Source organism: Lissotriton vulgaris, chromosome 3_1 (assembly GCF_964263255.1).
Source record: "Lissotriton vulgaris chromosome 3_1, aLisVul1.2, whole genome shotgun sequence".
NCBI classification, from domain to species: Eukaryota; Metazoa; Chordata; class Amphibia; order Caudata; family Salamandridae; genus Lissotriton; species Lissotriton vulgaris.
In genome coordinates, this window is record NC_141689.1 from 462169759 (window position 1) to 462458116 (window position 288358).

Below are 288358 nucleotides of genomic sequence, written 5' to 3' on the forward strand. Positions count from 1 at the left end.
CTGCTACAAGTATCCGGCTCCTGAGGCACTCCAAAGCACGCACTAAGACCCGATGACATGGCCCTGGACCAGAGGGAGGGCTTGTTAGAGGCGTCTACTGATGCATTGAGGACAGGGGATTGAGGCCTGTCTGTTCTCCCTGGTGACTGGAGATTGATATTCAGAGCGCTGGGCGTGGCTGTCTGCGCTGGCGTGCCGCCGCCTATGAGAGGCTCTGCTCGCGGCCTATTGCCCGCTTGGTTCCAACAGAAGCGTGCGGCCAGCAGGGTGCTGGTTGTGCCTCTTTACTGTGGCCCTGGGCATTGGAGAGACCCTATGACATAGACAACAGGCGGAGGAGAGATAGTCGAGCACTTCAGGTGGAAGCAGAGGCTATGACGCATCCCCAAGTTCAGATACCATTAGATCAGTTTTGGCGACAGACACTCTTTAGAGTTTTCGATGGGCAGTTCGAGGCCCAGAGTGCAGGGGAGCAGAGTGGGGGGTTGTTGGGTGGGTCTTGGGAACGTAGTGCTGTTCTATTGTTTTGCAATCTGCTTTTTCGTGTCAACTGTACTATTCTTCAAGCTGGAGCACCTGGGTGTGTACTGTGTAAGATGCAATGGAGAACAGCCGAGACAGGCAGATTAGATTGCTAAATTGGAATGTCAATGGCCTTTGGGATAAACTCAAGTACAGCATAGTCTTGCAGCATATTAAACTACACTCCCCTGAGGTGGTACTACTCAAGGAGACGCACTTAGTCGGCAACATGTGTACGGCGCTCGACAGGTGGGAAAGGAATACAAATTGGTGGCTCATTCTAGTTTTACCACCGGGTTCCGGGGGAGTGGGTATCCTGCTTAAGAAATCCTTTCCGTTTTCTGTGCAGCGCACTTGGGTGGATGACTTGGGGAGGTATGTGGCAGTATACGGCCTATGGGAGGGCACAACCCTTAACCTAGTGGCAGTATATGTCCCGCTGGGTATGCAAACACTGATGCACAGAGATTTAGGCACTCATTTACTCTGCCTTCACGAAGGTCAGTTGGTACTGGGTGGGGATTTCAATTCAGTGGCATCGGGTCACCTAGACTGCCACCCCCCATGGGACATGGCGCAATCTCAGAGATGGCTCCCTGACTTTCTTGAAGCCATGGGGCTGGTGGACTGAAGGCGCACATTATACCCTGACATTACCCAATACACGTTCTACTCTGGCGCCCACAGCAGTTCCTCCCAGATAGATAACATTCTGGCCCCCGCAGCTCTGCTCACAGAGACACAGGCAGTTAGGCACATGGCAAGGGGCATCTCTGACCACGCCCCGCTCTGAGTGCATCTGGACTTGGGAGATGGGCAAGCCGGGAGAGTTGCGCCGATTAACCCTTGGTACCTCTGCAACCCCGCTGTTAAGAAGGCACTCCTCCAGACAATTACAAACTACTTCAGTGACAATGATGGTTCCGTCCGGTTCTTGTGGGAGGCATTTAAGATGGCGATACAGGGGCAGGCACTGTTCTCGATCGCCGGGATCCAGAAGGATAAGGCCAAAGAACTGGTCCGGGTAGAGGATGACATCCTTCACCTCGAAGAATCGGAGGCAGACGATCCCTCGCCAGGGATGCTCCATACTCTGCAGTTCCGGCGGGATGAGTACAGGAGGATTGCCAAGGTCATGGCCAAAATACTGGGGTGAGAAAAAGCTGGTAGATTGTTGGACATGGGGGATAAGACAGGGAAATTGTTGGCCTGGCTGAATTGGAATGAACTGGCCAACATTTGGTCCCGAAGTTGATGGACGAAGGGGGACACACAATACCTGACCCACAAGCAATTACCAATACGTTTGTAGGCTATTATTGCTCCGTGTACCGGTCGACCTCTAGCTTCTCAGTTGCAGAATCGGACCTGCTCCTCAGGGATATCTGAATTCCGACCCTTTCGGCTGACGAAAGAGATGCGTTTGACAGCGCGCTCAAGGATGACAAATTGGCGCAGGCGATCCAGGGCCTTCGCACCGGCAAAGCATCCGGACCTGATGGACTGCCAATTGAGCTGTACAAATTGAAACCGGATGCTATTGCGCCCCACGTGCGTAATATGTTCAACGAGAGCTAAGAAATAGGTCTCCTGCCCTACAACCAGCGCATAGCCACGTTAGTGGCGATACATAAGGACGGTGAGCCCAAGACCCAAACCTCTTCCTATGTGCCAATTTCGCTGTCAAATGCCGGAGCCAAAATCCTTGCCAAGGTACTGACAAGTCATCTAATACCAGTAATCTGCAACCTGATCCACCCTGACCAGGGTTTCATGCCCCACCTCAACACTGCACTAAATTCACGCTGTGTTCATGGCGTTCTGGGCAGACTTGAAACTTTTCGTACGGCGGCGGTGGCGGTCTTGCTGGACGCCATAATGGTGTTTGATACACTATAGTGATCTTATCTCTTTGCAGTCCTCGCCAAACTGAGCTTCGGCCCGGGTATCATTGGCTGGGTGCAGCTCTTTTATGCCGAAAACCTGGTGCAGGTGGTAGTTATTACCAAAAAGTCAGCAAATTTTGGCTTGAGCCGTGGACCCGTCAAGGATGTCCTGCGTCACCCTTCCTATTTGCCCTGTCCTTGGAGCCTCTGGTGGCGTGGATCCGATGTAGTTACTCAATCGGAGGGCTTAAGTGGACAGTGGGATGGGAGCATCGCATTTCCCTCCACGCGTACAACATACTTCTCTTTTTGGCCTCCCCTAGGTCCTCCCTACGAGTAGTCCTCGACATTTTCACTGTCTTTGGAAGGTACTCTGGTTACAAAATAAACTGGGGCAAGTCTCTACTATGTGCACTTAGCAGGGATCCCCCACCCCTGTTCACAACTGCCCAATACAAGTGGCAAGTGAGGGTTTCCGATACTTGGGCATATTTGTCACGCCTGACCCCAAGCTTCGCTGTGAGCGTAATTTGCTCCCCCCTCTGTTAAGGCTTAAACGTGATGCTGCGGTGTGGAGGCAACTCCCGCTCTCGCTCCAGGGGAGGGTGGCAATATTTAAGATGATGTCACTACCACGCTTTTTATACGCCCTGCAGCATTCCCTTGATCTTGTCCCAACAAGTTCTTTTAGAAAAATAGAAGCCCCACAGAGAAACCTGCTATGGGAGGGTAGGCCTCGGATAGCACTCTTTGAAGCTGGTCCTGGGCTGGTACGATGGGGATATTGGTCTACCGGCCATAAGGAGATATTATTGGGCTGCACATCTGGCGGCCATAAATCACTGTGTACACAAATCTGAAGATGATACAGCTTACAGGATGGATAAATGGCTACTTCCTGGGAGCACATACCACAGAGCCTTATATTCCAGACCCCTCCGATATCTTCTCATGGGCCCGAACAAACACCTGGTGGCTGTGTGGCACATGGTGAGTAAAAGTCTGGGGTGGGATGGAAACCTTTCTCTGGCAACCCCCCTTTGGGATTCGGAAAAGTTGGGTACACTGGGCACCACCAAGGGATTCGACAAGTGGGACTTGATAGGGATCCTAACAATTGGTGACCTGTGGAAGGGAGGGGGTGATGGTGCCGTTCACAGACTTACAGCAAAGCCATGAGCTTGCAAATTAAGAACACTCCTGCTATCGGCAACTCAGGCATGCATTAGAGTCGAACATACCTGGGGACACCTCCTTACCGAACATCTCGCCGCTAGAGGACAGACTATTGGATGGCTACTTACCAGATGGGGTAATATCACTGATGTATAAAAATTTTGTCAACAATACACCTGACCCCCTAATACTTTTGAGACAGCGCTGGGAGGCCGACGGACTTGAGATATATGATGAGGAATGGCAGGAGGCTTTGGCCTCCCCTAAAGAGGTCGCAATCTCATCCAGACTACGTCTGGTGCAATTAAAGATCCTGCACCGGATCTACATCTCTAGTCCAACACTGGTTAAAAAGGGTAAGATGGATGAGGTTGATTGTAGGCACGGATGTGGACAGATTGGATCCTTTATGCACTTAATATGGGATTGCCCCCTCGTTCAGACCTACTGGTCAGGAGTGCTCGAGTGTATGAGTCAGTGACAGGGGTAATCATACGACCGGAAGCAAAGAGGTGCCTCTTGAATATCTGGGAGCCCACAGACCTTAACAAAAGAGATAGGTTATGGGACACTCTGGGTCAGATGGTAGCCAAGCGGAACATAGCACAGTCATGGGGGGGCAAGGGAACCACCTGGGGTAAATTCCTGGAAAAAAGACATGGACTGGTGCATGCTCAGGGAAAAAACTGTGTATGTCTCCCTTGAGTGTCCAAGGAAGTGGTCCTCCATCTAGGACAAATGGAATAACTACCGAGGATGTATCTGTGCTCCCCCACTGGACCCTATTTCCGATGACCAACTTATGCCTTAACCCAAGTTGCAGTAAAAAGGATATTGTATGTCTGTACCAGTAAATGCTCTAGGACTCAAAGCATATATGTCTTTATTTTTCAATGCCCTGTATTGTCGACTTTGAGGATGGATAATAAAAAGAATACAAAATATATATATATTAAAATTAATCACTAGGCCAAAAAGAAAATCAAAATGTGGATTAATCATCAAAAATGGACTCCCCATAAAAATATATCACCAACAAGAGTAATCCCAAGGGCAACTTATCAACCAGCCCCGGGAACACACCTACATACTCAAAGTGCAAACAATTTAATCAGATGCACCAACATAAAACCTTTACCCAGGAAATCATCCAAAACTAAAACATGATCTACTTTTGAAAGCTCAATCTACGTGAAAAAGCATACACACAAAGTAGTGAAGGTCCGAAATCCAATTCCACATCTCTGCCCAAAATTATAGGAACTGCTTTTCCCAAAGATTGTTTAATGGAAAAGGTAAAGGCACAAAATTCTGCTATGTTTTGAATAATCTTAAAAATATGAACAAAAAAACATAAGAAACTAAAGATTGAAATACATCATAAATACTGCTACAGCATAGTGAGGCCACAAATTATTTATAAATATTGTCACGAAGAATCTGACCAGCAGTGATCTTCATAATTGAGAGAATCCTTGCTATCTCGGTCACAAACACCGGTCCATAGGGATCAAATCATGTGACACTACAAGGAAATATGTCCACCATCTTCGAAAAGCCAACAGTGCCCAAAACTCATTGTCTCATAATCAATAATGAACAACTGATGGCTACAAAATGTTTTTACATTTAAAATAGTTGTAGTATAAATTCTCATATATGGCCGACCAAAGGAAGAAACAGCTAAAGTTGGACTCATAATGCTCAACACAGTATCCACAAATCATACATTCACCAAGTAACAATTCAAGTTATAATTCAAGGGGCAATGGCCACCCTCTTAGAGCAGCAAACACACATGAAAATCATAGTTTCAAAACTACTGATGTAGACACTGTGAAAATATCAACAAATCATTCAAAAGTTAGGACTTTCAGCATTCACCAGAACATTGACGAGTCCTATAGTTGTAATGAAAAGACATTATTCATAGAAAGTCACAAACAGAAAAATGGCCACCATCTTATAGATGGGTCAGCTCATTCATGCAGCTAGATAGTATGCAGAAACTGAAGACAGAAATCACATGTAAAGTGGGCATAACCATATGAAGCACAACATGAAACTCAAAGGGTGGATAAAGAGTGTCATTCACCTGTTGGTTGAGGCCTCACTTAAAGTTGCCAGATCCATCTATTCTACTTTAATGTGAGCAACCAATCCACATTATATTTTCTCTTGGAGTTACTAATCCTTTCCAGTACAAACCATTTCATTTCATTAGCAACATGGGCAAATGCTTTATAATGGTCGACTAAAGGAGCATTCTGAATATTACATTGAACTTTAGATTGGTGTATTGAAATGCAAGAACAAACCTCTTGAGTCTTTTTGCCAAGTGATGCTTGAAGATGCAGTGCAAGGATATACTTGAATAAGCTGTGTCCCCAGCAAATTGTGTGAAAAATGTTTGTTTTAGACTAAGTTTGAGGTTTCCAAAGATTTCTGAGCAAAAGTATTAGAGCCATGCAAGTCATGCATGCCTGGACTCCTCTGGTTGTTTAGTTAAAAAATAATGTGCAGGTTTGCTAGCTTGGCCTATGTGCCAACTAAGCAGGGCCCAAAACGTCACAGCTGTCCAATTTGCAAAAAATAGTATTTTTTCCATTGCAAAAATGTGATTCACCCACACAAGTGAAGTAGAGTTTTTATCTGGAGACTTGGTAAAATATTGAGTGGCAAGAAACTCCTGGCTCCCCACATATTCCAGAAGTTTTATACACAAAAGTGTGTAGAAAATGTGTATTTTAGTCAATAGCAATAGCTTTTTTAGCAAAATAACCTGGTGAGAGTCATGCAAGTGACACGCCCCCGTACTCCGCACATTATTTAGTTTTAAGAAATGAGCAGGTTTGCTAGGTTTCCCTAGGTGCCGACTGAATTTGGGGCCAAAATTCACAGCTAACCAACTGGCAAAAAAGATTCAATTTTCATTGAAAAAAGTGATGTGTCCATGTTAGGTTCTGGCTTGTTTCCTTTCGCAGTCACTAGGTCTACTCACACAAGAGAGGTAGAATGTTTATCAGGAGACTTGGAGGAATGCTGGGTGGAAGGAATGTGTGTCTTTCAGCAGAGTTCAGAGGTTTTCCTCACATTCTGTGGAAAGTGTATGTTCTTAGTCAAAGTTTGAGGTTTGCAAAGGCTTAAAATTACCCAGTGAGACAGGTCATGCACCCATGAACTTCCCTAGTTGTCTAGCTTTTAAAATTTCACAGGTTTATCAGATTTCCCTGTGTGACGGCTAAGCTAGGGCCTAAATCTAAAGAAAAAAGGAAAATTTTATAGTGTAAAAATGTGATGCGTCTATGTTGAGTTTTGGGCCTTTTCCTGTCATGGTAATTAAGGTTAACCAACAAGTGAGGTAGCGGGTGCCACCTTAGTTCAGCCCGAAATCCATAGCTATTCACATTTACAAAAAATGAGTTTGCTTTTTGTGGAAACATGAGATGTGTTCAGGTTGCGTTTTGGGCCCGTTCCTGTCATAATTATTTGGCCTACTCACATAAGTGAGGTAACATTTACGTTGGGAGACTTGGGGAAATACTGGATGGTAGGCCGTTTGTGCCTCCCCACAGATTCCATTACTTACCATCACAGACATGTGAGGAAAATGTATGTTTTAAATCAAAATGTGAGGTTTGCGAGGAATTCTGGGTAAGATAACTTGGTGAGGGCCATGCACGCCACCCCACCCTGGTTTCATGCAGGTATCTAGTTTTTAAATATGTGCAGGTTTGTTAGGTTTCCCTAGGATTTGGTAGCACTGGGACCCAAAACCCATAGTTACCCGCATTACAAATAAAGTGTCAGTTTTCAGTATGAAAATTTGATGTGTCTATGTTTCGTTTTCGTTCCTTCCCTGTCGCAGGCACTAGGTCTACCCATACAATTGAGGTACCATTTGTATCAAGAGGTTTGGAGCAATACTATGTGGAAAAACATTTGTGGATTTTGCAGGGATTTGGTTTAAAACAACCACTGGGAGCCATGCACATCCCCCTACCCTGTATTCCCCTACGTGTCTAGTTTCACAAAATGTACAGGTATGCTTGATTTTGGTAGGTAACGGTTGAGTTAGAGCCCAAAGTCACAGTTAATACCATTGAAAAAAAAGGGTAATTTATCAGTGGAGAAATTGGATGTGTGCATGTTGCATTCTCTGTTATTTTATGTCATGGATCCCAGGAATACCCACACAAGTGAGGTACCATTTTTATTGGAAGATATGTGGGACCGGAGTGAATGTTTGAACAGATATTCAAAACAAATCCTGGGACCGTCGAAGATGCAGTCGACAGTGGGGGATGTCTGGATCTATTCCACAACCACAGAACAGCCCTTTGAAGACCCAGTGAGGAGGGAGCCTTTGCAGAACTGCATCAGATTACCCCTTTTAGCCACCTTTCCAATTCAACACCAGGAGATAGGGTAAGGTGGCACCTAATTGCCTTCCTAGTTATGAAACAGTAAGGTGAATACAGAATGATAAACTGTTTGAAAAAATGAATCTTATTTCAAAATGAACTCACTTCAGCGGGTTATTCCTCTAATATCAAAGGGAGATTTCCATCAAAAATGTATACTCAGACCTGAAGAACTGCAGGATTGTCACACAAACTCTTCAAGTATTCAGGTTTCCAACCCAGAAATCCCAGATCATCTCCCAACCTCTTCCTGCATCAAGGAGATGCAATCAATTGAAACACCTGACTTATTTGCTGTCAAGGAGGAAAGCCTCAGTGCGACAATGGCTTTGCATGCAGGGGGACATGGTAATTATTTAGGTTTTCTTTGTTTTTATCTATCTTTATGGGCTGTTTAATTATATTTCTCTTGAAGGATTGATTTTGGTTTTTCAGGGAGCAACCCTATTCATAATTCCATAGGCACACTTGATGCATGGTTGCTACTTGCACCAACCCTGGGACAAGGAATTATTCTTCCTTATCCAGATCCAAAGATTCTAACAACAGATGCCCGCAGTTTGGATTGGGAAGCAGTTTTAGATGTTAAGTCAAGACCTATAGAGTGCCTAGTCTTCAAATTTGAAGGTGGTGTTAGCTGTTTGGCCAACTTCTCAGATTTTGCGGAATAACAAATGGACTTCATTACACAGAAAATAGGGTGACAAAGGCTTATTTGAATCGTCAGTGTAGGTGTCATCAAATTCATTGTAGAGAAAAGAAGAACCTTACTTTTCTCAAAACTGTTCACATTCAGGGTCTTCATAATGTTGAGGCAGATCACCTCACTTGAATTTTCCTTGTTCTCGGAATTGTGTTTTCAGTCCTCCAGTTTATCATTAGATCTATCCTAGATTTGGATTTCCAATTATTTGTATTTTTGTTTATCAATTATTATTATTAGGAGTACACTCACTGAGGAAGCTTTATACTATGACAACCCAAAATGAACAACCCATTGCTTTAACTAAATCTAACAAAAGCATACCAAAGTCAGACAAACATAACAAAAATCATAATTCAATCCAAATCCTACTTGTGGGCTCTTGAGAGAAACAGGCTAAAATCATAATGCAAAATACGTGGATTTTTAGACCAAAACTAGAGTAAGTTAGAACCACTTTTTAAAATCTATAAAAGATATGAATTCATTGATAATCAGTGAAAGATTATTCTGAATCATTGAACCAACAAGTTGGAGAGATCTTCAACTGGCTGAGGGTCAACGAAATTTCAGCAGTTTGGTCTGTAAAGCAGTCCTGCAGTGCAGTGTTCTTTATGAGAAATATGGAACAATCATCTCTGACGGAAGGAAGAAACTTATTCAGAGAAGACTACCTTTTTTTAAACAATCCTTTTCTCAATGGGAATTCAGACCAGTGTTTCTGAGCCACCTGAAACATGTTTAATTTGTTTATGCCCTAGACAGTTCTCACATCCATGTTTTGTCGGTGCTGAGGTTGCACTAGGGTAGAATGAGGCAAGCTCATACAGATGGATTTTCAAAATTCTATATATGAAGGAACTCAAGCACCAGCTACTTGAGAACATTTGTCTCAGGCAAAGTTGTAACTTCCTAGAGTGTTCTTACTATGCCAAGTTCTATGGCCCAAACCTTATGAAATTGAGGCAGAATCGATGACTGCTGATCAAAAGTAACACCTAGACTATTCAATATAGTAACCAGCATAGAGGTTTTCCTAATTGCAAAGGCCAGAGAACTGAAGACCAGCTTTCAGCTCATCCTTCAACAAGAAGTACTTAATTTGTATCTCTGTCTAGCTTTAAATAATTATAGGTCATTTACTTCTGGAAGTTCAAAATGAAATATTTTAGCATACCTATGAATTTATCTCAATGTTGATTTATTTTGAGAAGCCGCTTAATACCATCCCTGTTTTTCATCGTATTAGGGTTCTTTATCAATGAGAACAGATGATCTCCTGAACTCTTGGAAGCAGTCTTTATCATATGCCTTTCCCCAAATGTCCTTATTCCCAGAGTGTTGGCAAATATGCAAAAAGAGAGGATGGGATCATGTTTCTCTCTTATACCCCATGGAGGACATGGTTTTCTTTACTCCACCTCCTAGCAGTAGGATCAGAACTGTGTCTATGTCTCTCCCCGCTACATTCTCTCTTTCTATTCCTCTAATATATTTTTATAAGTTTAGTGTTAAAAGCAATGACTCGTGATTTGACAAGCAATGTGACTCCTGGAGCTGGAAAAAGGAAATTCACATGACATGAATTACCATCAACAATGATGAGGGGGACAAACATGTGAGGGAGGGGAGAAACTGGGACTTTTGTGCAGTGTCCCCTGACTTTTTGAGCCGATTTTGACTACTAGATGCTGTTTTTCTGTCTCTGATTGTGCCCTGGGCTCTGTTAACCAGACTGAGTGCCTATGCTTTGATTAAAAGTACATTGCAATTAGGTACAATTACAATTGGTACTGACAACCTACCTTTAAGTCCGTAGTATATGGTCGGGCATGTAGGTTTAGAGGCCAAGTAGACATAATGTACTTAAGTGTGCGCTACTGTAATGCCTGCTGTCATTTTAAAATCCAGCTCTGCCTTGCAGAATGTTTTAAAAGCTACTTCCAAAGTGGTAAATTGTCTTACTTTACATATAAGTCACCCCTAAGGTCTTCTCTAGCTGTCTTGTAACTACAATCAGGGTCTTTTTAAAATATGTTTTATATGCCCTGGTGAGGGAAAAACTGTCAATTTTGGTTTTCCTCTTTGTAATGCATTGGCTTCATAGGCTAACATGAAAATACATTAAGAAAGTGTAACTGTGGATAGACAAGAGTCAAAAATATAATTCAAGCACTTAAAAGAATAGTTATGGTAATTCCAACAACTTTCCATTGTTAAGTTTATTAAAAGTATCACAAAAAAATAAGTTATAGAACGCTCTTTTCTGTGAGCTAAAATCCAGCCTTCCAGCAGCCCTCGCCTAATTGGCCAGCCTCTGCCAGCCTGACTAAGCTACCTTAATGAGGTATGAAGTGGCCTGCTAGAGAGACAAAGTATTTACTGTTGGAGAACAACTGAAGCTGCAGAAGCAGAAGACATGAAGGGAGTGGAAGGGCCAACCTGGTCTTCATAGAGGAAATGGCAGTTTGGACAGAACACAGCCTCACCCCACATGCTGAACCCCCAACCAGATAGGGTACCAGTAATTTGATTATTGAGATGCTGGGATGGGAGTGTTAGGTAATCAGGCGCCAGGAGGCTGGCTTAGCCACATTTAACTCTTCAGGAAAGACTTTTTAGATTTTGGAAGAATAGTGCTTTATGGGACACAAATATGACCCACTTTGGAGGAAGCCGTCATACACCTGGGTGGCACCCTGCATCTCATTGTTCAGGGGTGCCCCCCACCTGCTTGATGCCCAGGAACACTGAATACATATGAGAGAGCTGCATGGCAACTCAGATCCCTGCATGGAAAAATCAGGAGAAGAAGGACTGCACCTGCTGCACACTTTGAACCTACAGCCTTAATGACTTTGTTTTTCTTCAAATGGATTCAGGAGGGTCTCCCCAAAAGAAACAGGTACAAAAGAGCTACAAAATATATGCTGCTTGAAACTACAAGGAGAAGTATTGTTGTGCTGGAAACCTGATCTGCACCCCAAAGGTCAGAACTCTGAAGGTGTGCAGTGGAGGAAAATTCAGGACTACGTTCCTAAGGCCTTTGCCTTGTTTCAAGAAGGATTAAGGAGTGGACTTCCTCCAAGCCACAGTTAACTGAGCCCACCTGCATCATCTCCACCTAAAAGTCACCATATTAGAGTGCGTCCAGTGGCCTTTTAAGGATTTGGCCAGGTGTATTGTGGGAGTTGTAGTCTCAAGATCTCAAGGGCCATCTGAGAGCGTTTAGACCCTTGGATTGGTGTTTTGGACACGGAACCCACAAGAGGAATTTCAGGAAGAAATTCCAGAAGTTTGGAGACGTTTGAAGCAATCTTTGTAAAAAAGCTCCATATGGTGACCAGGTGCATTATAGGAGTCATCCCAGACCCAAAGAAGCAACTCAGAGCATCTGGGACATTGTGTTTGTGTTGTGAATACTTTTTGGGAAGTAAGTGTAAAGAACTTTTGACTGTGTCCCAGTCTAGCATGACCTTGTTTAACCCTTTGAGCGTTATTTGCTTTTAAGCGCTAGTTTTACATTTAATCTTTAAAATTTCATATCTCTGGTTCCCTACATTGGACTGCAGTGTCTTTTTGTTCATAACAATAGAATCAATTTGTATAAATTGGTGTTGGTTTTTTAGTGCATGTTGTTTCTTACTTATTTATTGTATTGGTGATTTTGAATGCTTCACACACCTGTCTCCCAAGTTAAGCCTGTCTCCTTCTTGCCAGCTACCAAGGGTTGAGCAAGTGAATTATTTATTGAGACCCTAACTGAAACTTTTATTGTGTTTTTGCCCTTATTACTAGTGCTAAGTCACTGCTTATCACTACTACTAAACCACTTTCCAACAGGGGGGTGTATGGTTAAAAAGTGCTCTCTGCCTGAGGGTCAATGAAATCTGACAGGAGCCTGTCCCACTCATGAGCGATTGGACAATGAGGGAGGCCCTTGACTGCCTCTCTGTGTAAAGCCACGGCCACGGCCTACACCTCATCTGATTACCTTACCGTCTGTCACCCAGCTGTACTAGTAGGTGGCGATGGATGTTTCCATTTTAGTGTGATTGCATGTTTCAGAAGGATGAGGGCCATGTCCTGAAAGTGTTCAGCCACCTTGCAGTTCATAAGCCTTGTGTAGCTGTCGAGTGCCCCAGTCTCCTAGGAGGTCACTGTCTGTGGGCCAGGGACTGTCAAAAGAGTCTGTGTTGCCTCATCCCAATATTAACGCAGGGGCAGTCAGCACCATTTCATGTTTAAAGTCTGTGGCAGGATAGGTTCATCTGGCCCAGGTGTCCTGGGTGCCTCAGTATATTCAGTGAAGTCTTGTATGGGAGATAGAACTGTATGGACTTTAGACACGCATTGAGGGAGACCTTCCAGACCCTGCCAAATGCAGTCTCCCATAAGTGATGTATGGTGATTTGCACCTAAGATAACCATGTAAAATGCAATCTTCCATTCCCCAGGGCATTTAAGAGTGTATGAGGTGGTGGGTGTCAGGCTCTGACTCATCCACCCACCATATATCTTGGAGAATGGAGGAAATAACTATGGTGAAGGTAACATTGTTCCATAAGAGCTTCAAAGGATAAAAGATGACCAACCTGGAATAGGACTTCAGCAGTGGAAAGTAAAACCGGTTCCAAGGTCTGATGCTAATGCCTTGTGAGGCAACCTGGCCTTTTAAGAAGGTGTAGCTGAGGTACAGTAGGAATACATAATGGGAGGCTCTTAGTGAGCCAGTGGCCTCTGGCCAGGCATTTCAAACCAACATGAATAAAGTGGTATGAGTTCTCACAGGGTGGGCTTCCAGAGACAGCAGGGCCAAGCCAGAAATTTGATCCAGAAGGGTGATCAAGAACACAAGTGTCTTCCAGAAAATGATCTGATAGCCAGTGGGATAGCCATAGCAGCTAATCAGCTAATCTGCCAGAAAAGAGAACTCAGTTCACTGTGATCTGAGGGAAGTTGTAATTTGGATAAGGCCACTCAGCATTGCTAGTTGTGTCAGACAAGGTCTAAATGTAATGTATTAGCAGAAGATTGGCAAAATGGTAAAGAAGCTGCAGAAGCAACGCCATCTTCAAGTTAGTGATGCGGGCCATTACTGAAAAGGGGAGGGATCTTCAAAATGCATCTGTGTCCGAATGGGTGCCACTATGGTGGAAAGGTTATTGTATGGGAGATGTTGACTGTTATGGAATATCCAAATACTCAGGTATCAGAATGACCAAGGCTCCCATCTCTTTGGGCCCCAGGATGGTCCAGCTGAACCAGGGTATCTGTAGGTGAAATTTTGATTGACCTTGTGCCCCTGAAAACAGTGTCTTTCAGGGTAGAGGGGTGCTATGTAGAAATGGGGAAAAGGTGCAGACCAAGGCTAAACCCAGCAGTAGGGGGTTGTGATCTGATAGCTCCCGACCGAGGTAGCCAAGGGAGGAAATGGAAGGACATAAGGCAGCCTAGCATACTATTCTATCAAAGCAGACATTTAAATGATGTACTTTGGAGTACAAGGAGTTTAATCCCAAGATTATGGTGTCTTAAAGCATCCTCTAGGGACCACTGATGGAGCAAGGAGAAATGGCAGTGGGCATTGATCTTGGTGGGAGAGGTAGAGAGGGGGGATGAGAGTGGTCAAGAGGGATGTCTATGCTAGAACTGAAATTACCTGTGATACTACAGCGATTTGTTTCCAGAGCCCACTTGGCTAAGTGGGTATCGAGGCATTTTAGAAATTGGGCTTGGTCTGAGTTAGGGGCATAAATACCACCAATGAAGAGGGGGAAGCCATCCAACCTGCCCTCAAGGAGGATGAACAGACTTCTGATTCGATGTCATGCAACAAAGTATAGAAAGGGTTCCCTGCCCTTACTCAGATTAGGAACCCTTTAGTAGAAGTGGAGTAACTAGTGGTGTAAACCTGGTCCCTCCACGTCTTCTGAAGTCAAAGCCCTTCAGACTGTGTTATGTGAGATTCTTGTAATAGTACAATATGGATCTTGTTGCATTAGAAAAAAGAAAAGATTTTATATTGTCTGGACAGAGTCTGAATCCTTCTAATATTGTTACAGGTTCCTATTGGCAAAACAAAGTGATGAACAGTGAAGCATGCACTGTTTCCCATGTCGGGACTTGAGTCCAGTGCCCGGTTGATAGGCAGGGGGGTTGTTAGATGTGGGACAAAAGAGGAGTGGAGCTACCAAATCTGGGGTAAAAGTAACTGGAGAAACAGCAAAAAGTGTCATTTTCAGAGTCAATGAAACAGACAGTAAACTACACCCTAATCTTTAGTCAATCAGAGATTGCTTGGCGATGAGATGACAGGGCCTAGGCTTGTCAGGGAGTTACCTGAGTTACCTGGGGGGCCAACTCTGCATCCTGAAGCATAAGGGGAGAGACCACATCTTCCTCAAAGACACCCACAGAGGAAACCCTTGAGTCTTCATGAAGGTCACTGAGTATGGCCACTGCATTGAGGGTGGAATGGCATCCACACTGGACTTGTTCCTAGGATGGAACCATTGATGAAGTGGAGGCTACATCAAGCTCTCTCCATGAGTGGTAAAAGAGCTAGCTAATAGGGGGGGTTGAGCGCACCTGAGCCGTTTCAGTCTGACAGAGGAGGCCCTGCCCTCTGACAAGTCCCAAGCCTCCACTGGGTTGGTGAAAAAGTGGGTTTTCAGCCGACTATAGTTTTAAGTTTTGGAGGAAAGAGGAGGACATACCTAATATCCATATCTCGCTGTTGCCTTTTGACTCGGTGGAAAGAAGGTCTCGAACAGCCAATGTGTAATCTGGGAAATGAGAAAGCAATGATTTTCTTGGAGGGCTGGATCAGAATGTCTGGCCATCTTGAGGATAGCATCTCTGTCTTTATAATGCATGATCTTGGCCACCACTCACTAAAGAGGATCCCATAGGGGAATCACATGCAGGCACCTGGTGGGCCCTCTCCACTGAAGAGTAGAGTGAGAGATCTTGTAGAGGGACCGGATCCTTGAGCCAGGATTTCACGATGACCTCCACATTATGACCCTCACAGCTCTCCTGACACCCATGAGGCATATTTTGTCGCAGCAGGAGTGACCCTCTGCGGCCTTCTCCCTGCCCTCTACAAACAGATTCTCTCAGGAAGGTCCCTCATGAGTCTAGAGAGGTCATCGATCTGAGGCTGTAGATGGACGAGTATCTTTTCTGATTGAGTGACACTGTCTGCTAATTTGCAATGGATGTAACAGAGTAATGAGACATTTAACACAATGAGGCATCCAAGGCAATGGCATCCACTTTGACTTCTAGGGATATTTGGAACATCTTGAAGGCCCTGAGGATAGTGCCTAGTATGTCCTGATCTGGAGAGGCTGCGCTGGGGAGATCCTCAGTTTGTTGCGAAAAAAAGGATCCACTCTTAAGAGGCTTAGTGTACCCCACCTTCTGGGCTACTGCAGAAGGAAAAAGGGGGGAGAAGTAGGGTATGGGCCCATTTACAGCTGCCTATATGGGTGTGCCCCTGCTTGCCATCAGAGCAGCATGTGTAGCCCGAGATATCTGAATGTCATGTCTATCCTGAAGAGATCCAGGTGCTAAGAGGAAGACCACTCAGTTCCAACCAAACTTATAGGATCCATGCCCAGATGGGAGATCGAAGGGAGCATCCAGTAACACTGCTCTCTGTGGTCATTGGGGGCGAAAGGTGGAGAGGGATGATAGAGAACCTGGCTTAAAGGTCTGTAGGAAGGTGGAGCAGGACTTGAGGACTGTGGGTGAAAACCAGGACCTGGTGATGTCCAGGGAAGGCTGTGCACCCACAGCATAATATTTTAACAACTGTTTTCTGGAAAAGCCAGCAGGGGCTATACATTTGGAAGTAACCAACTAAGCAGCCCGCTGAGTTGAGGGCTGCCCCGGATGAAACAGGGATTTAGCAGGTGGCTTCAGTAAAGTCAGGTGGCACGGCCGGGTGTGCAGCAGTGCTACCACATTGTAGCAGATGTACCAGGTCGTCCCCAGCCCGGACAGGCCACAGGGCCCCAGTGGCGAAGAGGCGAGAAGGGCAAGGCCCCAGTCAAGCATTCCCACTCATGGACTCTGACAGGGAGCAAGGCCCTGGGAATGAACTGCACAGCCCCCCACTCACCTGGTCCATCTATGGCAATCGGAGCACGCCGGGTAGCATTAGATTCCTTATGTTTGAGGATTACAGGGACAGAGAGAGCTTGGTTCAGGTGTCTGCCATTGTAACCTGCCAAGCCATCTGTCTATTCCTTTAGTCACTTAATTTTATTTGAATCTGTCGGTTTGGAGGTTGCGAGGATAAATCTTTTAAATCTCCCTGGTTTATTTCCCTATACAGGAATCTAAAAGTGAAGCGACAAAGAAGTCCCATAACCATTATGGGGCTTCCTTTAGGGAGTAGTATCAATTAAAAATTCTTCCTGGTCCTCTATCCTCATTAAAAATATTTTTCAGTTTCTACAGGAGGCATTTTTGATCTGTTTCCAATTTCGAAATGTAGTGCTAAATGATTAGAGCTTTCAGTAGTCCTTAGGATGACATGTCTGGGATTGACACTCATATGGCAGGATTTTTCCAAGGGATTTCGAACTAGTATGGCCAAACGTAAGAGATTTATACTCATCTTGGGATTCTCCATTAGTTTTATCAATTTTAGAGGAATCACCTTTTGAACCTGTAGCTGAAGTTACAAAGAAGCTTTTTACTCTTAAGTTTTTACTTTTTAGGTGGAGAATTAGTGAGCTATTTGCAGGATTTTTGATGACAGAATTATTTTGAGATGAGGACCTGGTATTATCCCTCAAATCAATACAGCTTTTCATAGTGAACATAAAACAATCCTTCCAATTTTGTGCCAAAATACTTCTTCAGCATCAGGGGTGAGACTTCACCTTTTTGTGTGCTTAGCGTAGTAACGATTTACAAACATCTCCAGATCTCGATAGGATAAAGAAGGAGGAATCATATTAATACATATCACCAGTAACTAATCTCGACATAGCACTCCATGTACACACAAACAAAACAGACACAGGAAAATACATTTGCATGGTCTAAATGTTATTGTAGGGCAAACTGGTTGAAGCAACGTAAGGAGAAAGTTTAACAGAGGCAAAAAGAAAAATCCGATGTGGTCAGTGCATTGCATTGTGTGCTGTGCAGAACACGGAAAGGTGTTCACGGACAAAATCCACAACCTCAGTTCACAGGCCCACTTTTTATTTTGCTCTCTTGCATTGAAGCTGTGAAGCTACATTTTCCCAAGAAACGAAATCCTACTCATATTACTTTTTAATATAACGCGAAGCAACTTCAACAGCCGATGGGCATGATATCCCTGTTTGATATTGTGTTTTTTTCAATTATTGTCTCCAGGCAGCCGAAGGAAGTCTCGGTTTTGCAGCTCACACTAGGAAGTTGCAGAATGTATATGGATGCTCTGCACTCCCGGTTGTTTTGAATGGGGTGTAGTTAGCACAGGTGTCTTCGATTAGCGTGTAGTCAGCACAGGTATACAAAATGTGTATGGCTGATCTGCACGCCCATTCGTTCAGAGTGGCATGTCGTCAGCACAGGCGCCTGGGGTGCAGCACTTCCCCTTTGACATTTACTTCAGCCGCTAATGCCAGTAGCTCATGAAATGAACAACCGTGCCAGCAATATGGTCGACATTCAAGGATCCCATGGTTAATACTTCAGTTAAAAAGTAGCTGAAAAGAGAAATACAACATTCTGCAACATGTTCTTAAAGGCAAATGATTTTGTGCTGGCTTAGTATCACAAAAGTGACTGACACTAACCAACACAACATATTTTTCCTGATTTACTTCCCAGTGCAAAACTTGTTTCGCGCTGGAAAGTACTCAAAAGTAATGCAAAGCACTGTGTTACTTAGCCCCAAAGGGGGGTTACATGGGTGGTACACGGGTGTTCCATGCAGCCACCCATGCTTTTTGATGCAAAATCCTATCTACAAAAAATAGTAGATAGGGGTTTGCCATAAGTTAACACCATTTGAAAGGAGGCATTAAAAGGAGAAATATTTTTATTTTTCCTTTCTTGCTCGACTTTGCAAGCATGCTGCACTGTGCAGCACACATACATATCAAGAAAAGTTTGAAAGTGTGTATAAGTATAATATGTTTTACTGGAAGGGGACCCTTCCAGTACAAAACCTATGGTAGACTCAGGAACACACGTACTACTATGGCGCTAAGGTCTGTCCCTGGCGCGGGGCTGGTAAAATCAGCACTGGAGCTCGGGAGAGGGGAGAAGAGGGCCTTATCTGTAGATATGGTGCTCTCCTGCTACCTCTCTGTTATGCTATGCAGCGCAGTATTTTTATCTGCTGCACTGCGTTCCGTGATCTTTTTGAGAATCTGGGCCTGGAAGTCATACTTTAATCAAAGAGTAGCTGTACAACTACTTTTTCACAGGATAGTTGAGTTCTTGATTATGTGTTTAGATGTTACACGATGATGAAGACTAACAGGGGGATGAAATACAACAAACTTAACATTAGTAAAGCAGATGCTGAGCAAGCTCTTTTCATGCAGAGTTTATCAGTCACATGCCACTTGCTTAATGTCACAATTGTAAAGAACAAGTGGACATTGGAAAGTATAACCCCATCTTCTGGTAAGCAGAAGCCAACGGACTGCCTTCCCGCATGTACAGATCAGTCATAGATCCCTTGTTCTTAAACAGGAGATCTAGACATCATCTTTCCTCAAACTATTCACAGCTCAAAATTGGCTCATGTGGGGACTGTTGTTTGGCCCTGATATTAATTTCAGGAACACAATATTGCATGTGCCAGGTCGCTTGTTCCCTCTACACATTCTCCTCTGTCCACACCATAAGCATGCCATGTTAATGAAGTTTAACTGTACTGCTAACCATAGCAATCACACACTCTAATCAGCAACACTCACAACCCACATACTGAAGAAGGTCCAGCATGTCATGTTCATTAATGCACATACGAAACAATAGATTGTGCCAGAGACATCACAAATGCACTACGCACAAGTTGGATGCTACATATATCTTTCTTACTTATCTCTATACTTATTCAGGATTTCCCAGTCCCAGCAGTCTACAACATACTTACAAAAGACCAGTGAAAGCATCATAAAAATTCAAAAGTCCTCTTTGATATGCACACCAAACAACCTCTCTATTATTCACACCATGGGGAACCTGTACTGCCACTCCAGGCAGCTAATCATACAGATCTAAAGAACTCCTTGTCCCGGGAAACACATAATAGAGGGAATCCCATATCTTATCACCACCTTATCGGTCAGCAGATATATTTATATTTGTATCAGAGACTTCAACAACCCTAGACATTCCTCCATCACAGCAACGAAAGAATGCATGTCATAAAATTAACCTGCAAACGAGACGACATTGCCAATCTGTTCTTGAAAAGCATCCTGTCCTTCAAATACCCACCTAATGCCACTTGAGTGTTCAGAGCACATTTCCATCTGTATAAAAAACACTGTAATCAGCCACCCACCCTTCTGAATAATACCCACCCAATAACAATGTTATTCTTTTAATGAATTCCCTATCAAACCCAGAAAGGGATCTCATAACCTCGGTGATTAAAGGTGACTCCAAAGTCTTTATTCAACATTAAGTGGAAAGCCATTGTTCGCACACTTAGCCCTTGGAGTTGTGCTCCTTCAAATAGAATCTCTCCACACCCTGAAGCTCAGTAAGACCTCGCTGTCACAAATGGAGCAATAAGCAAGCAGAGAAAAAAACGTGTGACATCATAAAACTAAAATCTCTACACAAACAAACGTCTTTACAGTCATACATTACAAATCAACGCTCGCGGATAGCTCTAATAGACGCAGAGTCCTATTCAAAGTTGTCAAGATAAAAGCTTAATTCCAGATCCCTGATATGCAACACAAATATGCATTACCATGGCTTTGTTCTTGACAAAATAAATTGAGAAGCCCAACCAACATACCAACAAAAGCATTATTAAAGCTACTACCATCCCTCTCATGCATTCCCTCAACATGTGGAAACACACTATTGTCAATAAAAGTACATAAGCCGACGTTGCTTACCATCCAGAAGCCATCCCACTCAAAGATTACATCTTTCTATCTAAATCCCTATTCAGAGAACCAGAGCCATACATACACCTTCAAGAAATGGCAAAAATTTCTCAGACAGACAAAGCCTTCCATTATTGAAAAAAATCAACCCTAAAACGCACTATCTCGCAGACTGCTTTCCCATCACAAATACATACTAAAGTCTTCGCAAATGTATTTAAAAAGCAGTTGACAGCCACTTACAAGACCAGCATCACATCCATCCTCCTGGCCATCCAGACGATGGATAACACTCTTCTCATCACCGCCGTTGAGAATTCCTCCCTCCTGGTCTAGTCTGACTTTAATATTAAACAAACGGGCCCTGTAAACTGATAGAGAAAACAAAACCAGGGGGAAAAAACGATTCAACAGACAAGAATAGCAGTGCCTCTGAAATAAAATGAAATGACATGAAAATAGGAATTTATAAAGCGCATTGCTACTCACACAGAGTGTCCCAGCGCTAAACCACCAGAAACCGAAACAGGCGGAGCTCCCCCTAACCTATCAGTGTGGTATTGCTGAAACAACCAGGTTTTTAGTTGTCTCCTAAAAAGCAACAAGTCCTGGGCCTGTCTGAGATGCAAAGGCAGATCGTTCCACTGGCGCGCTGCTAAAACCTGAAAAGTGCGTCCCTCCGCCCAAGAGCGGGAAAACTTTGGTATGAGCATGAGGAGCTGCCCTGAGGACTTCAGGACCCGTTGGGGCTGTTAGTGTTGGATCCTCCTTCTCAGATAAACGGCGCCCGTATCATGGAATGCTCAATAGGCCAGCACTAAAGTCTTAAACTGGATTCTCTTTCTGAGCGGGAGCCAGTGCAATGCCTTTAGGTCGGGCGACATATGCGTTCTGGGATTTAACATAAGAATAGCTCTGGCTGCGGCATTCTGAACAACCTGCAACCGACTTAGCAAATATTCTGGTAAGCCCAGATACAGGATATTCACATAGTCCAACCTGAATGAAATTAGGGCTTGCACTACGGATTTCCAGTATTCAACCGAAAGATGAGGTAGAACGTTTTTTACCATTTTTATCAGACCAAAGCATGTGCCAGAAACGGTTTGAATTTGGGTCTTCATCGCTAAACTAACTCCCAAGTTCTTTACCGTACTAACAGGAGCAGAGGGAGGAGACTTGTCATGGGGCCACCATAGGCTCCAATCCTCACAAAGAGGGCAACCAAAAAAGATAATTTCAGATTTTCCCAGGTTGCACTTTAGTTGGTTAAGTGGCATCCAAGAAAAGACCTCCGTCAAACATCTGTTAATCTCCTTCCCTCTGAAGTTCGCCCCTTTGTTGCACGTGAACAGCAGTTGTGTATCAGTGTAAGAAATTATTTTCGCTCCGTGGTACTCTGCTAGAAGAGCAAGTGGGGCCATATCAATGTTGAAGAGCGTTGGGCTCAGAATTGCACCCTGTGGGACTCCGACCTTACGTAGGTGGAATTGTGGCTGATAAGGGAGGGGCCCAAATTTCATGCTGCCACTCGCTCAAAAAGGAGGCAAACCATTTGTATACCGTGCCCCCAATACCACACTCCATCAACCTTCGCAGAGGCCAGTCATGGGGCGGGGTATTAAAGGATGCAGACAGGTCAAACAATATCACCACAGCACTGCCCCCTTTGTCCATCTGAGTTTTAATAATTTCAGAAATTTACATTACTAAGGGAGGCTCAAAAGCCTGACTGACTATCATGGAGAACATGGTTCACTTCCACATAGACCGTTAGTACTGAATTAAAGTACTTCTCAAGGACCTTTGCGAAAAAGGCAACAAAGATATGGGCGTATAATTGGAGGCAACTGCAGGATCAGCTGTAGATTTCTTTAAAAGTGGAATGATTCTTGCCTTTTTCCAGCAGCTGGGTACCGTTCCTTTTTCAAGCAAGGTATTCAAAACTAAATTGACAGCAGGATTTATAGCCTCTGCAATGTTCTTCAAAGTTTTTGCGGGAGACGTGTCTGAGGGGGGGCCCGACTTCACTGTTCACATGATCTCAAGGGATTTTTCTAGAGAAATAGGGGGAAATTGGGTGATTGAATAACCAACCCTAGAGGGTGAGTGGTCAGCCCCCCACATCTCATCGATTTTAAGTGTGTCCTTGGAGACAAGTGATTGTTGTATCAAACAGATCTTATCATGAAAAAAACTGCCCATCTGATGGAACCAAATGGAAGTGGGGGTGAATGGCCTGCTCACTGCACTAGCGGATGAAGAATCCTTGACAATGCAAAAAATGTCTTTGCTGTTGTTGGCCACACCCTTGATTTTAGAGGTGAAGAAATGTTTCTTTTTTAATCATTTGCAGGCGCTTTTTCTAAGGGTTTCTGTAAACCATGGTGTGGAGGAGAAAACAGATTTAGCTTTACGAGTCGTGAAGGGAGCCAACTCAGAGGCACGATCTTCGAGCCACTTCTCCAAACTAAGAGCGTCAATCTCAGGATTGCTGCTACAGGGAATTGGGTACTGACATAAAGCTGCTCTCATGATGTCAAGAGTGACCTGGCTGAATGGTCTAAAAGTGTAAGGGTGGTGGCTTAACCCTAGGTTGAGAATGGGGTAGAGTTTTAGGGATTTTAAAGCTCAGAAGAAAGTGATACGACCACACCAACAGTCGTGGGGTATCTGTTTCAAAACTAACGTTTGAGAATATCTGATCTAAGATATGACTCTTTTCATATTCTTTTTTACATGGGTATAACTCAATTACTGGACATTAGATATATCACTTTCATGAGTCAGGCATATCCCAAAAATATTTTACTAAGTCATATATATTTGTTTCATAATCTTATTCTTACGAATATCACACACATTCAAACATAATCATCAATATGTACCTTTGGCAATATATTGGAAGAATACATTGAAAAAGATTTATACTGAGCTCCGTATTCATACCCACACATCAAAAGCAGCCAACCACATTAGTTTAGAACCATTTAATCTAAACAATACTTGGAAGCCCATATTGACTTTGATCAATTCACTAATCATCTGTATGCACAGCAATTTTAATTGACTTTAACTTCAAGACATATAAATGATACTTTCATGGATACAATTTAGGTCACATCATCGTAGTGATATAAACATGTAACATCTGTAATATATTCTTATCAGTTACATAGATACACTGTTGCATTAAAGCATGTTTCAGTGAAGACAGACTCGCTATTTATTGTTTACCCTTCGTCAGGGATCTGAACAAAAATATATGGGTGGTGGCAAATACCATCCAAGCAGGAGAAGAAAACTTTCTGGGGGCTCGTTTCCACTAAGAATACTGTCTGTAAACATGCAAAAAAAAACTTATCAATATAACTAAATGTATTAAAAGAAAGGGGGATAATAATGTAGTCCAACAGTGATAGCAAACAAACATGTGCCAAAGATTACCGCAAAAGAGAGACAGAATTAAAAAAAAGAAGCATGGAGAGAATGAATGTGAAGAAGATAGAGGGTGAACCAACAAACGATATCCTGTGTGGAGTTCCACTGTCTTTTAGGTAGAGATAATACCATCAAGACTCATAAGTGAACACCTTAGTGACACCTTGAGTGGCAAAGTGAAAACATTCCAAATAATCATGTCTGTCATAAACCTACTAGGAAAGTATATAGTAGTACTCTTCTTCCAGCAAATATCCACATTTGAGTGAATCTGGAGTATATTGAAGATTCTGGTCAGCATATCCAATCTATGGTTACCCTTTGTAAATATTAATAAAGCATGAATCTCCAAGTCTGTCGAAAATACATAAATCAATAGACTCTCACATGTTCAAGGAACTCTTTACCTGAATATTTTCTACTCTCACTATGGCTTTTTCCAAAGGGAAGAGAAGGGGAAATTGCTCAAACAATATGGGTCTGAATACGGAGAAGCAGTCTCTCCCAAAATCATGGACAGATCAAAATTAAATCTTCTTTTCTTTGCTATGAAAGTAGTAAGTCCTATCGCAAACATTATGGGGCTATGCTGTCAAGGGTAAAACTTTGAGAAATTGACATAGATATGTGAAGGTACTCCGCCAATGTCGGATTTGACAGAGAGTACCACAAATAAATGGACATTCAAAAGTATAAGGGCCAGAAGTATCAAGAATTGATTTTGCGATTCTTTAAAAGAGAATCGCAAATTTTGATTCAGCATTAAGGAATACCTTCCCATTAATTCCTATGGGCCTAGAGCCCCATAGGAATGAATAAGATTGCTTTCACAATTTGTGAGTAATAAATAGGTACTCGCAATTTGGGTATGCCATTTCAAGGGGGTCAAAAGGACACCTTGTTGCACCCCTGGAATATGCATGTGTGCACATGTGGCACAGATACATGCCCGAAGGGCATGTACGTGCGCCGCATGCCACAGAGAAAAATGCTAAAAAGTGCATTTTTAAAGGAATTTTCAAATTACCACCAACTAGAAGTTGGTGGTAATTTGAGATTCCTTAAAGCCAGGTCACAATCTTTTCTTGCTTACTGCATTTGCATTTAAGGAATCGCAAATTGCAATTACTTATTTTGCGAATGCCTTTTGGGATTCCAAATGGCTTTTTCCTGTTTGCAAACGGGCCAATTCTGTGAATCATCCCATTTGCGAGCAGGAAAACGCTTGATACATCTGGCCCTCAATGTGTTGCCGTATTTGCTGATTTGACAAAAACAGATAATAGTTGCGAAGGGCCTAAACAGCGATGTTTGAAGAGGAGAGGTGCAGTTTTAATCATGGGAGGGATAAAGTTGTTAAATTTCACATTCTAAGAGACTTCATTTTTAATACAACAAGAAAATTTGAAGAACTTAAAGGTATATTAACAAAAGAAAATTTACCTGCATCGTTCTAACCATACAAAATATGCTACAAACAAAGAATAGTATAAAATGGGACCGGAACAAATCATTTGAACTCACACGGGTCCAAACTTTTAGGTCCTATATTAAAATTACTGGATGTACAGAACAAAGAATCCTCCACCTATTCAGTCAAAGTTGCATCCAAAGAGAGAGTCGCCACAAAAAAGCTCAAAATGTATACCCTTCATGTAACAAATGCATCTCACCTGTGTGAACATCAGGGAGAACAACTCACCTGTAACAATTCATGGGCACCATATTGGACAGAGTATCTATTTTAACAGTTCTCGACTGAATAAGAATGAGAAACACAGAAAGAGGTCTGAGAACATATTAAAGTATTGAGTAAGTCACACAGAACATGGTAGTGCCATATGGAGAGGATTGTCGATCATGTAGTTCTCAATAGAATAGACAAAAGCCTAAAGGAGGAAATCTGCCATATTTAAGAGGTACGTAAGTCACATACAATTTCATACGTAGTGAATAAATGAATAAATCGTACAGAAACTGGCAGTTGACATGTTGAGAGCGGTATCTGTCTGTAGACTCTCATCAGCTTAGACAAAAGCCTAAGTAGGCAGTTCTATCACATAAGGTGTCATAAGTAATCAATATAAGGAATATATGAATATATGAATACATAAACTGGCAGGGGCCATGTTGCGAGGGGAACCTGATGTGAACCTCTCAATCTACGCAGACAAAGGCCTAAGCAGGTGGCTCCACCATATTAGAAAGGTATATAAGTCACAAAGGATCTCAATAATAATGAAAGACCGAAAAGCAGAACGATCTAGGTGTAATTTCCTTTATATGAAGGCTCGCTAAGAGGGAGCGGGAGGAAAAGCTATAGGGGTCAATCTTCAGATAGAGCTTTAGTATTACAGAGCCTAGTATATCATTACCCAATGAATATTTAGGGTACCAGCAAAGACTAGACCAGGGGTTCCAGGATCTTAAGAGTCAATTGTCAGATTCAGAAAACCACACAGGCTACCATAGGAAAAAGACAGCGAGAGATGGAATGATTATGTAGATACCACTGTCTTCCTTTTTTTTCTTTTCTTTTTTTTCCCAAATCTTAATTGAAATATTTTAAAAAAATTTAACAGCCACCCCCCTACACTCCCTCCCATCCAGGCATATTGTTCTATATATACATAGTCAGGTGTATCAATAGTATAATACATATTACATAATGTTTTAGTCACATTAGTCACAATTTCTCAAATATACATTATGGACCAGGGTGTTGCATCCATTGTGCAAGGGGATCCCAAATGGATGTGCGTCATTATGACGCACACTTTTACAACGCGTTCCATTACAACGCGGTCGTAACAACGCAAGTCGTTACAACGACCTGCGTTGGGGGGGGGAGCAAATTAAAATTTTTAAATTTACTATTCCAACACCAGTCCCCGTGGATAGTAGGAAAGGTGTTGGGATAATAAATTAAATGATTTACTATCCTTGAGCGCCCCCCAGCGCAATTTGTTGTAACAACTTTCGTTGTTATGACCGCGTCGTAATGGAACGGCGTTGTAATGATTGCATTGTAAACGTCACATACCATCCCAAATTTCTAGTCCCTTATTTTTCTTTTTCACTCCCTTCCTCCTCTAAATAGCTATCTCTGAGCTATATGTTGCTAATAGTCATGCCCGTCATTGTTGAAAGGTCGGTGGGTTTGGATCCAACCAAGCCGATGGCAGACATATTCTGTAAACAGCCATTGAAATAAATAGGAGCCCTTGCATTTTATTTGGTCGGGTATCCCCATCCACTCCTAACATTATTTCCCCTGTTGAGATTTCTATTCTTGAGTTCAATATTTCTGATAGAAAGGTTGAGATTTCCCGTCTGATAGGACTAAGCGTGTCGCATGTGGGTCACATATGTATTATATCAGCTTCGTGTAATGCGCACCGTGGACATTCGTTCCTTTGCCAGTGCTCCATTTAGCTATTTTATCTGGTGTATGATACAATTGAAAGTATATTTTATAATATTGGGCTTGTAGTTTGGTCGACATTTGTAATGATTGAGAGAGCTTGAATGCCCTCTGAATTGAGCCCTCGGTTGTGTCTAACTTGTTTTGCCATTTTAGGGTGTGTTTGTCCATATCATCCGGGAGTATGGAAACTAAATTATTATAGATTTCCCCAATTTTAACTGTGGTGTTTGTGCTAATTACTTTGATTGTCTGGATTTTCTGGAATTTAGCTCTTCCACCCCTTTTTTCATAAAAAAATCTCTAATTTGTAAGTATTTAAAGAAATCTCTAGGTTCTAAGCCAAATTCGTATTTTAACTCTTCAAATGATTTGAAACCTGTTGGGGCATAAAAGGTAATACATCAGGTGATTCCCGCTCTTAACCATCTTTTCATACATGTGTCAGTGAAAATCTCTGGAAGGTTATTATTTCTAGAAAGACTCGTATAGTAGGAGAACCTTCCGATCCCGAGGAGTTTACGTACATGATTCCAGGTGGTATAAATGCCGGCTAGTGGTTTGAAGCGGGCTTTCTTAAAATAACAATCGTATGTCAGTCGCCACAGATGTTCTCCCGCTTTGTTTCCAAGAATGAGTTATTGCAGAGTTGGAACGCCCCTCCTGTCCAAAATTTCTATTTGAGCCCTGTAGTACCTTGCTGTATTTCAAAATCGTAGCCCACCAATAGACTTTGAGATTAGGGACGGCAAGGCCTCCTCTTTCTTTCGGGAGAGAGATATATCTATAAGCTCTAAGCAATCTTTTATATCCCCAAATGAAATGAGACATTATGGCATCTATATCTTTAAGTATCTGTTGATCAAAATTTAGACATATAGTTCTAAAAAAATATAAAAATTTGGGGAAATATAACATTTTCATACCGTTACATCTACCTATTAAGGTTAGATGTAAATTATGCAATTGGCTGAGGTTTTTTACCATTTGCTTCATGAGTGATCCATATTCATTTTTACCAGTTTATCTAAATTAAAGGTAATGTTTACTCCCAGATACATTGCATTTTCCACTATCCTGTAGTCCTTGTAGGTGCTTTTAATATTGTTGATTATCTGTGTTTTATCCTGGTTTAATTTATAACCGGAAATCTCTCCAAAATGACTAGCCTCTTCTTCCATAGTTTTAACAGCTTCGCTTGGATAGCTTGTGACTATCGCGATATCATCTACGTATGCGAGAGTCTTAGTTTCACCATTTGGGGTTTTGATAGGTAATATAGCCAAGTTGGTTTCTAGTTTGCAGATAAACGGGTCAATAAATGTAGCGAATAATAAGAGAGAACATGGATACCTCTGCCTTGTCACTCTGGTCACGTTGATATTACTCAACATTTCCCCATTTATCATGACAACAGCTTCTGGGTTAAGGTATAACCTGCGGATAGCATTTATAAATTGTTCCCCTATTCCACTCTTTGACATAGCCTTCCATAGATATTGCGAAGAGACCCTATCAAAGGCCTTCTCCTCGTCTAATAGTATAAGCACCATAGGGTCTCCTGCTACTTCTGCTATGTCAAAGAGTATGATCACCCTCTGACATGATCGGTGGTGGATCTGCCTGGAACAAATCCATGTTGTCGGGTTGATATGATCTTGTGTATGATTGGAGCTAGTCGGCTAGCTAATAGTTTAGAGTAAACTTTAGAATCACAGTTTATTAATGTGATTGGGTGGTAGGATCCTAAGTCTGTAGGGTCTTTGTTTTTCTTTGGAAAAACCACAATTTTGGCACAAGCCCATGATTCGGGGGGTGCCCTCCTTGAAAGACATCGATCATCAAATCAGTTAAAATTCCTTTTAGTGATTTGTGGAATTTGGCACAAAATTCTACGGGTATTCCATCCAACCCGGCTTCCTTTCCCGGGGCTAAACTGTTTATAGATAATAGAATTTCTACCCACTGGGGTATTTCTACTAAACTGTCTTGATCTATTTCTGGGAGCTGATTCGCCGTGGCTTCTAAAGAGGTCAGATGTTGGCATTTTCCCATGGTATCATTTCATTTAAACCCTATTCATATATTTCTAGAGAAAAATTCCAGTATATTTCTCCCTTTTTCCATTGTGAGTCTGCATCCATACACCTGATAGTTTTTCTCTTCTCCAAGAGGATCTAGGCTGGTTCCCCCTCAGTGTGTTTTTTTGGAGGACTAGTGTTCAGCAAGGGGTTTTCCTATTCTACTGTTTTTTATGGCCAATATATGTTCGCTAAATAATGTCCTAAATTCTTGGCGAGTCTCCACAATCTATGCCAAGGAGCAGAGACATTGGATCATATAGACAACATTAGAGGTCCTGCAGTTTTTCATTTCCAAGAGCTCAATTTTCTTTCTTTCCCAGGTCAAGGTATCAGTCACAATAGCATTCGCACAGGCATGGCAGCCACCACATTTGTGATTCCCAGAGATTAGTTGCGATCTCATGATGGATTTTTGAATGAAGTTTCTGCCATTCTCAATAGCTAGTTTAACCAAACACATTCGTCAGATTGTGATTGAGTCTAAATTCATATATAAGTTTAGGAAGCCTATCACTGGATCCATGAATGTTTAAGATGTGCCAAAGGGAACAAATGATCTATCTGATTTTATTATTCTGATTCGAGTGTCGAATGACACGGACCAAATTGTCTTCCTTGTTCCTAAGTTTATCTTGGAACATCCCTGTTGTAATATTTTGCCCTCTTGAATGAATCCCTCACATGTCACTTGGGATAACCTCTTGCCAGAAGCTAAGGAGTTCAGCATTAGTATTAAAAACTGAGGCTGTGTAACTAGTTAGCCGGAGGAGTCTCATTTATTATCTGATTTAACCAGACAAATTGCTTCACCAACTAAGAACGACCACGCACCACCACCCACAGAATCGAGAAAGAGCTAGCCTGACTTTGAGCCACATCCAATAAGGTCAACCGTCAAAGCAAATATTCTGTCAATAGGTGCAGGATTTGAAAAAACCTTATTGGGATGGTTTACCATCTACCTCTCTAACTTACACACAATTGTCCAGATGGGCACCTCTGGATTCCTACAGCATTGTGGCAAGTAGCTCAAGAGCTTATCCACTCTCCGGTAACCTTGAGTGGCTTTCAGCTTATATGTCTTCTTTGAATCCTCCTTCTTATTCCAACAAAAATTTTTATCGTTCCACATTGCAGCAGACACATCTTGATCCAGGTTCTATTAAATCTGATTGGTATCATATCTCAAATTTCCACACATGTAAAATCACATGGATTCATCATTGTAGGATTCTGTTCCTAAGAACCCACATGGTAGGACGATTCAGACTACATAATGCCACCTACCACATTTTGGGGGTGCTGTGGTTGGTAAAGTAAATTTTTGAGAACAGTCCTGTAGTATTAGGATTATCATGGACATTAAGCACTCCTAAAAGTATTGTATTTTGTGTGAGACATGGCTGACACACTATTTTAGTACAAATGGGTATGATAAAGAAAACACTTAGGGCCTGATTCACAAAGGTAAACTTACACTTGTGTGTATGTTTACTCTTGTTTTGGTATCATAAACTGTGTGCTATTAGTAACTTTAGAACAGCAGAAAATCTGCAGTTGGGTCAGAGAACTCTGCATATAAATGGATGGGCATGTCAAACGATTTAGAGTTCTTTGTTACACATCCACCTGATGGACCTTGGCTGGCTGCCTACACTGGCCAACACTTCTTTCAAAACCAGCTGCATCATCTGCAAATTAGGCACAAGGGGAAACCCCACTGTCTTGCTGACTATCTAAGGCTCCTGTAGCTATAACACTGCCAGACTGTCAATAGGAAAATGAGAGAAAGAAAAGAAAAAAACTGAAAACAAACCTTCTCTAACGATGCACTTAGGGTGTGGAATGACATCCCACTATCTATCGGGATCAACACAACCCTCCTTCAATTTAGGAAAGATCGGAAGACACACCTCTTCAAAATACACTCCATTGCAACTCTGTAGAGGGTTTCTGTCCCCTTTTAGAACTCATCAGTTGCCCCACCGTTTACTGACTTTACTCCTATTTACATTTCACTCTGTCTGTAGCCTTTCACCGCCTTTAACTAGGTTCATGCTATATAACTAGTACAGACATACACACATAAATGCATACTTACCCACCTCACTTGCTCTTTGAGATATTTAGGAATCCATTGATCATCATATATTACATTGAGGCGGATCTGATTTATGTTAGGGCCAAAGATGAAGTTCAGTTTGAAAGTCCCTGCCAGTCCTGTCATCTTTAAATAAGAATATTAATAATGATCCTAAAATTAAAAATAATAATAACTATTATACTCAATATAATTATACTAGGTAATTTATTGACGTATGTAAGAATGAACCCTGAGTCAACCTTTATGGGATTCAAACTTTGGCTTGCACGTCACAGCATTTTATAGTGGCAAGCACTCAAATAACATCATTATTAAATCTCACAAATTGTTGGTTGATATTCGAGGATCCCACATAATGCAGCAGTTGTTTAGACAGATAAAAGTCTCTTTAGGAGAGGCAAGATGGCGACCACGCGAGTGGACGCGTGAGCTGATGCTCCGGCCACTTAAGCCCTCCTGCGGGGATACAGAGCAGAGAAATGGAGAAAACCCTTTGATCCTGGGATTACCGTGAGCCCTCACATGGATACGAGTATCGGATTGTAAAGTTGCAAAGACCGGAGGAAATACAGCGTGCTGGCTACGAGGTGCACCTCTGATGGTGTGAGAGAGTGAGGTCACTGTGCAGCCGATGTTTGGTATTTCTGCGGTGATACACGGGCTTCCGGCACGGTACCGCTCAGTGTGGACGCTAGTAGCTAACACAGCTGCTGGCGGTTTGCGGAGCCTATGGCGCTTACAGAGCCTGCAGTGCTTGTTGAGAGGTCGTGGCTCAGCAAGCAGGGAACATGCGGAAAACGGGCACAGGAGACGCCCGGGGCCGATGTCAGAGCCAGCGGTGAACTTACAGGCGAGGAAGGACATAAAACGGGCAAAACTGCCGCCGCTTCCACTGAGAAGAGAGTTGAAACTGGTAAGAGTAAGGTTATTACAATACCTGATATATTCAATACAGCAGAGGAAAAGCGCAAAGGAAACTCAAATGCCTTCCACGCTAGCGCTGATGCACCTTTACAAACACAGGTAGACCCGAGTGCGGCTGTTAATGTTAATGATGATAGCTTGCAAACGGTCGAAAATGGGGAGAACGCCGCAAGCAGTGTTAATATGGCTGTGAGTCCAGTGGAGGCGGCAGATAAATCGGGTTCAGTGGAGAGAGCGGCTAATGGAAAAATGGTCTTAGTTTTGAATAAAGACTCGGTATCACTGGTGGCTTCCGGCAAGAGTAAAGCAAAAACAGCAGTACAATCACAGCCAATACAACTAACACTACCGACACAAGCTGTGTCTGAATATCCCTTGGCAACAGATGGTGATTTAGGGGATTTTTATTCTTTATCGGAAGGCTCAATTTCATCCTGTGATGATTTAACTGCGCAATATTCCCGACAAATAAGTATGGCAGATGACAGCGAGGGTGAATTAGAGGATTCTGTCGATATAGGGGAAGATAGCCCTGCTACTATACGTGAAAGAGCTCACTCAGTGAATGATGCAGCTGCAAATAATGGTTCACCATCAGAGATGCACGATGGCGGAATAGTGGAAATGGTAACGGTAGAGCAAGATATCACTTTGCATACTATCTATCAAGCTATCCTCTCACATATGAATAAGATAGAGCAGGACAGTTTAAGAATACAAAACTCTTGTCGAAGACTCCAAAATTCGTTAAGAAAGCTGACGAAATCTCAAACTGATTTTGGAGAAAGAATTGTTGAAGTTGAATCTCGGATATCCAATATTGAGGATCAATTAATGCAACAGAAGACTACTACGGAACAGTTGAGCGTGAATAAAGATGATGTACAATGGAAATTAGCTGACTTTGAAAACCGCGCTTGACGCAATAATCTGAGAATTATGCAAATTCCTGAGGGAAAAGAGGGGCAAGATCCACGGAAATTTATTGTACTACTATTCTCACAAGCATTCCCTGAGATTACCAAGTGGGGCTGGGACAGAGAAATAGAGCGGGCGCATAGGTTCCCATTCAATATACGTCAGCAATCTGGGATATCTAATACTAGACCTAGACCCATTTTGGTAGCGTTTAACAGCTTCTTAGCTAGGGAGGATGTGTATTTGAATACACGCCCTAACAAGAAAAGTAAGGGGGATGGATTTGAGTTTTTTTCAACACCTGATTTCTCCAAATACACAGTAGATGTTAGATGGCAGTTACGACAGATGGTCACACAGTTCCAGAGTATGGGGGTACAAGCCTACATAATGAATCCCGCCAAACTCAAAGTGATTTATAAAGAAAATGCTCGCTATTTTACTAATGTAGAGGCCTGCCCTCAGGACACCCCCGCGCCGCACGGCCACCAGCTGTATAGTGTGCGGTCCACCCCCGCTGCTGCCCTCAGCCTCGCTGAGCCCGCCCTGATGACCCCGCCCCCCGCCGCAGTATCATGATCGTGATTGACTTTGTGTGTTTTCTTTTGTATTTAAATCCTACTGTACTGTCCCCCATATAGTTGTGTAAATTGCCTGTTTCCCTTTTTTGCTCTGTGCCGTTTCCCTCTCTGTCCCTGTGCCCCCCGCCCCGCTCCCCGCTTCCCGCCGCCTGCGTGCGGCCATGACCCCTTTTCCTTCTGTTCCCTCCCCGCTCCCGCCTCCCAGCTGCTCCTCCCTCCCTCACACTTCGCCATAAATGGCGACCGTGCGCACGCGTAGCATTGACGCGCAGCGGGCGCGCCGATTGTGCGCCGAAGGCGCGCCAAAGGAAAGCCCGTCTGCGCCCGTCCGCGCCTGGACCGCGCCCAGTGTCAGGCCCCCTGGCCCCCACCGACGGAAGACGACCCGACTGTCCTACGACGCAACCGAACTCATCGCACTCAACTCCGAGGCGCACCCACGGACCCTTCAGCTGCCACTCCTGCAAGTTCTCCTGCATCCGGACCTGCACCGCACCCACCAAGCCGAGAACCAGCAGCAACCACCTCAAGTGCATCCTGCTCAACACCCGCTCCGTCCACATACACGCCGTCGAGCTTTGGAACCTCCTCACCAGACGTCGCCTTCCTCACGGAAATATGGATGAACACCTCCCCAGCGCCCGACATCGCCATCGCCATCCCAGACGGTTACAAGATCATCCGGAGGGACCGCGGCAACCAGACCTGAGGAGGCATCGCCATCATCCACAGGAACACCATCCGAGTCACGAGCAACTCCGACGACACGCTCACACCCGCCGAACACCTGCACTTCCAAATCCACACCGACCCCAAGACCACCCTCAGACGCACCCTCATCTACAGAACCCCGGGACAACGCACCCAATTCAGCGAAGAGATCACCGACTTCATCAGCCCGCACGCTCTCCCCTCCGCTGACTATATCCTCCTCGGGGACCTCAACTTCCACCTGGAGAACAACAACGACCGCAACACAACCACCCTGCTGGACAACCTCGCCACCCTCGGTCTCAAGCAGCTGGTGACCACCCCCACCCACTATGCCGGACACACACTCGACCCCGTCTTCTCCTCCAGCAAGGACATCTCCTTCAGACATGCCACCGGACTCCACTGGACGGACCACAGCTGCGTCCACTTCAGCTACAAAAAGAACACGATACACCACCACCAGCAACAGGTTGCACGCAGAAGATGGAACAAGATCACAGCCGACCAGCTGGCCGCTTCCCTGAGCCAGGACCCACCCGCAAGCTCAGCGAACCCCAGCCAGGCCGCCAACAACCTCACGAAGTGGATCAGCAACTGCGCGGACGACCTCGCCCCACTGAGGACCCCGCCCAGCAGACCCGGCAGTAAGAAAGCACCATGGTTCACCAACGAACTCAAGAGCTCCAAGAGAAACTGCCGAGCCCTCGAGAGAGCCTGGCGCAGAGACCCAACACCAGACAACATGACCACCCTCAAGCTCGCCACTCGAAAACACCACCAACTGATCCACACCACCAAGAAAACTGCATTCAAGGAATGACTGGACAACAACGCCCACAACAGCAAGGAACTCTTCAACATCGTCAAAGAGCTCTCTAACCCCAGCACCAGAAACAACGCCATCACCCCATCACAAGACCTCTGCAACTCCCTCGGCTCCTACTTCCACAACAAGATCGCGGACATACACAACAGCTTCTGCATAGAGCCGACGCACCCCACGACAGCACCTGCACCCCCCACCACCACCCTCCACGCCTGGACCCCGATCAACACCGAGGAAACCCTACGCACGATGAATTCCATCCACTCCGGATCCCCAACCGACCCCTGCCCTCACCACGTCTTCAACAAGGCCGACTCCGTCATCGCACCCCACCTGCGGGACATCATCAACACCTCCTTCGACACAGCGACCTTCCCGGAGAGCTGGAAGCATGCCGAACTCAGCGCTCTACTGAAGAAACCATCAGCGGACCCCACCGAACTCAAAAACTACCGCCCCATCTCGCTTCTCCCGTTCCCGGCCAAAGTCATCGAGAAGACCGTCAACAAGCAGCTGGCCGCCTTCCTCGAGACGAATGGATCCCTCGACCACTCGCAGTCCAGCTTCCGAGCCAACCACAGCACCGAGACCGCCCTCATCGCTGCCACTGATGACATCCGAGCCCTGCTCGACAACGGGGAAACAGCGGCCCTCATCCTCCTAGACCTTTCCGCGGCTTTCGACACTGTCTGCCACCGCACCCTAGAGCAGCGCCTCAGCAACGTCGGAATCCAAGAAAAGGCACTAGATTGGATCATCTCCTTCCTCGCCGGAAGGACTCAGAGAGTCCGCCTAACCCCCTTCAAATCAGAAGCCACGAAGTCATCTGCGGCGTTCCTCAAGGCTCCCCGCTCAGCCCCCCCCTCTTCAATGTCTACATGAGCCCCCTTGCGGCCATCGCACGCCAACACAACCTCAACATCATCTCTTACGCCGACGACACCCAGCTGATCCTCTCCCTCACCAACGACCCCGCCACCGCCAGAGCCAGCCTACAGGAGGGGATGAAAGACGTAGCTGAGTGGATGAAGAACAGCCGCCTGAAACTGAATTCCGCCTGGGACGACTCCTGGTGGCCCCCCGCCCTGGGCAGCGCACCCAAACCAACAGACCACGCACGCAACCTGGGCTTCATCCTGGACTCCTCCCTCTCCATGACCAGACAAGTCAACGCCGTCTCCTCATCATGCTTCAACATCATGCGCATGCTACGTAAGATATTCCGGTGCATCCCCACCGAGACCAGGAAGACGGTCACCCAGGCCCTCGTCACCAGCCGACTGGACTACGGCAACTCCCTCTATGCCGGAACCACTGCCAGACTCCAGAAGAGTCTCCAGCGAATCCAGAACGCCTCAGCAAGACTCATCCTGGACATCCCCCGACACAGCCACATCTCCGGACACCTGAGAGACCTGCACTGGCTCCCGGTCAACAAGAGAATCACGTTCCGACTCCTCACCCACGCACACAAAGCCCTACACAACCAAGGCCCAAGATACCTCAACAGCCGCCTCAACTTCTACACTCCCGCACGCCAGTTTCGATCAACCAACCATGCCTTTCGCCGCCGTCCCCCGCATCCGAAGAGCCACCACAGGAGGAAGATCCTTCTCCTACCTCGCCGCCGAGACGTGGAACTCCCTCCCGACCCACCTCCGCCTGACCCAAGACCACCTCGCCTTCAGGAAGCAGCTCAAGGTATGGCTGTTCGAGCAGTAGCGGACCCCCCCCCCTCCCCAAGCGCCTTGAGACCCTCCGGGTGAGTAGCGAGCTATATAAATGCTGTGATTGATTGATTGATTGACTGCAAAGGAGTATTTTCATACTGTAATGGGAAAAGAAGGGTTATAGAGCTATAGAGCTACAGTGCTTTAGAGTTTCAGTGGGTAAATTCAGGACTATTGATTAGTGGTGGTTTTCGCTTTTTTCTTCTTTATGGATCAGGGATGTGTAGACTATTAGGATAATGGTATCCCAGTGGGGGGGAGATTGGAGGGTTGGGAAGCTTCACATCGAAGGACTATAAGTCCTGAAGTCTCGGTAAGAGGGAGGGTTGGGGGGGTTGGGGATAGGGAGGGTCGCACAGGGTGTTGGGTTGTGATAGTGGTAGTGGTAGGGGATGGTAGCACGGGGGGTAAAAAGGGATAAAAACCCCGGCGAGGGCAAAAAACAGTACAGGAAGGGAAAGATGTTTGAGTTGAAGACTATGCGCTTCAAGAGTTTGGTATGTACAAGAGAGAGTTTCGGTATAAATCGGATTGTAAAGAATAACTTTTATGGCTCATAATATTAAAATATGCTCTTTAAATGTGTCTGGTCTTAACAATGTGAAAAAAAGGAACAGGGTGGCTTCTGAGCTTCGCTACATCCAACTGGATATTGTCTGTCTCCAGGAGGCACATTTATCATGGAGCAACCGCTCTTAGTGCATGATTTGGGCTATTCAATAATCTGCGCATCACAGCAGACCTCTATGACTCGGGGGGGTAATGTTTTTTGCAAAGCCACATTTGAGTACAACAATTCGCACCCTAACTGATAAATGGGGAAGATGGGCTATTGCTGAGATTAAAATTAAATCTTCCCATATAACTGTGTGCTCAGTATATTGGTCCAATTTGGATGACCCCGAAGTCTTAGTTAAGCTGAATATGGAATTGGCAAATTGGGTAACTCCACTGATAATATGTGGTGATATGAACATTAACTTAAATAACACTGAACTTTCAAAAGGCCCTGATAAATATGTAGGGCGTAAACCACTGGTTTTCAAGGCGTTATACAGTTTGGCAACCGATCATGGCCTGGTAGATACCTGGAGCAACTTGAAATCAACCTCGCCCGGTTATACTTATTATTCATTCCCCCACAAAAAAATGGTTCAACTAGATTATTTTTTTTCTTCTTTATCGATATTAGCGGAAGCTCACATTGAATTATTCCCCAAAGTAACATCTGATCATGCACCTTTGGTGCTGAGCATACCAGATTCTTCGACGAATTTTGGTACTAGATCTTTTTCTTTTGACAGGAAATTATGTTTAGACGCAGAGTTTAGGACTAGTATGGCAAGTGGATAACGAAATTTATTAACTTTAATGTAGAAACCGCTAGCATCGATATCGTGTGGGAGTCATTAAAAGCGTGTTTTAGAGGGGAGGTGATGAGCTATGGTAATTTTCGCCAGAAGAAATTAAGGGGGGAAATGCAAGACCTATATAAGATGTTGAGAACTTCTGAGGAGAATTTAATTAGGGAAATTCAAAAAAATTGCTCACAACAGAATATAGTAGATGCGGAGGATAAGGTTGCTAGATGTCGAGCTAAGATAACGGGGGTGTGGAGCGAGGAAAACGCGAGAAAATACTTGGTATACAAACGGCATATACATGAATATGGGGAGGCAATAGGGAGGTCATTAGCCTTACGGTTAAAGATGCAATCGACCTCCAGATCAATAGTTAGCTTGCAGGATCAACATGGTAATTTGCAACAGGACCCAGATAAAATTCTTGATATACTTCATCAGTATTATTCAGAGCTGTATACGCAGCAGAAAACTGATCGAACAAAGGCAAGATTTGAACTAGGGGAGGCTGTACAGCTGAACGAGAATGATAAGGAATGGTTAGATAGTCCATTTACAATGGAAGAACTAGAAGCAGCGGTAAAAAATTTGGTGAATGGCAAAGCAGCTGAACCAGACTATATCCCAGCTGAGGTTTATAAAATATTTTTTGAACAGTTAAAATATATTATGTTGGACACCTTTAGGGCCGCTCAGAAGGGTAAGGCACCAAAATCATGGAATGATGCTTTGATTGTTGTTTTTAGTAAAAAGGGTAAGCCTCCAGAACTACCAGGATCATACCGCCCAATTTCTCTGCTTAATTGCGATAGTAAATTGTATTCAAAATTATTAGCTAATCGAATTTCAAAAGTGATAACCCCACTGGTCTCTTTAGATCAGCATGGGTTCATTCTTAAACGTGGTACTGTGACACATATAAATAAAGTAATCACTTTAATGGATATTGCTCAAGCCGAAAAACGGGCAGTAGCTTTAATATTACTGGACGCAGAGAAAGTGTTTGACCGCGTTGAATGGCATTATTTATGGGATATTATGAGAAATCGGGCTTCGGGGATAACTTTATGACAGCAATTCAGGTGTTATACTCTGCTCCAAATGCGAAAATTGGAGCAATGGGGAGGAAATCTGCAATGATTAGCATTACAAGAGGTACAAGGCAGGGGTGCCCCCCATTATTATTTGCACTATTTATAAATCCTTTATTAAATAAACTATCTAATAACTCTTTAATTAAGCCATTCATAGTACAAAATATAGCACACACGGTTTTCGCATACGCGGATGATGTGGCAGTTATGACTGTTAATCCTGGTGAGGCATTACTAGAGAGTGAACGGCTAGCTTCAGAATTTGGCTTAATATCAGGCTATAAATTAAACTCAAGTATTATGCTCGGAGAATATGCGATTCAGTGATCCCAGAGTCGTATCTGAGGTTATATATCTAGGTATAATAATTAAAACATCTATGAATGATATTGTGGAAGCCAACTGGAATAGTACATACCGACACATTAAGCAGTCGTTAAAAAGATGGGGACGACTTCAATTAACAATCATAGGAAGAGGCAATGTTATTAAGATGCATATTTTGTCAAAAGTGTTATATATGTTCAGGGCTATACCGTGAGAGATTCCATTTCAGTATATACAACAAATACAGTCTACCTGTGCAAGATTCTTATGGTCTCCAGGGAAACCTCGGAGGGCAATGAGGTTGATTACACTTCCGATTGAGAGAGGGGGACGGGCTATCCCTGACTTTTTGTTATATTTTTATGTTTGTTTTTTTACAAAGAATGCAATTGTTATTAACAGGGGAACCAGTGGAGAATATGGCAGATTCACCCTCTATATATCATTTATTGCTGGGAATTCATGCACAACGTAGCTTGTTCAAAGAGTTAGAGGGGAACTATTATAAGAGAACGCATTATAAGGTATTGGATTCAGCTTTTAGAGTCTGGCAAAAGGTGGCACGAATGATATAAATTGGGAAAGTGTCATATTATACGCCATTTAACGCGGACAAAATATTACCTTGTGTTTTTCATGATACAGTAGCCAAAATGTGGACACAGTTGGGGATAGTGCAGATTGGGGATTTGTTTGAATCAGATGGGTCATTGGCTACTTACGAGAGATTGACTTTAAAATATCATTTGACTAAGTCGTCTTTTTTCAAATATCTTCAATTAAGAGATTTTATTAATAGAAAACATATCCATGGGGGAAAAAGTTCTTTAGTCAAGGCGATTCGTAAATGAGAGAAAATTGGGCTTTTGTACAGTATGTTAATGGAATACAGACCTGATGATTTGCAAAAGTTTAATTTATATTGGCAGGTTCAGCTGAAAGAACCCTCTTTATTAATAGAAGATGCAATAATTATGTCTAAGGAAGCATTCCTATCTGCTAATTTGAAGGCGCAATTTTTTAAAACTATTTTTCGTTTATATTATACTCCAGAGCGCATGATGAAGTGGGGGTCGCAATACAATGGGAAATGCTTCAGATATAAAGCTGATAATGCTGATAGTATACACATCTTTTTCAGTTGTTGTAAATTACGTCAATTTTTGATACATATGGAAAATGTTCTTTCAATGATTACACAATCTACTGTGAAGATCTCTCCATCTATGATGCTTTTAGGGATAGGTGAAAATGTTAAACAGGGCACTGCTTTATTTAAATTTAAATATTTCTTAATTGTAGCTATGACTGCTGCCTGTTTTTGTATCGCCTCAGATTGGTTACAAGAAGAACCTCCTGCATTTGAATTTTGGCGCACGAAGTTGTATAATTTATTTGAATTGATATGGAGTCTGTATGCACTGAAGGGAGCTAGGAAACGGCAACTGGGAATATTGATTTGGGGTGCAATTTATGATCATCTTGCAGCCTGAAAAAGTGAATTATGATTTAACTTGTCAATTTTTTATTTTGTTGCACGAAATAATGTCAAATGTGTAATTTACGATATATGAGATATGTATTAATGGTGTAATCCTGTGCTGATGTTTTGTCCCTACGGGGAAATAATAAAATAAAAAAAAGTAAAAGTCTCTTTTGACTCATTTGGAGTGTTGGAGGATATATGTTATGATCTTCTGTCACTCTATATATTAAGTATATTTTCCTATCTACACTTTTTCAATTCCTGGTAAATGAGGCAATGGGAAATAGTTTTAGTATGACTTGTCCATATGCACCAAAGCATGTTAAAATTTGACTAAAGTCATGTGAGTGCTCTCAATCCTTAAGGCACTATTATTTACTATTATTTCCTTACTGAAGGCTGAAGGCAAGTCAATTGAGTACGTCAGTTAAAATCCAAATGGGAGCAAAATTCACAAAGCTGTCATATTTATTTCGGATTCATTATACCAGATCATCCAGTATTTGTAAAGTTTGATCATAAATTTAAAAGAAGCCTCAAGAGATTAATGGAATCATGTATATACAAGCAAAATGTCTTGTTTACTTTAGAAATTAAAATGGGCTAAGGCTTTGTTAAGAGCAAATGCTAGAGAATAGGAATAAGTAGTCAGCTAAACCAAGTTTAAGAGCTAGATTAACTAAAATGCTAGGTGGTATTACCATCTAGTAAAATAAGGTAAAGTTGTGTATGTACCCATTGAGTGCAGCAGGCAGTGCTTTTGTGAAGTTGGCAATCAATAATGCTTATATTTTATCTAGTTAGATTATAGAGCTCTTCGAATGGGATTTTGAGCAACATAGTTATAACATAAATAAAGTTTACAACAATAGACCCAATTCCATAAAATGCCCTGGCTGTGCTAATTTAAGATGGAGTGACATTTATGACCAAATTGCTATAGGTAAATTGTTGCTTTTCACTGGTTAGTGCTATTTTATAGAAGCGAAAATCCATATTAATTTTAGTTCAACATAGACAGCGACTGAATTTAGGATTGTTATACTATGTTCGGTGCTATAATTTTATTTTCTAAAATTGTACTTCCTGGTAGATTTACAATTCCTTAATGATTACAATGTTGTACATATAGAGAACATTTACATAGTGTGATAAAAATATACCTCAAGTCTATAAAAACTGCTTTGGTAATTCAAATATTAATATATTGTAATACCTTATCTCCCCAAACTAGAAATGCGTTGAATATATTTAGCCGTTATACATATTTTTAATGACAAATAGTAATCGAAGAATTGCAAGTACCAGGAAACATGTCCTGAGAAGGGTGCTGCTTGTGACGCCACAAGATGGCAGCTCAGGTTCAGAGCTCATGTGACGGAATCTAAACATTGGGAGTATGCTTCAGCTCCCAACTATTAACATGCACACATTTGACAAGGATGAAGGATGGACATAAGCAAGGCTGAGGAGTTGTGTGGTAAATTCATTAGGCCATTTTAAGGTATTTTTTTAAATGTCTTCCAGTTTTTTGCCACTGCTCATGCTGAAGCCTTGCGGCAATCATTTTTTTACCATGATGGTGTACAAGTTTTAGGAAAGACTTACATTTGTATTTGCCTTTGTAATTGCAACAGAACACTCCATTAACTAATAAATCAATTAAAGGAATCTGTTCTTCAAATTGAGACTGAAGGAGAACTTTATCCACTGATTTTTCTAGAACTTCTATAAAATAAACATTCTTTTCTGGTACTAGTTGAGCATGTTTCTAGTAGTAGGTGAATGGATTTTGGAGCATGAAGGATAAAGAGTGCACTAGAAAGGTAGCAGTATTTGTTTGAGTTATGTTTGCGGATGAGTACCATAGCAACACTGCAGAACTATGTATGCTACTCCAGGATATGTTGTGACTCCGTAAGGTAAATTACCTTCCACTGTTTCTTCTAAGACTGCACTGTGGCGACCACCTGCATGGTGTAATTAGTTGAGGAGATTTATTACATATTGTTATGTTCATCATTAATTACTTTAACTTCCTCTAACTCTACAGCTGATGTCAGCCTTTTTCCCCATATCCTCCTGCTTTCTGAATATTATCCCATGACCTTGCTCTGCATTTATGTGCTCCAATTAGTGAGAAGAGCATAATCTCTCTTTCACTCTCATAAGCATACATCTTCTTTCTATTTTGTACATCTGCAAGATAATTTATCTGTGGAGGAGAGCACCATAGCAAAATCTGTTTCATTTAAAGGTGAAAATCTTACATCTGCTATTCCTAAACCCGATGTACCATTCACTTTGCCACAGTTTCTCAGAAAAAAGTAGCAAGTTGGGGCAATAAAAGACTTAAGAAAGATACCACATCTTTTACAACATTGACCTCTATGCTCACTTGGAAGACCTTTTGGAAGAGTTATAGAACATGAATTATTTCATTATAGAACCAAATAGCACTTTTCAAAGAATTTAGGACAAGTGGTATAATCTGGAATTGTGAGTTTCTAAAGTAGAACAATGAGGTAGCAATGTTAAAGGTGTCATAGCTAAGTTTGAACATATTTCCAAACAGCTCATTACACAGAAAAAATAAAACTGAAGACTTAGAAAAACACAATAGATGAAATCATTCCTGAACTAATGGTATGCACAAAGGAGTTAAAGGCCACTATGTAATCTCTTTTCTATAAACACACCTTTCCAAGCGTGTATGCCAGTCCAACTACCACTCTCTTAAAAATCCAAAAAGCTTATGGTTAGGTGCACTATTTTCAACATCGTAAAACTCTTCAAAACCCAACACTGTTTTCTACAATATACTGACCTCTTGAAGAATCCACTGGTGGATAAGCAACAAAAGCAGATTATTTGGTCTGGTCAAAAAAGTGTCTTCAAACATTTCTCATGAGCTACAGCCAGTTGGAGGAAAGCATTCCTAGATCTTCGGCCTGCAATGAGACTTATGAATGCTAGTTTTGATTTGATTCATCCTTGCTACTTTAAAGTCACGTATAAAGGGAAAACGTCTATGTTTGAGATCCAAAAAAAACTTCTTGACTTTTGTTCATATCCATAAAGGAGAGACTATTGATGTTCTCATTATCATATTCTCTTTCAGGTTTCCTGTTTCATATGTCACTCTTGGACAAAGACATTCCCTTTCATCTAGTCGAGCTAGTGTTCTCCATGGTTGGCTTATAGAAATACATTTTTTCACTTCTGAATTTGTTATATTTGCTTCTCCCTCTATATATATGTTCAAGTCAACCTTCTTATTGTCCTTTGTCTCTGTTCCAGGGATTTTGGGCTTCAGGCAGTTATCATTTTCTGTAGCTCAACACTCTCCATTTTTTTTTATATCCTATACTCGTATATGTTTCTTTATAGTTAGGGCCTACTTTCTTGATTCCCCCGCCATATTTTCTCTTTATAGTTTTTAAGGGGTTACTTTTGCCTACTTCTTTCCCTTTTGCTATGCAGAATTTATTTACAACTCCATTTTCACAAATTCAGATTTCTTTCCTTTTTATTTTGTACAAGTCCTAAGTCCTTTTTCTTTTACTTTCTGTTTTTATCCTTTATTTCTGCTTAAGTCATGTCGGCCTTGCTTATTATTTCATGGAAGGTTAAAGTTTTTCGTAATTCTATGAATTGACAGAGAGATATTACTCACTTGTCTAAATTGAAATGTCAGATAGCTTACTTCAGTAAACACATCCAACAGACAAAGAGACTCATTGGCTGAAATGCAACTCCATAGGTTGTATTTTTCTTTTTTCTATAATATACAAAAAACATGAAGTAATTAATCTTTTTCATAAAGATTTGAACCTTTGAACCTAAAACGCAGCAAACAGGAAGCCATTGATAACGGAGATGGGTATTTATTGACTTGAAAATTATTAATATACCCATTTATATTTTTAAAGCATATGGTCCTTATAGTGCTGATTTAACTTTTTGGAACTGTATTGTATCCATATTAATATTAATTTCTCACTCATACCTTCTCCTGGAAGAAGATTTCTATCAATTTATAGATGTATTTATTGATCGAAATTCAAAAACCAGAAATATACCCAAAAATGTTTTAAAGTTTTTAACTAAACCAGATCCATAATTGATTATATTTTATTAAGTAAAAATGCTATCCAATCTATGATACATTCTGGAATAGGCAATATTGTGACCTTTGAATATGCTTTAGTACTGTGGATTTAGGCCTCTCACCAGAACCTTGACGTTCTAATAGATGGACAATAAATATTTTTTTAGAGCAGGATATAATCATTACTGTCAAATTGAGAAATTTGCCACAGCATTCTATGACATCAAAACCATTGACTCTAAATTTAATTTTATTTGGGATTCGTTATTATTGATTATGTTTTTGTTATATTGGAATTTAACCCCTTAACTGCTGCCGTCGGCCAACGGTCGTCACGAGCACCACCTTCCCAGTGCTGCGCACGACCGTTGGCCGACGGGCCAGCATTTGTTCTTCGAACGTTCAGCACTTGGCGCTGAACGTTCGACGCTCTGATGAGGTTAATAGGCAGTCTATCAATGATCTATGTGGTAAACTTGAAAAATACAGCTGAATACTATGCTGGGTGCAAGTAAGCTGGAAAACTGTTAGATGAGTTCTTAAAAATTAAAAAGCAAAAATTACTTTTATTATTGATGCTCAAGGTTTCAAACTTTACAAAGATTCCGATATTCTTAAGTTTTTCATAAATTATTATCATAATGTTTCTACCCCTGGACATATCATATCATAAGATACACCTATCACCTTTTTACACAGTGCCTAAAAAAATAACACAGGGGCTTATTCACAAGCCCTTTCACAACCACAATGTCACTTTTTCCCATGTTAAAAGTGACTCAATGGTGGCGGAAGGGGCTTGTAAATACTCTCCACAGTTGTTAGAACCTTCTCTTTATAAGCTGATATTGCCATAATGGATATTAAAAATGCTTTATTTAGCCTATCTTAAGATAGGCACCTGAGGCTGATGTCTTTCCTGTTGAGTTACATTCTTATGGAATGTAACAGACCCAGCTCATTACTAAATACAGTTCATAAGATTTTAGCCATGCGTATAAAGAATAAATTCCCTCACTGGTTGGTCATGAACAATCTGCTTTGGTCAACGGCAGTTAAATTATCAACAATTCTAGACTTTTTTTTATATAATTCATGTTGCCCTAAACCTTTCAGATCTGGTTGCTGCAATAGAGCTAGATACTGAAAAAGCTTTGAGAGGCTAAAATGGAAAGGGGCGACCAATCGGTCCCCCCGAACGTATGGTGGAGTACCACGATCCCCCCGGGAAGCCATCTTGGGCGGGAGGCGGGAGGCGGGTCTCGGCTGGTCTGCCCAAAGCGGCGTAGCCGGGGCGCGCCTTTTTCCCGCCCTAGAGTGGGCTGGCCTAGACACCAACGCGGCCGGCCACGCCCTCGGAGGCAGGCGGGGGCGGGTTCACGCCCACCCTGAAGACGGATAAAAGGAAGCGGAAGCCAAGAAAGCATCCTCTTGTTCCTGTGCTCTGAAGCTGCACCTCCCCGCTGCACGTGAGCTCGAGACGGAACGAAGAGCAATTTTGAGCGTTGTAATCTCTCTTTTTGTTTTATAGATATCCCGTCTGAGAATGCCCAAGAAAGTCGGAAAGCGGGTCGGTACCGAGGAGATGCTCCGCATACTCATGAAGGAGATAGCCGATCTGAAGAGAAAGGTGGAGGCTAAGGACGGGGAGGGAGGACCGAAACGGCCTTTACAGGGAACAATCCCCGGTGGAAAGAGCAAGAGGCCCAGAAGGGAAGCCATCTTGGGCGGGAGGCGGGTCTCGGCTGGTATGCCCAAAGCGGCGTAGCCGGGGCGCGCCTTTTTCCCGCCCTAGAGTGGGCTGGCCTAGACACCAACGCGGCCGGCCACGCCCTCGGAGGCAGGCGGGGGCGGGTTCACGCCCACCCTGAAGACGGATAAAAGGAAGCGGAAGCCAAGAAAGCATCCTCTTGTTCCTGTGCTCTGAAGCTGCACCTCCCCGCTGCACGTGAGCTCGAGACGGAACGAAGAGCAATTTTGAGCGTTGTAATCTCTCTTTTTGTTTTATAGATGTCCCGTCTGAGAATGCCCAAGAAAGTCGGAAAGCGGGTCGGTACCGAGGAGATGCTCCGCATACTCATGAAGGAGATAGCCGATCTGAAGAGAAAGGTGGAGGCTAAGGACGGGGAGGGAGGACCGAAACGGCCTTTACAGGGAACAATCCCCGGTGGAAAGAGCAAGAGGCCCAGAAGGGGAGCACTTGGGGGGGAGACCCCGGTTCCCGAAGCGCCACGAGAGGAGTCAACCCCGGCGCCAAAGGAGGGGAATCCAATCCCTGTGGTAGTCACCCCTGCGAACAGGGAGGATATGCCCCCCGAGTTAGCGGCGCAATTGGCAGCGTGGTTGGGAAACGATAGCGAGGGCGCCACGGCTGACGACGCCCGGGCAGTGATGAGGCAACTGCGGGAATCTAGGGAGGCTGTGAAGACTCCATCTCCTGTTCCCCCGCAGGTCCCAGCGGTGGGGAGTACACCGGGCCCAAGTTCTGCGACAAGCAGGGGGTCTACTTCAGGTAAGCGGCCATTGCCGATTGCGGGGGGGGACTCTGCACCTTCTCGAAAGGAGAAGATTGCCCAGCACGTTCCACTAGAAGTCAAGGAATTGATTTGGGCGGATAAATATGTTAACATGTTTTCATTGCTTACCGACCATTACGAGATCGAGCATGTTAGGAGTCAAAAGGAGCTCATGCATCCGAGTGTTTGGCGCGCAAAAATGGCCGCCTTTAAGGTGGACGAGACCATTGGTACTTGGGGCAGAGCATGGGGAATTTTTACTTCCATCATGGGGGAGCGCAGACCTGAGTTGTTGACCGAGTTACCCATTTATCAGTCACGTATTATGGAGTATTCTGTGGCATATGGGGGCAATCAGTGGTTCTGCTATGATAATCTGTTTAGAAAAGCTAAAGAACACAACCCGTTGTTGTCTTGGGATTGTTACGACTCTGTGTCTTGGCAAAAAATGGAGAGTACAGGGATGTTGAAGGTACCATTAGTGGGGAGTAACGGGGGGGAATCCTCCCGCCAAAACTCTGGGACGCCCTTTCGGACGGGTACAGGTAACGAGTTCCACACGAAGCCGAATGGCAACACAGGTAAAAGGGGGATCTGTTGGAATTTTAACAGGGGCAAATGTACCAGGCCCCAGGGGTCATGCAAATTTAGACATGAGTGTGGGGGGTGCGGGCAGCCATCCCATCCTGAGTCCATGTGCAGAGCCAAAACGGGTGATAACGGTGGTAAGGGAGGCGCCAAACAGGTCTAATATAGTCCGAGGGGCGCCTTTACCGACTCCGATTGATACCATGGCGATGATTCCTTGGCTCAGCGAATACCCAGATCATGCCTCCGCTGGGGTGTTACGGAACGGGTTTTCATATGGTTTCCGCATCCCAGTGGGGGATTTTCAGGGGGTACCGGACTGTAAGAATCAATTGTCGGTCTTACAGCACACGGCAGTGGTGCAGGTAAAGATTGGGAAAGAGGTGGCTCGAGGTCGTGTCGCCGGTCCATTCGATTTGCCACCAGTTCCTAATTTCGTGTGTTCTCCTCTAGGGGTGGTTCCCAAGAAGGACCCGGGTGAGTTTCGGCTGATACACAATTTGTCAGCCCCACATGGTCTTTCCGTGAATGATGCGATAGACCCGGAAGTATGTTCGGTGCGGTACGCATCTTTCGATGAGGCCGTAGCCATGTTGAATCGCCTGGGGCCCGGGACGCTGATGGCCAAATCGGACATCGAGTCAGCGTTCCGGTTGCTCCCGGTACACCCAGACGATCAGCGTCTCCTTGGTTTTCAGTTTCAGGGTCACTTTTACATGGATAAATGTATGCCAATGGGATGCTCGATTTCATGTGCTTATTTCGAGAAATTCAGTTGTTTTCTGCAGTGGGTCTTCACAAGAAAGACAGGTTTTCAACATGTTATGCACTACCTCGATGACTTTTTGTTCTTGGGGGCAGCCGGGTATTCTGAGTGTGGACAGGCCTTATATGAATTTTGTGTCCTAATGAATCAATTCGGTGTGCCATTGGCGCCAGGTAAGACGGTGGGTCCCTCGACCTTGATTGAGTTTCTGGGGATCGAGCTCGACTCGGTGGAGGGTTGTTTTCGTTTACCTAAAGAAAAAGTGTTAAAATTCAGGTTATCCCTTGAGACATGTATTCGTGCAACGAAAGTGAACTTGCATCAATTGCAACAGGTGGTTGGTCAGTTGAATTTTGCCCTAAGAGTAATGCCGATGGCACGCCCCTTTTCCCGCTCGATTGCACAGTCCATGGTCGGCTTGAGGGAAGGACATCACCGTACGAGACTCTCGGCAGAGGTTCGCCAGGACATGCGCATTTGGATTGCATTCCTGGCGGATTTCAATGGTCGAATTGTCTGGAATAAACCGGCAGTGTCTTCCGAGGAGCTGGGGCTGTGGACAGACTCGGCAGGGAGCGTGGGTTTTGGCGCCATATTGGGTACACAATGGTCGGCTCAAAGATGGCCGTCATGGTGGCATGAGTGCGGGTTGACGAGTAACATCGCTTTTCTCGAACTATTCCCTATTCTGGTAGCCTTGAAAACATGGCCAGAAAGGTTTAGGGATCACTCTGTGGTGTTCTGGTCGGATAACATGACCGTGGTTGAGTGTATCAATAGTCAGGCAGCACGTTGCAAATTGATTCTGAGGCTGCTCAAAGAAATTGTGTTGCTGTGCATGCAACTGAATGTACTGTTTAGGGCGCGACACGTGCCGGGGGTAATGAACCAAGCGGCTGATGCGCTCTCTCGTTTCCGTATGCAGGCCTTCTGGGGTTTTCTGCCCACAGCGGACCCGGTGGCGGCACCCTTTCCCGAAGCTCTCTGGTCTCTCGGTGCCCCGAACTACAAGACCTCGTGGGAGAGAGTTTAGCACCCCGGACGAGGAAGGCATATGAAGGGGCGTTCCGTTCCTATTGGGCCTTTTTGGGTATTGCCGGGAGGGAGTTTTGGGGTCTGGAAGAATGTGTAGTAAGATTCCTGCTCTCTTTACGTCACGCAGGCAAGTCAGTAGCTACGGCCCAGAGGCATCGGGCCGCCATTTCCTTCATGGCAAGGGCTCATGGGATCCAGGACCCGACAGCGTCTTTCGTTGTGCAAAAAGCGCTACGCGGGTGGCAACGCCTTGAGGGTCGCAGAGTAGACGATAGGCACCCGATAGGTCTGGATAGGCTGGCCCTGTTATTATCCGTGCTACCGGTAACATGTTCGTCCCAGTACGAAGCGGTGTTGTTCCGAGCCGCATTTGCATTAGCATTCCATGGGGCTATGCGGGTAAGCGAATTAGTGGCAAGGAACAAGCAGGATACGATGGGGGGACTGTGCCGGGAACACATTCAGGTCAGGGAGGAGACAATGACGGTCTCGTTTGTCAGGTCCAAATCCGATCAGGATGCGATCGGGGACTGCGTAATCATCCAGAGGATCCCCGGGTCTGCCATGTGCCCTGTGGGGTGCGTAGAGGAATATTTAGCACAGAGGGTGGCAGCATGGGGGGGGACCTTGTTAAGACACGCTGACGCCACCCCACTGACGAGGTTTCAGTTTCAGCGGGTGCTTGCGATGTCGATTTCTGCCGCGGGCTTGAACCCCGGCGACTTTGGGACCCATTCCTTTCGGATAGGGGCTGCCACAGAAGCGACAGCCAGGGGTCTGAACGTTGAACAAGTAAAACGTGTGGGGCGTTGGTCCTCGAACTGTTATAATAAACGGTTGCACATGTTGTGAAGCTGTTATGATGTACTCACGCTTCTTGTTTTTGTTTGGTTTTCAGTTGCGCAAGCCTACGAGGCGGGGCGGACTGTCCAGTCGACCCGACACCAGGGGGCCAGCGGTCAGTCATTGCCGGCTGTGAAAAAGGAGGTGTGGGTCGTGGGCCACTCATACGTGAGGCGTGCCGCGGACGTATTCAAAGCAGGTGACATGATTCACGTGGCTGGGGAATACGGGTACAGTGTGTCCTTCTACGGAAGGGGTGGGCTATGTATTGACCAGTTTCGCTCATTTTTCGAGTGTTTGTTAGAGCGGACAAGGTCACCGCCGTCTGTAGTCATAGTACATCTTGGGGGCAATGATTTGGTGACCACTGGTAGACGACTTCTTCTTGAGGCGATGCTTTCCACGGTAAGTTGGTTGGCGAGAAAAGTTCCAGGGTGCACAATTGCATGGTCCCATATGATCCCACGGAAAGTGTGGCGGGGGGCTATTTCTGTTTCTGCGCTGAATCATTCAGTAAGGAAAATTAATAATAAAATGAGTAGATTGTTTCGTTCAAGTACACTGCATTCTGTTTCGCATGGTTGTATTAAAGGGGACAGTATGTATCTGGGGGACAGGGTTCATTTGTCCCGGGTGGGGAACGAATTACTCATAGGAGACTTCATAGCATGGTTAAGGAGTTTACAGCATGACCTTTAGGTAGGAGTGTTGTGGGGGGTCCGGATAGCCGGTCAACTATCCGGCCTGTGGCGGTAAGATCATGATCGGTGAGCAGTAATTGGAAGATCCCTATGAGGGGGCGTCACCCATTACGGATGGGAGCGCGCGGGGGAGGTGGCCAATTGGCCCCTCAACGGGGAGGCGGTCCTGTCTAAGGAGAGGCCGCCGGAAGGAAAGGAAAGGTGGTCAAGGCCCCTTCCTGGATAGGAGGGGCTACGGCCCCTCCTGGGGAATTTCCCGGGGCCAGGACATCTGCGACGGCAGATGGGTAAGTTGTGTGGGGTGCGGGAGGGGGTTTACGCTACCTTTTAGACACCTCACACGAGCCCTCGAACGACCGTTAAATGGCGTCGAGTTTATTGGGGCCCCCGTCAAGTACAAAGGGAAATTGGTAGATGCACTTGAGGTACGTCCCGGTGCGGTCGCCCCTCTCACAAGTGAGGGGGGTATTTCTGGTTTAGGGATCTGACACCGGTTACGACCTTGCCGTTGGCCCTTAACGTTAGGATGTACAATTTCAAGTCAAATGTTTTGTAGGATGTTAGATCGGCTAGGAGAACCTTTGTATTAGAGATCTGTTAAGGTTAGCCAACATCGTAAGGTGGAAATGAAATTGTACATTATATGAAACTGTTACTTTAATATTTTCTTTTGTTTCATATTTTAATAAATACGGCCGGGAAGGGTGACTCCCTTCCCGCCTTCCAAAAGTTCAAGAACTGTTTCCGGTTTCCCAATTCTTGGGGATTGTGTTGAGAGGGGGTGGCGGGTATCTCGGCCATATGGAAAGGGGCGACCAATCGGTCCCCCCGAACGTATGGTGGAGTACCACGATCCCCCCGGGAAGCCATCTTGGGCGGGAGGCGGGTCTCGGCTGGTATGCCCAAAGCGGCGTAGCCGGGGCGCGCCTTTTTCCCGCCCTAGAGTGGGCTGGCCTAGACACCAACGCGGCCGGCCACGCCCTCGGAGGCAGGCGGGGGCGGGTTCACGCCCACCCTGAAGACGGATAAAAGGAAGCGGAAGCCAAGAAAGCATCCTCTTGTTCCTGTGCTCTGAAGCTGCACCTCCCCGCTGCACGTGAGCTCGAGACGGAACGAAGAGCAATTTTGACCCACCCACCAGCCCCTGAGGACAGCAATTCGTTGGAAATACAGTTGATATAGTATCTTTGTTTTTATCTGTTTTCTTACAGGTTGTGATGATCGTCGTGAAATTTCTTAACGATGCAATAAAGATTGGTTATTTTCAGTATGTTTTTCAAATAAAGTAATTTTGAACAAGGATTGATCAGCATTTTCGCCTAATAATAAATGTTGTTTTTGCTTTGTAAATCTTAGTAACTTAGGTAGAACTGTCGTATTTATTTTGGTCGGGCGGTAAGGTCATGATCGGTGAGCAGTAATTGGAAGATCCCTATGAGGGGGCGTCACCCATTACGGATGGGAGCGCGCGGGGGAGGTGGCCAATTGGCCCCTCAACGGGGAGGCGGTCCTGTCTAAGGAGAGGCCGCCGGAAGGAAAGGAAAGGTGGTCAAGGCCCCTTCCTGGATAGGAGGGGCTACGGCCCCTCCTGGGGAATTTCCCGGGGCCAGGACATCTGCGACGGCAGATGGGTAAGTTGTGTGGGGTGCGGGAGGGGGTTTACGCTACCTTTTAGACACCTCACACGAGCCCTCGAACGACCGTTAAATGGCGTCGAGTTTATTGGGGCCCCCGTCAAGTACAAAGGGAAATTGGTAGATGCACTTGAGGTACGTCCCGGTGCGGTCGCCCCTCTCACAAGTGAGGGGGGTATTTCTGGTTTAGGGATCTGACACCGGTTACGACCTTGCCGTTGGCCCTTAACGTTAGGATGTACAATTTCAAGTCAAATGTTTTGTAGGATGTTAGATCGGCTAGGAGAACCTTTGTATTAGAGATCTGTTAAGGTTAGCCAACATCGTAAGGTGGAAATGAAATTGTACATTATATGAAACTGTTACTTTAATATTTTCTTTTGTTTCATATTTTAATAAATACGGCCGGGAAGGGTGACTCCCTTCCCGCCTTCCAAAAGTTCAAGAACTGTTTCCGGTTTCCCAATTCTTGGGGATTGTGTTGAGAGGGGGTGGCGGGTATCTCGGCCATATGGAAATTGATGTTCAGAGCATCGCAATGGCTTGGTTTTGGTCCTAAAATAATAATGTACTTTGCATTAGTTTATAGCTTCCCTAAGACTTCAAAATGTAATCATGGCATACAATCTTCATATTCTCAGGAGAGGTACAAGACAAAGTTGTCTAGAAACCTCTTTGAAAAGATTCCCACGTTAATGGAGTAAATATAGAGATGTTGAGATTAGATGTACTGCCTCTGTAGACAATGTTTTGCTTTATACATCTGTTTTGATACATCTATATCTGTTTTTTCTACATATTGGGATCATATTCCCACGTTAATGCCAGTCAAAAAATATTGTTTTAAAGAAATGTTCCTTAATGCAGATTTTATCTGGAAATTCACAAAAATGAAATGCTTAGGCATTCTTTATTCAAACTTTATAATGGGAACTTTGAATAATTTTGATGAGATTAAGCTATCATATATGTGGTCCCTTCTTTTTTTTTTGTTTTTTGTCCTCATACGCCACTTCCCACCTCTTCTTTTCTTGTAGCGCCCTTAGGTGGTTTTCAACTCAACTATGAGAGGTTGTTTCCTACTGCTTAAACTGCAGGCTTGTAGGCTTGAAGGCTTGAGGTAGATGGGTGGTACCGCAGCCTTGCCTAGTGCAGCAAAGCATATAGACTACATTAACCTCCAAGAGCTTCAAAAGTGACTTAATCATTGGACCATTTTTCTTCTCACATCGTAGATATCATATATTATTAGAGCTCCCCTTACCCTCACCCAAAGTGATTTAGAAATAAGGTCCAAAACTGGTGCTTCCCTTTATATTGGCCGGCCGTATCCAGCTTAGCTATGCCTCTCATAGCTCTAATCCACATTAAGTCTGTCGGAGGCTCTGGCGATACCCATAATTTGCATATTTCTCTTCGAGCAATCAAAATGGCATAGAAAAACAACTTAGATTTATCATCAAGGCCCTTACCTTGTATGTCCAATCTGCCCGAGATAATCTGTTCAGGGCTTACCTTGATATTTAGCTCCATCATTTTTGATAGCTTTATACTTACAGCTACCCAAAACTCTTGAATCTCCGGGCATGTCACAAACATGTGAATGTCGTCTTCATTTGGGCTTTGGCATTTAAGACATAACACTGTGCCCCCATCCTTAAATTTAGCGAGCTTCTTTGGGGTCCAATATGCCCTGTGGAGAGTGAACAAGTGATTCTTCCTTAAATTTGCAGGTTTTACCACTTTGTAAAGAATCAACATATCTACTTGCCATTGTTCTTCTGTAGCGATCCTCGGCAAGCACTCTCCCCACAGGACCTCCGGTAGTAGAAAAGGGCCATCCTCCATTTTGACTATTGCCCAGTACCATGTTGCCACTTCTTTCTTTATCCGTGTGTTTGAAACCAGCTTATCTTCAAACTCGTTGTGACGTCCAATTAACTTTTCTTTTCCTACCGCCCAGCTTTGTATCTGAAGATACTTACATTTTGCAAAGTTACGACCCCAAAGTTCCTCGCAGACCGCCCATGGTAACAAATCTCCTTCGCAGAACAACTCGCCCTAAACCTGTGGGCCTTCTGTTTTTAATGCCCTTGCCAATGCATCCTCCGTCCAGCTTGGAGCCCCCGGAGCCTCCCAGATTGGCGCAGCCGCACTGAGGTATGGGATTTATGTCACACGCCTAATACGGTACCACACCGTAGCTAAATCTCTTAAGACCTTCAGTCTTACTTTTTTAAAGTACTTTGGGTCTGCGAACTTATACAAAAAACCCAGCGAGTGGCACTTTTCTGCTTTCAACATGGCAGAAAAGAGGTCCCCTATCGCTAGATTATTGGGGTTTCCGAGGAGCATTCTACAATTTTTAAGCAAAAAAGCCCAAGAATAAATTTGAAAATCTGGAGCCGCTAGACCTCCCTTGGCATATTTTCTCCGAATTTTTTTCCAAGATATCCTTGACCCCTTGGAACCCCAAATAAATGAACCGATTTCGCTCTGTAACTTAACTAATCCCTCTTTCTCAAACATAAGAGGAATAGAGTCAAATAAAAAGGTCAACTTAGGAAGCACCATCATCTTAACTAAATTTACCCGGCCAATCATAGTTAATTGTATCAAACTCCAATTTCTCAAAATTGCGGAAATATCTTTCCTTGTTTTGGCCAGATTTACCGTTGCTAATTGTTTTATATCTTGAGTGACTTGTATGCCCAGGTATCTAATCTGTTTTTTTGAGATTCCAGGCTCCACAGCCATATTCCAAGCCATAATTTCAGTTTTGTCAGAGTTTAGTCGATATCCTGAAACTTCTCCAAACTTCTTTGTAATGTTTTCTATTTCGACCAGTGATTTTGTCAAGTTCGATGTTAAAATTACAATATCATCAGCATATAAACCTATCTTTCTTGACCAGCCCTGAAACGTAAAAGCGGGGATATTCTCTGTCTCTCTTATTTTGCAGGCCAATGGTTCTATATATAGGTCGAATAAGAGCGGGGAAAGAGGGCATCCCTGCCTGGTTTCTCGCATGATCCTGATAGATTTTGTAAGAACTCCATTAACCAATACCTTGGAATTTGGCGTGTGATATAGTCGTGACACGATTTGCAGAAAGTTTTCCCCTAGCTGAAGATGTTCTATTAAAATTTTCAAAAACTCCCAATTTACACGATCAAAAGCTTTAGCAGCATCTAAAGCCACCACCGCCAGAGGGAGCTTCTGATCGATAGCAACATCTATACTACCTATCAGGGAAAACGTTAGTTCATTTAGGTGCCTACCTTTTACAAACCCTTTTTGGTCTTCGTGAATAAAGTACGGAATCACTTTACCCAACCTATCAGCCAAGATCTTAGCAAACAGCTTATAATCACAGTTTAAAAGTGAGATAGGTCTATATGAATCCATATATTTTGGAGACTTCCTAGGTTTGGGTATCACAATTATGTTTGCCTGGTCCCATGATGCAGGAATCTCCATTCTTTCGGAAAACACCTGATTGAACACCTTAGTTAGTAATGGTGCCAACCCCTGCATTAGACTCTTATATACGTCTACAGGAAGACCATTGGGGCCAGGAGCTTTGCATTTTTTTGCCTGCCTAATACCTTCCTCTACCTCTTCCTGCCTGATCTCTCTATTCAAAGCTCTTCGGTGTTCTTCCGTAGAGGGCTTTAGAACTCTAACCCACTCCTCTATCCTCTGCCTGTCCGGATGCAGGTCCTCACTATACACTTCCTCGAAATGATTATAAAATGCTGCCACTATCTCATTTGTATTTGAGGCTACTTTTTCTTCTACACCAACCTTAATCTCTTTTATCATATTTCTGACCAGGTCTTTTCGAACCTTCCAAGCTAGCAGTTTGCCTGTATTTTCCCCGTATTCGAAGTGATCCTGTCTGGAAGCCTCCCATCTCTCCTTCACCCTTTTATTAATCACGGTAGTGAGTTGTCCCTTTAACCCTTCCAACTCTTGAAGAATCTCCTCCTTAGGGGTTACCCCTGAATTTACAATAATGGTTTCATACTTTCGAATTTCCTGTTCCAATCTCAGTACTTCCTGGTAGTATATTCTCCTTCTGTTAGCCCCCAGAGTTCCCAATCGCCCCCGGAGAAAAGCCTTAGTAGCCTCCCATATAATGTCCAATCTGGTTGATCCTATATTTTGTTCAATAAAGACCTCAAGCTCCTGTTGAAGGGACTGCATTGCTTCCTGATCATACAGAACTGTGCGATCTAATCTCCAAATTGAATCCAAATCACATCTCCCAACTTCCAGTTCTAGGAAGACCGCTGAATGATCGGACAGGTGAACCCCTACATGTACAACCTCTTTCACTTTATCCGTTATTCTTGCATCTAATAGAAAAAAATCTATTCTGGATCTATGACTATATTTTTTATTGTAATATGTGTATCCAAGCCCAGTCCCGGCCATCTTCCTCCAAATGTCACATAATCCAAATCGCTCTATTAAATTTTTTACATTGGACGCCATTTTGCAGTTGCCCAGTGTTCTACTATTCGCAGATCTGTCAAGCTTTGCATCAAGTACTGTATTAAAGTCCCCTGCAAGAACAACGTAACCTGACAACCCTGTCATCTCTTTTGTTAGTTCTACCAACGAAGTGACATCGTCCTGATTAGGGCCATAATATCCAATAGTATTATATACTGATCCCGCTATCTTTAAAGTCACAATCAACCACCTGCCTTTCCCGTCCGCAGTGCTACTCTCTACCTGGCAGTCTAGCCCATTTCTAATTATCACCAGTATTCCTCTAGTAACCCTTGTTTGTGGTGAACTGTAAAAGTGCCTTATCCACCGAAGTCGACCCATAAATTGTTTGCACTCTTCCTCTGTTAAATGAGTCTCTTGAAGAATCATTACATTTGCTGAAGTATCTCTTAAGTACTTCAAAATCCTGTCCCTTCTCGCTTTTACCCTTAGACCATTAACATTCCATGACATCCATCTCACCATCTGTGTTTTTCCCCTCATACTCTTACCCTCCACCATCATATATTACTTTCGAACTTTTTAACCTCAAGGTGGTCAATAGCACATGAGAACATTTTTGTTTTTCACCCCACCTCTACCTATCCCACCCCACCCACACCTGTGTCCTGACTGTCCCCCCTCCCCTTCATGCCCCCCCCCTCCCCGGGAGAACCCTACCAGATTCCTAAGGCCCAAAGCCTAGGCCCTGTGAGTGCCGGTCACCAGCGGGCGTGCTACCCGAACTTCTGTAAAGAACCCATTTTTTTGTTTTGTTTTTTTGTTTTTTTTTGTTTTTGTTTTTTTGTTTTATACTAATTGTGCAGATTACGCAACCAGTTATTTCATCCTACATCAATTAACTATACACCACCACCCTGACAGTACTCCAGGAAGCTATCCACGTCCTCCACAAATCTAAAAGAATACATTTATTTATTCCACATAACTTTTAAGAAAGCTGGGAATTTTAACTGCACCGTCACCCCCAATTTAGTTAGAGGCTCAATTCGCTTCCCCAGCTCCCACTGCCTGTTTGCAGTAACTACCGACAAATCTGATCTGATCTCAATTTTAGCTTCACCCACCGTTAGGGAGCCTTTCTTCAATGCCAAGGCAAGGATCTTTTCTTTTAGGCTGTAAGTGAGAAAATTATTCAAAATCTTTCTAGGTTTAGACCGATTTGGATTCAATCTGAAGGGATCCCGATGAACCCTCTGTATATCAGCAGCAATCTCCTCTTCCGACTCTTCAATCTGCAGTTCAGATTTTAATAAATGAACCACAAAACCTTTTAGATCTTCTCCCTCTTTTCCCTCTGGAAGCTACAACACTTTCAGGTTATTCCTTCGCTGCATGTTTTCCAACTTCTCTAACCGATCCTCGTATGCTCTCTCTCTAAATTTAACCTCTTCTAACTCCTTACAGTTGTCTTCCACAGCCACCTGCATCTCCTTAACCTCCTGCTCAAGTTTTCCTGTCCATGTATTTAACTCGTCAAACTTAGCCTCCAGTAACCCCACTGCCTCCCTGATGCCATCCTGCTTAACTTTAGATTCCTCAAACCCCCTATGAACATCTAAATCTAATTTTCTTAGAAGATCTATCACCACACTGTCCGAATGCATCACTCCATCTCCTAAAGTGGCTCCCTCCTCTTCAATCCCCCCGTCTTATCCCCATTCTCACCATCTCCCCCTCCGAGAAGTTTTTCTGGCTCAATCGGAATTTTAAATGTGCCACCTTCTGTTGGAGTTACCGACAAGCTCCCACTTCTGCCTCTGGATCCTCCTCCACCTCCAAAATGTTATATCGATTCGGGCTCAAATGTTCCACCCAATCTGCCCAACTGTTATTCAGCTCAGTTGTTAGCTCTCCTTGCTTACAACCTCTGGTGAGAACCAATGTCTTGGGAACAGGTTTGAAAAAAGAATTTTAAGACGGGTTGGTAGAGATTTTCTTCCCGAGAATTCCTAACCTGCTTGTTTGCTTTGTTGTTTTTTTTAAATTTAGATTCGGTTTGCTTGAAGTTTTACTCTTCTGCTGTGAGTTATGAGGGCTCCAGCCCCCCCCTTACCGGCTTCCCTGTGCTCCTCAGCGCTTAGCCTGAATTGAATTTTTGTGGGCTTTTTCCTTTCTCCTTCGGGCGGGTAGCCACCTCCTTGCAGTTATTTAACTTCTTCACAGCCCTTCCGCCCTGCTGGGTCCTGTAAAAGAGTTTCAGAGCCGGGGTGATCCCTGCTTTTAAGAGGGGAGAAAGCAGCTGCCTGAAAAAAACTCCCCTCCTGTGCTAACCCTCTCCCCACGGCCCCACCTGCAGAAAACTGAAACCTCGCTGCCGCCCGCCTACATCTGCCTCTTTCCAAAGCAGCACGACTCCAGCGCTCAAAACGTCCCGGTGAAGACACCTCCGAAAAAGTTCCTGGTGCTCCCTTTTCAGCTGCCTTCACTGCCACTAGTGCAGTGCAGCTTGCGACGCCCTCATCTGCGTTCTCCATAAGCTGCCGCCTCTGCTTCCTGTATGCCGGCAGAGCCTGTCGGATTCTCAGTCAAGCGGTAGAGCTCCGCTATACCGCTACGCCGCCTAAGATCGATTTGCCCTCGCACGCATGCCCTTGCTCTCACGGGTTAGCGGACCTCAAACATCACCGCTATCCATTTCTTTTCGCTGTCGTTTTCTTCTTTTGCTCGCTCCTGCACGCCGCCTCTGACCGGCACTCCCGACCAGTCCCTCTAGCTGGCCGCCATGTTCCCCCTAGCCTATGTGGTCCCTTCTTTTGTATCATTGTAGGGCAGACTTGATAATATTAAAATTATGTTTTTAAATATTTTATTTGATCTATTCTTACTGTCAAACATTCACAACATTTTTCTCACAAATAGTTGTTTAACAATGTTTCTATAGAATAAGAAAAGAGTTTGTATAGCTCTGGCCAAATGGTGGTGCACATTTTTCTTAATTTCTTAACGGTCACATCTGTCCAGAATGCTATTAAAAGAGATGTTATATGGATGTCTTTATCTTCATGTATAACCAAGCATGCTCAAATAAGCTTCTGATATTGGTGTAGTTTTTACTCCTCCTTCAATTGTGCTTCTTTATGAGTATCCTTTTTCGGCATATTGTTATTCCTGAGTTTAGTATTCAATTATTATTTTTCATTGTATTTATTGCATTCTTTTCTTTAACCTTCCTATCGCTTCACTTCCTTCCCCTTCTATCTTTCTCCTTTTACTCTACAAAGTTGTAAAATATGTGAATTCTTCTTTTTCTAGATTACAGGCCTAGGCTATTATGCATAATATTTATTGACATTATCATTTTGTTTGCTAAATATTGGCAAATGTTTTACGAATATGTTGCATGGTACAATTCTTCTTTCTTCCTTTTATGTAACGTTACATCTTTATTAATAGTTCATATTTGCTAATTGCATGTTTACTCAAGCATATTTAATCAATAGGACCCATGCCCTGAAATGTGTGTATGAATAAAGGTGTAGTAAAAACAAATCTTCTTACTAACTGACATACATTTAATTGGTATTCTTCGTGTGACCTATAAAGGTATTTGGACTGTTATCATGATCATTTGATTAGCAATTATTTACACAAATGTTTCAATCGTTTGACTGCATGTTTGCCAGGTTAGCATACCACAAGCATCTGTAGTGAAGTACAATGGAAATATACAGAGGAAAAGACCAAATTATGATGCATTGTTTTGTGGATTATGCAGAAAGTAAATGCAAATCATGCACAGAAATACAGCACTTCATTCAATATCCTTAATGTATTATGTTGTCACTTATACATGTTAACTGTATCTGGGCAAAATTTCACCTTATAAGTTCAAGTATAACACTCAAATATAACAATAGGTAACTGAAAAGTTACTATCAATCTTTGCGAAGGGCCTTTTACTACTCGTCCATATGGGTGTAGCAACTGTTTGAAATTTGGAAGTAAAAAATAACTTTTGGGTTAAAATTTAACAATCATGCAAAAGAGAATGCATTATTACAGCAGATCTATAAAAATCGTGCAGAAAACACTGTTGCAGCAGAATCGCAAAATTCCATTGCCCTGTCTATGCACAGGAAAGTGCTTGTCACTATCCATTACTTTAATGGCTTATGAGGTGAAAAACTCATGTCAAAGTGAGATTTTGCACTATAATACATGCTGTAAAGGTGTGCGCGTTTGAGCACACAAAATTCAGGGGCATATTATCAACAAATAGCAAAATTTATCGCTAAGTAGGGTTAGCGGCACTTTTTTTATCGCCGAGCATCACGCGATTTTATCGCTGAGATAACGTGCTATTAGCAACGTTTATCTCAAAAGCGATAAAATTCCCGGCGATAGCGGCAAAATCCGTAAATATCACTGAGAATACAGCGATATTCACGCATTATCGCTAACAGAGTCTTAGCCATTATATCCACCTCCCATTGGATATAATGGCTAAGAACTGGTCTGAGCAGGTGTAAGTTTTTGGAGATATTCGCGCTTAGCGCGAATATTTCCATCGCTACGCCTGTGTTGCTAATAGACGATAGCGATGTTAGCGACTGCTTTCAGTCGCTAACAGGTTGGGTATGCCCACTTTGCATGTTATTAGCGATAAATATCGCTGACATGCAAAGTGGACCCCAAACCGCTCGCTATCGCCTACAAGCTGTCACTAACTGCTGTTAGCGACAGCGTGCTAATAGGGCAATAGTATTATTGCCGCTTAGCGGCCAAAAATGGCTGCTAAAGCGGCGAAAATTGCCTATCGCCCCCACTTGATAATATGCCCCTCAATGTTCACAATTTATCCATAGAATCACAACACATTCACCAACTTTTTCCTTGCACAACAGCACATATCACCACAAAAAGAACAATGGGACAGATGTGTTAAATGAAGGTTCACATACTGTCTAGCACCCTGGAGCAAGTTACTACCACAGAGCGACTGACGAGATCTAAGCCTAGGAACGCATCATATAAGTGGATGAAAAGAAAACAAGACTGCAGGAGCACCACAGACCCACGAGTTATTGTGGATTATCGGTGATACTAACCTTAGTGTGATCTCAGGACGTATAACAAGGAATATTCTAAATTAAATGAGAAGCACATAATCTGTTGAATTCCTACTGAATAGGAAATCAGAAATTGGAGAAAATAGTGTTATGATTTGATTCGCGCACATGAGGAAAGCAATGCCAGGGGCATCATAAGTAATGCAAAAAAGTCTAGTTTGGTGTTTTAATGCATTTGTGCAGTGAAGGGCAAATGAACAATTTCATGTCAGCCGTACCATAAAATGTTTCTGCAAAGTCTCCTAACGACACCCACGATATTAAACCTGACAATGCCTCTTAGTACATGAATGGTCTGCATCTTTGGAAGTACAAATATGTCTGTGCATTTTCTAATTGTTTGAATCTACGTATATAGCTCACTCTTTTATAGAATCTTTGGCAATAGTTGAAGAGAATGAAATAGAGAACTAAATGGCCTCCATCCCTTTACTTTAAAATGGGCACAAAAGCTCTAGTTTGTTAATGACAGACATATTTTCTTGTTATTAAGGTGGTCCTATCAAGGTTTGTTTGCGTGAATAAATCTTTTTAAAAGTGTAAAAGATGGATGTGAGTGTCACAAGTGGTCTACTAGTCATTAAAAGATTATCTCTGCATGTAAAGCAGGCTTAAATGTGCAAATAGCTTTATTATAATTGATGAATCAGTTCCAACGAAATTATAATCTAGTGCTTAACATAATCATGAGTATTAGTAATGATTACAAAAAGCAGTGAAGAATGCCAAAGTTTCCTATGTCACAAATAAAAAAAAATGGATTCCTAATCCAGGGTTATATTTGCTTCGTTTATGGACCTGAAAGAGACCTATCAAGGTTTGTTTGTGTGAATAAATCTTTTTAAAAGTGTAAAAGATGGCTGTGAGTGTCACAAGTGGTCTACTAGTCATTAAAAGATTATCTCTGCATGTAAAGCAGGCTTAAATGTGCAAATAGCTTGATTATAATAGATGAATCAGTTCCAACGAAATTATAATCTAGTGCTTACCATAATCATGAGTATTAGTAATGATTACAAAAAGCAGTAAAGAATGCCAAAGTTTCCTATGTCCCAAATAAAAAATGTTGGATTCCTAATCCAGGGTTATATTTGCTTCGTTTAAGGACCACAAGTTAAATTCCCTGATGACATTAAGGCATCTCTTTTTGGTAATAAATGTAAAGTTGGCCCTAGCATAGTAAGGCACTACCTCCACTGGTGGTCTTACAGTTGTTTACATTATTTGCCACTTTGAATGATGAGGAAGTATTACCGCTTGTGCAGTATGGCAACCCATCTGGCTCCAGAATTAACAAGTACATTTGCATGAAAAGGAAAATGCTTTCAGAGAGTATACCTTGTGAGAAAGTGCCATTTTTGTGTAGTCATCCTCATTTTTTGTGCACTGATGCTGCTGTTTATTCACTCTGTGCAATGAAAACTGCCAATCAGGCCCTGGTGCAACTGTTCTAACCCCTATAACATGTTGAGCTTGGCTTAAACCCTAATTGGTATATTTAACTTTACTATAGGGACCGAGTACACAGATCCCAAAGTACACCCATGGTATTTAAAGTTAAATGTCACCTATGGCCTGAAGCACTACCATGCCACTAGTGCGATGAGACAAACATGACTTCAGGCCTACGACTGTGGCATGGATGCTGCAGTCTTAGAACAAGAAAATGTTTGCCAGTACTGAGCTGCACTCAAACAGTAATTTATTGATCGACCATACGAATAAAACACTAATGTCCACGTTTTCACTTTTGAACAACATCGGGTTAGATCAATTGCCGCAAAGGATGATGCGAAGAACACAGGGAAATATGGTTTTTAACACCGTAGCCTCTCGTTGGTACCTATAAGGTCACATGATCATTCCGTCGTTATGGTGACCCTTCCCTATCGGAATTTTTATACTTTTATAGATACAACCTCTCACTAGTCAACTAGTCAACGGTACATGATCGCTCTGTCTTTGTCTTCCTGACTGTTGTTCATAGAATGCTGGCACATGAATTATTATAAAGGGTTGGATTGGTCTATTGAAGAAATAAGGTAGGCAGGCAGCACCGGTGGGTGCCTTCCGGTTTATTTTAAAGTCTTCTTTTGGAGGTAGTCTAAATTTGGCTGTTTTTTGTCTTTTTTGTAGAATATTGAGGTCCTGAGGAGAACCCTGCAAAACCGCCGGGTTTGAAACGCGTCAACCCTTCTTATCCCATGTCAAACAAATCTTGTACAGTTACCTGACTCAGTTTTTGATTATAGACAACAGTTATCACATTTGATCATGTCTACATCTTATTTGGAATGTATTTGAGTTAGTGCTGTTTGACGTTGGGATCAAGAATTTCCACTACCAGTTTGCTTGTCATGCAACAGTGAGCCTGACCCGCTCTGGTGTGCTGTATGAATGTTGTGAGAGTGTGTGATACGTGTTTTTTGGCCACATTTGTGTGTGGTACGTCTGCTGGTGTAAATTGATTGGGTATAGGTGTCCTTTAAAAAATGTTGTGTAATTAGTGTACATAGTTTGTGTATTTTGTATTATATTCAACACACATGCATAAAACATTTAGTGAAAAAGCAGTTCTTGATTAATTGCGAAATAAACCAAGTAATGGTGGACTGAAAACGTGGACCTTAGTGTTTTATTCGTATGGTTGATCAATCAATTACTATTTGAGTGCAGCTCAGTACTGGCAATCATTAATTTTTCTAGTTATACGAACTCAGCCTTATTGAGTCGAGTCAAGGCCCTGTTGAGTTTCTTGAGCAGTCTTAGAACCGCCACACAACCTGTAAAAATAACCCTTTGGGCAGGTAAAAAGATAAACCTCCCATTTTAATTGTAATATGACACCCCTATGCAGGCCTTCTAGTACACAAGGCAGTGTGGATGATCTTCAAATGGAGGGCATGTAGAAATGTAAAGTTAACATGGCTGTACAGTGATTAGCACCCAAAAGCTGTTTTCAATGGAGAAAGGCTGACCTATTGAGAAACACTGAATTTTATATTAAAATGTAATTCTTCTATCACAGGCTATGGATCAGCTACAAAATAATTCAATAACTATTTTTCCTATATTTATTAAAAGCCCGACTTCATTGTGAGAAAATATTTTTAATAAATATAAAGGAAAAAGGACTTCAGGAAAGTTGCCTTTTCCCTGTCTCAATCCACTGAAGGTTAATTTTCATTTTCCTCCAACTGGTACCCAGTTGGTTGATAGTCTGAGGTGTGAAAACTGTTCCCAGTGCTGATACAATGGCCTGGGTGTTGGGTGCTGTTTTTGCTTCTTCACCAGTTAGGAAGTAGAACACCAATTAGGATGTGCGAAGGAACCTAATTTGGTTCAAATGGGCCTCCCCTGTCACACCTGCACTTTTGTCCAACTTGTACGGCAACCATTAAATCCTGTGAAGGGAGAGCTGCCCCAAGATATGGCTTGGAAAGACTAATGAGTAGTAAATTGCTAACTACCAAAGTGAAACCTCTGCACAAGCAGAAAGGGGAAAGGTTCGTCCCTTTCCAAAAACTACAGACCAATCTCCTTAATCAACCTATACTACAAAATGTAAGGCCAAGTCTGCACTACTCAATTAAGAAACGTAAAACTAAACTGATTAACTTTACCCAGGTAGTTTTTTTTTTAAACAAACTATTCAGCGAAAATGCCAGATTTTTCTGTCACATCATTAAGAAAGCCAACAGACGTTCCAACAGTGGCTATTGTCCTTTATGTTGTTGAGAAATTGGGTTATAGGTTTATTGAGGTGTTAACCCATGTCGAGCTATAGCCACAATATCTGTCAGGATATACCACAAAAGCCATTTAATTAACCTGTGCTTAACACTCTGGTAGCATGTCACAAAAGAAGTCAGTCTTAACTTAACTAATTTGGAAAAATAGAGTAAATAAAAAAGAAATTGACACCGAAACAGAAATCTTCTGAAGTACACAGAAGGCAACAGCAAACTGTATGGAATTGTGGGTCCGAGAGTCCTATTTTTATACCCGGCGATTTCTTTGAATAAGGATAGGTTTCTAGAGAATTCCCTTTACAGTGCTTGAAGTTTCCTACCTTCAGTGCCCTGACTCCAGTCTCACAGCATAACCAATAAGGGACTGTGAAGTCCTTTGTCTGAAGGCAGGGCATGCCCTATTGACTTGTGCATGGGGCTGTGCCCATATCAACCCCTCCAATCCTTCCAGTGAAGGCCAATCAGGGACCATCCAGGCACACCTAATCCCTCTATGGTGTGGCTGTATTGGAGGAATAAACAAAGTCCATCTGCCAACTTCACCAAGGCATGTGGCCCAGGAACAGGTTGCAGGCACAAAATAGCTAGAGGAGGAAAATGCCAATTTTCTGAAAGTGCAATTTTTGGGCAGACAACCCCATTCCCCCCATGGAATGTGTGGAATTTTGCCTGTTCCACGTGACGTGAAGTAGGCAGAGCAGGCAAATCTTTGCACACTTGCGGCGCAGCGGAGTTGGCTTCCCACCTGCCTCCCGCCTGCACTATTAAAATGCTAAAAAAGAACAATTTAAAACACCTTACATTATTGGCGGTGTCCCGGTGCTTCCCTCTTGTTCTATCACGACTCCTTCTTGAAAACTGCGTATGCGCGCGCGCCCGCTCATGTGCAGTTTTCAAGAAGAAAACCAACCAGACTCCAGTCCCGACCGCACCCAGAACGCCTCTGCACGCCTGATCCTCGACATCCCTCACCGCAGCCACATCACACCCCACCTGAGAGACCTGCACTGGCTCCCAGTCAACAAGAGGATAACCTTCAAGCTCCTCACCCACGCACACAAGGCACTCCACAACACCGGACCAACGTACCTCAACAGACGACTCAGCTTCTACACCCTCACCCGCCAGCTCCGCTCCGCCGACCTTGCCCTCACCACTGTCCCCCGCTTCCGAAGAGCAACCTCCGGCGGCAGATCCTTCTCCCACATCGCCGCCAAGACCTGGAACACCCTCCCCATCCACCTGTGGCAGACCCAAGACCAGCAGACCTTCAGAGAACTCCTCAAGACCTTGCTTTTTCGAGCAGTAGCAGCATTCCCCACCCCAGTGCCTTGAGACCCTCACGGGTGAGTAGTGCGCTTTACAAATGATATGATTGATTGATTGATTGATTGACCACCTGATTTGGATGCGACCAAACACTGTTCAGACTCATTCCAACATCTCAATGGGAACATGTATTATGGCTGAGAACTCACCGTAGTACTTGCATGTCTGCCATGGGATGCAGGGTTTAACTGAGGGTAACTAAAGGGTTTCCTCCTGACCGCCAACCGGAGGCCATGCAGGGCCCCCAAATACGCTTTCTGACATGGTTTTCATGTCTTGACAGGCCGACATGGAAGCCATGTCGCAAACCGTGCATTGTAAACCCATGGGCAGAAAGGCCAGCCCTTTGGGATTACAGGCCGGTTCCGACTGCCCATCGGAAGCCAGACAGAAAAATAGGCTGGTTTTGTTTCCAATATTGTAATGTGGCGGTTATAAAGTAAACTGAGATGCAGCACTTAATGGCCATGGAGAGGTACTGATGATGTGATGGGATACGGATTCAGGTATCAAGTGGGAAAGACTAATACCCGATTTCTGACTAAATTAATTCCTAATCCTTGCCAGACTTCTTTTAGGATTATGGCTATTATGGACTGATAGGAAGCCTTATTTGGCCAATGAATATGGATATTGTTGAACACAATATATCAAAAGGGAATGGATCACTTGTACTTGAGTAACCAGGGTTCAGTACCTTGCCATATTAAAAATCCCTCATTCACATAAACTGGCCGTGAGGCAGTATATCTAGATTCTCCACCTTATTGATAATGTGACAGCATCATCATTGGGTTTCTCTTTTGTATGCTATCCTCCACCTGGAGGAGAAACTACTGGTTATTGCAGTAGTGATCAGTGATGAAAAAGTGAAACGTGCTCAGGTGAGGTGAGTTAAAAGGACCTTGCATTACCTGAACTATACCATTATTCAGTTTGGAATGGAGGGAGATAAAAACTTTGTTGTGCGTGAGAAGACAATTATTAGTCTAATGCACTGGAATATCCATGTGAATGGTTGACTTGTTTCAGCCCAATAAAATTGCCGGGACGGGTCGGGGGGCTTTCTTCAGGACCTAAAAAGGTAAAGGCTGAGTGCTGTCGCAGCCTAGGTGAGTGTGGCATTGGCTCACCAAGTTCGATAGAGGTCATTGAGTACCTGGGAGTTCCTAATTGTGGGCTTCCTCGGAGTGCCAGTGGGCGTATTGACCTGCTGGCGTGGTTGGGCAGCACAACTCATGCTCGCTCTCCTTACGTTGGTCCATATTTATTTTGTTGATCATCAGCTCATGGAATCAGGAACCCAATGAATAATACGACACAAAAGCCCTGATGAAGAACAATTGGTTTTGAATGAAACACTTTGTCTGGAAGTTTGGTTGCTGGATTTTATGGACCAAATGAGAATTAGTAAAAGAAAAATATTTTTAAACAAAACTGAAAATGTGTTGACTCTTATATCTCTGGGTGCACCAATTTAATTTGTTTTGAATTTGGTTCTGCTTGGAAAATACAATGGGTGGTACTGGATATGAAGTGCATCAAGCATTACTTGATTGGAACTTTGTGTGAGGTGCAGTTAATAGGTCTGCCATTGGTGCTTGGTTTTCTGTACAAAAAAACTATTTATTATCTATGATCCTGATAATCATAGAGCAGATGTCTTTTTTCAATCTAAATATCATCTCAAACAAATTTCTCTGTGGATGAAAAAGACCGTGGAATTGTCATTAAATTTAAATTGTCCAAAACCCAGGGTGGAGTTAAATTGGCTGACTTTGCCATGTACTAATCAGCCTTTCATTTAAAGCACAGCCACACATGGTTGACCCAAATTGAACATTATCAACCTACAACATTCCAGCTCAAAATCATTCTTGATACATTCTAATAGGCCTTCTCCTCTTCATTTTGAAACCATATTCCACAACTAAAACCAAAAACAATTTTGTTGATCAACTGGAAATCTACCACTAAACTCAAACATTCAAATCTAGTGTTAATATGGAACAATATATTTGTTAACCTTTTGATGTCCAGTTAGTCCAATTTATGGGCGCACCCTTTATTTTAACAGATATATTACAGAGAAGTTTTTTGTTTACACTGTACATTGTCCTTACATGTTTGTGTAGTGCAATATGCAAAGCCCAAATTGTTTGCCTGTATATTGTGATTTGAAAATAATCACTATTTAATAATAATCTTAATTTATTTGAAAATCCTTTGTTGAGCACTGTTTCTGAGCTTTATTATGTTTGGTCATCTATGCTATATATGAATATTACCTCCTAGAACCATTGAGGTTTCTATATGGTTTAATTGACCCAGGTTCTGTCTTGGTAAGGTGGCCCCTCTGGTTAACCGAATATTAGATTACAGCACAAGCACTTGACATAAAATGTATGACATTGTTAATATTGTTTATGAAATAATCTATAAATAATTTTGAAATCAAGGAGTATATATTTAATTGGTCTACTTTCAGTTAGCAACGGTTAACTTGGGTAAAAATCCCCAATATATTCTACTATGTGTACCTAGGCCTTTAATTTAAATATTTCCTGTTGACTGAAACACACATTTTGCCATGACAAGTGTAACTCAGTAAAACATGACTCCCAGAAGGCCATTGTAGGGTGGCAGAGCAACTTTAAAACTGCTAACTCAACTTTGCCATTTAAACCCCTGGTAAAGCTCAAACCCGTATTTTTAATATTTATAAGTTCCTCCATACTAATATTTATAACTCACACCGGAGGTAGGCCTAACACACCCTAAAGGGGGGGGGTGCATTATATTAAAAAGTAGATGTGTTTTCATGAATTTATAAGTCCTGGCATTAAAAACCGTGCATAGTTGTTTTTACAACAGTAATGCTAGTAGCCCTTAGTATGAAGTCACACAAACAATTTAGTAGTGCTAATTTCCAGATGAAACCACTAAATCTGATGCTTTAAGTTATCAAAAGATTTTTTCCACAAAACCTGAGCCTGTTGCCAATGTCAAATTTAATGTAACTATCTTACAAGTAGCAATTTACAAAGTTGCCACTTTGTTGCCCAAGTTTTACAGTCGCCTTTTTCTGTTGCAGACAGCTGCTGTCCTCAAGAACCCTGCTGTACTCCTGGTTAGAGGTACAGGAACAAAAGACCTGCCAAGGGTAGAGGTGGGACCTCGTACTGGCAGGATGGGCAGGGTAGGAGTGAACCTAGCAGGTGAGTTTTATAGAGGAAGCCGCCTTTGAAGAGAACATTTTAGTCACACTAGGAAAATGCTGACTTGTAGTTCAGGCAGACGTTATGGCATCAGGCTGGAAAAGAAAAGCCATGTCAAACAGGTTTTCCAAGAGGAGTGTGCCCCCCAGGCAGTTACGTCTATTGGTTGGACAGGGTAGCTTCACTCACCAAGAGTAAGGTATGGCTATGTTGGAAGTGTGCAGAATAGTGCTGTCTGGGAAAGCTAGATTGCACACTTCACCAGAAAGTAATCATCAATCAATCAACCAATCAATCATTTGTAAAGCGCACTACTTACCAGTGAGGATCTCAAGGCGCTGGGGAGGGGGAATGCTGCTACTGTTCAAAAAAGCAAGGTCTTGAGGAGTCTTTTGAAGGTCAGTAGGTCTTGGGCCTGCCGTAGGCGGATGGGGAGGGTGTTCCATGTCATGGCGGCGAGGTGGGAGAATGATCTGCCACCGCCGGCCACTCTTCAAATACGGGGGACAGTGGCAAGGGTGTGGTCAGCGGAGCGGAGCTGGCAGGTGGGGGTTTAGAAGATGAGTCGGCTGTTGAGGTATGCTGGACCGGTGTTGTGGAGTGCCTTGTGTGCGTGGCCATGAGCTTGAAGGTTATCCTCTTGTTGACAGTGAGCCAGTGCAGGTCTCTCAGGTGGGGTGTGATGTGGCTATGGCAAGGGATGTCGAGAATCAGGTGTGTGGAGGCGTTCTGGATGTGTTGGAGTCGTTTCAGGAGGTTTGGTCGAGGCTCCTGGCAGAGGGTGTTTCCATAGTCCAGTCTGCTGCTGACGACGGCCTGGGTGACCGTCCTTCTCGTTTTGGTGGGGATCCACTAGTAGATCCGGCGGAGCATGTGGAGGGTGTTGAAGCAGGAGGAAGAGACAGCATTGACCTGCGTCGTCATGGAGAGGGTCGAGTTGAGGATGACCCCTAGTTTACGTGCGTGGTAGGTGGGCGTTGGAGCAGTTCCTAGTGCGGTCGTCCACCAGGAGTCGTCCCAGGCTGAGGATGTGGAGCCGAGGATGAGGACCTCCGACTTGTCCGAGTTCAGCTTCAGTTGGCTGTTTCTCATCCATTCGGCGACTGCCATTATTCCTTCGTGGAGGTTGGTTTTGGCGGTCATGGGGTCTTTGATGAGGGAGAGGATCGCTTGGGTATCATTAGCATAGGAGATGATGTTGAGGTCATGCAGTCGGGCGACGTGGGTGAGCAGTGTCATGTAGATGTTGAACAGCGTTGGGTTGAGGGATGAGCCCTGGGGTACGCTGCAAGATGATCTTGGTGGCTTCGGAGCGGAAGGGTGGATGCGGACGCTCTGTGTTCTGCCAAAGAAGAAGGTGGTGGTCCAGTCCAGGGCCATGTCTTGGATCCTTGCATCATGGACGCGTGTTCGTAGTGTGAGGTGGAAGACCGTGTCGAAGGCAGCTGACCGGTCAAGGAGGATATGGGCCGTGGTTTCTCCGTTGTCTAGCAGGGTCCTTGTGCCATCTGTGGCAGCGATGAGGGCCCTTTCAGTGCTGTGGTTGTTGTGGAACCAGGACTGGGATGGGTCCATGATGCTGTTCTCCTCAAGGGATCTGGTCAGTTGTTTGTTAATGGCCTTCTCGATGACCTTCGCCGGGAAGGGGAGCAGGGAGATGGGTCTTTGAGGTCCTTGGGGTCCGCCTTGGGTTTCTGGAGTAGGGCATTGATCTCGGCATGCTTCCAGCTCTCCGGGAAGGTTTCTGTCTTGAAAAAGATGTTGATGGCTTTCCGGAGATGGGTGCGATGGTGGTACTGACTTTGTGGGCATGGGTCTGACGGGGATCCGGAGTGGACGGAGTTCATGATCTTGATGGTGTCGTCATCGTTAATGTTGGTCCAGGAGATCAGGCGGTTGGTGCGGGTGGTGGTCATGGGGGTGGGGGTCACAGTGGATGCCGGGGAAGATGCAGCATTGAAGCTGTTGTGGATGTCTGTGATCTTGCGGTAGAAGAAGGTGGCCAGCGAGTCGCACAGGTCTTGCGAAGGTGGGATGTCTTTGGTGTTGGAGCTAGGTTTGGAGAGTTCCTTCACGATGTTGAAGAGCTCTTTGCTGTTGTGTGCGTTGTTGTCTAGGCTGTCTTTAAAGGAGGCCCATTTGGCGGATCTGATGAGGTGGTAGTGTCTGCAGGTGGTGTTCTAGTGGGCGTGTAGCTTTCCTGTGTTCGTTCGCAAATTCAGTTCTTCTCTCGCTTTCGGCAGGTTTGCTTGGAGGTCTGAAGTTCTTCAGAGAACCAGCTAGGTTTCTTTCTGGTGAGGCTGTTGGAGAGTTCCTTGAACGGGGCAAGGGTGTTGGCGCAGTTGTCAAGCCACTGTCTGAGGTTGCTGGTGGCCGCGGCGGTCGGGTCTGCGGGTGGGCTCTGGGCGAGGGTGGGAGTCAGCTGGTTTTCGGTGACGTTGTTCCATCAGTGGCGGGGGATCTGTTGAGTGCAGCGGTGAATGTTGGGTTTCCTGAAGGTAAAGTGGATGCAGAGATGGTCGGTCCAGTGGAGTTCGGTGGTGTGGTTGAAGGAGACATGGGGGCTTGCGGTGAAGATGGGGTCAAGCATTTGGCCGGCTGAGTGGGTGGGTGTTGTGATGAGTTGACTGAGTCCGAGGTTGGCGAGGTTGTCGATCAGGGCAGAAGAGTTGGGGTTTGATTGTTGTTCTCGAGGTGGAAGTTCAGGTCCCCGAGGAGGATGTAGTCCGTGGAGGTGAGAGCGTGTGTGCTGACAACTGTCACTTTCATTGACTTCAATAGCGGCTCAACCTACAGATTCAGAACTGGACTGGAGACTGCTAAAACGTATAGGTAACTCTCCCCTGCGGCATTTTTGGTCTCTGTTACTGGCTCCTTTTCCGAGTCTGGTAGCCCATTGTCTTGTCCATCACCACCACCTCTTAAGCTCATAGCGGGCATAAAGGTGGCACCCAAATTTCAGATCACTTCTGGTCTTTAAAGAAGACCAATGAGGGACTGCCCTTCTTTTCCCTGGAACCAGCCAAGCTCGGCTGCACCAAATCACCAAATCTGGCCTGCACCTGCTGAGCCTCATGACTGGCAAAGATAGAGCTGTGACTGCAGTGCCTCACTCATGGATGCGTTTCCCATGTGTCCCAGACAGAAGATATTTCTCCAAGAGTCAGTTAGCTGGGCAATAAAAGTTGGGAAGCATGACGATCAAGTCTTTATCCTCATGAAGTGCCCCCGAGTTTGTTGGAAAAGTGAAGGCTGTCTGTGTGTACTCTAGTGATCCTGCAAGAAATGTATTGCCTTTTAAAGGAAACGTTTGGGTTTGCTGTCACTGGAGACCATTTGACCAGTGACAACTGAACCTTCACTGTACTTTAACTGCATACCATAGGAAATTGACCCCTGAGACCAAACATGCCTCCACAACCTCGAAGACCAAGTGGTAACAACAGGAAGATGAACAACACCATCCCAGCATTCCCAACATTTTCAGCATCCCACAGCATCCTTTATCCCTTGCATCAGGACCACTTTCATTTACATCAATAGCGGCTCAACCTAAGGATTCAGAACTGGACTGGAGACTGCTAAAACTTATAGATAACTCTCCCCTCTGGCATATTTGTTCTCTGTGACTGGCTCCTTGTCAGATGTGCCTGTCCAAGAGGCCTATATAGCCGTTTTTAGTGTACCTGTTGGGGCTAAACCTAAACTGCTATCCTGGTCAATTACAATGAATTTTTGTATAGAGTGTAAAGCAGTCATTTATTGTTTCTTCTAAAAAACATATCTCCAGATTCCTCAGATAGATTTTTCTTGTTCAAGTGTCTATTTAAAGATACAAATGTACACTATTCTTTTTGATTGGTGTAATCATTTTCTTGTGTCATGTTTTCTTCTTATTGACTGTTTTGTTACTTCCTAATGCTTTACACTTGATCTTTTTGATAAAGTCCTACTGCTCCGTGCCACAGCTACCCAGGGCTGAGCTAATATTTTACATACAAATCTAACTGGATTTGATACAGAATTGTGACTTTATAATATGGTGAGGTCACTAAACAACACTGTATAATAATCAATGTTTTTCACAGTTAGGGAGGGAGCAGGAATCACCCCCGCCTAGTGCTATTCATAACTGTACAGTTTCTGAACTATACTGGAACTAAAGGTACAGAAGAAGGACTGCACCTGTTGTTTGGTACCGGTGAGGACACATGAAGAATTCAACCTGCTCCCACATCTACTCAAGACAAAGAAGTGAACTCCAAGGGTTAGCTGGCTGTCCCCTGTGTAAGCTACAGGGCCACAACAAGCACCAAGAGACATTTTCCTTACCTGAACAACCAAAATCAACTGGACCTGACCTGCATCCTTCTGGGGACCTCTGCTGGAATGAAGTTTGACCCACAAGTGCTATTCCTGAGGTCCTGTGACTCTTGGCCATGTCTAAATGTATTTCTCCTAATATCCCTGAAAAACCTGTGATTTAAATATATGGACGAAAGAAACTGGTTTCCTCTGCTCTGAGCTTTTCTGAAGCACAAATCTGTTTCAGCAGGACCTCACAGAAAAGTATCTGGCCTCACAGAGCCTTCTTCAGATACAGCCGACAGCCTTTCTCCACTGATGGATCCAGAGTTCTAAAAAAGAGACGACGTTCAACTGAAGAAAATGTTGTTGGGGCAAAAGCGCCAAACGTATCTGACCTCTGAAAGGGCTTCCTTGGGCATGAAATTTGAATTTCTCATGCTTGGAGCTTTTTCCATCCAAACCAGCAGCTTCATCAGTACCTCATTAATGTCTACCCAACATCATGGATCCCTCCTCAGATATAGCCTGCTGCCTTGCCCCACTGAAGGATTTTGACTTCCAGAAAAAAGACTGAGGGCCTCATTACGATGACATCCCTCGATAACACATCGTCCTCTCTGGGCGTATTTGAGTACTGTTCAGCTGTTAAAAATATATATGTTTGCAAATCTGTGTGCAGCATAAAGAAACTTTAACGACTAATACATTTTCTGCTAAATCTAGACTGTATTGTTTCTTGTTTGTTGGGGACGGTAGTGGATCTTATTCAATCTCCCAAGCCTGATATCTTGTGATCAAATGATGTCATTGCCTTCTCTTTTTCCTCTTAATCTCTCCTCCTAGTGTCCCCTGCCCAGGCATTCATTTAAATGGCAAATACTTATGGATGTCTTCTTGTTGAGAATTTCCTGTTTGGCATTGTTCTCACCTGGTGACCTTGGCATTCAAAATTCTGCCCTACTCATCACCCATACCCTTTAGTTTCTCCCGTTTATCATAACTCCTGTGTCTTCAGCCCTAGGATCTATACTTCGTAATCCCTCTCTACCCCTCTTTAGCTTGTTACCAAATATCAATTTGTGATTTGGTGTTTGGATGGAGCGTGTTTTGGGCGTCTCTTCCAAACACCCAATAGGTATGGTATGTATTATTGTTTTGTGATTAAATGCCAGTCATAAAACAGTAATTATTTACCACTATCTTAAAAGTGGTGGCACCCTATTCACAAATGGGAAGGGGTCCCTTTGGGACTCATTCCCCTTTGGCAATGTTGAATAAAAATGTTTTAAGAGAAGCCGTGGTCCAACGGACCACTGTCTACTCTTAAAAATGAAACTTCAAAGTTTCATTTTTTCTATTTAAACGCATCACGTTTTCCTTCAAGAAAAATTGAAATTTTAGAACAAAAATTGGTTTATTAAAAAGTAATCAGACATGATGGTCTGCTGACCTCGATAGACCGCTATCCCTGTGATTGGTGGGATTCTTTATAAATCGCTTATTGAGACCTAGCTCATTAAAATTCATGAGGTAGGTCAATTTGCGAACCACTAGGAATTGCAAATAAAGGAATAAACAGTTCATACATTTGAAATACCGATTACCAATAAGCAATTCTGAAAAATAACTATTTGGAAATAGGTATTATAAAGGTCGTACTTCTAGCCCAAAAAGGTAAAAACATTGGCCCTGTGATTAGTTCATCCTTGCTGCATGCATTAAGAGGACAGCATCCACATCCTGTGCAGTGATGCTTGCTGTTCAGTGTTTATTTAAAGATTTTTATTCCTGGTTTGCACTGTCAGATTACCCTGTGGGGCACACTGATCATACAGGTATGTTGGGGACCTGTTCTTTCTTTAGAAAACAAAATCCCGCTCACACAGATTAGATACAAACAAGTAGAGTGCTACTATATATGATTCACAGTAACAAATTTCCGACGTAGGTTCTTTGAAGTATATTTTCCTTTTATTAGATCGTCACACCAATGGAAATTCACAGCCAGCCGACACATGTTTCGTTATAGGTCTATACAATTCTAGACGCTATAACTCTTCAGGGCTGGAAAGATACAGAAAATGAATGACCTATAATTGGTATACTACCAAAGTAGTATATAATCAATATGCCAAAGTGAATGTGACATATCCTCATTCCAAAGGATGAAACCAATCATATGGAACCCAAAAGTGATTCTAAAAGCAAATTTTGCAAATGATGCAATTTATTCTCCATAACAACTTTTTTCTATTTGAGGGCAATTTGGTACAAACAGACTAAGGGGGTTGCTATGGGGTCTAAATTTTCACCTAGTTTCGCCTGTCTCTTCATGGGTTGTCTGGAAAAAGATTGGATTTGGGGCATAGAAGGCGCCATATGGATTGATAAGATCTTCTATTGGGGGAGATATATAGATGATTGTCTCCTTCTATGGACAGGCACACAGGTTGAACTTTTTGAATTCCTTACATACATGAATAACAATTTATATGGGATGCAATTCACTATGGAATTCAGCAGTACACACATCTCTTTCCTAGATATAGAACTGTACATTGAGCACAACAGATTAAAGACCCGTCTCTTCAGGAAAAACACTGCTTGTAATTCCATCTTGCATGCTGATAGCTCACACCCTATACACCAAATCAGCGCTATACCATATGGTGAGTTTGTTAGGGCCAGACGTAATTGTAGTGAGGAACCAGAATTTCTAGAATGTCTTGAAGATATGAACCAACGCTTCGTAGAAAGAGGATACTCCCCTATCATTCTTCATAAGGCCAGAAAGAGAATTGGGCGAGTCAAGAGGGGAAAAACTCTTAAACCTAAACCTATTGCTATTGGGGACAATAAAGACAATATCCGTATGGTCACTGACTTTAATGAATTGAGCCATGTCCTACGTAGGAGCCTCAAGAGACATTGGAGCATCCTTACTGCGGACAAGACTCTGACCAATTATGTGACCAAACAACCTCAGATTACATTTAGGAGGGGTAGGACTTTGCGCAACAGACTTAGCCCTACAGTTCCTAGAACACTAAAAACCAACTCATGGCTGACCTCTCAGAATAAAGGTTTTTTCAAATGTGGATTCTGTGGAATATGCAGGTGGGCTAAACATAAGACAAAAAATGTCAAGGGTTGTGACAACAAAACCTATGATATTCGAATGAATATCAATTGTTTAACCAAATTCGTGGTATACATCATCGAATGTAAATGTGGACTCCAGTATGTGGGTAGCACCATTAGGAGCTTGAAAGAGAGAATTGGGGAACATGTTAGAGCACTATTACAACAAGATGCTAGGTACCCAGTGGCGATTCACGCAAGTATCTGCCAAGCCCAAGGCCCCAAAAAAGAATTTGTTTTTTTTGGAATTGATCACATTCCTATTGACACTAGAGGGGGCAACCGAGAGCTGCGCCTTAGACGTGCTGAAGCATTTTGGATCATGAGACTTCATACGGTGGGGCGGGGTCTTAATTGTGACCCCGAGATGCAATTCTTTCTGGGGGACTGATGGACTTTTATTGGTCTGAAATATAGTCAATTTAGGTATGCCATAGTCCTGTGTCTCACCTTTTTCTCCCTATTTGTGTTCGTACTCTGCAACCATACTTTGTATCAATGGTAACTGAAATAGATCATTTTCAGAATTTTGATTAGATCGCTTTACACAGGTTTTGGGTAAGACTCTGTCCTCTGCCCTTCGCATTTGATGTATTTCTGTATCTACTAAATAACCGGGACGTAGAGTGGATGTTGTAACACTCATACGTAACATTGTCTGAACATTGGCCTATTGTTATTTTCACTATGTCACTTATTATTACTCTGTACCCTCGTGGATTATTGTCACACTGAATAGATTTTACCATGTTCCACTATATTTTCTCTATCAGTATATTTTTTCTCTATCAGAACCCTTTATTCTTTCTCATATTACTTAGCTATAACACTCTCTCTACGTTTTAAACCTTTCCTTTAATCTCAATACCCTTTCTTTTCCGCTTCCTTTGCGTTACATGGGGAACTTTGTGTGCTACTATTGGTGGCCTGTTTTAGTACAAGTACATGAGCATTTTTGTTATGATAGCCGTAATACGGGCTAAAGGTGTAGTTGGAGCCGCTTAATTATACTTTTTACTTGTTGGTTTTTACTTAGTTATATTTTCGGGACTTTAAACCTCCGCAACGGCATTACAGTCCGTTATTTATCTTGCCATCCACAATGGAGGTTCGCAGTCTAGGCATTCTCTACCTGCGGAGGCTATAACCTTGCCTTCCGGGTCGGGTGTGAGTCACTTCCGGGTCGGGGACGCGAGTTTCATCGAGGGTGATTCTACCCAGGTACGGTTGGTTTATGTTATATTGCGGACTTTGTACTAATATTCTTCGGACACTGTTTAAATTAGATGAGTAGTTTTCAGTACTGGGATCGATCTACTAATAGATCGTTTTTTTCTCACTTTTAGAATTCGAACACCACACGTACCCATGTGGTGTGCGTTGAAGAATTCCTTTAATTCCACGATTGGGACCATGGATTTGTTGTTTGCATAAATATGCGTGAAGTTGGCGTCTCCTCTATGCAGTGTGTTGAACTGTTGTAACGGGTAAGAGACCACCTTTGTGGGTTGGGGTAGGATTGATGACAGCTCAGTGCATGTAACCAATTATAGGCTACTTTAGTTTAATACATGGGGCTGTGACAGCCACGCAAGTCGGTTTCAACTATAGTTGTTAAATTTTAAACACCATGTAGTGATCGTGAGATTGGTTGTTTTATCTGATACATCCTTGATCCTTCTTTGATTTGAGATGTTGCCACTTGATATGTGCATTTGTAATAGAATTTAGCCTCTAGATAACGCTTTTGTTGGTTACTATCTATGCGAAATATTCAATGCCTAATAATAATAATAGTCTTTATTTAGATATAAAAAAATATCTTTAAAAGGTTTTCCCAAATCACATTGTATACAGTTTTATGAGAGAAATAGTTTAAAAAAGAAACCCATACAGACATAAAAAGCATAAAAAATAAGAATTTAAACTATTTTGTTAAACATGACCTGGCGGGTCTCAAACATCTCCCCTTGTATTCAATTATACAATCAAACCATAAAGGGTACATGCTACAGAGTTTCAATTAGTGTTGAGACCCTCCTAGTCTTTGGGGCTTCTGTTACAGTGCATTATGTAATCTAAAAAGTCAGTGGCAGAGCTGTGGCGGTTTTCTTTATATTAAGGCTACGATACGCTTGTTGTATAAATTTAGCACATTTTATGTTTAAAACAGTATTGTCCATAGACAGAGCGGCTATGATGGCATGCCTACAAGTCCAAACCCCCAACCTGTTCCATTCTGACCTGAGCATACACCTGCGTTGAGAGTTGAAAGTAGGGCAGATACAGACCACGTGCAGAATTGATTCTATCGCTGACCCACATCCTCTACAAGTTATGTCCTCTTCCGTACGACGCCAGATGGGTAGATTTTGAAGGAAGCGCCAGTCCCCCATTCTTAGGGCGATGAAACTGCGCTTTAGGTGGAGTGAAAAAGTGATGGAAAAATAAGTGGCTGCAGATACTTGATTGTAGGAGTTAACTACTGCCCAAGAATGGCTACGTTTCGTGAGGAGGGCTTTGTCAGTAGCGAGCGATATCGATCTCACACATTTTTTGATTGCATTTTTAAAGGCAGGCTGGCTAGGATTGAGGGCCCAGAGGTCAGCAGCTGACATCTGGTGGATGTAATTCTTCAAAAGACAGCCAAATGATCCTCCTGGGTTACTCTCATTAATTTCTTTCCAGACTAGAAATTCTAGTGTGCCAGAATCAGCCTGTCTCAGTTTGTGGCAGAGCTTGAGGTATGTACCGAGGTTATGGGCATCGTAATTTGTTAGCCCCAGCTCTAATCTGATCTGTGCAGGGGATGCAGAACTTGGCAGATGGAGTACTTTTTTGTAGATTTTTGTTGTGTGTTTGTTTAAGGCGGTGTTCATTTTACCTTTAAAGGTCTCTATACCATAATATAATGTGGGGCAATATTTGCTATTAGCACCTCTAATAGGGGAGAAAGGGTTGGGCATGAGAGTTTCGTCGACAGCTTGGTCAATGATACCATTAGTGCCGTGGCTTTGGCTGCAATCGCATTACTCTGCTTTACAAAATTACCCCTGGAGTCCAAATGGACGCCTAGGTATTTGTATGATTGGCCAGTGCTGAGGCTTATTTTGTTTAGTGACCAGCCACCACCTCCATAACGTTTCTTGCCAAAGGGAACTATCAGGGTCTTTTTCATATTGACTTCTAGTTGGTTAATGGTTGTATATTGCATCAGTGAGTCAAGAAGCCTTTGTAGCCCTACACTTGTGAGGCTGAACAGGGCCAGGTCGTCGGCATATAGGAGGTTACATAATGCTGTGCCTCCTACTTTGGGCGGGTTACTGTTTACTTTGTCTAGGGTGCTTGACAAGTCTGCTATGAAAAGGTTGAAGAGGAGGGGGGCCAGCAAGCATCCCTGCTTAACTCCTCTAGAGGTCATGATTTTTCGCGAGAGATGCGTGCCGGACCCCAACTTCACTCGAACCCAGGTACTAGTGTGCAATTGGATAATAGGGTTCAGGATTTTGTCTGGAATTCCCCACTGCCTCAGTTTTTCCCAGAGTAGCACCCTGGGAACCCTGTCAAATGCGGCTTTAAAGTCGACAAAGCAGCAGTATAATGTCCTAGATGTTGAAATGGCTTTGTCGATGATGGTAGAAACTGCTAATAGGTTTGCTGTGGTTCCTGAGTTGGCAACAAACCCTGTTTGATTTAGTGGTATCAGATTGTGGTCCTTTACCCATTGCCCAAGATCCTCCAGAATAAGCCCCGCGTAGTGTTTCGCCTCTATGTCTAACAGGGCAATTAATCTGTAGTTTTTAGGGGCAGCGCGTGATCCTGATTTATAAATAGGGTGTATAATTGCACCATGCCATGAATCCGGGATTGTTGCTGTCCTTAGGGTGTAGTTGAAAAGGTCTGTTAGCTTCGTGGACCAGAAGGGAATGTCTGAATTAAACAACCTCTGGGGGAGGCCGTTCGGGCCTGGTGCTCCGTCTTGTCTCCCTTTTGTCACTACTTTGATGACTCTTTCTTCAGATAATACATATTCCGCGATGAACTCTTGTGCTAGAACATAAGGATTGCTCGATGTTACACTAGCACCAGTGCCATGTGCACTGGGTGGACCAATGTGGCCCGAGTGATCTTGAACCTGAAAGTGGACCGTTAGGTATGTTACCCATTCCGCTTCCTGAATGTTTGCTGAGCCAGAGTTTGTCAGGTTTGAATTGGTGCGGTTCACGAGGGCCCAAAATTTCCTCGAGTTTTTTTTCTTACTCTCCCACACCAGTTCAACCCAGTATTGGGATTCCTGCGCCTTTTTCTCTTGAATAATTGCCCTCCTGAATGCTTTTTGAGCTTGTTGGTAAGTTGTATGGTAGGCGCTATTCCCTGGAAATTTTAAGAACAACCTTAAGGCGTTGTTTCTCGTTCTCTTTAGAAACTTTGTGTCAGTGGAGACTGTGAGCTCAGCTGGTAGTGTGCGGCTTGAGCCCTGCACTGTCGCTGGAAAGCTATTAATCAGATGAGAGCAAAACAACGACCATTTCACTATCAGGGTGGCGTCTTGATCAAATCTGCCTTTAATGAAGTCCTTGCTTACTGTTAAGAAGATCTTGCTGTTGTTCTCGCTCCATTTGAGCCGCTTTAGATTTTCAGAATATATTCTCTTGTAGGTTGCGGGCGCCGTTTTGTGGTATTCTATCTTTGTATTAAGGATAGTAACCTGCGGACTGTGGTCGCTTTCTGACCGTGGGTGGATGCTGAAACTGTCCACATTGAATAATAATTCTGAGTTACAGATGGTGAAATCTAGGTATGATTTTTTGCTTCCGTTAGACCAGGTCCAGTTTGGGGGGGTGTCACCGGTTGACCTTCCATTGGTAACCAAATAGCCTGCATTATAAAATCTCATCACGGAGAGCTCGCCCAATTTATTGAGAGCTTGATTCAAAGGTTTAGTTTGGGACATGGCCTCAATGATGTTAGTCAGAGCGGACCCTTCCATGTCTGCAGCTTTCCCCTGAAATAAGTTGGTGTTAAAGTCCCCTGTGACAATACAATTCGAATTGGGATGTTCTGTGGCAATGTCGTTCATGATTTCACTAAGGCGGGTCAAGTGATCTTTTTTGGTTCGAGTGCTGGGGTTGATGTAAACATTTATAAGGTAGAGTGGACGCTGCTTTCTCCACGGGTTGATTTTGACCCCTAGTAACCAGTCTTCTTTAAGTGAAAGGTGGTTGAATACACCTTTTAGGTTGTTAGAAATGTAAGTAGACAGACCGCCTTTGGGGTGACCGTAATGGCTGTCCCTTAGTGCTGGCTTCCGAAATTCAATGTAGCCTGCGATGGGGCGGCCCTCTGTGGCCCACGTTTCCTGTAATGTGATTGCTTCGTGTTTGCGTAGAAAAGCCAGAGTGCCGTTGTTAGAGGTTTTTTGGTGGAGCCCACTGATGTTCCATGAGCACAATAAGAAGGGCTGCGACCCCTGTCTGTTGTCTGGTTTTGGCTGTTGTTCTGCTACCGGATGTGGTTTTCCGGGGAATTTGTATTTATCCACCTGCATCTCGGCCACGAATGGTCAGTTTGCATTTTTTGAGGACAGGAGCGCTGGCAGCCACCCCCAGCCTTGGCTTGAGTCAACCTGGGCGCCTTCTTTTTCAGATGATTTGATTTGGACTTCTGGCCCTGGCGCGTTTTTTAAGATAGAGTAGGGCTTCGCTTGTACTATTGGTTTGGTAGCGGTCGGTAGTCTGGGTGGAGTCAATCTGGTAAGTAGGGAAATTGGATACCCTGGCGTGAAGTATGGGAAAACTCTGATTCCCCAATTTCGCAGAATGGACTTGTGTTCCAAAAACGCTCCTACCCAACTGGATGATTTAAAGGTCACCACAGTGACCTCAGATGGTTGGTTGCCTCTGGGAGGAAGGAATTTGAGGGAATCTATGCTGTCCGTTGACAGCCCTGCGAGCCCTGGGATACCTTCCACAAGTTTTATCAGGTTCGATCTATTTAGAATGTTGTGCCGCTCCTTGGATTCGTATTCAGGAACCAGTAAGATCTGATGGCGCAATGGGTCGTTTTTCCTCCCATCCGATGCACTAGGAGGCAGGTTGTCCAGTTTTCCGGATTGTGTGACTGGTTTGGTTTCGCATGTCTGTTGTATCACTCTTTGAGGGGCCGTCTTCAGCGATGGGCTGTATCTGGTCAAGGTGATTAAATTATTGCAGATGGTTTTAGAGAAGTTTGGTCTTAACATTACATTGTCCGGGGCGGGTGAAATTAAGGCCGTTGAAACTTTAGGTTTTCCTGTTGTCATTATGGGCCCAGTTACACTTGTCTTATCTGGGGTCGTCGTTATGTTTTCTGTAGGTGCGCCAAGGTTGTCCATTTCTGGGTCCATGATTACATTACTTTGGTCCTGGTGAATCCTCGCTAGTTGTTGAGTAGCTGTTACTAGAAGGTCTCCATTGTGATTTGTCGTGGGCGATAATGCACTAGTTGTGGTGAGAGATTTTTTATTTTCTGTTTTTAGAAAAAGGGGGAAGAGTTTCTGATGGACTACATTATTGCTTTCCCTGAGTTTATTTCTCTTTTTACGCTGGCGTTTGCGCTCTCTCTTACTGCATAATGGGGGAGGCGGTGTAGGAACTTCCGCTGTTGGAGCGGTCTGAAGCACTGGACTGTCTTTCGACCAGGTCACACCTTGGCTCGGGCCGATTGTAGGCCCAGTTAAAATCAATGACGGACTGTTGTCGTCTGTCAGCTTTGGTTGTAATTGGCCATGGTGGCTCTGCCCATCTCGGGTGAGATGTTGTTGTTCTTGCTGTGAGGTGGAGGGAGGTATAATACTTACGTTTCCTCCCCTCATCAGCTTCACTTCCCTTATGACAGTAGTCAGGCACTCTGGGAGCAAGGAGAGAGAGTCTATGATTGGGGAGCAGCAGCAGACGGGTTGGGAAAGCTTTCCAGATGCTTGTGCCCTTAAAATTAAATTGTTTAGTTTATCCAGTTTGCTGTTGATCCCAGACGAGAATAAAGCCAGGGTGTTTAGTACATCGACCTGCACCTCAAGTTTTACCGAATGGTAATTTAGTGCATTGACAGTTTGTTGGAGAGTCTGGAGGAGTTGCGGCCAGGCGCTGGGTGGTATTCGGGGTTAGACTTTTCATTTGAAGTTTGCCTGGGAGAATTTTGATTGGTCTTGAAAAAGAGAGATAAGTCTGAAATAAGCTGGTCATTCGATTCAGGCAGTTCTGGCTGATTTTGTGGTGAGACCTTTGTTAGTCCAGGTGGCGAAAATATCATGGGCGAGGGGTTTAAAACTGGTGACGCAATTGGAGTGATTGTGGTGGGTGGTTGGTGGTTGACTATGGTTGGTGATACTGAAGGTGACTGGCTACTATTGAGAGGCACAGGGTTGACTTCCCCGTGGATTTGCGCCATCGTTGTTTGCCGGTATAAAACCAGTGAGGGCTCCATTGGGGTCGCCAGGCGGAAGTCGAGGGGCTGTGTTGGAGCTAGGCGGGTCTTTGGTGTACACAGAGTACCCTCCGGCTGGGTTTGCGATAAGTGAAATGAAATGATCCTTTGTCCTCTGCTTGGGGCAATGAGGACTTGCCCGGGGTGGAATAAATGTGTTGAGAATTTTTACTATTTGCAATAGAGGTTTCGTCTTTTTGCTGCTTCCTCAAAAAATTGTTGTTGGTAGATCCGAAGACGTAAACTTCAGATGGTTCCGTCGCCTTTTTAGTTTCGAATGCCCAGTGCTGCGGGGAGGCCAATTGAATCGACCCTGATTGAACCGGGGTTATGGGTGTAGATGTAGTCGCCTCCATAGTTTGAAGGCCTGATTGTGACAATGCAACAATTTTTGCTGGCGTTCTTCTAAAATAGTCCCGTAGGCTTAAGGATTTTTGAGGTTTTGGTCTGTGGTTGGCCTCGTTTGATGCCTCGGTGGCTTCGGAATTATTGGATTTCTTTCGCTTAATTGGCGCTGTGTACTTCCTAACTTTCCCAGACCTCATATTCCACGATGTGATTAGGGTGTGGTTGGACTCTTCTGGATTCACCCGAGCCAGGGCTCGACTAAACTAAGCCGGGCTTACAGTCACTCACACTTTTTTTTTTTTTTAATAACTGAACACCGTGCGTTATGTCTGTGTGGTTATAGCTGTATATATGCCCTTCAAATGGAGGAAACGCTGGTAGACAGCAAAAGCGAGGTAAAAGGCGAGCGGAGCGCGCAGAAGCGGGCCTCGGGCAGAGTCGGACCTAGTCGGCCCTGCCTGGCTCACCGCCCCCCGGCTCTTACTTGACAGCTGCCTCTAACGGCGGCCGTGCCTGCGATCCCAGGACCTAGGACTCAGGACTCACCTCGCTCTATGGCTTTGTGGCTTTGTGGTTTTGGGTTGGAGCGTAGAGTCTCTAGTGCAGCTCCAGAACACCAGGGACACCAGGGACACCAGGGAGGCTCCAGGGAGACACCAGGAAATCTCTCAGCAGTTTGTCCAAGAAAAGGCTCCACTTCAAGGAGGATGTCGGGGAGAGTGTCACTAAGCAGAAATGGTGGCAACTCCTTTTGACTGTCGTGCCTGACCAAATGCAAAAACTACAAATAATACAAGCAAACAGGGCCCTTGCGTAGGAGGCGATGCTGCCGGCTCCTGCGAGCGCCTCTTAGAAAAGGAATAGTTGAGACTACCACAGTCGCTGAAAAATTCACTTGCGACCTCTGTTGTTGCAGAAAAAAGTTTTCACAGCTTCAGCTGTGTGAGGATTGCTATGCGGCTCCTGCCATTATGATGAACATACTCTCAACATTTAACCGTGTGCAGGAAGGTTTTTTGTCAGCTCCTACCACGGGGGGGACTAACCCGCGGCTTCATGCAGAAATGCTTGGTTCTCCTGCCGCTTCGGGGGATGACTTGCGGCTCCGCGTTGGAAGATGTTTGGGGACTTCTGTTGGTTCTGTAATTAACTCGCGGTTTGTGCCGCGTGAAAAAAATGTTTTAGCGGCTCCGGAAGACCTGCGGCCCGCGGCTTCCACCACGTACGGGGATGCCTAGCCGCTCCCGCTCCCGCTCCCTCCGGAAACCCACATCGCGGCCACAGCGCACAGCGCACAGAAGTCAGGGGCAGCTTCTCAGTGACTCCGGCCGCGCCTCTGAGAGCTCTGAAGGCTCTAACGACTGGGCGGCTCCGAGAGCTCCAAGAGTGTTTGGCAGATCGTGTGGCAGCAGCAGCAGCGTTTGATGTGGAACTCCTCCCTTTCCTGGGAAAAAAAGCATAAATGAGTTTGATTCTATGCCTAATTGGGGGCACTTATTCATTTTAACAGAACTATTACGCCGTCATCCTCCTACTAATAGGTTTCCCTGCCGGGTTGGAATTATCACCGGACTAGGGGTAAGAAAATTTTGTTTATGCTATTCTGCCACTCTAATTGATCTTTCGCAGTATCACACTCTGTTACCTACTTAACCTTTGCTCTTTCTGTTGCTTCTTTTTCTTTTTCTCTTTCTGACTTATCTCTATATACATAGCCCTTACAGATAAGGATCCAGCCATTGAGGTAGCTCTCAACTTTTTGTATAACGCATTGCACTGATGGGGTTGCATGCGGTGGAATTATTACGGCTTTACTCTTTCACATATTCCTTAGCGCAAGTTTTTTAAATACAGTCGGATCATGCTCATGTACTTAGAGTAACAATTTTTGAAATATATTTTGTAGATACTCATATTTTATTTACCTTGAATAATGGATTTATATCTCATAATCAACACGGGTGTCTTTCCACTGTTTCTGTGATCATTTTGACAATTATATTCAACAGTGCTGTTTTAATTACTATGCATGTATTAAGACCAGATGAAATAGGATTAATTTAGGGTGTGAGCTATCAGCATGCAAGATGGAATTACAAGCAGTGTTTTTCCTGAAGAGACGGGTCTTTAATCTGTTGTGCTCAATGTACAGTTCTATATCTAGGAAAGAGATGTGTGTACTGCTGAATTCCACAGTGAATTGCATCCCATATAAATTGTTATTCATGTATGTAAGGAATTCAAAAAGTTCAACCTGTGTGCCTGTCCATAGAAGGAGACAATCATCTATATATCTCCCCCAATAGAAGATCTTATCAATCCATATGGCGCCTTCTATGCCCCAAATCCAATCTTTTTCCAGACAACCCATGAAGAGACAGGCGAAACTAGGTGAAAATTTAGACCCCATAGCAACCCCCTTAGTCTGTTTGTACCAAATTGCCCTCAAATAGAAAAAAGTTGTTATGGAGAATAAATTGCATCATTTGCAAAATTTGCTTTTAGAATCACTTTTGGGTTCCATATGATTGGTTTCATCCTTTGGAATGAGGATATGTCACATTCACTTTGGCATATTGATTATATACTACTTTGGTAGTATACCAATTATAGGTCATTCATTTTCTGTATCTTTCCAGCCCTGAAGAGTTATAGCGTCTAGAATTGTATAGACCTATAACGAAACACGTGTCGGCTGGCTGTGAATTTCCATTGGTGTGACAATCTAATAAAAGGAAAATATACTTCAAAGAACCTACGTTGGACATTTGTTACTGTGAATCATATATAGTAGCACTCTACTTGTTTGTATCTAATCTGTGTGCGCGGGATTTTGTTTTCTTAATTCTTAGATGTGAATTCTCAGCATACCCATACCCCTCAGGGGGATGGGCATGCATTTGTCACCCTGAGTGGGATGGGTATGCTCAAACGTGAGTCCCATGCTCTCCTCACCACTGGAGTCAAACTATCCTGGCTGAAGACGGCTGATAGCCAGAAACCGGTCCTAGGATGCTTGATTCCGGTCCAGGAAAGACATGGCTTCTGTCTAGGCTCGATTATGCCAATGCACTGTTCAGTGGCCTACCTGCCTATCTTATCCAGCGGCTCCAGGTCATCCAAAATGCTGCTGTGCGGCTTTTATTCCAACTTCCCAGGAGAGCCAGGGTGCGATCTCACCTTCGCAGTCTTCACTGGCTCCAAGTCGCCCATTGAATCCTGTTTAAATCTTTGGTTCACGCGTTTCGGGCCACCCACCAATTAGGTCCATTGTATCTGCAAAAAAGGTTTGTCATGTATGTTCCCCGTGGCGCTCTTCGCTCTGCAAATTTGTACCAAATGACCATGCCCAAATTTAAGTATTCAAGACTAGACGATCAATCAATTTCTGTTCAGACTGCCAGGGCCTGGAACGTGCTCCTGCTGCATCTAAGAGCGTCTCCGACAATCTCTATGTTCAAGAAGGGGCTCAAAACACATTTGTTTAACATTACCATATAATCATCTTTTCCTATGCGCATTTTTCTGGATAACCTCACTCTTCGCGCCAGGATACTTTGGAGTAGCAGAGCGCGATATAAAAACATTTATAACATAACATAACATAACATTCTGTTCATCAACTGTTGTTTTTGTATTTGTCACCCCGAGTGGGATGGGTATGCTCAGACGTGAGTCCCATGCTCTCCACACCACTGGAGTCAAGCTATCCTGGCTGAAGACGGCTGATAGCCAGAAACCGGTCCTAGGATGCTTGATTCTGGTCCAGGAAAGACATGGCTTGGCAGTTCGGGTTGGACTGTTCCCATGAGGCACAGGGTCAAGGCTGATTTGCATATGGTCATGTCTGAACTGGGGTGGTGTGGAGTGCAAAAAAACGATGGATTTAGGCCCTGATCTCCGTACTGGGGTGAATGTATGACATTGTTCTGCATTCTGTCCATCAATTGTTGTTTTTGCACCTGCGCCAGAAGAGGTGTACCATCGCAGAAGGAGGCGTTGGGAGGCGTTCCTGGTGCAGGAACGCCTCCCAAAAGTGGCTGAGTGAAATCTGCAAGATTTCACTCAGTCGCTTTTGGCCCATGCTCCGTCAAAACCCTGTGCCTGCTTGAAGCAGGCATAAGGATTGACGCAGCATTGTGCACATAGGGCCCCCCTGATCATTGCTGGAGCTGCATTGCGCTTTCGATGCAACTTGAGCAATGCGCCGCTTTTATGGCACAGTTGCAATACGCATCTGTGCCGTTTTTGCCCCATGGTACTCCGCACTGTAAATGCTGCACATATAGGGTGGCGGAGCTGTGGCGCACAATTACTGGTGCATCCCTGCCAATATGCAGGGATGCGCCAGTAATTATAAATCTGCCCCCTACTCTTTAGTGCCCTGTCTCATACTGGTCACTACTTCTATCTCCCAAATGACTCCATCTAACACTAGACAGCTACCACTTCATGCTCAGCATTCATCCCTTCGAGTACCAGGTCCTCAGGTCAAAGGGTCCTAACTTTGCTTACTTCGCTAACCATTCACTCAAAGTCCCGAACACCAACCTCTTACTCTTTTCCTAGTAGCAGCAGCTAAGTGGATGGCAGCCATCACCTGAAACTCAACACATTGAAATCCCAAAATCCTAATGCTACTTCCTCGGTTTCAGGGCGTTCTGATGGGTTGTGAAATGTTACTAATTGACAAACTGGAAAACAATAACAACCCAAATGAAACCCCAAATAAGTTCTCACTGCCGGATGGCTCACACATCACAACCTTTGATTAACCAATGTCTTCCTGTCTATGAAAATGCATTAGTAAGGATATATGCTTTTCAATGTATGACAAATAAGCATCTATATGACATTAAACACTTAGCCCAAAACAACATAAAAGAAGTAGACATCAATAAAGTGCTGCTCTAACAACATTCACTTTTCAGTGACACAGACATGCCTAATCATACCTCTGTGTTTTCAGGGGTCGAGCATTCCTCTGACCTTCATGCACAAATCTCACCACTTTCCTATATGGCAACAATAGAAACCTACGCTCTGCCAACAATGTACACGAGATCCGGTCTGCATCAAAAGTGGCAAGGACTGAACAGCAGTTTAAGTCCATGCTAAATGCAGCACTGACTCTTACAAGTCCAGAATAAAATGCAGAGCAATAAATGCACACTTTGCTCTTACACACATATAGGACATTTGCTGGTACGATTGATATCCGAGTCAGAGTTGAACATCGCTTAGGACAGTTGACCCTTTAGTTTATGGAAGTGCTCAGATGTCAAGAACTGTGCAGCCTGCATTCATTTCCCTATCAGCAGGTCCCTTTTAAGGACGTTTTAGTGCTTTTTGGAAGACCACTGAAACTGAATGCCTTGGCCATTAAAGCAATGAGTACATTCAGATAATGAAAGTTCCCTGATAGCCTTACTATGGATCACTTATTATGAATGAGACAAGATTGTTTGTTATGGGACTTGTGAAAAGTGTAGTCCCTATAGGGGTGTTGCTTCAGGCCTTAAATATTAGGACTCACTTAAACTCGCCACTCATGAGGCAAATATGTGTTACTCCACCTTTAAATGACACACGCAGCAAAGGAACTCAGCACATTCAACATAGGTGAATGAACTGATTCAGGTGTATTAACAATGAAACATGTATTTATCAGTACCACACTTTTAATACGAAGACAAAATATATAGGCACCTTCTTCCCAAATGAAAGAACACATATAATGAGCATGTACACACAGCATAAAAACACATGAATTCTATATACAGAGAAATACATCTTATAGCATATATACACAAAGTAAGTAAGAGGAATACCTCACCGAAAGAATGTCTTTCAACATTCTAACCAGCAAGACTGGAGGAGCCCTTGACAGTCAGGTAGAAGTCTTGCTAGGGAACACCAAAGATGCCCAGTGACCAAGCATCTGCTTCACAGGTGAGCTCCTGTCTAAGGGCCAAGATTCCTCATCTTTAACACCTTCTACCCAAGGAGAGATTTCTAGAAGCCTCTCCCCCTTCTTTCTGTTGTGAAAGCCTGGCTGACCATACCGGTCTGTATTGACATCACTCACAGACGCTGGCCAGGCCAGGTGTTTGCCCTTAGACAGAGCTGCACATTCTGCACATTTCTCCGGCGAAAATAATCTTAACCCTGTGAGGGGCACCAAGTGCGCATTCCACACTATATGTTCTGGCTTATTCTGCCCAGTGAAGAGAGGAAACAAGTAAAAGAGCAAAAACATCCCCTCCCCGCCCTGCACCTGCATAGGAGCACAGAAAATGGAATCAGTTATACAAAATGGAGTCGATGGTCAACATATTATTCTCATAGCGTCACAATAGGTCAGTGATTATTTATAAAGACAATGGAGCTTTTGATCAATTTTCCAGTTGTACATAGATCTCTTTTTTGAAGATTCAAACTGCAAGCACCTGTCTATTCAGAAAAAATAGTAGATCTAGGTTAGTAGATTCAATCCTATGGCCATAATTATGACAAGATGTGCACACTGGGGGAAAGCATATAGAGCTGCATTGCACATATGTTTACACATTTTATAGGCCATATTTAGAAAGAGTGGCACACACCGATAATGTTATACCCACCTCGCGCAAAAAATTACGATTTGGAATGACGCTATGTTTCACACTATGGTGTAGAGGTAAAATGACTAAGCCTTGTTTGACATTTGTACATGAGGGACATAGTACATACCAAACCTAACAATAATAACTTTTACGTAATATCAGCCGTCCAAGGGTAACAGCAATTACATATGTGATGCACGGGAATGTCACATCATGATATTCTTGCCCATTGCCTGTGTCTGCTTACATTTGGTGCTATGACTTCATGCAAAGACATATTACGCTACTTTAGAACATCTGGCTTTGCATACAAATATCGAGTGGTATTTGCCCAGTTCCTGTGCCATCACGCCCAATTTATAGTCAGTATGAGGTGTTCGGCACTAAACAATACACAGCTATTAGGCATTGTGCTTGCAGTAAATTATGCAAGAGATTTCGCACAATGAAGTTGATTGACTCTTCTACTTCTGATGCTTTCTATGTATGTTTGTATCTGCACAAAATAATAGCCTCCATTTATATTTTTGGGGTAATTCACAGAATTCCTAATTACTCTGTGAAAGTACATAACATTTCAAGAATTCCACGTGTAAGCTGCTTGCCTCCAACCCCTAAACATCCTAACTCGTACACGTGTCCTATTAAACCTAATTTTCCCAGGAGAAAAACATTGTTTCCTATGAAGTGATCCCTTCTACAACAACCTTGTGAAAAACAGAACTATCTCTTGCCTTTCCATCATAAAATCATACTTAACGCTCCATTTTGCATAATTCATTTTCTGAGTGCTTCCTGGTTAGAAGCAGTACTTTTGTTGATGAGTATATTGTTCGAGATGCCGGGTGTATAGAAGACATTTTTCTTTCTCGCACCTCTTTGTCTACAATCTGGCTCCATCATGCCTCAGGTACAGACCTTTTTCATGGTGTACGATGCCGTTCAGAAGTGTCAATGTGCAGTCTTTCAGACCGTTGAGTAGAGAGCTGCCTACATTCAGGGTTGCAAGGACCTGGTCCTCCACAATTAACATGAAGTTAGGTTCTTAAATAAATAGTTTCTCTTTGTTCTGGAAGGGGTATTAGCATTATGCTTTCTTAGTTTTCCTGGTAATGTGTTTCTTGAACGTGAGGTCACACTGAGTATGAATCGAAAGTGATTTGCATAGTTTGCCTGGTGTGGAGTGCAACTATCTAGATTGAAGTCAGAGAGCCAGGCTTGACTGTAGATGTTCCCAGCTGTTGGAAAAAGAAAAGAACAAAGGGGCACATGCATCATTGTTTCATTTTGCACTTCCTAATTTGCGATTTTTAGGGAATCGCAAATTAGGAAATGCAAAATGGGATGCATGTACATTTTCTCAAAATATTTGAGAATCGGTAAAAATCGCAATTTTTACCGATTCTCAAATATTATGCGATTAGCAAAGTGCGAATTCGCAATTCCCATTCATTCCTATGGGCTAAAATGCCCATAGGAAAGAATGGGAATTGCAAATTCGCACTTTGCTAATCGCAAATCCTGATTGCATTTCAAGGGTGGAGAGGGGGGTTCAAAAGACCCCCCCCTGCACCCATGAAATGTTGTTTTCGCATCATGTTGCACACACACATGTCCTAAGGACATGTGTGTCCGTAACATGAATGTGTAAAAAATGCTTTTGCAGCGTTTTTAACACTTTTTGCAAATTTACCGAGTGGTTCAACCACTCGGTAAATTTGACACCCTAATTGCGAATTCGCAATTATAAAAGTAATCATGCATTGCTTTTAAGAAATCGCAAATTTGCGATTTCTTAAAGCAATCGCATTTTTAGAAATCGCAAAAATGTGCGATTTCTAAAAATGCTTGATGCATTCCAAAAAGCATTTTTGGAATCGCAAACGGCCGATTTTAAGGAATCGCACCGTTTGCGACTCCAAAAATGCTTGATGCATGTGCCCCTTAGTCTTTGTCATGGTGAATTTTGAATACGTATTTGACATTTCTGGATCAGCTCAAAGCAGGTTTTGAGTTGCTGAAAGTCATTACTTGAGAACATTTTGAGATAGAGTTTATTGTCATCTGTATACTGATGGCAGTGATAGAGCTTAATATTGTTGTTAGTGACCATGGATTCACGCGGTCCCATGTAGTGGCTAAAATTAAGTGTGAGGGGATGGAAACCTAAAACACTGAGGTTGCTTCAAGAGCATGGTTGAATGCTTGGTGGTCTATTATGCTGTAGCATGTGAAGATGTCAACCAAAATCTATGCAGGGGTAATACTGTTAATGAGGAGGGCGTCATTGGCTACTTAAAGGACAGCTTAATCTGTTCGACAGCATTGTTTGAAGCCAGATTGGTGCCCTGGAGAAGATTGTTCTTGCTGAGTTGATCCAGAGTCTAGGTGGTAACTGTGGTTTCAAATCAATGATATTTCAATCAAAGGGAAGGTGTGTGATGGGGAATGTGAGAAAGTCATCCTCTTTGTCCTGATCACCTCCATGTTTTGCTTGAAGCTGGTGGTAACTGACTGACTTTGCCCTGGGCTCTGTTTACTAGACCCAGGGCCAGTGCTCTGATTCTAAGGTATATGTCAATTAGGTTTAATTACAATTGGCATGGACAGCCTAGTTGTAAGTCCCTAGTATATAATAGGGCATGTAGGTTGCCAGGCCCAGTAGATTTAATGCACTTGAGTGTGCACTACTGTTGCTTGCTGTCATTCTAAAGGTAGCGCTGCTTTTCAGGCTGCCTGTACACTAAATTTATTTTAACATTTGACTTTTGAATTAAAGGTACTTGCAAAGTCTAACACAACCTTATCTTTACATATACATCAGCCCTAATGTCTCTTCTAGGTGCTCCGGGGGTAGGGTGCCTTGTAACTATAAGCAGGTACATTAAAAAAGGAGATGCTTAAGCTGTGGTGAGAGAGAAACTGCCAATTTCATGTTTGCCCATTTCAGTGCATTTGCTCCAAAGGCGAACATGTGAAATATTTAATAAATTATAACTATTGATAGGAGTGAGCAGCAAATATAATTCAATGACTTAAAAGAATAGCAACTTGCCTTTGTTGGATTTGTTATAACTACTGAGGAAACTAAGTTATAGAATGTTCTTTGCTATAGACCATACTCCAGCCTTCCGGCCGGCCTTTCCTGATTTGCCAGCCTCTGCCAGGCTGAGCCAAGCTGTCTTACTGAGATGAAAAGTAGTTTGCTAGACAGAAAAAAAGATTTCCTTTGGGAGGAGAACTGAAACTGTAGCAGCTGAAGGCAGGATGGTGTGAAGTAGCCAAGCTGGCCTTTAAAGAAGGAATTACATGTTAGGACCAAAGACTCTCCCCCATATTCTACACCCCAGCCACATAGGAGACCCTGTAATCAGATCAGTGAAGGGTCTGGAAGGGGGTATTAGAGGATTTTGGAGACGCCAGTGGGTTGGCATAGCCACATCTAACCTTTCAGGAAAGACTTTCTCTATTTTTGATTTTGGAAAAATAGTGCTTTCTGGGACAAGAATATGCCTCACTTTAGAGGAAGTGGCCATACACCTGGGTGGCACCCTTTACACTGTTGGTCAGGGATGCCACCTGCTGTAAGCTCAGGAACACTGAATAAATATGGGAAATTTACATGGCAACTCAGATCCACTGCCTGAAACAATAAGTAAAAGAAGGACTGCCCTGCTGGAACCCTAATCTGCACCTAAAGGATTGCACACTGATCAACTGCACCTGCTGCACAATCTACCTGGAATTACAGCCCCAAGGACTTTACCTGGACGTCTGGACAGCAACATGTTAACAGAGCTCACCTGCACCATTCCCCAAGATGTCCTCAGCCTGGAGTATGTCCAGTGGACTTTTAAGGATTTTGCCAGGTGTATTTTGGGAATTGTTGTCTCAACACCCCAGCATCGCAGAGCTTCTAGACCTTTGGATTAGAGTTTTGGACACATTTAACCCACAAGAGGAACTTCATGAAGAAGTTCTGAAAGTTTGAAACAACTTTTGTAAAAAGCTTCATAAGTTGAGCAGGTGCATTGTAAGAGGTGTAGTCCCAAACCCCAAGAGACAAACAAGAGCATCTGAAGTGAACCCTTGGATGGTGCTGTGGATCACTTTCCTGCATCAAGAAACCCTTCTGAAAGTTAGAATGTTGCAAATAACTTGGTTAGAGTCAATTTGTTAGATGCTCAACACTTTTTATTTAAGAATATCTTGGAGTTTATTGCCTCCATTGATTTAATTGAGTTTTTGTGATTTTAATGAATTGCTTTGTCACTTTGCATAAATATACAGATGCCCATAATACATAAAAAACAACTTGATAATATGAGGGATAATTTTTTTTGCTGTTCTTTTTTTACCTTTTGATTAACAAAAGGAGTTCTTAAATGCGGTTACGATTCGTTCGATTTCTTATTAACAATGGTTTCTCTAGAAATAGAAGATTAGCACTGTCAACCTACTTTTCACTATGTATAAACAACACTGCAAATATCTGTTGCGTTGTGTGTATTTTTGCAAACATTTATGTTTTTCAAGGCACTTAATGTCTGCTGTAATCATACATTTTGCCTGTGTTTCTCAAAACAAATGCCTTGCAGCGTTTTGCAATCATATAGATGTTTTTAATATATATCGAAATACGTAGTGTTACGGGATATCCTCTTTGGGCTTTTGACTTGACCTCTTAATATGATTATTTTTATTCAATGTAGTGTTTCTTTGAATCTCCTGCATTCGGTAAATAATATATATAATTAACAAAACTATGACTCTTTATCGATTTAAAAAAAAAGAGGTTTTGATTTGAAATTAGTATTCAATTTATTGGCAATATCTTTGCAACATTCACATAACCTTTGTATAGCTTAGCACAGCATAGTTTAATCCTATGGCATTCGCGTTTAAGGCCAATAATTAATTTATGGTGTGCATCATTTTGTTCTTTTTATTTAACTGTTACATTAAGGGTAATTGGATTTTACTTGATATTATCTGTGAACATATTCAGAATAGTTATGGACAGCATTTGCATTACTCATAATATGAGTGCAACCTATTGTGAATCATTTTTGATGACAAAAGTATTTACAATTAGCTAATCTACTTATCTGCAAAGTTTTTGAAATGTGACATTTGAGAACCTTGCATAAATGTTATTTTATAATGAATTTATTACTATGTACAAATGTATTACAACGCTACGTATAAATATATATATAAGTATAATGGATAGAAATGTATATGTTTTTATATTGTATATATTTATGGTTCTAGGAAATGTACACTGTATAAAAGTCTTCTGAAACTGGAAACCATGACATTCTCTTGAAACACTTATCATTTCTGAATACGTTTTTTGTGACTTGAATGAGGTATGACATTAACAATAATCATGAAAATTCTTTTATCAAAAATGCTTTCCTGCAATCCTCTTTTTTTTTCTTACCGAATACTATGAATTGAATATTTGAAAATACTAACAAGATTTTCCCTATTGTGATAGTAATTGTAAACAGGCCTTGCTACAGACTAAAAACAAGGGTTGAGACAGTGGCTGAACTAGTTCTCCTAAAGATGATATGGTGTTCCATATGTAAATCTGACAAAAGTGTCTTTTTATAAATGCTAAATTTATTTTTGTCTATATGTGAATTTGGTTTAAAATGTGTGTTTATATGTTTTTTTTCTATAGCCCTGAAGAAGTCTCAGTGTGAGACAAAAGGTGTCGGCTATGGTCTTTTGTATTTTAAAACTCAATAAAGAACAACCTTGTAAAGAAACTAACATCTGGGATCTGAACTTCCTCTTGTGTGCTCACTGCTCCGGACATTGTCTTGCTATTACATTGGAAAGTGCTGAACCTTTTTGCTTTTAATGTTGTTATAGGGATTTATTCCTTGGTGAGGTGTATAGAGGGGAGTACTCCTTGGTTCTCTGCACAAGCACGCTACACATAGATACTACATATGTCAGGTGTGGCTGTCTATAGCCTCTACCCTCAACTTATCTAAATTTACTTCTGAAAGTAAGTGTAAAGAACTCATGACTTTGTCTTGCTCCAGCTCGAGCTTTTTATCCCTTTGAGAGCAATTTACATTGGATTCTTGTCGTTTTGGTTTCTATTTGTTCATAAAAATATACTCTATTGTTTTATAAATTGGTGTTGGATTTTTTTGTGTGTTGTGTCTTACTTATTTAATTTTATGGTGTTTTTAAATGCTTTACACACCTGTCTCCAAAGTTAAGCATGCCTGCTTGCAGCCAGCTACCAAGGGTTGAGCAAGGGAATAATATATTGATTTCTTGACTGAACCACACATTGTGTTTGTCGGCGTATTACTAAGGATAGCTACTTACTTATCAATACAAACAAACTACTTTCCAGCAGGGCATCTCATGGGGAATGTAGGAAACTTATTTTGTATTCATTTATTTTTTGCAGGGTGGTATCTTAATGAAGACAAGGAAAAATTGTTGGCTAATGAAGAAATCCAATTCCAACTATTTGACATACTAGATTATGGTATGGCTGTGTTTTCAAGATATGGCCTTGTCTGAAAGATGACTTAAAAACAACCATCCAGCCATTCCTGTCCTATCTGGACAGAGGCAATGCATTGCTCAGGAGTCACTCCAACACTACCTTAGCACCACTGAATAGTTACATACACACAGTGACAAGGCTCATCCAAGAAATTTGACCACATCATCTATAGCTTAAAATACCTACACTGGCTCCTATTCCAGCCTGGTTTATCTTCCAAACAAGAGGCATCACTCTTCAGGAGAACTACTCCTGATCCAAAGGTCTAGTCTTGTCCTTCTGCAAAAGCCCCCAATTCAACTCTCCATTTTTCTCAAACTAGATTTACACCCTACAAATACCAACACATAATTACATGCATACATACATACATACATACAGTTCAAATAAAGTGAAGAGAAACGTATAAAGGTATTAGTGACCTCCCACATACTGGCTAAAGGAGGAGTGAGTCACAGATCGCTTCTCATCCATCACAACTGGCAATAACCGGCTGGATGCCGAGTACAAATGTTTAGTTACCTTCTTGATTACTCTTGAAATGTGTGACTCCTACTAATAGCCCTGGTGCAGCTTAGTATAGTACGCATGAAAGGTGTCAAGTGTCTCCTCAAGAGGGTAGCAGTCTGGAGGAAAAACTGACAAGTGGGAGAAAGTCTCCTTGGCAATCATGTTTGTTTGATGAAAGAGGACTTGGACAGATGAATAACAGCTAAGCACCAAACACCTTCCGACACCAGAAAGGAGAAAAAAGGCAAGCATGACCTTCAGTAAAGAATGGTAGAAGATGCTTGAAAAGCTAGTATCAAAACACTGGAACTAAAAAAGGAAGGAAAGGGCGGAAGTTTGTGATGGAAAATAGGGAATGAATTAATTGCGAAGCATCCAGCAATTGGAAATGGCTCCTTTTATACAATACTCATAAAACTTCACCTCATAGGAAAGACTCTGCCTCATCTCGGATTGGGCAAACTACCATCTTGGATAGTACTAGTTATAAAGCTTGCCTAAACCCCCTTCCTGGAATCCATGACGTTAGATGATGTCACCAGGATGACTCAGGAAACACGAGCGCTCAGCAATGAGTAAACACTGCTCCTGAGGACATGCCACCCACCGGCCAATGAGAGCTGTGATTCTTTCTTTTTGGCTCAGGTGAGGCCTCTGTTGATATTCCGTCTGTATTTGTGTTACAACTACAATACTGACCGAAAAAGGTTACAAAACATGAACTCAAGGCCCCAGGATGCAGTGTCACATAGGGTTCATATCCATCTACCTTTAGTCTAATTTACCAGCTAATTATACAACTCCTTCAGGCTACTATTCATTAGGCCTGGGTGAAATGTTAATTATGCCTGAGTAATTAGCTTAAATTTGGTAATTATGCATAAAATATTTTATGTAACTTTACCAAGATCGCACCTTGAAACTACATCGCATAATTTTTGGGAAGAAATTTTAATGTGTATTTTAACAGGTACATTTTTAATGCAAGCGGCATTTAAGGCACATTTTGTATCCAAGCAAATCTTTCAACTAATTTTTTGGGCATGGAAGTACAAATTCAAACACGAGTGTCAGTGTTTTAAAAGTGAGTGGCAGCTACTTTAATGTGGCTGGTCAGCAAACATTTCAGTTAGGTTTGCTTACCTAAGTGTACAGTTCTGGTAGTTTTTTAGAGCAAAACAGCACATCCTGACATGAGTGGCAGTGTTTACAATGAAAGCATAAATATTATGAGTAATTTGACAAAATTTTACAGTAATTCCATTTATTTATTCTTCACAGAATTATGCCTGTTAAGCCCCACCCTGCCATTAATCTATCCCTCTCTCAATGTATCCATCCCAACAGTACAAGCAAAGTGCAACAAGCCATATGGGTCTGTTCTCTTCGGCACCAGGAAGAGTCAAACCTCCTTTATGTTGTCACTCAGTTTCAGTTTCATCAACTTTTATTCGATTATCAGTTTGAATAATCATAAAAAGTACATACTAAAGATTATGAACACATGAGTGAGATAAAATAAGTCAGATAAAAAGATACTTAGGTAAAAAAATAGGTTATACAGTTCTATACAGTTCTGGTTTAACTAGAAACATTACGACGTATTGTTAAGACTGCTTTAAGAAAAGTCACTATAAGTTTAGCTTCATGTAACGATTTCAGAGATTGCAAGTAAAGAAATGCAGGATAGCATTGTCTGTATCCACTGGTTCGGAGAATCGGGATAATCCACGTTTTCCTTGGTAGTTTATAGTATTTGCAGAATAGAACAATGTGGATCGTAGATTGTGGGGAGGTTCCGTCACAGGGACAGTTCATCAAGTTGCGCGACCAGTTGTGCGTTTCCGGAAATGAAACTAAACGAAAAAAGATGTTAAAGCGTAGTCTTGTTAATAAAAACTTTTCATGATTAGATAAAAAGTACGTCAGATAAGGCTGTATGCATTTCCCAGTCTGTTGGGCACAAATGTTTTCGTTTAGTGGTTTTGTGATCTCTGCCTGGTTCCGTAGATCCCTCAAATGGCCCATGCACATTAACTTTAACTGTTTCCTGGAAATGTCTTCCACTGAAGGAGGCTCTTCAAAATAGGACTCGCGATCCAGGTCTTTAAAGAAGTTGCATATATAAGTTAGCCACTGGATTTTTCGCCATTTTGTCAGGGCTAAACAGTCAGTGATGAGGGAGCGAGTTAGGTGACATTCGGGGTTGCACCATATTCGATGCCACAGTAGGATAGGCTGGCATCTGATGGTGTCAATGATGTATTCCATGCGGAGCTCCCGGTGTGAAGCTAGTATCGGGGAACTTTGGGGGAGGGCTAAAATGTATTTTATAAAGGCATTTTCAGTGACCTGTAGCTGGTCGATACGACCGTGACCCCAGATTCCAGCCCCATAGGTGGCCACACTATGGCACTTTGCATAGTATATAGTCAGGAGTTCAGGTGGCGCAGGTTTCCCCAATTTCCTCGAAAAGGAGGTTAGTGCCGATGTTGCACGACGAAAGTGGAGATTCCTGGCTTCAATTGCCTTTCGCCAATTCATTGCATCGTCCACTAGGATTCCCAGGTATGGGTAGACTGGGGTTTTTTCCAGTTTGTTGTTATCAACCATTATTGATTTGGGGTTTTTGATCCTGGGACCGATGTGCATTGTGAAAGTTTTCTTGATGTTTATTTTGAGACCAAGTGAGTCCATGAATTGTGCATATTTATTGATTTGTATCTGGAGTTGGTTTAAGGTCCGTGCTAAAATGACTGAATCGTCAGCATACAACAGTGTGGGTATCGGGCGATGATTTATCTGGGGTAGGTCCTGACTCCCTTCCAGCATGGCCTGTTCAATCCCGTTTGTATAAAGGTTGAACAGGAAGGGAGCCAGTACACATCCCTGTCTTACTCCCTTCGATATTTGGAATGGACGGGACAGATCGCCGCTGGTACCGAATCTTACTCGGCCTACAGCATTGGAGTAGAGTTCTCGTAGGAAGGTTATTATCAGGGGTTCCACACCAAGATCACTTAGTGTTTGCCAGAGTTTTGCATGCTGGACGCAGTCAAATGCCGCACTTAGGTCAACATAGACGAGGAAGATGTTACCTCCTTTGGCGTGGACGTATTTACCAGCCAGGAGAACAAGATTGAGGGCCTGCTCCACGGTCCCGAGTCCCTTCTGGAAACCATATTGCAGGTCGGTTATGATGTTATTCTCCCGGGCCCAAGATTGTAATCGGTCCAGGAGTACTCGACCTGCAATCTTACCCATGGAGTCCAGAAGGGAGATTGGTCTGTAGCATGTGGGATCGTTGCGGTCGCCTTTTTTGAAAATGGGTAAGAGGATTGATGTTGACCATGAATGGAAAAGGCCGACCGAAGTTACTGCTGACATGACCCGGGTGATTATCTGCGACCAAAATTCTACATCATGGAGGAACAAGTCCATTGGAACACCGTCAGGGCCAGGGGCCTTGCCAGTTTTAGAAGCCCTGATTGCTTTTGTGATTTTGTTAAGGTGGAAGTATATCTTAATCGGATAGGTGTTGTTTCTCGTTGGCTGGACCTCGTGTGTTGGATTATCTACTGCGGAGTCTGAGGGTGTTCCAAAGATTTTGGCAAAGTGGGAAACCCAGTCTTCCTCGGTTATTGCCAGATCAAGATGTTCGGTTTCTATGCTATTGGCCAAGAAAGGCGATCTTATGACTTGCCAGAATGAGGTGCTGTCTTTTCTTCGGGCACTGTCGTGTAATCGTAGCCAAAGATCTTGTTTAATTTGTTTTTTGCTGTCTTTCCTGGCAGAGTTGTATGTTTTTCTTAGGTGAGAGATTTCCTGGGGGTCTCTCGTAGGTTTATGCAGGGCTTCTTTAAGAGATGAAAGTGCCTTCCGACAAGCGGTGTCGAACCATCTCGTGGTAGGGGACTTAAACTTGTTTTTTAAGTTGACAAATAGCTCATCACTTATTGTTTCCTGGATACTTTGGAAACAACTGACGATTATTTGGGGTGGTGCCTCCAGAGATATGCATTTGGATAGCCATTGTTTGGTTTTTTCAAGGACCCTCTGTGTCACCTCTTCCGAGTCGATCTTGGCCCATTTAACTGTATACCCATTAAGTTTGTTCATGGACAGTGTTTGCTGGTTAAGGGAGCTCGACTTTACAGGGTGGACTCTTGCCAGTTTGATGTTGATTTTTATACTGAGCGGGTAGTGGTCACTTGTTGGATTTGACCCAATTTCAAAGTTCGCTAGTTGCCCTTTAAGTGAATGTGAGGCTATTATGTAGTCTATGGTTGTAGAGTAGCCTCGCCCATGGAAAGTAGGTAAAAAATCTTGCTGCGGGTCAACCAATTCATTCACGTAGTCCAGATCTAAGGAAAATAGGATATCGTTGAGTTTGTTTCCACATATCGAGTGGGCGAAGTGGGGTATAGGGTTACCAAGTTCGTTTTGGAGTCCACAGTTTCCGTTTTTGTGGTTTGGGCACAAAGGGAAGTTGAAATCGCCACCCCAGATTATGTGAGTTGTAGATCGTTTTGAAACGAAGATAAAAATGTGGCGATCTCTTCTAGGTTTGACCAGCAGTCCGAGGTTCCAGAGTTGTTGTAGTAATTTATGAAAATATAGTTATTGTCTTTGGATGCTGTTATCTGCATAATTTGCATAATTTGGAATGTTGGGGACTCCTTTAGTAATTTCACTCTGAGGGGGAGGGTATTAGCAACATAAGTCGTGAGCCCCCCTTTGGTCTGCCCATATTTCCCTGCACTGCTGGGGTGAAGATAGTTTTATATCCCACAAGGTGTAATGGGATTGTGCACCATGTTTCTTGAAGGCACAGTATCTGATGTTCCCTGGCTGTGTCGAGCCATAACCCCAGTGATATTTTTGAGGACAAGCCTGCAATGTTCCAGTATGCAGTGGAGAAACTCAGGTTTGTGGGGTCTGTAGAGGAGTGAGGTGTAACTAACGAGGTATTCGCAGTCTGGGTTTCTGTTGGTTGGTGTATTTGGACCTGTGGGGGGTTAGAAGAAGCTTTAAGAATTATGATTTGCTGGTGGTGTGAGCCAGTGGTGATGCCGTCTGGATCTGTGGAGGTTGTGTGGATAACATTGTTAGAGGTACTAGGGGAGACAATTAAAGTTTCCGGGAATGGGTTTTTTTGGTTGCAGGGTATAGGCTCCGAGGGTACTCGCTGCTGGATTGGATTTATTTGTTGTGGTGTGGTAATGGTGTTTATATTCCTAGGTTCAACCCTGAATGGTCAATCGACCATCTCAAGGCAGTCGAAGCGGTTTTGCGTTGGAAAGCCCTGCCAGCCTTCGTATGATTGAAGGGGTCTATCTTGCCTGTATTACCTTGGCCAATCTCTCGGGCATTTCTGCTTTCGTGGTCATAGGTATACCCCATCTGCTTCCATGGTTCTTTAGGGGTCTGGTGCCAGTTCCAGGGTGGGGTATAGCGATGTTGTCTCGCTGGAGGATAAAAGAAAGAGAGATGCCGAGCATCAATTCCCCCCTTTTTTTCCAGCGCGGGCCAAGCGCAGATATAATCCACTGTGGATGGGTCTCTGCATGTTACTATAATAGAGTCTCCGCGGGTCGTTTTTGTTGTTTTGCCTACCCATACTACCCTGCGGACTGTGGAGATCCCTCCCGAGTGATGGGATTCTAGTGGCCTGTTGATACTTAGCCATTGCATGACCTTGTTCTTAAGTGACCATGCAGTTTCAGGTGTATCGTCAGTTAGTTCTGGTACACCGGCAAGTACTATTGTGTATGGGGTGGCTTCTGGAGGCAGGTGAGCTGGGCGTCTGGATGCTGGTGTTTTTTTGGGGATATTTTTGGGAGAAGGCTGGGGGACCGCTGATTTTGGTGGGAGTGGTGTTGGGTTTTTTATAGAGTGAGGTTTGCTAGGATTATTTGTCGCGAGTCCTGGAGTAACTAGGGTAACCGAGCCTGTATTAGATGTTTGTTGGTTCGGTACCACGGTGTTTTTACTCTGCTGTGGTCGGGGCGTTGTATTTTGTGAACTTTGGTTCGTAGTATTTTGTTTTTGGTTTTTTGGGGGTAGGGTGGTCGGATTTGGTCATTTTGTTACTTTGGGTGGTTGTGGTTGAGAAGAAGTTTTGGAAGACTGCGGGACATTTCGCTGCCCCTTTTTTTCTATGCATGTATTGGTCTCAAGAAGTGTTGCAGAAAGTATGGCCAGCTGTGCTTCCAGGTTTCTGATGCTTAGTTGGATAGGTTTCAGATACTGGAACAGAAGGTCTTTTGTTGTGGTTAGAACTTGTGAGGTAACTATACATGCTCTGCAGTGGTTATCAGTAGCCTCAATGGGGATTGTAGAAGGAGGGAAGTTAGCTACAGGAGGGAGTAGTGTATTTTGTTGCAGGGATTGTGGTGTGTGGTTTAGGTGGTCTATGACATGTCCTGAACAAGGAGCCATAGCTGCTACATTATCAATGGGTTTTGTGCTGCCTAGTTTTGGGATAGCTCCTTCCCTTTCTCCTCGAAGGTGCAAGATTATGTTGGTCTGGGATTCTTCCTGAGTTTGACAGGCCGCCAAATCAGGGGTTGCCTCTAAATTGTCTGAGGTTAATGATAGGTCAGACTCAGACTGTGTTACGGATAGATCTACTATGGATGGGACTGTGTAAATGTCGGGAGCAGACACGGTCACGGGAAGGGAACAATTTTGGGAGTCAAGGTGAATGGGGGAAGTGGCGGTTGCTAAGGTACCTAGGGACGATCGTTTCGCATTCATGAGGTCCAGTGACACTGTCTTTTCGAGAAGGGAGATGCTCTGATTGATTACCTCGTGTGTCCGTGAAATGAATAAGTCAATAGGCCCAGTTATTTGTGCTACCTCCTGGGCGTTCTTGGATTTGGTCTTTGTGGTACTCCTGGTTTTCCGCGGCATGATTGTGGTCTACTGGCTGGGGTTTCCGGAATGAAAGGAGGGTGGCCCGGTCCGGTCTCTACCGGTCACTAACGGGCAACAACGGGCCCGCCCTTGGCCCGGGCTTCGCCCCGGGCTACGACCCGCGCGCGTCCCGCGATGCGCGTCTATGCTCTTGTTTAAAAACACTATCAGGTGAGAGGGGGGCGGGCACTGGGAGGGGGCGCGGCTCACACGGGAAGAGGCAACAGCTGATGGAATTGAAGGCTTAGCCTCGCAGTCCCGGAGCCGCGCCTCGCGCCTCCTCTGCGGCCACGCAGACGGTGTTACTCCTCTTCACCAAGGGCTGGAGCAATGAAGAAACAGCGAGCTACTCCTGTAGCGGCAGGGAAGAATGTCAGGCAAGAAACCACAAAGCGAGCGGCTCCCGCGTAGCGGGGGCCGCGAGAGGTTAAGAGCAGCTTGGTGGGCGGGCACTGGGAGGGGGCGCGGCTCACACGGGAAGAGGCAACAGCTGATGGAATTGAAGGCTGAGCCTCGCAGTCCCAGAGCCGCGCCTCGCGCCTCCTCTGCGGCCACGCAGACGGTGTTACTCCTCTTCACCAAGGGCTGGAGCAATGAAGAAACAGCGAGCTACTCCTGTAGCGGCAGGGAAGAATGTCAGGCAAGAAACCTCAAAGCGAGCGGCTATGTTGTCACTCAGTACATAGCACCGCAGCACCACTAACACTGCATCCTATATACATCCACTATACCTTCCATCATTACCATAGCCTCATTTTCATGCAAACGATGTAATCACTACTTCCAACTCAAGTGCATCCATACCATGAAACCAGCATTCCAATAATTGCATCACACATCAAACACATACTCATCACTTCAAAATGATTAATGCTTTTTCAAGGTTTCGATGCAGCACATGTTCCAGGCCTCACAATCGCATATATTTTGACACCAACCATCTTTATTACAGAAACCTGCCACTCCTGATTAAACAAAGATCTTAAATTCATGGTCATTGGAGGATGGTGACATTTGAAAGTGGTGAGAGTAAAATTTTGGTATGACTTGTACAAAATGAGCAAAACGGGCGAGCTTGATGAAATAAGCGCTTCATAAACACCTGTATAGCTCAAAGAATGCACAGAAAAGATACAGAAGAAAGAAACACATGTTTAAATAGCTAACTCTTGAGGAAGGCAAGATTAAGTAAAACTTGAAATAAGAGAGGAATTAAATCACTAACATTCCTTTCCTCAACATTTTCTAACACTCCATGGGCCATATTATCAAGAAAGGGCGATACATTATCGCCGCTTTAGCGGCAGTTTCCTGCCAATAAAAGCGGCGATAATGTATCGCCCTTTCTTGATAATATGGCCCACTGTTCGTAAATCAATTCATGTTTTTGGCATTAATGTTTTAAATGGCAAGAATATTGGGCAGTTATAATGTCATACAGCAATAACTGTCTACTGTAAGAGCATTTCTCTCGCTTTGCGCTTGACTTGGATATTTGGATCAACTTCACAAGGGAACGAGAATCCTGGCCTGCTCATAATTAGGATCCTTTTTGAAAGGGAACAAATAAAGCAGCTCCACTTCAAACGGGACCAGTGACCTTCAGACAGGGCCTGGAGTGTCACAGTGGGGGAGGTCAGAGGTGGGGAAGATTCGCAGAACAATGTACATAACAGAAGATTAGCATTTCTACCATTACTGTGAAACTGCACTATTGTATAGATAGGAAAAGTCTGGACCCGGCAGTTTCTTTTCAAGTTGTCTTTTATTGGTCCTTTCTTACACCCCTTTGATGTTATGCCTGGATGAGTGAGGATACTTTTATTGTCTCTTCGTGTCTCAGGCTCCTCAGGTTCTCCTTCGTGGAACTGGTTCCCCGATGTTGCCCCTCGGAAAGAAAACAGGGCTCTGATAAGTATATCACCCCTTTTTTTATATCGATCAGCAATTATTGGGGTCAGGGAGAGAGAGGATTGAGCAACTTTTCACACCCGACAGTCACCAGTGCTCAATGAAGCAACAGAAATTGAAGAAACATAAATCCCTCTTTAATGGCTTTCTCTCCCTGCCAATCCCCAGCGCTCCCAGACCGGCCACGCACCTGTGATAGCCACGTCCCTACTGGGATGTGGTGGGTTACTGCACGTCCTTGTGTTCTCTTACCTTTGGTTTCCCCCTCCGAAGGTTGCTGTAGCAGGCAGACTCTTGCCGGTAAGGCATCCACCACCAGTTCATTTCCGTTCTCCACCTCCTCCTCTCGGCGTCTTGGATATGAACCTCCTTTGACGGTCTGGTTGCGCAGCAACGTTTCCACTTCCCGGTCTCTTCTTAAGGGGCTCGCGCTATCCCCAATAGGTTCCCTTAGAGGTTTCCAGTCACCTGATCCGATCAGTGACAAAATGGTCTAGTGGCGGGGGCTGTGATTCTCGCTGATGTCAGCATGTGGTAGAGGACTTGTGGGCTGAAAGGAGAAAAAGGGAGAAACAGCAGTAGGTATTGTTTCGGTTTCCTCTCCTCATTCCTCCTTTCTATCAAAATACAGGGGCACTTTGTGACAATTACTGAGCACAAGGCACAAAAACTCATGTGCATGCATCCACTCCTACGTGTAATGAATCAGGAAGGGTCTATGCCTGTGAATAACAGGCGGCTGCTCTCATGCAGGGGCAAGGCACTTACTCATCAATAACTAAGTGCCTTCTGTGGATACCAAAATGACTAAGTGCCTTCTGTGAATACCAAAATGGTATTAAGTTTAGGATTTTGTCTCAAGTTAGTTCTGTAAATCAGGTCCTAACTTACTAAAAGTGCATTTTGAAAATTTTAATTTAACATCCCACTTAACCATCCAAGAGGATTTCTAATGAAAATTTCATAGATACTAAACATGAAATGCTTATCTGTTCCTAATAAAAAATGATCACTTATTACATGTAGTAAGGCAACCCAAAGGTAAATAAACTTGAGAGTTTTTCATTACTAGGATATGTAAACCTTAAAAATACATGTCCGACCATTCAATTAAAATGCACCCTGTCCTATTGATTACCTAAGACTTACCTTAGGGGTAACTTATTTGCAAGAAACGGGGAGTTCAATGCTTGGCAAGGGGGTTACATTGCCAAGTTTAATTGCAGACCTGGGACATGTTTTAAGGGCCAGCATAAGTGGGTGACACAATATGGGCTGCATGTCCACTGGTCACATTTTATTTACAGGCTCTGAGTATATGGTATAGCATTTCTAGAAGTGAATTATAAGCAAACTAAGGCCAATAAAACAAATTTCAGCCCAAAAAATAAAGTGAAACTGCCATAATGTTTGGGGGAAGACCACCCTAAGGCTGTCAGGTCTGGTGCAAGGGAAGTTGTTATCTATCAGGGTTGGGGCCGGAGTAATAGTTAGAGTATGGTTATATGAGAGATGAACTTAAGGAATATTAGATCAGGGTTATAGTACCATATGTTTTAGTCAGCTGGAGTAAGAGGTGATAGGAAAAGACTCAGGGGAGGTAGGCTTAGGAGGCTGTATAGGAATATGTCTTCATCAGAAAAAGTCTGGGACACAACATGAAATGCAAAGGAAAAACTAAAGTTTGGTTAGGGACTTGGGAGGAAAGAGAAAATGGCTCGGGTCAGCTTAATTAAGGTATCTATGAACAATTCATAAATGTAGCGTCTTGACTATCTGCATAAGTATTTTCTGCAGACATATATATTGGCAACAGCTTTATACCTCCAGGCTATCATTTCACATACAACTTCCTCATTGGCTGAAGATGCATCATGGAAGCTAAAAATGCAGCCTCGCTTGGCAATGCCACATGCTGAACTTGTAGACCCCATCGGTTGGACCTCGCCCTTACTGTATGGTCATTCCCAGAACCTTTGCATTCATTCTCCATTTTTTTCTGATCTCGTTTTAGCTGGCTTTAGAAATCTGCACACTTTACCTCTGCCAACCAATGCTAAGGTGCATGTTCTCCCTCCTTAAAACATGATAATATTCCCACATCCCCAATTTACATATTTAATTTAGTTATAAGTTCCTAGTAACATGCCACTACATGTACCCAGGGCCTGTAAATTAAATGCTACTAGTGGGCGTACAACACTGACTGTGACAGCCCCCCTTAAGTTGCTCTTTAAACATGTCTCCAGCTTGCCATTGCAGAGCCTATGTGTGCAGGTTTAAACTGCTATTTTGGCCTTGCAACATTAACATTTTGAAATGCCCAACCCTTCCTTTTTAAAACATACAAGTGAACCCTAGGTTAGAAGGGTGGCCAGAGACATGATTAAACTGGGCTACTTAAGTGAGACTTACACCTGAATAGCCTGTGTTCTGCCTTCACACGAAGGGTCTAACAGCCCTGCATTGACACTTCAGCTAGGTGGGAGCAAGGTAGAGGGACAGGAAATTCCATCCACTTCGAAGCTACTGTCTAGAAGCTACTAGCATCTTCCAGAAATTGGGTGCCAGTGTATAGAAAGACTTGTTAATATGGAAAACTATAGTATAAATATGGAAAACAATACCCTCAATTATGAAAACTAATTCCCGTCCCTATTAACTAAATCACCTGTTGTGAACTCCATAACGACCCTGACTCGTAAATACATACTCAGGCATGCTCTGAGACCCAGGCCCAGGGTTACAGAATTATAGGTCACAGGTGCGATAACGTGTAGCTATCAGATAACGGCACAAACAGGAAATCTTAGATCGCTCTCCCAAATAGGCTCCTTGACAATACAATGGTCAAAGGAGAATGACTCCTGATATTGCAGGGTTTTCGTGAAATAAAACTGCCAATTGAACCCTCAGTAACATTTATTAACAGTGTGCAGTGAAAACGAAAGTGGAAAAGAGCCTAACATGAGGGAAAATGCTACTGCGCAAGCACGTACTAAAAGCACTTGAGTAGGCTGCAAATGCTTCTTGACGAATGAAAAATAAAAGGACTAATGCTGGTTTTGTGCACTTTATTACTTTTGCTAGGAAAATAATATTAACGGGTTGCGGATGGATTAATGCAGCACTGGATGGGTCCTAATAATGCCTGTGTTTGTTTTCCATAGAAGCATGGTTTTCTGCACTGCAGGAAACCTTAGGGTTAATGAAATAAAATATATTCAGAAAATAAAAGTAAACGGGTTAAGAAAAGTTGAAGACGAGTTTCCTTCATGGGTCCTATATACCTACAAAGAGTCCGCTGGAAGCAAAAGTTTCTTCATCGAGTAAAAGAACATTTCTTCTGAATGCGACACAGATGGACAAATGGAACACATAATTTGCAACATAACCAGAATAAAGGAAATTAATTCTATGACAGTGGCTAGAAATTTGTATTTCTTGAGGTGGAAGTAGATAAATTGAATAAATAAACAATAAGACATTGAGTGAGATGGAAATGACGAGTGTGGTGTGACAGTACACCCCTTTTCTTATCCAATCAAGTGTATAGAAATCTTCTGTTCTGACACGAATGTGGGTTGGACATCTGGGTTTTAGGGTATAATTGAGGTTCACGGTGGGAGGAGTTTTTGAAATGGTTAGTCGGAGGTTTGCTTTCCTACTTGCATGAGGAGAGGTCTTGTTTGCTGTCTCCTATTCTTGAGCTGGCTGTTCCTCTCTGTTGATTCCTGATTTAGGGGCCCATTAGGATCGCGGACGGACTTGCATCCGTCCGCGACCCTTAAGGAGGAGGGAACATCCGCATGGGCTGCGGAGTTCCCTCCTGTGCAATTAGGATGTGACCGCCACCCTGGCAGTCACATCCTCTATCTTTAACATTGCGGCGGGTGCAGCTACAAGCTGCACCCGCAGCAAGGTTAAAAATGCATGCATTGCATTTGCATGCACAAAGCAGCAGGCACCGCGCGGTGCCTGCTGCTTTGTGCACGCAAATGCAGGGGGGTACTATAGGTACCCCCCATGTGCACCCCCTTCACCCAGTGGGCCCGCTACAGGCTCCCGAGGTGAAGATCCGCATGCTTTTCCTCGGCGGAGAAGCCGCCACGGAAAACCATGTTTTCTCAGCCATCCTAATATGTCTGGCGGTGTCTGAGAGACACCGCCACCATATTAGGCCTTTTCCGCAGCGGTTGTAAGCCAACTGCGGCGGAAAAGCGGTGGACTGAAACCAGGACTCACCAGCCATCCTAATGTGGCGGTGGGTCTTTGGTGGGTCCGCAGAGGAGTTTCCGCATCCTCCGGGCCGGCGGTGGCTTCCGCCGGCCCGGAGGATGCGGAAAATCCTCCATCGTAATCAGCCCCTTAGTCTTTGCCTCTTAAACTCTTCATGAAGGTCAGGGAGTAGTTTTCCTATTTCAAGTTAGTATAGACAGCAAACTGAATTTGCATAGTCATTTTCAAATATATTTGTCTCTGAACCTTTTGTCTCTTCGCCTTTCCACTCACTTATGCACTGTCAATGAGAGATGAGTTTTTCATTATTTCTCTGACATTGTTACTGTGTGATGATCTATGATGTGTACTGTATGTTGCTATTGATGAACCTGTATTCACATTATTTTAGATTAACATTATAAATATACAAATGTGTCTGTCTTTATTAGAGGTGTTTATTCTAGTTTTATGAGTATGTTAGAACCAAGTATTGGTTTGCCGAACCCTTTAAACTATATAAAGATTGCATCGCCATAATTGATATAAAAGAAATGAAGATACAAAATGGATTTTGGTAAGTTTAGTATTGGTGTAGAAATTCACTAACTTCACTTCAAATAATCTTTATTTCGGTCACAGACCTTAAAAGATACAATCATACAATCCATAAAAAACTCCTTTATGACTATGAACATTAGTATTAGAATAAAAAATACTCAATTAAATATCATAAAAGCTAAGAACATAGTTAAAAAGTAGTACAAATTAAAAAAAAAGATACACAAGTAATAAGCAAACGAGACACATGTTTCACAGCTCAGCATGGACTAATCAGAACATTATCAGCGGGGGATATTATTAATAATTGACCAGTGCCTGGCGTGCAAAAAACTGGAAACTGAAAATACAACTGGCAGGGAGGTGTAACATTATAGAATTCTAAATGTCTGGTGATGCTGTTTGAACCCAAAGTTTCTATGCAGTTGGATTAGGCAACGCTGCCTAAGAAACTTATCTCCCAGACCCGTAGATCTGGGCCCAGCACCGAAATGCGCGTTGGCGTTACGTTTTTTCTGGGGTCCTGCCACATCGATCTGGACTCTCTGGCAGGTTGCTACGAAGACTCCGCAGGATCCTATTACGTTGAGGAACTTGTATATAGTGTTTGGTGTAGAAGGGGATGCCTGTGTGTGATTGGATGAGAAGATAGTGGATGTATGATGAGAGGTTGATGTGGGGTCTTTATATTATGTGTATTTATTGATCTATGCTTTATGAATTAGTGAAATGATGTACTATGTTATTAAATATCTTGGATGAAATGTATGCAAAGAAAATATGAGAAAGAAAATAAAGATTTTGTACATTCTTACTTGAAGTTTATTCTACCCTGTGGCCTGTTCGTCGCCCATTGGTGAGCTCTATGTTGTGCATTTAAATTAGTGGACTCTTTATGGGCCATTGTTTGATCCGCTTGGGTGGACTTTTTCCTCTGCAGTAGTGTAATTTTTCCCTGACCTCTGCCCTAAATTCTTCTCATGGGGCCCCTTTTGTATTGGTTCATTCCAACATCTTAGTCTGGGACCATTTGTGAGAAAAAACCCTGAGTGGTAGTTCACCGTATCTAAATTGCACATAGAGTTTCCTCGCTCAACTAGGTAGAATCTCATCCAAAAGTGGCTCAAGTTTATAGTCCTCTTTAATACTAAGAAACTCTGTTGTTAGAGAACCCAACATAGAGTTGCTGAGAATATTCGCCTTCTGATGATCGCAATAGAGTTTCACTAGGTCAGCAGGAGACATATCTGTACAGGCAACTTCAGGGTTGCTCCAGAGGGCCGAATTACCCAGCCTCTTACTCTAACTTTTTATGTAAGCAAACAACTGGAGTTTTTCTGTCCCAAGAAGTCCCATTAATTCTTTAGCTTCAGATCTAAAATGCTTCAGTTCTGGAGTTACCCATAGTCTGCGCCAGTATATTAGAGGGCGTAGACCGATTTCTTCGTCTATTGGTCTAACTCATAGATCCATTCTCAGGGCAATAAGGGGAGTGCTAGCCGGGAGAACCAATAAAGATCTCAAGAAGCAGTTTTCTGCCTTGGGAATATATTCAGTCGATCGATGTCCCCACAGCTCCGCCCCATACATTATAGCTCCCCTGGCTTGCGCTTTATACATTTCCAGAATGGAGGAAACTGGTTTAGAGGTGTATTCTCTATGCAATTTTAGGACACCACCTGTGGTCGGTACCAACCTAAGTTTAGCCTTAGCAATCTGGGGTCCCCACTCCATATAATCAGTTAGGGTGGCACCCAAGTATCAAATACAGTTACCCTTTCAAAAGTGATAACATTTAAAGAAGGGGCCGTCTGTTGGATTTTGGTGGATTACAGATCTGGTATTTTGTCTTTTGTGTGTTGATCTCCAACCCCCTTTTCTTGCAAAAGCTATCAAAGCTGTCTAGGGCACGCTGTATTCCCATCTGGGATTTCGACAATAGAAGGGTGTCATCAGCAAACATTAATGCCACTAACTGTTAATTTCTTATTTTAGGGGCATCAATGTCTTTGACCCCCATAAGGTGGACTATTAAGGCATTGACGAAGTGACAAAAAAGGGTGGGGGCCAGGATGCACCCTGTCTCACTCCTCTATTGACCAAAAACCTAGGTGTCAGAACACCCCTTTTACCACTTCTAACTTGAGCAAAATTTTCAGAGTGGAGCCTCTTGATAATATCAAGGAGGTAATTGGGGATCCCCATATCCACCAGTACCACGCACAAGGTGTCCCGAGGCACCAGATCGAACGCCGTCTTAAGGTCAACAAAAATTAAGTAGAGGCTGCCACCCTCTACTTTCACCATTTTCCAATACAGAAATTGCAATCTGAGAAGTTGGTCTACGGTGGATGTTTTTTCCCTAAATCCGGCTTGATATGGGCTCAATATCTCACATTCCTCCATCCATATCTGAAGCCGATCAAGAATAATGTGTGCAAAAAGTTTTTGGCTAACGTTGATCAAACTGATCGGATGGTAGTTTGCGGGGATCACTGGAGAGCCCTTTTTAAATACTGGTACAATCTCAGCCCCCAGCCAAGTTTCAGGTATAGGGGAGCCCTGGAGCATAGACCAGGTGCTTTACCTGCCAGGAGTCTCTTAATCGCACCCTCCATCTCCAACAATGTTATTGTTGTGCCTACCTCAGTTTTAAGTCTGGGTAGTGTGGGGACATTTTCAGGACTATAAGGGAGGTCAATATGTTCTTTCTGGGAGACTGCCGACGCCTTGGAAGTAACTTTTCGGTCAAGTACAGCGCCCTGAAATGTTCCATACACTTCTCAGGTGCGATATTCGGCTAGTCTGCCACTTCCAGTTCTTACTATTGCCCAGAATTCTCGCATGTTTCAGTTCCCCAGGGCACTTTTTATACTGACCCATTTGCTATTTTCACATTGCTGTTTAGCCTCTATTATAGCCTGAGTATACTCCTGCCTCCTGAGTTTTATTTGGCTCCTATCATGGACTTTAATTGACTCAATTAATAGAGACTTTGCCTTCTTACACTTGTGATCAAATCACGATTGGGTCTTCTGGTTTGACCTGGGTCTAGTGACTATTGGTCTGCTAAATCATCCACCATCTCCGCGTGTGATTTATGAATTTTATCTATCATCACTTCCTGGCCCTGCTCCAAGAGACAGCTTATCTCCCCAAAAAAACTTATAAACAGCTAAGTATATGGCACCCATTTTATCTGGGGATTGTTTTACCACAGGCCATTTAAGCCTTCTTCTATCATTAGAGAGAAGCAATGCACTTTCCCGATTATTTCTTTCCCCGGGTGCAATACCAGTCTCAGGAAGTCTTAAATTTAAAACCAGAGCATTATGGTCACTGTCATGTCGTAAAAGGATCTCAAAATCAGTGACCCAAGACCAAGTCCTTGTCTCTACCAGAACGATTAAACTTGGCATTCCCTTCCCGATCTGACTGTGCACGTCCATTACAGGCTCTCAAAGAATGGGCCATGGTTATAGAATTCAGTTGAAGAGGCAGTGGTGACCAAGCCTTAGTCGGAGCAATCTGAGGCTCTGGTATAGACCATTGCTCATCTTCTTCTCTGGTGAGTGACTTTCTAATGCCAGGTAAGGGCTCGTATTGGCAATTAAAATCTCCTGCAATAATCAATGTACTCTCATCAGAGACAGTAGAGATGAAGGTGTCCAGCATGGCCAAAGTGGGGGATTCTTTCCCCAACCTAACAGGGCGAGAATAGACATTAATAAAAGTCACCCTTAGTTTGGACGGGAACTTAAGTGTGACACATTGGAGATCTATAGTTGGAGTATTAAATTGTGTCACCGTACAGCCCAAATGTGAGGCTATCAATATGGATAGTCCCCCATAAGGTCTACCCCTTCCTCCTGTAGATGCCAAGTTGTAATATAACGCAAAACCCAACCTTACAATCTCTTCCCTTGCCCATGTCTCCTGAAGTAGACAGAAATCATGTTGATCTATAAAAAGCCCCCAATCAGGGCAGACTAATTTGTTAGATAAGCCTGCCATATTCCACGACAGAACTTTAAGATTATTCTCCATGTAGGACTCCCGCCCGGTGGAACAACTGGGTCGGTAGAGATAATAGTAAATTTTTCTCCACAAACACTGGTGGATTTATTCTCATTGTGTAGGCCTAGAGATTTATGGACAACCACTAGGGGAGGTCCACCAGTTACAAGTGTTCCTTTGGGCTTCGTACAGGGAGGAATATCCCAGTTTTGTAAAAACCAGTCCCGCCCCACTAATTACTTCGAGCTGTTGGCAGTCCTGACGTAAAAGAGATGATACTTCAGGGGCCCACAATCCAGGTTTATCATGTTTGGAAGTTTCTAGTCCTCTCAGTTAATCTACATCCTCCAAGGGCCCAAATCGATTTGAGGCCAGAATATTAAAGGAGGAAGAGTAGTGTGGATGAATTGTGGGGATTTTATAAGATTTAATTTGCCATCTACCGCAATCCAAGGTGGCATAGGCTTCACCCATACTTCGGGAGGGAGGATAGAAGAAATCCAGAGTGAAAACTCTGATGGCCGTTTGTTGTTCAGAGAGGCAAAAAGGTTGGGTAACTAATCTACGTACAACTTCTGGGTGCTTGAAGTTAACAATCACACAGTCCCCTGCTATTGTTTTTTTTGTAGGACCCACCAACGCCACCCTCCGTACCATCAAAATCTCATCAGCCCTATTGTAAGGAAATTGTTTGTATTTTGCCATTCAAAACAAGATCTTATTCCTGAGATCTAACTATGATTCCTTCTGTCAATGCTTGAGTTCAGGAATTCCAGCCAAAATAGTTACATATGGGGCCGCCGCTAGGGGTAGGTTAAAATTTGGAAGGGGCAATGTTTGAATTTCTCTTTTTAAGGGGCCTCCACCTCTACTCCCTTCAATGGGTGTATTGCTCATTACAACATTACTAATTGGGTTTTCCCCTAAGCGAGTGTTAGGTTCTGTCAGGCCCTGTTGCCCTGATTGAACTTGCCCATCTAGTACAGAAGTACTCTTTCCTACAGCTTTGATGTTACGTACTGCCTTATTGTGGTTTGCTTGGTCTAGAGCCAGTGTTGTTTCTGTATTTGGTTGAATTTACCGGGTCTCAGGTGATTTCTGATGGATCTCGGGCCTCATATTTTGGCATCTAGATGATATGCTGGGGTTGGCAACCCGTTGGGAAATTGCCTGTGCTTTGCCCACACTGGCTTCTAACTTTTGAATATGGTCAAGGATAGGAGCAACCTCTTCCTTCACAATGATTCTGCATTGGGTAAGAAGAGCTGATAGGTGTGTTTAGGCCCAGGATGGATAAGGTTGAACTAGCAGAGAAGCATGGTTGTTACCCAAGGGATTTTCAGGTCTAGGTGTATTTTGTATACCTTTTGCATTCTCACCCTCTGACTATTTGCAGGAATCGGCACCGATTCATGCAAGGGGGCCAGGAGCCGCCATGAGCCTGGAAGAGGTTAAGACCATGGACACTTGCTCCATAAGGTAATTATTTACTATGCTGTATAAGTAAATACAATCTAATATGTCATGAAAAATTTGTTGAAAAATGTTTTGTTTTGGCCTTTCTGTCTCCGAAATTTTCTTGGGGGGACAACCCCACACTACCCTTGGTGGTGCTTGCTCACTGCACTTGCTCGCTACACACCATATGGGAGCTGGTCTCACTTTTACTTTGTTCTCTCGGATTCACTACTCATGTCTCATTTTGGCGCTCTCTATAAGAATGTCAATGGGTACATATGACTGGGTGGGTATCCTGGTGCTCTTTGAGGTCATCATCTACTATTTACTGTGCTTTGAAAGTTGATACAATTGAATATGTAATGAAAAATGTGCTGTAAAATTCACCATTTTGGTCTGTCTTTTTTCAAAATTTTCTTGGTGGGGGAATCCCCTGAAACCCCCTGGTAGTGGTCGGGCTCGCTTGCTGCGCTCGCTACACGCCGGACGGGGGCTGGTCTTGCAAAATTTGCCAGGGCTGCTTTAAATTTCCAGTCCAGTCCTGCTGGTATTGCACGGGTGTGAGCGAATAGAGTGAGCAGAATTACGGGCGGACTTCCTTGATTTCTGAAGTATTTGGCGAAAATTGAGAATTGAAAATGAAGTTCATAAAAATGATAGAAGATTTTTTTTAAAGATAAACAAATAGTTACTAGAGCGAGAGTTCCTGTACCTCCTCCAACATCTCCTGCTTCTTTTATTATGATAGAGGGTGGATATAATACATGCACATGAACGGAAAACTGGGTGTGATATACAGAGGATGATGGAGTTTCAGCTTTCCCAGAGCATGGTACTTTAAATTTAAGAATTTTAGAAAATTTGAGGAGATAAATGAATTTGGTAAAACTGAATCCTAGACCTATGCAGTATGAGGTGCTTGAGGAAAGGGAATATGATGCGTACAGAAGGGAAAGAGATAGCAATAGGTTGAAATATAGGAATCCAATGAGATGGTATTCAGAAGCCAAATGGGATGTTTAGATGAAGAGGTGGAGGAGAGATGTACTCATAGATGGTTTATACCCAGTGTTGGTTGCTGAGGATCAACCTGGTGGAAAGTCCAAGGAGAAAAAGAATAATGTAGAGACTACAGAGCTAGATATGAATCCGAATGAAATTGATGATGAGTTATTAGATGAGATATTATTGAAGAGACCTCCACCATATCAGGAGAGTTTGCATGGGATTACTCCACGTGCACTATTAATTGAAAAATAAGTTCCACAAGTTCCACAGGTACCACAAGCTTCACAAGTTCGATTAGTTTTACAGTCATTGCACAGGAAAGAGAGATTTAAATGCTTAATAGAGCAAAGGAAGAATTGATTCAGAAAATCAATCAGATGAGTTAAAATGCAGAAGCATTGTCAGTTCCAGTGACAATTGGTCCTATAGTTCCATTGTATAGTGAGGGTCAAAATATTTCGAGAGTGCATGCATTGACAGTTCCAGTGAATGGTGCTAGGAAAGTTAGTGGGTCAAAATCAAATGAGATGGTTACATCACTGATTGACATGCCAGTAAATGGAAATGTGACTGAAATTCCAAAAAAAGGAGTTTACAGATCGATCCTAGAAAATTAATGCCAAATGTGGGAGAAACAACTTCAGTATTGGGGGCTTCAATGGGACCTTACCCAGAAGAGTTGGATAAATAGATTAGAGGAACGGCACCTAGTAAGTACAAACCGAGTGTAGATATAAGTAGGATAAGAGTAAATCTGGAAGAAATCATCAGTACAATAAGTCCAGAGAGATTGAATAAATATCAGGATGATGAGTTGTTATTCTTGTGTGAGACTATTGCATTGAAAGCAAAAAATATACATGAGAGGTTGGCAGAAGCAGCACAGGAGTGTGAAGTGGATATTGAAAAATCTAACGTTTTACAGAAGGCATATAGGTTAGATTTTACTGATAAGGACTTAAAGAGTTTGAGTGCATCTGGTAAACAATTGCAAATAAAGGACTTGATAACTGGAACGATGGAAAGGTAGATGGGCGAAATAGAAAGAAGAAACGCTTGCAAGTAAGGGTGTGACTGCATCTCCTTTGCTTCCGTTAAGAGAGGCAGAACCTGCTGAAATGATATATCCAATGAGAGACGTTCCGGTGGTAAATATGTTCCTATTCCTTGGTAAAGACAGGATATATTGTTTTATACAAATTAATTTCCCAGATTGAGAGAAAAGCCAGTCGAGTGGTACAAACAGGTGGAGAGGTTTGTAAAGGTCTCAAAAGTTTTGTAGAAAGATTTGGATGGTTTGTTTGATATTTTGTAGTTCCAGCTGATTTATGGATTTAGTGTAAGATTGCAGTTGATAGGCCAAAAGAGGAATATCCTCGAGATGTTAAAACTGGAGTGCCTTCATAAGAGGTAATGAAGAAATATAATCAAGTGATTACGTACTTGAAGAGTAAAATTTCCCCAAAAGAAACAGATTGGGTTAAGATTGACAGAACGACACAGGGGTCAAAAGAAACAGTACATGCTTATTGCAAAAAATGTTTGCAGGTGTTTAAACAGTATTGTGGTTTTGAAAGCATAACTGACAAAGATATGGGACATTTTGTGTATAAGTTTGTGTTTGGATTGAAATCTGAGATTCAGCATCATTTGATTTGTTGGCAAAACAAGACAGTGGATGAAATACTGAGGTACGCAAAGTATTGTAGTGATGATATTGAATCTAGGCAAAAGAAATTGAAAGAGAAAATGATGTGGGCTCAGGTGAAAGTGGCACAGCAGAAGAATCGGAATTTTGTTGATTTTTCTCAAACAGGTTTTCAGATGAAAGGGCAGAATCCGAATTTTCAAAATGGTCAAGCACCTAGTATGAATGTTGTACCAAATTGTGGTGTTCAAGTGCAATTACCTGAAAAAGTTAGAGGTAAAGGTAATAAAGAAGAGATGAAAAAGAAATTTCCGTGTCATGCGTGCAGAAGGTTAGGACATTTGAAGAGCAAGTGTAAGTTTTTTTTTTTTTAAATGCATTTATTGAACAGCATCACATATTCGCAGTCATAAATACTATAACATAATCATCCATATAAGCAGCTTAAAATATATACAAAACAGAAAATAAATACAAGTTCCAGAAACGGGAAAGTAATATACTAGAAGCATAGGGGAATCAAAAAGGCAATATAACACTACTTAGACACAGTAGTTTTTACCTGTATACTTTGCTAGGTTAAGTATATTTAATACTAAACAATATAACTCATAATCAAGCAGTTCAGCCCTTGACCCCGTGCATCCATCTCTCAACCGGTTCCCAAATTTTCTGACCCCGCTTTCGAGAATGCGTTCCTTTAGATGAATATATTGCTGTTTCGTGATTATATATAGACAAAAACCTTGCCAGCCACATTGGGAAGGTTGGGGAATCTGCATCCTTCCAGCTAGCCGCTAATAAAATCTTATATACAATTACCCCAATACATAAACATGATTCCTGAGTTTTATTCAATCCAAGTGTATTATCGTAGCCCAGCATGTATAGCATAGCTGACACCGGGAGCTGGTGTCCAAATAATTCTCCCCAGAATGTATTCAAATCATTTTTAAGTGGGGTTAACATCCGGCATCCATAAAACATATGAATTAGATCCGCAAGGCCCTGTGCGCATCTTGGACAGAGATCATCCGATCTTTTACCCCATTTGAACAATTTTGCTGGGGTAAAATATAAATTGAAAAACGTTTTATATGTCTGAGCTTTTAAATTTGAAGACATAATTATCTTAGATATTAATAACAAACTATAATCAATATCTACATTTGGATCATTAAGCCTAGTGGCCCATGATGATTCAGTATGTTCTATATCATCATTTATTCTTTCTAGAAGTAAATCATATATTTTCCCTATTTTTACTGTTTTAATTGTCAGAATATCTAGACTAGGAATTGTTTCATATGAAATCTCAGGGATTTTAGCATTCATGATCGCTTTAATTTGATGAAATTTAAATTGGTGACTATTGGGAATATTATATTTCTTCTGTATATAAGAGAATTGAAAGTCTGCAACATTTTTGCCTAGATCCAAGACCGTTCTTATACCTGTTCTATTCCATTTTTTGTCCATATCATCATTTACTAGCCGGGTAAGAAGGAAGGAGTCCCAAAGGGGAATATATCTATTATGTTTCGGGATTGATAAAAATTTCGAGATCTTTAGCCAGACTTTCCGAGAACTAACAATTATTTTGAATTTTATTTTTTTAAATAACTTGGTTCTATCTGTTTTAATAAGATACCTTGGTGTTTATTCCCTAATAGCAATTCATATTTAGAGGGTATTACTGGTGATATTGTTCTGGACTCGGTCGTTTTTGTATAGAGCATGGGAGCTATTTGTTGAAGAAAGACTGCACAGTGGTACAGTAGAATATTAGGAAGGGCTAAACCTCCTCTATGCTGTGGTAATGATAGGTATTTAATAGACCTCCTAATTTTCCCGTATTGCCACATAAAAGATAAAATTAATGAGTCTATTGTTTTGAGTGTGCTATCCTCCACTACTAATGGTATTGCTCGAAACAAATACAAAAGTTTAGGAAAGATATTAATTTTTACAAAATTACTCCTGCCAATAATCGATAAACGTAAACTGTCAACTCTTTTAAGATCTTTTCCTATAGTTTTAATTAACGAATTAAAATTCAAATTATTAATCCTTTCAACTTTAGGTGTTAAACATATCCCTAGATATGTAGCACTTTCTACTCTCCTAGAATCATTATAGCTTGTATTTTCAGTACAGATAATAATTGTTTTGGCTTTATTAAGTGAATAACCTGAAAATGAACCGAATTGTTGAGTTATTGTTTCAATTTGTTCAATTGCCTCCGCGGGGTCAGGTGTTACAATTGCCACATCATCGGCATAGGCTAGAACTTTTGTATCGAAGTTGCCTAAAGAGATGGGTTTAATATCTCTATTATGAAGTAGTTTCCTAATTAGAGGGTTAATGTATAAAGCGAAAAGAAGCGGAGAGCAAGGACACCCCTGCCTTGTACCCCTAGACACTTTTATTGCCTTTGATTCCTTCCCCATAATCTGAAGCCTAGCTCTAGGTTGACAGTATATAGCTTGAATAGATCTAATAAAGTTAACTCCAAAATTCTTTAAGCGTAGAATAGTCCACAAAAACTCCCATGATACCCGATCAAAGCCTTTTCGGCATCGAGGAGGATCATTGACATCTGGCCCCCCTCTGCAGACACGAAATCAAATAGTGCAATGGCTCTACGGATGTGATCAATCGTACCCTTGCCAGGAATGAAACCGTGTTGCCAGGGGGAGACCAGATGCTCAATCACCCCCCGAGCCGATTGGCCAGAATTTTTTCGTAAAGTTTGGAATCTGAGTTGATCAGAGAGATAGGTCGGTACGAAGATGGATTCTAGACAGGTTTGTTTTTTTTGTGGAAAATTATTAGATCTGTCTCATTCCAAGAGTTTGGAGTTGTATCCGTTATTTGTATGCCTGTAAAGAGATCTAATAAAAAGGGCAGTATAATTGGACCTAAGATTTTATATAATTCCAAAGGAATTTTATCCGGACCGTCTGCCTTTCCAGAAGCAAGACCTGCCAGTTGTAGCTCAGTGATAGTAATTTGGTTCTCAAGGTCGTGTTTAGATAGATTGTCAAGAGTATTTATTGAGTCTATATCGCCAATAAATTGATTTACTGCATTAGTAGTTTCAAGTTCAGTTTGTGGATTATCCTCGGAGTATAGATCTTGACAAGACTGCCGGAACACTTCAATTATTTCATGAGGATCAGTATATTGAGTATTATTTATGTTTATACAAGGTATCGCTTTGTAAGAGGCCTTCTGACGGGTACGGAGTGCCAATTGCTTACCCACTCTCTCCCCGTTTTCATATAGATTGTTTCGATGTGTTTGGAATGTCTCAGCAGAGCGCTTAGTTAACCAACTATTCATTTCAGTTTTAAGAATAATTATCCGGTGTAGGATATGTTTTCTGTCTATACCCTGGGATATCGTTAAAACATGCTCTTCTTCAGCTTGAATTAGATCACGGGTTAACTGTAAGTTTTTAACTTCTTGCAATTTCTTGATACGAGAAACGTAGCTTATAGTTTCGCCTCTAAGTGCTGCCTTAAAGCAATCCCATACAACCAATCTCGAAGCGCTATATTGACTCATGTCAAAAAAATCTCCCACCCATTTTTTGATAAAGCTTGCATATTCTTCATTAACCAAAGGTTTCCTATCAAAAGTCCATTTAGTAACTGGTCTAACAAAGTTGGATATATCTAATGTTAGGTCTAGTGGATTGTGATCTGACAGGATCTTTGGGAGTGTAAGTTCTTGTTAGGAAATATTGAAATGGTTCAACATTTTTATCCACAGATGCAGATTGAGGTGGTTGTGAATCAACAGCAGCTGCAACAGCAACAGGTAGTTACACCACCGGTACAGCAGGCACAACAGATACAACAGGTACAAGTATCTCAAGCTCCTATGCCTATTAATGTGAATGCTCAGGTACAGAGATACAGTACAAAAACTGTATTTAAGGCAAGTGAACAAGTTGGTAAGAATCAAAATGTACAGATAGTTTTGCAATATTGCTTGCAATGTCCTGAGAGTGATTCAGATCTCAATTAGGGTGCCTGAGGCAGGAGGAAGAGTGTGTGCTTGGTGCATCTCTAGAGGTAGTTCAGTCAGGTCCTTTTGTGGCTGGGCAAGTGGAAAGCAATGATATTACATTCCTTGTGGACACCGGTGCTACCTGTTCTACTGTGAGAGCAGCAGAAATTCCAAACCTATCCCTCTCGGGAGAAACTATCCAAGTAGTGGGAGTTTCAAATAAGTATATTAGAACTCCGGTGACCTAACAAATCAAGATTCATATTGGAGAGCTTAGATATTTGCATAGATTTGTGGTGTGCACTACAAGTCCATTGAACCTTTTAGGTAGGGAATTCCTGTGTGAAATGAATTGCACCATCTACAGTACACCAGGTGGTATGTTTTTTAAAACACCAGATGAGGATGTCGCTTTAAAAGTGATGTTATCAAGACAAAGGACAAAAGTGAATCATTTGTATCCTTTATTTACAGCGAAGGATTTGCCTGTTGAATTAAGAGATACTGTGATGACTGATGTGTGGGATTTTACAGGGAAAGACCTTGGATTGATGAAGGGTGTTGATCCTATTCAAATTTTGGTATACAGGGTGCAGAATTTCCAAAAACACCACAGTATAAAATGAGTCCTGAGACTATTGCAGAAGTTACTACTGTAATTGAGCAAATGATTGAACAAGGTATACTGAGAGAGATACTAAGGAGTCCTTGTAATTCACCTATATGGGAATTAGGAAACCGAGCGGTAAATATAGAATGGTGCAAAATTTGAGAAAAATTAATGATTGTAGTACCTTGTTGTCCAATAGTGCCAAAACCAGCAGTAATTCTTTGCCAAATTCCCTGTGATGCAGAATAGTTCACAGTTATTGATTTATGCCAAGCATTTTCCTTTATGCCCTTGCAGCAGGATCGTCAATATCTTCTTTCTTTCCGGTTCAGAGACCTTGTTTTGGCGTGGTGCCAAGTTCCTCAAGGTTATACAGAGAGTCCTTCAATTTTCAATCAGATTCTGAAAAAGTGTCTGGAGTCATTGGTTATGCCATAAGACTCAGTAATGGTACAATACATCGATGGCCTATTGGTGGCATCAAAGACACGAGAAGCATGTGTGACAGATACAATTGCTCTACTGAACCATATGGCAGTAGGTGGGCATAAAATGTCACTAGCAAAATTGTAGTTTTATCAAAAAGAGGTTCAATATTTGGGGCTCAAAATTGAGAAAGGAGTCATGAAAGTATCACAAGATTGAATTGCTGTGACCTTGCAAATGGGTCCTCCCAGAACACAAAAAAGAAGTTACGATGTTTCTGGGTATGGTTGGATACTGCAGACAGTGGATCTGTTCTTTTTAACTGATAGCCAGCCTTTACAGAGATTGACTCACAAAGATGTAGTCGATCTGATTTAATTGGATGAGGAAAGCATGAAGGCTTTTGTTCAATTGCAAAATAGTCTTTGTTGAGCACCTGCATTGGAAATGCCAGAATATTGTAAAGATTTTGCATTGTTCTGTTGAGAAAGAATGGATGTGCACTATCAGTTTTGATGCAGACACATGGAATGGTGCGTCGTCCAGTGGCATATTTCTCTGCTACTTTGGACTCAGTGGCTGCAGCATTGCCAGGTTCTTTGAAAGCAGTGAGTGTTACTTGTGTGAGCCTGGAGCAGAGTGAATCAATTGTGATGGGACATTCAGTGAAAGTGTATGTGCCACCTTCTCTTGAGAATTTGCTGACAACTGACAAGAATGAGAAAACAGTATGTGACAAGTTGTCGTTTGACTAGATATGAGAGAGTGATCTTGGGTGCTGAGAATGTGACAGTAACAAGATGCACAACACTGAACCCACGACTTTGTTGCCGAGTTCAAGGTGTGAAGAAGTAAAAGATGAAGCAGATCATGATTCTTTTGATGTGACAGAATTGTGCATGAAACATACACCATTGCCAGAATCAGATTGTGTGATATTTGTGAATGGTTCCTGTCTGAGAATTGAAAAGGGAAAATTGTGTGCTTCATATGCAGTATGTATAGAGGCTATGGTTCTTGAAGCACCTTGTCTAAGAGGAAAACATTCATCTCAAATTTCTGAATTGGTTGCTTTGACCAGGGCCTGTATAATTGGCAAAAATGTGAGAATAGACATATGTACGGACCGTCAATATGGTTTTGGGGTGGTGCATGATTTTGGTCAATTGTGGATGCAGCGTGGATTTCTGACTTCCTCAGGATCCTCAATCAGAAATAGCAAAGATTGCAGTGGTAAAATGCCAGGCACATGAATCAGGGAATGATTATGTGACCAATGGGAACAGATACGCAGTCCAAGTGGCTCGTTTCTGTGCACAAAATTCAATTTCCATTTATAAAGTAGCAGAAAAAAAGAATAGAAATTGTCACTTGACATACTCCTCTGTAGAAACATGGGAGGAACTTAGGCAATTGCAAGAAGAAGCCAGTGAAGAAGAGAAAGAGATTTGGATTAAATAAGGTTGTACAAGGAGGCCTGTAGATGAAGTATGGGTGTATGTGGCTGATAGACCAGTAATGCGAGATAGTTTACTTTCTCAAATGGCAAGCATGTACCGTGGAGTAAAACATGTAGGAAGAGAGGCTATGATTAGAAATATTTTTCAAACAGTCGTGGTACAATCCTAAGTACAGTGTCATTGCAGAGAGTCTTTGACAGAGATGTGTAGTGTGCCGGCAGCAAAATCCTGGAAGAAAGATTGTTGTTAGTTGGGGGCAGATTGGAAAAGCAGCAGAACCTTTTACTAGGTTACAAGCTGATTTTATTGAGCTCCCTCCTTGTAATGGACTGAAATATGTATTGGTTGTTGTTTTTCTGTTTTCTTGTTGGGTAGAAGCTTATCAAACAAGAAGAAATTATAGTTTAACAGTTGCTAAATTGCTTTTGAGAGAAACCATTCCTAGATTTTGATTTCCAGTCTCTTTAGAAACGGATAGAGGTACACATTTTAATAATGAAATAATTCAGATAATTTGTGCAGCATTACAAATTGAGCAAAAGCTGCATTGTGCCTCTCAACCTGAAGCCTCGGGTGTAGTTGAGCAAATTATTGGCACCATTGATTCCAAACTATCAAAGGTGTAAGCATCCACAGCACTGAAACGGCCAGAATCTTTACCCTTGGTATTGATGAGTCTTAGAAGTATTCCTGAGAAAAAAGACTGGATTATCACCTCGTGAAGTTATAATGGGAAAAGCAATGAGACAGCCGATTGTACCAGCAAATCAACTGATGAATATAACTGATGATTTAGTGCTTGATTATTGCAAAGGACTGGATGATGTGGTGCGTTCTGTGTCTCATCAGGTTGGAGAAATTGCAACCACAATACAGCAAGAGCAAGCACATGATTTAGGTCCAGGAGAGTGGATACTGATGAAGAAGCATGTGAGAAAGCTGTGTCTGGAACCTAGATGGCATTGCTCTTACCATATACTACTGGTGACAAGGAAAGCAGTGAAGTGTGGAGGCTTGCTGAATTGGATACACGCAATTCATACCAGAAGAGTCCCCAGTCCACTTGAAAGACAGGAAGAAGAAGAAGAGCAGCAACTGGCAGAGAGTCAAGAAGAGCCAGATGCTGAAGAACTTGAAACCATAGAGTCTGAAGCTACAGATTCTGAAGGTGTTGAACATGTGGTTGAACAAAGAAAACATAGAATAAAGTGATTACCATCTACTGGGTCTCATAAGATTGATGTTGAAAGTGATGATGGAGAAGTGTAATAGGAAAGTTAAGAGCAAGTGCAGCAGAGAAAAGAATTGAGTAAAAGAACTTGCGAACTTGACATTGAAGCAGAAGAAACTGTGCACATTAATAAAAGCAAGAAAAGGTGATGTGTGGCCAAAAGGAGTGAAAAGACTGTAATACACTCTGAAAGAGAAAACACCAGACACAATAATTGAAGTATCAAGCCAAACAGAGCAAAGTGAGTCAGAAGAAGAATCAGTTCGGAAAATGAAAAGAGTAAGAGTTCTGAACATGAAATACAGAGCTCCAGAATGGACATATGTGGTATTGGAAGAAATTGAGCACACAGATCAGAACAAAGAAAACACTGGTACAAAGCAGAGTGAAGCAAATGCTTTTGAACCACCCTAAAGGAACTGTATAAATAAAGTGCAATATGTAATCCTTTCGGAGAAGTACAGACAACTGAAGAAGAAGAAGAAATTGAAATAAAGGCTGTGAAGATATAAAAAAAAAGAAAAAGAGGGGATGAAGAAAGAAGGGTTAAAGTGTTTGGATACACTATTTTGATAGTTTTATAGATTTTCTCAATTTTATAGTCTTAGTTTTATAATATTAAATTGATAAAAATGTTTTCCTAGAGATGGCAAACACAGCACAGACTGGATATTGAAATCATAGTTTTAAACAAAGATGTATTAATGCTTGCTTATTTATTATTTTATTTCTGATGTTGGTGTGATTAACACTAATGGTTATTGTGCCTGTCTTAATGGAAACATAACACAAAAGTAATACTAATGGTGAGAAGAGTGTGAAAGTAGATTATAAAAGTCTTAAAGAACTCTCACATAGTAACATAGATAAGATGGAATGTGACAGCATCTACCATCAAGATAAATCAATTAAAAACTTTTCGTTAAATGTTTTTACTAAGTTGTTGTATGACTATGTAGACACAATGGATGGGAGAGATTGTTATGTGTGCATGCAGTTACCATCGTCTGTCTCAAAGGGGGTGACTTATCATCACCTACCTTTAATATATGGAGTGTCTTGTAGTATTTTTACCAGTCTACGAGAAGGGTAGCTTACAGTATTATTATTCTAAAATGGATTTAGTGTTTTCAGAAATTCCGATTAGAAAGAACATGAATAGAGTACGTAGTGCTGAAAATGCAGAATATATGGGAGAATTTTTTCATACAACAAAAACAATGGATAAAGTATATGCACTTAGGCAAAACCTAACTTGTAAATTACAACTTGAAGAAATAGGATGAATTAACATGGTATAGGATAGAAGGCAGGATTTAAAGAGAAAGGCTGCTGAGCAAAAGTCTCATGTACCTCCATGGGCCTTCTGAGAAGGAGAGTACAAACATGGTGAGTCATAAGCTGCCATGACCCTGGGCTGGCATAATAGAGGGAAGATTTGCTTGCTTTGATTAAAAACTGATTATAACAATTATTTCATTGGTTCTAGTTAGTGTGATCATACTTTCCTAATTATGGGTGGATGGTGAATAAAATGAGGGACTGATCCTGTCTTTCCGGGAATCTATTATGTATGTGGTAAGAATGCCTACTATAGGTTGCCTTCACATTGGTATGGATGTTGCTATATTGGTATAGTCTTTTCAAAAGTGTATCACTTGGGTAAGAATGATAGAATCAATGAAGTAAAGAATGGATTAGTACGTGATAAGATAGGAGCAAGTTTTTCAGAAATAGTGGTAGATATTTCGGGGCATTGATTCCTTCAGTTGGAGTCATATTAAATTTACATATATCTGAAAATTGTCCACATTGGTTGATCGTTTATCAACAGACACTGCTTGTGGTTTCTTGATGATTGATACTGAAATGGTTGCAATTAGGTCTATGGTTTTACAAAATTGACTTGCCCTTAATGTGTTAAGAGGGTGGAGTCTGCAACATGTTGAAAATACAACAATGTTGTACTTATATCACTGATAAGAGTAAGAGTCTGGAGGGGTATATCAAGAATATTACAAATCTTCTTGAAGATTTGGCTGAATTGAAGGTTGACGGTGCTTGGGAGAAACTTGGTGAAAGTTTTTCCTTTATGGGAAATTGATTTTCTAACTTTGGGAATACTGTAATAGGGAGAATAATAACACCTATCATTCGAGTGACTACAGTGATACTAATATTTTTTCTGATCCATAAGTGTTGTAAATGCAAGAAGGAGACATCTGATGTGAAAGAAAGAGCAAGAAAGAGAAAGAGTGAAGAAATAGAATTAGAGGACAGAAAAGGAAATTATTATGAAATAATGAAGGATTTAGATGGAATAACAGTGAAGCAAGAGAGAACAACTGCTTTCTGAAAGTGATCATTTGTATTGGTGGGTATTTTAGTGATGACTCAAAAGGGCATCAAAGAGGGAATTGATGGAGCAGGGTTTTAGAGAAATAAAACCTGCTCAAATTGCTGATGGCTGATGACGGCTGATTAGCCAGAAACCGGTCCCAGGATGCTTGTTTCCTGTCCAGGGAAGACATGGCTTGGCAGTTCGGGCTGGACTGTTCCCATGAGCCACAGTGTCAGACTGATTTGCATATGTCCATGTCTGAACTTGAGTGGTGGAGTGAGCAAAAGATCGATGATGGATTAAAGCCTGATCCGTTGACTGGAGGTGAGTGTTTGATCTGCTCAAACGCTCCATCCATCATCCCCTTTGGTATTGGTTTGTTCGCCCAAAGTTGGAAGGGTATGCCCAGATTAGGGTCCCTTGCTCAATTTGCCATTGGAATCAAGCTAGACTGGCTGGTGACAGCTGATTAGCCAGAAACTGGTCCCAGGATGCTAGTTTCATCACCAGGGAAGACATGGCTTGGCAGTTTGGCCTGGACTGTTTCTATGAGATACAGGGACATACTGATTTGCATATGGCCATGTCTAAACTGGGGTGGTGGAGTGAGCTAAAGAATGATGATGGATTAAACCCAGATCCGTTGACTGGGGGTGAGTGTTTGATCTGCTCAAATGCTCCGTCCATCATCCCCTTTGGTATCGCTTTATTTGCCCTAAGTTGGCAGGGTATGCCCAGACCTGGGTCCCTTGCTCACTTTGCCACTGGATTTAAGCTAGCCTGGCTGATGACGGATGATTAGCCAGAAACCGGTCCCAGGATGCTTGTTTACTTGCTCACTTTGCCACTGGATTTAAGCTAGCCAGGCTGATGACGGCTGATTAGCCAGAAACCGGTCCCAGGATGCTTGTTTACTTGCTCACTTTGCCACTGGATTTAAGCTAGCCAGGCTGATGACGGCTGATTAGCCAGAAACCGGTCCCAGGATGCTTGTTTATGGTCCAGGGAAGACATGGCTTGGCATTTTGGGCTGGACTGTTCCCATGAGGCACAGGGTCAAGCTGATTTGCATACAGCCATGTCTGAACTGGGGTGGTGGAGTGAGCTAAAGAATGATGATGGATTAAACCCAGATCCGTTGACTGGGGGTGAGTGTTTGATCTGCTCAAACTCTCCGTCCATCATCCCCTTTGGTATCGCTATGTTTGCCCTAAGTTGGCAGGGTATGCCCAGACCTGGGTCCCTTGCTCACGTTGCCACTGGATTTAAGCTAGCCTGGCTGATGACGGATGATTAGCCAGAAACCGGTCCCAGGATGCTTGTTTACTTGCTCACTTTGCCACTGCATTTAAGCTAGCCAGGCTGATGACGGCTGATTAGCCAGAAACCGGTCCCAGGATGCTTGTTTATGGTCCAGGGAAGACATGGCTTGGCATCTTGGGCTGGACTGTTCCCATGAGGCACAGGGTCAAGCTGATTTGCATATAGCCATGTCTGAACTGGGGTGGTGGAGTGAGCTAAAGAATGATGATGGATTAAACCCAGATCCGTTGACTGGGCGTGAGTGTTTGACCTGCTCAAACGCTCCGTCCATCATCCCCTTTGGTATCGCTTTGTTTGCCCTAAGTTGGCAGGGTATGCCCAGACCTGGGTCCCTTGCTCACTTTGCCACTGGATTTAAGCTAGCCTGGCTGATGACGGATGATTAGCCAGAAACTGATCCCAGGATTCTTGTTTACTTGCTCACTTTGCCACTGGATTTAATCTAGCCAGGCTGATGACGGCTGATTAGCCAGAAACCGGTCCCAGGATGCTTGTTTATGGTCCAGGGAAGACATGGCTTGGCATTTTGGGCTGGACTGTTCCCATGAGGCACAGGGTCAAGCTGATTTGCATACAGCCATGTCTGAACTGGGATGGTGGAGTGAGCTAAAGAATGATGATGGATTAAACCCAGATCCGCTGACTGGGGGTGAGTGTTTGATCTGCACCGTGCATCATCCCCTTTGGTATCAAATTGAACCCTCAGTAAACATTTATTAACAGTGTGCGGTGAAACCTAAGGCGGAAAAGAGGCTAACTTGAGGGAAAATGCTACTGCGCAAGCGCATACTAAAAGCACTGGAGAAGGCCGCAAATGCTTCTCAACGAATGAAAAATAAAAGGACGAATGCTGCTTTTGTGCACTTTATTAACGTTTGCTAGGAAAATAATATTAACTCGGGCTGCACATGTATAAATGCAGCATTGGACGGGTGCGTAATGGAAAGCATATAAGTGACTAATAATGCCTGTGTTCATTTTCCATTGAAACATGGTTTTTTACTCTGCAGGAAAACTTTGGGTTAAAGAAATGAAATAAATTCAGAAAAAATTATTGAACAAGTTGGGAAAAGCTGAAGACAAGTGTCCTTCATGGGTCCTGTGTGCCTGCAAAGAGACAGCTGGAAGCAACAGTTTCTTCATTGAGTAAATGAACATTTCCTCTTGAATACGGCACGGATGGACAAATAAAACACATCATTTGCTACAAAACAAGACTGAAGGAAATTAATACTATATTAAAACAAAGAGTTGTTCCTCTGGTGTGGTCTTTTTGATGCTCCCACTGCCTTGAGAGCTATCTACTTACTGTTCAATGTCATTCAACATGCATATTTATAGATGTTCTAACTGTTAGCAAGAGCTGTTTACCATTCATTCCCTCACATTCAGCCTTACAGTTTATCACACATTAAACACAAAGGACACTGTGGATTTAGCACAGGGGAATTTAAAATGAAGTATAATATGACAAGGGTTTACAGATATTAGCTTGACAATGTAGATATGCATTTACACATGTTTATTTATTTTGATTTTTAAGTTTCAAAAACATATATATATTTTTTAAAACAATCAATGTGGATAATATTGTCATGCAATTAAAAACAATTAAAAAACAGTTTAGGTTGTCTATTTCAAAGTTCAAACCCGCACGAAGTTTATATCAACAATCCAAAACATACAAGATACTTCAAAATACAATAAAATGAAAGCCCAGTGTAAAAGGATTTTTTCGTGTGTCGACGCGTTTCGGTGGTTGCTGATTTTACGCTCCAACTTCCTCAGGACTAATGATTAAAACACAAATTATTCTGTGAATAGAATTAAAAACACGTATTTACTATTTTATTCTGATGTAGATTACATCCACATTGTATACATCTTTTTGTGTCTATATGCTTTAAATACATTGTCAAAGTTAGATAACCTTTAAACATAGTAACCACTTGGTATGTATAATTCATAGGCCCAGCAGATCGCACACTGGATTACTTTCATGAATTATCTGCAAAACCTTAGAAAACACCTGTTGTCCTAACATTCTCATTCTCACATTCAATCAATCCAATTTCCCTTCTTACTCAATAGCTCATACCTTAAAACAAAAAGAACAGGATCCCTGCAAGAAGTCTTGGGAGTCCGTCACTTATTGGACTTTCTTGTTCTAGAATGAAAATAAGTGTTTTTTAATCCCTCCTTGTCTTCTAGAAAGCTATGTCATTGTTTAACAGTAAAGGGTTATTCACTTACCCAGCTCAACTGATATTTAGTCTCAGATTGTTTCAGTTCTTCTGAGAGAACATAACTTAGTATTGTTCTAGTCCTTATGAGTATAGAATTATCACCTAAATATCAATAGGAAACAACCTCATCAGCACCCTACTTATCAATTATATTAGCCAGTCATGTGTTTAATTGTAGTGGGTGAGCTAACCTGTTGCTCCGTCCTGTGCTGCTCAAGGTCCCAGACACTTTCTTTTTGGGTGACTCGCATTTATCATCACCCTTATTCCTTGGATAGGATCACTCATTTGAACCGGTGTATGATTCTGTAATAGTGAAGACAACCAACACTTCAACTTCACTGTTAGAGGGAGTATAGAATGTTTCGCTATACTATTCAAATATCTTTCATGTAACTAGGGCCATGGACAAACAATTCTTAACATAATATTATGTTTCTATATATCGTCGTCTTGCACTATAAATTTCTAGGTATCTGGCATGACCATTGTGTCACAATAGCTCTAGGTTATTTTCAAGTTTTTTATGTATTTATTTATTTCCAGATATCAGGGTTTCTATGCAGTCACTCGCCTTAGTCCTATTTGGTACTTCTTACCACGTTGCTTATTGTGGACCATCAGGCATAAATCGTACCCTATTACATTTTAATGACAGAGGTCCTCGCTTCTATCTTACAGTCTCCCTACTTAATCTCCAATCCTTTTCCTCTAGCGTGTCTGTACCTATTATCGTAATGAGCGCTATCACTTGCCAAGCTCTTTCTTGCTTAATCTAACCGGCGCACCCCTATTTTCCCTGCAATTACTTCTGCCTATTACCCGCTTACCTTCAGATAGATTTGCTTGTGGCCTATACGACGGGACCAGGATCAGTAATAGAATTAAGTTCCTGATTCCCTCAGTGTTATAAGCGTTTGCGCGTCCCGCGTGTTTTAATTAAGGAACTACATCCGGCTTCACATCTTTCTGGAAGCATATAAGGTTGAAGAATCACCCTTAAGTGATCTTGGTGGCCATCTTAACATGGTAACAACAGACAGTCTCTCATTGACTAATCTTTAAATATCACTTTATTTTAACCCTTTACATACTCGCATTGGCTGGGTTTATCATCATACTAATGCTAAGAGAATTGATGCGGGAACTTTCCTGTGATGTGATTAGAGTCATAGCCAGTACTCCCACATGCCTCTCGTAAAACTAAAGTCAAATGGCAAATGCACTAACTGTCTGAAAGCAATTAAGACAGAATGAACACAGCAGCATACCAGTTTTAAAAAACTGCTGTATTTTTCTTTTGAAATATTTCTTAGTAAAAACTAAAAAGTAACTAAACAGACACTTTGTGTGGAAATAAATAAATTACCTTTCATTAATGAGAAACACATAATGCACCATGGAGCATAATTATTCTCTCTCTTGTGCTAAATTAATAAATGGAGTAATGCCTCAGCTGGCACCCTAGATGTACTCGTTATTAGCAATATTTTGCTTGTCTCTGCGGTCTGCTGCTGGGGCAGCTGTATTAGACAATTACCTTATTCCAATGGCCCTGCTCTTCTCCAAAATGCCTTTAAATTTTACTCTGACTACAAGACAGATGAATAATATGAATGATACATGTCACATATAAAACAAATCAATCATGCAGGCATCCTATCTGCCGTAAGTAAAAAGTGGGAATAGTGATGTACTGCATTCCAGGGAAAGGATTAAGAAACAGGATATGGCTTTGACACGCTCATAACAGACTATCCCATCCACAAAAGTCAAGTAATTATCCATTCATCATTGCATTGTTCTTCTATTATTCTTAATCTTCACCCTTGGCTTTGATATAGACCATTTAAGCTTTACATTCTCTCATCCACTCTTTACCATAGAAAACCATCCATCAATATATATATGTGTGTATATATATATATATATTCACTGAAAAAAACAGAGGTTTCACACCAGTTATAGTTAGGAATTAGCATTTAAAAAACCTATTAAATTCACTGAAAAAACCATAGGTTTCACACCAGTTATAGTTAGCTGGAAATTTTACTGACATAAAACCATTGAAATTCCCACGGTATAGTTAGTTGGACTCACTATAACATGCGCGCCTGCAATGCACTGCTGATGACGTCACATATTACATCACTCATGACATGGTCAGTGACATCACTCATGGCATCACTGATGACACCATCCTTGTGAGAAAGTGACAGACATCCTTTCAGTGTAATGTAACCCTTGAAACACATATTCAAAAATAGAAACTAACATTTTCAAAAAAATGGAGATACCCATACCAGTTACAAGAACCAATTCAGTAATTCCACCATCTGTATACACATCCACTCATTCACCAACAGTTCTATATAGTCACTCATACATATACTCACTCATCATATGTAGTGATACACCTATTCATCCTGTTACACACCGACAGTCATCCAAAAGTTACTCACACATGCAAATAAACTATTGAACATCCATTTATTTGCATATACAACTATACACACACTACCACCTTACTTCTAAGGAAACTTACACATACTTACTCTCTTAAACAATCACTTATAAAAACACATACTTATTTAAACAGGAACTCTTACAATCTCTCACTCTCACATATACTCACTTATATACATCAATACTCACATATACTAGATTAAAACATATCTTGTTACTGATAAAGACACTAGTGAGACAGTCATTCACTCACTAACACACACATATACACACTCATCCACCCATACAATCCTGCACATATGCTGTCTTCAACCTATATACGTGCATAGATCACGAACAAGGACTGTGTGCGATAAAATGGTTTTTGGATAAAAAACAACCAAAATTTCGAACACATAGTGACATGATTCTATGCATGATAAGATTTTGTTTGTTCAATAACTACTTCCTGTTTGCAGGCCAACTATATAAGCAGATTAGAGGGACCTCTATGGGTTTGTGCTTCTCCCCCAGCTACGCGAATCTTTTCGTGGGCTGGTGGGAGAAGCACGAAGCATGGGGAGGGGATAATTAGAAATGGAGTCAAAACATACTGATGTGGACACGTTACATCGACGATCTGTTTATTGTCTGGAGGGGAGACAGGGCCTCGGCTGAGGAATATGTCTCAACTCTTAACAATAACAACCTGAATCTGAAATTCACCAGCACCATAAGTGACCAGAGTGTGTGTTACCTAGACCTAGAGGTTTTTGTGGAAGAAGACCATCTCCACACTCGGCTTTATAGAAAGCCAACGGCTGGCAACGCTGTATTACATGCAGCTAGCCACCACCCTAGAAGCCTGGTGAAAAATGTACCGTATGGTGAATACCTGAGACTCAAAAGAAACTGCTCAGAAAGTGAGGACTTCAGAAAAGCACAGGAAGAAGCTAGTGAGAGGTTCCAAGCGAGAGGATACTCCCGGAACATCTTAGATCAAGCTAGTGCTAAAGCAGAAATTGTCGACAGGAGGGACCTCCTGTTTGTCAAGGAGTCAAGGAAAAGTGATGATCAGGTCAGAATGATAACGACATTTAACAGCAAATCTGGAGAATTGGTCCAGTCGTTTAAGAAAAACTGGCACATACTGCATACTGATAACATCCTGAAAAAGTCATTACCAGATAGACCTATGGTAACATGCCAGTCACTTTCTGACTATCTCGTCCACAGCCACTATTCCCCTGAGAAAGCCAATAAGTCCTCTAACCAAATAGTTGGCTTCTTTCCCTGTTTGCGCTGCAAGGCATGCAAATTCAGTAAAAAGGTCAAGGAGTATCCTTGTAGATCAGGTGATGACAGACCCAGCAGAAAGATTTTGAAACATCTGAACTGTAATTCGGAATACACTGTCTACTGCTTGGTCTGCCCATGTAACAAACGATGCATAGGAAGCACCATAAAACCAGCAAAAATGAGAATCCTGGAACATATGAGGGCTATCGTGAATAATGACAAAACTTATCCGATAGCCCGTCATTTTGCTGAACAACATCATAGCAACAGAGATTTACTCGTGTACTACTGTATAGATCAGGTTCCTAAATTAGAAAGAGGGGGAACAGGGAGAAAGCCCTCCGGATAATGGAATCAAAGTAAACATCCTGGACCTCAAAACGATGACACCTTGGGGCCTTAACAACGATGCTGAGATGTGGGTACACCTATGAGAATAAGCCTGATCTAATACTCCGCCAGATATAGTCAAATATCAAAAGGAATACTCCTAGGCCCTATATGACTAGAAACTGAATGCAGCCCAGAGAATTAGCAAATTCCCATTCTGGTGCCATGTTGAATGATTTTGTAATAACAATGATGATACCAAAAAAGTAAGATGGCAAGGTGTGAAAAATCAGCAGCCCATACAGGGCGGAATAGTTAACCAACTAGCTTAGCCTAGAAAGTATCTTCCCGAAGAATTGAAAATATATATATGTTATATATTGTAGATTTGTAAATAGCGGGCATTGGGTTAAATAACTCCATCACCTGTACATATTGGATTTGCACACAACATTGACGTATATGAAATCGGGGATACACCCCTACACAACGTTTTAAACGCCTGTAAAATATGTAAATAGCATTGTTTGGTATCATTAATGTAAAATTTGTAAATATGTGAGAGTCTGAATAATTATCCAGTCACATGTCAAACTTTTTTTCACATAACTGCACTGAGCACTTTAGCTGTCGCCATTTTTGAACATTCTCTAAAAACCGAAATTCGCCAAAAGCCCCGTGGTATACAACAGAATTAAAAACCCAAAAACAATTAACCAGGAATAGGGAAAGACATTGGCGAAGAACTTATGATGTTGAGAATATGGTAAATTATAAAAAAGCTCTTGGCACTTATAAAGCGATGATAATAGTAGCCAAAAAAGTTTATTTCACACGCCAGATTGAAACTGCAAAAAACTCCAGCAAAAAATTATTTATCGTGGCCAAAACACTTGCTGGAAACTCTCCCGATCTCAATCCTTCCCCATCACAAGCTTTATGTGATGCCTTATCGGAGTTCTTTTTTGCAAAGGTTAATGACATCTACCAAGCCTTCAGCTCAGTTCAGGTTAGTGGCATAGCCACCACTTCCATGATGATTCCCAAAAATTCAATGACCTGTTTCAGCCCCCTTACCACTGACCAAGTGATGGACATTGTCAAAACTATAAAATCTGGCTCAGTCCTGGACCCTTGCCCGACCTCCGTGCTTGCAACTGTATTAGACACAGTCATCCCCATCATTACCGCCGTGTGTAACACTATCCTGACAGCTGGAATCTTCCCGGACTCACTAAAAAACACCTTGATCAAACCCCTGTTAAAAAAGCCGGGCTCAGAAAAAGGCGAATTAAAAAACTACCGCCCTATAGCGAGCCTCCCTTTCCTAGCTAAGGTCCTAGAAAAGGCCATGAACCAGCAGCTATCAGCCTATATAGAAGACCACAAGTTGCTAGATGACACCCAGTTTGGTTTCCGCAAAAATCATGGCACAGAGACAGCTCTCATCAAAGCGGCTTATGACATAAGAATCATCCGCGATCAAGGAGGAACTGCTCTATTGGTCCTCTTGGATCTCTCAGCGGCTTTCGACACGGTTGACCATAAGATCTTGGTCGACCGTGTCGAGAGGATGGGCATTCATCTCACTGCGAGGGATTTACTTGCATCCTTTCTGGCCAATAGAACCCAGGCGGTTACACTGGGCCCCTACCAGTCGGCTGCTCTGTCGCTACCGTGTGGGGTCCCCCAAGGCTCATCCCTTAGTCCGACACTGTTTAACATTTACGTGTCGGACCTTGCTAGTGTCATCAAAGAGCATGGGATGAGCCTGACCTCATATGCTGACGACACTCAGCTGGTGCTGGCAATTAAGGGCGATGGACAGAAGGTGGCAGAGGGATTCCAGAAGGGGATGATCACCATCGGTGAGTGGATGGCAAGGAATTGCCTAAAGCTCAATTCCGATAAAACGGAGGTGGTCATCTTCGGTAATCTATCACCAGCATGGTCAGATGCATGGTGGCCATCAGCCCTGGGCACACCTCCATCCCCCACAGTCAAAGTTAGAAACCTAGGCGTTACTTTTGATGACCAACTCAACTTCATGGCCCATGCAAACAAGGTGGCAGCCAACGCACACTACAAGTTGAGAACGGTAAGGAAAATTATACCGTTTCTTCCAGACTCAGCAGCCAAAACATTAGTCACTACTTTAGTTCTGTCATCATTGGATTACTGCAACGGTCTGCTGCTCAATGCTCAGAGTAGAGTCATCAAAAAACTACAGACCGTGCAAAATGCTGCTGCTCGCGTACTATCAAAAAAAACCAAATTTGCACCTATCTCAGATACTTTGAAAAATTACCACTGGTTATCCATCCACAACAGGGTAAAATTCAAAGTTTTATGCATAGTGTATAAAACACTACAGGATCAAGGACCTTCTTTTCTTAAACACCAACTGATTCCCTACAATCCATCGAGAACCCTCCGATCCACCTCGCTCAACCAACTAGTGGTTCAACGTAGTCGAACAGTTTCATGGGGTGACCGCCGCTTCTCAATCGCGGCTCCTAGACTCTGGAACATCCTCCCGAATCACCTGAAAGTCTGTCCCTCTCTTTTTCAGTTCAGAAAAAAACTGAAAACGTGGTTATTTAATCAGTAATCCACATCCCTGTACTGCCGAGATTACAATGCATCTTAGCGCCGAGACGCCCAAGGGTAATTGTACGCGCTTTATAAATATCACAAACATAAACAGGAATAGAAAGCATGTATTTGCACACTATGAAATGGCCGCCACAAAATAGTTTTGTGTACCATCTTCTTTGTTTACCAACCAGAAAGGGCGGACTGTTTAAAATGGCGAAAATGTTTGTTCACTGACGACACTGACGAAGCCTTGAGCGAAACGCGTCTGTCGGGGGTGTAGGGGGGTTCGGAAACGGAATAAAGAAAAAAGATCACATCATCTGTGTGCTGGCCGTTTTTTCCTGGTAGCATTGTCAGGAATTGTGTGATGATATATATATATATATATATATATATATATATATATATATATATATATATATATGTGTGTATATATACATATATATACATGTACATATATATATATATATATATATATCGCCACTTGTGCCCCGCCGCTGCGCCAGCTATCAATGATTAGCCAACTCCAACAAGGACACGGAAGACCCAGAGTGCAGGTGAGTTTTTTTATTTTTTCGCACACCACGCCAGGACAACGTTTCGCCCTAAACAGAGGGCTTGGTCACATGGCGCAACGAAAAAAGTTGCGTGCATTTAAAGTGCTGGTGCAGCGTCAGCGTCTTCACTGATTGGTTGTTACTTAAATAGACCAATTAAACACATAATTGTAAACACTGTTTCAAATACATGTGCAAAAAACGGAGCAAGGTATGGCAATAAAGTGCAATTGCTTTCACTATTCCTGTATAAATACACATTCTGTATCCGGCACATTCAAAACAGAAGCTTAAAAAGTAAAGCGGACAGCTATGTTGCAATACTGTGCACGTAGTGATTGACCAAAGTATTCTTATTCGACATAATTCATATATTTACAGTTTGTGCAAAAGGGCATTAACTTCTGTATATGCTGTTTGGCTCCCAAGTAGTCACTGCATAAATGCAACAGCCAATTTATGTCCAGCATGAAGGTCCGCAAAACTTCTAATTAAAATATATACATTAATTCATATATATACATCTATATACAACGAATATTTTACATACATTTATCAATGATTATCATGAGGGTTTAAACTGGTAATATAGTGCCGGATAGACATGTAGGGCCTAGAGTTAAACATACCCTTTCAGAAATCGCTCATACCCTGCTAAAGGTGTTAAATCAATATTTGCCTAAGACGTTGACGTACTAGCACCATAATAAACAAGTGAAAGTTAAAAAGCAATGCTGTTCATATATTGCTAAATACATTGATCTATAATACAGTTAACTTAGCTACGGAAGAGCTGATACTGTGAAAAGCAATTTTAAGGCATACGCTACGGAACATAGACATGTTAGAAACAGTAAGCAGCACAGATCATAAAGATATTGATAAGGGTAATGGGAGTATATGGAGCTATAGACATGTGTAAAAGTCCTCCGTGGAATTAAGCCCATTGGGGCTTTTACTGTCCATCTCCAGGATGTACCTGGTCTCGAGAGCCCTCAAGATCCCTTCTCTATTCCCTCCCCTTCTGAGTGGGCCTATGGCGTCAATGGCATAGTATCTCAGGAGCCCACTATTGTTGTTATGGAACTCCTTGAAATGCCTGGCCACAGGATATGTGGCGTCGCTGGTGTTGATAGCCCGGATGTGCTGGAGCACCCTCTTGTGAACCTGCAGTTTGGTACTACCAATGTATAGCAGGCCACACGGGCACTCCAGCACATACACCACATATTCTGATTTACAAGTCAGCTGCTTGGTGATTTTTCGTGGCACTGCAGAAAAAGCTGTTAGAAACTCGGTCTTATTGAGTCCCTGCGCGCAGGCCTTGCAGCTAGAGCATTTTCTGAATCCGTGGCTTGCAGCTAACCAGTTTTTAGGAGGAATCACTTCAGGGCTGGATTTAACCAAAGCATTTTGCATTGCAAATGCTTTCCTGTAAGTGATAGCTGGCTTGTTGGACATATGATCTCCTATAATTGGATCCAGTTTAATCAAATTCCAGTTCTGATTAACGATTTTCCTGAGTGCCCCATGCTGACTATTATATGCCCAGATAAGTCTGACTGGCTGCTCACTGCTAGTTGCACTGGGTTTCTGATGTTTTCTATGGATCAGTGCTTCTGTGCGGGATAGGGCATTAGCTTTTCTAATTGCTGAATCAATGAGAGGTTCCTTGTAGCCCCTAGCTAGAAACCTTTGCTTGCTCGCTGTTTGTGCCTCCCTGCAGTGAGATTCTGTACTGCAAACACGCCTAATTCTAAGCATCTCCCCATAGGGGATGCTACGAATTAGTTGCGGGGGATGGTGGCTTTCTGCATGCAATATAGTATTGCCCGCAGTGGGCTTTCTAAACAGCTTGGTCTCTAGCTTGCCCTGGCTGACCTCTAGTGTCACATCTAGGAAATGTGCTACATCCTGACTGATATGTGATGTAAATGAAAGATTGTATGAATTTCGATTCAAAGTATCAATGAAACTGGTAACTTGCTCCAATGTACCTCGCCATATCATAAGGATGTCATCGATGTATCTATACCATCGAATGATATGGCGAGTACAGGTGTCTTGATGAATGCCATTGAGGACCTGTCTCTCCCAGTACCCCATGTGAAGACAGGCGTAACTGGGAGAGAAACAGGCCCCCATGGCAACCCCTCTTGTTTGTTGGTAATAGCGGTTAAGGAACATAAAGTAGTTGTGATGTAAACAAAAATTCATCATAGCAAGCAACATTTTGTTATGTTCTAACAACTCTATTGGTCGCTTGCCAAGAAAGAATTCTGTGGCCCTATATATATATATATATATATATATATATATATATATATATATATATATATATATATATATATATCCCCCAAAAAAAGTTTCCCTGCTTGAGAAAGCCAACGCAGTCAGAGGTATATCCTTTCTTTATTGCATGTAGGCAAAAACTGTGCGTTAAGTTTGCAGGAAAAAACAGGTTTATTTAATTCACAGGATGAGTGAATGGGTGAAAGGATGCATGGGTGAATAAATGGATGTTGGTGAAAGGTACATTCATAGGTATATTTGAATGTTTAATTGATTGGATATATATATGGTGGGAGGAGCAAGTACTCATGAAGACACACAATGTAGAAATGTCAGAAAATGTGGCACATTACAGTCGTTACATTGACGACATTTTTACAATTTGGAAAGGAAGTGAGGAAAGTGCAAGGGAGTTTGCAGAGCAACTTAACCAAAACAGCCTGAACCTTAAGTTTACTTGTGAAACCAGCAAGAGCAGGATACATTTCTTAGATTTGGAGTTATTTGGGGCAGAGGGTAAAATTCAAACCAGTACATATCGTAAACCCACCTCTGGAAACACCATCCTCCATGCCTCCAGTTATCATCCCCCAAATTTAATTGAAAGTATCCCTTATGCAGAATGTCTTAGAATGAGACGAAATTGCAGCACAAATACAAGCTAAAAAAATTCTAAGGCAAGTTTTTTGGGCAGATTGCGCCTCAGAGGCTAACCTGAAGATACATTAAAGACAGCGGAACAAAAATGTGATGCTAAGGATAGAAAGGACTTACTATTCTCTCCCAAAACAGGAACACCAAAGTCAGAACAAAACACAGGGACCCCATGCCTAATCACAGGTTACAATGCCTATCAGAAGCAACTCAGAAACATTATTTATAGGCATTGGCCCATAGTCAGAAATGACCCAGTTATAGGAAATGATTCCAAGAAAATCCCCCAGTTTACTTTTCGTAAAACTAAAAGTATGAAGGAAGAATTGGTAGTAAATATCCCTGTCCTGAAGAAAAAAGAATCACCATGGTTAAAAACAAAAAATGGTTTCTACAAATGCACTAAGTGCAAAGCTTGCCAGTATGGACTAAATGTTACCACAGTTGATGTGCCATATAGGAAAAAACCACTGGAAATACGTGCAAACTACACATGCAAGATGGACTTTGCAGTCTACGTCTTGCAATGTAGCTGCAACAAAAGATACATAGGCAGCACTATTCATCCTGCCCACGTGAGGATGTTACAACACTTAAGGGCTATCACTAACAATCACCCCTCATATCCAGTGGCAAGGCACATCAATGCCAAACATGGGGGTAAAGCGGAGAACATTAAGTACTTCGTTATCGACCATGTAAAGAAAAACATCAGAGGGGGGAATAGACAACTAGCCCTCCGGAGACTAGAGTCACGGTACATTATCCTCCTGGACACTAAGGCCCCACAGGGACTGAATGCAGATGAGGCACTTAGTGTGCATTTATAGAAACTTCAATAAAAACAATGAAATCAGATTTCTGAGCAATCCCAAACCCACTCTTTCGCAGGAGAAAGTGAAAATTAGTATCACTATTACTTTCAGCAAAGGCTGTAAGTAACACAGTTGAATAAAAATAAGGTCTGATGAGTTTTTAATGGTGGCAACATAATGATATGGCCGGTGTAAACATTGCCTTCATGCAAGGAAACTTAGTAAAAGTACTGTACATCAGAAAAACTAACCCTAGTAGGTTGAACACTTTAATTTGGATACTTATGTATTTGCCCACAAGGGCCATATCCAAGAATAATTTACAATATGGAGGAACTTTGAATTTATTAGATATCAATTGGATAAAATGGACTCTAGACCCTCAAACCAGTTCCCATTTCCCATCTCTAATATATGACACTGAAAGGTATCGCAGTAACAATTGCACAACCTATGATTTAAAGACACATGTACAGAAAAACCTAAGTATAAGTTTATATACACACAACACCTTGTTAGCAATGATGACTAACACATCGCGCTGAGCCATCCTGAGCACAAAGGTGGCTGCTACGCAAGTTTCACAAACACCGAATTTCGGCAGATAAAGTCTAAAACATTGAGACAATGCAATGAATTGTTATTGTAATTGTGTATCTTGCTTTAAATTTAATTTTGCTTTACAATCAGTTAACGCTTAATGTAAAATACTATGTACAGCGCGCTTTTTCGATTGATGTTGTAACTTCTCTGTGGCCATGGAGCAATGGTTGCTATGACAATAATGAAGCCGCCTAACAGACCAATGAGCACTCTGTATGTTTAAAATGTATTCACTCACTAGAATTCTCTGTTGTGAGCAAGACGGTTCCATCCGCCGAAACGCGTCAAACTTTGCACTTGGTGTAATAAACTTGTTTCTGAAAAAAGACCCCACGGAGTCAGTGCCTGTTTACGATCGTGTGAACAACAGGATTGGAGAATATATATATATATATATATATATATATATATATATATATATATATATATATATATATATATATATATATATATATATATATATATATATATATATATATATATATATATATATATATATACATACATATATATATATATATATATATCCAATCAATTAATCATTCAAACATACCTATGAATGTACCATTCACCAACATCCATTTATTCACCCATGCATCCTTTCACCCATTCACTCATCCCGCCTTGCCTTTAACCCACCCAAGCATTCCTTTCACTCACCCAGCCAGACATCCTTTCATTGGTATAGATATACACCCTTTCATCCATCCTTCAGCCAGCCATGCAGATTCCTATCATATCACCCTCCTATATGGGTACTTCCTTTTACCCATGCATCCGTTCACTCATATAAAACATACATTTCACCCATCCTTTCTCCTTCCATACTGTTTTCTGTTTCCCATCAACCTGTCATTAATAAAATTTAATTATACACTATTGTCTGCTGGGTTGCAGATAGAAGAGGACATAACTCAAATCCCACTGTATCTGCTAAAGCAGGGTGTTCACAAGTCAAAGCTTTCACAGTGAGTATATTACTATTTGTCACTAAGGAAGCAATGTGACTTACCACTGCCCATCACTGCTGCTGCTGATACCCCCCCCCCCCTCAACTGCTGCTCTCGAAGCCTGCCCCTGCACCGGTGGTCTGCTCAGCTAGAAAAAACATTAAACATTTTAGATGCCCGATACACAGCCCTATTTTTTTAAACAAAATACAACCACAAAACATCACTACAGTTCTGTTGAAGTATCTTTGTCTTCTATCAAGAATTCAAAACATTACTTTGGGTATTTTGTTGGCTGGCAATGTTTATAAAGCCAGGTAGTCAAGCCAACTAAAAACTTTTTTGATGGAGGGGCAGAGCTATGATGAATCTGAGTCATTGAAGTGCAATGAAGGGTTGCAATAATTGCTCAATGAAGGATGTGGTGCTTCTCTGGTCTGGACCTTTCGTGTGGCTTTTGAGCTCTTTCAATCAAGCTTTTGGATTCTTTGCAACCGCAAACCCCTTCACACCCGAACAGCACTACTCACTCCAAAAATCAGCTCATGCTACCACTAGTCCATCTTTTTGCACAGCAACCATCAATCACCCCTAGAGGACTGCCTCCATAAAGCTCCAGGCCATCTATCCACAACTCCCGGCCTGCTATTGGTGCTACGCAGACCACAGCCTGCAATGCTCTCCTTGCCCCTTGTGGCCCTCTCCAACATGAACAGAACGCGTGGCACAAAACTTGAGATAGTAAAACTTCATTAGGACTAATCTGGGAATGTGTCTGACCTGTGCTTTATTGCAATCGGCCTAAACATTATACTTTTTGACCAGATTCAGCACAACCAGATAGCCGTGGTTGGTGCTTTATGCTATTGCAGTTTCGATTTTGAAAATTCATAACTCCAGTTCTATTGATTGCATCTTTATCATTTGGGTCTTGTTTTATTTATTACATTCATTTCTGTTGTTCTAACCTGGTGTGGTGTTCTTTTTGGGTGTTAGTTTCACTGTCTTACTGTTTGAAGTTTTGGACAAATACTTTATGCATTGTCTCTAAGTTAAGCCTGACTGCTCTATGCTAAGCTACCAGTGGATTGAGCATGGGTTAATTAGGGGTTTGCTTTTGAGGTTTTTCAGCTTGATCAGGGCATAACACCCTAGTCAACTAAGAACCCGAATTTCTAACACTGGTATTCAGCAGTAAGGACTGGACTTGTGTTTGTGCAGTGCCATACAGTGATTTGGTGTACACTACCATCACATATCTAGACCAATTAAAGTTTTTTATAATTCTCCCTCTGTCTGTTGCTCCAGAATCCACCTCTTCAAGAAGGCAGTTGTAGCTGGAAAACATGGAGTTCAACACTGTGGCCAAGCTCAAATAGAGCTGCAAAGAGAGAAGACTTCCAGCCAAGAGCACCATCAGGAAGGTGGAATCGCAAAAGGCGCTGAAGGCCTGGGTGGCAGTCTACCAAGTCACTTGCTACAGCACCTGAATTAGATGAGGAGATGGACAGCCAAGGAGAGGATTTGGATTTCAGTCTTGAAGGCCAACAGCCTGCTGAAGGGGATAACTTGACACCTCACTTGGAGCGCCATGCCAGGGCAGGGAGCAATGCATCTTCCCGTAGCCTGCCCCCAGAGCAGCTGACAAAGAAGAAGAGAGGTAGTTAAGGCTGGAGATGGCCAAGCTCAGGATGGAAGAGGAAAAGAAGCCGGCCATGGAAGAGAAACTAGCTTTGGAACGGTTGGCTCATGAGAGGCGCCTTAAGGAGCTGGGACTGAAGGGTAGCAGACAGATTTAAGAAGCAAATGGTGGCAGCATACATGCAGTTTCTGAAGTAGACTAAAAGGTCTGCATCACTAAGGGTTGGTGCCCAATTCTGTGGTGGGAGTTGACATTGACAAGTGGTTATCTGTCTATGAGGTAGCCCTGAGGGTTCACAAGATCGCAGAAGAGCACTGGGATTTGTTCTATGATAACACATGCACAAAGTGGGGCTGGACACACTTCTAACTTTAGAGTTTGGGGGTCAAACCAGGTACACTCCCATGAAAGCCACCTTGAATTCGAAGTTTTGAATGTCCCCTGAAAAGTATCGCCAAAGGTTCAGGGACAGTCAAAAGCTCCGCAACAAGTCCCGGCGGAATTCTGTTGACTACTTCAGCAAGGAACTGAATTATTGGGTGAGGGGCATCAAAATTAATGGCTACAATGGTTTTATACAATCTATTTTTGAGAAAGCACATGTTCAGTGTTTATTTGCCAGAGCGGTGCCAGCACCTAGGTGACTCCATGCTGTCCCCAGGATGCTTGCTGAGGAGGTGGACCTCTGGGGCAGTACCATAGTGTCTAAGAAGTTACTGGGGAGTGAAAACAAGAAGTGTGGTTCAGGTTGCCCAGCAGAGTGAGGGAGAGGTTAAAGATGTCCCAGTCAAATCCCAGAGTAAGGGGGGATGAAAGGGATCCCATGCCCATCTGAGAATCATGAGGATGGTTCTGGTGGTCAATGGCCCAGGACTCCCCAATTCCAACCTCGCTGCCTTGAGTGCTCCCAGTTTGGACACAAGCGGGGGGACTCTGTATGTCCAAAGAAACCACTCACTGGTGAGCTCTGTACTGGGGTGGCTAATGTGGCCTTAGGGTAAGTAGTCCCCGGCGGCAGGTCATTGACCCTGTCATGATCTCCCTTAGCTGGGAGATAGACTCAAAGAGTGAGCTGGTGATCCCTAAGGGTGGAAGTCATCAACAAGGGTGGGATGAACTCATGGAGTTCCACTCTGAAGAATTCCACGGAGTTACACAAAACTCTGCTAGATTCAGCAGAGTTCGGCGAGCGGATGAAATTCGGTACGTTGCGCTGATTTTTAGCACTGGGACTGTAAAATCAGCATTAACTGCACCATGCAGCATGCCAGAGGGTGCTGCTTCTGTCTGATGCTCAAGTAGATTTTCTACTAGAGCAGCAGTTTTCTCATTGCGAATCAGCTTTCTCAATGTGAATGGTCTCGACCTGGTGCGACAACCCACACTGAGAAATTTCACCAGGAGGCGTTCTAATGCCCATATATCGTGCTAGGAGATGCAAATTCTTGCTTGTATCCACAATCTTAACTTTGGCAAGGTGCGTGTGGGGAAAGCTCCTCCATGTGACAGTTGGTGGAGTTTTGCTGGAATGCCACATTTGTGGCAGAACATAGATTGAGCAAACCTCTGCAAACTCTGCCAGTGAAGAATAATTATTCTCCTAGTCATCACTTATATCAGGTGAAAGTGAATGGGGTCCCAGTTACTCCTCTGAGGGACAGCAGGGTTAGCCAGACCATGATAGTGGAAAGGCTAGTTTTGCCAGAGCAGTACAGCTGCCGGGTATGTAGGGTAACTCAAGCCTGTGGGCAGGCCTTTTTATGCCCTATAGCCCTGGTATCATTGGAGTAGGGTGGGGAGGTGACCCAGAGGAGGTTCATAGTTAGTCCCCAGATGCCCATAGACTGCATTCTTGGGAATGAGTTGCCCCCGGTGGCAGGAGAGCTGGGAGGGATGGCTGCCAAGGGTGCCCTGACAGTTGTGTTTTCTGGGGGTTCCACTCCAAAGTGGAGGGTATGGGAGCCCAGATAGAGGAGCAGTGTGAGAGAGGGCTCACCCGGTCCACTGTTCAGCCTCAGAACACAGACCATGAGTTGATTGGCCAGTGTCAAGATACCACCACTGAACTGGTGGGAGGTAGAGTGGAAGTAGGATGCAAAACACCCATGGCTACTGCCCCCATTCTGAGATACCTCAGCAGTCAGAGAACCCTTCAGGAGCCCGTAGGGAACTCCTTACCGGCCACAGGGCTGGAAGAGAAGCTTACCCAATTTCCCTGCTTAGGGCTTGCATCTGAAAGTAGATGGCCTAGGGTCTAGCTCTTGACACTGACAGCTGTCAGTGGCCTCTGTTGGTCACTCTTCTTACGGCCAGCAGAAGTCTGATCCAAGGGGCGAAGTGGGTAACTTCACTTTACTGGTCGTGGTGGTATTGTCTGCCTACTGGGAAGCATCTGTGCGCAAAGTTAAAGTTAGGGGCTGCACAGATGGGGTCCGCAGATGAGGAGAAGGGTGTTGCTTTGACATGCAATACCTATAAAAAACAAGAGGCATTTGCAAAAACAGTTACAGGGACGGTGTGAGAAGTTGGTCTGGTATATGTTGTCCACTAATTAAAGTGGGCACCCTGTACCAGACCAAACAACCCTTATGGTGAGTAAAGAGATCAAGGATAACCTTAGAAAGCTATCCAAGCGGTACCTGTGGAGAACAGCCATCAGGCTTAGTCGTGAAGGAATGGTAAGCAGATTGTTTAAAAAAAAAGTAGTTATAAAAATATATATTTATTAATATAACAATCACTAGTATGACACAGTATCTGCTACACTCAGATATTCACAAAACACAGTACTGTAGCATAGAAACAATAGTAAATAGCACTAATAAACAGTGGCCTCCTGGGTAGAGCAAACCATATACTAAAATAGTGGTATAAGAACCATGATTCGAGTCAAGACAGTGCCTAGAGGCTGTAGAATCACTGGGACCCCAAGGATCTGCCCAAAGTGAGTAAGTAGGGACCCCACGGAGGACGGGTGCAGTGTGGGAAGTGGGGAACATTACCGCATGCTCCGTACCATTCTATGGATAAGTCGCTGTTGAAGTTTTAAAGTTTAAGGACCCTTTCCAGGGAAGCCAGATACATAGGTCTGACGTGGCATTGGACACCGCCGTCGTTCTCTTTGGAGGACTTCGAAGAAGAGCCAATGTTGGCAAGAAGAAAAGTGTCAGTTGGAATCCAAAGGTGGATTTTTGGTGAAGTTTACCTAAAAGCAGGAGGGACAGAGTCTGGTTCACTCAGGAGTGACCAGGGGCTCAGTAGACAAATGCCCACCGATGTTGGGTGCTTCAGGTGCGTTGAGGGGGTTCTTGACTCTGCAGCCACAGGGAAGAGGAGATGTTGAGGCTGACCAGGAGCAAAATGCGAGCTGTCCCACAAAGTATGTTGAGTTCTGAGGGGTCGGTGTCCAATGCAAAAAGAACAATTGATGGACAGAATGCAGAACAATGTCATACATTCACCCCAGTACAGAGATCTGGGCCTAAATCCATCGTTTTTTTGCTCTCCATGCCATTCCAGTTTGGACCCAGCCATACGCAAAGCAGTCTTGACACTGTGCCCAATGAGAACAGTCCAGCCCGAACTTCCAGGCAAGGGCCTTCCTGGACTGGAAGCAAGCATCCTAGGACCGGTTTCAGACTTTCAGCCCTCATCAGCCAGATAAGCTTGACTCAAGTGGCATGGAGAGCAGGGGACTCACGTCTGAGCATACCCGTCCCACTCGGGGTGACAAATGCAAAAAGAACAATTGATGGACAGAATACAGAACAATGTCATACATTTACCCCAGTACAGAGATATGGGCCTAAATCCATTGTTTTTTTGCTCACCATGCCATTCCAGTTTGGACCCAGCCATATGCAAATCAGTTTTAATGCTGCGCCTATGGGAACAGCCCAGCCCGAACTGCCAGGCCAGGTCCTCCCTGGACTGGAAGCAAGCATCCTAGGACTGGTTTCGGGCTTTGAGCCCTCACTCATCAGCCAATATAGCTTGACTTCCGTAGCATGGAGAGCATGGGACCCACGTTTGAGCATACCCGTCCCACTCGGGGTGACTAATGCTAAAAGAACAATTGATTAACAGAATGCAGAACAATTTCATACATTCACCCCAGTACAGAGATCTGGGCCTAAATCCATCGTTTTTTTGCTCACCATGCGACTCCAGTTTGGACCCAGCCATATGCAAATCAGTCTTGACGCTGCGCCCAATGGGAACAGTCCAGCCCGAAATGCCAAGCCAGGTCCTCCCTGGACTGGATGCAAGCATCCTAGGACCATTTTCGGGCTTTCAGCTCTCATCAACCAGTATAGCTTCGGAATATGCATACCCCTCCAGCCATTTGGGCTTTATTGGGACAAATCTACCTTGAAGATTGTAATGTAGCTATGCCTATCTCTGGGATTGATCTAGGTCTTCCTGTGCATTTGTCTGCCCCCTATGTGCCACCCTACCTGTGACCTATCAATCAGTGACCTATTGCCTGGGTTTTAAAGCGAGACAGACTACGGATTTGTGAGTTAGCGTTGATGTGCGGGTTCAGAATGAGAAACTTCATTAATAAAGATGCAATTTCATTCCCATTAATTAATGTATAATTTTTTATATTAGCATCACCTCTTTCCTTATTAACATTCCCCCCCCTCTAGTTGATTTGTCAATTACATTAGCTAACTCATGCCTTTTGACAGTTAGTATATTTGGGATCAGTTGCTTCTTAACAATTACTATCTTCCTGGATACTTGCATTTTTCCCATTTTGAGAACTGTGTTTTTACAGTATGTAATTCCCAACTGTACAGACCCCCACACTAACAGAAACACAATGAAAACTGTCAATAGCTGTTGGAAATGGCCCTTTTTGTAGGGTTATCCCCAACCCTTTTGCTTTTTCCTCCCTTGTTTTTCCTGACCTGTGGTTGTTGGCAATAGGACTCTGAGCACTTTACCACTGCTGATCAGTGCTGAAGTACATATGCTCTCCCTATCGTAAATTGATGAATGGATTAGTGATTCCAGTCTGGTAATGCCATGTTAACTTGGTAAGTGCACCCACTTGCCAGTCCCTAAACATTCCCTTTTCTTCATATCAGACCCCCCTATGATAGGCCCAAGGGCAGGGTGCATTGTAAGAAGGTAGGACATGTCCTGGTGTGTGTGGCATATCCTAATAGTGAATTATAGCCATTTTGGTTTTTCACTATTGCAAGGCTACGTGTTCCCCATAGGCCATAATGGGCAGTTAGATTATTACATTTTATAATCCTAACTGACTCAGGGAACAAGGTTGAAATTCGCGTTTAGTATGCCTGAACTCAGAATGATGAAATACATCTTTAAATGAAGTTGGTTTTAACATTCTGTGTTTGAAAATACCACTTTTAGAAAGTAGGTCTTTTCTCGCCTAACTAGCCAAGCCTGCCTCTGCTAGGTTGTGTATTCCTTGTCTGGAGTTTGAGTGACAGTGCTGGGGGATTCCAGGAGACAGAATGAGTCCCCCCAGTGGTGAATAGAGAGATCTGCACCTAGATGGGACTTCCCCCCACAGTGCTGGCTCCACCCCCTGTGGTGCGTCTGATGTTTCTGCCCTGCACTGTTAAAGGAAAAAAAGGAGTCATGTCAACAGAGTGATCCAGAACTGGTTTTGGACTGGGCAAAGGTTCCTCTGTGTTTTAACGCATTGCTTGCTTGCGGAGCACACCCCCGGCAGTGCGAGGAAATTCCAGCCGATACGAAGGCCAAGATCGTTGTCGCATCCTTCGTTTGCGGGACGCACCAGTCCGGTGCGGGACGATTACCATCGCTGCAAGTATCGTCACAGAGCCTGTCATCACTGGGTGAGATCATTGCACCTCTTGCTTGCGGACCGCATCATGTCACTGCGAGAGTAGTCGCAGAGCCATCGCATTGAGGGGCCGCGAGAGGAGAAGAACAACGCTGAGCCGCACATCGTTGCCGCACCGGAGATCGCCGCATCGTACCTTTTGCGAGCCGCTTCCACCGAAACCTGTGCACCGGAATCCATGCAAGGTATTGCATCCCTCCTCATACAGACCGGAGTCACCGCAACATCGCTTCCCCAGGGTCTCAGGAGTGACGCTACAGCTTTCACTGGGATCTTTTGTCACATCTAAAGGTACTGTTGGCTAAAAGGTGATGCAAACGTGGATTATTGTAACGCAAACTTAAGAACTCTTTTGAAACCATATTCTTGAACTGTGTATGTTAGATTTTGTGTTGTTTTGGTCTTGTGTAGTTTAGATTAAATACCTTTATTTTTCTAAACTTTTGTGGAGTCAGTTTGTGGTGTTTTCACTGCGTTACTGTGAGTGTTGGTACAAATACTTAGCACATTGCCTTTGATAAGCCTGACTGCTCGTGCCAAGCTACCAAGAGGTTGAGCAGGGGTTATCTAAAAGTGCATCCTTCTTACCCTGACTAGAAGCAAGGGTCCCTATTTGGACAGTGGTACCTACCTCTGTCAACTAGAGACCCCCAGTTCTAACAATAGCGATTTGCGGAAACTGGAGATCCACGGGGGGTTTCAAGAGACCCAATTTGAAAACTACTCTTCCTCAGGGGCACCTCCCTCCTCGCGCATGTCTCTCTGTAAGTGGTGCAGTGTTTGGATGGCAAGTGCCAATGTCCCATTGTTCTTTTCATTCCCTGGAATAAGGGTGCAGGAGGTTGCACCGATCTTTGCAGACACCCCTCTCTCCATTCCGGGCATCAAGTCCAATACTTATCAGTGGTGCATTATCATGAGGAAGATTGCTTGCAGTTATTTCTTGATTGAATTAAGGCTGTGTTCAGTGCTGTTCATCATTTTAAGCATTTGCCACCTGGTTATTTGTAACCAGTGGGCATTAACTTTTGTCTGCAGGGTGAAGAAGGGTATCAACTCTCCCACCGTGCATCAGCAAACAATCTGAATTTTTCTAGAATGTCTGTGTACTGAGCCCAGCCAAAATAGTCTGCAGTTCTCTTCTTGCAAGCCTGATGCAGCACGGCTGCATTCATTCGTTAAGGGTGTTGGTATAAGTCTGATACTTCTTCTCCAGTAGGACCAGGGCTGGGGTGTGTATGGTAACCAGGGAACAGAGGCACCATCTAGACACAAGCTGAGTTTAGGCAAACTTGCAGCACTGCCAATAATAATCCATCAGCTTGGAGGTGCCCCATTGCATATCTGGAATGTGCATGAGCTCTCCACAGTTAGCATTCGTTCCGTATGGAAGCTTTGCTTTACCTCAGAAGTAGCATGTTTCCAGTGTCCCTTCCCTTTTAGCAAAGTGGCCAATATTTACTGATAGGGGTGCTCATGCTCTCATTCAACCTTTCCCCTGCAACTGATTCCCCATACTATTCTCAAGCTGGGTGGCCCTACTCAAGAACTCCATGTTAGCGGTCCACTTGTTAAACAAGGCTAACCAGATATGCTAAGAGCCATCTTCGATTCAGAGATGGATGCAGGAGCGGATATGTTTGTGCATTGCGTTGGAGGTTTTGGCACCTCCAAGAATCTCTTCTCTGGAAAGTCACGGGAGCCAGTGTCCTCCCCTATGGTGCCCTTTCTACCCATCCTGTTTAGCTCAATTTGGATATAATTAGCTTCAGTGAAAAGGTAAAATGCAGCTAGGTTGGTGTCATATTGGGTCAAATTTATGACTACCTTGAGGGGTTCTACCTTGTTGGATCTTTGCCCTTAGTCTACACAAATATAGGTGAATGAGGCATTTTGGTTTCTCATGAGCGACCTCTTGGGGCAAATAAATCCTGTCTGTGCCTACTGCATAAAGAACTAGTGAACATATGTAATGTGACCTGGCTGATGTTTGGGAGCCAACTGCAGTCATGTGTTGGTACCATGTATAGTGCAAAAGGGCACTTTCTAGTGCATGTAGGATGCTGGTTTTCTGCTTAGTGTAATTGTAGGTGACATGGGAGAGGTCCTTGTGCAAGTACGGTTTTAACTTTTGAATAGCATCCCTTTTGTTTTCTGCAGTTCCTTGCAGTAAATGAGTGCAGTATCAATCATAGTAGACAGAGGGTACATAACAATTCAATCATACATAATTTTTTATTTGGCATTGCAGGTCTTGTCCTGGGCCCCCTGGGAGGCGTCTGTGGGCCTCTGTTGGCCATGGTTTCCCAATATCGGTTCAAACAAAAAGTTTGCAGTGTTAGTTTGAAGTTTTCTAAATGTAAATTCCTTGTCCGGAATGGGGTGTTCGATGTGGCATCTGGTTGTTGGTGCACTCAAAGATTTGGTGGTTGACCTGTTTGGATAAGAACTTGGTTCATTGTTAACTCAGAGACATTACTTGTGCTCTTTAATCAATGGCTTTCCTGGGTTCCTGTATAATTTTTTCCCCTAGGGGTGTGTCTTCCACACTCCACTAGTTGCTATTTTGTGAGGCACTGGTAGGTGGCCCCAGTTGGGTATCTTTTTGATAGTTTGTAAGAATATGGGGGATTATTGGTTATCCAGGCAGTTAAGACTCTTTTATGAGCCATTGGTTCCCCTCCCTCTTATATTCCCAAATGGATATCTTGATTAGTTCAAGACATTTGTGGTGTGCTCTCTGGGGCACATGGATGGATAGCATCATGCTCTTTCAGGAATTCCGTGGGTGTCACTAGTTCTTCCAGGGACATGTCTCACTTGGCGTATGTTCGGAGGTGGTGTTGGTGTGAGATGCGTCTTTTTCGTGTTCATGTGCGATCAAATATATGATAGGGGCATGTGGCTGTTTGGTGCTGCTGGTGGTTATAATGTGCCCCGAAATTCATGTGTCTATGTAACTTTCAGTTCCCAGCATGTGACATGCCATGTGACCCTCCATTGCGGTACCAGGTGTCTCAACCACACCTTTTATCTAGAAACCTCTTTTGGGATAACTTTGGGCTGTTCTCCTTTAGTTTTGGGCATTTTCCTAAGTCTTGCATGATCTCCTTTGCCATGTGTGGGAAGGTATCGGAGGCTACTCTGTGGCCCCCTTTTTTACCCCTACCTATGCTGCCTTGTGAAGTCTGAGGTCGCGCCAACTATTTTCCCAGACTTGTGCTTGCAAAGTTTAGAGTGTTTGTCAGTCGCTACACTTGGGGGTGGGTACATCTTTTATTTATTTATATATTTATGTATTCGGTATTTAGGAATCGGTTAAATATATTTACCTACATATGGCCCCAAATACATAAATAAATAAATAAATAAATACATAAATAAATACATAAATAAATAAAAGATGTACCCACCCCCAGATCGAGTGTAGCGACTGACAAACACTCTAAACTTTGCAAGCATAAGTCTGGGAAAACAGTTGGAGCGACCTCAGACTTCACAAGGCAGCATAGGTAGGGGTAAAAAAGGGGGCCACAGATTAGCCTCCGACACCTTCCCACACATGGCAAAGGAGATAGTAGATCATGCAAGACTTAGGAAAATGCCCAAAACTAAGGGAGAAAAGCCCAAAGTTTGGGATTGGGGATGCAGACACCTCAGCCAGAGCTGCCACAAAACAAGGTAAGGGGCATGTCCAGCAATCCCCTCCTTCCCTGGCCCCCTTCCCCAATGTGGCTGTATGACTCACACTCCAATACAGGTTTTGGTACAATCCAGCAAATGATCATGGGAGATGTAGTCATTGGAACACCCATCATGACAGGCATCACACCAAACAACAAGGCATGCCATCCACATCAGTCAGAAGCAGTAGAGGACATTGAGATAGTGTGACAGGATTGTAATTTAATACTGAAATACAGGGTTGCTTGATCACTGAGCTAATGTCCATATCTGTCCACAGGAGAGTCATCGCACAGGACAGCACAGGAGAAGGAGGGAAGGGCACCCAGTATGGGACGGACTGAGGATACCAGCACAAGTGCAGGCCACAGCACTGAACCCCCACCCGCACCAACACCACAAGCAGCTTCATCACCAGTGCCAGCCACAACAGCAGAGCCAGCATCGCCACTGCTGATTGAATCACCAGAGTAGGACTCACAAGGACATTTAGCCTCACCAGCTTCAACTTCATCTGTAGTGGTAAGGCCCTGGAGGCATGCGGTACCCACTCTCCATGTCATGGAGTCATCCTCTGATGACACAAGGGAGGGTGACACGCCAACTGCTCCCCTGGAGGAAACCAATGCTGGACTGCAGTCCACCTCCGAGGGTGTGCACACAGGTGCGAGACGCCATAGGGTCTGGGAGCGCAGCACAACTCGGCAGGGTGACGGGGTCTTCGGAGGGCTGGAGGCCACTATGTTTAAAGTACAGCGCCTGCAGGGGAAGGCCATAAAATCAGTGCAAAGACAAATGCGGCAATGGGCAATATTGACCGGGACATCAGGGAAATGGCGGAGGGCATCAGGGAAATGGCAGAGGGAAAGGGGGACATGTCCCAGTCCTTGATGGTACGCTGTGACAAACTGGATGAGGACAGGGCAAGAAGGCGCAGGGAGAGGCAGTACATGCAGCAGCACACCAAGGCGGTGAACCGTCTGGCAACTGCCACTTCCCTGCTCTGCAGGCGCTCTGTGGCAATGCAGGAGGGGCATGTGCACTCCTGCACTGATGTCTCCAGGGGGATGGGGGAGGTGAAATCCGCAATGGAACTGCTGCTGACCACCCAGTCAGCCAACGCTGGTGCTCTAGGTGTGGGGGAGAGTGTAGAGACCACCAGCAGGAGCAGTAATACCCCACCTGTTCCTGACATCCGGAGGAGCAGCAGGAGGCATGCTGCCTGCCCTGGCTCAACATCCAGTCAGGATAACCAGCTTCAGGCATCAAGCACTGTTGTGCGTGGGGGCAGACATAAATGATGCCCACAACTCAACGGACACATTTTGGGTGAAGTAACCCATGACTACCTCTTAAGGTTGTCACCAATTGGACCGGCATTGTGTGCCATTTGTTAATTGTCATAGTGCCCAGTTATAAAACTACGTCATGCAAATGCAACGCCTGGCTGTTTCTCCTTACTTACTTAAAAATAGTTGCGTGTGATCTCTGACCATCTTAGTCTCTCATCTGTTGCTGCCGCTACTCCTGCTGCGTAGGGCTCTGGCTGTTCAGGTCCATCATCAATGTCCTCATGATAAGTTATTTCAACTTCTGTACCTTTCTTTGTGGCAAGGTTGTGCAGCATAGCACAGGTTGCAATGATTTAACAACAGATGATGGGTGTGTACTGACGTGCACCTCTGCTTTTGTGGAGGCAGCGGAACCTGCTTTTCAAAAGTCCAAAGGTGCGCTCCACAACGTTGCATGTTCATTTGTGTGCCACATTGTAACGTCTCTCACTCCGGGTTGATGGGTTCAGGTAGGGAGTTAGGACAAAGGACCGCACAGAATAAGCGCTATCGCCTAGGTGGGAAAGAGAGTGCCATTAGTTACATGCAAAAGAACACATTCAGCTGCAGTATCTATCAGGTTGTGTCACAGTGATTTACCTAGCAGGTATCCTTCCCCAAATTCTCCAGCAGCCAGGCGTGTGTAGATCCCACTGTTCTGGAATATGTACGAGTCGTGGGTGCTCCCAGGAAATTTGGCCACAATGTCAGTGATTATGTTGCCAGCGTCACAGATTACCTGCACATGTATTGGGTGTGTGGACTTTCTGTTCCTGCAGATGTAATCAGTGGCTGCAGGAGAGCAGATTGGAATGTGTGTCCCATCAATACAGCCGATGACGTGCGGGAACTGTGCCATCTGATAAAAGTCTGCCTTGGTTTTCTGCAGTTCCGCCTGTGTGTTTGGGAAGCTGATGTAGTGGTGCATTCTCTGCATCATTGCATCCAGGAACTTTCTGAAGAAAAGGGACAGGCAACTCTGAGACACCCCGCCTACCGCAGCTATCACCCCCTGGTAACTGCCACATGGAAGGAGATGTAGGCAACAGAGCACCTGCACATTTGGTGGTATGGCGTGTTCCCTTGGTGTTGGGGGCTCCAGGAGTGGGTGCAGGTCCCTTATCAAGTCCAGGATGGTGTGGGGGTGTAGCCTGTACCTCTCATGGATCTCTGCCTCAGTAAGGTGGAAGAGTGTGATCCGCTGTCTGTGGACTTGCTCCTCCCGTCTCCAGATCTTCTCTCCTGCTGCCTGTAGCTGTAGCCACCTTGCAATGACGTAGAAAGCCGCCATAGTGATCACACTGTTGCATTTTGGGATTGCTTATATACCATGTGGCTGATTACCACCTGCTTCCAGTTGGTGTTAATACCGACTCTTAAATACCGAATTTCATCAAATTCGGTATTTCTGATTTTACCTACACATCTTTTCTCATTTTACCGTCTCCTATTTAACGATTCGGTAAATACCGAATCGGTAAATACCGATTCCGTAATTTTGAATTTGGTAATGATGAATCGGTATTTACTGATTCATATTTACCGAATCCTTACATTTGGCCTCCTACATCTCAAATGCCTAAATACCGGTCGTTAACGGCAAATTTACCAAATTTTGGCCATTACCGACCGGTATTTAGCTATCTACATATGGCCCTAGGTGTTTTATACAGCTTGAACATGACACTGATAGAGTATCAGAGCGCTTTACATTTACACAACTTTCCCCTTGGTACAGTACGAACACCTTGCCGTTACAATAAGCCTAATCAGTATACAGTACATGACTAGCAAAATTTTTGGTACGAAGACATAAATTAGTTATACATTGCATTGTGAACAAAAAATGTGTGCATGACATAATCATATTTACAAAACTGAAATGACGTTAGTGGTCTATGTGTGGTAGCGTGTAAGCATGGGCGGAAAATCTGTTTCGCTCGCGGATTTTGCGGATTTTCGGTAAATTCGCAATCCGCGAGATTCGCGAATCTCCCGCAAAATCCGCAAATCCGCGAGCAGCGGATTTTGCTCGCACTGTTCGCACTGTTCGCGTGAGTTCGCGGCTTCCCAGTACAACTTCGCGCCCCGCGAATAAGTGCAAAATTGCAGAAATACGATCTTAGCAAAACTGAAACTACTTACCAGGTTCAAAAGTTCAGGCTCATCATTAGTAGCCATTTCCTGTAGTGCTTCCTGAGGGGCCCCTCCAGAGTTCAGTTGCCAGTTGCAACTATTATGTGACCCTGCTCTGAACCTCAGAATAGTTACACATATGCCACAAAGGTCCTGAATTACAGCTAAGGGAGACAAGCAGGAGCCAGGCTGGAAGTTCAAATCCATTAATCAGCCCCTAATTCATTATTGTCAGTTGGGGCAGGGCAGGTGTTGTAACTAATTTTGCAACAATGAAAGCACTTAGCAAGTGCAAAAGATCACTAATCAGGAAGCACTAAGGAAGCAGGTGCCAGCTAAAAAAATATTCTGTGACACATTAATCAGCCCCAAATTAATTCAGGTCACTTGAGGCAGGGAAGGTGTGCTTGCGTTGCCACAATAATGTACACTGACTGGACAACCAGAGGGTGCTGTGATGAAACAGAGGGTGGCATGGGTGGGCCAGAGGGTGGCATGAGTAGTCAGAGAGTGGCAGTGGTGACAGAGAGTGGCAGTGATGAAGAAGAGTGTCCCAAACAGGCTGGACACGTAGAAACAACAAGTTCGCGAAACTTGCGACCCGACAGGTAAGTTCGCAATTTGCGACATTGTACAAAACCCTCGCGAACTGGCAGAAACCCGCGCAAACACAAAAAATTCGCCCATGCTTAGTAGCGTGTGTATAACCAAGAAGGTCCTCTGGTAATGTCAAGACTGCAGGAGGTATGGCAGGAATTTTCTCATAAAAAAGGCTTTGGCTGCATTTTTAAAAGCCACGATGGACGATATTTTTTTAATGTTAGGGGGGAGGGCGTTCTAAATTCTTGGCACTGCGCCAGAAAAAGCTTGGTCGTAACTTCTTTTCTTTCAGAACAGGGCCGGTTTCAGTAATAGCTCTCCATGACTCCCGGAGACCCGGCATTCTCCTGATAGAGTGATTTTCTGAGCTAGGTACCTTGGTGTATTGTAATTAGGCCTGAGCTGTAAATTCCGTTCCGCTCAGGGAATTTGGGGAATTTTGCGTACCGCAGGGAGAACACGGAATTGCAAAAAAGTCGCGGAATTCTTTGCTTGTTCGCGCTTTCAAAATGTGTGTTCATGAGATATCTCTCCCTGAGCACACAGCATTCGCTAGGAGGAAAAAAGCATCACGAATGGGTGGAACAAGTAATTATGTGTGTTTGCAGAACTTTTGCGTGCGCGCAGAGATTTTGTACAGTTTTGCGGAGCTTTGCGTAATGCGACTACGCAAACTCCGCCCACCCCTAATTGTAATGTATCACTTTGTGAGTGATACATGCCATTTTTTGTTGTATTCTTGCTTCATATGGCAGCTAGTTGATCGCTTTCAGATGAGGGGTGATGTGGTAGAATTTTCTGGATCCGGTTATAAGTCTTGTAGCCGTATTAAGACAAGCTTTTAGTGATGCTGTTGAAATCTTAGGAACAGCAGCTAGTGTAGTGCAGCATACTCGATTCTTGATATGACTAGTGCCTGGACTGCAGTTTTAAGGTCTGAGTTATTTAGGACAGATTTCAGTTTTCTGAGGTAGCTTAATTGGAAGCTGGCATTTTTTTGTCATCATGTTGATATGTGCTAGCATGTTCATGATTTTGCCTAGCATAATGACCAGGGATTTGGTTGAACCCACAATCCTCAGAATACAGGTTAGAGGTGTGATTATTTTGGTCCACTCCACAATATTTGTAGCTCTTTTCTGTGGGGAAAACAAAAGGAATTCAGTTTTCTGAGGGTCAAGTTTGAGGTGATTACTAGTTAGCCAATGAACGGTTTTGTTTAATGCCTGGTTCATAATACCAATCTCTCCTACCGATGTGATCTTGATGTAAAGTTGTGTATCGTCAGCTTACATGTGGAAGGAGATATTTGTTTGCTGTAAGATTTTTGTGAGTGGCTCTACATACAAATTGAATAGAACAGGGGATAGTGTTGAGCCCTATGGTACTCTAATCAAATGTCTGGAAGAGGCAGACAGAGTTTGGTTCACTATGAATTTTTGTGATCTATTACCACTTTAGGACTGTACCCTCTAAGCCCATCCTTTTGTTCAGGCCATCTAGTATTTTGGTATGGTTTACAGTGTCAAATGCTGCTCAGAGGTCAATCAGGATTTGGAGACAGGTTTCGTTGCAGTCAAGGGCAGGTGGAGCAGGGTCCACAATGTGCAGAACCGCTGTTTCCGTACTGTGGTTTGGTCTGAAACCTGATTGGAAGTCATTCAGTAGGTTGTTATTAAGTATGGGTGAATTTTGCTGATCCGCAGTCTGCGAATTCACGCGAAAAAGGGTAAAAAAAATTGCGAATTTGCTGGTTTTTCCGCAAACTCGCAGATTTTTTTGCCATTTGCAATAATGTGATGTTTTGTACCCTAGTGTGTGTGTGGCGGGGCCAAATGTGTGGGGCTTCCATGCGAGTTCACATGCCTCTTGTTTAAAGGGTCAGAGACCGATCAGAGCAGCAGATGAGAAGGAAGCAGCCTCATGGTCACAGGAAGTACACAGGGATTGCGCTCGAGAAACTCATGGATGCAAATACCTCCATCAAGGATTACATCTATTTGTAAGCGGTAGATATGGGGAGGAAGCACACCTGCCTAGTCTCGACCATACTCACTAGTTTTTTGGGCTGATTAAAACGCCTTAATGAATTTGAGCTTCAACTTGGGCACAGGAACATCGTGCCAGAATGAGTCCTGCCTGCATATTTATCCACGAAGATGCCACCCTCTACTAAAAAAAATCAAAAAAAAATATCTGCTAATCCGTTCGCGGGCGGAATTTTCGGCAATTTTGCACAATTCGTGGATCGCGAAATTGCAGAAAATCCGCGAGCGGAATGGTTTTTTGCCCATAGTTAGTTGTAATCAGAGATGTGTTGCCTAAGTTGTTGTTGTGCACCTTTTTCCAGGACTTTGGCTAGAATGGAAATGTTAGTTCCTGGTCTGAAGTTGTTCAGATCTGCTGGGTTTTCTGTAGTATTTTTTGAGAATGTAGTGACATGCCCTGTTTTTAGGTTGCCGGTAATGAGCCTTGTGATAGCGAGGCGTTAATAATCTTTGCCCATGAGGGGATGAGCAGGTGGTTTATTGTAGACCAAAAATTTGCAGGAAGAGGATTGTTGAAATGATTGTTTGGTTTTATGGTAGATATAATCTTTGCAATATCTATGTCAGAGACAGGCTTGAATCTTGATAGAGCAATGTTTTTAGGCCTTTCCAGCACTGGTTGAGATTGAGGCTCGGCTTGGGTGTTCTTACTGATCAAAAGGCAATCCGCTGCCTTTTTGAGCTATACCTCCATCAATATGGCTTTGGCTGTAAAGAAGTAGCAGAATTCCTCATTGCTTATGTTTAATTTTGAAGCTATTGGTGCAGATTTGGCCAATTTATTGGATTGATCTTTTAGTATTTTGAAGAGATTCCTCGGTTTGTTTATTGCGTTATCCAATTCTTTCCTAAAGAAGTCTTTTTTTGAGGTTAGGATGCTTTAATTGTAGATCTTTCCCGCCTGTTTTAGTTGGATTAAGTGTGTTGAGGAAGGATGTTGTCACCATTTCAGCTCTGTTAGTCTGAGTGATTGTCTTTCTTCATTGAGGGAACGGTTAAACCAAGGGTTTTTGTCTTTGTCTGGGACCATTTTGAGTTTTAATGGGGTATATCCTCTATTATGCTTGTCATTGTATTATTGTAGCAATCCGTAAGGTCATTGATATCTTCCAGGTTATTAGGAATTAGCAGTTCTTTCTCACAGCGTGCTGCGAGGATTTTCATATTGAGCCCTCTGGTGTCGCAAATCTATTTCCTGGGTTTTGTTGGTTCTTTTTTATGTGGGGTATTTGGAAGATAAGGATGTGATGATCACACCAGTCCCAAGGGGTGATTTCGATTTTTTTGACAACTTTTTCTTTAAAGATGATCCAATCTAAGGAAGAGTTTTTTGAGTGGGTTGGTAGATGGCATCCTTGAACCAGTGATTGATCAACAAGGAATTTTTTGAGTGGATTGATCTGATTGTCTGTATTATCCTCCCAATGACGATTGAAATCTCCTAGGAAAATATCATTCAAATGGTGATTAATGTTTGCTCTGATGATTTCTATCAGCTGGTCTAGGAACATGGTGTTTTTACTGGTCGGGTGGTAAAAAGCGTGAAGTTTGCAAGTTTGATTATCTAGGGATCCTAATGACAGCCCAAGATATTCACAAAACTCTAAATGGTCTGAATGTACTTTTGTAATGGCTTTGTCAGATCTATGTATACTGACTATAACCCCGCCCATTTCGTGTGGTCTGTCTAGTCTCACAATGCAATAGTTTGGGCGACTAATAGATCTAGGCATGAGGAGGATGAGTCAGAGAGCCAAGATTCTGTTAGGATAGTTATGTCTATTTCCTGGTTTAAGATGAGGTCGGCTATGTCAGCGACATGTTTCTTTGCTGACCGACAGTCGAGTAGTAGACACAATATGGGTTTCTGTGATTTTTTCAATAATGATTCTTGCTTTTCGGGAATTATAACCACATTTTCTATGTTATTGAAGTTTGGCATTCTCAGGATAGTCTTTATAATTCTGCTTGCATTAATTGGGACTGATTTAATGAGCCGTTCATTATAGCGCTGGGGTTTGTAACTCAGTGTCTGTTAGAGTTGATTGCGAGATCTGAATAGTCTGTTTGTCACTGCCATTGGGATAGACTGATTTCTGTGGGCGCTCCAGTTTTGAAAGACATTTTTCTGATAATAGTAGAAGGTTCTTCATAACCATGATAGCTAGTTGTATGGCTTTGTAAGTTTTGCTCGATTGGGAGTTAAGATTATCATACTCCGTACTAGTGTGAGGAGAGCTGAGAATATCAAACTCCCTGCCACGTTGCAGAGATACCGGGGATGGTATAGGTGACTCTGGTGGTATCTTGGGAAAGGTTGTCTCTTGATGGTTTGGGCTACTATTCGGTTTTTCTTGTGCCCTATAATTGTCTGGAGTTGAAGTGGACATTTTGAACCCCTCTTCCTAGGAACCCTCTCTCCGTCGGATGACACCCTGTTTCCTCTCAGCACACTTGGACCTGGTGTCCAAAGCTGGGGACTAAGATCACTATGGTTGTGTTGTAAGAGCATGACACTGTGATGAACTTTGGAAAACCAGAATAGTTCATAATGCATAGGAGAAGGTTGGCTACGTCAATATGAGCCTCGGTTTAGGATTTGTGGTCAAGAAAATTGTTGCTGGGTGATGATGCAAACAAAAAACTGCCTTATCCATTCCGGGTCATCTGGTCACTCAGGTGATACCTCCCTATGAGAAGCTTGGGCTGAACATTATGTGGATACCTTGCAGTGTATTGACTCTACGCGCATTCATTGTGAATTTTTAGGGGTTTTTAACATCCCTGGTTCACAGGAATACTGGCTTTCGCCACTGATGACAGCTTCCTTTTAGAACTGAAAGGGGCCTCCATTGGGCGGAGGCTCCTAGCTCTTTGGAAGCACTGTTGGGACTACACACAACACAGGAGACATCAGTCCTCTGTCCCAGGCCAGATGCCTGAGAATGGGAACCTTTCAGCCTGGTGATTGGAATCTGTCCCTATTGACTTTGCATGCAGGATCCTGAGTGTCTGCTTTTTAAAAACATTCTCTGGGGGCTGCCCTGTTGCCTTGTCAGACTGCCTCCCCCTGGGGTGGGGCCCATCAACCCTGCCCTGGGGGATCAGAGTGGGGCCTAGCTCCTGGAGACCCCTCTAATGTCGGCCTCTGGTGAGGATAACTGGTCGACAGAACACATATAGTGGCCCAAAGCTTCTGTAGTCCAATAAAACCTCCCTGAGTGTGAGTATATGGTACATTCTGATTACTCTGGGATTAGTTTTGGGAATGGATGGGGTTCTGTGGTGGCTGGCTCTGGCCCATCAATCTCTGCTCATGGTATGCCTTTAACCGGCATAGGTGGCACAGCGTATGGCAATAGTAACACTCCCTAGGGTCGGGATGTTGCCAAACTCCTTGGTCTCGACCACTGTAGCTCGGTTGGAATCCTCTAGGGTTCTCAGGTAGAGTTCCCCTTGAGAGTGGGGTCATTTGCATGGTCGCGGCCAATGCGGTCCCCTTGAGGGCAGTCTTTTTCAGTTTGTGTTGGACCAATTTAGCAGTGTCTCTGTGGACTTGCTCCTGTTTTTCTCTATCCTTTTCTTGGTTCTTATTGTGATAATGTAATATGTAGGCTTGTATCTCACACCAGGGTTTGGTTTCTAACCCAACCACGTTGTCCCACCCACTCGCTGGGTAGCCCTTTTTTGAGAATGTTGTAGAAGAATGTGACCTCTGGGCGAGTATCGATTCATGGATGTCCTGTCTCCTGTCCCCATCTTTCTCACATTCTATCCACGAAATTGGTGATGCTCACCTCTGGCTTCATAGTCTCTGCCATCAACCCTCCTACATCTGGGTGGTCAGGGAACTTCTCTCTCAGGGCTGTTCATATCCGATGCCTGTATAAGTTGAATGCGGCCCCATCATTCTCAGTTATCATGATTGCTGGAACGTGGGCTTGGATGAACACCACTTTGGTCTTTGTTTTTTTTGCAGAGTTTTATATAGCACAAGCTTGACCCGAATCGGGTATCAGAGTGCTTTAGCACTAGTTACGTTACATGAGGACACACATTCATTTTTGTTAGGCACAGGGATATTAAGTGATTTGCCTAGAAACACAGGATGTTCAGCGTCATTGCAGAGACTAAACCCCAGTTCCCCGGATATTAGGTTAACCTCCCTAGCCGTTATGCCAACTCCTCTCTATTCCCCAAAAAGGCTACTGAACAGGCTATAAATGTCACCTATCACTAGATTTTTTCCTGCATTGTTTTTCTTGAAACATGAGATCCACTTTCCTGCTCCATGCTCCATTCTGCAATGACGGTAACTTTGAACATAACCCCTCTTTTTCAATCTGAGCCCATATCAGATATATTGTCCCAGACATACCCCTCTGTAGTAACGGGCGAATTCTTACTTCAGATGACTATACAGGTTTCTCCCTGACATGACATTTCATCTTTTGAGACATTCCTGAATGTAGGAGAAGTTTCACTTGGGGTCTCCACTTTCAGGGCGGATGCAATCCTCTGCTGTAGCCATGTCTTCTTTATTTATTTTTATTTAAACAGTTTAATATAGCGCTGGCTAGACCCGTAGGTATCAGAGTGCTTTACATAAAGTCAGCAAAGTTACAACATTAATAGAAAATTCATGTTACATCAGCAAAATGAGACACAATAACTGGGAAAAAGGAGAGACAAGTATAAAGGGAACGGAGAGAGGGGGGTAAGAAGGGAGAGGACGAGGGGGAAGACGGAATAGGAGCCAAAGGGAAAGTCAGTCCAACGACGGATGGGTAGGTGACAGCCAGGGAGGTAATCCAGAGCCAGTCTCCCCTATAGCTCTCAAAGGATGCTCCAATGGGCATCGGTCAAAAAGGAGGATAGAAGGAGACAGGGCAAAGGCTGAGCACAGGAAAAATGTAGAGGGGGGATTGGTGAGACAGGGGGAAGGTGAGAAACTGTGCCCAAGGTCCGGCTGGGCATGTGAAGGTCAGGGGGTGAGCCAAGGCCGATCTCCTCATTAGCTGAATAGAGCAGCTCCACCGGGCGTTGGACATAATGATCGTACTCCGCTGTCAGGATAGTAACAAATTCATGTTACATCAACAAAATGAGACACAATACTGGGGAAAAGGGAGAGACAAGTATAAAGGGAACGGAGAGAGGGGGGTAAGAAGGGAGAGGACGAGGGGGAAGACGGAATAGGAGCCAAAGGGAAAGTCAGCCCAACGACGGATGGGTAGGTGACAGCCAGGGAGGTATTCCAGAGCCAGTCTCCCCTATAACTCTCAAAGGATGCTCCAACGGGCATCGGTCAAAAAGGAGGATAGAAGGAGACAGGGCAAAGGCTGAGCACAGGAAAAATGTAGAGGGAGGGAATGGTGAGACAGGGAGAAGGTGAGAAACTGTGCCCAAGGTCCGGCTGGGCAGGTGAAGGTCAGGGGGTGAGCCAAGGCCGATCTCCTCATCAGCTGAATAGAGCAGCTCCACCGGGCGTCGGACATAATGATCGGACTCCGTTGTCCGGATAGTAACAAATTCACGTTACATCAACAAAATGAGACACAATAATGGGGAAAAGGGAGAGACAAGTATAGAGGGAAAGGAGAGATGGGTGGTGAGAAGGGAGAGGACGATGGGGAAGACGGAATAGGAGACAAAGGGAAAGTCAGCCCAATGACGGATGGGTAGGTGACAGCCAGGGAGGTAGTCAAGAGCCAGTCTCCAATATAGCTCACAAAGGAAGCTCCAACGGGCATCGATCAGAAAGGAGGATAGAAAGGAGATGGGGCAAAGAGCGAGCATAGGAAAACATAGCGGGGGTGGGCGAGACAGGGAGAAGGGGAGCAACTGTGCCCAAGGTCCGGCTGGGCAAGTAATGGTCAGGGGGTGAGCCAAGGCTGATCTCCTCATTAGCTGAACAGAGCAGCTCCACCGGGCGTCAGACATAATGTTCAGACCACCCTGTCAGGATAGAGGTCACGTGTGCTCATGTGTAGTCCGAAGAGTGGACGGGGGTGGGGGTGGTGGTCGGGGAGCCATGGTTCCAAAGAATTGCAGATGTTCTCATGAGGGCAGGCGCTGTCCTGGGCAGGTAGAGTAAGTCGGAGTTCAGCAAGGGGGGGAAGAAGTCATCATTGTCTGCCATGATGGGGTCAGGCATCCTTGGACCCTGTTCCATATCAAGTGTGTTGAGTGAGGCGGAGCTTTGCAGGGAGGGGAGCCCATTAGTTGTTAAAACAGGCTACTATTGGACCCTAATCTCCTAAGAATCACTAAAATTAGGGGCAAAGATAATATGGTGGAACAAAATCTGACTAGCAAAAACAAAATATGCACAATAACCTCGTCATCATAAGGCCAACTTTAGAGGTACTCTGAACAGGGTGCGCAATTCATACAACATGAAAAGCATTTCCTAGCACTACATATACGTAAAAGGGCCTGGCTCTGTACAAACCTCGCAGTCTCCCTGGCCAACTGGCCATCTCAGAGGGGGACTCAAATGCCCTGAATGTCAAGGCTGCTGCCAATGCAGCGGGAGTCTTAACTCAATCAGAACTGTTCCCACGGATAAAGTGGCCTAAACGGTGCAGCTGGCGCTACTTGCTGTGCAGCTGTAAAAGGCCTAAATGGTGCAGCTGGCACTACTTGCTGCACAGCTGTAAAAGGCCTAAACGATGCAGCTGGCACTACCTGCTGCACAGCTGTTAGTGACCTGAATGGTGCAACTGGCATTTCTTGCTGCACAGCTGTAAAAGACCTAAACGGTGGAGCTGGCACTACTTGCTGCACAGCTGTAAATGAGGGAAAGGCTGCCAGGGCACTCAATGTGTCCTTTAAATAGATAGGTAGAGAGGTTGCAGCTGCCAGCACTGCTGCAGCGCAGCTGTACTTGATCTGTTGTCTGATGGTAACGTTTTATCTGGGGCACATGGATGATGTTAAGAGGAGAATTCCTGAACCAAATATGTGGGATACTCTCAGTTTGTCCATTCCAAGATGGCCCCCAAATTCAGAGGGAGGATCCAGCCCATTTCACTCTCTATGCACAGCCGAGCATAGGGACCAGTGATGAGGGGCACCCCTCTTCAGTTTCTTTGCTCAAAGGACAAGATGGATGCCCAAAAGCAAAGAATAAAGATGAACAAAATGGGCGACGTCCCTCAATGTCTACACAAGAGCTAGGGAACACCAGACCATGTGTTTGATCCTTAAATGTGCCCACAAACACAGAGGTAAGGAAGAAAAGGAAAGTCTGAGCCTTTCAGGCATCACTTGATGTGATCCAGAGCACTTGTCTGGGAAATGCCAGGGTAAAAACGGGGGTTCTAAACAAAAAGGAAATCCTCGCCTTTCAGGCGGTGCGAACAGATTATGGAAGGACACCCTGGGAGGCCCTTAAAGCTCTTCAAATACTTCTCACCTACTGTAGGTAAGAAAAACAGGATCTGAGTCACACGGAAGGGAGATCACCACTCTGGCGCCATTTTGAGGTCAGGCAGGGCGCCACATTTTTTCCTCTCCCGTCCCACAAAGTGAGTACCACTGTAAGTGGTGCTCGTCTCCAGCAAAGACCAATCTTCTCATGTTATTGTGCACCCTGTAGTGTCGAGCACATCTCCCGGCTGCATCCCTGCCCTACCGCGCCTCTCACTTCAGGCTTGCAGGAAACTTGGCGGGGCACAGATCGAGCCGGGGCATTCAGCCAAGGTCTATCATATTGGTCCTTTTCCTCAGTCCAGCAGGCTAATGGGTGTCAGAAAGGGCATGGAAAAATCTCAACTTCCTCTATAGCTACTATAGCCCTTGGGGTTTAGCTTTCATTTGTTGTGCACTCTGGTGGAGCAGCGCTCATCCTTGTCACTGCTCCCCTTAAAAAGTATGCAACGGTGCCATCTTATTTTTCCTGCATCTTGGTTGGGTTGGTACCGGGCTGCCTTGGTCTCTTATTTCCTGGTCAGCCCCTATCCTATGATGACTGGTGAGGCTCTCGTCTCCACCAGGAGCATCTCACTCTGAGCTATGCGCTGTTCCTTTTGGCTGGGCTTTGCCTTCAAACTCGCGCTCTATCTATTCCTCTGCTACCTGGGCAAATCCTGTAGCCTTACCTTCATCATTGGTTCCCGGAGGTCTTGGACTCCCTTCCTCACCCTCACTTGCTGTGTCACTATCTAGAACCACCATAAATCTCCCTGTCACTCATGTATATTTGCTCAAACCAGTGGGAGTGCATGTTCTTCATGCTGCTGAAGTTCTATGTGTTGGACATGGTGGATGGGGAGGGTCGAGCTTTTGGTGACTTTTTCGCGGGACTTGGGTTGTCTGGAACTATCTTTGCTTGCTGGTCTTTTTAGTTTTTCATGCTTGGGTCTAACTATCTGTCTTTCGAGAGGGGGGCTGTTGGCTCCTACTATTGATGGATTGGAATATCCTAATGCAGGCTGTCCCAAATAAATGCAAACACACAGAAAAACAAAAGTCCCCTTAAACCTTCTAGACTTGAACACCTCATTCAATGAAGAATTCCTCTGCTATGGGTGGATCAAATTAAGCGGATGACTTCACACCCCCCCAGGGTGTCATGCTTTATCATCGGCCATCTCACGCTTGACAAAGCAAACTCTAATGGTGGGCAGGCCCCTCGTTAAGGGCTGAGGGTTTTTTTTTGAGGGAATTGAGGGAAAGGAGTATCCAATTATAATCTCTACCACCTACCATTCACAGTGCTCTAACCTTACTACATGGCAGAGGAGGGATGATTAAAAATCAGTAGTTGGACAGATGATACTCAATTATTATAATGCTGCTGTCCCTACCAGGTTGACATGTTTCAGCAGTTAGCTGAACCTTCACGGGGTCCGGGGCTTTCTTCTGAACCAAAAAAGACCCTATTTGACCCTGTTGTGTTTCCTTATTTCCATACATACATATTCTGAGCACAAGCATACAATACTTTGGGCCCGATGTAGGTAAATCTAATTTACCACTTCTAAAATACCGAATCATACCGATTCGGTATTTAAGAAGTGGTAAACTAGAGGGGGGGGGGAATGTAGGTAATTCTGATTTGGTAAATACCGAATCTGTAAGATTTGGTATTTACCGATTCTGTAAATACCGAATCGGTATCCCCCATTTATTCCTATGGGCCTTGAAGCCCATAGGAATCAATGTGGAATACCGAATCAGTATTTACCGATTCGGTAATTACCTGTTCCTGCAAGGGTGCAGGGGGTGTCACTTTGACACCCTCTAGCACCCCAATTACAGGCTTGTGTGCCATGTGGCACACAGACATGCCCTAAGGGCATGTCTGTGTGCCACATGGCACAGGTGTGCATGCATAGATGTGCACGCACACCTGGATTCGGTATTTTACCACCCAATTGGATTGGGTGGTAAAATACCGATTCTGTTAGGCCTGTGGGACTCAGAAGAGTCCCACCTACATCTGCAAGTTACCGAATCAGTAAAAATACTGATTCGGTATTTTACCAAATCAGTAAAATAGGGCCCCTACATCACAGATGACCATTTACAGGTCGGTAAAATGGCCACCTACATCTGGCCCAAGATCTCTAATTTCAGGTCTGTTCAATCAGTATATTTTCCGTCTAAAAATAGGCCCTAGGGAAACAAAAAAACAATTCTAAATGTTAATGAACACCAAAACGCCAAAACTACATATATCATATTTTTAAATCATAGACATTAACACTGATGTGCAATAGCCAGAACTCACATACACATATTATCAAAATGCAAGCCAGGCAAATCTCACAGATATCATGTGACCACATTGTGTCTTCCTCTGTGTACACTGCACACTCATAATTTTCAATCATTAAGGTTTTGTGGTATTGGGTTCTCCAGGCCTACATACTCCGCAGAATACCGACTACACCGTAAGAACTGTTGGCACGGAAACTAGAAAATGCAAAAGACAAGTTTATTAAGACCCCATGGGGTGGTGGTACATTCCTACAGCACCCTTCGGCAATGCAAGAAGTATCACACCGAACATCGGTGCGAGTCCTTCTTTTATACAGGTTTCAAACATAAGAAAGATAGGAGGTACGTGATTACAGTTTGTTAGGTACATATATGGTCATTTTTGGAACACAGCCAACTCATGGGAGGGGTTACAACACCACTGGTCAGTTTGTCGGAACATTCCTAAGGGGTGACTGGTCAGTCGGAACTGTGCATGTGAGGGCTTGACCGTTACTAAAAATAGCCTGTTGCTGGGCAAACTCGAGTGGTCAGTGGCACGGACAAAGGACTAAAGGGCACGCCAGCCACGAGGCAGCTCATTCTATAAAATGGCCGCCGTAACATACAAAATGGCGTTTTCAAGTAAGGCCAAGATAAGGGTAATAATGTGTAGCAAAGCTAAGCGCTAACCCAGCCATCGTCAAATTACAACAGACGACCCTTTTAGCGTTTAGCTGAAGCTACCTCATAGTGAACATAGTCAGGATACTCATCTTCTATATCGATCGACATAATCTAGGCCACTTCTTTATGAAGCATTAATTCATTTTGGGCAAAAGCTCTTCTAGATGGAATACAAGCTGATAAACACATAGAACATAATGCAGGGCCACATTGTATACATAAACATAAGAAGAATAATATCCCAACTGTGATACATAAGATTGTCAGTAGCTTCCAGCCCCATGTACTAAGCATTGACCAGAACCACCCCGAAAAGGTCCATGTACCATTGTCCGGATGTATCTCAGCAGCAATTTTATGTAATTTGGATATGGCATCATATACAGATGGTGAATTGTCTGGCACGTAAACACAGCAGCTACTTCCGATAATTCGGCATGCCCCCCCTCGATCGGCTAGAACTACATCTAGAACCATCCGGTTCTGGAGCGTAACAATTCTAGATATTTGAAGTTCTTCAGTTATATTTCCCAATGCAGAAGCAGTATCATTAGCAACAGCTTCAACAACACGAGTTAATCGTCGTATTTTCCGACTGTTTAGAGCAGCTCCCACAAATGAAAACAAACCCAAGTTAAAATCTACATATTGTTGCAGTGCAGTATCAGTTTGGTCAATATCTTCAAGGACTACAGCTCTTTTGACTCTGTTTAGCACAAAGTCATGATACAGGATATAATCATTATGGTACATTGGTGGGGCAATGAATACAGGGGGCAATACAAAAGAGATATAACATGTACCTAACCATCCTAACGGGAGACGATGATAACCTTTATTGCCACATATGAAGTATGTATTTCGAGATGCTACAAATGAGATGCCATTCGGACTGTCAAAGGTAAGTGTGGTGTTACATTCACTTTTGCCAACCGGGATTGTACCTTTATTACGTATACAGAGATCAGCCTTAGTATCTATGACATTAATAACATGAGAGTTAGACATGTTAATGTTCCGTTGGTTACTGTAAATTCGAGATGCAGACACGTTATCAGGGCGGTACTCCTCCCATTCGAACCGAGTACCCTCAGCTTGTGGATAGCCATCCCGATCATGGTAACATATCTTATTCAAACGGTAAAGCACCCCCCCTTTTGTTGGCCAGCGCAAAGTGAACAGAAGAGTATACCAGGCATTGCAAGAACCATTGTGGGAAAAAGGGAGCGGATAAGCGGTGTGCCTCCTTTCTTCTGATGTCCAGGCAACATCCCACATACCCAACAGTTAGAAGTGTTCGTCATATTGTGAGTATGATGCAAGATTTGAATGAAGCTATTGTTCAAGTAAGTCTGTCGGTGCCGTTCTTCATGATAGGGTAAGGTGAAATGAAAATGTTCAGATGGAGCCGGGGTAGTCGGCAGCAAATGTTCTCGTGCAGGTACCACAAGTTCTACTACCCAGGCTATCACAGCTATCACCACAATTGTCAATACAAACAATATAGCACCAAGAATTCTTTTGTCTCGTGATGCAGAAGACGCCATAGTTCAAAAGAGTTCACAATGTTTCAAATATGCAACTAAAAAATAAAAATGTGAGTGCTGAGCTCCGAGGTAGCCGTTGTTTTCTTCTCCGGGGTCAAGACGGGTGTCGCTACTCTTGGCAGAACTGATCCCCCCCCTTGAGATTACCGGCTTCCGTTTCACAAACCCCAGAGCGGTGACTCAACCAGTCTCTCACCCAAAAAAATCTTCCTCTTATCGTGGCCGCAGATTGTACCGTTGTCGTCCAGAAACAGTGTGGTCCGGGAAGGCTCCCTCCGATTCGGCCGACGTCACAGCTTGGCTCTTTTCCTCGTCCAAGATATCTCTGAAGTCAGATAGCAAAGTAGGATTAACCAGATCCGAAGAGACACGGCGGCAGTGAGTTGAATGCACCCACCGCTTCCTGTTGGTCACTCGCACAGCCGTTCGAGTTGCAAGCAGGACTTGCTCGGGGCCACGCCACCTCGGTTCCAAGCTGTTCGTTCTCTCGAAGGATTTAACCATCACAAAATCACCAGGACGAAGATTGTGAGCCTCTCCAATAGAATTGTCAGGGAGCGCTTCTCGAACCTGTTGGTGAATAGAAAGTAAATCATTTGTTAATCGTGCCAAATAATCGTTCATCATTATACAAGGCACATCATGTAACAATCGCGGCTTAGGAACTCCCCATATGTTCATCGGCCTTCCAAACACCACTTCATAAGGTGTGAGGCCAGTTCGGGAATGGGGCACTGATCTAATAGAGAGTAACACTAACGGCAAAGCATCCGGCCACTTCAAAGACGTGGATGCCACAATCTTAGCCAACTTTAGTTTCAAAGTGGCATTGTACCGTTCAACAAGACCTGCTGACTGAGGATGGAACACAGCATGAAACGTTTGCTGAATCCCCAATCCCTTCAACACATATTCCACAATTTTCCCAACAAAATAAGGACCATTATCGCACCACAAAAATTTGCAAACGCCATATCGAGCGAAGTACTCTTTGAGTAAAACCTTAGCCGTTGTCAAAGCTGTATTATCCTTCGTGGGGAAGGCCTCAACCCGTTTGCTAAAAGCACATACCACCACTAAGACATACTTAAGGTTATTGCAACGCTCAAGCTGGATGTAATCCATTTGTAGTACCTCGAATGGTGCAGAAGGTGGAACAAACCCTCCTTTCGGAGTATGCGTCCCTTTTGCAGGATTGTGCTGTAAACATATCAAACAGGTCTGCACTACTCTCTTGGCCATGTTGGCAATCTCAGGATGCTCCCAAACTCGTGTTAACAATCAAGTAATTGCAAGAGCTCCAACATGTGCCAACCCATGTGTCATCTGGACCATCGCTTGCAAGTAAGCTGCAGGCAATTTCCATCGTTCCATATCCTTGCTCCTCCAACAACCCTCATCATCCAGCACCCCCTCTGTTGCCCATGTTCCAAGTTCTGCTTCAGTCGCTCATTTCTGGATGTCTAATATCTCCGCTCTAGCATCATGCCATCGCTCGGCCTGCGACTTCACTACATACATGGGGGAGTCATTTCGTGACATAGCTGTTTGTCTTGCTATACTGTCTGCAAAGGCATTACCTTGTCCCACTTTGTCAGTGACCTTCTTATGTGCACTGCATTTGATTATCGCCACTTTCTTTGGACAAAGTAACGCGTTTAGGAGGTCACGCACTAGCTCTCCGTGCATAATGTGTACTCCATGCGAAGTCAAAAACCTGCGCTCTCTCCAGAGTAGGCCAAAGTCATGCGCTACTCCGAAGGCGTACCGGCTGTCTGTGTAGATATTCACACATAAACCAGCACTCAATTTGCAGGCTCTTGTCAAAGCTATCAGCTCCGCTGCTTGGGCCGATTTCTGTGGTATTCGTGCTGTTTCTACCACCGTCTTAAGTGTCGTGATCGCATATGCTGCAGAAGTTGTGCCATCTGGCAGCCTTAAACACGATCCATCAACCCACAGTTCCCCATCCACATCTGGAAGTGGCATATCCTGTAAGTCGACAACACCCTTTGTTTGTTCTTCAGTCAGGAAAACACAATCATGGTGTTCTTCCTCCTGGCCCTCAGCAACCGGATATGGCATTAAAGTGGCATGGTTCAGGGTAGCGCATCTTTTCAGTGTGATATGTGGCGCCAGAAGTGTGAGCTCATATCCTGTTAAACGTGCGCTCGTAAGATACTGTGTTTTCGTTTGATTTAGCAGGGCATCCACTGCATGGGGAACTAGCACCAACAGTTTGTGCGACAAAACTATTCCCTCACTCTGCCGTATAGCTACTGCTGTTGCTGCAACTGCTCGGAAACACCCAGGTAACCCTCGCGCTACAGGATCAAGAATGGCTGAGAAATACGCACATGGCCTCTACTTATCTCTGTGTGTCTGCACTAACACTGATAACGCGCACCCATCTTTCTCGTGCACGTACAGCGTGAAAATCTTTGTGTAATCTGGTGTACCTAACACGGGTGCAGAACAAAGGGCCTGTCTCAATTTATCAAAAGCATTTTGACATTCATCTGTCCATTCAAGGGGCATTGGTGTAGTTTTGGACAATAACGCTAACAAAGGTTTGATAATGTGCGAAAACCCCATGATCCACTGTCTACAAAAGGACGTTAATCCTATGAAGGCGCGTACATCTCTCTGAGTGCGGGGGATTGGTGTATCTAAAATCGCTTGAATTCGATCAGATGTTAATGCACGCCCCTCCTTAGACAAAATATGACCGAGGTAGGTCACCTTTGGCCTACAGTATTGTAGCTTTTTCTTAGAGACTTTATGAATATTCAGAGCCAAAAAGGAAAGCAAGGCAAGTGTACTTTCCTCACATTGTGTATAGGTATCTGCAGCCAACAGGAGGTCATCAACATATTGGATAAATGCTACTCCAGATTGCAATTCAAAGGAGTCGAGCTGTCTTTTTAAAGCCTGGCTATAAATGCTAGGACTCTCTGTGTAACCTTGAGGAACACGACAAAATCTATACGATTTATTATTTAACGTGAAGCCAAATAGGTATCTGCTGTCAGGATGAATGGGAATGGAAAAGAACGCATTTTTGAGATCAAAACCAGAGAAAGTCATTGCAGTTGGGGGGATCAGGGTAAGCAATGTCGTGATATCAGACACCACCGGGTACTGGGGAATGAGAATTTTGTTAATTTCTCTCAAGTCAATAATAAATCGATAGACTTTGTCGTCAGTGTCTATTTTAAGGATCGGAAGAATAGGGCTGTTACAGACATTGTAAGGAACTTCCTCCACTACTCCTGCAATAATCAAATCCTGAACAATGTGCGTCAGAGCAATTTCACCTTCCCTAGATATCTTGTACTGCGGTACACGTGGCAAAGAGACTCCCTCCTTGACAGTAATTCGAATAGGCGGGATAAGCATCTGTCCCACATCCGTATCTGAGGTCGCCCATAACGTATGTGGGAGAGAGGCTAATGCTTCAATTTCCTTCATGGTACAAAATCTGCCTGAGTCTGGGTAATTGTCATTCAAAATAACCCGCACTCCTTCAGGAGCGCAGCGTATCGTTGCTCGAAAATATTTGAGCAAATCAATGCCCATAATGTTGTCTGGAGTGTGGGGCGACAACAAAAATGGGCAAAAACTAAAAAATTTGTCAATACAAAATGCAAGGGGTTGTGATAATGGGCTTGGAGAGGGTGTGCCATCGAACCCTATACATGTTATCGTTTCGCCAGACAGGGGAGCCCTTGGAACCAAGTTTTTAGACAAAGCACTACAAGTAGCTCCTGTGTCAACTAAGAACTGATCAGTAGAACCCAAAATGCCCGCTGATACATATGGACCTCTTTGATCTACTGGCACTTCAACCGATTCCACACCCCATCCTATGCAATCCTATGCATGCACATAATCCTGATTCTCCACGTTCTCACCCTCCGATATCTGATACTGATTCCGCCGATCAAAGGCGTTTCGTTCATCCTGACCACGACCCCTCGCTTCAAACCTACCACGATCACCTCCGCCACCTCTCGCTCCCGAATAACTATTCCGCGACCTTCCACCTCCTCGACCACGCTGACTACGTTGCTCACGAAGTACCGGACAATCGTCAGCCCAATGCCCAAACTCTTTACAATATGCACATTGGTCCTCAGCTATATCAGTACGACCATATGACGCATTACCCCCTCCTCGCCTGCCTCTATCATTCCCTTTAGATTGCGCGCCGCAAACCTGTGCCAACATCACCTTCGTTTTCAATTCCTTCGCTTTCTTATCAACACTTTCTTTAGCCTCTATTTCCTGCCGCTCGTAATACTGAGCCATAGTTAACAAAGACGCAGGGGTCGCTGTGCTCCAGGAACTTTCACTTGTTTTCAATCTTTTTGCAATCTCCGGTAGGAGATTAGACACGTACTTATCTACAAACAGATGCCTACCCGTATCATCTGTTAACAATTGCCCACTGTAATCATGGAACGCTTCTTCGAAACGTGTGAAGAAATCAGATACCGACTCATCTTGCTTCTGTTTACACGAAGCTAGCATAGTCCAATCAATCTTTTTAGGGGGAACAAGCGTTTTTAATTTATTCAAAATAGCTGTTGGGAGATCTAAAATTAACTGACATGGTTTACATGCAGGCTCCCTGTCTAAATCGGCCTGGCCTATATCTCTCCAAGTTGCCCCAAACATTGTTTGATCATCAAACTTATGAATCGCTCTCCACATATCAGGGGGTAGAATTAGTCCAAAGAAAAGATCTATATCAACGAGAGTCATGACACAAGAAGAAATAGCCCCCTCCACCCCTTCATAAAAAGCTGCCGGATTTTTACGTGGATCGGGTAAAGCATTTTTCAATGCCATAACATCCGCCCTATTCCAAGGCGTATACACCCAATTATATATAAAATACCCTTTCGCATTTACGGACATTTTATCATCGTCTGTACCTTGCCCTTTAGGGGGAACATATAAAGGTGCAGCTTCACGCATAGGAACTCTTATCTGCTCCAAAGATAGAACACTCTTTGGTGAACTCCGTCGACCCCGGCGCGGGCTTCTCTGCTGTCTTTCGTGCTTCCCGCAATCTGGACGCCTCATCCCATAGCTGGACCAATCGTTGGAAAAAAGCATCCGCATCTGAAATAGCAAATAAACCTTTACGCATATGCTCATGGTGGACAGATATATCCTTAGGTTCTAAGTCCTCCGAATTCTTACGAAATCGCTCAATAACTTCATCCGCAAAGGTATTTAAAAAACACATCTGTTCTCGTTCTGACCACTTTTTCCTTTCAGCATTAAGTTCTGACATAGTAATTCTATTCAAATTCAATTTTCTAGCAAACCCTCATAATTCCGAAGCTCTCTCAGCAGTTAACCTCGTACTCGTCTTATCCTGACTGTCATCACCGGAATCCTTGGACGGGGCCGTAGGCTGAACATACGGAGGCGGAGACCGATCTAGTAATGAAAAATCATCAATTTCATTAGTAAGGACAGGATAAAGTGGACGTCGAATAGGAAATTGACCGGTCGTTTGCAAATTACGTTCTCGTGCCTCCCTCTCTTTCTTCTCCTGCGACTCCTTCTCCTCCAGCTGTAAAGCTTTATCTCGAGCAGCCTTGCGCTGCTCTTTGTCCGCCAAGGCAATCTCACGCTTCATACGTTCACGCACCGCTTTCTCCCACATTCGCACACAATCAAACATGTCCTGTCTAGACCTGTGCTGAAACAAACATTGCTCCACAAACTGAACCTTTCGTAAATCAAACGACCCATGTAGTGGCCATTGCAACTCGGGATCAGATTTGGTATATTTGTTCCATAATTTACTCTACAGTATAGGGGGAAGGCCAAATTTCACATACATTTCACGATTCGGGGTCCCCTCTGGGGGAGCCGGCTGAGATTCATTTAACCTATAGGTAGTACCATTTCCAAGACAGCACATCCCTCGGAGTGTGCTTAAAACAGGCATGTTCAAAAGGTACCACGAAAACGTGATACCGTAAAAAATGGCACTTACGATACTTCACACAAATGTGCCGCTCAAAGTACAAACAAAGTTAGAGAAACATCTCTACATGCCTGCCTATGTACAGTGCACTACACATATGTGTTCAAATTCACAAACTCAAATGTTAGCTAACTCAAATCATAGTCACATTCATAGAACTTCAGTAAGCGTCCGCAGACTACCTTACCGATCACAATTCTTACCCAAATCTCAAATATCCAGGTTCCAACTGCCAAGGTCTTTGATCGAATCAGCCAAACAGGCACTGTACAGCAACACAGACGAGCAGGATCTCAGTCGGAGACCGGCGCCACCTGGAAGGTCAGATCAGAAGGAAGGGTGCCAAGACTCGGGTCACTCAGTGGCAGCGTACGCGTCCATGGCGAGTTTCCAATCCTTCGTCACGACCTCTCCTTCGGGCATCCGAGTCGCCGATGTGTCCCTTCGTGGTCGCCAATTTGTGGTATTGGGTTCTCCAGGCCTACATACTCCGCAGAATACCCACTACACCGTAAGAACTGTTGGCACGGAAACTAGAAAATGCAAAAGACAAGTTTATTAAGACCCCATGGGGTGGTGGTACATTCCTACAGCACCCTTCGGCAATGCAAGAAGTATCACACCGAACATCGGTGCGAGTCCTTCTTTTATACAGGTTTCAAACATAAGAAAGATAGGAGGTACATGATTACAGTTTGTTAGGTACATATATGGTCATTTTTGGAACACAGCCAACTCATGGGAGGGGTTACAACACCACTGGTCAGTTTGGCGGAACATTCCTAAGGGGTGACTGGTCAGTCGGAACTGCGCATGTGAGGGCTTGACCGTTACTAAAAATAGCCTGTTGCTGGGCAAACTCGAGTGGTCAGTGGCACCGACAAAGGACTAAAGGGCACGCTAGCCACGAGGCAGCTCATTCTCTAAAACGGCCGCTGTAACATAAAAAATGGCGTTTTCAAGTAAGGCCAAGATAAGGGTAATAACTCATAGCAAAGCTAAGCGCTAACCCAGCCATCGTCAAATTACAACAGTTTAAGATTTAAGTTATAAGGGTATGTTTGTTTTTCTGCGTGTTTGCTCTTGGAAGATGGTCCATAAGTCCTGTAATGCCTCTCTCCTGTCTCTCTTTTCACCTGTATATTCAGGAAAATGTGTGTGCCTTTGTGTGTGCCATTCTTAACAAAACATAATAAGTATTTTTGCCTGTGTAAGGTGCCTGGCTTCCATGTGGTTTAAAGGTGAATCTGTGATAATTTTGGTAGTTCTGTGGATAAAATCTGGTGTAACTTGTTGAGGGGAGTCTTTGTTTTTAACAAATCGTGGGGACAAATGTATGTGGTGTACTCTTACAGGTTTATGTACTATGAGCTCAGTGCTATCTACAGATGCATCATGCAATTGAATATGCTCATTTTAATGACACAGATGACAATGCATATGAAAGGTTCTGTCATAGGTGAAATGATGCATAAAAACAGTACCTGTACAAAGTCAACTTTTTGCAAAATAGTTTGCAATGAGTAAAAGCATCCTCATGTGAAGTATTAAACATAGATGAAAAAGCACGAAACACTAGGGCAGTGTCTGCATGATATCAATTCTTCTACTATGTGCAGTTTGCAGTAAAGAGCAGCACCATACCATCATATGTATATAACACCAACTCAATCAAAAGCTGTCAGAAAAAGAATTATTGTTTTGTCAAAACCCTCTTAGCCCTCTCCTAGCACATACTATCATTTGACCAGTGGAAGCTTTGCATGGTACACAGTACAAATTGACCCTGATGGTCTGCCAATATTAGCTCTTGGACAAAGATGATAGTAATAGATATGGAAAAAGGAATAGCTTGAGACCCACAGGCCTCTGTTGGCCACACACAAGTTACACCTAGCTTCCCAGGTTCAAATCGTTTTTCCTAAATGTCTTAAGTGCACCCTGTATCACACCAAGGGGCCAAGCGTACCATCTGTGTCATGGACAGCAGTCCAGGTGACCAACACCTCTCAATCTTTTCAGATACAAACTCCATTAAAACACCATTAGCACTGAGAAACCCTTCTAGACCAATAAATATGAGATTGATGTGCCAACTCAGCCCAAACAGAATATCTCTATCACAGAAATAGCATCCTGGGAGCCATAAAGGACTACACATTAAATATTCACCTTTCCAATTGTGCTGAATACTGAAAAATGGTGACTTCTGCAGGGTTGCCTCAGAAGTCGCCTTGTGATTACTCAGCTAGGACATATAAAACAGGTATTATGACAAATTCTGTCGGTGGTAGGGCACTCAGGTTATCTTTTTACGCTTCACCCTAGTTTGTGATACGCCAAATGCTTTAGCTTTGGTTCTGATGTAGTATCTTACCATCTGTGATGGCTGCTTCAGGATGGATCTCTGCCTCACGGATTCAGTAGAACTTTCAACCAATCGCTGTGTCTGCTCACCTTCCTTGATGAGCAAATGTGAATCTATGGCTGCAGTCGGGTTCAAGGTACCAATCTGCTCTGATGGTGGCTCACCAAAATGTTGATTGAATATGAAATACTTCATAAAAACAGGATACAAGAGGCGGCTGGCAAAACAGGAACAGTTTGTTTAATTAAACAGAGTGGCTGGGAGAACAGTTACAGATGCAGGGTCGGAGAACAGTCTCCATTTACAATTTACCACATAGGGAACACTCATTCAGCTGCAATATAATGGATAGCAGATGTGACTTCTATTGATCCTACATTCATCTTTCCTCAGTTACATGATTTGCTTAGGTGTATTCCATAACCTAGACTTGAAACACCACTCTGAGCAATCATGCATGATACCGCAATATTTCTTCTTAGGCCAAACACTGCAATTTAGCACTCACCAAGCATTCGCCCATGGTATTGCATGTTACTCATCTCCTTTTGAACTTCAGTGCCACATCAGGAGTATCTCCAGCTATGTAAAGATTCAAATAAAAAATTATTATTCTCTAATGGTGGCTAAATGCAATAAGGTTCTTCAGCATATGCTTTACAAACAACCCTGATTAGCAGTACCCGCAACTTGTCAGTTCATAATACAGTCATGTAGGCACCTGTTTGCTGCTTTTTTCAACTTTGACAGCTGAGCAACTCTGCAAAACTGACACAATATGTGAAGTATGACTTTTGGGTACACTACCACCAATGCCAAGCCTACTGAATATGTTTATATTGGTATTTTTACAGTGTTTAAATAGCTATAGAGCAACAGAGAACAGTACATTATGTATGGTGTTTAGAGTGGGAATTGCTCACAAACTTTACAGTTTAAATTTTTAGACACATGTAGATCACTTTATTTGCCCAAAAGTACATAAGGCTGATTGAGGCACCAATACAAAGACTCAAACCTAGGTCCTATTTCCAAATGCATCACAATCAATCATTAGCAGCTATCACACAAACAAAAGTAATAGGTGATGATTTTCAGATATTCCAAACATTTTCACTTAAACCTGAATTATTCTGGTGTACTTATTTGTTAAAAAGCCTTCCAAATAACCTTACAAAAGCTTGTGGAGCATGACTTTGACAAGACTGATTGGTTATTCTCCATATTCCTATAGTTCTTTCGAGAGAATTTCTTTGAGACACCCACAAATGTTACTTAGGCTAAAGACCACAATTTTACAGTCTTTCTTTGCATGAATAGGTAGACTATCCTTTGGTATATCTAATTGGTTCCATACTTTGTTACTCAGGTATAAATTTCACATGTATTGTAAGAAGGTAGATTCTTTTTTGGGATGAGTATCTACTCACCTGATGGAATAATAACACTTCTTGTCAGGGTGAACCATCATTTCAATATATTAACCTGAGCTCAACTCCTTGTTAGCTGTGACACAGAGCAGACAAGCTTAACTTAAGGCAATGTACAAAGCATTTCTGCAGTACCAAAACAGTAATAATGTCAAAACACATAGCAATAAAAATCGGAATCAGAATAATAGATTATAATTTAATAAAAGGATAATAAATTGACAAAAATCCAATATGTGGAACTGGAGACATCATTTATTTAATTAAAGGTAAAGAGTCAATCATCGACAATGATCAAAGTAGTCTGGGACCAAGTTGTAATTTCAATCTGACTGCATTAGAGCCCTGGTCAGATACACCAAGTGGATTGGTCAAGGTGGAAGTCTGGAAGTCACAAAGTTTGAAAAAGTCTCACTTCAGAAAAGGACTTTAGGAATTTCTTTAAGAAAAGCATTGAAATGTCTTTGAAGTCCCATCACATATTGGAACTTTGATAATTTGTGAGAAGAAAAATCCTCTCCATGCGAGACACTACTGAAAGTGTAGCCACCCAAGTGGAATTGAAAGCTGGATACAGGAAGAAGGTCGGTTCCACCAGCACTCAGGACCACTAGGAGATTTGTCTCTGAACATTTTCCAAGTCTTAACGCAAGATCCAGATGCCATTGATTATCTGGGCACTTCAGAGAAAATCCTGCTTGAGCTTGTTGTATCCCTTTGGTCACCCAGGCGGTCAGCCAGCTGGCCCTTGGAGTACACATCTTTGTCTTGGGTACAAAATGTAGCAGACCTAGTCTTTCAGGGCTCCTCTCAGGTCCTCAACAGCAGGTCCTGCAGCTCCTCTGATCTTCTATAGGTCCAGTAAGTGTGCTGAGGAGGGAGTCTTGCGGTGCAACCTTAATGGTTGGCACTAGCTTATATGGGTGGGTGACTCCTGCCTCCTCCCTAACCAATGGGGCAAACATTCCCAGGCGCAACCCTTCCAGTTTTACAGCAGTTCCTGTTTTCCTACTGCAAACAATCCCACAGTACCCCTCAAGCTCGAAATTCAAGATGGAGAGACATATTGTACCTTGTGCAGAGCCAGTATGCCTACCCATAGGTGTGGGCAGGCTAATGAGCAGTCCCCTCCTCTGTGGTCATTCAAAACCGGGTCTGGGGGTAGATTTCCTTCCAATGTATTCTGTGCCCCCCTGAGTCTGGGGACAGAAGCTGAACTTTCCAGTTATCAATTAACAATTACTTGTGCCAGGGCAGGCGGCATTGAAATTAATGAAGTTCCTGAGTCTCCCCTAACTGGTCTTCCTGCAACGGGAAATGAAACATTGCCCACTCAGAGGCCATCGCACCTTTCTGGGATCAGTTTCAACACCTCTTTTACTACTCATTCAGGCCAAGTACAAGCCAAGTCCGGCTGGACAGTTGCAGATGAGCCAATGTAAATTAGCCTCCAGCAGATTCAGGCAGCGTTAATATAACTTTCTAAAAGTTACATTTCCAGTATATTTATCTTGTTTCAACATTAGATTAGATTTATATTAAGAATATAAACATACATTTTTGAATGGAATCGGTATCAGGTACAGGTCAAATGTTATTGATTAAAGTGTGTAATCAATACTTTTTATCTGCTGGTTACAGCCTGAGATAGTCATGTTGGGCCTAGTCACAGCAAGAACATGCTATTACTCATGTCACACATTTTACGATCATTAATATTATGCACCTTATATTCTGGGCAGGAAGGTGAGCCTAGAGGTGGCTTATTTAACTCCTTCGGCGCTCATGACGAGCTGAGCTTGTCAGGAGGCACAGTGGAGCTGTGCTCATGATGAGCTGAGCTCATCATAACTGCTGCGGAACGCCCACGCAGGGATAATTCCCTTCCTTTGCAGGCGTTCCATTAAGTGGGCGGAGTCGTGACGAGCTCAGCTCGTCATGAGCACAGCTCCACTGTGCTGCAAGACAAGCTGAGCTCGTCAGGAGCACCGCTGCGCCACTCGCTGCACCCCACTCCCCCTCCCCCTGCGTCGCAGGGGAATTAGCCCTGCGGCGAAGGGGTTAATATATTAAATCAGCTTTTATACCTGTCAACAAGGTGATTTTGACAGGTCTGTGTAGCAGGGTTCTTATCTCATGTCAAGCTACACAGGGTAGCCCTGATGCAAGTTTTCAATGCAATGGTGGAATAGGTACTAAAATTCAAAAGTGGTATTTAACTCTCCATGCCAGTGGTGTATTACTGCGCCATATACTATGGCCTTTTAGGAACGTTAATGGCACCAGTCAAGTGTAATTCAATTTCGAGATGATTTAGCAGGGGTAAAGTGCACAGTTTAAATGACAGAAAAACAGACCGCAAAACAATGGGGGGAACACAGGTGTGAATAATATAATGCATCTTTCGAGGTATGATTCAAACTTATACATTTTTATATCTGAACTCAGGGCGAACTGGTCAAAAGGAACACAAGATTAGGCCCCAGAAGGCTGAGAGGCATGGCTCCTTTCAGGTTAATACATCCAGTCTGAAAAGCAGGCTTGTGAAAATAGCTCAACGTTTTCCAACAGATACATGTAGGATTTGTTGCTATGGTGAGATAATGTTCGCAGACACTCTACCAATCACCAAATATCAGAATAATCATTAAATTTGACTGCAGAATTGATTGTGAAAGGTATGGCTTTTCAAATATTATGGGTCTGATGCACATACAAGCAGACAAGTCGCAAATAGTGAATGCTAATTCCACACTGATATTTTGTGGCCTAGGCACTAATAGATCCCATAGCACAATGTAAGCTGCCTAATGAATATTAAAAAGGCAGGTCATTCTTTTTTGTCCTTCCCCAAATGTTTGCGAACCAGGGATGATGACATCCAATTGAGAACAAATTCCATTCCAGCATGAATGAAAACTTAAATGGGAAGCATTTTTTTCCTAAAGCTGACTGTGTGTCTGAATGAGACAGGTTCAGTTTTTAAAAAATGCTTCAATTTGGCAAGGCATTGGAGGAGCATTCAGTAGTCACCTGGACCACTTTCTGCCCCCCTCAGGGCCACCCAACACAATGCACAAAGATAGGATACATTCCTCTTTGTGAATCAAGTGCCACCCTATGCGAGATCCGGGTGTGGAGATGTGTCATGCAGCGTCTGGTCCTGGATGCTGCAAGGATGCTGCAACCGGCTGGTTTCGAAGAAGTTGCAGTGCTTGCGATAAAAGACCTGCGTCAAAAACCACCCCAGCTTGGATGTCACAATCTAATGAATGCTTTGCGACTGCAATTAAAGCTCCAAACCATTCATTAATACATGCCACAACACATCGTATTTAGGTAGGAACACTACTTTCATGCCCCCTTCTGATTGAGATTCAAAACAGTCATGGAACCCTTTTTGAGAGTTTGATTCGTTTTTAGGTCTCGCCTAGTGTTGCAGCGTACATGAGTTGCTATCTCTGGGAGGCTTCTTGAAATCACGCCAATTTTAGAAGTGAAGTCTAGGATCCTTCTTTCCATTGGCTTGCATCATCATGCATGCTTAACTCTGGCTTTCCATTGTGAGTGAGGCTTTTTAGTCCAACCTTGTTACTGCCCTGTCTCCTTTTGGCCCTGCTCACCCGGGCTGGATCTTTTACTCGCTGCGTGACACGGTGTCTTTTAATTAGCTGCTAAGTACTTTTTAAAGTAAACCCCGCAGAGCACAGGTTACAAATGTTTGGAGAAGAATGGGCCTTTCTCAGCCCTAACTTTTCCTTCAGCGCGCAGAGAGCGCAGGCATTGAGCTCCTGGCCCCAGCTGCATTGTTTTGAAGTGGTGTCAGTGCAAGAGATGTGGGGGACACATTTCCTTTTTTGTCCTCCCCCCGTAAAAATAATTGCTGATCGGTTAGAATAAAAGCATTTTATGTGTTTCATATTGTTCCCTCTGGAAATGCCAACTGTCATAGGTTCTTATGAAGCGTCAGTGCCCTCCCTCTTTTACATGGTATTTGCTCATGTTTTACGGCTTGGGTGTCACAGAATGCTTGCTGCTGGATCGATAGGGCGGGGCTCATTGTCCACTTGTAGTAAAGTGCGCTCTCCGGTGTCCTCTGCTGGTATTGGGCTTTGCGGGGAGTACCGACCAGTGTCAGAGGCAAGGCTGCCCGCTCCCAGCACAGCCCCGGGATGCTGTTGATTGCAAAGGTTAGCCAAGGCTCTTAAATCCCCTGTGTCGAACAGTAAAGTCTAGATACAGCGACAATATATTGCATAAACCAATGCACTTACTAACCATCAATGTTCAGCCAGAGGTTTTATGTGCAGATAGAACTCAACTTAAAAACAAAGTTTAATAGAACTTTTAACCTGAATAACAGCAGTGAATATCAGAAGGGCCTGGAATAATGCAATGTCATGACTAGGGGTGGAACCTGGAGGGGGTACTCTCGAACTGGCCTGCTACCAATCTCTGCAGCCTGCAGTGTTTCGGGCGCGAGGGCAGCAGTCTAGCTGACTTGCGCCAATGGAGCGTTCCTGCGCTGACGCGTGACGTCAGACGCGGGAGGATATAAATAAAGAGGCGTGGCTACGGTAGGCAGTCGGAGCCAGGTGTAGACAGCAAACCTGGCTCCTGTCTTAATTAGCGTAATGCGGTCGCTCACATAGCGATAGCCCAGCACGAACGCAACACTGGCGACGAGGGTCCCACAGAACCCACCTCATCACCATCACGACGCCCTCATCACCCTGCCATTTCTCCGAGCGGCAATCTCCGATTTCGAACACCAAGGGGCACACACAGCAACTAGGCCCCGGCCACGTGCACAGTGGTCTCGCTTGCAACAAGACCGGCGAATGGAGAGCAGAGGCTAGGGCAAGGCCTATTGGGCGTACACGGCGCATCCCACGTCGACAGATTGGGTAAGGCCAGCACAGCACGCCGCCACCTCAAGCCAAGAGTCAACCCACAAACAGCAGGTACACATGTCGCCACCAAGGCCTCAGAGCCAGGTCGTGAGAGCGCGCCCAGGCTGAGGGGGACCATACATTCTTCCTGCAGGAGGGACAACTATTAACCCCTAGGCTGCTGCCATCTCCCATTAGCGCAGGAGAACAGAGCGGCATACTGCGCACGTGCCAAAATGGCTTCCATTCCCGCCCTGGAACCCTTCGTGGTTGACGGAGCTCCGTCCTCCCTCGCCCCACGCTGGAGGGATTAGACAGACCGCCTCCAAATCTACTTTGAAGGAGCGGGTATTTCTAGAGAAAGGCGCAGAGCCCTACTCCTGCACCTCGGTGGCAAAGACATACATCGCATCTACAAAACGTTGACAGAGGCCACACCGAAGACGTACCAAACACTCCTCACAGCACTGACCGCCTACTTTGAACCTATGGTGAGCAAGGATTACAAGCGGTTCATCTTCCGCCAAGCGAAACAGGAGGCTGACGAGTCGCTGGATGCTTTCCACGGCAGATTAAAGGAACTAGCCAGCTCGTGCAGATTCTGGGATGTACAGGAGGAAATCCGAGGACAGATAATCCAAGGCTGTTTCTCGTCAAAACTCTGAGTCACCATACTCCAAGAAGACGGCAAACCCCTCGCTGACATACTCAAACTAGGTAGGTCTAAAGAACTGTCCCAAGCGAGGGCATCCCACATGGAGTTGGCCCTACACCGGCCTGTCAAACTTGAACAAGTCCACACACCAGAAAAGGTGAACGTGGTAAGACAAAAGGGAAGACAAACGAGCGGAAGAAAGCAACCTGACAAAAAGAAGGAGTGTGGATATTGGGGAGGCCAGCCACACCGCATGCAAGACTGTCCCGCACGTGGAAAGAAATGTAGCGCATGCGGGTGAATGAACCACTTTGCGGCGGTATGCAGGTCCACGAGAGCCAAGAAGGAGGCCGCACATGTGGTGAGAGAAGGAGGAGACAGTGAAGACATGGACGATGACGCAGAAGACCATCCAGTCCACTACGTATATGCCATCGATCAACCTAAAAGGAAGAAACGCCGCCTTCCAAAATGCTGCATCAAGATTCACCAGCAAGAGGTGAGAGCCACCATTGACACGGGGCGTCCATTGAACTGATGGTGGGGAACATGTACAACCAACTGCAGGCAAAGCCCCCACTACGAGAGGCGAAGATCCGAGTGTTCGCTTATGGCCAGAAAACGCCTATCCCTCTGATCGGGTGTTTCAAAACAGAACTGCAACACCAAGAGGCAACAGTGCCCACAACGATCTATGTCACGAAGGAAGGCAGTGGCATGCTGCTAAGCGGACAGTCAGCAGAAGATTTAAAACTCATATCTTATGCTCTGGCAGTACTAGAAGAAGAACTAGACACCATCATGGAAGAGTTTTGAGGATGTGTTCAAAGGCATCGGATGCCTAAAAGGGAAGAAAGTGTCTCTCCACATCGACCCATCAGCCCAACCGGTCGCACTGAGGCATCGGCGTATTGCATTCCACCTAAGGAAGAAAGTGGAAGAGGAACTCGAAATGCTAGAAAAACAAGGGATCATAGAAAAGGTCAGTGGACCCACCCCGTGGGTGTCCCCGATCGTAGTAGCCCGAAAACCCAAGCAACCCAGACAAGTCTGAATCTGTGTGGACATGCGTCTCCCGAACGCAGCGGTGAAGAGAGAATGGCACCTAAACCCCATGATAGACATCCTAGGGAAACTCAACGGCGCAAAGTGGTTCTCTAAGGTAGATCTTCGATCAGGCTATCACCAGCTACCGCTCGACCCGGATTCAAGGTACATAACCACTTTGTCCACTCATGTAGGACTAAGGCGATATCGGCGCCTCAACTTCGGGATCTCGAGTGCAGCTGAAGTGGTCCAGAACACCATCCGCGAGGTCCTCAGTGGACTCCTGGGGGTTCTAAACGTAAGCGATGACCTGCTCATCTATGCGACGTCCATTGAAGAACACCACCAAAGACTACAAGGGGTTCTACAAAGAATCAAAGAGTCAGGTTTAACCCTACACCGAGAAAAGTGCCAGTTCCTACAGCAAAAGATCAGCTTCTTTGGGCATACCTTCTCGGACCACGGAGTAGCGCCGGACCCGGACAAGGTAAAGGATGTCCAAGAGGCCCCAGCCCCAACAAACGTCTCAGAAGCAAGAAGTTTCCTGGGGATGGTGAACTTCTGTGGGCGTTTCATCCCTGATCTCTCCAACCTCACCAAGCCACTTCGAGAACTGACCAAATCAGCCGCCACGTGGCAATGGGGCCCAGAACAAGAGAAAGCTTTCTGAGACACAAAGGCAGCGTTGCCAGCGGACACCACCCTCTCATACTTTGATCCCTCCAAGCCCACCAATGTGGCTGTAGACTCCAGCCCCTTCGGTCTTGGGGCAGTGCTAACACAGCTTCAGAGCAACGGGGAGTGGGCACCCATCGCCTCCGCCAGCCGCTCATTGACGGACAAGGAGCAGAGGTACTCGCAGATTGAGAGGGAGGCCATAGCCATCCATCGGGCCTGCCGACACTTTCATGTCTACGTGTACGGCCACTCCTTCACGGTGACCACGGACCACAAGCCTCTATTACCCCTGTTCCAAGGCACAGTATCAAAACCACCTCCGAGAATCGTGAAGTGGATACTTCAGCTACAAGGGTACGACTACAGGATGGAGTACAAGCCAGGCTCAACAAACCCCGCGGATTACCTATCGAGACACCCCCGAGAAGCCACCCTGAAGGAGAGGAAAGAAGCGGAAGACACAGAGGAGTATGCCCGGTTGGTGACAGTAAGGTCCCGACCACTGCCCATGAGCCTGGAATCCTTCATTGAAGCCTCACAGAACGACGAATGCCTCCAACTGGCCGCCGATGCAATCCAGTCAGGAAACTGGCGCCCTATCCAGGACTCCCTGAGCAAGAGGACACCACAGGCGAAAGCAACCCTGGAATCCATCCTGAGACTCAAATAAGAACTGTCCCTCGACAGCCAAGGATGCCTTCTGCTGGGCCCCCGCCTTGTCCTGCCGGCCAACCTAACTCATAAAGTGGTGGAACTAGCACATCGAGGACACCAAGGCATGGTGAAAACCAAGAGCCAGCTGAGAGCCAAGGTGTGGTTCCCGGGCATGGAACCAATGGTGGAAGAAACTGTCAGAGCATGCAACTGGTGTCAGGCAGCGGGGACGCCAGACCGCCCTCATCCAGTCGTGACCGAAGACAATCCTCAGAGGCCGTGGGAGTGCGTAAGTGCAGATTTTGGACACCTCCCTGATGGGCGATACGCGCTTATGATAATTGATGATCCGGAGATAGAGATAGTAGTGAGCCAAACGGCCACAGAAGTCATTGCCAAATTCGAGAAGACTATCGCCACTCATGGCATCTATGGAGTAGTCAAGACTGACAACCGACCGCCCTTCCAAGGACAAGACTTTGCCGAGTACCTCAAGAGCTGGGGAATCCATCACCGCAAAATATCCCCACGCTGGCCCCAGGCCAATGGGGAAGTCGAGAGGTTCATGCGCATGCTCAACAAGACCATCGCATAGCCCTCGCAGATGGCTCTCCTCTAGCTAAGGCCATTTACAGCTTCCTGAGAGAATATCGCATGACCCCACGCGTCACAACAGAGGCGGCACCTAGTGCGTTGACCATGGGCCGGATAGTGAAGCATTCTCTCCCGAACCAGCCCCCGTGGGTTCCCGAATGAGCCAGCAAAGAAAAGGCCTTGGCAAATAGAACTCACTTCAATGAACAAGTCAGCAAACGACCAGGAGCCCACGAGTCCATGATTCAACTGAGTGACCAGGTCTATGTCAAGGAGCGTTACCCTGGAAGCAAATTCTGACTCCCGTTCGAACATCAACCGTGGACAGTCACTCGCCGGAACGGCACCATGGTGACAGCCCAGAGAGGAGCCGAAACAGTTACCAGAGACATATCATTCTTCAAGAAAGCACACCAGAGCAATTCACCGGGAGCAACACCGCCCAGCCCGAGCCCACAACAGGAAGAGGAGCCAGAGACTGATCCATACATCTCGGAGGAAGAAGGCCAGAGGGACCAAGACACCTCTCCGTTTCCAGCCAGCCCTGAAAGCAGGATGTCAAGCCCGCTTCCTCCGACTGGAGGAAACAGCACCCCAATTCTGGGGACAACGAGGGCGATGGTACCCGGGGGGGGGCAGTATAGATATGGTCTGCGGCAGAATCCAGCCCCCTCCTCCCAGCTGGCTGACTACCTGGTGGACTGATGCCCTGAATGAACACTAACAGACTGGTAACAGATCCATTGTTTTATAATTAACTGTAAACTTGAAAATGTTCTGTTTTGATAAAGGTTGGAAGGAATGTAGTGATCCGGGGCGCGAGGGCAGCAGTCTAGCTGACCCGTGCCAACGGAGCGTCCCTGCGCTGACGCGTGATGTCAGACGCGGGAGGATATAAATAAAGAGGCGTGGCTACGGCAGGCAGTCGGAGCCACGTGTAGACAGCAAACCTGGCTCCTGTCCTAATTAGCGTAACACCGCCGTTCACATAGCGCTAGACCAGCACGAACGCCACACAGCCAACACCAACCGCAAACCAAAACCAAATACGATAACCGATAACCCACAAGAGGGTGTCACCCGCTTACTGTTGTGATTATGGAGATTGAGACCAGACTTTGGCGAGGTGCCGCCCAGCGGTTGAAGTGCATAAAAACAAGCACTTGCAATGCAATAGGTCTCGCATTTGCTAGAGTTTAAGTTTCTACCATTGCAAATGACAATGCCTTTTATTTGTTTTAAAAACCAAAACATAAATAAAAGACATTGTAATTTACCAGCCACGGCCGTTGTAGTAGGTGTAACTGCAGGGCGGTGACGTAGGGAGGGGGAGAGGCAGGGTGGGGGGTTGTAATGTATGAATTACGGACTATAACAGGTAAGTAAAAATATGGCATTTGGTGATGCAGTGCACACAACGAAATTAGTTTTATTTATTTATAAGTTTACTTACCTGTTATAGTCCGTAATCCAAGAGCAGTAATGATGGGACCCCCTCAAAATTTAAAGTACGGCCAGGGAACAGAGGGTTTTTTTTTTTTTGTTTGTTTGTTTGGTTTTTTTTTAAAACCACATGTCCCTGTGGGAGTTCACATTGATCCGCACTTCGTGCAAGACCGCAGTCTTCTGAGGACATGAGATGCAGTCCACCTGTACCCTGTTCAATAAAGTAACACAATCGAACGTAGTTATACGGGGACATAAAACAGAACAATATACTTGATTCTAAGTTGAATAACAGATCACAAGTTGCTCTTTTGGCTTTGCGACATCGCCTCCCTATTATTTTGTTGGACAGCTATAGAGACTTCCACATTCTAAATATAGATGTTGATAAACTCTTGAGTTACCTCTCTACGTGGTTCACGCTGGTGACACTGCTCTTTGGGGAATTAAGCAGAATTCATGGTTTTTAAGTGTCCCCTGTTCATGTGGGTTTTGACTGCCTGGAAGAGGTCCTGAGGAAGGTGGCCGTGGGCGCGTCGACCATAGTGAGGGGTCTCATACTTAGTTTTGAGACTCGTTAGTCGGCAGGGGGTCTCCCTGCTGATTAGTACCCAGATTCCTTTTTCAGACGTTGTGGATGTGTATGCAATGAGAGTATGAATGTGTTAGCATGTTGTGATTGGCTGTGTGATATCAGGGGCATATGTATTGCTATGAATTGTTTTCTTCACATATAGTTATTGTCACTTTATTTCTCTTTTTTTGTATGAACCATGAAACTATTTATGAAATGCTAATATTGTGATTACATGTTTCTCATGAATTCTAATTCAAATGAAAAAAATATATAAACTTGAAAGCAATGCTAAAATAAAAAAATTAAAAACTTCTTATATTTTTTAAAGACAATAAAAAGTCTGTTGTGAATCTGTCACATCTAATATAAATAATGTGATGTATACCTGTAACGAAATATTGTGGCCATTGAGGGAACTTCTTCTTCTGTTGTGTTTTATAGTCCGTAATCCATACATTACAACCCCCCACCCTGCCCCTACCCTACGTCACCGCCCTGCAGTTACACCTACTAGCTGACCGTGGCTCTAATTTACAATGCGAATAGCTCAAACTCGAGTAAATGCGAGACCTATTGCATTGGAAATGCTTTTTATAATTGTTAAAGGGGTTTGGTAACCAGTAAAATCATTTTTTGCGGTCAAAAATCAATGTTACACCGCATTTCTAAAAGCCTTTCTTGGCAGTAGAAACCCAAACATTGTGCAGGAGAGAGTCATGCTTTTTTGCAATGATGTTAACTAAATACATCACCAGGCAGGTGTTTCCACAAAGGCTGCTTTTAGCTCAGGGCCAGCCCTGTCCCTTGCTCACATACATTTCAGTAAACCACACATTACACTCATGCAGCATATTTTATAATTTATAATGTTCGGACGCTGGCCTCAATCTCACTTTAATAGGTGACCGAACTGGCACATTTTTCCATGTGCTTGGTGAAAGGGAAAACATTTTGTGCTTGAAATATTTATTTCTCTTTGGCGTGCATGTTGTACTTCTGGAGGAATGTTGGATAGGAACTGTGCTTTGGAATTAAAAGCACAACCAGCCTGGCCGCCTCTCTGCTGCAAGGGGCATTGAGGCCTGGCAGCCGTTGCCACGGTCTGGAAATTGAATCTGGGGTGGGAGGTTCTTTTATAAGATATTCTGTGAGTCATTAGATCGTGTCGTTTTTTTCTTACCTTTTCAGCCTGTCTATATCTTTTAATCCATTTTTCATAATTTTCATGTTTTTTACCCATTTTACTTTGAACATTGAATTAAATGCTTTGGACGATTATATACGATTTGCAGTGCCTGTGATTGCGATGTATTGTAATTTTTCTGCTAAAATCTTGATTTTTTTATTCGATGTTCTTTAACTCTGTCAGTGAAACTTTAAAAGCCCACTAATCTAAGATGGACATGAAGCTTATGAGATCAAATCAATAGAAATGTGGTTATACTTGCATGCCTCTGAAGACACGTTCTGTTAATCTAATTGTTTTTGTCTTTAAGCTCAATTTCATTGGGATAATGCTGTGAGAAAATGTCTTGAAAGTATCTGACGGCACCAACCCACATGATGTCACTTAGAGAAAAGCTGTTTTACTTTTTTCATCTCATAACCTTTAGCCCTTGAAAGTGATTTCATGCTGCAGTGCTTAATATGTGAAGAAAGAAAGTCGTGTAAGTGTTCTCTATATAACGATGCATTCAGATAGCAAGGATCAGGACTTAAAGAGGCTGTTTGTGCTCTCCAAATGTTCGTGCTGCCTTTAACTTGTGCTGTGTCTAGCTATTGTACATAGTTATAGAATCTTGAAAACACACAGCTATTTACTTTAAAAACACTCAGCTAAATTACTTTTATGCATATGAATTATGACTGAAGAACAATTGATTCACAAGTTGAGGTTAGATCTGTACCTCGCATAATATCCTTGCAAAGCATAACCATTTAGGGCTTACAAATAGGGTTGCAGATGCTTGTGTGGCCCTTGTGTAATACACTATTATAGATAATGGGGTAACCCAAAAAGTCAACCGGACCTGGGTAATATGCGGGAATGAACAAATGGTCCGTGACCAATCCGCGCAACCTATGTCTATTGAGAACATTTGGAGAAATCTTGTTGATATATATATATATATTCAGAATAAATGTGGATATATTGCTGAAATATTTTGGGCTTATTTCTCTCTTTTTGTCTGTGTGTTTTTAGAAATGTCTGTTTAGAAATATTCATGCATCGAAAGTATTTAATACATACATTAAGCAACTTGAGAGGATATGGTACTATTGTTGGTAATATTGCATACAAACCGACATTGTGAACGTTGAATTTATTTCTGTATTTAAGCATTGGTCACGGACCGTTTGTAATACAGAGAGTACTGGGCCTCATGCAAATGAGGGAAGTCACTTTGTCTCTGTGCCCGCACCGTATTACCAACGAGGACGCTGAGGCAAACTAGCCTTTAGAAGGTGCACTGAAAATGCACCACAAAAAGGTGCACTTTAAATGCAATTTCTAAATACAGCCCTCTAAATGGTTGAAAGCCAGACTCATGGATTCTCCAGCTATCCCCTTGCAGGTGGGTCCAGTCACTCACTTCACCTGCCTGCAAGGAGATCTCTAATCTCTTTCAATAGTTCAGGTGGGTTCAGACCCATTTCCCTTTTGAACATGGAAGCCAAAATCTTTGCAAAAATCCTAGCCAATTGGCTGGAAAGCTACATTCCCTAATTTTTCCATGAGGCACAAACAAGTTTTGCCAAAGGTTGTCCTACAAGGGACAATTTCCACACCCTTTGTCATGTTCTAGAAAAAGCTCGACCCTCCGTACTCCCATTGGCTGCAATTGCTCCTGACGCTGAAAAGGCATTTTGGTATAGTGTCTTGGCCTTTTCAACATGCTGTATTGGAATCTAATAATTTGGGTACTTTTTTACCTTTCTGAGTGAGTGTGTGAGTCCCTCCTGAGGCGGAAGCCGGGAGGTTGTTGTGCACTGTGACTCTGTCCATTTTATATATTTTAATGCCTCTATTTTCGCCGCATTTTAAATAAAGCGCTTGATTTCTTTGCACATTGCACATCGTTTTTATCTGCTCATAATTACCATCTCGACGTGGTATCCTACCTAAATTGTTTTTCCCCGCACTGCCTTGCTCCCTGAGCCTACCTCGGTCGATTTTGGGGCTGGGAGGCTCTCCCTCGAATCGGCAGAAGCGCGGCGGCCATTTTGGGTAGGGGAAGCGTCCAGTCACCAGCATAAAAGGCACGCCCCTCGCAAGGCTTCGCCCTTTCTGAGTGAGTGTGTGAGTCCCTCCTGAGGCGGAAGCCGGGAGGTTGTTGTGCACTGTGACTCTGTCCATTTTATATATTTTAATGCCTCTATTTTCGCCGCATTTTAAATAAAGCGCTTGATTTCTTTGCACATTGCACATCGTTTTTATCTGCTCATAATTACCATCTCGACGTGGTATCCTACCTAAATTGTTTTTCCCCGCACTGCCTTGCTCCCTGAGCCTACCTCGGTCGATTTTGGGGCTGGGAGGCTCTCCCTCGAATCGGCAGAAGCGCGGCGGCCATTTTGGGTAGGGGAAGCGTCCAGTCACCAGCATAAAAGGCACGCCCCTCGCAAGGCTTCGCCCTTTCTGAGTGAGTGTGTGAGTCCCTCCTGAGGCGGAAGCCGGGAGGTTGTTGTGCACTGTGACTCTGTCCATTTTATATATTTTAATGCCTCTATTTTCGCCGCATTTTAAATAAAGCGCTTGATTTCTTTGCACATTGCACATCGTTTTTATCTGCTCATAATTACCATCTCGACGTGGTATCCTACCTAAATTGTTTTTCCCCGCACTGCCTTGCTCCCTGAGCCTACCTCGGTCGATTTTGGGGCTGGGAGGCTCTCCCTCGAATCGGCAGAAGCGCGGCGGCCATTTTGGGTAGGGGAAGCGTCCAGTCACCAGCATAAAAGGCAACGGTCATGTCTCCGCGCAGCGTACGCGGTCAGCGGACGCGCCGGATCTGCGCCGGAGTCGTGCCAGAGTCCTGCCCGTCTGCGCCCGTCCGCGATCAGGACGCAGCCGAGGCTAGGTACTCTGTGGAAACCCCAACATCTTGCTTTAAAACATATAGTAAGGAGTCTCTTCTTTCGATACAACACAAATGCTGTGCTCTCACTGTCTCTCTTCAAAGGGACTTAGCCCTATATCCAGAGTTGGGCATACCTTGCAATATGCTGAATGACACATTGGTCCCGTGCCCCTTTGATCAGCTGCCGCTTCAGGCCCCTAAAGACACCAGCAATTTCTCTATTAAGGCTGGCCTAATTAATTGTCGCTCCCTGCCTAAACATTCTCTCGATATTGCCCAGTCTCTGATGGACAATCGCTGGGATTTACTTTTTCTAACAGAAACATGGCTGGAGTATGAATCTAATCCGTCTTTATGCCTGGCCATTCCCCCAGAATATAATATCCTATGCGCCAATAGAGCGGGTCGCAATCGGGGTGGTGGGGTAGCTATTATTTATAGATCCCAATGGACGATCTCTTCCTTCCCTTACACACAAATTGAACTGATTGAAGCCCTTCCCTTCTGTATTAAATTAGCTGAACATACCACACTGACAGGGCTACTGGTCTATCGCCCTCCTAAATCTAAGGCTTCCGACTTGGCTACATTTGTGGACTATGTTCTTCAGGCTAGCTTACGCTATGCCAATTTTACCTTACTAGGAGACCTAAATTTACACGCAGAGGACTCTTCTGACAAGCTTTGCCTTAACTTTCTTTCTACTTTAAAAGATGCTGGATTAAGCCAATTGGTTTCTCAACCTACGCACAAAGCTGGTCATACTCTTGATCTTGTTTGCTCGAATTTGTCAAACATCCTGATTGAGGATCCCTATCCGGTGATTTGGTCGGACCACTTTTTTATCCCTTTTGCTATTCATTTTTGCCAGCATGTGAGACCTAGAATTCCCCCTAAGGCGGTAGGACGTAACTGGAGTAAGATCTCTCCTGACAGTGTTGCCCTACATCTTGTAAATACCACTCCCAAAGACGCCCCTGATTTAGATTCACGCCTGACTAACCTCAACTGCTGGGTCAGCTCTGCTATTGACTCGCTCGCTCCTATGCGACCGATTAAAACCTTTCGAGCAGCTCCCTCCGCCCCATGGTACTCCGACGAGCTTCGGAAATATAAATCTTCTTGTAAGCTGTTGGAGCGCCGGTGGAGGTCATCCTATTCTATTGACACAAAACTTAAATATAAACTGGCCCTCAAAGAATATCGTAGGAAAATAATTGAGCATAAAAAATGTTACCTGGAAGAGAAAATTAATAGAGCGCATGGCTCGGCCAGGGAAATTTTTAATACAGTGAAGACTTTCACAGATCCCTTGGCTCTTAAACAGTGTCTTCCAGTCTCTCAGGCCCTTTGCTCCCGCCTCTCTGACTTCTTTGAAGACAAGATCGCGAAGATCTATGACACCTTCCCCAAGAATAATGATCTTGGGAGTGATACGCCTTTACCTGACTGCATCGAGTCTTCTTCCATCTTTTCAGACTTTGAGGCAATCTCACTGGAACACTCACTGATGGAACTGTCTAGATGCCGCTCCGGCTCACCACTTGACCCTTGGCCAGCCAAGCAATATAAATCATTGGCCTCTTTTCTTAATCCCTTCCTCAACTACATCTGGAATGACTCGCTCAAAACCGGAATTTTCCCGGAGTCTTGGAAACATGCCCTACTGGTCCCGATTTTAAAGAAAGCTAATACAGATCCTAATGAGCCGGTGAACTATCGACCCATTTCTCTGCTCCCAGCCCCTGCCAAGGTCCTTGAAAAGCTAGTGCAGCAACAACTGGCAGGTTTTCTTGAAACCCACGGCCTACTTCATAAATCTCAACATGGTTTTAGAAAGTGCCATAGCACTGAGTCTGCCCTTATAGAAATGGCCGACTCTGTGCGGTGGAAACTGGATGGGGGTTCCAGAGCGGTGCTGGTGCTGCTCGACTTGTCGGCAGCATTCGACACTGTCTCTCACCCCATCTTGATTGACCGTCTTCGGTCGAAGGGTATTCAGGGGAAGGCCCTAGAGTGGCTGACCTCTTTTTTGTCTAATCGCACCCAGGCAGTCTATACTCACCCTTTTACCTCTGTTAGCCGTACCCTGAAATGGGGTGTCCCTCAAGGCTCGGCTTTGAGCCCACTATTGTTCAATGTTTATTTTTCTCCTCTGGCTGAACTCATTGCAAGGTCGGGCATCATAGCTACTTCCTATGCAGATGATATTCAGCTGCTTTTCTCTTATGAGGGTGCCACGCAAACTACTTTTGATCCTTTGAAGGATTGTCTGCGGGACATTTCAAAATGGATGGACCATAACTGCCTCCGGATGAATGCGGCGAAAACGGAGGTTCTCTTTTTCCATCAACCCTCCCCTCTTGATTCAACTCTCTGGTGGCCACAGGAACTCAGCCTTCCCCCTGTCCCTAAGGACTCTGTAAAAAATCTAGGGGTCAAGTGGGACTCTAATCTTTCTTTTAGCAACCAAATACAGACCGTTTCAGCCGCTTGTTTTTCCAAGATCAGGATGATTAGGAAATTCATCACCTATCTCCCTAGTGATACCAGGAAAACCATTGTCCAGGCATTGATTACTTCTCACCTGGACTATGCGAACGGCCTGTATTTAGGGTTGCCCTCGGGCCTCCTACATCGGCTCCAGACAGTCCAGAATGCGGCTGTTCGGCTGGTCTGCGGGGTTTCCCTACGCACCCATATTTCGCCACATCGCAGAGCATTACATTGGCTTCCAATCCATCAAAGAGCTGCATTCAAAGCCATGACCTTAGCCCATCGAGCAACTAGGGGTAGGGGATCGGCCTACCTCTCTGTTAGTATCCGTCCTTATTGTAACTCTCGGAACCTCCGTTCCAACTCCCAGCATCTGCTTTCCATACCAAGATTCAGGAAAGCACGTTCTGGAGGTAAAACCTTCCAGGTCTGTGCCACAACTCTCTGGAACAAACTCCCGATCGCAATTAGGATGATCCAGGAAGAATTACCCTTTCGTAAGGCACTAAAAACTTTTCTCTTTTGTTAATTCCCCCAGGACTATCACTCTGCTTTCACTCAGAAGCGCCGGGACACCCCGTTGGGGTAGCTGCGCGCTATATAAATTACACAAATAAATAAATTTTTACTAATATGGTCTTGGCGTTGTCTGTGAACCGCAAAGAAAGCATCAGAATTAATGGTTCTACATCCTCATACTTTGATCTTCATCAAGGAACGAGACATGGATGTCCTCTGCCTCCCTTGCCTTTCTTACATAACATAACACATAACATATGTATTTGTAAAGCACACGTATCACCCAAGCTAGGGTCTCAAGGCGCTGAATAACATGTTTATTGTTACCCAACGGTACTCATTTTATCGACCTTAAGTGGATGAAAGGCTGAGTGGACCCTCTGGGATTTGAAGCTGTGACCATGAGGTTGAACACAGGCCCCAACAGTGGATGCATTAGTCCACTTATCCACCAGACCCGGCTCGATTACTGTTGATCCATTGCTTAGGGTGCTTAATAGAAGTCCCCAAAATCAAAGGCCTTCATTTATACGGATCCAAAAATCAAAGACCTTAAAAACTGCTGCATATGCAGACAATATCCTCATTTTTTCTGAGGATGATGTATTGGCAAATCCTGCTATAATCAGCATCATCCAGAACTTCTCAACTGTCTCTGGTTATACTTTCAATAAAGACAAAACTGAAGTCTTCCCCTAAATTCTCTGTGTCTCCCCTCTCACCTAGGTGACTCAGGCATTAAATGGCAATCTACTCGCCTTAAATATTTGAGAATCTGGTTCCGTAGGGATCTCACGGATACAGTACTCCTCAATGAATCGCATACTATTGCCAAAGTGAAGGAGCTCCTTACTAGTTGGTCTCCTAAATTTATTTCTTGGTTGGGTATACTTCAAACACTTAAATGAGAATTACTTTGATTGTCAATTTTTTATCTTTTATGCTTCCTCTGAAACTCTCCCCCTGTTTCTTCCAAGAGCTAGACAAACTCAGTTCCAAGTTTCTTTGGAATGATAAAACAGCAAGGATATCATACAAATCTCTCAGGAAATCTGTTATATTGGGTGGGTGTAACGTCCTGAATTGGAACCTTTATCAAAACAGCCTTCCTAGCGTCATAAGGGGCTGTTTGGGTTCTTCCACATTCACTTGATACTTCCCCTTGGCTATATAAAAGATTTGCTCTCCTTTCAGCTTTTCCTCCTTTGTCTCGATGTCAAAGATCATCACATTGTATTCCTAACGGATTCTTTATGATACGGCTAATGCGCTGAAGCTCTTGGATAAACTACTCGCAGATCATTGTATTAATTCTAGGGGGCGTCACTATGGTTTAATCTGAAGGCCAACACAGATCTTGACATTGCAAGCTTATGGGCCTCCAAGGGTATTTAGATTATTCATGACCTTTTGACACTAACAGTAATCAACTCCCTTCCTCAGTCCTTGCCAGGGCACACACCCTCACTAATCTTGATTTCTATAGTTTCCTGAAGATTAAAGTTAAATTATCCAAGCTACATTCTTCTAAAAAAATGTCTCTAATTGCACTGTTAACTCTGTCTCATCGGTTGGGATATTTAGCTGCCAAAGTCTATAAATTCCTATCGGACCCTCTCTCTCCACGACCATCACTTATTTGTGCTAAGCAGGCCAACCACATTGATAAGGAGGTTTATGAACACATTTCACCTGATATCTGGCATCTGATTGGTAAACTCTCCCTGTGTAACAAAATTGCTCAGTCTTCTATCCAAAGTTCTTCACATTGCATTTATTGCATTGGACACCAGCTCAATTGTACAAATTAAAGTTATGAGATAATGACAGATGCTGGAGCTGTGATCTAGAGCAAGGCACACATCAACACATGTTCTTTGGGAGTAAGTTGTTAGTCTCCTATTGGGCTTGTATTCAAAGACACTTGTCATCTATCTTTAACGTCCCCATTACCCTCTCTTTCTCCACTGTAAAGTTCAGTCCTTGTGCCTCCACATCTCCTCTGCCCTTAGATGATGCTGATATGTCACTTCTGGACTTAATCTTAACCGTTGCCAGTAAAGGCATATTTACAGAGTGGAAATCTTTCCAATATCTCTTGTTTCACATATGGTGGGCTTGGGCATCATTCCTTTGAAGTGTTCATATGATGCATGTAGATAGGCTTTCCACACCACTAATTTAGGATAGTCTGGTGATCCTTGGACAACTACATTAAACTTTGCTCTCAGGAATCCGGGTCTCTCCCCACTATGGGTCCTGTTCCATAAACTTTTGACTATAATTTTGAAGCAGGTGTCCCACTATTTACACTCCCTCCCTTTCTTCTTTATTTCTCCCCTTTTTCCTTTTGTTTAGCAACATTTGTGATAGAGGCGATACAAGGCTACTTTTGTCTTGGTTATTAATTCTACCTAAGGTACATATAAACAATAATTCCACCCTGAATCGTTTAGGTGTATACCTTATTAGCTACATTGCAGACATGTCGATATTGTTGTCCTCTTATGCCAGTATTGTTCTTGATATTCACTTATATCAACTAATATATGGTATGCATTTTTTGCAAGGATTTCTGCTCATACACAGAACTGTGCACTGAGACCTAGGACATTAGTGAATTGTGGTATACCAGAAACTTAACTCAGTACATAGAAACCCCACCCTGAGAGAAATCAGTAAGTAACTTTATTGTTTGATTAATAAAAATCATTACAATGGTGAACATGCGAGCACTATAAAACATGTGTCATGAATAGTTAAAATATTTACATTTATGCCATCACAATGGGATTAAAAAATAAAATTCATCAGAAAAAACGATTTAAAATCCTAATAACCGGTTAATAAAAGAAGTTATAAACCTTAGTTATCCGTTCTAGTTTTTCCATCTGATCAGATCACATGCAGACATTTGGTTTTAGGAGGCAACATTTAATGACTTTAGTAGTATAGTTCAGGGTTTGTGGTGAGGATCCTGGGGTTACAGTCCATTTATGTAATGAGCCCCCTGCATCCAGTGTTTCGGAAGATTCACAGGAAGAGCAGATCAGTCCATATGCCGCGGCCATTGTCAGCTGTTCTTGCGAAATGCAAGAGAGTGTGGAAATCAGGTGATAGTATAACATGGGCGCTTCGTCTGTTTTTAAATGGTTAACCGTTGGTGGCTTACAATGTCTCGCTGTTTGTAAATTTTCTTGCTGTTGCTGTAACAAACTTGGTGAACCTGATGTTAAACTAAGGATTATCTGGGTTCATTGATGCAAGAATAGCCTGACAGCGTGTACGAATGCCAAGTTTGTTCCATTCACCCTTTAACAATTTCCTTTGGTCGTCTTGAGCTGCAGCACAAAGACATACCACGTGCTCAATTGTTTCTGTACTGCTCCCGCAGCCTCTGCACGTTACATTTGGATTTGCACGTCGCCATCCCGGCAGGTGATACAAAAATGGCAATTCACCCATTCTAAGGGCCAAAAATCTTTTTTTCCACAGCTATGAGTAGGTACATGACAGATGTGGTCCCATAATCCCTGGTTTAAATCCTGATACAACTGTCCAGGCATGCTTATGTTGAACCTGTTGAGCTCTATCAGAATGGAAGGACCAGAGACGGATGTTTCTTTTAATGTGGGTTTTAAGTACCTGCTGCAGTGGATTAGAAGTCCAGATTTCTTCTATATGGAGGAGTTGTAGGGAATCCTGCAAGTAACGCCGATATGAGCTACCGATTTGACCAGCTGAGATCTCCAGCCACAAGAGGGCCTCCAGGCTTCTCTGGAGCTGCACAGCTTGTTGCACAGCCTGATGTACGCTCCACGCCCTATTGCTTTGTGGTCTTGAAGGCCAAATTCAAGATGTACTTGAGCGGGGGAGGAGGACTTAGGTAGGCCCAGTACCTGTTTAAATACTCTTATTATTATGTTGTTCACATAACTGTTGTCTTTCCCTTGCATGATCTCCTGGCTGTAAGTGAGGAAATTGATGCTTTTTTTCTTCATTACAGTTATAAGTGGGGTTAGACTAGGGCCTGACAGATGTATTGCAAGGGTCTTAAAAACCACTTGGATTGTCAGGGCTTTAGCTTCCACCTCGTCTCTATGTTTAGAGAATGTTCCCCTTCTGTCCAGGTGAACCCCCAGGTACTTATAAGAATGAGCTCTGTCAACGTTTTTGCCATTGTATTGCCAATCGCCACCTTGATATTTCCTTTGCCCAAATGTGATTGCCTTTGTCTTGGTTAGATTCAGTTCCAGATCGTTTTCGCTAGTATATAGGGACAGCTGATCAAGAAGTCTCTGCAAGCACACCCTGGAGTGACTGAGCAGTACCAGATTGTCCACGTACACTAGGTTACTGACTCTTGTCCCAGCCAGTTTTGGAGGATGGGTTGACTTTGTCAAGTAACTTGGACAGATCGAAAATGAAGAGTAGGGGCACCAGCACACACCCCTGCTTTACTCCACAAGTTGTGTCTATTTTCCTTGAAATGTGTGATCCATCCCCAAGTTTTATACAAATCCATATGTTGGAATGTAGCGCGATTATGGCTTGTAGTAATGTTGGTGGAATCCCCCATTTCTGCAGTTTAAGCCATAATCTGTTTCTGGGAACGCGGCTGAAGGCGGCCTTGAAATGAACAAAACCGCCATGCATCAGCATTCTTGAGGTGGACACTTTATCTAACAGAACGGAGATTGCGAGCAAGTTTGTTGTGGTACCTGATTTTTGAACGAATCCTGTCTGATTTTTGAACGAATCCTGTCTGATTGAAGGGTATAAGATGTTTTTTTTCGGCCTATCATGCCAGATCTTGAAGTAGCAGTTTAGCGTAGTATTTTGATTCCACGTCCAATAGGGTGATCATCCTATAGTTTTTCGTGTCCGATCTCTTGCCGATCTCATTAGCTCTTCGTCCTACAGCAAACTAACCAATGATTAGACAACCTTGAACATGTGACTTAGGACCATCTCAGGAATGGTGGGATGTGAGAACACTCTTTTGTTATACTCTCATACCAGTCCGCAACAGAAGTAAATAAGAGACACAGTAAGGTTAAAATATTTATTTTATTTTAACGACGTGATCTCATGCTCAGTATCTTAGCCAACATAAGCAGACATATGATTACAAATAATATGGCCAGCATGATTACAACTCCATAAAATACAAAAGGAGGAATCATATTATAATGACAGTGCAAACAGATGATAAAAGCGCCTAGTTTAAACACCCTCCCTATATAGGAACTATGTATTATAAAACTATAGAAGGTTTCTTGAGCTTGCTTTGGGGGACCCCATTGCCTGTCCGCTCAGTAAGTGTAAATTACATCTGGATCAGCGAGTCTCTCTGCATTCCTGGAATTTTCCAAGTGTGTGAAATTATGGCAAGAGTGCTACGATAAAGGCACCATAATCCTACATGTCTTGCAGCTGCCAAAATGTTGTGTCTAGAATGTGTTACACGGAAACGCCAATAAACAGCTCACATGTTATGATAACCCTGACGGCTCAGCATTCACTGTACAGAGTAGGGGCATGATGTATGTCTAGAAATGTCGAAAAACAAACCTTTCCTCATGTATAGACCTTTGTGAAAGCTAACTTTGCAAAAACATCTAAGCAGTGTTGTGTGCAAAATGCACAAAAGGTAAAATGGTGTTTAATGCCAAATTAACATGCATGCAAAAAGAGGCCCATAAACCATACTACACATTAATGTCATTGTATCCCATACTTCCAGCTGAATGTATGCCTTCTTTTCTCAAACTAATAAAATATTTTGAACATGAAAAGTTCAGATGGGTTGCTGGCTTGACAGAGAAACACGGAGCAACCTTTAAACAGCTGTTCCATATTTATCTTGAATGTGCTGCCCTGGCGGAAGTGCGAATTTGCAGCTGCCCGAGCGCAGGGCAATCTTTTTGATAGGGCACTTTCCATGTTTGCACCCAGGAAAAATGAATTCAAAAAGAGGCCTATTTAATCTTGAAATTCAATAGTGCCCAAAAAGGACAATATGAAATGACAGAACTGTCTAGAACATGTACAGGATAAACCGTTCATGTTATAAGAATACTTGCATCACTCGCACAAAACAACAACAACCAGAATCCTTAGAGAAGCATATCCTGTAGGGAAGCCATGCATCATTCCCTTTAAATGTATCAAGAAGACTGGAAGCACCCACTGATTTGTAACCGACACAGAGCCACAAGTCTTGCCCTCCAGCACCGAGTCAACAGCAAAGTAATTGGCAAGGCCAGGGGCATCATAGCCTTGGTATATAGGTGCTAACCTTAAAACCAATTAGCACATCGAGCGTAACATACGGCAGAGCAACAGAAACAGAAGCGATCCTTAGATGAGAGCAACTCGACAATAAAGTTACATTTGTTTCAAAACACAGAGAACAGACAAGCGCTAACTCCCGTAAGAAAACCCAATGAAATTGGCCCGCAGCTTAAACTCACATGAATCAATGCTTCAACAGTGACCCAGTAAGTTTGAAAGCAACAATGTTTCCCAATCTTTCAAAAACAACACGCATTACATGCACAGTGTAAAATAGGATTTTCAAAAACCTCCGTACAACTTTTTGTTTTAGATGTGAAATTACGAACCTGGTCACATTCGTGTCTTAAATAAAAAGGACAACAACATTTCAGCATTTAATTCCTGATTGTGAAAAACTATCCGGCTACCCGCTAAGATTGTTTCCATTTACTAAAGTAAGTCAAAGCAACAATGTTTTTACCACAGGTACACAAACTGCACTTTGTAGCGATACAAACCAAAATCACAAAAACCTTTGTTGTAACTTTTGTTTAAGATGTGAAACTATCCAATGGACCGTTGGAAAAACTCAATGCTTGAAGGGAACAGGACGCTCCAGTAAACATAGCAAACTGGCAGTACATAAGGCTCAAGTTCAAATAGAGTAAGCAGATTATCATTATAGATCAAACCAGCCAATATACAAGTGCTAAATGATAAGTTACAAATGCTGCTTCTTCACATTCACAGGACTGAAAATTTAAATATCTCCCTGCTTGTTCAAAATAAAAATGAATACGCAGAAAACAACACAAAGTTCAGGTTAAATTCATTACTCCCAGCAATAAATAGGGCCACAATAACAGAGAAGGTTTTTTTAAGTACTAACACCTATTTTTTTGGTATTTCCAGATTACACTGTGCCATTGCCCTGATGAAAATCCCTTGACTTATACAGGGATTTGAAACGCGTCCACACTTTTCTACGTGGAACCCATAAGGGAATGTATTCAAATAATGCCCAAAAGTCACAAAAAGAGTCAGATTTAAAAGTTCTTTTCCCCATTGACATAAAGCTTTATCCCCATGGCCAGTACTTCTCTTATAAGTAAAAGGGAATAGCTTTGTCATGAGAGTACTGTGGGGTTGTTTTTCATCTTAACAAAAGACTGGTGTAACATGTTTTTCGATTAATGTGACTGTATTTGCACTATTTATGACTATTTTTTCACTTGTGTAACCTATGATTATTTTTTCACTTATGTCACTTAATGGCAAATGTACTAGGTATCATTTTTTGAATATGCTTGCATTCAAATAATGTAACTGTGTAAGTTTTTGAATAATGGCAAAGCAATTTTGCCAGAACCAGTAAATATATAAATTTGGTTCATTTGCCTGCTTGAATAAACAGCATGGCGTCAAAATAAGTTGTCCAGACTCCCTTTCTTTTTTTTAAACTTTCTAAAAGAGGCATTTTCAGAATTGAAATTTCGAATCCTACCTTACCATAACTTAGGATTTAAAATTATGATTCCAAGGACAACAGCAATGAACTGGTTATCCATTTCCCATTTTGAAATCACACTTATAAAATGCAATAAGGCAACTCCAATGTTATCCTATGGGAGAGATAGTCCTTGCAGTAGTGACAGTAGTAAGTGTATACTAATATTTTCCAGTAGGTAGTTATAATTGTGACCATGTTTCGATAGAGAAAGTGTTTACACTTGCCTATATCGTCAATGCCATTTGATAAATCTTTGCAAGTTTTCCTGAAAAAGTGCCCCTGTAAACCATTTTGTACATGGAAAGTTTTGGGATGATCTGTCATGCGGGGGCTAAGAAAAAGAAGGGTAAAAAAGTGCATTTTTACATGTTAATTCCCATAGGACCTTTAGTCACACCTGCAGCCTTAACCACAGGACAGACTTACACCAAGTGTGGCAGAAAGGAAGATTTGGTTAGACAGATCATGCTTTCAATTATGGGATGTATATCCATTCAGTAGTTTTCAAGAAATTAAAGGAAACCCAAATTTGAATATCTATGGTCACAAGTCTGTCACAAATAACTGAGAAATATAACATGCTTGTAAAGGGAAATGCAGAGCTCTGATTGGTTGCCAACACTTTAATCAGGAAGTGTTAGCAACCATCTTAAGACTTTGCTTCAGCCGAGTCCCAAAAAAAAGAAAGAAAAGGGGGCAGTGTAGGAATGCCCTGACACCCTAGCTTTGATGCTGCTCACTAGCGCAACAACTGATGACATCTCAAATTGCATCACTGATTATATCACTGAATGCATCATCTATATAGCCATTCAGTCCTCCACTCAGATACCCACACAACCACTCACACACTCAGTCACATACTCATAAAACCACGCACACCCACTTACAGAATCATACAACTACCCACACACCCATAACACAATTCACACACCCACTCACAGACCCAACAATCATGCACACATCCTCTTACACACACATACAAGCCTTCAAACAATCACTCACACACCCATAAGACCACTCATACACCCACTCACATACCCATACAACCACTCACACACCCACTCACATACCCACAGAGCTACTCAAACACCCACTTACACAGCTACTCAGACACCTACTAACACACCCATACAACTCTCACACACCCATATAACCCCTTACACACCCACTGCATAATGTATATATATAATGTACATAATGTCCAAGTAACGTTTATTTTTTAGGTGATTTTCTGTTTTATTAATTCTATATCCCAACTATAACTTCCCTGTAACCTTTGTTTTTTTAGTGAATTTCTATGTTTTTTAATGTTATTTCCCATCTATAACATGCCTTTAGCCTTTGTTTTTGTGTGAATTTCTATGGTTTCTTACTGCTATTTCCTAACTAAAACACCCCTGCAACCTTTCCTTTTTTATGTTAATTTTTAAGGTTTTGTTAAATTCTATTTCCTAACTGTAACCTGCATCTTTTGAGAGTGAGTCAGTGAGAACATGAGTGTCTCTGTGGGTGTATGGGTAATCTTCTGAGTGTCTCAATGGATGTGTGAGTGTCTGAGTGGGTCTGGGAGTGGGTGCATGAGTGCCTGAGTGGGTGTCTGAGTGGGTGCATGAGTGTCTGAGTGGGTCTGTGCATGGGTATGAGAGTGTGTAAGGGGAATTTCAAGTGCCTGCATAAGTGTGTGAGTCAGTCAGTGGGTGAGTGCTTGAGTCTCTGAGTGGGTCTGTGAGTAAATGTGTGAGTCTCTGAGTGGGTCTGTCAGTGGGTACATGAGTCTCTGAGTAGGTCTTTGAGTGTGTGTGAGAGAGTATGAGAGGTCTGTAAGTGGGTGCATGAGTGTGTCTGTGATCAGGTTTACGTGCCTGAATGGGTCTGTGAGTGGGTGCATGAGTGGCTGAATGGGTCTGTGAGTGGCTGTGCAAGTATCTGAGTGGTTCTGTGAGTGAGTATATGAGTTCCTGGCTGCATGAGAATGTGTGAGGGGATGTGTGAGTCGGTCTGCAAGTGGGTGAACCATCTTCTGAGTGGGTCTGTCACTGGGTGTGTGAGTGCCTGTGTGTGTGAGTAGGTGTCTAAGTGCCTGTGTGGGTATGTCAGTAGTTGTCTCAAAGACTGGACCCCAATGGAACAACTCCTGCCCCATGATCCAAAAAAGTCCGCAGTTTTGCACAAAATATCTACTCAAGTGGAACACTTTCTACTGGTTAAATACTGAGTGCTACCTCCTTGTGTAAATATCCAGTACATATTCTACTCTACAGCTGTGTAATGGAGCATGAAGAAATGTCACAATTGACCTTGAGTGCATTTTGGCAATGTGATTGTTCCTTGTGCATCTTTATCCAGATATTTGTGATAACATGAATCTTACTATAGAGAAGACTACGAGAGTACAACAAGGGTCCTTCCACTTAACTTTATGAAGTAACTACTTCTTTGTTTGGTAGAGATGACCTCATATTCCTCTGCATTAAGAACACGTGACCAAAATCGGCTAGGAAAGAGCTAGGGATAATTTTAGTAACCTCTCATCATCCTGGCAAAAGGCAAGAAGACCTTTGCAAACTGCTTAGGTGGGCAGAGCGGGGCTAAATGGGCAGAGCTTCTGGTGATTTTGAACATTTGTATACTCATGGTTATTTAAAGGGAGAACCATAGACTCTGCTTTCACCAGGTAAGGACAAGAAAGAACCCGCTCATCAAAGTCACTGTAAATGTAAAGGTAATTTGGATTTGTATAGCGCCTATCACCCAGGGGTCTCTAAGTGCTGTACGAATACCGCTGTGGAACCCTTCCTGGCCTGTTCCTGTGAGGTGTCCACTCCTGGGCACCCCCAAGGTGAAGCCAGGCATCCTAGCGTTGTTAGGGCCGGTGTGGAGATTAAGCAAGCTATTGCCCAGAGTTGCAGAGTGGAACCCTCTGCCTCAGGGTCTGCCGCTCTAATCGGTGAGCCACACTTCCCCACTGCACATTGTGCTCCTATAGAGCAACAATGCATTCACTTCCACAAAGCAGTTCAGATCATCTTTCAATGTGGAATTGCTGAGAAAACACACTTGCTTTGCCTTTCTAAAGCCCAGGAGCTCAGGATCATTTGTTCTTTCCAGAAGTGGAGCTTTATTGGGGCACCTGCTATGTTAATATATGTAAGTGTCTCCTGTTGAAGTTTAATTTCTGTAAACATTAAGCAGGTCTTAATGCTAGCTCCCCCTGTAACAGTTTTCCTGTCCAGCTTGCCTGCAGCCCACATCCCTCTGCAGCCTGTCTACGTGCTGCCCTCTTTTTGTGCCTCCTCCGCTAGTTTCTTGCTCTGTTTTGCCATTCTTGCTTGTTTTTCTGCGCTCTGTTTTGCCTTTTCTGCTCAAGTTTCTGCCCTCCATTTAGTCTTTTCAGCTTGTTTTCCTGACCTCTGTTTTGCCTTTTCTGCATGTTTTTCTGACCTTTGTTTTGCCTTTATTGCTGGTTTATCTGCCCTCCATTTTGCCTTTTCTGCTCATTTTTCTGGCTCTGTTCTGCCTTTTGTGCAATGGGGCAGGGTGGACCCCACCTTGGGCCAATTTCAGCCCCATCTACCCTATCCCCCAGGGCATTGCCAGAATTCAGTAGGGGAGGGGGTGCTAAGCAGCCCCCCAATCTGGGCTGATTTTGACCCAAGGTTACCCTGCCCCCTGGGGCCGGCTCCGTCTACCTGAGTATCCTGGCCCCACCCAGAGCACCCAATGTGCTTTCATGTGGACCGCAGGGGGAGCCTTAATGCTCCCGCAGTCTCAGCAAGCTTCCCGCCTTCTGCAGAAGCTGACATTGCTCCTGAACAGAAGAGGCTGCTACATATGCAGCTCCAGGCATGTGGGAGCATTTTCATCTAATTCCCTTCCTGTACGACAGTGGGAAGGGAAAGAGATGAACATTCCATTCCCAGAAAGCAGGAGCAGTTTGACAGCTCCCACTTGCAAGGAGAAGAGTTAGTGTCCGCTCTTGCTTGGTGGAAGCTGTCCCAGCAAACTGGCTGCCTCAGATCCAGGAACATGGACTCGCTATATAGGAGGTCATTCTTCTAAGGGATCAGGTGATCTCCAGAGGTGTCACCTGCTGCCTGGCTTCAGCTTACCACCTCAAACCCTCTGGAGTGGCACACTATTTCTACGCTTGGTAGAATTCCTCCCTTGTGGGTACACCCTCAACTTGCCAACCAACAAGTTCAGGCAGGTAACACAGGGCGGCAATGTACTCCCTGATTGGCTCTGAGGCATCCACCTCAGGTGGCACATCAGCCTCAATTATGGGAACTTCAGGGGTTGTTTTCCCACATCTCTTGCCCCTCTCCTCTTGGAAGCTGCTTGAGCCATTGTTCCTCGATCCAAATGCTCTTGACTCCCTCCCCAGGCTGCCATTAAGCGTGTGGTCATACAGACCCATTCAGGCAATCTCAACATCTCTAAGTGTGACCTGAACTCTAGCTCCCTCTAGATAGTTTGCTCTGGATTGTTGGTTATCAGACAATCTACAAGCATGACAGGGCTCACAGCTAGTTTTAGAGAACCTGAGACCCCTCACTCAAAGGGAACCAGAGCCCCCGGTAGATGACTCTCATAATTGTCAGTGACTATGACTTGGTGGAATGTGTTAGAGAGGACCTGCTCTGAAGACACCAGCTGACACTTCACAATAGTCATACTGGCTCGTGTGTCTGTCAGAGCCTCCACACATTGCCCATGGATGTTGACCCACTACCCATACTGAGAAGTATTGGCAGATATGTGGGCTTTTGGCACCATCTCCTTATCACCCAGGAAAACTAGGGTTATCTCTGTCTGCTCTCCAATTCCAACTGGGACTACCTCCTCCCCAAGCACTACACCTGTCAACCCAGGTTTCTGCCCACCGGTGGGTGTTGTGACCTCTTGGGACATTTGGAGTAGCCCTTGTTGTACCCATACCTATAGCACTTTGTGAATTTGGTGTACAAACCTCCTTATCAGCTTCAAAGAACCCCTTTTTTGGGCTTAGGCTGGGACCCTTGGGAATTATTTTGAGGGCCTTCTCAGAACTCCTTATTTTTAAGTGTTGCTCCCCCCTCTTTCTTCAGGTGGGACCCTTATCCACCCTTATGGGTGTCCCCCCAGATCAGTTTTTGGACACTCTGGTACTGGCTCATGACTCTGCCTCCTCTGCTAGCTTACATGTTGGCCAGCTCAAATTACATTCTTGCAGGTGTGGTCTTAAGCACAACTGTCAAGTGGTGCAGGGAGAAGGCTGGTCATCGCAGACGAGCTTGCTGGTGCTTCTCGTTGGAGGTCCTCCATGGGTTATTGATGATTGCAGTGTGAAGAAAATGTCTAGCAGCAAGTCGCCCTGAACGTTTGGTACATTCGGCGCAGGTGCCCATTTACAGTCGCAAAGAGCCTAATGGTTTGATTTAAAGCACAAATAGCCACACCAAGGGTCCAGGAGCTAAGAGACAACACCTGGGGGTCAGGAACTTGCTGCAGTTGGGTTCAGGAGCTGGTTGGGGAGCCTTTTCTGTCCCAGATGCACCGATCAAGGGGCCAGCAGACTAGAACCCACTCTGGGGTCTATGGTTCAAGATGAAGTTGCAAGTTCAGTTCTTTTTCACCAGGCATGAAGGCAACAGGTCAGCACAGCAGGGTAGCAGTTCCTTAAGTCAAGCAGAATGGCAGTCCTTGTTGCAGCACATCAGTCCTTCTTCCTGGCATAGTATCCACAGGTCCAGAAGTGTACTGAAGAGTTGGATCTAGTGTCTAAGTCCAGTATGTATAATCAGTTGTGCATTTGAAGCAGGAGAGAAGCTTTTGGAGGTTTCCCTTTGAAGTGCCCATGCATCATACCTTCCTCACCCTTGCTCCAGACTAACTACGAGGGGATGCAACCTTTTGTGCAGAGGCAGAACACAGCCTACTCAGGTGCAAGTGGGGCTTTGTGCAGCTCCTTCCTACGATCCTGCTTGTGATGGAACATTCAGGCACATCTAAGTACCCTATTGCTTGTGGCTGTCTTAGAGGAATACACACAGCTCAACTGTCAGCTAGATCACGCCATGTGACCAGAGACAGGGAAGAGGCACTACATGGCTAAGGCAAAAAAAATCCAACTTTCTGAAATTGGCATTTTCAGAATTGTAATTTAAAATCCAACTGTATCATAAGTTAGGACTTGAAATTGTGATTCTACAGATACCTAGGATGAACTGGTTGCCTTACCATTTGGAAATTACGCTTATAAAATATAATGAGGCAACTCCAATTCTATCCTACAGGAGAGATAGGCCTTGCAGTACTGAAAAACAAATGTAAGAGTGTTTCACTACCAAGACAGGTAAAACATAAAAATGCTGTTCAACTTTTTAAAATTCATTGCACCCTGCCCTCTGGGCCGCCTTGAGGCTTCCTTGGAGTTGATTTATATGTATTAAAGAGGAAGGTTTAGGCCTGGTAAAAGGTTTATTTTGCCAAGTTGAAATAGCAGTTGAAAACCACCCACACAGGCTGTGTAATGGCAGGCTGAAACATGTTTAAAGGACTACTTAAGTGGGGGGCACCATCAGTGCTACAGGTCCACCAGTAGCATTTAAATACAGGTTAGAATTACATGTAGTAATACTTTACCCAGGACTTATTGAAGATGAACCAATATTACCATGTTTTAAGGAGTGAGCACAGGCACTTTAGCACTGGTTAGCAAGTGTGGAGAGTCCTAATACCAGCAGAAAGGAGATCAGAAGAAAATGGAGCAGGAAGGCAATGATTTTGGGAGAAACCACCCTAAGGCTAACAGGTTTAACATTAACATAAGTGCTCCCACTTAGGAAATAAGTAGGGGGACTCTGCCTGTCCAACGGAACCGCCCACTCCTGGGATGTCTACAGGGATGACCAAAGTGGCCTAAATGGAAGGTAGTCCCCAGTGTCAGGTCATATACAAAGCTATTATCGCCTTTAGTTGGGGAATAGGCTCAGAGGGTGAGCTTGTGATCCCTGAGGGTGAAAGTCATCATCTCCACTAGCTAAATTGAATGGGATCTCTGTCACTTGGGCTAGTCAGACCATGATAGTTGAAAGGCTAATTTTCCAGGTGCAGTACACCAGTCAGGTGTGTAGGGTGACCCAACCCATGGGCAGGACTTTCCTACCCTATGGCCCTGGTATCCCTCGATTAGGGTGAGAAGGTGACACAGAAGAGGGTCATAGTTAGTTACCAGATAACCATAGACTGCCTTCTCTGGAATTAGTTGCCCCGGTGGAAAGAGTACTGGGAGGCGTGGCTGCCCAGGGCACCCTCGCAGTTTTGTTTTCTGGGGGTGGCACTCCCAAGAGGAGGGTAAGAGCCAGATTGAGGTGCAGGGTGAGGAGGACTTACCCCTGTTCAGCCTCTGGGTACAGACCCTGGTCTGAATAGCCAGTCAGGATATCAGCCCTGCACTGGTGGGAGGTAGAGTGAAACTGGAGTGCCTGACAAATGAGGCTGAGAAACCTCAGAGGTCCTGAAAACTCCCAGGAGCCCATAGGAAACTCCTTGCCTTCCCCAAGGGTAGATGGAAGGCCTAACTAATGTCCCCACTTAGAGCTTCAACATGGCAACAGATGGCCCAGGGCCTGGCTCTTGACACTAACAGCTGCCAGTGGCCTATGTTGGTTACTGTCCTTTTGGTCAGAGTTTTCTATAGATTGGGGGCAGAAGTCTAATTCAGTGGGTGGAATGGGGCACATTACTTTGTTGGACATGGTGGTACTGTCTAGCTACTTTGATGCATCTGTGAGCAGGTTAAGTTTAGGAGCTGCATAGATTGGGTTCACAAATGAGGAGAAGGGTTCCTCAAGGGTCAGTTCAGTGGCTGAGAAGAGTGTAGATAGAGGGATCAAACTCAGCTCAGAAGGGCGTAGAACTGAGGAGTTGCCCTGCAGTGGAGGAAAACTGTTCACTTCTATCACTTACTCAGCGAAGTCCATCAAGGTATTGATTAGTCTCTCCTGGCTTTAGTCTGGGGAAGTTGTGTTAGACCTTGCCCTCTCTGCAGGTTCACTCTTAAACTTTTTTTGTTGACTTCAATGTTGCTGGCCTTTGGACTCTGTGCACTTTGCCACTACTAACCTGTGCTGAAGTTTGTGCTCTTTCCTTGATACATGGTTACCATGGCTTATACCCACTTGGAATATTTAATTTGCGTATAAGTCCCTAGTAAAGTGACACTACTACATGTGCCAAGAGCCAATAAATTAAATGCTACTTGTGGGTCTACATCACTGATTGCGCCACCCACATACATAGCCCGTTAAACCTGTCTCAGGTATGTAACTGAAAAGCCTGTGCATGCAGTTTTAAAATGCCATGTTGACATCACTAAATAAGCCCTTTCTAAGGCCTAAACCTTCCCTTTCAATACTTATATCACCCCTAGGGTAGGCCCTCGACAGCCCAGAAGACAAAAATGAGGACATGTAACTTTAAGGTTTATATGTCCTGGTAGTGAAACACTCCGAAATAGTTTTTCACTACTGCAAGCCCTACCCCTATTCACATAATAACATTGATATTACCTTATTACATTTATAAGTGTAATTTCTAAATGGGAACAGGTAAACCCTTTATGTTTGGTGTCTATGGCATTGTAATGATAAACTCTCTAATGGTAAAGTTGGTTTTTTCATTATAATTTTGAAAATGCCACTTTTAGAAAGTTAATCAAACATTCGTTGAGAATGCACTCCTACCTTTGAGGGCATTCTCAACTAATGTTTGATTTGCTTAACAATGCCATTGCCTCAAAATGAGTTTTGCTTCCTGTCCCCTTTGCTGCGCACATCGGCCAACGGCCGTCGCAAGCACTACCTCGGTAGTGCTGCGCACATCCGTGGGCCGACACGGCCCCGCCCAGGAACGCCACAGTAGATGTCTTGAATAATTTGAGAAAAGATCACAAGAACGTGGTTATCACTGTGGAGACAGTGCAAGCAGGAACTGGAATGAAGCGCAGAATCATCTTACATTTATTATAAGCAGTTTCCCTGATTCACGGGTGGGTTGTATCGGGAGTTGGTCTTTGTATTGTTCATGTAATTGTTTAGTTTACATGCAGTTTATCATATTTCAATAGTCAAGTCAAGTCAAGTCAGAGAATTTATATAGCGCACTACCTACCCAGAGGGTCTCAAGGCGCTTAGAAAGGGGAGGAGGATTACTTGTCAAATATCCACGTTTTAAGTTGCTTTCTGAATGCTAGGTGGTTCTGGGTGAGGCGAAGGTACGCGGGGAGTGAGTTCCATGTTTTAGCAGCCAGGTATGAGAAGGATCTGCCTCCCATGGTGGTCTTGTTGATGCGAGGTACAGTGGCGAGGGCTTGGCTGGAAGAACGTAGTTGGCGGGGGGGTGTAGAAGGACAGTCGTGAGTTGAGGCATTCTGGTCCGATGTCGTAGAGTGATTTGTGTGCGTGGGTTAGCAGTCGGAAAGTGATTCTCTTATTGACGGGTAGCCAGTGGAGGTCTTTCAGGTGACCAGAGATGTGTTTGTTGCGCGGGATGTCTAATATGATTCTGGCTAAGGCGTTTTGGATTCGTTGGAGTTTCTTCTGAAGTTTAGCGGTAGTACCTGCGTAGAGGGTGTTTCCGTAGTCCAGTCGGCTCGTGACTAGAGCATGGGTGACTGTTTTCCTTGTTTCGGTGGGGATCCAGCGAAATGTTTTACTGAGCATGCGAAGAATGTTGAAGCAGGATGAGGATACGGCGCTGACTTGTCTGTTCATTGAGAGTGAAGAATCAAGGATCACGCCTAGGTTCCGTGCGTGGTCTGTCGGGATGGGTGCTTTTCCAAGGGCTTCCGGCCACCAAGAGTCGTCCCATGCAGAGGGGGATGTACCTAAGATGAGGACTTCTGTTTTGTCTGAGTTCAGTTTCAGACGGCTTTGTTTCATCCATTCGGCAACCTCTTTCATTCCTTCGTGTAGGTTAGTTTTGGCGGTGCTGGGGTCATTGGTGAGAGAAAGGATTAGTTGAGTGTCATCCGCGTAAGAGATGATGTTGAGGTTGTGTTGGCGGGCGATGGCCGCGAGGGGGCTCATGTATACGTTGAAGAGGGTGGGGCTGAGTGAGGATCCTTGTGGTACGCCACAGATGACTTTAGTGGCCTCGGACTTGAATGGTGGGAGGCGGACTCTCTGGGTTCTTCCGGTGAGGAACGAGGTGATCCATTCAAGTGCTTTTCCTTGAATTCCGATGTTTCTGAGGCTTTGTAAAAGGGTGCTGTGGCAGACTGTGTCGAAGGCTGCAGAGAGGTCGAGGAGGATGAGTGCAACTGTGTCTCCATTGTCCAGTAGAGTTCGAATGTCGTCTGTTGCTGCGATGAGGGCGGTCTCAGTGCTGTGTTTTGCTCGGAAGCCCGATTGTGAGGAGTCGAGGGATTTGTTGGCTTCGAGGAAAGCGGCGAGCTGGTTGTTGACGGCTTTCTCGATGATTTTGGCCGGGAATGGAAGGAGCGAAATGGGGCGGTAATTTTTGAGTTCGGTGGGGTCCGCTGTGGGTTTTTTCAGGAGGGCGGTGAGTTCAGCGTGTTTCCAGTCTTCCGGGAAGGTGGCGGAGTTGAAGGAGCAGTTGATGACGTCTCGGAGGTGCGGTGCTATGACGGAGTCTGCTCAGTTGAAGATGTGGTGAGGACATGGATCTGTGGGGGATCCTGAGTGGATGGAGTTCATCAGGCGGATGGTGTCCTCAGTGGAGATTGGGTTCCAGTCGTTAAGGGTGTTCACGGGGGGAGAGTGTTCAGCAGATGGTTGGGTGGGTTGGTCTCCGGGTTGGTTGTCGAAGCTGTTGTGGATGTCTGCAATCTTGTTGTGGAAGAATGAGGCTAGGGAGTTGCAGAGGGCTTGGGAGGGGGTGATGTCGTTGGAGTTGGCCGAGGGGTTGAAAAATTCCTTGACGATGTTGAAAAGTTCCTTGCTGTTGTGGGCGTTGTTGTCAAGCCGATCCTTGAATGCTGTTTTCTTGGCCTTTCGGATTAGTTGGTGGTGAGTGCGGGTGGCGTTTTTGAAGGCGTCTTTGGTGCTAGAGGTTGGGTCTTTTTTCCAGGCCTTTTCAAGGGAGCGGCAGAGTTTCTTGGACTTCTTAAGGTCATCGTTGAACCATGAGGCCTTCTTGCTGCCAGGTTTGCTTTGACGATTTTTCAGTGGTGCTAAGGTGTCGGCGGTGTTGGATAACCATAGGGTGAGGTTGGCGGCGGCTTGGTTTGGGTTAGAAGAGTGGGCTGGGGTGTTTAGAAGGAGCGATGCGGAGATCTGGTCGGTGGTGATTTTGTTCCAGTTTCTTTGCAGAGTTGGTTGGAGGTGGTTGGTGGGTTTCGGCTTGTTGTAGGTGAAGTGAACGCAGCTGTGGTCAGTCCAGAGGAGGTCCGTGGTGTGGCTGAAGGAGATATGATTGCTGGAGGTGAAGATGGGGTCGAGTGTGTGACCTGCGATGTGGGTGGGGGAAGTGACTAGTTGTTTAAGTCCGAGGGTGGCGAGGTTGTCCAAGAGGGTGGTGGTGTTGCGGTCGTTGATCTTTTCAAGGTGAAAGTTGAGGTCTCCCAGAAGGATGTAGTCTTTGGAGGGGAGCGCGTGTGGAGTGACGAAGTCCACGATGTCTTCACTGAATTTTTCGCGGGGTCCTGGTGGTCTGTAGAGGAGGGTGCCTCTGAGTGTGGTCTTGGGGTCGATGTGGATTTGGAAGTGAAGGTGTTCGGAGTTGGCGAGGTTGGCGTCAGAGCTGGTTGAGATGCGGATAGATTTTTTATGAACGATAGCGATTCCTCCTCCTGTGTGGCCGGTACGGTCCTTGCGTGTGATCTTATAGTCTTCAGGGATGGCAATGGTGATGTCTGGGGCGGAGGAAGCGTTCATCCATGTTTCCGTTAGGAAGGCGACGTCTGGAGAGATGGTGTCTAGTAGATTCCATAGGTCAATGGCGTGTCTGTGGACCGAGCGGGTGTTGAGAAGGATGCATTGTAGGTGGTTGGGGTTGTGAATCTGTGGTGTGGTCGTAGCGGAGATGCAGTTGGTGCCGCTGAATTTGCAGGAGTAGCAAGAGAAAGGTCCATGGGTGTGTCCAGGAGCGGCTTGGACGCAGGTGGGGGCGCAACCGGGGTTAAGGGCTAGGAGGGTAGCGGCATCGTAGGTGATGAGGGAGGGCAGTGCAGCGCGAGGTCCAGGTGGTATGGCGCTGGGCGCGGTCCAGGCGTGGACGGGCGTAGACGGGCTTACCTTTGGCGCACCTTCGGCGCGGATTGGGCGCGATCGCTGCGCGCAGGAACTCCTGTCATATATGGAGAGCGGAGGGGGAGGGGCGAGGGCGGCTCAGCTGGGAGGCGGGTCGGGCACACGAGGATGACAACCAACAAACAAAATGGAGGCGGGGGGAGGAGCAGAGCGGAGCGCTATTGGTAAATGCGCAAACAATGTAAGGAAATAACAAAATAGAAAGCTAGAGCGCTAAATACACAAAGCGCTAAACAAAGCACACAGCAGGCGAAAAACAAATGCAACTTTCAAAGTGATTATTGAGCAGAGCAGCGCTACGATACCAGGCGTCAGCCAGGGGCACAGGGAGCGACCACTCAGTCCGTGAGGATGAGCGAGTCACAGCGTCTACAGGGCGAGGAGCGCTGTAATAAGTCAGTGGGAGGGCGGCTCAGCTGGGAGGCGGGTCGGGCACACGAGGATGACAACCAACAAACAAAATGGAGGCGGGGGGAGGAGCAGAGCGGAGCGCTATTGGTAAATGCGCAAACAATGTAAGGAAATAACAAAATAGAAAGCTAGAGCGCTAAATACACAAAGCGCTAAACAAAGCACACAGCAGGCGAAAAACAAATGCAACTTTCAAAGTGATTATTGAGCAGAGCAGCGCTACGATACCAGGCGTCAGCCAGGGGCACAGGGAGCGACCACTCAGTCCGTGAGGAGGAGCGAGTCACAGCGTCTACAGGGCGAGGAGCGCTGTAATAAGTCAGTGGGAGGGCGGCTCAGCTGGGAGGCGGGTCGGGCACACGAGGATGACAACCAACAAACAAAATGGAGGCGGGGGGAGGAGCAGAGCGGAGCGCTATTGGTAAATGCGCAAACAATGTAAGGAAATAACAAAATAGAAAGCTAGAGCGCTAAATACACAAAGCGCTAAACAAAGCACACAGCAGGCGAAAAACAAATGCAACTTTCAAAGTGATTATTGAGCAGAGCAGCGCTACGATACCAGGCGTCAGCCAGGGGCACAGGGAGCGACCACTCAGTCCGTGAGGAGGAGCGAGTCACAGCGTCTACAGGGCGAGGAGCGCTGTAATAAGTCAGTGGGAGGGCGGCTCAGCTGGGAGGCGGGTCGGGCACACGAGGATGACAACCAACAAACAAAATGGAGGCTGGGGGAGGAGCAGAGCGGAGCGCTATTGGTAAATGCGCAAACAATGTAAGGAAATAACAAAATAGAAAGCTAGAGCGCTAAATACACAAAGCGCTAAACAAAGCACACAGCAGGCGAAAAACAAATGCAACTTTCAAAGTGATTATTGAGCAGAGCAGCGCTACGATACCAGGCGTCAGCCAGGGGCACAGGGAGCGACCACTCAGTCCGTGAGGAGGAGCGAGTCAGTTTTGAAATTCTGGCTTTGTGTTTACATAATGCAACTATTTGAGTTTTCCTTTTTTTTGGAGCACATATGTATTGTATTTATTAAGCGTGGGCGTAAAATCTGTTTTGTTTGCGGAATTTGCGGATTTTTGGCAAATTCGCGGTCCGCGAATCCAGCAAATTTGGCCAAAAATCTGCAAATTCGCAAGCTGCGAATTATTTTGCTTGGTCGCGCTTGAAAAATACAATATCTCACTCGCGGCGCTGACTTACCGTGATTCAGAGTCCGCCGAGTTGTTTTTCTCCCGGTTTGCGTGTGCTGCACAATTTTGGATATTACTGCGTGATCGCACGAGAGTTTTTAGAACGCAATTACGTCATCGCGGCTCGCCATCTTGCACAGCGAGAGTTTGACAATGCGAGTGCGTCATAAGGGCCCGCGATCACGCATTGCGGGAGTAAACAATGCCGAACACGTAGATGCGGCACGCAGCTGACTTCCGGCGGGAGATTTGAACAGCTTGCTTTCCCGAAAATTGGGAGGAAGGAAGTGCCCCAGAGTCTCCAACTTCCTGTTCCTGTCCAGCTGGCTCCGCCCAGTGCTTTGTCCATGTCCTGGTCTCTTTTGATTTGGATCTGGAAAGATTACTTTTTGTGGCTGCTGCTGATTATTTGTATTTGAGGATTTTTTGGACTTTGGAGTTTGGATCACTTTTGGACTTGAGATTTTACAAGTAAGTTGGTGTTGTTTGGGGCATTGCAGTTGCTGCAACTACAGTTGTAAAACTTTTTTCACAACTTAAAAAAAATATATATTGTGGGTAGCCACAGTATCCAGTAGGACCAGGGTAAGTCATGGGTGCATGATACAACTGTTTCTGTGACTTATTTTAAACGTAATTCTCATTTATGTCATGGAATTTTAGCTCACTGTTATATGTTCATTTGTTTTTTTTGGGGGGGTGCCTGTAAAGCCTCACTAGCCAGTAGGCCCATGGGTAGTGAGTGGTGCATGGACCAAGCCTTTCCGTGGGGTGTCTTTAATTTAGACATCATTGAGGGCATGGATGGCATTGGATTGTGGTGATTTTTGTGTGTTTTTCGACTATTTGGGGTGTTGTTGGGGGCTGGCCATGCGGCTGGGGGTCAAGGGCCCATTTTGAAGCCAGGCAGTGTGCTCAGGCCTGCACCCAATTTGCCTTGCTTTCTTCCATTAGGCCCAGGGGTACTCAGTGGTGCATGGACCAAGTCTTTCTGTGGGGTGTCTTGAATTTAAACATCATTGAGGGCATGGATGGCATTGGATTGTGGTGATTTGTGTGTGTTTTTAGACTTTTTGGGGTGGTCTTGGGGCCTGTCCATGTGGGTCGGGACCATTTTGAGGCCTGGTCCAGGCAGGCCTGGCCATGTGGCTGGGGGTCTAGGGCCCATTTTGAAGCCAGGCAGTTTGCTCAGGCCTGCACCCAGTTTGCCTTGCTTTCTTCAATTAGGCCCAGGGGTACCAAGTGGTGCATGGACCAAGTCTTTCTGTGGGGTTTCTTGAATTTAAACATCATTGAGGGCATGGATGGCATTGGATTGTGGTGATTTGAGTGTGTTTTTCGACTTTTTGGGCTGTTGTTAGGGCCTGGCCAGGAGGGTGGGGGGCCATTTTGAGGCCTGGTCCAGGCAGGGCCTGGCCATGTGGCAGGGGGTCAAGGGCATGGATGGCATTGGATTGTGGTGATTTTTGTGTGTTTTTCGACTTTTTGGGGTGTTTAACTGATGTTCCTCTGACTTCCATTGCTTTTAGGTGCACAACAGAACCACCAGTGCCAGGAAGAAGTCCTGCAGCGGTGTGTGCAGCACAACATCACATGATGTCACGTGTGGCCACAGACAAGACAACTCTGCAACTCGTGCAACAGCGGCCCGCTGTTCTGACATCTGAAGAAGATGAGCCCAAAGAAAGGTGGACATAGCGTCTCAGTGAAAAAAGTTGCCAGTTGGAGATGGCCCTCATACCTTCCGCAAAGTTATCCCTAACACTAATGTTTGGGGCATGGAAAGGGTAGAGGAGTTGAGTGTCGTCAGCGTACGACACTGGTGTGAATCCGTACTTCCTCACAATCTCAGCAAGGGGGGCCACATAAACATTAAATAATGTGGGGCTTAGGCATGAGCCCTGTGGCACCCCCTTAGTGAGCGCCCTGGAGATGGAATGATAGGGGCCCAGCCTGACAGATTGTGAGCGGCCAGAGAGGAAGCTTTCCAGCCATGCAAGCGCTTGACCTCTAATGCCCACTCCTTGTAGTCGGTTCAACAGGATTTTATGTGATACAGTGTCAAAAGCAGCTGACAGGTCTAACAGCACCAGAATCATCGAGCCTCCTCTATCCTGTGACATCTTGATGTTATCGGTCACGGAGAGGAGTGCAGATTCGGTGCTGTAGTTGGGCCTGAACCCAGATTGAGATTGGTCCAGGCCCCCTGTCGCTTCTATGAAACTGGAGATCTGGGTGTTAATAAATTTCTCAGCCAACTTAGTCAGGAGGGGCAAAAGGGAGATGGGGCGGAGGTTGGAAAGTTCCGTCCAGGGAGCAGTGGTGTTTCTGCGTATCGGATTCACAACTGCCTCTTTCCACTGTTGCGGGAGTTCACCTTTTTTGAATGAGAGATTGAGGATTTTTGTAATGATTGGGCATAATGATCTGCTCAGGCTGTTGGTTAGCCTAGCAGGAAGAAGATCATGAGGGGAGCCAGATTTCATGTTGCTCAAGAGTGTAAGTATTTCACTCTCTGTGACTTCTGGAATGACTGTAAGGGTCTCTATGGGAGTTTCATTGCACAAAGTACTGGGGTCTTCCGAATTTTTAGGGTGTTTGGCCAGGATTTTGTTGTAAATAGTGTTGATTTTGTCCTCGAAGAATTGGGAAATATTATTGCACAACTCTTGTGAGAAAGTGTCAGGACTTTTGCAAGCCAAGGGGTTGGTAAAAGTCCTAAGGATTTTATATAATTCTCTTGTAGAGTTGGCGGCTTCATCAAGCTGGGACAGCAGGAAAGTTTTTCTTGCCTTTTTAATGTTTTTGTAATAGGCAGATATAGCCTGCTGATAAAGTTCCTTGCTGGCGGGGGAGTGATTCTTTCTCCATTGTTTTTCCAGCTTCCTACATTTTTGTTTCTCTATTTTTAGTGATTCGGAGTACCATGTTTCTTTTTTGGTGGTCAAAGGTTTTTTGACAGTCTTTTGAGGAGCTAAAGAATTAATGGTAGCCAGAAGGGTGTTATTTAGTTTGGATAGAGCCGATTCGATGTTGTCAGAATCAGAGATGATTGGCTCTTTCCAGGTTTGTTCAAAGGAATCCGGAGTGATTTTATGCCATGGTCTTTTTGTAATGCTCAGAGTAGTAGGGGGGTCAGAAGGTTTAGCAAGTTGTAGAAAGGAAAATTCCAGCATGCTATGGTCGGACCAGTTGATGGATTTGGGTGGGTGGCAGTGTATTAAAGGATAGTTGGAAAATATTAAATCCAGTGTATGGCCTTTTCTGTGAGTGGGGCCACAGTTTCTTAAATGAAGACCTAAAAGAGCAAGGTCAGCTAAGAGGAGTTTAGTGTGAGGGTCTTCTGCTATGTCCGCATGAAAATTAAAATCTCCAAGAACGATAAAATTTTCTTTTGCTCTAAAGTGTGGGGCTAGTATTTCGGTTAAGGCAAGTGAAAAGCCAGCATTGGGGCCCGGAGGTCGATATACTAGGGCACCTTTCCAGTGGTCTTTAGTTCTGATATTGATTTTGAAAATCATTATTTCCATAGTAGGCAAAGTAATTTGTTCCAATACCGTAATATGGAGATTTTCTTAAAAAATGATGGCAATTCCTCCCCCAGTTTTTATTGGGCGGTCCTGTCTTAAAATTTTATATCCTTGAGGGATACCCAGAGTTATGGATGGAACAGTGTGAGGCTTCAGCCAAGTTTCCGTGAGGAAACATATTTCAGGCTTGTGACTTCGGATAGTATCCCAAATCTCGACATGATGTCGGGTGAAGGATCGAACGTTTAAAAGAAAGCTTTTCCAGCCGTTCGTATTAGTGATGGTATCGTTGGCCCTGGCGGAATCAGTAATAATGGAATTAGAAGTAGCTTGGAATCTGCACAAGGGACATGAGAAAGGGCCTTCCGGAAATGGCCAGTTATCACATGCACACCTCGGTTGTCCCTGAGGTTGGAGAGCTAATAAGCATTTAGGGGTATACCTGATGCGTGTGTCCTTTGTAGTGGCCATAATGGTGATGGCAAGCAGGGTAGAGTGAGAGGCCCCTGGTCCCGTCCTGTCGCGGACGGGCGCAGACGGGCTTCTCTCTGGCACGTCTCAGGCGCTTCGCTGCGCGCGACCGCTGCGCGCTAGCTGTGACGAGGGGGCTATATACCCTCAAGGTGAAGCTACTAGAGCGCTGACCGCTCTGACAATGCGGAAGTGACCTGGCTCTGCCTGACCCGCCCTCCGCTCAACGGCACTGGTTGCCGAGTCGGACCGGGGCGGGCAGGACAGCAAATCGAGCGCAGGCTGTTTACAGGTGATTTTTACTGTTTAAACACAATAGCGTGTAGCGTTTGAAATTGACTGCTGAAACTTTTAAAATACGGCGCTTTAGTAAAATTTGTGGTTAAAATCTAATTTCCAATCTCAATACTGTATTACATCACAGTTTTAATGACATTAGCTGCACAAGTCAGAACTTGATACCTGGGCGTCAGCGGGTCGGGGAGACACTCTCACCGTCCTCCCTACCGCAGTTCACCGCCTGTTCCTCGCTGCCTATATACCCTCAAGGTGCAGCAACTAGAGCGCTGACCGCTCTGACAATGCGGAAGTGACCTGGCTCTGCCTGACCCGCCCTCCGCTCAACGGCACTGGTTGCCGAGTCGGACCGGGGCGGGCAGGACAGCAAATCGAGCGCAGGCTGTTTACAGGTGATTTTTACTGTTTAAACACAATAGCGTGTAGCGTTTGAAATTGACTGCTGAAACTTTTAAAATACGGAGCTTTAGTAAAATTTGTGGTTAAAATCTAATTTCCAATCTCAATACTGTATTACATCACAGTTTTAATGACATTAGCTGCACAAGTCAGAACTCGATACCTGGGCGTCAGCGGGTCGGGGAGACACTCTCACCGTCCTCCCTACCGCAGTTCACCGCCTGTTCCTCGCTGCCTATATACCCTCAAGGTGCAGCAACTAGAGCGCTGACCGCTCTGACAATGTGGAAGTGACCTGGCTCTGCCTGACCCGCCCTACTGACCACCTGCCAAAGAATCTGCACACATTTCAGCCATTCTTTTAAGGCCCGGAAAGAGCTGAGGAGCATTCAAAATAAACGTAGACTGCCAGTCAAAGGACTCATCCAGGAGGTGGCAACACGTTGGAACTCAACCTTTTACATGCTTGAGCATCTGTCTGAGCAGTGGGGGGTAATAAATGATTATGTCTATAAACTGGGTTCTACTATGAAAGACATGAGGCTAGATTTTGAGGAATGGAAGCTAGTTGCAAGCCTGACAGACATGCTTCATCCTTTTGAGGTCTTCACGCGTGAAGTCTGCAGGGAGGACTGTTCTTTGGGCAAAGCTATCCCATTGTTGGTCATGCTAGAGCACCAACTGAAGGCGGTGTCTTCAACATTCCGAGATGATGCTGAAATCAAGACGCATATCAGTTGGCGGAGAGATTATTAAGGCGCCTAGTTGCCAATGAAAGGCTTTAAAACATACATACAGAACAACATTACATTTGTGCCACTATTCTGGATCCACGGTACAAAAAGGCAGTGGCCAGCAAAGCATTCATTCCTTTTGATGAAGCAGATGTTTCAAAGTACAAACATTGGCTAGCTGTGCCAGCCACTCAGTTCGAAAAAGAGCGGCAGAAAATTCAAGGAGCCGGCAGAAGTACAACTGAATCAGCAGGCCATCCGGCGTCAAGTTCCACTTTCCCTCACAGCAGTTAACAATACCAGCAGCAACCGTATCGTCATCCTCACCTGCACCAGGCCCAACCATAATATTGTCAAAAGCGGATTGGCTAACTCATCAAGGGTTTGCTCGTTCCAGTGCTGCAAAGTCCACAGATGGTACGCAAAGGGGAGCAAGGGGGACCGAGGTGCTCGTGGTGATCCTATCCTTCCTAGGCATTGGCCTAGTCCTAGTATTCAGTTGCTGCCTATGCCTGCAGTGTGGGCCAGCGATCTGTGGACTGTGTGCCACATCCTGCATTGAGCATTCTAGTTGTCTCTCAAACAGTCAAAGAAAGAGAGATGAACATATAATGTTACAAGAACAAACTGATCGATTTATGAGGATAGATATTTCATGAAGGGTCCGTAGGGAACAAGGAGGGAATGAGGAAAATTAAATTTTGGCCATGTTGTGTTCCCTAGCGCGTACCCCACCGACTCCATGTACGAGTTAAAAGTGCATGTAACTTCCCTCCTGTACCAGCTATGAAGACGCAAATACATTTGCGTCCACCGTCAACTTGTCCTCTTTCAGATGCACCATGAATGGATTATATAGCCCGTTCCTAAGTATGCTATGCCACCGTCTTTTTGTAATACACTTTTCACTTTTTCCTGCTCTAGCCAGAGTAGGCCCTGAATTCCTGCCATCTGAACCTCTTTTGTGGCTCCTGGCTCTGCCCAGGCTACCTCTGTACTCGTGAACTCTGTCCTACATTCAGCGCGGCCCCTCGCGCTCAGCTCAAGCCTGCTTTCTGCCAAGACTGACTATAACCTTCGAGTTATCTGTTCCGCCCCCCGAGAATACATTCCTGCCTACTAGATCCTGTAAACATCCTCTCCAGCTGCAGAGCCAAAAGGCCGATCTGTCTTAATGCAAGTAATTCATAGCCTCCGTTGCCATGCTTCCATGGAAGGCCCCGTGCCCCCACGCTTCACATGTAGACACTTAGGCGCTCATATACGCATCCACAGTTAGCATAGAACAGCTTTTACCCTAGAGACCTTTCCGCCCAGATAGTATAGTTCCTAAACATCAGATATCAGATACGATAAAAGTACAAGTTGATCTGACATGCCAGACTTCTGTCTCTTTCCGTCAGTGTAAATGTCAAGCCCCCTGCACCCCGTCAATCACACGTCATGCAGCTGCGCGCGCACCCAAGCTTCCGATTTCTGCTGACATTGCAACATTCTGTTAGCACCACCCCTTGGTGCCACCCACTTGCGTCACCTATCAGTGACGTTTCTAGCACACACCTCTAGTTCACGCCTAGTTTACGCCTCTTGATGATGTACTAGTACCACGTGTATACTGTTATCTTGTCTTCTCTCAGCTGTTACGCCTCTTACATTGAACATTATGATGTAAATCAAGTATATAAGCTATGTATTGTCAATAAACGAGAGCGCGCTCATCTATCCCTTCTGACACCCCTGTGGTGGTCAGAACACGATGTCCTGATTCCTTTATGAGGAATAAAACCCTTAGAAACTCTAACACCACGGACTCTGTTTTCTTTCCTTCTGATTGAGTTATTATTGATTAAGTACTTACCTGCATAGAAATTAAGAGAGTAAATTAATTATTTACGTCATTTTGGCGCCCGAATAGGGACCCCTCCCCCACCTCACGCGCCGGAAGGTGCGTTGCAATCCGTGTCCCCTGCCATCAGTTAGACGGACTACACGTGTACTGGCAGGATTTCCTGCATCCCCCTCTGACCCACGGAGGTGACGAGGACTGCGATCAGTGCCCAGACGAGGCGGTGAGGAGTGCGGAGGATCCCGACCAGAGCCCAGCCGAAAGAAGCAAGGTCCGAGGTGTGAAGAGGCCCACCAGTTTTCCGAAGTTTTCCGAAGTTTTCCGAAGTTTTCCGAAGTTTTCCGAAGTCCCGAGTCGAGTCCAGTCGAGTTTTCCGAGGCCTTCTGTTTCCGTGCTTCCCGGTGAGTACCATTGCTGGGTCGTATCTAGACGGGTTTGGGTACGCAAGTCCGGTCTGCACTGTTTTTAGGCAGTGTATCTGTACTGTTTAGCAGTATATCGAGTCTTCCGAATTTTTGCACTGTTACAGCAGTGTATCCGTACTGTTGAGCAGTACATTCAGTTAGCTATGTCCTCAATGTTTTCATGTGATTAATGTCGTGGTATGAATGTGACTGTTTAAACGTGTATTATTGTGTTGTTCAATAACAGCTGTCAAAAAGTATCAAGGAATAAAGATCTAGCGTTCAGTAATAAGGATGCCGTTCCTCAGCAAGCTAAAACAGATCGGAACTAGGAAAGGGTTACTAGAGGAAGAAATTCCTATCCCCCCTAGGGACACTCCAGGCAATTTCATGTATCAAAAACACGGCATAGATGCCATATTATATCTAGATTTATGGGCCGATTACACCAAGCACCTAGATGAGAGACACAGATGGCCTGTTACCGGAACGTGGGATGCCGAGTGCATCATGAGGGTAGAAGAAGCATTATGGAAAAAGAAAGCTAGACAATCTCAGAAGGACGCCATAGAGTTTTGGCGTAAGGAATCACGTAAGCGTGCCGACAAAGCACTCCGTAGAGAAGACAGACTTAAAGAATCAGATAAAGAACGAGAAAACGAATTAGTTACTGAAGGGATCAGAGTAAAAACAGAACAAATAGACCGTGCCCGAAATAATCTTGTAAACGGTATGTATCTTGCAGCAGATGGCCCATCCGATACTGAATCAGAGATACCGAAAAACTTACCGACACCATTAGTTCCAACTAAAGTAATGCATAAAACTACTAAAGACATATTCCTGAATTCGTATCTAGAGGATGTAGCACCAGCTTACACCAATCTGCCTGTTCGCGCCCTGCCTACTGACAGGGATGGGGGTGGCACTCCGCCCCCAGATAATGTTCCGCCGGTACCCCGACAGACCTCCCCCACTCCGCCACCTCCGCCACTTCCTCCACTCAAGACGGATCTACCGAAACCAGTACTACCTGATCTTACTAAAAGACAGATTCCAGTCCAGATACAGACTCCGCGGAGAGATAATGCCCAAGCATCCGCCTCAGGAGGTGCGACAGCGGGTCTACAGACCCCGCCACCGACACACAGATTGCATTTAAAGGACACACAGAATCCTTTCCAGTCTCCCCACTACTCATCCAGGCTTGAGGCATTGAAAGATAGGATGTCATTCTGCAGATATGATCCAGTACCCGGAACAGACGATCTAATGGTATTAGCATCACTGCGCTTAAGATCTGCCACCGATAGCTTGTTATGCTGTGTGGGAATGCAGGAAGCCCTCGACAGACTATACAAATTCATACAGACAGGGAAAGACCCCGACAGTGTCCAAGCTGCCATGTATAAACAGAAAGTTGACATTCAAAAACAGATATTACGATTCTTCATTAATTGTGTAATAAGAGAACGAGATAGGCCCGGGACAGATCAAAGTGAGTTAGACGCATTGAACAAGTGGGGCCAAAATATAGCAGAAGCAAAACATGACAAGGGAACTTGCATAGCCGCTATGTCCCAGAAAATTAGAAAGGCAGTATTAGCTGCACACCAGGAAGAAACTGATAAAACTTCCTCCGAGGAGGAAAATGAAGATGAGACATCAGGAAAGTCTACAGACATTATAGCATATGTAGGTAGGGGAAACTACCTTAGGAAAGGTGTCCGTCCGGAGAGCAAGAGAGTTCTTTTCTCCGCTTTAACAAATCCGAATTCTTCGGAACATCAGTTCCAGGAAACTGATAAAAGACTTCGAGATCGAGTAGGGTACCATGTACTCAACTCTATGGATGAACAGGAACTAGCCCGGTCAGCCGTGTTGTGGGCCGAAAACCCAGACATATATAATGACGACACGTTAGTACAGACATTCTTGAACCTTTCCCCGGAAGAGCAGAAAATAGCAGGTATATACATGATTCAGCACCTCCTCATCAAGTTCAGAAACAATCATTCTGATCCAGGTCCCTTACACGAAACCTTAGAAGCACTACTCATGGATAGATGGAGAGGTTTTAGTACCAAATTAATACAAATAATTCTAGAACAACGACGTAGGTATAACACTTTTCTGAGCCCTGAATATGTTCCCGCCCCGCCTCCAGAAAGAAAAATGTACCACATGCAATGCGGTGGTGGCATTGAAAGCCAGAATCCCTTACGAGAAGTACATCCAGTTATGGGTGAGGATCACACCCTGAAACGTGTGTATGTTCACACACCACTGACTAAGTTAGAGCTGTTAGAGATGAAGAAATTAGTTCCGTGCCATGATAAAGACCCTGCAGGTTTCCACAGAGAGCTTAAAGACATGTTACTGATGGGAGAAAACACGTATGATGATATTATGAAGATGTTAAAAGTACTGTTGCCCACGGGCATTTACGAGAAATTAAAGGAGAAGGATTGGGAAGTGGGAGAGTCAAAGATAGCATGGGCGGAGATAGAAGACGAAGAAAAGAAACGGGTCCCAGGGTTAGGCCTTGGGGATCTGACAAAAGCATTACCAGGTTTAATAGTACAGGTTCTGCCAAGATTATTGACAACTAGAAAGGAAGATTGGGACGCAATCTCGTCCTGTAAACAGAAACAAGATGAAGATACTAGCGATTTTTATTCAAGATTCGAGAAATGTTTCATTATCAATAGTGGTCTAAAAACTAGTAGCGAGTCATATCCACACCTTTTCGTAACAAAATTAGTAGAGAACGCCCTACCACTAGTCAAAAATAGAGTGTACAAGGTTGAAAGCACTTGGCAGGCAAATACGCCATCACAGATGTTACAAATGTTACAATATCACCAGAATAGAATTAGGGAAGAACAAGATCAGGAACAGAAACGTATGAAAGACACGAAAATGAAAATGTTAGTAGCTCAGACAATTCCAGCCGAGGGTCATAGGAAAGGTGGGGCTCAGACCAATCATTCTGCCGCTCCCGTTAAAGGGACATGTAATTATTGCAAGCAGCCAGGTCACTACGTACATGAATGCCCAGTCCTGAGACATAACATCGAGACAGGTAAAACTAAAGAAAGACCGCGTCCGCCTAGACATGAACAGGGTCATCAACAGACCTCACAGAACGAACAGCCAATGCAGAATACACAGCCTATGCATGATCAGTCCCATACAGTACAGACAGTAGCAGTACCACAGCCACAGCATGCTCAGACACAGCCCACTGCCGCAACTAGAGAAGTCTCACAACAAATGTACCAGTATGCCCAGTCGGCATATCCGGATTATCAGCGTTATACATGAAACAGCCTAGGGAGGGAAAGTGATTTGCCTCTTATTGAAATTCCTGTAGATCAAGAAGGTCCTTATGTACATAGTCACGTATTAGGAAAAGACAGAAAGTTTTTAATTGACACAGGGGCAAGTCGCACTACTATAAGTCATAATGAAGTTCCAGGGGCACCCCTCTCAGGCTCACAGAATGTTTCCCTTGGTTTTTCAGGACAGCCTATTGTAAATGAAGTATCAGAACCAGTACCACTAGCTGTGGGTCCATTATCTCGAGTTACAGATTTGTTACTTACGAAATCATGTCCCGAAAACCTGTTAGGAATCAAAACACTGAAGGCTCTAGGAGCCATAATTTGCTGTTCCCCGGAGGGAGTCAGACTCTTTCTAAGGGATTTCAAGGGTCATTATGTTGTACGTGACTTTGATGTCAGACTGAAAAATGTACCAGATCATTTATGGGCAAAGGGCCCAGCTGATGTAGGTTGTATGCATATCACACCATACCGTGTTACACTCAAGTCAGGAGTTGTTCTACCCAGAATCAGACAATACAAATTACCACCCGATGCTGTAGTGGCTTTACTGAAAATCATTGAAGAACTTATCGCCCAGGGAGTGGTCGTAGAGACCGACTCCAATATCTGTAATTCACCCATCATTCCAATTCTTAAGCGTACAGACCCCGATGCACCACCAGTATACCGGTTGGTGATTGATCTTCGAGAACTGAACAAATGCATTGTACCACAGTATCCTGTGGTCCCCGATATCTCCACCCTGTTAACTGCTATTGATTCAGAAGCGACGTTCTTTACTGTAATAGATCTCAAGAACGCCTTCTTCAGTGTACCCATTGACCCGGAGAGCCAATATCTCTTCGGATTCAGTTTAAATGGACGAAGTTTCAAATTTTCCCGCGCACCTCAAGGATTTACAGAAAGCCCCAGCATCTATAGTCAAGCACTGAAAAGACAACTAGATAGTATCCAAATGCCAGTTAATACAGCCTTACTACAGTACGTCGATGATCTGCTGATCACCGCACGAAGTGAACCCGAATGTGAACAAGCATCTCTGATAGTTTTGCATTTTCTGGCCGACAAGGGACACAAGGTGTCTCCTTCGAAGCTACAATTCTGTGTTCAGCAAGTTGTGTACTTGGGTCACTTGCTGTCCAAAGTGGGGAGACAGCTCACTCCCGATCGCATTCAGTTAATTGTAAACATGCCCCGACCCCAGTCACAAAAGGAAGTACGGGCCTTCATAGGCCTCACTTCGTACTGCAGACAATGGATTCCTCAATATGCATTTCTAGCTAAACCACTCATCCAGTTAACGACACAGGAGGCAGCGACTTCGACTGTCCTCTCTTGGACTCAGGAACACACACAAGCCTTTGAGGAATTAAAGAAAGCTTTATGCCAAGCACCCGTTTTAGCGACACCATGTTACAGCAAACCGTTTACACTTTTTGTTACAGAACGTGACGGTACAGCATTGTCTGTCCTCACTCAAGATCAAGCAGGTTCACATAAGCCTTGCGCTTATTTTTCAAGCACATTGGATTCAGTAGCACAGGCACTCCCTGCATGCTTAAAGTCAGTAGCAGCAACAGCATTAGCAATCAGACAAAGCGATTCAATTGTTTTAGGTCATCAGTTAACAGTACAAGTTCCACATTCTGTAGAGGTTCTGTTAAACAGAACCCAGACTCAACACTTGACTATAGCACGACTGACAGGTTACGAATTGACATTATTCCAGCCACACATAGAAATCAGACGCTGCAGTATCTTGAATCCAGCAACATTGTTACCTACAGCTATGACAGATCCAGCTCCACATGATTGTATAGAGATTATTAATGCAGTAACAAAGCCCAGACGAGATTTAACAGATGTTCCATTGACAAATCCAGACCTGACACTTTATGTGGATGGTTCATGCATGAGAACAGGTACAGGAGAGTTAGTGGCCGCGTACGCCGTGACCACTGAAACTGAAGTTAAAGAAACACATCGTATTGATACACTGTCTGCCCAAGCAGCAGAGCTCATCGCTCTGACCCAAGCCTGTATTCTAGCGAAAAACAGAAATGTTAACATATACACAGATTCCCGTTATGCGTTCGGAGTCGTACACGACTTTGGCATGCTCTGGCAAGAACGAGGTTTTCTGACCTCTCATGGTACAAAGATACAGCATGGTCCTCTCATTCAAGCACTACTAGAAGCAATACATCTGCCTTCAGCCATTTCAGTCATGAAGTGTAAAGCACATACTAAAGTCACAGATTCTGTTTCCCAGGGTAATGACCTGGCAGATCAGACAGCAAAACATACCGCACTGACTCACACTCAGACAACTGACACGACAAAGACAACAGTTGGTCCGACAAACTGTATGACAGTCAGGGATCCCACACTAGATGTTATTGACATTCAGACACATGCTACTACAGACGAAATAAAGAAATGGATCGAACTAGGAGGGGTCCAGACAGATCAAGGTTGGATGACGAAGGGAAAATCTACATGGTTTCTCCCTGACTCTATGGTTCAAGTCATGATAAATACAGCACATAGTCCTGCCCACCTGGGAGAGAAAGCAATGCTAGACAGTTTGCAAAATCTCTGGTACAATAAACACTTACGAGCAGCCGCAAAACAGAAAGTGCGTACTTGCATGATCTGTTGTCAGTTCAATCCAGGTAAAAGCGTCCCTGTAGAGCAAGGTGGATTTCATCCTCCCGATCACCCTTTTGAAGCCCTCCAGATGGATTATATCCAGATGGACCGTTGTCGAGGATTTAAATATGTTCTCGTAGTTGTCTGTGCTCTGTCCCGCTGGACCGAAGCATACCCAGTCCCAGATTACACTGCTCCGACCACTGCCAAACAGTTGGTTCGTGAATTTTTCCCACGGTACGGCTTGCCCCGTGTCGTGTACTCAGATAACGGTCAGCCATTCTCGTCTGCCCTAATGAAAGAAGTTTCCTTGTTACTGGGATATCAGTGGAAGTTCCATTGTGTCCGACATCCAGAAGCAGCAGGCCTTGTAGAAAGGCATAATCAGACATTAAAGATTCGCCTTGCAAAAATATGTCAGGACAAAGGGGTCGACTGGATAGTCGCCCTGCCGGTGGCACTATTCTATATGAGGATGGTCGCCCATTCGAGATCAGGGCTATCTCCGTACGAAGTGGTCTTTGGCAGACCACCGAATATGTGGGGGACGCCCATTCCTAAAAAGATAACCGATGTTGATTCTAATATGTTGACAGATTACCTTGCCTCCTTGATGTCTGCACTCCAATCATGTCGTTCACAGGTTGCCGCAGCCTTCCCTGACAACACCGATGTGAAGGAGCATGATGTCCGCCCCGGAGACGTTGTTTTAGTCCGAAACTTCGACAGGAAAAGTCCGTTGGAGCCCCGCTGGAAATCTCCAAAGATCGTTCTCCTAACAACGAAGACCGCAGTCAAGTTGGAGGGCAGAAAGGGGTGGGTCCACCTAAGCCATATCAAAACATTCCCAGGACTGAAACCAGAACAAGACACACCCACCCCCACCAGAGACTGTGATCCCAAAGACTTTACCGAAGTTAAAAGAGAAAAGACTCCTCAAGAACAATACCGTATGAAATTACGATCTAGCAAGTCAGACAGTTTAATTGTTTAAGTCCTCCCCTAGGTGAATCGGTTAAATAGTTTCTGACATGTATCCCCTAGATCGAGTTAGAGAGAGAGAGGAAAAGAAAAGAACATATTGCAAATCACTTCGTAGTCACTGCATAGTGACACTAATAATCATGTTTATTCTCAGTATACTAATCATTATTGCTAGCATCTTGTTACCTATATATTATCCTATTTTCAAGCGTGAACAATCTGCTTACAATGTCTCTGTTGAACACACTTTTAGTGAGTTACCTCCTCATGAGCTTTCTTACAGACTTGCGCTGCGCAACAATACATTCATTAGTATGTTACATCATTCTCATCAAACTAACAATGCTACAAATTGCTGGATATGTGGCCGACTCCCTCCCTACCAGAATTACAAGGGTGCCCTGCCTCTCTTTCCGTATCCGTTCACTCACAATGGCTCCTGTGGAGCATGGTTTAAGATAATTAATTCTCTAGATCCCGACATTGCTGTTTTCGATGGGGGTTGGGTTTGGGGAAACCTGAACTTGGTCCTACTAGACGTCTGTTACCCGGATAAGGAGGGACTCCCCATTAGAATAGGAACGGATCTTGAAAATGAAGTATATGGATTAGGTAATTATACAATTAGCCTTATGATTCTTACTGTCGAATCCGAAGCCACACCAGTTCTACCTATTATGTCAGTACTGCCAGTCACTGGTGAATTATGTATCAAGAAGAAAGGTTCAGTATACTTAGGTCATAGTAAATGCACTACTGTGGTTGAATTCAGTGATGATGGAAAATCATCTTTCAAAGCTATCAGTCATTCTTACTTTGTTTGTGGTCATACCGCATACATTCGCCTACCTCCAGATTGGGATGGTACCTGTTACATTGCATTCCTCCTGCCACCTGTCTTTCTAGCTCCTTCTGATTACCATAGAAATAGCAATCTAGTAAAGAATAGACCCAGAAGAGATGCCCCCCTTGTCGACTACACAGAAACGGCATGGGAACAGTACACTGACTTTAATAAAGGATTCTTTTTCTTTTTAGGCCCTGTCCAGAATAGTAAATTAATTCGCAGATTAACTAGAACACTTGAAGCCGTAGTAAATGAAACTACTTCCGCCTTAGGTAACCTAACAGAAGAGCAGTCCGCTATGCGGGTTGTTGTTCTTCAGAATCGTCTTGTAATTGACGTCATCTTGGCAGATAGAGGTGGAGCCTGTAAGGTCATCGGGTCAAGCTGCTGTGTTTTCATTCCACAGAATGCACCATCTGTATATCAAGCTATCACCCGTCTCCATAAAATTGCAAATCAGATACATCAGAATCCAGGCACCTGGACTTGGTCCGGTTGGTTCTGGACAACGTTAACAGCTTGGGGATGGAAGATCCTATCCTTCCTAGGCATTGGCCTAGTCCTAGTATTCAGTTGCTGCCTATGCCTGCAGTGTGGGCCAGCGATCTGTGGACTGTGTGCCACATCCTGCATTGAGCATTCTAGTTGTCTCTCAAACAGTCAAAGAAAGAGAGATGAACATATAATGTTACAAGAACAAACTGATCGATTTATGAGGATCGATATTTCATGAAGGGTCCGTAGGGAACAAGGAGGGAATGAGGAAAATTAAATTTTGGCCATGTTGTGTTCCCTAGCGCGTACCCCACCGACTCCATGTACGAGTTAAAAGTGCATGTAACTTCCCTCCTGTACCAGCTATGAAGACGCAAATACATTTGCGTCCACCGTCAACTTGTCCTCTTTCAGATGCACCATGAATGGATTATATAGCCCGTTCCTAAGTATGCTATGCCACCGTCTTTTTGTAATACACTTTTCACTTTTTCCTGCTCTAGCCAGAGTAGGCCCTGAATTCCTGCCATCTGAACCTCTTTTGTGGCTCCTGGCTCTGCCCAGGCTACCTCTGTACTCGTGAAGTCTGTCCTACATTCAGCGCGGCCCCTCGCGCTCAGCTCAAGCCTGCTTTCTGCCAAGACTGACTATAACCTTCGAGTTATCTGTTCCGCCCCCCGAGAATACATTCCTGCCTACTAGATCCTGTAAACATCCTCTCCAGCTGCAGAGCCAAAAGGCCGATCTGTCTTAATGCAAGTAATTCATAGCCTCCGTTGCCATGCTTCCATGGAAGGCCCCGTGCCCCCACGCTTCACATGTAGACACTTAGGCGCTCATATACGCATCCACAGTTAGCATAGAACAGCTTTTACCCTAGAGACCTTTCCGCCCAGATAGTATAGTTCCTAAACATCAGATATCAGATACGATAAAAGTACAAGTTGATCTGACATGCCAGACTTCTGTCTCTTTCCGTCAGTGTAAATGTCAAGCCCCCTGCACCCCGTCAATCACACGTCATGCAGCTGCGCGCGCACCCAAGCTTCCGATTTCTGCTGACATTGCAACATTCTGTTAGCACCACCCCTTGGTGCCACCCACTTGCGTCACCTATCAGTGACGTTTCTAGCACACACCTCTAGTTCACGCCTAGTTTACGCCTCTTGATGATGTACTAGTACCACGTGTATACTGTTATCTTGTCTTCTCTCAGCTGTTACGCCTCTTACATTGAACATTATGATGTAAATCAAGTATATAAGCTATGTATTGTCAATAAACGAGAGCGCGCTCATCTATCCCTTCTGACACCCCTGTGGTGGTCAGAACACGATGTCCTGATTCCTTTATGAGGAATAAAACCCTTAGAAACTCTAACACCACGGACTCTGTTTTCTTTCCTTCTGATTGAGTTATTATTGATTAAGTACTTACCTGCATAGAAATTAAGAGAGTAAATTAATTATTTACGTCAGGGGGAGGGCCATCTGCTTGGTCGTCGGCATGGTGGCCCCCCTGCCTGGTAGAAGTTCCAGTCCCATGTCAGGAGGCAAGGAACCTTGGAGTGTGGCTGGATGCGGATCTGACCTTTGGCCCCCAGATTGGCCGGGTGGCAGGGGTGTGCTTCAGCATTCTGAGAACATTAAGGAAGGTATTAGATCTCTTCCCTATTGCGGCTCGCAGGACGCTGGTGCACGCCCTGGTCACATCGCGCTTAGATTATGGGAATCTGCTGTATCTGGGGGCCACGGGCAAGGTCATGGGCCGCCTCCAAGTGCTGCAAAATGCAGCGGTGCGCTTAGTTCTAAGGCTCCCTAAGAGATCTCCCTCTAAAGCAGCGCTTCAGGCACTGCATTGGCTCCCTGTAGGGAAAAGAGTGGAGTTTAAAGCTCTTTCCACATGTCACTGCATTTTGAGCGGCAAAGCTCCGGTTCCGCTTCAGAGTCTGGTGACCTGGTATGAGCCTACGCGCAATCTTTGCTCCTCCCGCACTGGGTTACTGAAGGTTCAGAGAGTAAGGAAGGCCCGTATGGGAGGGAGGTCTTTCAGATACCTGGCTCCCAGGTGTTGGAATGCTTTGCCTCTGGAACTGCGCCTGGAACCATCTGAGACCACGTTCAGGAAAAAACTCAAAACCTATTTATACAGTAGGTAGACATCTCTAAGGGTGGGTTGGGCGGCTGCTTCCACTTATCATAGCGCGGGGACACGCCGGTGCGCGTAACCAGGCGCTTTATAAATGTCCAATAATAATAATAATAATAATAACCGTGGAGAACCTTGAGTCGATGGTGCAGGCCTATCTGGATGACCCAACAGAGGTCTTGGGTTAATCTGAACACATTGCTGTATTGGTATAGGAAAAGGCCTCTATGACCACTGATCACCAACCTGGCTCTAAATTATTTGTCATGCCCACTCGTAAGCGTGTCTTCTGAACGTGTTTTCAGTGCTGCTGGTACAAAAGGGGGTGGTGATGGACGGAGCATCTGAATCAATCAAACACTCACACCCAGTCAAAAGATCTGGGTTTAATCCATCACCATTCTTTAGCCCACTCTGCCACCCCAGTTCGGACATGGCTATATGCAAATCAGTCTGACCCTGTGCCTCATGGGAACAGTCCAGCCTGAAATGCCAAGCCATGTCTTCCCTGGTCCGGAAACAAGCTTTCGAGGACCGGTTTCTGGCATTCCAGCCGTCTTCAGCCCGGCTTGCTTGAATCCAGTGGCAAAGTGAGCAAGGAAGGGACTCACGTCTGAGCATACACTGCCACACTTATGGCAGCCAAAAGCGGTACAAAAGGGGGTGGTGATGGACGGAGCATCTGAATCAATCAAACACTCACACCCAGTCAAAAGATCTGGGTTTAATCCATCACCGTTCTTTAGCCCACTCTGCCAACCCAGTTCAGACATGGCTATATGCAAATCAGTCTGACCCTGTGCCTCATGGGAACAGTCCAGCCCGAAATGCCAAGCCATGTCTTCCCTGGACCGGAAACAAGCTTTAGAGGACCGGTTTCTGGCATTCCAGCCGTCTTCAGCCCGGCTTGCTTGAATCCAGTGGCAAAGTGAGCAAGGGACTCACGTCAGAGCATACCCTGCCACACTTATGGCAGCCAAAAGCGGTACAAAAGGGGGTGGTGATGGACGGAGCATCTGAATCAATCAAACACTCACACCCAGTCAAAAGATCTGGGTTTAATCCATCACCTTTCTTTAGCCCACTCTGCCACCCCAGTTCAGACATGGTGATATGCAAATCAGTCTCACCCTGTGCCTCATGGGAACAGTCCAGCCCAAAATGCCAAGTCATGTCTTCCCTGGACCGGAAACAAGCTTCCGAGGACCGGTTTCTGGCATTCCAGCCGTCTTCAGCCCAGCTTGCTTGAATCCAGTGGCAAAGTGAGCAAGGGACTCACGTCTGAGCATACCCTGCCACACTTATTGCAGCCAAAAGCTGTACAAAAGGGAGTGGTGATGGACGGAGCATCTGAATCAATCAAACACTCACACTCAGTCAAAAGATCTGGGTTTAATCCATCACCGTTCTATAGCCCACTCTGTCACCCCAGTTAAGACATGGCTATATGCAAATCAGTCTGACCCTGTGCCTCATGGGAACAGTCCAGTCCGAAATGCCAAGCCATGTCTTCCCTGGACCTGAAACAAGCTTCCGAGGACCGGTTTCTGGCATTCCAGCCGTCTTCAGCCCGGCTTGCTTGAATCCAGTGGCAAAGTGAGCAAGGGACTCACGTCTGAGCATACCCTGCCACACTTATGGCAGCCAAAAGCGGTACAAAAGGGGGTGGTGATGGATGGAGCATCTGAATCAATCAAACACTCACACCCAGTCAAAAGATCTGGGTTTAATCCATCACCGTTCTTTAGCCCACTCTGCCACCCCAGTTCAGACATGGCTATATGCAAATCAGTCTGACACTGTGCCTCATGGGAACAGTCCAGCCCGAAATGCCAAGCCATGTCTTCCCTGGACCGGAAACAAGCTTCCGAGGACCGGTTTCTGGCATTCCAGCCGTCTTCAGCCTGGCTTGCTTGAATCCAGTGGCAAAGTGAGCAAGGGACTCACGTCTGAGCATACCCTGCCACACTTATGGCAGCCAAAAGCGGTACAAAAGGGGGTGGTGATGGACGGAGCATCTGAATCAATCAAACACTCACACCAAGTCAAAAGATCTGGGTTTAAACCATCACCGTTCTTTAGCCCACTCTGCCACCCCAGTTCAGACATGGCTATATGCAAATCAGTCTGACCCTGTGCCTCATGGGAACAGTCCAGCCCGAAATGCCAAGCCATGTCTTCCCTGGACCGGAAACAAGCTTCCGAGGACCGGTTTCTGGCATTCCAGCCATCTTCAGCCCAGCTTGCTTGAATCCAGAGGCAAAGTGAGCAAGGGACTCACGTCTGAGCATACCCTGCCACACTTATGGCAGCCAAAAGCAGCACAAAAGGGGGTGGTGATGGACGGAGCATCTGGATCAATCAAACACTTACAACCAGTCAAAAGATCTGAGTTTAATCCATCACCGTTCTTTAGCCCACTCTGCCACCCCAGTTCAGACATGGCTATATGCAAATCAGTCTGACTTTGTGCCTCATGGGAACAGTCCAGCCCGAAATACCAAGCCATGTCTTCCCTGGACCGGAAACAAGCTTCCGAGGACCAGTTTCTGGCATTCGAGCCGTCTTCAGCCCGGCTTGCTTGAATCCAGTGGCAAAGTGAGCAAGGGACTCACGTCTGAGCATACCCTGCCACACTTATGGCAGCCAAAAGCGGTACAAAAGGGGGTGGTGATGGACTGAGCATCTGAATCAATTAAACACTTACACCCAGTCAAAAGATCTGGGTTTAATCCATCACCGTTCTTTAGCCCACTCTGCCACCCCAGTTCAGGCATGGCTATGTGCAAATCAGTCTGACCCTGTGCCTCATGGGAACAGTCCAGCCCGAAATGCCAAGCCATGTCTTCCCTGGACCGGAAACAAGCTTCCGAGGACCGGTTTCTGGCATTCCAGCCGTCTTCAGCCCAGCTTGCTTGAATCCAGAGGCAAAGTGAGCAAGGGACTCACGTCTGAGCATACCCTGTCACACTTATGGCAGCCAAAAGCAGCACAAAAGGGGGTGGTGATGGACGGAGCATCTGAATCAATCAAACACTCACAACCAGTCAAAAGATCTGAGTTTAATCCATCACCGTTCTTTAGCCCACTCTGCCACCCCAGTTCAGACATGGCTATATGCAAATCAGTCTGACCCTGTGCCTCATGGGAACAGTCCAGCCCGAAATGCCAAGCCATGTCTTCCCTGGACCGGAAACAAGCTTTCGAGGACCGGTTTCTGGCATTCCAGCCGTCTTCAGCCCGGCTCACTTGAATCCAGTGGCAAAGTGAGCAAGGGACTCACGTCTGAGCATACCCTGCCACACTTATGGCAGCCGGTCCAGGGACGACATGGCTTGGCAGTTTGGGCTGAACTGTTCACATGAGGCACAGGGTCAGACTGATTTGCATATAGCCATGTCTGAACTGGGGTGGCAGAGTGGGCTAAAGAACGGTGATGGATTAAACCCAGATCTTTTGACTGGGTGTGAGTGTTTTGATTGATTCAGATGCTCCGTCCTTTACCACCCCCTTTTGTACCGCTTTTGGCCGCCTTAAGTGTAGCAGGGTATGCTCAGACGTGAGTCCCTTGCTCACTTTGCCACTGCATTCAAGCAAGCCGGGCTGAAGACGGCTGGAATGCCAGAAACCGGTCCTCAGAAGCTTGTTTCCGGGCCAGGGAAGACATGGCTTGGCAGTTCGGGCTGGACTGTTCCCATGAGGCACAGGGTCAGACTGATTTGCATATAGCCATGTCTAAACTGGGGTAGCAGAGTGGACTAAAGAACGGTGATGGATTAAACCCAGATCTTTTGACTGGGTGTGAGTGTTTGATTGATTCAGATGCTCCGTCCATTACTACCCCCTTTTGTACCGCTTTTAGCCGCCATAAGTGTGGCAGGGTATGCTCAGACATGAGTCCCTTGCTCACTTTGCCACTGGATTAAAGCAAGCCGGGCTGAAGACGGCTGGAATGCCAGAAACCGGTCCTCGGAAGCTTGTTTCCGGTCCAGGGAAGACATGGCTTGGCAGTTCGGGCTGGACTGTTCCCATGAGGCACAGGGTCAGACTGATTTGCATATAGACATGTCTGAACTGGGGTGGCAGAGTGGGCTAAAGAACGGTGATGGATTAAACCCAGATCTTTTGACTGGGTGTGAGTGTTTGATTGATTCAGATGCTCCGTCCATTACCACCTCCTTTTGTACCACTTTTGGCCGCCATAAGTGTGGCAGGGTATGCTCAGACGTGAGTCCCTTGCTGACTTTGCCACTGGATTCAAGCAAGCCGGGCTGAAGACGGCTGGAATGCCAGAAACCGGTCCTCGGAAGCTTGTTTACGGTCCAGGGAAGACATGGCTTGGCAGTTCATGCTGGACTGTTCCCATGAGGCACAGGGTCAGACTGATTTGCATATAGCCATGTCTGAACTGGGGTGGCAGAGTGGGCTAAAGAACGGTGATGGATTAAACCCAGATCTTTTAACTGGGTGTGAGTGTTTGATTGATTCAGATGCTCCGTCCATTACCACCCCCCTTTTGTACTGCATTTGGCCGCCATAAGTGTGGCAGGGTAAGCTCAGACGTGAGTCCCATGCTCACTTTGGCACTGGATTCAAGCAAGCCGGGCTGAAGACGGCTGGAATGCCAGAAACCGGTCCTCGGAAGCCTTTTTCTGGTCCAGGGAAGACATGGCTTGGCAGTTCGGGCTGGACTGGTCCCATGAGGCACAGGATCAGACTGATTTGCATATAGCCATGTCTGAACTGGGGTGGCAGAGTGGGCTAAAGAACGGTGATGGATTAAGCCCAGATCTTTTGACTGGGTGTGAGTGTTTGATTGATTCAGATGCTCCGTCCATTACCACCCCCTTTTGTACCACTTTTGGCCGCCATAAGTGTGGCAGGGTATGCTCAGACGGGAGTCCCTTGCTCACTTTGCCACTGGATTCAAGCAAGCCGGGCTGAAGATGGCTGGAATGCCAGAAACCGGTCCTCGGAAGCTTGTTTCCGGTCCAGGGAAGACATGGCTTGGCAGTTCGGGCTGGACTGTTCCCATGAGGCACAGGGTCAGACTGATTTGCATATAGCCATGTCTAAACTCGGGTGGCACAGTGGGCTAAAGAACGGTGATGGATTAAACCCAGATCTTTTGACTGGGTGTGAGTGTTTGATTGATTCAGATGCTCAGTCCATTACCACCCCCTTTTGTACCGCTTTTGGCCACCATAAGTGTGACAGGGTATGCTCAGACGTGAGTCCCTTGCTCACTTTGCCACTGGATTCAAGCAAGCCGGGCTGAAGAGGGCTGGAATGCCACAAACCGGTCCCCAGAAGCTTGTTTCCGGTCCAGGGAAGACATGGCTTGGCAGTTCGGGCTGGACTGTTCCATGAGGCACAGAGTAAAAATGATTTGCATAATGCCATGTCTGAACTGGGGTGACAGAGTGGGCTAAAGAACGGTGATGGATTAAACCCAGATCTTTTGACTGGGTGTGAGTGTTTGATTGATTCAGATGCTCCATCCATTACCACCCCCTTTTTTACCGCTTTTGGCCGCCATAAGTGTGGCAGGGTATGCTCAGACATGAGTCCCTTGCTCACTTTGCCACTGGATTCAAGCAAGCCGGGCTGAAGACGGCTGGAATGTCAGAAACCGGTCCTCGGAAGCTTGTTTCCGGTCCAGGGAAGACATGGCTTGGCAGTTCGGGCTGGACTGTTCCCATGAGACACAGGGTCAGACTGATTTGCATAAAGCCATGTCTGAACTGGGGTGGCAGAGTGGGCTAAAGAACGGTGATGGATTAAACCCAGATCTTTTGACTGGGTGTGAGTGTTTGATTGATTCAGATGCTCCGTCCATTACCACCCCCTTTTGTACCGCTTTTGGCCACCATACGTGTGGCAGGGTATGCTCAGACGTGAGTCCCTTGCTCACTTTGCCACTGGATTCAAGCAAGCCGGGCTGAAGACGGCTGGAATGTCAGAAACCGGTCCTCGGAAGCTTGTTTCCGGTCCAGGGAAGACATGGCTTGGCAGTTCGGGCTGGACTGTTCCCATGAGACATAGGGTCAGACTGATTTGCATAAAGCCATGTCCGAACTGGGGTGGCAGAGTGGGCTAAAGAACGGTGATGGATTAACCCAAGATCTTTTGACTGGGTGTGAGTGTTTGATTGATTCAGATGCTCCGTCCATTACCACCCCCTTTTGTACCGCTTCAGTGCTGCTGGTGCCATTGTAACTTCAAAAAGGACCCACCTGTAGCCCAAAAATGTGGAGAGGTTAACACTGATCAAGATGAATCAGCACTTCATACCACCAGATTACAAAATACGTGAATGCACGCAGGAAGAAGAGGACACCGACTTAGGTGACGGAAGTTCTTCTCTGTTAGCTGACCTACTCCCGTCTTAACTCATGGAGTTTGAGGACGAGCTCTACTTCCTTGACACTGAGACCTGAAAATGACTTCCTTTTTTTTCATCCTTATTCACTTTTATTCCTAAGTGTCTTTCTTTGTTTTGCAACTTTTACCACAACAAAACTCTCACAACAAGTCCATCAGCAGCACTGTCTTCATCTTATTTTCCTTATTGATTTGAAGGTGCCGCAGTGTGCATTCCTGAGGTTCACAAGTTCGCAACTCAATCATGCTCCTCTATCCTCCTCCTCCAGACTCCACCTATCCATTTCCCTCAAGGCAGATGGATGGATTACGAAGAAAAAAGAAACTTTGTTTTCATGGACGAGTCTCCTCAAGTGGGACTGAAATTACTGACTGACTACATGCTTGCTGATTGCTGACAGAGTTACTTCTGAAATTGACAGGAGAGGCTGTCCTGTGGGCCCTCACTTTCCAAAGAAGATGCAGACAAAAAGTAGTACAGCTAATGAATAATTGAGAAGATGGCATGCAGCGGACAGCAATGGCTGTCTGGCTCTGATGAAACCAATTGCTGTTTGTTTTTTGTCCATGAAATGAATCATATGTCTTGTCTTAGTTATTATTTAATCTTTTACACAGTAATTGTAACTCATGTCTACTACTCTGTTTTTTTTACCTTGTTTATTTCAAATTGTACTTCAAATTCAGGGGCCACTATGTTGCATTTTACAATATGCAAAATGTCTTTGGAGTGGACTCACTTGCCAATATACCATGATGATTGATTAAATAATATATATTTTTTCTTTACAGTCACTCACTGGGATGGATGGATCCTCAGCGTCGGTTTACAGAAGAACTAAGGCCAATTCGTGAGTGGCAAACAGGTAAACCAGTCTACAACAACTACTACAGCAGAACCACATGTCTGTCTATTCGTGGAATATAGTGGTCGAGGGCAAGGCAGTGTACTGTTGTTGTTTTGCCAGGCAGAGTCAACTCCAGACAGCAGTTCATGTAAAATTCGGGCTATGTGGCTTGCTGCATACAATTGGATAGGCTTTGTCTGTCTGACAAAGAGCCTAGGTATGCTACATCAGGTTGCTTCACTCATTGTTTTTCCATGAGTGCGAGAGTGATTTGTTGAATGTGGAATGTGTGGACTGATTGGGAATAAGGAATATTTAAAAATATCTTTGGAATATGTACAGTTTTATTGATTGTTTTTTGTATATAATGTTTTTGACCGCAGGAATCTTAAAGTTTGTATAAATAAATGACAAATGCATTTTGAGTAGAAAATAAAAGGATGATTAATTCAGATTGAACTACTAGTCTATCACCACATGTTTGGTTTCATTCCATTGTTATGTGACGAATAGTAGATAATCAGGACAGCAGTATTGGCAATTGTTTTGCTCATTATTAGGTCAGTGACTTGGCCTTTCTGTGGGGAGTCCACAGTCCACACCCATTTTTGTTTTCTCCTTGACCGTCTGCATGGCACTGCCTCAAGCTTGAGCCAAGATCCGTTATGTTTGCGAAATTTGCTGTTTTCCGGTTTTTCGTGAATCTCGCGAAATTACCGAAAAATCGCAAATTCTTGAGCGGAACGGATTTTTGGCCCATGCTTGCGGTCAAGGCAGACACCACTGAGGAAAGCACCCTGATGTAGCATACCTATGCTCTTTGACACAGATAGACAAAGCATATATATAGGGTTTAGGGTTCAGTGCGATTTACTAGGGTTTTTTGGGTTTAAGTTGTTAGGGTTCCCACTGAGTTTTGGACTAAGGGCCCGATGCAGGTTTGTTCATAATGATAATGGCAAGGTTTTAGGGGGGTATGGCGTTCTTTGGTCCATGATTGGCAGAATTTGGGCCTTTTTTGGTGTTTTGCGGGCGCGTGTGTTTGGGTGAAAACTAAGTGAAAACTAGCTGTAGACCTTCTTCTTCGGCTTCTTCTTCTTCAAAGAGCGCAGTGGTTCGATTTTGTTCTGCCTTCCTGAGATTCTTGGGAATTGCTGGAACAAGTGTCCAGGTAAGTTTCAAGAGGATCGAAGTAGTGGAAGTGCTGAAAGCAGCAATTTTTTGTGAACAGCAAAATTTGTCATGTTTTGAATATACCAGTATTGCATGTTTTGGGGGGCTGATAGGGGGTGTTCTAGATTTGTATGGGTGGGTCGGGGGATCTTGGAGCACTGCTGAGAAGGTCTAATTTTGATTGTAAGTAGTTTGAAGAAAATCCATGGTGGAAAAGGGGGGTTTGGGCCTAGTCGCAGACAGCGTTTTGGCACAATTTAAACTGAGTCCTAGCAGTATTACGTGTTTTTGGGGGGCTGTTTGGAGGTGTTCTAAGTGTCACATTTTCCATTTTTGCTTTTGGCCTGTTTGGGGGTATTCTGCTTTTTTTGCGGGTGGGTTGACGGGTCTGGGAGCATTTCTGGGTAGCTCTAATATCGGATGCTAGTGTTTTGGATAAAATCCATGGTGAAAAAGTTTTTCTGTTTTTGCACACTTGCTTGTTTTTGGGGGCTGTTTGGGGGGGTTCTAGGTTTTGGGGGTTGGTTTGGGGGTCTGGGCCCACTACTGGCATAGTATAATTTTGATTGCAAGTGGTTTGAAGAAAATCCATGGTGGGAAAGGGGAGTTAGGGCCTAGCTGCAGAGTGCGTTTGGAGTGATTTTGACTGGTAGGCCGCAAATTTCATGTGTCACATTTTCCATTTTTGCTTTTGGCATGTTTGGGGGTGTTCTGCTTTTTTGCGACTGGGTTGAGGGGTCTGGGAGCATTGCTGGGAAGCTCTAATATCGTATGCAAGTGTTTTGGATAAAATTTATGGTGAAAAAGTTTTTCAGTTTTTGCTCACATGCTTGTTTTTGGGGGCTATTGGGGGGGTTCAAGGTCTTTGGGGGTGGGTTTGGGGGTCTGGGAGCACTGCTGGGATAGTATAATTTTGATTGCAAGTGGTTTGAAGAAAATCCATGGTAGGAAAGGGGCTTTTGGGCCTAGTTACAGAGTGCTTTTTGGCACGATTTGAAGTTAGGGTTAAACCTGGTAGCAGTATCGCATGCTTTTAGGGGGCTGCTTGGGGGTGTTTTACATTTTGCCGACTGAGTTCAGGGGTCTGGGATCACTCCTGGGAATGACTAATTCTGTATGCAATTTTTTTCAAGAAAATCCATGGTGGATCCGCAGAATTCAACCATAGTTACTATTACTATAATAATAAATTAATAATGTCAGCTCAGAAAACTGAAAGTGTTATTTTTGCACTACACAGCGTACCTTAGATTTTTTTAACTGGTTCACTTCCTGTTTTTTTCCATCAGAAATTACAGGACGGCTTTTACCACGTGCCATGGAACAAACGATGAACTCAGATGCAATCCGCAATTACTCATCAGGCAGCTAGTGGACAGTGTGTCTGGTCACCAATATTGATCGACTGAGCGTAAGATGGAATGGAGGAGTATATCGCGAATAAGAGGAATGGCTGGATGCATGCAACTTCACCAATTCAACAGGACAACTACAGCATAAATTTACAGTATTCTCTCTTAACTTCTCCTTATCTTTTAAATGTTATTGTTGTAAACTTGAACTTCTACGAATGTGACTAGGTGCGTTTCTTTGTTCTCTGCATCAAAGTCATCTCTCCAGCTATTTCATACATTTCTTTGCTATTTTTATAACTAACTTAATGTACTAATAATAAGTGTTTATTCTCTATGAGGGCAGAAAGGCAAGTGAAATTGTGTAATTAATGCAGCCCTGTACTAGTGTCAATGTCAAATTTCTTCCTCATACTTACTAATAAGATGTAGTACAACTTTTCAGTAACCTAACCATCCGTTTAGCAAACAACTTCATGCATGCAGTAGTGCACTACCTTTATGTCCCTTAAAAGATTTATGGATATCTTTGAATCCAAACATTTGTTTCTCTTCATTTGTTGTTTGTGCATGCAGTGTTTTTTTTTCTTCTCTCCACAAACCTTTTCCCAAAAAACCCCATTCCCATCCAATCTTCAAAAACCCTAACCCTAACCCTCCTCCCACGGGCTGTGTGGTTTTTCATTGAAACTTCTTTCACCACCCAGAACCAGGGCACCTGGGTATAAATACTGGACCTCAGACACAGTATTCTTCTGGACCTGTGGATACTCTGCAAGGAAGAAGGATACTGTGCTGCTGAAAGGTCTGCCACTCTGCTAGATGGACTCTCTGAAGGAAATGATGCCTTTCTGTGCTGACCTGCTGCCTGCGTCCAAGCTGCCTGGGGAGAAGAACCGGACCTTCATCTTCATCTTGAACCCATGACCCCAGGGTGACTTTAAAGGCTTGTCTGCTGGCCTCCTGATCTGAGCCTCAGGACATAATTGACACCAGAGCATAATGCACCAGCCTCTGGACCCATCTGCAGATAGTGCCTGACCCCCAAGGGGTGCATCTCAAATCCTAGACCCTTAGTGTGGATCACTGTATGAAAGTGGCTATGTATATACTATATCAACGTAAGGTGTAGTGTGCACAGAGTCCAGTGGATCCCCAAAGGTAGGCAGAGGTAAAAGTAGATAATACCTTACTTTCTATTTGTGGTAGTGTGGGAAAGCAGTAAGACTTTATCAGAGGGGAAAGTTAAGCATGCATTGTACACACTCATTTCAAGAAATACAATCACAGACTCAATGACTGAACTCAGACCAACTGGTTTGTATAAAAAACTATTTAGTTGGAATTTATTTTCTATAACCAAGCCAGGACTGGTACAGGTCAGTGTAATAATACTTTGCAAGAATAATGCAGTTAAATACAGTTTGGATGCAGTTGAATGCAATTGGATTGGTTACAGGTAAGACACTTGTTCATAAAAAAGTTGGAATTACATTTCAGTTACTATTGAGATTACTTTGTATGTTACCTTTCAGATTACTTTTTAGTTACTTTTTTTACTCATTGTTATATGCCTAGATATCACACTGAGACATTTCTTAGATAAAAGGTAAGTAAATCAGTTTCTGTATATATGAAGTCTATTAAGGTTTCATACAATTCAACCTCACACTTAGAACAATTTTCACAAGAAATCAATCAATGCAGTCCTACGGGAGAAAACCAGGTTATCAGTTTCACGGTAAGTACTTCATTTTGGAATCGTTTTTTCTGGGGTTAGAACAAGGGTTCCCCCAGTGTCAAGGATGCACTCTCAAAGCACCCTCAGTGGCACTAGGGCGGCCGGGTGCAGAGTGCCGAGGCCCAATGTTATCCAATGGGGTATAGGGGGCTTCCAGTTGGTGGCTGTACATAAGCAGGCCACAAGGGTGTGGGAGGAAAGCTCCTGGAGGTAAGCTCAGGGCAAAGGGGGGGTTCAAGTTAGCACCCCAAAAGCACCCACAGCAGCACTGGGGTGGCCAGGTTCAGGGTGAAGTTTTGGCATCAGATGCCCTGTTGTTTTCAAACTGAGTTGTCGGATTTGGCTTTTGGCTGAAGACTCGGTCCAGGGCAGCTTCAGGGAGGAACCAACAGCTGGGCAGGTAAGTTAGAGGGCTCGGAATGTAGGTACACCTCAGGTCTTCTTCTACAGGGTGCAGGGCCGGATTTCTCCTTACCGGGTCACTTGTTATTGGGGGTGTCTCCGTGCAGACGCTGCAGGTGACATCAGAGAGTCCTGGAGCGGTCAACCAATGGTGGACTCAGACTCTGCAAGTGTTGTGTGACCTTGCTGGGACCCATGGGCCACTCGAAATCAGGCCACAGGTGACAGATGTAGTGGTTGTTCCAGGCATCAGGTTTCTTTGTCTTCAGCCGGCTACGAGTCTTGCTTTGGAGATACTTTTGAACAGAGCTCCTGTTAACATGAGATACAGTATTTGTGGAAGACAGTCGGTTCTCCCAGCGGTTCTGGAGGTCACTAGCTGCAGAACAAGGTGACTGTTGGGGCAGGATCTCTGGAAATTGCAGATTATCCGGTAGGGCTGGGGACAAGTCAGATCTTCTCTGCAGTCTCCTTTGCTAGGCGTCTGCTTTGGTCCTTCTTCGTAGGTTGCAGGATTCTGTCTTCTTGGTTTAGGTTCTGGCATTTTAGGGTCTCAAGGGCAGTAGCCAATGGGCTACTGACCATAGGCTGACTACACCATTGCTGTGCTCACCCCACATGGGGGAATGGGCACATTTCCTAAGCCTTCCATCTACAAGATGACGAGCATGAAGAGTTGGCTTGCCCTCACCACCTGAGGTATGGGGTTGGCAGAGGTGGGCACACCTTTTGGGCAGTTCTAATTTTTCCAGCCTGTCATCACACCATTCAATTGGAATTGATATGGACTGATGTGGTGTTACCATAATGCTGTTCTTTTTACTATCAGTCTCAAGAGTAAATCAAAATCTAATTTAAGAGGATCCTCCATAGTAACCTATCGCCTCCTGGACTACATTAGACCCAGATCAATTATTCTCCCATCTGTGGCACACAATGCCCATGCCTTGGGAGAAAATTAATACATATGAAGTAAGCATGGGCGAATTTTGCGAATCTCGCGTTCGCGAATTTTGCGGATTTGCGAACTCGCAATCCGCAAAATCCGCGAATTCTTACGAATTTGCGGATTTTTTTTTTTTGTGTTCGCAAGGATTTCTACCAGTTCGCGAGGGTTTCGTACCAGTTCGCAATTGCGAACTTACATTTCGTCGCGCAACGGTCGCGAATTATGTTGTTTCTACGTCTGGTTCATCATCACAGGTTCCCAGCACCCTCTGTTTCACCACTGCAACCCTCTGTTACATCAATGCCACCCTCTGGTTCATCATTACTGTAGATTATGGGGGGGAAAAGCAAGCACACCAGCCCTGCTTCAACTGAGATGAATTAATTTGGGGTTAGTTTATTAATGTGTCACTGTTTTAAAATTCCAGTCTGGCACCTGCTTCCTTATCTGTAATTTTGCTTTCTGTTGTAGTGCATTTTTTTTCCCCTGGACCTTCTTTGTGGCCTACTTGTAGCTATTGTATGAGCCTGCTGTGAGGGTCAGAGCAGGGTCATACAATTGTTGCAACTAGCAACTGAATTCTGGAGGGGCCCCAGTCAGGAAGCACTACCGGGAATTGTTACTAATGATGAGTTTGAACTCTTGCCCCTGCCGAGTGCTTTCAGTTTTGAAAAACTCGTTTTTCTGCAATTTCGCGGGGTTCGCGGGGTGCGAACACGCGCGAGATCGGATTCGGAAGCCGCAAATTCGTGCGAATATGCAATTTGTTTTTTTTGCGGCGTGTTAGTTGGCAAAGTTTTGTGCGTTTTTGCGAGCCGCTCGTAGCGCAAGACGCGAAGTTACCCTCGCGGTCGTTCAAGGGCGCAGCCATCTTGTTTGCCTGACGTATTTCCGTTTCCGGGCGCGAAGTGTAATCTCGCAAAGTCCGCGGCTTGCCAGTACAGTCTCGCGCGTGTTCACAAGGAAAATCTCGCGCGAACTTACCCGCGCGGTCGTGAACGGGCGCGGCCATCTTGTTTCTCATTCATTGCTATGGTTCTGGGCATGGTCTTTGTATCCTCTGTCAATCTCTGCCATCCTTTGCTTGTTTGAAGTTTTTTTTGATCTATTTTACTTATTATCTATCCCTCTATTTTTCTAGCCCTATATTTTTGTGTTTACTGCTACTTTTGGTTAATTTTAAACTACTTTTGTAAACTCTTTTCTTTTCTTCTCTTCCCTATTCTATTTTCTTTATTCCTTTCCGCCCAGACCATGGTGAAGGGAGCCGGGAAGCATCCCGAGAAGGGGAAGGGTCCCGCACCCCGTGTCCGGCTCCCGTGCGGGCGTTTGAGGGGGGAGCTAGTGATGCCACGGGAGATCTTTACCCCGGAGGAGGTGGCCCAACTCATTTTTTATGTTCAGCGCCGCCTCCCCAGGACCATCATGGGAGGCGGCAAGATCAGTGCCGGGTACGGGGCCCGGGAGCGCCGGAAGCGGTGGGAGAAGGTGTGCCAGGCCATTTACCACCACTCTCGGGTCTGGCGCACCTACAACCAGGCCACCCACCGCTGGACGGATGTCCTGACCCGTGAGCGAGATCTGCTCGACCTCCTTGGCCTTGAGATCCCGGGCTTGGTGAGTAGTAGTAGCTATGTCTTTACTACTATGTTTTCTCCTGCTGTGTTATTATATTGCAAATTTTTGTTTTTTACCAAGAGCAATAATGCTGCTCATTACATTGTAGGTACATTTTATTTCAAAATCTTCTGTGCATTTCAGGTACACTGCTCTCCTTCTTCTCAGTAGTGTTGCTACTATGCTTATTTGTTTTAGATTTTGTGTTCATTTCATTGGCCTGTGAAATTATGTATGAGTGTAGTTGAAAGAACTGCGTAATGCTACACACTAAGGTTCAGATTTTTAATTACCGGCGCATCCCTGCAAAGTTGCAGGGATGCGCCAGTAATTGTGCGTCACGCCACCATCACCCATGGTGCGCCGTATTTACAATGCGGCGCGCCATGGGCCCAAAACGTCACCAAAGCGTTACGCATCTGTGCCGTAAAGGCGGCGCATTGCTGGAGTTGCGTCGCAACGATGGTGCAGCTCCATCAATGCTCTGGGGTGCCCTATCTCCCCAATGCTGCGTCAAGCCGTACGTCTGCTTCAAGCAGGCGCAGGGTTTGAGTCACGCATCATTGTCCTCAAAGTGACTGATTGAAATCTTGTAGATTTCCCTCAGCCACTTTTAGGATGCGTTCCTGCGCAGGAACGCCCTCCCTTGCGCCGGAACACCCCTATTGGCGCAGGGCTTTACAACGTGATGCATCTCCCAGATGCGTCACGTTGGTAATATACGCCGCACCATTGCGCCTCTTTTGTGCTGTCGCTGCGTCACAAAAGTCACGCAACAATGGAGCAAAAGAGCCGCAAGGGCCTTCTAAATCAGCCCCTACAGACTCAAGTCCAGTCCTTCCTTTGTACACATGGCGATAAGAAGAAATAGTGGTGGTGGATTAATAGTTTGAGTATTTTAATGACTGGTGAATGTAGTAGGAAACTTTAGTGTTGTCGCTGATCTTCAATCACAATGGACTTTGGCTGTCACTTTGCGTGCTGCGGACTGCTGCCTGCCAATCCTAGGCAAACCTTTTTAGTACTTTGTTTAGTGAGTTACATAGGGTAGTTTCCAATTCGACGGTCCGCAAATCAAGCAATACTAAAGTAATGACGTAGTCGACCACATGAGATTGGTCAATAATATATCCCGTGGAGTCGTTCCCTATTTGCTATTTCGCAAAAATATTTTGTTACTTTGTTAGTTCTTTTTTAAATGTTTGATTTGGTTGAGAAATATCATCCATGTTTTCTGTTTTTCTTTCTTTCATGTTGTACATCAGCTTCCCCCAGGGGCAAGAGGAGGACACAGGAGGAGGAGGAGGAGGGTGCTGTTGTCGATGCAGGCCAGGACCGGGCAGTCGAGGGCTCCTTTGCTGGCCCCAGTAAGTTTTAATTTTAATATAGAGTACTTATTTTTTCCTAGCGTTCCTCATTCGATTTTTTCTAAATCGTCTTTGATCTTCTTGTAGACAGGATCTAAATTCTTATCCTGCCTCGACTATGACTCCGTGTGGTATTACTAGATTATTCTTATTAGTCTGTCTGTGTAGCTAACTAAGATTGCACATTTGGCATTTCCATTGGACTCCCATTCTAGTCAGCAATAGCTCTATGCACTGAGTGTAGTCCTCTGGGATTGTCCATAATGTCTTTTCAAGTTTTCTAAATGTTTATGCTTTGACCATTGCCAACAATAAAAAGGTGAATGACCACCACCAAGAAATAATAAGATACTACTTTACTTTTGGTTTGGATAGGAGGATAATCCATTCTACTACTGTTGCAGGGACAAATCTGCACAAACAGAACTATGGACACTAAATAATGCATCGCTTAGCTTATCAATTATAATAGGTGCTGTAACTGTTAGACTTTCCACATACTTCAGTGATAACAGACTTTGTAGTTGAACCCCCAATCTCCTTACTGACTAGATAGTGTGGCAGAGTCATTTAGCTCCCAAAGTCACCGATGGCAGAGGCACGGGACTCATGCTTGCAAAAATTCGAAAACCTTTAGCTCATCCACTCTAGTCTGGAGGACCAAAAACCACAGAGTCTATTTAAGTTTAAAAGCTTTATTAAAAGTAAACACATTTATTAAATTCAAGTTTGTCATAAAAGTGAACGTGTAACTGAAAATGGAAAAGTGCTTAGTGCTGACGATTAATTGGACACATTTCTTGTGGTCGAGCCGAGCTCTCACCTGGTTTGAACTTGATCCTGCTCGTGTTCTTAGAAGTCAAGGTTCTGTCTGTTAGGAGAAAAAGTGGTGTGTGTTAAAAAGTAAAAAGCAAACATTCATCAGTTGTGCCAAAAAGTGCAGCAAGACAACAGCCTTCCCTGGAAAAAGGGACATTTTTACTCTAGAGTACACAGTCAAAAATTATTAAATTGTACACTTTTTTTCACATTTCTTTCTTCCTCCTAGACCAAATATTATATAGTAGTGAGTGGTGTATTCTAACATTATTACATGTACTTTGTAGGTGGAACATCTGGAGACGGGGCCAGTGCGGAGGTGGTGGTGGCATTGGACGAGGAGGACAACTCTGGGGAGGAGGCGGTGCAAGTGCCGGACAAGGACATGCCTGTGAGGGTTCACACGGTGGTGGCGGGCAGAGGTAAGCTATACATTCCTTAGTCATTGAGATTGAAGACTGCAGAGTGTGCTTTCTGCACGGGTGTATTATAAAAAAAGCAGGTAGTAGCCTCCTCTAAATGTACTTCGACTTAGCTGTGAAGTTTTTGGCGAGAAGAATCCCAATCAGATCTGAGGTGAACTTGATGGATGGGATGAACGAAAAGCGAAAGAAGGGTGTAAGTAAGTGTGGAAGCACGAGAAATGTAATGATGACTGGCAAAGAAGAATGATATGTGTTTGCTTGGTCCCCGAGGTGGCTGGGAAGGTAAGAAAATGGTATGGTGCATGGCTGGGTGAATGATGAAGCAAGGATGGGTGGAAGGAGAACAGCCTGGGTGGGTGAGACAGAAACTGTATGTGTGCAATATACTTTGAATGGATGGATGCCTGGATCATTCATGGTACTATCTGACTCTTAGATAGGTGTGGGCGGAAAATCCGTTCCGCTCGCGGATTTTGCGGATTTTCGGGAAATCCGCAATCCGCGAGATTTGCGAATTTCCCGCAAAATCCGCAAATCCGCGAGCAGCGGATTTTGCTCGCACTGCTCGCACTGTTAGCGTGAGTTCGCGCCCCGCGAATAAGTGCGAAATTGCAGAAATACGATCTTGGCAAAACTGAAAGTAACTACTTACCAGGTTCAAAAGTTCAGGCACATCATTAGTAGCCATTTCCTGTAGGGCTTCCTGAGGGGCCCCTCCAGAGTTCAGTTGCCAGTTGAAACTATTATGTGACCCTGCTCTGAACCTCAGAATAGTTACACATATGCCACAAAGGTCCTGAATTACAGCTAAGGGAGACAAGCAGGAGCCAGGCTGGAAGTTAAAATCCATTAATCAGCCCCTAATTCATTATTGTCAGTTGGGGCAGGGCAGGTGTTGTAACTAATTTTGCAACAATGAAAGCACTTAGCAAGTGCAAAAGATCACTAATCAGGGCGCACTAAGGAAGCAGGTGCCAGCTAAAAAAATATTCTGTGACACATTAATCAGCCCCAAATTAATTCAGGTCACTTGAGGCAGGGAAGGTGTGCTTTGCTTTGCCGAAAATAATGTACACTGGACAACCAGAGGGTGTAGTGATGAAACAGAGGGTGGCATGGGTGGGCCAGAGGGTGGCATGAGTAGTCAGAGAGTGGCAGTGGTGACAGAGAGTGGCAGTGATGAAGAAGAGTGTCCCAAACAGGCTGGACACGTAGAAACAACAAGTTCGCAAAACTTGCGACCCGACAGGTAAGTTCGCAAATTGCGAAATTGTAAAAACCCTCGCGAACTGGCAGAAACACGGGCGAACACAAAAAAAAAAAAAATCCGCAAATTCGCGGGAATTCGCGGATTTTGCGGATTGCGAATCCGCAAATCCGCAAAATTCGCGGATTGCCAATCCGCAAAATCCGCTCATGCTTACTCTTAGATAGCATATGTGAATCTAGAGAGAGTAGACGGTCACTGGATGAACTAAGTGTTACTTTGAAGAGCATGTAACACCGCACCCGCACGTCCGTTCCAGTGTAGGAAAGGCAAGGAAAAGAAGTTGTAACGTTGTCCAAAGACTACCATGAATAGTAGCAGTGGTTTGTATTGCAACTGCAAGCACAGCATATATCCAGTTATTACGGTGGACACTCCCTACCTCCCTTAATAACTTTAGTTTAGTAGTAGTACGTCATTCATGTGTGGGGGTATCACTGTTCACTCAATAATAAGCAAAGCACCTAAAGTCATCCCATATGTTATCAAATACATCCCATGTGAAGTGATAGATAATCAGATAATTTAGCTTCTTCATTTTCCTTTTCTAATACTCATTTGCACTGTAGGGTGAAAGCTAAATTAATTAAGCAGTAGCCCTTTTAACAGAGTATTCTCAGTGCCACCCGTAATAGAAAAGTAAGAGCTTCACCACCTGCATGTACTGGACCGGTACAGTAACGCAAGTCTGTCTCACTCACCATGGTGTGCGTCTGTTTTTCTCGGGTGCAAGTTCACTGCGCTGGCATTATGCCGGCTGGCATAAGATAACGTACCAATTTTCCTAAACAAGAGAGAAGAAGAAGAATAAGAGTGGTGTACTGTCATAGTCGACTGTAATAGAAGTCCATAGTGCTCGTAGAATTTGTTCCTTAAACTCCCACTAATGTTAGAGCAAGGATGAAGAAGTCGGAGGTTACATAGATACTGTCCTCAATAGTTATGCACTGTGCTTTCAATTTGCTACTTGTACTGTGACAACTTTCTGCTCAATCATTTTGTGTTAATCTTAAGGAGCATTGGTTACAGACTATGTCTTTCTTTTTTCATGTAGTTGCTCCTTCCAAATCCAAGACACCATCAAGGAGGAAGGAGCTGGCTCGAATGGCCCGGCAACGGAGGCTGGATGCCACTGTTGCTGAATATCGGCGGCTGGTGGCCCTGGAGGAGGAGGAGACGCAGTCTGGTACAACAACAACGTCCACTGGGACAGCTGCATCCTCCTCCGTGCGGGCTGCCAGCCAGCGCAGTGCTCCAGCGGTACGGAGCCGGGCTACCAAAGCCAAACGCCACCGCCCAGCAGCAAAGAAAGCAGCTGCCCCTCACAGGATTTGCAAGGCACACCGGCGCCGCTTATCCCTCAGACTGTCCTACCTGGAGCAGGAGGTCCATAATTATAAGAACGTGGTGAAGGGCCTCCGCTTCGAACTTGCCACCCTCCGCAAGGAGCATGATGCCCTGGCTGCTAATTCCAACAGCACCCTGCCATAGTGTCCCTTGCCCCTTTTTTAGAGACTTTTGGGGGGTGGGAATTGGGAGTTGTGATTTTTGGGGACTTTTGAAGGACAATCGTTGGGGTTAGGGAGGGTCTTGCGGGAGATTCTTTTGTTAGGGCTATAAAGATATACTTTTTGAAACTTTATCTGACCATACCTGTTTTTTACTGCTTTTGAGTCTGGTGGGTGGGGGTTTAACATAACAGTAAGTTTGTTTTCCTGAATAGTCCTAGGACTTTAGTAGTACTACCGTCAATCAAATCTCTCGTCTCTCCTAATACTCCATTATACTACCTCCAACCAAACGCCTATCTTACCTGTAATTTCTGTTTGCAAGTAGGGCTAGGCCCAGGGCTGGCTCCACGGGAAACAGCAAATAAGGTTGGCAATCCTGGGCGGATAAAATTTCCTCATAGCGGTGGTACTAGTGGTGTGACACAGTGGCAGTTGCTTGCCTATGAAAAAAAAGAAAATGAAATCTGGTTTGTCCTCCTGAGCAATACAAAGGTACAATACAGAATATAGCAGGTGACAGAAGTACACTAGAACAGTGCCATATTGTAGCCTAACAAATGTTAAAGTATAACTAATTCGGTTGAAGTTCTTTGACATTAGCCATGGGTCTTTGTCAAGCAGAGAAAGAATATATCCTTGGATTTCTTCACCAGCCTGTTGCTATCACCTTATCCTCCCCAGCAAGTGTGTGGATTTATTGCTGTAATTTAGTCACACATCAATCAAAACCACACAGCCCGGGGGAAGAGGGTTAGGGTTTGAAAAATGGATGGGTACGGGGGTTTTTGGGAAAGGTTTTGGGAGACAAGAAAAAGTAGCACAGCATGGACAAACAATTGTGAACATAAACAAATCTTTGGGTACAAACCTATCCATCAATCTTTGAAAGTGCATACACTACTGCATGCATGTCAGTTAAAAGTAAGTAGTACTTTCGACAACTGTGGAAGAAAGAATGCGACAGTACAGGGCGTGGGTGGAAATATTGATAACTATATTCAACATAAGGTCTCTGTAGCCAGATACCTGAGAGCCTTGCTGGTCACTATAAATCCATTCACAACAACACTCAATGGGGTTGGTCTGGAAGGTATAGTAGATAGAAAAGGAGAAATTGCTTTTTTTCTAGGTGTCCCCTCACTCACCAGGGTTGCCCCTTGGTGACATGCTTCATCATTGGGGCCATCCCAGTCCTCTACGGCCTGGGGCGTGCTGCGACTTGCGAATTACGTAGGAGCACTTACAAATGACTATGTGTGGTGCAGATGTGATAGTGGAGTGGACTAAGTGATGTGTTAAGGGATCAATTTAGAAGCAGAGAGAGATCCAAGAAATGCAGTCACAGTCAGAGAAAAAGGCAAGGGATACTGTATCTATGTGGTTGTAGTGGTCCTGTTGGAAGTGGAAAGTAAGTTGCCTGCAGAAAAAACATCCTCCTTTTAGCGGCACTCCTCCATTGCAGCCGACGCTTCGTCCATCGATGTTGGTCACCAGAAGACACCCTGTAAAAAAAAGCACAGCATAGACAAACAATGGAACATAAACAATTCTTTGGGTACAAACCTATCCATCAATCTTTGAAAGTGCATGCACTACTGCATGCATGTCAGTGAAAAGTAAGTAGTACATTCGACAACTGTGGAAGAAAGAATGCGACAGTACAGGGCCTGTGTGGAATTATTGATAACGATATTCAACATAAGGTCTCTGTACTTAGCCAGATACCCGAGAGCCTTGCTGGTCACTATAAATCCATTCACAACAACACTCAGTGGGGTTGGTCTGGAAGGTATAGTAGATAGAAAAGGAGAAATTGCTTGTTTTCTAGGTGTCCCCTCACTCACCAGGGTTGCCCCTTGGTGACATGCTTCATCATTGGGGCCATCCCAGTCCTCTACGGCCTGGGGCGTGCTGCGACTTGCGAATTACGTAGGAGCACTTACAAATGACTATGTGTGGTGCAGATGTGATAGTGGAGTGGACTAAGTGATGTGTTAAGGGATCAATTTAGAAGCAGAGAGAGATCCAAGAAATGCAGTCACAGTCAGAGAAAAAGGCAAGGGATACTGTATCTATGTGGTTGTAGTGGTCCTGTTGGAAGTGGTAAGTAAGTTGCCTGCAGAAAAAAAAATCCTCCTATTAGCGGCACTCCTCCATTGCAGCTGACGCTTCGTCCATCGATGTTGGTCACCAGAAGACACCCTGTCCACTGCCTGCCTGATGCTGAATTGTGGCTCGCTACTGTGAAGCCTGACTCCATCCTTTTTTCCCCATTGCAGAGACTGAAACCCGGCCTGTAATTATTCAACGAAAAACAGGAAGTGATATAATATTACAACACCACTGATAAATAAATATAAGGTATGTAGGCTGTGGAGTGCAAAAAGTCACAATTTGATTTTCCTAGTAGACAGTACAATATTTTTGAAAGTGCGTACTCTGAGTCACCTTTTGAAGGATAAATAAGTATGGGCAAATTAATGTAGCGGATCTTGCCCCTCAAGCTAGGTGTACTGTAAACTGTGTTTTAGAACAAAATTAGATCTTCCTAGCAGTGCTCCCACCCAGACCCTTACTAAAGCCAGTCGCAAAAATGTAGAAGACCCCCAATCAAATCTCAAAAAACGAGGCCTAGCAGAAAACTGGTGACAAAACTTACTTTGAAAGTAAAAGTAGGCCGAAGTACCCCCTTCCTAATTACCCCTTACCCACCGTGGATTGCATTCAAACCACTTGCAAGCAACCAAGCAAAAGTAGCCATAGCCAGCATCGCTCCAAGACTCGAAATCCCCCCCACTCAAACACATGCAATAGAAATACTGCTAACCCTAACGAACCCTAAGTTAAGAATAGTGGCAAAGGCTTTCTTTAACTACCCCTTTCCCACCATGGATTTTCTTCAAATGACTTGCAACCAAAATTACACATTCTCACGAGTGCTCTAAGACCCCAGAACTCAGTTGGAAAAATCTAGAACACCCCGAAACACATGCAATCCTGCTGCTAGGGCTAACCCTAACGAACCCTAAGTTACAAAAAGTGCCAAAAGGCTTTTCCGCGAGGATTTTGTCCCAACCACTTCTACCCGGTATTAGACCTTCCCAGGAATGCCCCAAGACACGCCAACCCACTCGCCAAGAAGCATAACACCCCCAAACAGGCCAAAAGCATAATCTCATACTTGCAATATTTCTGGGCCTTCGGTCCAAACGCACTGCGTAGCTAGGCCATAAGTCGGGGTTGCCACGACGGATTTCCTGAAAAGCAAATGCAATCAAGATTAGAGTGTCCCAGCAGTGCTCCCAGACCACGAAACTCACCCACAAACACCAGGAAGCCCCCCAAACAGGCCCCCGAAAACGCTACATAGAGCAAAATGTCAGAAATAGCCAAAAAAAAATCGGCCTGGATTTTGTCCCAACCACTTCTACCCGGTATTAGACCTTCCCAGGAATGCCCCAAGACCCGCCAACCCACCCGCCAAGAAGCATAACACCCCCAAACAGGCCAAAAGCAAAATCTCATACTTGCAATATTTCTCGGCCTTCGGTCCAAACGCACTGCGTAGCTAAGCCATAAGTCGGGGTTGCCACGACGGATTTCCTGAAAAGCAAATGTAATCAAGATTAGAGTGTCCCAGCAATGCTCCCAGACCACGAAACTCACCCACAAACAGACGGAACCTTCCCTAAGAGCACCTAAAAGGCAAGCAAGTCATCAAAAACACGAAAAAATTTCTTCCTGGGATTTGGTCCAAACCACTTTTACCCGGTATTAGAGCTTCCCAACAATGGTCCCAGAGCCGTCAACTCACCTGCAAAGAGGTACAACAACACCCCCACAAGTGCTGAGTCTTTCTTCATTGGGCGTAAACCAGCCCTCTGGTTTGATGGAAAAAGGAGTCTGGAGGAGGAGGATAGAGGAGCATGTTCTTCTGAACTTGTGAACCTGAGGAATGCAGACTGCGGCAACTTCACATCAATTAGCAAACCAGCGAAGACAGTTCTGCTGATGGGCTTGATTTTGTGATTATCTGATTAAAGTTTGAAATATATTAACTGTGCACAACAAAGAAAGACAGACACACAGGAATAAAAGTGAATAGGGACGAAAAAGAAAGTTATTGATTCGTTGTCTCATTTTCAGGGCTCGGTATCACGGTCCAGGAATAAGAATAAGGCTTCGTCATCATACTCTGCGAATTCAGGCAGGGTGAGCTCAGTGTCACCTGACAGAGTAGAAATTCCCTCATCTATGTTGCTGGCCACCTCCTCTTCATCCGGCAAGCTCTCTCGTACTCTGAAATCTGGTGGTATGAGGTGCTGATTCATCTTGATCATTGTTAACCTCTCCACATTTTTGGGCGAGAGGCGGCTCCGTTTGGGAGTTACAATCCCACCAGCCGCACTGAAAACCCGTTCAGAAGACACGCTTGCGAGTGGGCAAGACAAGTAGTTTAAAGCCAGGTTGGTGAGCTGTGGCCACAATTCTTTTTTCCCATGCCAATACGCCAATGGGTCAGAATTAACATAGACCTCTGTTGAGTCATTCAGATAGTCCTTCACCATCGACTCAAGGTCCTCATCCAAGGTTCCTCCACTTTGCTTAGCTCTTGCTGTGCCTCTGACCTTTTGAGAACCAAACCCACGCAGAGCTAGCCAATCCTCTTCAGCCTCCAATGTTTCTGTTGTGTTTCGTGCAGATGATCCGGTTGCCGGTGTCTTTAACGGCTGAGAGGTCACTTGTGCCACAGCCACAGGTGCAGAAGTGGATTGTTTTGACTGGGGATGGCCTGCTGATGTACTGCCATTTCCTTCAATTTCCAGCCGTTCTGTTTCAAACCTCTTGGCTGACAAGGCTAGCCAACGTTTGTACTTTGGAACATGTTCATCATCAAAAGGAAAGAATGCTTGGCCTGCCAGCGCCTTTTTGTAGCGTGGATCCAGAATAGTAGCACAAATGTAATGCTGTTCTGAGTGGATCTTTTTAAGACGTTCATCACCTTGTAGGAGCTCTAATAATTGCTCAGCCAGAAGCAAAGAGTCTTGGTTTTTGTCATCTTTTCCAAACACAGAACACACCTCCTTCAGTTGGTCCTCCAGCATGTACAACAATGGGATAGCTTTTCCCAAATTAGAGTCCTCCTTGCTGACTGCACGCGTGAAGAACTCAAAAGGACGAAGCATGCGTGTCAGGCTTTCAACTATGTTCCATTGCGGCCCACCCATCCTCAGCTCCTCTGTACCCTCTTTAAGGAAATATTGATCGAGTTCCGTATACTGCTCATACAGACGCTCAAGCATGTAGAAGGTTGAGTTCCAACGTGTTACCACCTCCTGGATGAGTGGTTTCACTGGCATTTGACGTTGATATAGCAGGCTCCTCAGCTGCTTCCGGGCCTTAAAAGAATGGCTGAAATGCTTGCACATTTTTCGGCAGGTCTCCAATACACTGTACGCTGCACTGCCTTTATTACCCAAGAATTTTTGGACAACCAGGTTTATACAGTGCGCCAAACACGGCACTCTGAAATAGTAACCGTCCCTCATGGCCTTAACTATATTGGCGCCATTGTCCGTGGAAACATAACCAACCTTGCGTTTTAGTGGGGACAGCCAGTTAAGGACCTTTGTGTTAAAGACATCCAAAATGTTTTGTGCTGTGTGACGTTTCTCCAAACCAAACATGGCTAGTGTTGCATGTTTCCGAGCAGCTTTAAAAACAATGTTCGTGTCAACACCTGTGTTTAGCTTTGCTTTAGCCCCTGAAAAAGAGACCCAGTGTGCAGTGATGCACATGTAATCAGCGCCTGCGCCACTGGTCCACATGTCTGTTGTCAGATGTATAGTGTGAACAGCACTCTTCTGCAAAGCTGCCCCAATCACCTTCAGAACATCTTCATGTAGTGCTGGAACCGCAACTCGGGCAAAATAGAACCGGCTAGGAACCTTCCATTTAGGGCAGAGCGCTGCCACTAATTCTAGAAAACCAACCCCTTCTACAAAAGAAAAAGGGAGAAGGTCCAGAGCTAGCATTTTAGCCAGCTTAGTGTTATACAGACGCGTCATTGGGTGGTTGCGTTCATATTGCGCTTCTGTAAACAACATCTTTTTAATGTTGCCCTGGACCAAGGATTTACGGGATGATGATGATATCTTCGACCCAGTTACGCTCGCTGATGAACTTTTCCGCATTGATGTCTCACTCTCTCCCACACTCTTAGTGTGGCTCCCATGGGGTGTGCTGCTGACAGGGGAACTGGGTGTAAGTGAAGTGTTTGAATCGTCTTCTTCCTCCTCGTCATCATCAGATGAAAAATCAACGTTTTCATTGCGTGCAATTCGGGCTTCCTTGATCGCGTGTAGGTGCGCAAACCATTGGACATCGTGCGTTCTCCTAAGATGACCTCTCTGGCCTCCGGTACCATAGTTGGTACCAAACTTACCACGACTAACTCGAAGCTTACAAATGCTACAAATGGCTACGTTTTCCTTTTTTGGGCAAACACTAAAGAAGTCCCAAACTGGAGACTTGAAATGTCTTTGGGGGCCGGAGGAGGCGGCGATTCTGGTGGTGGTGGTCCTGCTGCTAATGCCAGATGAAGTGGAGGATGTGGATTGCCGAACTTCAGTACGTTTTGCACTTTCACCACCACGAATTGAGGTCGAGGACGAGGTGGGTACTTTCTTGCGAGGAAGAAATATGGAAGCGGTAGGTTTTGGTGTACTACTTAACTCCAAATCTAATGATTCCATTTCCATTGCCTCCTCGCCGACATCATCATCACGCTCAGCAGCTTCTCGGGATAGGGTCAAAATGTCTCTTTGCTGCATGCCCGGTGGGGCTGCAGTGACCTTTGTGATGACTGGCTCGTCGTCATCGTGAGAGGCTTCATCACCAGCAGTATCTGTCACTTCTTGTTGAGCCTCATCACACTCCATAGGTTTGAGTTTTTGGACGACCTTCCTTTTACGCTTAGGTACCGGTGTCAGATCATGGTGTGCCTCACTGTCAGACCGCAGTTGTGGTTCCCAAGACAGATCACTTGCATCAGAACGAGGTGGGCTTGAAGAAGATGTAGACACCCCCTTGATCTTTTCCTTGCTAGGGATGTGGAAGACAATGAATGATCATCAGGAGGAGTGGCTTCCAATGATACCTCGGCTTCATTGTCGATTTCCTGATGTGCCCCTACTTCGGGAGGAACAACTATTGTGGGCACTTGTGAACCTCCATGCACCTTTGCTTGCGCATCTCCTTTTGCTGCCTCTCCTTCCACATGTACTTGGGCGTGTACTTGCACATGGTGTTGTTGTTGCGGCTGTGGTTGTTCAACACTTGTCAGATGAGTTACAACAACCTGTGTTGATTCAGGGACATTGCTGCTACTTTCTTGCGATGAGCCAACATCACTGGTCGATGGTGATTGGAGAAGTACACTGACTGCCTCTGAAGCACTCAAGGGCTTTGACTTAAGTTGGCGTGGTGGTGGAGGCACTGAACCCAATGGAGCAGGGGTGCTGCTCCCAGCTTGGTCCCCAGCAGATCCTGCTGCTGCAGGCGTACTTTTTTTTTTTCTCCCAAAAAACGTGACGGGTGGCACACCAGCCTCCTTGGTAACTTGCTTCTTCTGCTCCTTACTAGCAACTTTCTTGCTAGAGGAGCTACGGAGACCTTTCTTTGGGGCCATCTTCTTCAGAGCAGGTCAGACAGCAGGCCGCAGTTGCACGAATTGTAGAGTTGTCTGAGGCCAGATGTGACGTCGCGTGACGTTATGCTGCACACACACACCGCTGCAGGACTTCTTCCTGGCACTGGTGGTTCTCTTGAGTCTTGTGCACCTAAAAAAAATGGAAGACAGAGGAACATCAGTTCAGTTATAGAGCACAAAAAAATCGAAAAACACTGCAAAATCAGCACAATCCCAATCCATCCATGCCCTCCATAATGTTTAAATTCAAGACAACCCACAGAAAGACTAGGCCCATGCAAGACTCACTACCCCTGGGCATAAATAAAGGTTGAAAAGTAGGCAAAATGGTTGGAGGCCTAACAACAAAGCCTGCATTAAAAATGGCCACTTGCCTGCCAGCACATGGCCAGTGCCTGTAGCTGCACTCAAAATGGCCACCAGCCACATGGCCTGTCCCTCCCAATGAACAGCCCCAAAAATTGAAAAACACTGCAAAATCAGCACAATCCCATTCCATCCATGCCCTCCATGATGTTTAAGTTCAAGATAGCCCACAGAAAGACTAGGCCCATGCTAGACTCACTACCCCTGGGCATAAATAAAGGTTGAAAAGTAGGCAAAATGGTTGGAGGCCTAACAACAAAGCCTGCATTCAAAATGGCCACTTGCCTGCCAGCACATGGCCAGTGCCTGTAGCTGCACTCAAAATGGCCACCAGCCACATGGCCTGTCCCTCCCCATGAACACCCCCAAAAATCGAAAAACACTGCAAAATCAGCACAATCCCATTCCATCCATGCCCTCCATGATGTTTAAGTTCAAGACAGCCCACAGAAAGACTAGGCCCATGCTAGACTCAAATACCCCTGGTGAAAAGGCCACAAGTACAGGCCCAAAAAACGAAAATCACTGAAAAATCTGCACAATCCCATTCCATCCATGGCCTCCATGATGTTTAAATTCAAGACAACCCACAGAAAGACTAGGCCCATGCAAGACTCACTACCCCTGGGCATAAATAAAGGTTGAAAAGTAGGCAAAATGGTTGGAGGCCTAACAACAAAGCCTGCATTCAAAATGGCCACTTGCCTGCCAGCACATGGCCAGTGCCTGTAGCTGCACTCAAAATGGCCACCAGCCACATGGCCTGTCCCTCCCCATGAACACCCCCAAAAATCGAAAAACACTGCAAAATCAGCACAATCCCATTCCATCCATGGCCTCCATGATGTTTAAATTCAAGACAACCCACAGAAAGACTAGGCCCATGCAAGACTCACTACCCCTGGGCATAAATAAAGGTTGAAAAGTAGGCAAAATGGTTGGAGGCCTAACAACAAAGCCTGCATTCAAAATGGCCACTTGCCTGCCAGCACATGGCCAGTGCCTGTAGCTGCACTCAAAATGGCCACCAGCCACATGGCCTGTCCCTCCCCATGAACACCCCCAAAAATCGAAAAACACTGCAAAATCAGCACAATCCCATTCCATCCATGCCCTCCATGATGTTTAAGTTCAAGACAGCCCACAGAAAGACTAGGCCCATGCTAGACTCACTACCCCTGGGCATAAATAAAGGTTGAAAAGTAGGCAAAATGGTTGGAGGCCTAACAACAAAGCCTGCATTCAAAATGGCCACTTGCCTGCCAGCACATGGCCAGTGCCTGTAGCTGCACTCAAAATGGCCACCAGCCACATGGCCTGTCCCTCCCCATGAACACCCCCAAAAATCGAAAAACACTGCAAAATCAGCACAATCCCATTCCATCCATGCCCTCCATGATGTTTAAGTTCAAGACAGCCCACAGAAAGACTAGGCCCATGCTAGACTCAAATACCCCTGGTGAAAAGGCCACAAGTACAGGCCCAAAAAACGAAAATCACTGAAAAATCTGCACAATCCCATTCCATCCATGGCCTCCATGATGTTTAAATTCAAGACAACCCACAGAAAGACTAGGCCCATGCAAGACTCACTACCCCTGGGCATAAATAAAGGTTGAAAAGTAGGCAAAATGGTTGGAGGCCTAACAACAAAGCCTGCATTCAAAATGGCCACTTGCCTGCCAGCACATGGCCAGTGCCTGTAGCTGCACTCAAAATGGCCACCAGCCACATGGCCTGTCCCTCCCCATGAACACCCCCAAAAATCGAAAAACACTGCAAAATCAGCACAATCCCATTCCATCCATGGCCTCCATGATGTTTAAATTCAAGACAACCCACAGAAAGACTAGGCCCATGCAAGACTCACTACCCCTGGGCATAAATAAAGGTTGAAAAGTAGGCAAAATGGTTGGAGGCCTAACAACAAAGCCTGCATTCAAAATGGCCACTTGCCTGCCAGCACATGGCCAGTGCCTGTAGCTGCACTCAAAATGGCCACCAGCCACATGGCCTGTCCCTCCCCATGAACACCCCCAAAAATCGAAAAACACTGCAAAATCAGCACAATCCCATTCCATCCATGCCCTCCATGATGTTTAAGTTCAAGACAGCCCACAGAAAGACAAGGCCCATGCTAGACTCACTACCCCTGGGCATAAATAAAGGTTGAAAAGTAGGCAAAATGGTTGGAGGCCTAACAACAAAGCCTGCATTCAAAATGGCCACTTGCCTGCCAGCACATGGCCAGTGCCTGTAGCTGCACTCAAAATGGCCACCAGCCACATGGCCTGTCCCTCCCCATGAACACCCCCAAAAATCGAAAAACACTGCAAAATCAGCACAATCCCATTCCATCCATGCCCTCCATGATGTTTAAGTTCAAGACAGCCCACAGAAAGACTAGGCCCATGCTAGACTCAAATACCCCTGGTGAAAAGGCCACAAGTACAGGCCCAAAAAACGAAAATCACTGAAAAATCTGCACAATCCCATTCCATCCATGGCCTCCATGATGTTTAAATTCAAGACAACCCACAGAAAGACTAGGCCCATGCAAGACTCACTACCCCTGGGCATAAATAAAGGTTGAAAAGTAGGCAAAATGGTTGGAGGCCTAACAACAAAGCCTGCATTCAAAATGGCCACTTGCCTGCCAGCACATGGCCAGTGCCTGTAGCTGCACTCAAAATGGCCACCAGCCACATGGCCTGTCCCTCCCCATGAACACCCCCAAAAATCGAAAAACACTGCAAAATCAGCACAATCCCATTCCATCCATGGCCTCCATGATGTTTAAATTCAAGACAACCCACAGAAAGACTAGGCCCATGCAAGACTCACTACCCCTGGGCATAAATAAAGGTTGAAAAGTAGGCAAAATGGTTGGAGGCCTAACAACAAAGCCTGCATTCAAAATGGCCACTTGCCTGCCAGCACATGGCCAGTGCCTGTAGCTGCACTCAAAATGGCCACCAGCCACATGGCCTGTCCCTCCCCATGAACACCCCCAAAAATCGAAAAACACTGCAAAATCAGCACAATCCCATTCCATCCATGGCCTCCATGATGTTTAAATTCAAGACAACCCACAGAAAGACTAGGCCCATGCAAGACTCACTACCCCTGGGCATAAATAAAGGTTGAAAAGTAGGCAAAATGGTTGGAGGCCTAACAACAAAGCCTGCATTCAAAATGGCCACTTGCCTGCCAGCACATGGCCAGTGCCTGTAGCTGCACTCAAAATGGCCACCAGCCACATGGCCTGTCCCTCCCCATGAACACCCCCAAAAATCGAAAAACACTGCAAAATCAGCACAATCCCATTCCATCCATGGCCTCCATGATGTTTAAATTCAAGACAACCCACAGAAAGACTAGGCCCATGCAAGACTCACTACCCCTGGGCATAAATAAAGGTTGAAAAGTAGGCAAAATGGTTGGAGGCCTAACAACAAAGCCTGCATTCAAAATGGCCACTTGCCTGCCAGCACATGGCCAGTGCCTGTAGCTGCACTCAAAATGGCCACCAGCCACACGGCCTGTCCCTCCCCATGAACACCCCCAAAAATCGAAAAACACTGCAAAATCAGCACAATCCCATTCCATCCATGCCCTCCATGATGTTTAAGTTCAAGACAGCCCACAGAAAGACTAGGCCCATGCTAGACTCAAATACCCCTGGTGAAAAGGCCACAAGTACAGGCCCAAAAAACGAAAATCACTGAAAAATCAGCACAATCCCATTCCATCCGTGCCCTCCATGATGTTTAAATTCAAGACAACCTACAGAAAGACTAGGCCCATGCTAGACTCAAATACCCCTGGTGAAAAGGCCACAAGTACAGCCCCAAAAAACGGAAATCACTGAAAAATCAGCACAATCCCAATCCATCCATGGCCTCCATGATGTTTAAGTTCAAGACAACCCACAGAAAGACTCAGTCCACCCACCACTGAGTACCCCTGGGCAAAAGGCCCCAAAACAGCCCAAAAATCGAAAATTCCAAAATTTTAATTGCAGCAACTGTAATGCCCCAAACAAACTTACTTGTAAAATTTCTAATCCAACAGTGATCCAAAGAAAGTCAAAAAGGCCTCAAATCCAAATATCCAGCAGCATCCACAAAAAGTGATCCTTCCAGCTCAAGACCCAAATGAAAAGTGACCAGGAGATGGACAAAGCACTGGGAGGAGCCTGCTGAACAGGAACAGGAAGTTGAAGACTGTGGGGCACTTCCTTCCTCCCACCCCCCTGCCCCCTCACCAAAATGGACTCCTCGCTAAAAAAGTGCAGGCAAATGTCAAACTAAGGAGTTATTCAGATAAAAATCATCATTTCTAGAAGGTTTATGCTTCTTGCTGGTGGATTTCTTGTGCAGATTTGCAAATTTTATATTTTCGCTTGTGCGAGATTGTTGCTGCTCGCCGCATCTCAAATCTCGCAATTGCGAAGTACCGCGAGAGGTGATCTCGCCGTACTCGCGTTGACAAACTCTCGCTGTGCAAGTTGGCAAGCCGCGATGACGTAATCGCGCTCGCCAAATTCCCGCGGGATCACACAGCAAGATCCAAAATGGCGCAGTACTCGCAAAATATCGAGAAAAACAACTCGGCAAACGATGATAAACGCCGCGCGCCGCAAAAATTGTATCACCAATGCCGCGCGCCGCAAAAAAAATCGAATTTTGCGGGAAATTCGCAAATCTCGCGGATTGCGAATTTCCCAAAAATCCGCAAAATCCGCGAGCGTAACGGATTTTCCGCCCATGCTTAATATGTAGCACCCTTCAATGCATGTATCAATATTGCACTAGGTTCAGTCTTACCTATTAGAACCTTATTTCAATTATATTAATTCCTTTTGTGCTCTGGCACATCTCTGACTTGACTCTAAAGAAGAAGAAAATGCAAAAAAATAGAATGAATCTGGCTTCGCAAGTACAATGTAGAGGACACGGAGTCGCGCGAGCGCGTCGACAAGATGGCCGCCGCCACCGGAGCTCCGTAACCTCGTCAGCCTAATGAGCTGAATAACGACGATTTTGCCTCAAGGTTTGCTCAATTTTAGCAGCGCTTGTCTCTTATGCCGGCCCCCTACCTTACCTGTGAATTTTGGGCGTTTTCATCGTCAGGGGATCCCTCTGTCTGTTTCCTGGCTCCTCTCCCCAGCCTCTGCTCCGGTTCTGCCGATTTCCTCAGCACAGGGGGCGGTGCATTTCCGAAGAAAGGGCCTGGCTTGGGCCTAGCCACTCCCACGGCTCACCTTAACTCTTACACTTCCTTTTACTCAAGAGCTTCTGGAGCTTTTAATACCCTTTTCCCTCATATTTATTACATTTTTAGGTGGATTTGTTTTTTTAAATTTTTTCTGACGGAAAAAGTTGTTTTTTCTCCTCAAGATGGATAACAAAAATTCTGCTAACAACAAAAGGAAGCAGCAGGTGTCTCCTCCCCCAAATAAATCTAAGGTTGTTGAAACTTCTGAACCTTCACTTAATCTGATACTGGAAGAAATTAAAGCGCTGCGCATGAATACTGATACTATTGCAAACAAAGTGAAAAATGTTCGCAAAGATATGGCGTTCATGTCCATGAAAGTTTCTGATAATACTATTAAAATTCAGGACAATAAAACCAAACTTGACGCTTTTACACCTTTGATGGCTCAGATAGTACCAATGCATAACCAATTATTGGAATTGAAGAACCGTAATAGACAATATAATCTCCGCATTTTCAATTTGCCGGAGGAAGTTGAAGGCTCCGACTGTCGCTTGTACTTGGAATCTTTGCTGCCTGGTCTTCTAAATATCAAATTTCCGGAAAATTTTGAGGTGGACAAAGCGCATAGAATTCCCTCACACAGGAATCCACGTCATACAAAACCCAGGCATTTGATTTTCAAGGTCTTGCGTCACCATCACTTGGTCCTCATAAGGAAAGCAGCCAGAGACATTCCTTCGCTTCTGGTAAATGGCTCCAAAATATTTATCCATCAAGACTTTGCTAAGGAAACGGTTGCTATTCACAAGGAATTTTCCTCTTTACGTCCACAATTGAAAAGCCTTGGTTTTAAGTATGGTCTATTTGATCCGTCTACAATGCGAGTTTGGAAAGACACCTTCTCAAAATCTTTTCATCGTCCTGAAGACTTAAGGCTTTTTCTGGACCAACAAGCTTCGTCATCAATGGAGACTCAAGCTCCTATTACCTGAACGCATTTAATTTGAGCATTCCTGGCGAATCTTCTTTCTTCATGGGCTCCAACGGTCTCTGGCCATGCTTGTGGAACGGGTGTGCGTCTCTGTGTCCTTATTTATGTGCCCTGTTTGTAGCTTTTTCTTCCTTTTCTGTTTCTTCCTTTTATGTCTTTCCCTGCCTTTTCTAGCTTTCTACGTAGAGTTACTTTTCTTCCATGGCTGTTCTCCCTCTTCTCTTCCTTTAACTCCTCTCTTCATCCTCATTTTACTACTTCATGGCTGCTACACATGATGTTAAAATTGTTTCTCTTAATGTTAAAGGTTTGCGACATCCAGTTAAAAGAACGAAAATTTTAGACTACTTGGGTGCTTCTAAAGCTGACATATGTTTTCTTCAAGAAACACATGTTGATGACAATATTTTACAATATATGAAAAAAAAGTGGGTGGACACTATTGTTTCGTCACCTGCCCTTGGTAAGAAAAATGGGGTTGCGATTTTCTTTGCAAAGAGATTACACTGTCAGATTATTAATAAATTCACAGATACAGAAGGTAGATTTATTGTTGTTAAAGTTAAAATTCATGACTCCACCTTCTTTCTGCTTAATATCTATGGCCCCACAGCTGATGATCCTTTGATTTGGTCTAACTTATCCACAGAAGTTCTAAAGTTGGGACAAGTTCCTTTGATTGTTGGAGGGGATTTTAATGTGATCATTGATCCATTACTTGATAGACTTTCTACTACCAAGTTTAGACCCCCTAAAGTTTTTCATGCTTTTAAATCTTTCCTTAGTACAACCAAACTGGCTGATGTATGGAGACTACACTTTCCCACTGAAAAATGGTTTTCTTTTTTCTCTAATCCCCATAATTCTCATTCAAGGATTGATTATTTTTTGATTTCACCTTCCCTACTTCAGTCAGCTACAAATCCTGTTATAGGCACTATAGACATTTCAGACCATGCTTTAATTTCATTTGTCTTAAATATCTCTTCTACTTTTACTAAACAAAATAGGTGGCGTATGAACTCGAGCATTGTCCTTACTGATAAGCATAAACCTAAACTATTGCAGGCTATACAAGACTATTTTTTGTTCAACCCTGAAGATTCCACATCAATTGTCACCAGATGGGATGCATTTAAGGCCTACATCAGAGGTACCACTATTTCTATTATGGCTCATGAAAACAAACAATTTAACGCTAACATTAAGCATTTGGAAAAGCAAATTGCTAAATTTGAGCGTTTGTTTATCTCTTCTAATGACCCCAGTACAAACTTACACTTCAAAAACTCCGCTATGAATTTAATGCCATCCTTAGTCAAAGAGCAGGAGTTCAACTTTCAAGGTCCAATGCTAAATTTCGTTTTAATACCAATAGATCGGGAAAACTCCTTGCTAATTACTTACGAATTAAAAGAGATAAGACTCAGATTACCTCAATACGAGGATCTCAAGGCAAAGTGGCTATTTCTCATAATGATATTGTGCAAGAATTTTTACGTTTTTATTCTACCCTTTATAGTAAACCTGACACATGCCCTGAATCTTTAATCGATTCTTTTTTAAATAAGTGCAATTTACCCCATATCTCCTTATCAGATAGAACAGGTCTAGATTCACCAATTACATCTGAAGAAATTTTGCTTGCCATCAAGTCACTTCCCAAAAATAAATCCCCAGGTCCGGATGGTATCCCAGCAGAATTTTACAAAGAATTTCAATCTCGTCTCCTCCCTTATTTGAATACCCTTTTCTCTCATTTTGGCTCCTCTGGTACTATCTCGGGCTCTTTTACGGACGCCTTAATTATTGTTTTGCCCAAGCCTGATAAAGATCCTACCTTGGTCTCTAATTATTGCCCCATCTCCCTAATAAACCAGGATTGTAAGCTTTATGCGAAAATCCTTGCTACTAGATTAGCTCCTGTCCTCCATTCCATTATTCACCCAGATCAATCTGGTTTCATGAAAAATAGATATTCTGCTCATAATACTAGAACTCTACTACACATTATCGAACAAAGTTCTCACCTTACTTCTCCTGCGGGAGTGATGGCCTTGGATGCAGAAAAAGCATTTGATAAGATTCACTGGCAATTTTTATTTAAAACTTTATTGTCCTTTGATTTTGGTGCCCCTTTTATTCGTATGATTTCTGCTTTATACTTTGCCTCTACTGCTCGTTTGTTCATTAATGGTCAAATTTCTAGTCAATTTCCTCTCTTTAGAGGAACTAGGCAAGGTTGTGCCCTTTCTCCACTGTTATTTCTCTTAGACATTGAATCTTTTCTTAATTATATTCGCCTTTGTGATGACATTTAGGGTATTATGATCAATGATGTAACTGTTAAAACTTTAGCCTATGCAGATGATGTTTTATTATTTATTAATAACCCTCTTTCTTCTGTTCCTTCCCTATTACACATTATTGCTCAATACTCTGTGGTTTCAGGTTACAAATTGAATGTAAACAAGACTGAATTTTTTCCTTTGAATATGTTTTGTACCTCAGAGATGCTCCCGAACACAGATATTCTTTGTCAAACAACCAAAATTAAATATTTGGGTATTCTATTTGCTTCACATATGGTCAAACCTCCAATTTGGTTGGATATTGAAGCATCCATTGTGCGGCCCTTTTCTTTACCTTTATTGATGTCAATGTCCTCCACAGCGAAGGTTGTTCATCTTTCCTCTATCATTAAGTCCTCCAGATTGATAATTAATGATTTAGATTCTAATTTTGAATTACCCCTACTCTCCACAGTCCACTTGTCTTTATGGCACAGTGCACTACTTAAATTGAACAGAAACATTACCTTCTGGCCCTCTTGGATTTCAAAAGGAATTTTATATCTTAAAGATGTATTTAATGGTAATGCTTTTATTCCTTTTGAACAGCTACAGTTAAAATTTGGTATCCCAGCTATTGACCTTTTAAAATATCAATTCTTGTGTAACTCTATTTTGGATTCCTTCCCCAATGGTATTCCCTCTTCCACCACAAATGACCTATTAATTTACCTCACAGCTGCAACATCGTCCCCTAAAGCTGTCTCTATTTTTTATAAAAAACTTTCCACCTCACAGGGCTCCAATGTTCAGATTATTTCATCGTTCTGGAACAATGAACTTTCCATCTCCCTGTCAGATGACTCATGGTCCTCTATATGGCTTGACAGTATCTCTGGCTGGCTCCCAGTGTCCCTTTATTAAACCAATGCTTATATTTTATTTAATACTTTGTGGACTCCATTACGTCTATTTCGTGCAAAACTGTCACTTTCTGATGTTTGTTGGCACTGCAATGCTAGCCCTGGTTCACTTCGCCATATGTTATTTGAGTGTCCAGTTATTATGAAATTTTGGTTGGAAGTATGGAGTGTAATTTTGAAAATGTTACCTTTACGAGATGATATTTCCTTTAATTTATTCATTTGCAAATCGATTGCCCTAACCTATCCCCTTTCTGAGTTAGAGGCAAAATTGTTTAATTTTCTAATCACAGCTGCCTTAAAATCCATTACTTTCTGTTGGAAAGTAGCTTCTTCTCTTTCAGTCCATGCTTGGAGGTCATGGATTACCTTTACGAGAAGAGGTGCGCAGCTATCTCTTAAAGGCGTTACTCATAATCCACAATCATTTCAGTCGTTTTGGTCTCCTATTGATTCATATGTTATGCAATGATATTGTTATATATTTTCTTATGTTCCGTTCTTACATTACATTTTAACTGTAACTCTGTAGTTTATGAATTTATGATCCTATGACATGCTCCTTCCCTCCCCTCTCCCTCCCTTTCCTCCTTACCCTTCCTCTTTAATTGCGATTCTCTTTTATTATTATATGTTAATATTGCGTATCGCTTACGCTTGTAAATTCCTTCCTCTTTTTTGTATTGTATTTGTTCTTTTTCATTTTGTCTTAAAACTTAATAAAATCTTTCTGAACAAGACAATGTAGAGGACACACATTCATATAAACATATAAACAAGAGCTCAAGTAATACAAATTCCTCAAAGAGGCTCAGACTAAAGATAGGATTCTTAAGGATCCCCAATGCACAAGGTCCGACCAAAGAGGTGTTTTCCATCTATAAATTGTTGATACATCTCATATGCCCACACTTATGTTTGTGCTTCCCAAACACTTTATCCCAAGTTAGCCAACATCTTCCCTAAGAATGTGGAGCACCCTTTGATGACATTTTCCAGAGCCATTCCTTTAGCTAACTTGAGTGATATGATGTATTCCTATGCCTTCACCTCATCAGCCAGGCAAGCTTGAATCCAGAGCTAGGTTCAAACTCAGCGACGGCTCGTGGAGGGAGTTACGGTGGGGCAGGAGGGCGGGGAGGGGGAGGGGCAGGGCGGAGGTTGCTAAAAACCGGCATATGGATAATTGCAGGTAAGTAAACAATTTAATTAATAAAACGAATTTCGTAGCTCGCACTGCATTGCATTTTGCGATGCAAGGCGCACTACGAAATTCGTTTTATTAATTAAATTGTTTACTTACCTGCAATTATCCATATGCCGGTTTTTAGCAACCTCCACCCTGCCCCTCCCCCTCCCCGCCCTCTTGCCCCACCGTAACTCCCTCCACGAGCCGTCGCTGTTCAAACTGGAATGGCATGGGGAGCAAAAAAACAATGCATTTTAGTCCCAGATCTCTGTACTAGGGTGAATGTAAGACATTGTTCTCCATTCTGTCCATCATTGTTCATTTTGCTTTTGTTCTTTTTACAAACAAGATGCAATGGCATGTCTGGGACATGTTTAAAAGAGCTACTTACGTGTGTGGCACAAGCATTGCTGCAAGCCCACTAATCATTTACAGGTCCTGAGTACATGTAGTTCCAATTTACTAGGGACTTACAAATGAATTAAATGTGGCAGTGGGGTGTAAGCCAATTTCACCATGTCTAAAGAAGAGAGCACAAGCGCTTTAGTAGTGGTTACCAGTGGTAAATTGCACAGGGGCCTAAAAGGTAAAAAAAAACGCGTTCAGACAGCAGGAGGCTAAAGGCAAAAACGTTTGAGGATGACACTACAGAGAAGGCCAAGTCCAACATTCCTCTTTGCAGACTCAATGGACTGAGGCTGCTGAGGAAGGTGTTCAGCTGGTTTGAATCATTTTGAAAATCAGGTCTCAAGCTGTTAATCTCTGACCTTTCTAGTCAATTTATCTACAACTATGCTGTGAAGACCATCAGGGTTCTTCTTTAAACTGGACCTTATTCATTAGATATATGGGGCCATTGGCCGATCTTATTGTCTCCTTTGGGCTTCAAATCTATTCATACACTGATGACAGCCAGATTATTCTGCGGCTTGAGGGCAGTCATTCAGCAATCCAAGACCAGAATAAATCTTGCTTCAAATCAGTAGTCGAATGGATAGACATGAACTGTTTGAGGTTAAATGCAGTTAAGTCAGAGGGGCTAGTGTTTGGAAACCCCACCATCTGGTCTCCTATTTGATGACCCCAATGTCTGGGAGCCTGTCAAAATACACATATATAGTGTCCATAACTTGGGTGTGAAATTTGACTCTAAATTATCTTTTGAATCTGCCTCATATTTTGGCCTATTAAAAGATTTTGAGAAAGATCATTCCTTTCGTGTTAAGCTCCTATGTGAAAACCCTAGTACAGGCAATGGTTACTTGTCACTTCGACTATTACAGTACTCTTTTACTGGAACATTCCCTTTTTATACCACTTCAAACTTGTACAAAATGCATCAACCAGTTAAAACACATTATTGGTTATAAAGCATGTAGACCATGAAGACATATAGATTAGAAACAAAAAAGTTATTTATCTAGATTTTCTAGGAATCATAGCGACAATTCTACAGACCATCTACAGATATTGATCTACTCTTTAAATCTCGAGTAACACGGTTGTCATGAAAACCTTTTTTTTACTTTATGTTTATTATACAGAAATGCACGTGTATTGCTCTGAACGTGAAGGAATGTTGGCACTGCTTTTTTACCATTTATTGTAGCTTTTGTAATCTGTCCATCAAACTGTTTGTATTCATTTCTATTTTATCTCTGACCAGAGCCAAACTGGGGAACCAAAATGAACCCTGGCAAACATGTTCAAACCGGCCTCTCACCATTCTCTCTCTTTCCATCTATACATTCTCTCTTTCTTCTTTTCGTCTTTCTATTTCCCTCTCCCTCTCTTTCTCTCTGTCATGAAGCTTCCCTGTGCCTCAGCGTGCTGAGGAAAGTGATATAGGCACCAGTGGAGAGCCGGGGAAAACGTCCAGTGGAATAAAAGGCCTGTTCGGTCATGTCTTTGTGTAAATAAAAGAAATGCAAGTGTGAAGGCTCCTTAGTAAACCAAAGAAGCATCACACTCACAATTTTGTTAACACCAATATAATTATCACTACAGGTGATGATGGCTTGATGATGCTGGCAGGTATACAATAGGTCTGAACGTGAAAAATCATCCATTGCCATGTGATGTGCACATATGATGAAAGCCCTCGCCCACGGCTGTGTCTCGGCAGTCTATCTCTAATGTTTAGTTTATCGTCTGTTCGAACATGCTTGCACAACCCAAAAGCTGGATTTGTAATGACCATTAGGTACTTTTTAGCACGGCTTTATCCTCCTAATCCATTGCTACTGGCTTACAGTGCGCCTTTGTTTGCTCTATATTAATTGCCGTCCCCGTGTGAATAAAATCTTTAGGGGAACAGCGAGAACGAACGAACGAACGAGCCAACAGCATTTATCATGCATTCCATCGCACCATAAGCGTTGCCATTTGAAAAGCACATTAAAAATTGAAACCTTAAAAGCTATACAATTGGAACATTTCGACTTCGTGATGAAAGTGCAGTATGCGCTACTGGAATGTATTTACTATAGACAGAAGGGGCTCACACGAGGAAAGAAGTGACCCCAAAGAGGAGGAAGAATCGAATGTTAATGCGTGGAGGGAAATTTTAAAAAAGAAAAGCAGATTTTCATGAAAAAAATAAATGGGTCCATATCTTCTAAATATGTGCCGCTGAAACCTATGGTAGGAAGACTGCAGTAAAAGGTTCAAGCCAGGAATGCCATGCCAGGCCTAAAAGCGACCGACTCTCAAACTCCTTTCTGGTAAACTTCAGACATTTACTCACTGTCACTACGTCGTGCTCCTTCATTTGGGTCTTTTAACCAATTCACTAATAATCAATGGATTATTTTGTGAAGTTTAAGGCAGTCATACATTTTCAGAACTACAGCTACTTCCCAATTTTGTTCTAAGTAATATTGTGAAGTTGCACATTTTCTTATTTAGGGGCATATTTATTACGTCAATGTAAGTAAGGCAAGTTGAAGCGCGCCGCTACGTCAATGGGTGAGAGCTGAAAAGTGCCTCATCCACTAAGATATGGCACTCTTCACAGACCCTCCAGCATTTCGCGATTTCGCGATTCACAAAAAAATCGCGAAATCAGCTGGCAAGCGCTTCAACGTTCTCCATGCGCTGCCGGACTTGATCCTGCCTAGCGCCTACCAGGCACTCTTGGGCCTGTTGCGGGGTCTTAGGTCGGTTTTATTCCAATTAAACATTATTTGAATACCAGGACAGAGCGCTCTGCATTGCCTCTGAAGCCTGTGATATCCGCATCGATGTGGTTCAGCAAATAAATGGTGTTGGAAATCTGCATTATTTAATTCTGTTAGGAACTGACGGCCTGAATGTTAAATTGAATAATTTTCTTAAAGTACAAACAATTGCCTCTTGTAAAATTGTGTTTAAATCCTAGTATTTGCGACCATTCTTACTGGCTCATGGCACTGCATGTGCTAAATTCGCCGCAATATTACTGAACAAAACCCATGGGGTGTAGCCCTAAACCTGTCTCACAATACTTCTAAATCGATTATTTACAGTTTTCACAAATTGTAGGTGTGTGAAACTATTTGTGAAACAAGTCCTGAGAACAACCTGAAATCTACATCACTATGCAGCATTTTCCAAAAAATGTTCAATGGTTGTAAATGTCCAGTATTTGTAAAGCCAGAACAATTACCAAAGGCTGTCAAGGTGCCTGGGGGCGTCGGGAAGATTAAGCGAGCTATAGCCCAGAGTCACACGGTGCTGCGCTGAGCTGCCGGCGGCGCCGGGGATCGAACCAGGAGCCCCCAGGTTCCCGTGAAAGTCGCCCTGGCCGTGTCACATTTTATGCGCACAGAGTTTTGCATTTGGTCTTTGAACGTATTACCTGAACAATTGCAAAAGTTGAACATTCCTTGCTTTACTCTTGGGGGTATTTGTGAGACTGACTCAGCAACACAGATGCTAGCAATGCAGGGTGAATATGTTTGCACAGCTGTATGGTAATACGTAAGTGGCTAAGGAATACAGAAACAAATACCTGTTTGTCCAGGAAGGCGGCAACACAAGCTGTTTACCAGGAAATTATGTTGTTATCACTATGTAATCCAGCGGAGCTCCAGGAAGTAATTACATGGAGCTGGCGGCCATGGAAATTAACCCCACTCACCATGCAAGTGTGACAGCTATTATGGATGGTATACTGCACCTGGGAAATGACATGAGAATTTCCCATACTGCATGTAATTGGTATCAATAGCTTAAGTGGTGAACAAGCACTACCAGGGCATGGTCAAAACTCAGTGGGACCCTAGTGACCTTTGATTTCTCTACATAGCTTCCAAATTTGACAACATCCTGTGAGACTGATTAAACGATTTAGGACCTGATTCAGTGCTTGGCAGGCAGGATACTGTGTCACAAGTGTGATGGCTATCCTGTCTGCCCTATTATAAGTGCACTATACTTTACAGCACTTTTAGTAAGGTGGACAGGATATTTGTCACTTTTGGGACGGTGTGATACCCATCTGCTAAAGTCTAAATCAGGACTTTAGTGCCTGATTCACAAAGATTTTTAAATCTCTATGCACAGAGAGTGGCG